The following is a 277,799-nucleotide window of genomic DNA, read 5'->3' as shown; positions in this document are numbered from 1 at the left end:
AGGAAAGCAATGTCAATCAATCAAAGCAAATCAGATACCCGTTAATTTCCATATTGATTGCTTTCTTCGAGTCGGGAATGGAAAGGATGCACTGAGCGACCTGTGATATTGACAAGATTTCTTGAGACTCCATCCCTCCTCTCCAGACTAATCCTGTAACACATATATTTGTATATGCTGTCTTTGGTTTGTTTTTATTCATTTTTTATTAATATAATTGTCTCACTTTTGCGAATCACTAAAGCGGGGCAGGGCTCATACGAAGTTGTTAGTGTTTTTATTATTGAAACATCGACCCCTCCCTGAACCGTAGACCTGATAAGATCGCATTGGTATTTGGAATAAGTATGGAAATGGACTAAGGTGTTGTCCAGATCGCTTATCACATTAAGTTGCTGATGCTTCATAAATGAACTTCACCTTTTGGTATACTGGCCACGTTTGAAAACGAACCAAAACTATATTTTTTCTATGTTTACGTTTCCTAGTTGAGTTTATTATCTTTTCGAATTTGAAAACTTAAAAAAGATTTTAAATAAACAAATAATATTACCAGATGCCGATGTTTCCTTCTGTTAAAAATGCATAGCAAGGCATGGTGATCTTGGTTATTGGCCAGAAATTTGGGTCAAAATTATTTCATTTGACATGGTATAAAACGTCCAGATGTAGAAACGGGTCGAGCAATATTACGTCAGTGGCAGAATTTGGATTGGCGGGAAAAATCCCGGTTAGAATACTTGAAGTTTATCTAGATTTAGATATGAGAGCAAACTGCCCCCCAAAAAACAGAGACAAATGTCACTGATTCATGTTTATTTTCCGGGTGCGTGCCGAGGAAAGATAACGAGATGGAGATCAATTGTTGCAACCAGTCAAATAATGCAGTTTGAGGAATATCAAGAAAATGTGAAACAGATAAAGTAGGATCAACGAGAACATCCACCGTGCCCCTAAACTGTGGCGTTCATTTCACACTTAGCTTAAATCAGCAGGTGCACCAAAGCTTGTTCCTATTTGCCCTAAATTCATTTTATTTATTTCCTTATCATAGATAATAATAGACAAAGGTCACCTTAAAAAGAACCTTACCTTTATGTCAGCGATTATTTTTCTCCTGAACAAGACACAGGTATGTAAAAGGTGAAGCTGGGTGACCCTAGCGCACATGCTTGCGGCCTCCGTACCGCACACAAGGCATAATTCATTTATGTGTTTTTAAGGAATTCCACATGATATACAGTACAATTGTGGATATGAATCATCCATAGTTAAAAGTACGGAGACATTGTCTTAGAGGACAAGATTTTAATGATGAACAGCCATGTAAAAAGCAAATATTTCATATCAGAAAAATAAAGCTCTGTTATTTGAGTAGTTTGACCTGCAGCGATGAATGTGACAGTCAGGACATACACGTATCAAAAAAGAAGCTATTTCTGCCCACCAAAGAAACGATGATACGATTGATAAGCATGTTTTGTTGATAATTCAATGAAATAGTGAAGTCTTACCTGCAGCAAAGGATATTTAATACCTGCAGTTGCAGGTTTATTAATGAAATATAAGACAAATGCTGTACTTTCTTCTTACAAATCCTCCGATCTCACAGTTCTGTACCTGGTACTGAAATTAGCCTCAAAAAATTTCTCTTCGTCAGTGTCCTATGAAGTGCATCGGAATCAACTGTATATGTCAACTACTCGAATGTTCAGGCTGGTATTATATTCCCCTGTGTTTTCACTTTAACGAGAAAGTTTTTTCTAAAACGAAATTCCTACTGGGCGAGAGAGTCTTATCAGAGTCGCACGCCCCCCTCCTCTCGGAATGTCTCCTGTCCCTTCCAAAGAATGAAATCAATTACAGTGAAATGAACATATTTGTTAGATTTCCATACAACTGTGCGCGCATATCTCAGGAGCCTCTTTCACCAGTTTGATACTAATTGCTCCCCCCCCCCCCCCCACCAACCTAACTAATTCCACGATTAATCATATTGTAAGGTTAAAGCTTTTAAATGGCGATATAAGACAGGATGGATTATATTTAAAAAAATACAATAAAATACATGTACAAAGAATTAGCCCACTGAATATTTCTGGTTGAAATCTTGAGCCGAGAAAAGAGGGTAGTTTGTATGTGTGTCTGTTGTAGTCACGTAGGAATTCACTCAAAATGTGTTACGCACCGGCAGTCATTTGTGATATGCAAGGAAAATAATGTCAAAGAAAACCATCAGACGATCTCTGCCCCAGGTTAATCTCATAATTTGTATCCAGATTGTCCTGATACAATCCGTCCTCAACACCCTGAGATTCAGATGGTGACTTCTCTCTACCCATCATAGAATTTACCTTTCTGTTGTCATGTTAGTGTGATGAGTACACTAAAACTCAGGGTGGCTGAACGCATAGTGCAGTATTACCTCATCTGTAGCATACGCGCCTACAGACTAGGGCAGAAGGCTGCTCTCATGTAAGCTTCGTAAATTCCAATTACACATACTCACATAAAAAGCAGTGGTTTATGCTACAGTGTTAAATGTAATGTGATAACAGCATTATTTGCATATACTAATTACCTTGCCCAACCTGCTGTCACAGACTGGCGACATTTGGTAGGATTTCACTGCAGTTTATAGATAACCACTTCATACACACGTTAACGGTTGCAAATAGTCTGTACATGTAGCAGTACAGATGACTGAGGAAAGTGAAATCATTGATATACGGTCTATTTAAACTAGTACTATGCATTTGCGTCTGTAGTCTTCGGCTATGTACCCGTGTATTTTTTAACTGTTAAGGTAATAGATAGAAAACCGTGTTGCTTTTTATCCTCAAACCTAGTGGAGTGATTCACAGCAATAAAAACAGGACAAGTTTAAATAGCAATCTGATTGGATTGTTATTGTTGAAGTCATGCATGTCTTTCTTTCCTTCTCTCTTTTATTTTTTGAAATTTTACTTATTGGCATTTTCAGGAACAGCTTTGAAGTCCCATAAAAGTCCCATAAAATTAATAAAATTAAAAAATTGCCTATATTTGGCAAAATAGCTCTTATTTAAAATACTATTAGCGCAAATAGAAGTAAACACTTTTAGAGCTCATATTTCCTTTCTTTTGCTTTATTCACCACCCCATTCCCAGTGCCATGCGTTAATTGTCAATTTGGCTGCTTTTAATTAATGATATTAATTGCTAAGCTTTCACCCTCAGCTAAGCTTTCAGTGCCCATAATACGGGTTCTCCTCAAGCATCTTACACGATGACCCATCATTCCCCATACGGAACACCACCACTTGCAGTACAATTCCGACGGCAGGCATCCCCTCTTTTCCTACACTTAGGAATGAACGGTAGGGCAGCCCTGTCTGTCAAAAACAGCCAAAAATGGAGTTCATGAGAGACAGCTTACAAAAAAGAGATGTAACTGAAAACAGAATTTCAATAAATGGAAAGTAACATCAATAAACTCACTGGAGATTTGAAAGAAATGAAAACAAAATTGGAGACATTGAAGAAGGCGTGCAAACACTTGATACGACGTTTGAAAGATTTTGATTAGAAATTGAGAATGTGAAACAAATTGTAAATCCTTTGACTTGACACTATAACGTCAGTATAGACACCATCAGGCCCGTAGCCAGGGGGGGTTCGGGGGGTTCGAAAGAACCCCCCTTTTTGCTGGAAAAAGGTCCACTCTGGGTAAAATTTGACCTAGGTACATGGGGATTATATGGTAAAAGGTCCACTTTTTCAGAAAAAGAACCTCCCCTTTGAAATTGCTGGCTACGGGCCTGCACCATCCTTCCTCCAAGAAATGTCAAGAAATTGTCTAGTACAAAATAATGCTGCATTCACGTGCCTAATAGGGAGAGAGAGCATGGGTGCCATTTTCAAGTATAGTTCTCGGATATAAGGTTTCACTGTGTTATTACACCTATCACAACTGTAGCCTGTTCAAAGCCTCAGTCCATAATTTACTAGTTTTGTGCACTACTACCACACTGGAATAGAGTCCACAGCAGGACACACCAGCAGAGAGTGGGACTTCAGTTTATTACTCAACAGACCATTTCACAAAATATTTATGGGTGGGTAACATTTTATGCAAAACTAATACAGCAAGCATTCAACATACTTAGAGATGCCCCCTTCCAGTATCTCTGTTTACCTCGTCCCTAACATGAAAATATGTGACTTCACTTTTCTCATGACTCGCTTGTGATAACATGATAGACACCGTAATACTATGGATCATGATTTGCAACAAATGTCAGACATTGATTCTATTAATTCCAATGATAATGTCACTGTTCTGACTATACCTTCCAGATGATAAGATATCTACCACTATCAGAGAGTTAGGACAATAGCATGACTATCAGCCCGATAACGCCTTGGTATTTAATGGAAAATATCGTATCTACTGTTCTGACTTGTCACCGTGCCGGCCAACATGAGGACCCTTATACTTGCTGTCGTGCTGTTGGCGGGGATAGCCTACTCCCAAAAGCCTAAGCCATGCATTACACCACCTCAGTGGGCGGTAGGTTGAAATGAGAAGATTCTATGTTTTGAAATATTAATATTTGACACAAATTGTATATATCAGATACACCGAAAGAAATGTAAAAAAGATTTGTATGTCGATGAGCCAAATTTTTAACACACATAAGCTTATAATGTGTAGTATGAGGAAAAGGACAGAAAATTCACCAGTTTCATTACGTCTTCAACTTCAATTATTTGGACACTTATAAAGTGTTTATATTGTGTTTTCTTAACTCATTCTTCAGTCCCGGGCGTTTATGTTCGACCATAACTATGGGAACATGGAATATATTAGAATCGTCTATGACGCCATCTATCGACGAAAGATCGTCATCGAGGAGGACGTTGTCGTAAGACCAGGAAGAAGGTTTGACCAAATTTTCAAAATAAGTTTATAATCTCTTTAAAAGATTTTCATATCACATATTTGATAACAAATTCTTATGACAGACCTCACTTAGGTATGTCATTTAATAGATTGCTTCTTGATAGGTATTGGATTATACATTATAAAGCTATTTCGTATTTGCTTAATAATTTTTCATTGTAACAGGAAATCACATTGATTGAATTGTTTTTGCACCCTGAACGTAAAGCGAAAAATACTTGCAAGTAAGAAAAATATTTAAGTTAATTAATTGTACTACTTTTTGTGAGAGTTTGTAAGTAAAGAATATAGGCGTGTCAAATATTTGAGTATAAAAGCAATGGTAACAAAAACTACAGTGCGCTAAAAATAACAAGGCTCATTTGCGCACACTACTATTGTGCCTCAGAGCTTTAATCCTAACAATGAAAAACTATAATCGTTTTCATTCCCAGATTCTACGAATACCTCAGCCTCAACGACGTACACGAGTTGTTCAAAATCAATTTGAAAACCAAGGAATGCGTGAAGATGAGACCAAGGCACTGGCGTCCATTTGGAATTCCACCCAACTCCACTTTTGACAACGAGTTTGAAATTGGTGGACCAGGCGAGGCTTTCACCGCCCAACAGTGGACTGATAGAATCCCTGGATTCAAAAGTTTGTGAAAATTTGCTTAATAATTGAAAATATTTAAAAAAATTCTGCTGCATATAGGTACATGTTCATACATTTGGTATACCCCTAAACTTAATATTTTCATAATCACCCCAGTTTTCAACCAGTAATGCCTTGTATGCTTTAACTATAATCACTTCACAGTTTATTTACTTCGATAAATTATAATATAGAAGTAAAATGATGTATGATTGGTGAATGGAAAAAGGCGACTTTGCCCTAAAACAAATCTTTTTTCTTATTCAAGTATTAAAGAGCATCAGCTTTATATCATAAAATCGTCCTCTTCACCTTTATTGGTGATTGTTTCTCTGTATTTCAGCTGCGGAATGGATTGGAGTTTACAGCCTGAAATACTGCTATCCAGTTCACGAGACCTTCTTCAATCGCCTCAACATATCCGAATCCAACACAGTCAACTTCTACGACATCGTCGCTGGCATCCCCGACCCAGACATGTTCATACCTCCTCCGGAGTGCAAAACCGCCAAATGGGTCGATGAAACCGATGATCTGCCCGCCTACGTCTAAGAAACTTTTCACCTTCAAACATTTTGATGAATTATTAGAAATCAAGGAATCCAGTGAAATCAAACTAAAACTCTCATGCCATAGACGCTATCCTATTTTCCGAGGCACTCCTGACACTTTGTACTAAAGAATGTTATAAACTGTTTCTTTTATTTACAGATTATTGTCTTTTATTGGAATTAAAGCACCTCTTATCAAAGATATGTTTATGTTCCTCCTCAATAAAGTGTTTTGTTTAAGATAATGGCAGTGTTGTTCAACCCAACACATTAAATGACTCTAGAGAAAATCTCATCTGTCGCATAAAAAGTCACAAAATATTAATAACGTAAAACTGAGTACTTTTGGCATACAAGGATAAAGTAAACTTGATGCATATATATTTGAATAAAACGTTACGGTATAGGGGTTTTGGTTCAACTTCAGCCAAGCCGTTTTCATGCATAACGTTCCAGACATCACATACGGCGACATTTTCACGTATTTAAGTAAATGGCGTTCTTTCGTCAGCCTGAAGGTCTGTGCTCGTCTTCTCCATTACACATGCCCAAAATGTAGTCACGATATTCTTGATTATGCAATTCTGAGTATATGTCGAGTGCGCATTTCTAGTCCTAAAAATTCCAGTTAATAGAGGTTAATCCCAATATAATTGGTACTAATATGCTTTTTTTCCTTGCTGGAAACTAACTTTTAAATTCCAAAAATAGATATCAGAAAGAAGCGTGCATTCGTGTGCGTGCTCGCGCGCGCGTTTGTATGGGAGCCCGTGTGCACGCGTGTGTGAAGAATGGATACATAACAGAATGTCATTTTAGCGGGAGCAGGAGTCAGAATGTCTGCGCTCCAGACATCGTACATTCAGATAAACCTTATTGCACTTCTCATTTACGATTGACCAGTGCGAAGTGATGTATTTGAAAGCATATTCTAAATTCAACCTGTATAAGCATAACTTCTTTTACTCTGGACCTGCTGGTGACCTTATGTCCGCAATTTGAATACTAATATTCTTTTTTGCTTCAAGAACAATTTTATAAAATATAATGCATAAAACTCAGTTAAAGAAGGAAAATTATGATAATACTTGTTTCTTTAATCTAGATTTTAGCCCTTCAGAACTATTAACATTATGACCACGCAATAACCTCATTTCTTCGCTACAACATATATCATGCTTCAGCTTTTGTGACAAATGTTATAATGTTAAGATTTCGGGATTTAATTTTACAAGTTTTCTGAACAGAATTATGTTGTAACTCCCGAATATGCATTACTAAGTTTTTGCTGTTCGGTTTGTCGACGCTTAGCATTATGCCAATATAACAGAAATTGTAGTCCTAGAGTATACAAATATTATGTCCGATGGTCTTCCATGCTGTTGAAGTTTGGCATGTGTGTGTTTGTAAATTTTGTAACACCCACAGTCACACGTTCGCCTACGCTTGACCTCGACTGACACTGAATGATACATATATAAATACAGATACAATGATACGATATCGAAGGGGAGGCACGAGGCCCAGGTACAGAACTCTTATCTTCAATGACGTGACTACGCCCGAATATTTATTACAACAAGTTAACATTTCACTGCACATCATAGCACAGCTTGTAATGAAGCCATTAGTACTTGCTCTCGTTTTGTTGGTGGGAATTGCACATTCCCAGATCCCTAAACCTTGCTTTACACCGGCACGATGGGAGGTAAGTTTTTTTAAAGGTTACAGAAAGAAAACAATGCATTTCAAGTATTAAGTATGCAGGTAAACGATCAGGGAGGCATGCTTTATCTTTGCAATTTTGTTTTCACAACACAGGCTAATATAAACATCTAAAAGCACTACCACGGGCTGAGAAAATCGGTACTGCCCAAAAGTGCGTTTTTGAACGTGGAAAGCACTTGAATAGGATTTGTTTGATTATTTGCTTTATTTCACACATGAGATTTTATAATAAAATGACTGTCATATTGATATAAAAGATTGGCCATCTCGTTTGATTCACTCAAGACAAGCAAATTGCCTTTGATAATTAATGAAAACATATGTGAGAAATTGGCTTTAAAAGAAAGAATCACACTCAATAGTTTGATTTTAACTATTAAAACATTTTTCAAGTTCTCTAAATTGTTTTATTTATTTTATTTTGTTAATCTTTTTTGATCAATCGTTCTCTCACAATCTTTAATACAGGCTAAAGCATCTCGTTTCGACCATAACCATGGGAAAATGGAACATTATAGATTTGTCTATGATGCCGTAATGCAGCGTAAAGTGATCTTCGACAACATTCTTTTACACCCAGGCAGGAAGTACGTTCAACCACCACCATCTAAAAGGATGAATTGCATTTTTCTTTTTTTATTTTAGTTCTATTTTCTTTTTACAACAACAATAATGATTATTATTATTTTCAAACTGAACAATAATTCTTTTTGTATTAAATTGTTATTAATGGAATTTAGATTGACGTACGTGTATATATAAAATATATGATAGCCTATATAATAGATGTTAAATGAAAAGACAACGTTCTGACGCTTAACTGGATATTCGGATAACTTGTCAATTATTTCAGACGCTACGAATACCTCATACTCAATGATGTTAATGTAATGTACCGGATCGACCGTCAGAGCAAGAAGTGTGAGAAAATGTTTCCAGGGCCATGGCGACCCTACGGAATTCCACCAATGGCCACTTTTAAAACGGAGTATGAAATCGGTTATCCCGGCGAGGATTTCACTGCACAAGAATGGATATTCAAGGAAAAAGATAGTGATGGTAAGTGGTGTATCAATTGCACCGTCGCAGTCAATAAAGCATTCATGTGATAATTGTAGAGGGAGGACTGGTGGCATCTTGAAAAACCACCAGCGCCCAATGTTACAATGTGACTTTTCTTAATTTAACAATAAGTCTTTGCTTATTGGACATCATCTTACATGCATTATTCGTAGAAGGTGTATTGAACTGTTACATGAAATTAACGTAGAAAGAAATAGTAATGATGACCAATTTGCATTACTTTAACCATGCGTGATACATTTACCCTTTCTTTCGTTTATGATTGATTCCAGCTGTATTATGGAGGGGAGTTTATGGTCTGAAATATTGCTTCCCAGTCGTGGAAACATTTTTCAATCCCAACAACAGATCCGAATCCAACACAATTAACTTCTACGATATAGCTTCAGGCATTCCAGACCCTACTGTGTTTCTACCGCCCAGTGAGTGTAGAGATGCCGTGTTGGTGCACGAAAAACCACCTGCTTATTTCTAGAGAAAATTTATAAGAAGCTGAAGATAAATCATTTTGTTTTTTGCATTAGTGTCAACACAGAAGCTAGAAAAGGTCGTTTACTGTTACTGTCAATGAGGATATATAAAAAGCACATGTTGCAAACTTTTTGGAGGATTTCCGTTATTATTGGATAAGTCTTGACTTGCTTATATGTTTTGTCGAGTATCACATTGTATTATATTATCTCTGCTTCTTATTTTCAATATTTTCAATAATAATGTTAATAATAAATATGAATAAACACTATAAACAATCACTTCTAAATTTACTCTATGTAGTGTTCAAACTTTTTTTCTTTACGAAGCAAAAGAAACCATTATCTCTACAAGAACGGTCTTGTACTCCATCGTGTTCTAGGAATGAATTCGCATATGACACAATTTCTACACCATCGGCTTAAAACTCATATGGTGCAATGAAGTTGCAATGCAGTTATCGTTACGACCTGAATTTGCGCGATTTTCATTATTTTAGATTACTTTGCTATTTTGTTGGTGGTAACAGCAAAATCTCTTTCTTAAAATTATTTATACTCTTTAAAGCATTTTAAAATTTCTCTACGTTATCGAATAAAATCTATTTCGAGCTATTTTATTTCGTCATCTCTAACTCTCTAACATCTCTACCTCTAACTCTTTGTCCCTTTTACTCATTTGATTCCGCTTTAATTTTTATCTGTGATTAGTGAAAGTGTAAGTAATTTGCTTTACAACAAAAACAATTAAAATAACGTACGCTTTGGATATTTATGCTGTATCTCATGCTGCCAAGTAAGTCATCTCTCACCGTTTTGTTGACAGTCTGCTGCAGATGCACCTAGGATGGCCTGTACTATCTTAGCTTGGACAGATATAAGATATTTTTCACTGATTTTAGTCTAAAATGAACATACGCCAGGCCTCTAAGTGAGAGATCTGAGTATCACGGACTTCCATAGGACTGGTAGTAATAAACCCTCTGAACATTGTGGTGATCACTAAGGATAGATAACACATGCCCGTACTTTCCGTCACTTTCAGTTTTCATCTATTCAACCTTTACAATGTCTTTAACTTCCTGTAAGTGTGTACACCCAAATATCGGTAAAATCGGCATTCTTTTAATGGCATGTTATGTCATGTCATTTCCTTATTTTAAAGTAAAATTAGCAAAATTAACAAAGAACACACCAGTTTCAGAAAAAAATGATCTTTAATTTCGATTATTTTCCGATATCTAAATAACGCTATATTTGCTTCCATGAGCATTCCTAAATTTCGTTCACTTTTGCATGCTGAATATATATATATTACAAACAAGGTTTGACAGAAATGATAGTCCTAGGAATGGTAGTCCGGGGTCCCACATGATTTGTAAAAGTTAGGGTAAGTCGTAGTATTGGGGTTAGCATATAGGACGAAAAACAACTGAACAAAGTAATGGGGAGTGAACTACATCAGGCCTACCCAACTACCGGACTCGGCACCGAATGATCCTGAATTCACAGGTAGATCAGACCACTACCCGTTTTCAAGGTGTGTGTCAGATCGCATTACACAGTATGAACAAATTTTGAGTGGTGATGCAATGCTATCACATCGCGTACTAGGCAAGAGCGGTGTCGCGTCTGATACTGTGAAATGCGTACTGATACACACCTTGAAAACGGGTAGTGTGGTCCGATTTACCGGTGAATTCAGGATCATTCGGTGCCGAGTCTGGTAGTTGGGTAGGCCTGTACATGTGCGGTTCCTAGAGGACTACCATTGTTATACCGTTGTTAACTGAATATTTAAACTTCCTCGATATAGTTGCAAGCTCCCTAGTCTAATGTATTCATACCCCTAACGCAGTGTAAAATGATGCCTCCATGAATGTCAAATCATATACTTTTGTCAAGGAATAAAAAAACTGACACTCTTATTTCAGTCATCCGTGAAACAGTTTGTAGAAATGCAGAGAAGCTTTTGTGAGTTTGCTTCGGAATCTGTGAGACTTGTTTGCTTGTGTGTCTTTTAAAAACAATTCTTAAAGAATCAAAAATATATTCTCTTGTAATGCAGTCCTAACATAAAGTTAGACAAGACTCATTTCGGCAAAGAAAATGAAATAATAACCGTTTCTAATTGCGGAGTAGTCTAGGTTCTAGACTTATATCCTTCTTGCTTATTTTCAACCAATAGTTCTAGGTCTGATACATTAACAATTATTCGCAATTCCAAGTAAAATGTTACAGATACACATTTTTGATTAGCGTATCAATCGTAATAAGAGAAATAACAAAATAACAACTGTGATCTATACTTCCCTACCAAAAAGGTACGTGTCACACATACCGCATTCATGCAAATTGCTAGCAAGATACCCGTAGATTTTATTTTACTATTGCGTAGTACCTAGACGGCTGATCATTGTGTAAATTGAGGATGTGAGCATTATTAGCGTACCAAGCTTGACCATTGAAATAATCAACACCGATTATATTATACCGGACAAAATACTACAAACGGGGCTTTCACTTTTTATACTTTGGTTCGAGTATTCATTAGTTGTACAATCAGCAAAAGTTCGAGAAAAAAAACAGTCGGGAAGTTGAATGGAAACATTAGTTTGTGGCTTGATTTTCTGTATCATTTTACATGTTGAATTAGGGGTGACACTTTTTTGGCAGGGGAGTAGAAATACTTTCCTTAGAAGGAGCTAACAGATCAAATCAACCAACAACCAAGACTTACGCATTAAACTCTTCCATGAATACCCGTTATTTCTTATTCAACCTTCGGTGCATTAAGAAGTAAATTGTTAAAGATACATAGCTGTGGTTACGGAGTATTTCACCCTAAATTATTCATTGAATTTGGGTAGAGTCTCGAATTGTCTTTATAAATCGTCCACATAAATAACAATAATTGTCGTGTACTCTGAATAATTGCCTTAGAAGGAGTTAAAAACACCTAAACCTTTCTTGCGATTACCTTTGCAATACTCTTTCGATTTTGCAATTTTACATCATATTCTTGTGGAAGGGACATCTGGCGATTCCCTCATTTGTTCCTTTGTTCAGCTTCAGTAAGGTGGTCAGAATGGTGTTGGGATCGAAGTAGACTTTCAACTCTTCAATCTGGGGTTTTTCGTTCACAGTGGCGATGGCGCAGCCTTTCATTTCAACCCTCTCGCCAGAGGGCAACACCCCCTTGTAAGGTCCGGTCCACTCGGCCCAGTGCCGCCAAGTAAACGTTACCACAGGCGGACCTAAAAATATGCAACCTTTTGCAAATGTTGTATGGTGTGTCGTGGACACAGAAGGAATCTTTACGGATAAAAAAGGATTTTTTATTCCTGCGTCTGGCAAAAATGCTGACGTGTATGTATATGCGAACATTTCCATTTAAATATCCGTGCAAATTGTTATCAAAACTACAAATGCCACTTTCTAAATCTCTGTTCAACGTATAATTTTTGTCAGCTTTATCTCAATTCTAAAACTTAATACAAAGTCTCCAAAACGTAAATTGTGCAAACTATTTAACAGTCCCAACAAAAAATTAAATTTCCCATTCCAACTTTATAGCAAAATCATTTAAAAGAAGAGGTGAAGTAGTTGCACAACCCGTAGCATTTTTTTCTGTAAATTGTGATTACCAACTATTATACAAAATATTAGTTTTTGTTCACAATCCATGTTTTTGATAAACTTACAGATATTTCAAGAATTTGTATACTTCGAATATTTCTACTGTATTTGCAACTGAGCTAATGCATCTGTTCTTGTTTTTATTGTTCTTTGTCATTCTTTGTGCAAATGTTTTTAATAAACTTGTCTGTTAAAAATTCTGTTGTTTATAAATGAAAATAATGAAAATTGTAGGTTGACTTTACTTGCACATACAAACGTTAATATAGCATGGTGGTACAGTGCAAACTACTTTAAACGCTGATTCAGCATTCTATACTGGTGCCAGGAACGACAAACAACGGCTGATCAACGTATAATTTGAGACAACGTCTGACCTGTTTCACTGTCTATCGTTGTCTGATTTGTTGTGTTTTCTAACTTGTTTCGATGTCTGACTTGTTTTGTTGTGTGACTTGTTTCGCCGTCTCACTTCACGCGGGTGCACAGTTATTTTACATAATTTTGCTTGAACATTGCTAACAACCCAACGATGTTTCTGAAACTTCAAAAGCTGGTTATGCATTCCATACTAGATTGGAGAGACGAACAGTGACTAACTCTATCGTTGTCTGACTTGTTTCGTTGTCTGACTTGTTTTGCTGTCTGACTTACTTCTTCCTACTTCAAGCCGGTGCACTGTCATTTTACACAGTTTGCTTAAACATTGCTGATTACTCAACGCTGTTTCTTAATCTTTAAAAGCTGGTTCTGCATTCCATACCAATATTTAGAAAGACAAACAATATCTGACCTGTTTCGTTTTCTGACCTGTTTGTGTTGTCTTGGCCTATTGATGCGTGCGTTGGCATCCTTGGGGGATATTTGAGGAGAAAAAAGTGTGTATTTTTGTCGATTCAGGACCTAAAGGCACCCAATTTGCCAAATTATACTATGATAACAATGATAAATAAGCTGGTTCTGCATTCCATACTGGTATTTGGAAAGTAAAATAATGGCTGACTCAACCGTTGTCTGATCTGTTTCAATGTTTAACCTTTTTCGCTGTCAGACTTGCTGTCGCTGTCTGACTTGTTTTCGTTGTCCCACTTCACGCAGGTGCCCTGTAATTTTACATAATTTTGCTTGAACATAGCCAACAACATAACCTTGTTCCCGAAACTTTAAAAGCTGGTTCTGCATTCTATACTGGTTTCAGGAAAGACAAACAATGAGTGACTCGATCGTTGTCTGACATGTTTAGCAGAATGACTTGTTTCCGATGTCTCACATTACGAGGGTGCACTGTTATTTTACATTGCAAGCTTGTTCATTGCTATTTGTTGAAATACATATTTGTTCTAGTCTGACAGTGCTATGAGACAGAATAACAGAAATTGTCCAGGTCACTGTAGGCATGCGTTGGCATTTTTTATGATTCGGGACCCTAAGGATACCAAATGATAATATGGTGAAAATAATGATTAAAAAATCAATCAATATATCAAAGGTAAGACATAAAGACTGACATGCTGAAGTGAATAAAACAAAACTGTACCAACTACCACTTGTCCATACAACGGTAAATGAATGCAGACCCAGGGCATACAATCTTCCCACCCCATCTCTGGTCTCCCACTGGCAACACACTGGTATCTACCTGAGATGACATCCAGCACCTCCCAGGCAAATCCACCAGGAAAGGCTTCTTTATACTGCCCATGAAGGATCTCCTGCTTTTCGCCTGTTGCCTTGAACAGAGGTGCATCGGCCAAAAGCGCGTTGTAGCTACCGACGTCTGCAAGCTCGTCTGCGCTGAAGTATTTCCCACCATTTATCTGCATTTTAAAAACGTCGTATGCGATACTCTTCCATTCCTGTTGAAAGTAAAGCGGGTGTGATAATTAAATCAGAATAAATTCTACATTTACACACAGCTTAAAATATTTTAATATATATTATATCATCACATTTTTATTGTAACATGAATCAATAAAGCTTATACCAATATTTCCATCTTTTTATTCATTAACAATATTCTACGTCTTGAGTTCTTTATATTTATGTTTTATGACCCGACAAAAATTGAAAACTGAAATTTGAAAAAAAAAATCAAACTGGTCTAGTAAGGGCCACTGTTTATCCATTAATCTTTAATTTTGTTTCATTTTACTTTTTGACACATTATGTAAACATTCAGGACACATTTAAAACATTCAGAACACACACGGCGCACAGGAGACAAAAAATTCCCCTGAGGAAAAAAAACGAATGTCTGTCAGACTATGTCAATGTCAATATAATATAATGTCAATGTCAATATAGTTTACTAAGAATAGTTCAATAAGTAAAGGATTATGTAGTCTGCCATATTTCATTTCTTACTTTGGGAATCTTCTTATTTGTTAACTCCATCTCGAAGGTCTTCACTAAATTCTCAATTGTCTTCTCCACAGAGTTAGGTTTGTGGGTCTTTGATCTTTCCTTCAGATAAAGTTCATTGACAACGTCATAATTAGGTTTGTTACATCTCCACCTAATAAGGTCGTCGTCCATGTGAGACCTGCGAAAAGATATTCGAGTTAAAAAATAAATGGTTAAGGTAATTTGATTTAATTACTTAAGTTACTAAAAAGTGGACTGAGTAAAAAGCTTAAAGAATTAGACCCTGGGTGTTAATGACTTAAATATAATCTTATTTCTATTTGTTAATTTTTTTACTGTCATATTTTAAGTCTAATAAGTGTGCAATCAGACCATAAATGGTCAGTATTTAATCACATTGTGAATCTATTTTTTTTTTCATACCAAATTACTATAAACATTCACACCTTATTTGCACCGAGTTAGCAAACAACAAGGTACTTTTGTTCGAGTTATGGGCAATAAAGTCCGCTTTTTAAGGAATAATCCCATTAATGAAGTACCTTATAATTGCCAAGTGATGATAACCGTGGTTAAATTGTAACATTGATATTAGATAATTAGCTAAACAAATTTTAATTCAAAATTTTACTCTGTAATAAGTTAGCTCAAAATTTCAATACTCGTAGACAGTACTGAAGCTACACCGGTATTATGGAGTAACATTTTCAATTGCAATACGCTGTGGTCAATCAAAAAAAAGTAACCCTACTGAATAGTCAAACTATGAAATTAAAACGACAGATTACTTCTACTTCAAATTGATGGCACAGGCACAAAAGGAATAGTTAGAGCTACCGTTGCAGGGCACATCTTTACTGGCGCGTGCCTACATATACATATTTGATCTTTTTCGAGGCGTATGAATTATAGATATGTGAGTTATGTTCAGATTCAATCACTTGGTGTTTTTAAAATTAAAACAAAATTTCGATGTGTGTGAGACAATACACCGTTACCCGAGCGATATATGCCATAACATCAGCGAAAGGAGTTCATGGCATATATCGCGAGAGGGGAAGAGTATTATTTGACATACATACCGAGGAAAAATACTGTCATTTCTTCCTAAAACACCCCTTAGACAACGGTGGAAGTGAAAAACAAAAGACCCAGACGTGGTGTAACTCACATAACCGCACGTCTCGCATGAATGCGTTATAACCCGCTAATGGACCCGTGGTCTAAATAAGATAGATCCCTCGTCAGCGAGGGTTATGTGACATCCACTCGTGCTACCACTCGTGTATGCCACATAACCCTCGCTGACTCGGGGTCTATCTATTACTAAAACCGAATAAGTGACCTTATATCACGTTCTAGCGATGTTATATGGAATAAACTCGTCCACATGAGCTGGTCACCTCCCCCCAAATTCTTACCTAATGTCTGACCAATTTGGTCAATTTTAGCTAAATACTTGTTGTGGACGTTCAACACTGACCATGCACGTCTCAGCTGAGCCACACCCAGCTGGGACTGCAGCGGAACAATGGTCCCAAGGCAAAACCTCTACTTTTTAGTGACATATCTGATAAAAAAGGAGCGTCGGACCGGAATATAGTCAAATAAATTTCTCACAAGTACAAAGGAGCAATAATTAATTTTTTTTGTGTGATATTTCTGACAACGAGGCAGTTCCGGAGTATAGTCAAAGTCAGACGGATGTTTATTACAAGTCCAAAGGAGTAATAATTCTACGTTTTTGAGATGTTTTTGACTACGAGGCGGTTTCGGAATACGCTGTGCTTAATTTCAGAACATTCATGTGCTAATTACAAGTTCAAATGGGAATAGATTTGATTTTTACCGATATTTCTGATAAAGAGAAAGAATGGGCAGCTTAGAAACAAAAGGTAAATAACACAACCATCGTTAAAAAGTTATATATTTACAAATATTTTTTGTACTCACGTGTGGCTTACATGTAAAAAAATCCCGTTTTCAAAACCAATATGATATGACTTGGTGTAATAAAATGATAAAGAATAATTGTTAAACGTGAAAAATTTATTCAAAATTTTAAGAGTATGAAAGATTTAAAATTTGTCTACAAGGTATAATGCAAGCAAAGTCACTATTCTCTTCATGCCAAGAATGTAAAGCTCTGTCTCAGAGGTCTCGAGGTTTTAGAGGTCTCGACTGATTTAACCAAGATGTAGCCGTGAAATTCTAGACAACACCTTGGTTTAATCAGAGGATTTCCGAGAAACGCTGGGAGAAATGTCGAGTGAGTAGCGGCTCGAGGTTGCCCTCGATCTTCACTGAAACTTGGTAAAAGGACAGGTCAAATAACATCCCTAGGTATGAATGATGCAATATCAGCAGTTTGCACAGAACTGTTACCATCGTATTGCAACCTGCAAAAACACCTTTTCTGATCGCTCTGTACAAACAACTCGTTGGCCCTTCCATATTTTAATCAAATCATAATTGTATGCCGATGACCCATACGATGAGCAAATTTTAAGGAAAGTACTTTCAAATTTTATCATAATAAAATGAAGCCAAAATATTACCTACCGGGCGGGAGCGTCCTCAAAGCTGATGTTCATTTTTGCATACGTGTGGCACCGTTCTTTGCTTACAGGATGTGTGCCTATACGCCTTCTTCCTCGGGCTAAAAATCAATTTGATAAGTATCACGTGACGCTGTACGGTAATATGCCAAACAATTCGACCAAGATTAATTAATTAATTTCATGGAAATGTCAGTTTGGTCGAATTGATTAAAATACAGCAAATGGAAACCTTTGATATCGTCGGATTGTTAGGGGCATCTGCCAAAACGTCCATCTTTCCGGAAGTATTGCATTTTACCGGAAGTGTTACGCAAGATAAGCCGCAATTTTCGCCTAACATGTGTTTCAGGCATGTTTTATCCTCCTGAAAACTTATTTTGCTGTGTACAATATGTGCTAACATTACTTAACATTAAAAAAGACGACAATTATAATTTTTAATTATACATTTCCCTCACCTACGATCACTTTCATGATGCGCTTCACAAGTTGGACGAGTATTTCCCCGGAGACAGGTGTTGTAAACAAAGGCCGGTCACTTATATTTGAAACTGGTAGCTTAAGTGGACTTTAACTAGTTATATGATCTACGTACGCCCTATTTGAATTTTAATATGACAACTGAAATCAACCGAATTGATATTTTTTACCAGTCTGAGATCAGATGTTTTCAACCCGCAAGGCTTGCATAGCGTCGAGGCGTAGACGTACGTACTTCCGAAGAAAATTCAATCACCCGTACCAAAGAATACCAACTGGTACTCAAACGGAAATCAGTGTAACTTCAAATTACTATTAAGTATTTTATTTAAAAAGCATGTCATATAAAAACATATTGAGTAAAGGCAAAATACGGAGCGTACCTGTGCCGATAGACATACAGTATTTTGCTGGCATTCTTCCGATTTTCTTACTTATATACTCTCGCTGTGCACAAACCACGGTGCATATTGAAAACCCCACTGATACAACCCGAACGTAAAAAAAGCATTTACTTGCCATAATTTTCACAAAACAGGTGCATTTATAATTTGAGGTGAGAATTGAGCACATGCAGAAATGAGAGACTGGTTTTATCTGGTCGGTTCCAGCATAGCGCAAACTACATGTTAATGAAGACGGTCCCATTTTGGGGGAGGGGTCACAGGAATGGAGTTCGTCGTGGATTACGCTAAATATTAGAGAGCTTTCGCACCAGTACGTTTAGGCGAACGACTACGTTTAGGTCATCATATTTTGCTGTCTAGTGACGTGTACACATACGGTTAGAGAGAACATTATCCGCAGCTAGATTGCTACCCGTCAATGAAAAACGGTTTGACAAATTAGCATAATTTTATGAAATCAAGCCTTTCAAAATTGATCGTTTCTCTGCTAAAATAATATTGGACATTTTATTTTTGCAATATATGTCAAACATGTTGTCTCTGTTATTTGTGTCTATGTTTTTGTTACTATTGAAATATAGGTTATACCCGTAAAAAAGGCATTTTCCACTGACCACAAGGCAGTCAGAAGTGGCCTTCCGCAAGCGTGACTGATTGTATTATAAGACTGTTAGGTCATCATTTTGTGAGCAGTTGTTACGAGTACACATGCCTTTATAAGTGGTCTGTAGACTAGGCGTCTGCACTTGACGCATAACAAGCAGGATATCCGTAAGGTAAGTGCCGTTTAGTAAGATACTACTAGTAGCTCGATTTTCTCCTTTAGTTGACAGGGCGTCTCCTTGACTTTTAATGCAAATTTTATGAAGCCTTGTTTAGAAAGTCACATGGCGTCTTGTTTTGTGTATGTGAATAAATGAATTATAAATAAAAGTAAGGACAGCACATTAGTAGCTCGATTTTCTCCTTAAGTTGACAGGGCGTCTCCTTGACTTTTAATGCAAATTTTATGAAGCCTTGTTTAGAAAGTCACATGGCGTCCTGTTTTGTGTATTTGAATAAATGAATTATAAATAAAAGTAAAGACAGCACATTTTTCTTTACATGAAATTGTCTCTAATAGCAAATATCGATTAATATTTATTATATCAGTAACAAAAACTGACGCTGCATTGATTGGTGACCCGCTTTTTTTTTTTTCAGCTAAAAATTGCGAAAACATGCAGGCAACTAAGAAGCGCCGTACTGATTCACCAGCAGATTACGTCAGTTACCTGAAAGACAAGTTGGCCTTCGAGAAAGAACGTTTTGAATTAGAAATGAAAGAGCGAGAAGCTCAATTTGAGAAAGACAAACAAATGATGGAGATGGTTACGCATAATCTTTGGTTAAGAAGAAAAGCTGAATTGACATACTAGGCTCTTGCTGCCTACAAGATACACGTGGGCTGAATATTTGTTAAAACATTAGTTTTTTATTCAAGATTTCATTTAAATAAATATTTGCCTGCGGTATGAATTTTACATTTTACTCTTTAATTTTCCATACGCACAATGTACACGTGTACAGTTCATGCTAAATAGTCCTCCAAGGTGGGAGGATCTAGTTAAAAGTTCCGACTCATCTGATTGCCATACACACAGGTATGGCAGTTGACCAGAAGACCACCTACCAAGTACTGCTTGGCTACAGGAGACAACAGAACTTTTTAATTCTTTCAAAAGTCCAGAAAGGCAAAGTATCACAATAAGTTTCCGAACTCCCACTCGACGCATTCCCGCACAGAGGACATTCTCCTGTTGAATTCTTCTTCTTCGGTACTTAAATTTGCTCCTCTGAAGGGACTCAACAGATACCTTTTAACGGGGTAAGCCGGATCTCCATAAATTGCGTATTGAAGACCATCCCAAAATTACCTAACCTGTCCAATGGCGTATGACCTAATTTGACGTCTCTGCATAAGTCTCGGTCACAACCGGCCGTACGGGCTCTTACGGGCTGTTTGCGTCCAAAATTTGCGCAGAATCTCACGTCCCACTCAAGACCTTCTTACGCAATTTCGAGTTCGCAGACAGCCCGTAAGCACGTACGGAGGATGTTGGACATGTCCAAAAGTTTCTACGAATAGCCTGCGAACAGCGAGGCCGCAAGCGTAACTTGCTCCCCTCGCAAGGAGTTAGCAAGAGAGACGCACGTTGTGCAAGACGCACGTCGCAAACAATGAAGGAGCAAGTGCCCATTGCGTGTTGAGTAAGGCGCACGCCCTCACAACTAACGAACAAAGTCGAGAGCACACCGGGAATACGTCGCACGTGCCTCACCCCACGCCTGGTGTATAAAAGGCGTGCTCACGACGAACGCTTGTGTCTTTACATGAACATCGACTATGTAAAGTGTACAGCAATTTTCAAAAATTTCAATTTCTTGCTCAATTTTGTTTCTAATATGCCTCCAAAAGGCAAGAGAAAGAAAATTACATAGTAGAAAAAAGAGAGGAGGAAGAAGAAAGGAGAGGAGAACAGGAAGCAAAACTGACGTACGCCGTCAGTACGTCACCACAAACGTGTGAGGCAAATGTGAAGCAAAACTGACGCAAAAGGGCACTTCTTTCGCCGCGCGTTGCATTCCCTTCGTAAGTGGTGAGTGTGTGCCACGTGCACAGGAAGCAAGACAAACTCAAAATAAGAGTACAATTTCCACGACCATCGCTCCTTACAATTAGCGTCCCTGCCTGAAAGGACATCTCATGGGGCCTTGCGACTCGCAAGGCAGACTTTCCTCTACCTCTACGACCTCCACGGCCTTCGCAACACCCAAAAATCGCAGGGGACCTACGATCCTGAAATTCGTGCGTCCGGTTGTGACCGAGGCTTTACAGCATGTGAAACATGTATCAGCCTACTGTTCAATTCGACTATCCGTAAAGGCTAACCGGGTCTTTCTGCGAAATCACGAAAAAATAAACGTTGGTCATTTTACGGTTACGGATAGCTAAATGTAGTCGGTCGCCTAAACGTGCAGGTGCGAAAGCTCTCTATTATCAACATTTCATGCATCTAGGGAAATAGAAAGTGACTCACAGGTAACGTAAATACCCAGTGGAACTCTCTATGAAGCTCCCATGGAGTTAAGGAAGACGTCATTTTTATTGTTGACAAATCAGTTATCCATGTAGGTGAACAGCGACGTGTTCGTCAGATTTTGACAGCGCGTGGTATTTGGCGCCAAGAAGTCTGGGCGGTCGATCCCGCTGATCTTTCGGTCGATTGTAGTAAATGTAAGATCTTGCTGTGTTGACTTCAAGAACGTTTCCCCATCTGCCTATATATTTCAATCGAACTTGAAAATAAATTGCTTATTCTTCCCAAACTTTTTATTGCTAGCAAACGCGATATATGGTCTATATGAAGGTGTTTACGACGTATTTTACCCACTGTCGATATTTGGTTTCATCCAGAATAGACCTTTTTTTTACCCCCCCCCCCCCCCCCCGCCCCAGTTACGGGCGTGATGAATCAGTCAGCGAGGGCAAGTCTGCTTAATAGCAAAATTTGTATGTCTATAAGCACTATTATTGTCATCGGGGACAAAGGAAAAGACAGGTACGTCATGCTTCCAGATTAGATCTTCAATTAATTGTTTCTTCCTCATTGACGAGAGCTATTGAAAGGACAACAATTGACAAAGGGCCGAGGCATGCAGCATCTATTTCACTGGCTTGAAAATTTACCGAGTCTTGTCGACGATGTGGTCGAACAATCGGAACAAGAAAAAAATTCTGTCCCATAATTTTGACGTATGGATTAATCGTTTGAGTCCAGAAAAATTAATTTTATAAAATAATTTTTGTGGTCGGATTGACTGGGCCCGTCGAAATGCTTGGCACATTACCGTATGCGCCGTGTCGAAAGTACATCATTGGCTGTCACTCAAGAATATGACGACTGCAACTCTTCTAGTAGGACACGAGCCGGATGTGGGTTGGACAGGATCTACCAAAGTATTGGCAGCGGAATGGGTGTTGAGTGAGCATTCCGTACTTCTTTCAAGGATCGTCTGTTTTGTGTAACACGCTGAAAGATTTAAACAATTTTAACAATTTCAACTGGCCCCCCTTTCACAAAAAAAAAAAAAATCGTCAAGTTCCCTGACTAAGAGCTTGGTTACCATCGAAATTAAGTCCCCACGTCACTAAGACCCCATTTCCATAGCTTTTAGATCTATCTATCCCTGTGGGGAGTCTCACTAGATTACTGTCAGCTTAGCCGGCTTAAGCGTCTGTCCCGCCTACTGAAAGCTGTAAGGGGGTAATCAACTATGGTGCGCGCTCGGCTGACTGCAATTTAGCGTGAACCCCCAGTGAGTTAGGTCGATCTAAATTTTAATCTCTGGATCGATCTAAATCTCTGGGAATACACCTTAAGTCCTGTTTCACAAAGAATCTTTTTCTTGGCTGTTAGTCGACGAAGCTTAGCCACCTCGGTGTCTTAAGTCGGCAAGCTCAACTAAAACTCGATAAATGAGAGCATTATTAGCACATTTTCGAAAGTACATACCTTCTTCAATATGTTGCGTTATAAAATCTTGGAATGTTACTGAAATTTATTGATTTTTTAAATAAAAAAAATAAATGTAACATCAACTAGTCGATTGCGGGTTTGTTTACACTTTTGACCGCTAGACGTCCGATGGCAGCGTTCCAGGATAAGCTAATGTTTTGCCGTTACCTGCCTTTTAATATATATTTTGTATGTTTTATCAAATTTATCAATAAAGTTAAAAAAACAATAGTTATAGTTGATAAAACCTCGTTCACGGCCGAAAGAGGCAGTGAAAGGTCATGTCTTGCGAGACTTTAGAGACTTTTACACCTTTTTTATTTCTTGGAGAATTTCTCGTGCGCGTCGACTACCGTAAGCAAACCAAGCTAGGACTTGAGAGTGTTTGTGAAACACTCCCAGACCCCATTCCTACAAATTTTAGATCGATCTATCCTTGTGGGGAGTCTCACTATATTACTGTCAGCTTAGCCGGCTTAAGCGTCTGTCCCGCCTACTAAAAGCTGTAAGGGAGTAATTTAACTGTCGTGCGCATTGGCTGACTGCAATTTAGCTTCAACTCCTGGGAGTTAGGTCGATCCGGATGGATCGATCTAAATCTCTGGAAATGCACTCCTAGTCGACTGCTGCGTTGTCGACCTAACAAGGTCACTCAGCTCGTGCTAGTCAATAAGGCCTACGGATTAAAGATTCTTTTTGAAATGGGGGCCTGAGCTTTCTGCATTCGGCGTTCGATTCAGTCATTGATTGAAGTATGTCTTACAGGTTCTCATTTCTTTCAGTCAGAAGAAGCTTGTCATTTGCAGAGAGGATTAAATTTTTTAAGCCCCCTAGCCAAAAAAAAAATGTTTTAAACGCCTTGTAGGGACGTTTTGTATCCTGAGTCAGCTAGGGTCTGGATTTTCTCTCCCTTGTCATTTCACCACTTGTCTCTGTTTGGAGGAGCTCCCTCTGCATGCGCAATTTGGCTTGAAAAAATTGGCTTTGTTCTGGAAGCAGTCAGGCGTGGCAAGACAAACTTTTAAACTTATTTTATGAGTTGAATTAATTCTTTGATGCTATCGTCGCAGTCATTAAAACAGTCTGCATTTTTACACTTAAGGTGACCAAGATGAACTTTGGCCTCGTTATATAGGCATTTTTTAAAAATATGCCATTTACTTTCTGTATTGTTGTCAGGTTGTTCTTTGCAGTTGGAAAGAGTTGGCATAGTTTGTGAATACTGATTCAGTGGCTACCTTTTTGATGGAAGGAATTGAAGACATTTGGTTTCTGAGTAGAGAGCTTTATTCGGCATCTAATCATACGATCGGGTGAGTAGCAGTTTGCTGCTGTCATAACTCGGTGTGGCAAACATCCTTTATTGCTTTTTGGCTAACCAAGATATAGTCCAATAGGTGCCAGCGCCCAGACCTAGGGTGTTTTCAAGAGTAGAAGTGTTCGTCAAAGAAAGTAGGCCTATTTGTGCTGCTCAGGTTAAATTCTTTAAAAAGTTATAGGAGCATTTCCCCATTAGAACCGAGGTTGCCGCGGCCATGTTGTGGGCTGCCAGCTAGGTTAACATAGTAAACCTTTTTACCTCGCATTTTCTTGATGTTCCCTAGGATTGAGGACCATGCATTTCCTATTGGCTTACCAACTCACCTCTTTGATAGGGAAAAAAGTTCCAGTCTAAGTGTTCAAACCATGGCTTAATGGCAAGGGTCATGACGTTAACGGAAGCAAAACTAATCACTTTAGGACGTTCGGGTTTATAACACTCCCAATATTTTACACTCGCAAAAATGGAGCAGCATGTTTGTTTATTTCTAAACGTATTTTCCGGTCAGACTAAATATGGACTAAAAAGATGAACAAAATCGTTACCTAAGCAGGTTTAAACTGAGGGTAAATCTATTCGATACAGTCACAGGCTTCCCGACCTATAGTATTCATACCGCTCACAGAGTGTAAAGATGCTATCTCGGTGAATGACAAATCACCTGGTTTTGTCAAGGGATATAAAATACATGTTTTAATTCAGTCATCCTTAAAACGGATTTTGAAAAATGTTAAGAAGCTTTCGTGCGTTTACTTCGGCAACATATACGTGCATGAATGCTGCGTATTTTAAAAGATCAATTCTTGACGCAGTAAAAACTTGCTATGCAGCCCTCCTATTAGCCAAGCAAAAGCAAGTAAAGCTAGTGAAAAAAAACACAATCATCAAGACCTCTATTTATTTTACTTGTGACGCAGCCAAGGCCCTAGATATATGTATTCTCTAACTTTTTAAAATCGAGTCCATTTCTTCTGGTTCTGAATCATAACTGATTGTTTATTCAAATTACTTTGGGTGCATTTAGAATTGTTTAAGATACACAGCTGAGGTAAGTATTATATTCTAAATATTCATAAGCTTTAACAGAGTTTTTGCTTTTCTGTATAAATGATGAAAATAACAGAATAAAATAAACCACACTCTGACTTATTGCCTTAGAAGGAGCTAACAACACCTACTTCACAATATTGTTTCAATTTAGAAACAATGAATAACATTTCGAACCAAACAGGAACGAAGACATAAGCATCAAAAGTTTACATCAATATTCAAACTTATCGTTCGGTCTCAACAGTGCTTTACTTTTATATGGATTAAGAGGGCAAGTTTATGCAGTCATATAGTCAAACAAAGCAAAATTCTTATCGCGTGATTCTTCCTGCTTCAAGTACACGTAGCACACTTTCACTTCATACTCTTGTGGAAGGGGCATCTGGTGGCTCCCTCATCTGTCCCTGTGTTCAGTTTCAGTAAAGTGGCCAGAATGGGGTTAGGATCGTAGTAGACTTTCAGCTCTTCAACCTGCAGGTTTTCATTCACAGTAGCGATGGCGCAGCCTTTCATTTCAACCCTCTCGCCAGAGGGCGACACCCCCTTGAAAGGTCCGGTCCATCTGGCCCAGTGCCGCCAAGTAAACGTTACCACAGGCGGACCTGAAACGGCAATATTTTTCTATAACAAACTTTGTAAGCTCTGTCTTTCACGCAAAAAAAATTCTTTTAGAGTTAAATAACGTATTTTGGTCGTGTGACATTCCGAATAACAAAGCGTTAGAAGAGCTAGTTGCTCAACTTGGTAACTCCCAGTCCCTTTTTCTTTAAAAAAAACTTTTGTACATTTTGATTGCCTTTTACCAAGATAGTCAGTGAATTTTGCACAATCTAAGATTATAATAAACTTGCAAAATTGATAAAAAGCTCCGTTTACCGTTAGTTTGAATATTTCTATAAGTAACTGATCTAGTGCACATGTCCGTTTCGATTTTTATCTAGCTATTTTCCTAATATGTGCAAAACGCTGATAAGTAAAAATAAAAAATAAAGGCTCGCCTATTGTTAATCCATGGAACACATGATTCTATTATATCTATTTACCTAAAATAGTCGACCTTTTTCAAATGTTGTATGATGTATCGTGGACACAGAAGGAATATTTGGGAATAAAAAAAGAATTTTTTATTCCTGCGTCTGGCAAAAATGCTGACGTGCGTGTATGTGCGAACATTTGCCTATAAATATCCGTACAAATTGTTATCAAAACTACAAATGCCACTTTCTAAATCTCTGTTCAACGTATAATTTCTTGTCAGCAAAATCTTAATCCTAAAACTTGATACTAAGTCTCCAAAAAGCAACTTATACAAACTGTTCAACAGCATCATCAAAAATTTAGTTCCCGTTCCAACTTTATAACAAGATCATTTAAAAGAAGAGGTGAAGTAGTTGCACAACACGAAGAAATTTTTGTAAATTGTGATTACTATCTACAAAATTATTAGTGCACATTCCATAATCTGTGTTTATGATAAACATACAGATATGGCGAGAAGTTGTATTTTACCGTTATTTTGAATATTTCTACTGTATAAGCAACTGAACTAATGCATCTGTCTGTTCTGATTTTTATTTAGTCAGTCTTTGTGCAAATGATTCTAAAGAAAATTGTCTGTTAATTATTCTGTTGTTTAAAAATAAAAATAACGAAAATTTTACGTTTACCTTATGTCATATCATGTAAGGCATTATTGATTGTACTATTATGACCATTGTTCTTTGCACTGTCCTAACTTTTCAACCTTCAGTCACAGTTAGATCCACTTTAATTTGCATTTTAGTAATGCATTCGGTTGGTAATATACTGCATGTATATTGTATTGTACAAAGCCATAATAATAATAATAATAATGTATGTACAAGCAGAAGAAAAACTTTATACAGAATTAGATGTTAACTGTCTTAAGCTATCATGTGAGGCTTGGGTATTTTCAAGGGTAAAAGAAATTTCACATTTGAAATTACAGTATAAGATAGGGATAAAAAAGGACTGCTGGTAGGTGGAAAGACAGCAGTGAGAATAGAAATGTTTCTTAAGGATGTAGATAACAGGGGTAGCTATCTTCTAAACCGGCCAAGATATACCAACATGTTACATATCAATAGAAAGCTTATTTCAACAGCTCTTCATTTCATATCCTTATTTTATTATGCAATCGTTACGTAATGAGATATAATGCTTAATAGGTGTGCTCAACATGATCTTTACACCTTAAAAACTAGAAGTCCACTACAAATGGACATGTGTAGACAGCTTGACTGGTGAGCCCTCATAGGGATCAACAAGAATGCGCCTCAAATTAGCGATATGTGTTAAATTAGCAGAGATATCAAAATAAACTTGGTTTCCAGTTCAACGAGACCCCCTAGCCTAACTAAAGCATGCCTAAGTTGAAAACGGAGCTGATGTTATGAAATCCCAGACACATACTTTCAGACAAACCTTAGATCTAATGAATGAATACCAGCTTTCATCTGTTGAGAGTTCTAATTAATTTTGACACTGGTCTAAATCGTTCTCTTGAAGCCATAAACTGAAGCGGAGAAATCAGCCTTTTAGTGCTCCCCGGAGATTCCAACGTTATATAATCAGTGAGCTGCATTGGCAAGCTGAGAAATTTAGTTATTTATACTGGTTCAGCCCTCTACTCACTGCCTATGTAACTGTCACTATGTCTTTCATCCATTTTCAACATTATTATTGAACATTTTCATCCGGAGGCCCCCTCCATGCATTGACAGCAGCCACCATGTTAGTCGTGACGTCAGCCTTCTTCACCACGTGACACCTAGGGGGAGTGCCTTTGCCCATATACGTCTCATCTATATGTCTGCTTTTTAAAGCTTTAATAGATCGTCAGAATTAAGTTCACTGATAAATTCAAAATGAAAAGTATTGTTTGGCAAATGAAAGCGCGACGTTACTCACAGAATGTGAAAGGCTTAGCAGCAATCTAGTACGGGAAATGTACAGCTGCACAGTGGAGCTGCCAATCAAACACATATATGGACAAGTGTGACCTACTTTAAAACTCAGACACGCTACCACAGGGGTAAATCAGCAATTAGGCTAAAATTACGGGTTTATTTGTAAACTTCCATTATTTTAAGATAGGCTGATATGTAGTTGATATTTCATCTATCTAATACTGACAAATTCAGAAAAACACCCAAATTTTGACAATTTACTGTTAATTACTACCTTAAGTCTAAGATTCTTGATGTTTATCTGTACTTGATCAACGAAATGATTATTTACTTTCTAAGCTACAATTGCATCAAAAGAGGGGGCCACAGAGAGAGTAAGGGGTGTTTAGTTGAAGAACTCCTCACCTGCACACACAAACGTTGATATATATAGCATAGTGGTATAGCGCGAACAACTTCCTCTGAACTTAAAAAGCTGATTCTGCATTCTGTACTGGTACTTGGAACGACAAACAGTGGCTGATTCTTGTGTGACCTATTTCACTGTTTACCTTGTTTCGTTGTCTCATTTGTTGAGTTCACTTACTTGTTTCGATGTCTGACTTGTTTTGTTGTCTGACTTGTTTCGCCGTCTATCTTCACGCCGGCGCACTGGCATTTTACATAAATTGTTAAACATTGCTAATTTCTCAACGCTGTTTCTAAATCTTAAAAAGCTGATTCTGCATTCCATACCAATATTTAGAAATACAAACAATTACTGACTTGTTTCGTTTTCTGACCTGTTTGTGTTGTCTAGGCCAATTAATTGCGTGCGTTGGCATCCTTGGGGGATTTGAGGAGAAAAAAGTGTGTATTTTTGTCGATTCAGGACCCTAAGGGCCTCCAATGTGCCAAATTATACTATGATAATAATGTTAAATAAGCTGGTTCTGCATTCCACACTGGTATTTGAAAAGTCAAATAATGACTGTTTCGTTGTTAGACTTGTTTCGCTGTCAGATTTGTTTGGCTGTCTGACTTGTTTTGGTTGTCCCACTTCATTGTTCATTGTTATTTTACACAGTTGTGCTTGAACATTTCTACAAACCCACCGTTGTTCCTTATACTTTAAAAGCTGTTTCTGCATTCTATACGGGTTTCATGAAAGACAAACTATGAATGACTCGAGCGTTGTCTGACCTGTTTCGCAGAATGACTTTTTTCCGCTGTCTCACTTCACGCGGTTGCACTGTTATTTTACATAGCATGATCATTGCTATTTGTTGGAATACATATTTGATCTAGTCTGACAGTGCTATGTAGGCATGCGTTGGCATTTTTTATGATTCAGGGTACCCAATTTGCCAAAATGATAATATGGTGATAATAATGATAAATAAATCAATAATCAAGGGAACACATAAGCACCGACATGCAGAAGTGTATAAAACAAAACTGTCTACGTGTACCAACTACCATTTGTCCATACAACAGTAAATGAATGCAGACCTAGGGCATACAATCTTCCCACCCCATCCCTGGATCTGGTACCGGCAACACACAAAACAATGTCCTACCTGAGATAACCTCTAGCACCTCCCAGGCAAAACCACCAGGAAAGGCTTCTTTATATTGCCCATGAAGGATCTCCTGCTTTTCATCTGTTGTCTTGTACAGCGGTGCATCGGCCAAAAGCACGTTGTAGCTACCGACGTCTGCAAGCTCGTCTGCGCTGAAGTATTTCCCACCATTTATCTGCATTTTAAAAACGTCGTATGCGACACTTTTCCATTCCTGTTGAAAGTAAACCGGGTGTGATAATTAAATCAGAATAAATGCTACCTTGACACACAGCTTAAAATATATAAATACATGTAAATATTAAATCATCAAATTTTAGTGCAACATGAATCAATACCAAGCCTATACCAATATTTCCATCTTTATATTCATTAACAATATTCTACGCCTTTAGTTCTTCATATTTTTGTTTTATGATCCGACATAAAATCAAAACTTTAATTGAAACAATAGAACCAAACTGGACTAATAATGGCCACTGCTTTGTCCATTCATCTTTGATTTTGTTTGTTTTGCTTTTTAACTCATGATGTAAACATTCAGGATACTGACTGTAACATTCAGGGCTCTCACTGTAACGAACGACGTCACGGGAGACAAAAATGTTCCCATAAGAAAAAAACTCAAATGTCTGTCTGACCATGTCAATGTCAATATATAAGTTTACTTAGAGCTGTTCAGCAAGTATAGGATTATTACATAGCCTGTCATATTTCATTCTTACTTTGGGATTCTTCTTATTTGTTAACTCCATCTCGAAGGTCTTCATTAAATTCTCAATTTTCTTCTCCACAGAGTTGGGTTTGTGGGTCTTTGATCTTTCCTTTAGGTAAAGCTTATTGACAACTTCATAATTAGGTTTGTTGCATCTCCACTTAATAAGGTCGTCGTCCATGTGAGACCTCCGAAAAGATGTTCGAGTTAAAACATTAATGGTTAAAGTAATTTAATTCAATTACTTAACTTACTAAAAAAAGTGGACCGAGTAAAAAGATTAAAGAATAAGACCCTGGATATTAATGGCTTTAATAAAATCTTATTGCCATTTGTTCCTTTTTACTGTCATAATTAAAATTTAATACGTGTGCAATAAGACAATTAATGGTCAGTATTTAATCACTTTGTAAAGTTATTATTTCATACCAAATAACTATACACATTCTAATCTCATCTACAACGAGTCAGCAAACAACATTATATTTTTGTTTGAGATTTGGCCAATAAAGTCCGCTTTAAAGAAACAAACCCAATAATGAAGGACCTTTGGATGTGATGAAATATCAGCAGTTTGCACAGAACTGTAACTATCGTACTGCAACCTGCAATAGCACCTCTCCTGATCGCTCTGTCCGAACATCTCGTTGACCGTCCGTTTTTAAATAAAAATCATAATTGTATGCCGATGACTCAGACGATGAGCAAATTTTAATGAAAGTGCTTTCAAATTTTATCATAATAAAATGAAGCCAAAATGTTTACCTACCGGGCGGGAGCGTCTTCAAAGCTGAGATTCATTTCTATACGTGCTTGTGGCGGCGTTCTTTGCTTAGGGGATGTGTGCCTATACGTCTTCCTCTTCGTGTTAAAAATCAATTTGATATCACGTGACGCTGTGTGCGTCATGCCACGGGTACATGATTGGCTGTCACTCAAGAGTATGACGACTGCGACTCTCCTCTTGCAGGACACGAGCCGAATGTGGTTAGGACAGGATCTACCACAGTATTGGTAGCACTATGGGTGTTGAGTGGCACGGCCATTGTTGGGAGGTAGACCGGTGTGCTTGACGGTTACTGTGTTCAGTTGTTTCTCACTCCAAACGTTGTTCAGTAGCCCTGACAGCCCTATTAATTCGACATTTCCAGATAAAACGATCATGCCTTCTTCCTTTAAAAAAAGACAAAAATGTTGTAAGTTAACACAGTCTTAAAGCCGCAGTCGTAGCTCTCTCCAAACGTTGTTCTGTAGTCCTGCGAGGCCCTAGCAATACGATATTGCCAGATAAAACGATCATGCCTTCTTCCACCCAGAAATTAAAAAGAGAAAATTGTAAGTTAGTCTAGTCATACCACCGCAGCGTTGGCTCTTCCAACATTTCTTTTTCCTTGTTGTAGTTTGCCATAAAAGATGTATTCAAAGAGTCTGGAATCATCCATACGAATCTGGTGGCCATTCCAGTGGAGTTGCCGTGATAGACCTTGCGTTTTCTTCGAAGGCGGATGCTTAGTCGTTTTCACACTGTGTCACGACTGTTGTTAACGTAGATGGTGCTTCCACGATATGTCAAGCGTTTACTACCTCGAGTGGTTGACCATTTAGGGTTTTATTGGGCTTTGGATACCCCGATGATTACCACAATCCTGCTTATTTCCTCTTTTGCAAATAGGGATGCCACAAGCGTCTTTAAATCTTGCAGGGCTTGCCTTACTACTAGATGGCTTGGGACAAACTGTATAGTTGACTCAAGATATTGTTCCTGTCTTTCTGAAAAAATTTGGCGGCAATACCATCAGACCCATTACATGGGTTTGTTTCATCTTAGGCTTATTACCCCATGTCGAACTTCTTTTAAAGATCGCCTAAGTTTTGTACATTCCATTGCTCCGGGACTTTTCCCACACTCAAAACAGAACACCCTGTACAGAACAAAATCCAGTTGGCGTCAATTCATCCATGAGTTTCCAGAACCTTCCACAAGGTCTCACGGTTGACAGTTGAATAACTATAATAGAGCTTCATGCTTTACTTCACCATTTTCTGAAGGAATACCATCGAGTCCAGGCGCTTTACCACTTGTTAAGCATTTGAGAGCATTCTGCAGTTCCTCCATGCAGAATTCTCCACACACCTCATTCAATTTTGGTTTTTTCTTCAGCTGCTGTCATGCATCTGCCTGTGCAGATCCCACTTGGTTAAATAAGTTACTGAAGTGCTCCTTCCATCTAGTCTTGATATCTTCAAGGTCCATGAGTAGCCTCCCATCCACCGACTTCACTGGGGTGACAACAACGTGCACATGGTCGTCGATATTCAACGGCTAGTTCAAGCAGTAGGCAATGCAACGGATGTCAGCAAATCCTAAGGTGGTCTCAAAGTCTACATGACGGCCTGTCTGCGAAAAGTCTGTAGCTCAATTCAGTCAGTCATCTTCGGTAATGAACAGCCTGATGATGATGATGATGATGATGAAGTTGTGTAGAGTAACATGCTGAGGCAAGGGCTGAGATGTCTACATTAGACGTTTGATTAAGTAATTGATTGAAGTATATCTTCCAGGATCTCATTTCTTTCGGTTAGAAGACTCTTGACATTAGCAGAGAGGATTGAATTTGTTTAAGCCCCCCTCCCCAAGTCTCAATTACGGTTTTTAAATCCTTGAAAGAGCGTTTTTGTCTCCTGGGTCATCGATGGTCCAGATTTTCTCAGCCATAGCATTCCACCACTTGTCTTATATTTGGCGAAGCTCCCTAGACGCTAGGGAGCCTTGGGTTAAACAAAACTTGGCTTTGTTATGAAAGCAGTCAGGTGCTGCGAGACATGTTTTTAAAACTGATTTTTTTTTAGTTGAATTAACTCGGTGATGCTATTATAGGATTGAGGGCCATGCATTTTTATTGGTTGGCCAACTCACCTCTTTGACAGCGAAAAAAGTTCCAGTCTAGGTGTTCAAACCATGGCATAATGGCAAGGGATACATGCATGGCGTTAACGGACATTTGAGTTCATAACACTTCCAATATTTTACTCGCAAAAGTGAAACAGCATGTCTATTTCTAAACGTATTTTCCTGTCAGACCATATGGAATAAAAGAGTAGAACAAATTTTTTATCTAAGCCGGTTTTAAACTGAGGGTAAATCTATTCGATATATAGCCACAGGCTTCCCAGCTTATTGTATTCTATGCTATCTCGGTGAATGACAAATTACCTGCTTTTGTCAAGGGATATAAAAGATGTTTTATTTTAGTTTTTGAAAAATGTTAGGAAGCTTTTGTTCGTTCACTTCGACAATCCGTGAAAGGCCTGCATGTATGTGCATGAATGCTGCGTATCTTAAAAGATCAATTCTTGACGCAGTAAAAACTTGCTATGAAGCTCTCCTATTAGCCAAGCAAAAGCAAAGAAAGCAAGAGGAAAAAACACAATCATCAAGACATCTACTTTATATAACTATATTACTTGTGGCGCAGCCTAGGTCCTAGATATATGTATTCTCTAACATTTTTAAAATCGAGACCATTTCTTCTGGGTCTAAATCATAACTGATTGTTTATTCAAATTACTTTGGGTGCATTGTTTAAGATACTCAGCTGAGGTTATTATTATATTCTGAATATTCATAAGCTTTAACAGAGTTTTTGCTTTTCTGTATAAATGATAAAAATAACCGAATAACTAAACTACACTCTGACTTATTGCCTAAGAAGGAGCTAACAACACCAATTATCATAATATTGTTTCAATTTAGAAACAATGAATAACATTTCGAACCAAACAAGAACGAAGACTTAAGCATCAAACGTTTACATCAATACCCAAACTCATCGTTTGGTCTAATCTGTATTATATGGATTAGGAGAGGAAGTCTATGCAGTCATATAGTTAAACAAAGCAAAATTCTTATCGCGTGATTCTTCTTACTTCAAGTACACGTAGCACACTTTCACTTCATGCTCTTGTGGAACGGGCATCCGGTGGCTCCCTCATCTGTCCCTGTGTTCAGTTTCAGTAAGGTGGCCAGAATGGGGTTAGGATCGTAGTAAAGTTTTAGCTCTTCAACCTGGAGGTTTTCATTCACAGTAGTGATGGCACAGCCTATCAGTTCAATCCTCTCGCCAGAGGGCGACACCCCCTTGTAAGGTCCGGTCCATTTGGCCCAGTGCCGCCAAGTAAACGTTACCACAGGCGGACCTGAAACAATCTTATTCTGTAACAAACTTTGCATGCTGTGTTTTTCACTCAAAGAAAGAATCTTAATTGGAGTTGAATAACGTCTTTTGATCGTGACTTTTCGAATTTATAACAAACCCATTCATTAGAAGAGCTAGGTGAAGTAGTTGCTCAACTTGGTAACTCCCAGTCCTTTTTTCTTTAAATACTTCTTTAAATTCTGATTACCCTTTACCAAGATTGTCGGTGCATGTTGCATAATCTAAGATTATGATATACATGACAAGAAGCTCCAATTTATCGTTAGTTGGAATATCTTTAAAAGTAATTGATCCAGTACACATGTCCATTTCGATTTTTTCTTGCTATTCTACTTGTTTGTGCAAATTTCTAAATATTTTTCTGTCGTTTATAAGTAAAAATAAAAAAGGCTCGCCTAATGTTATACCATGGAACACATGTATCTATAATATCTTTCATTGTTCTTTGCCCTATTCTATCTTGCCCACCTTAAGTTATACTGTAGAAAGATCTACTTTAATTTCCATATTGGTTATCTGCCAATTATATTACATTATAATGTACATGAGTATAATAATTTTTGCACCAGTCCTGTTGTCTATTTCTAGACTTGATCAGCAAACCGATCGGTTATCTACCTTTACAGCTTATTTGAATTAAAAAGAGATTGGTTCAGAGGGTGCAGGGGATTTTGATTCAAAACCCTTACCTGACACGCACATACTGTAAGGTACTGTGTTACTCCATTAAATCATCTATTTTCCATTCGTGGTCCAAAAAAAATTTATCAGAAATGTCAAACTATCATGGAGTCACAATACACCGTAAAAACAGTGTTTCGCTCCTAATCAAATTTATAAGTGATGTTCTAAATTATTTGTCTCATTTTTTTAAAGGATTTAGCTGATAAACACGTTTAGCTTCTAGAATATGTTACACACGTTAAACCTGAATATGTTTGGCAATATATGAACCAGGCCAATACATAGCATTAATACAATATTATAAATAAAAAAGGGAGAGTTTACATCTTTTATACCGCACTTCCGTGCGTCGCAGCGCAGTTTACAGACGGCTGGTTATTTTTTGACCCTGATACTGTATATCTGACGCACTGAAAGTTAGCAAACGAAAATATCTTTCTCTGCCAGACCAAGAACTTTATCCCTGCTTCAATGGTAATCATTATAAGCTCTAGCACATTTTTACAAAAGTTTGTGACCTAACAAATAAGCGTAATGAAATATGTAAAAAATTTAGTATATATATACTAAAATATAAATTATAATATACAGGCAGTGAAACATGTGATGACACAGATGAAAGCTGAGTTACATGACTTTGCAATTAATATTGATACCTGAATTATTGCACACTTCTGTCATTTAGAAGGTAATTATATTATTTTTGTTTTTTTGTTGTTGTTGTTGTTGTTTTTGCCAGCTCGCTCCATGTAATATTGTATCATTGTGGCATACTGTGTTATTTTGTTGTGCCTTGAAAGACTTGAAAGACAGATGGAGTCAAACGATACAGGTAGATGCTGACGATCAAATCTTCAAAAATGAATGGCTTCTCGAGTTTATCTTATCTTTTTTAAAAATTGCAAAAAGTGAGGCCTCTTTTAGGTTGTTGTTCTAATTCCTGAAGGTTGGACCCCACCCTTTCCAAAATCCTACATCCGCCCATGAATATAATGCTTTCTACTTACCTTTTTTATCATTAAGGTCTAAAGTAAAAACATAGTTGGATACATTAATAAGGAATCAGAATAAAATGCACTTTTATACCATGGTAGACTGAAAACATGGCCTAGGCCTTTAGGCTTGTTGGGAGGTTTATTACAGGATTTTGGCAAAATTCACTTAGTACTTATAAGACATATTTCAAATAGTGCAAGGAAGTCCACTAAGTATCCGAGCAGGCTGCTCCACGCGTGTAGCAGCTCCACGCGTTTAGCAGTTAAACACATTTAGCAGCTCCACGCGCTTAGCAGGGGGGAAGTGCTTAGCCAATGTGTTTAGCTTTGCAATAAACTTAGTACATAATCATAAACCGGTGAAGCAGCTAAACACATAGCTAAACGTGTAACGATGCTAAACATGTGTAGCTTTTTCTTCTGTGAGACTCCTGAAAAGCCATGCATGTTTAGCTTTTACACACATTTTAAACGCGTTCAGGTGCTAAACGTGTGTTTTATGTGTTTAAAAGTTAAACACTGTTTTACAGTGTATAAATTTTCAGTCAGCAACAAAAAGTCCTGGGTTCTTTTGCACCACGTACTTGGGTAAGATGAAACTTTCTGACAATTTTTTTAGGAAACATACGTTACACAGTATTAGCCATGACGCAAAGCCCCTTGAGTTACAGTTTATATATTGATAAAAACACCCTTAGGTCATGTATAATATACCATATCTGAATCACTACAAAATATATCGGAACGCAATATAAAAATCGAAATTAAATCACCCGTAATATACGTTACCATCTAGGGCTCCTTACACAATGTAAAGGCATGGTAAAAATTAGAAAATTAAATTAAGATTGAGACAGTCTTGGATTTACACTACATACACTATATTATAATGATAGCTTTACTGATTAAACCAAGTGAATCATAGTGTCAAGGCAGAGGACCATTTCTAAACCTCCATAATGAATGTTGTTTGATTCGATGCAAACTACCTACAATAACTTGCTAATGGATCCTGACAATACGTATTTTTCAAATTGTATTATACATAGTGGTACAATGCGTGCCCCTTTCAAAGCTACAAAAGCTTTTGTTGCATTCATCCTGTTATTTGGAAAGGCAAACAATGACTGACTAGTTTGTTGTCTGATCTGTTTCGCCGACTGAATTTTTTGCACCCCACGCAGGTGCATTGTTATTACGCACATAGTTTGCTTGCGCAATGCTATCAACTCAATGTTGTTGTCATACATATTTTTGTAGTCTGCGTATGCAATGGCAGGCTTGTGTTACGCATCCGCGAAGGAGAAAATTTCCTGACGATTTAGGATCAAAAGACCGCCTAATATGCAAAAAAATGTTAATAATAATAATAATAATAATAATAATAATGAATATTTAAAGGAAGGAAAGATGGACTCATCTTTGCAACTCCACCAATGAAATTGGTGCTGAATTGTTTGTAAATAAAAACTTATGCTCAATCATTACATCATAATACATTATTTAGTCTTATTGAATATTTGATATTTATTTTTTATCCCAAAGGCCAATGACATTTATTTATTGCTACATTGTTAAAAAAGGACAATTCATTAGTTGGGTTATATATATTAAAAAAAAGGCGGTCTGGTTTAGCTATATCTTGAACAACCATTATTCTACAGACTGTGGAGTATTTCAGTTTCAATGGTATGCATAGGTAAAAATGCATTCTTTTTTCAAAAACACAATTCTTATATAAGATTTATGAATGGAGAAGTGTGGTTTGTCGCTACCAATTATCTGACTACCATGTCTGTAGTATTGCTGCATTGCGTACTATGCATTGATTTAATTGGGTAGTGCTCTTTGTACCAGGCCAAAGCTTGGCTTTGGCAAAGAATGGTTCTGTCGAAAAAGTATCCATATGTCGGCAACTACTGTATAAAAAAATTTGAAATTTTGCATGTAAACGGTCAGTTTTGTTGTGCGTAAAATGAACTAAGCAGTGTTTTACAAAAAAAGTTAGTCTGTGCAAGAAAGGTGCAAAATAAAAACCCAGAAATTGCCACACAGATTATTGTGTCACACGGAACGGTCCGCACAGTTTTATAGTTATGCCCAGACCGATGTACCTACACAGAGGCCACGCCCAATGCATCGAAATCTAACCACCAGGATACAAGACTCACTGTCATCCAGGATTGCTGCTGCAACTAAACGAAGACCACCCATTCCGTTTAGAATGAGGGGCAAATTGCCACCAAAACGCGTTTTCAAGCCCCCCCCCCCCCCTTGTGAACACCAGACTGGTTTTAGCAGGTAAGAATACCAGACGACCTCTAAGGAAGCCAATGTTAACGGCAAAACATTGCCGTCTGTTTCTCTAAAGAATTGGGGACCATGACCATTTCTGGGTAGAACACTGAAACCGTGTGGCATTCTTTATTGCGGTCAGATTTCGCCTGTATCGTTCAACTAGTCAAAATAGAATTTACAAACATCCTTTAGAGGCCCCTGGATCTGCCACTGCCAAATGCCGAACAATGCCCTACCTGAGATGACCTCCAGCACCTCCCAGGCAAAACCACCGGGAAAAGCGCCTCGAAAATCATTATGAGAGGACTCAAACGTTTCTTCTGATGCCTTGTACAGGGGTGCATCGGCCAAAAGCGCGTTGTAGCTACCGATGTCTGCAAGCTCGTCTGCGCTGAAGTATTTCCCACCATTTATCTGCATTTTAAAAACGTCGTATGCGACACTTTTCCATTCCTGCGGAAAACAAAGAGGATGTGACAATTTAAATCGGACATGACGCTACATTTAAACACAGATTAGATGAAACAGATGCGTGTATTAAATCAACACAGTTATTTGGAAGATGGACACATACCGGTAGAGCCAATAACAGATGATTCCTTATTTACATTAAGTAATAACATGCAACGCCTTAATTCCTTCAATTTTTTGCTCTGACAACTTCAAAAACGCAGCTGTTACGACATCAACTCAAATAAGCAAATTTACAATAATATTTAAAACTTTTAACTGTGACAGATAACATGACAATGTTTATCCTTATTATCCATGCAGATAAGGAAAAAGACTATAAAGTACTCAATTCCCTTAAGGGTACTAACAGGGTTTATTATCATCAAAATGCATATCCTGATTAAAAACAAAATTCCCTCGAGAGTATAAGATTTTGGCGTTTATATTTCCCGTTGCTAAGCACAACAAATACCGCCAATTGCCTAGTTGCTACGGTGGTGTCACATGATACACAGACACCTGAACGATACAGTCACAACAAAAGAGGTCTGTTTATATAAGACTGACGGAGTGTAAGCAGTAAAAGCAATAGAGTAAATATAACAGCTGTCATTTTCTTTTTTTTTCCAATTGTTTGTGATATCTGTGCCATTTCCACATCATGCATATCGTTTGTAGTGCTTTTTGTTTTGTAAAGGAATGGATTTTCACAATCAGATACATGAGATTGACACTTAGGGTAATGACGCATACATCACACGAGACTAGAAAAGTGCGAGAATATGCGAGAAATGAGACAACTTTTAAGTTATAAGGATGAAAGGGTTAATGCGCTTTGAATTTCGTCTGTGCAGGTAGAATTAAAATGAAACGCAAAACATGATGAACAGACACTGCTGTAGACAATGCTGGTACTACGGTGTAGGATAAGAGAGAAACATACCGAAAAATATCCGTGACTGATCTCTTAAAGCTTTCATTCGTTGCCGCATCACACTTGCAAAATCCTTCAAGGAAAGTGCATTGCCAGCTGGCTAAGCAGGTTTTCTTTCCCAGATATGAAACGGGCCCACTTTAACGTGTTGTCTGTTTTAAAAACTACGAACCGACCGTATATCCCTACCACCACACCGACTTTCAGCTGATGTAGGTCATAAAGCGCTTTCTGAAAACAGCCCCCCCCCCCACACACACACACACACGCACACACAGACACAGACTAACAACTTCCCATCTATGCCGTAATAATGCCGTATTTTATACGAAAGATTTTAATTAAGACATGAGCCGAGCACCCTCTCCACACACTGATATTCGTCTACCTTCAGACCCGTAGCCAGGGGGTGCGGGGGTTTAGGGGCTCGAACGTAACACCCCTTATGCCGAGAAAAGGTAGGTGAAATTGATCTAGGTACACGATGCTTAAGGTTCTTTTTTACAGAAAAAAAAGATTCCCTTTAAAATTGTTGTCTGAACTGTCTGCCTACATATGTTAATTGATAATAAGGGTATGTGTACATGTATAATAAGTATTGCACATGTAAGTGCCTTTTTTGGTTATATAGGATGTAATATTTCATTTCTTACTTGGGGATTCTTTTTATGCGATACCTCCATTTCAAATGTCTTCACCAAATTCTCTACTGTCTTCTCCAGGGAGTCGGGCTTGTGGGTTTTTGATCGCTCCCTCTGATAAAGTTCATTGATGACGTGATAATCAGGTTTACCATCCCTCCATTCAATATGGGCGTCGTCCATGTGAGACCTGAGAGAAGACGCTGACTATACACTTGCATACGAAACTAACAGGGAAATTATTCTTGGTTAGATTTGAATGTGTTGGCTAGGGCCATTTCAATCACTGTTAATCATAAAGATGCGTTTGCTGACTACAGCAAAAACTTTAGAGATAATAAGACGCGCTTATAAGCTACTGTATACTTGAGATCGGAATGTTATATATTTGGTCAGCATTTGATCGGTATCAGGACAATCCCCCCCAGACACCCCCCCCCCCCCAGGATAATCCCTACCGGACGATTCCCCCCTGAAGAATATATATTTATGTACAAATATAAAGGAAAGAGTATAAAGTTCTAATCTTTTCATCCATTTTATATTATTTCTTAGTGTGATGATTAGTCCGGTGGCTTAAGGAAAAAATCGTGACACGGCGGATAAAAGCACTAAATTTTGCATGTGGGTACCTTTTGGCATTCTAAATCAAATTAGAGCCGTAGCCCACGGAAAAAATTTACCATTTGGCCAAAAAATCCAAAATGGCCGCCAATTTATTGAATTCTTTAGAAATATGTACATACCTATGTTGATTTTTATCAAATAAATTATTTTCTCAGAGTTTTCCACACCCTTATTACCCATTTTATTCATATATGTCAGATAGCAAACAAGTCCCCTTGAACTTTTTGAAAAAATCCAAGATGGCTGTCATTTGCCATATAACAGCCATATGAATACTAGTGCACAACTATTACCAGCTAGAACGATAGGTTGTCCACTATCAAATTAAGTCTGTTTCTCAGATCTTTGTTACCCACATAATATTTTTGTGGTGAGTAACTACGAAGTGTTCTTGGGCATTTTGGAAAATCCAAGATGGCTGCCATGTGCCACAGGAATTCTAGTATATGGGGGATTCAACTAATGGCAACTGGAAAGATTCGTTTTTCACTATCAAATTAAGCTGGTTTCTGAGTGTTTTCCACATCCTTTCTACCCACACAATATGTATGTGGTGCGTAACTAACAGTATTCTTGAGCATTTTGAGAAAATCCAAGATGGCCGTCATATGTAATAGGAATACTTCTAGTATTACAAAGGGTTGGAACTAATGCCAGCTAATTCACTATCAAATTCAGTTTATTTTTTTAGTATTTTACACATTATTATTACACTGTGATACATATCTAGCAGGTAATAAATGTGCATATTTGATCATTTTGAGAAAACCCAAGATGGCCGTCACTGGCCATAGGAATACTACTGGAATAACAACTGCACATCCATGGCTTTTCATCTACTACCAGGGTGAATTTGTGTTTGCTTATCAAGTTTTGCCCATCCTTATTAGTCCTATGATATATATCTGGTGGGTAAATAGTGTGCATCTTTGGATATTCTGAGAAAAAGATACCTACAATTTAACATAGGAATACTAATGGGTGGGTTTCAATTGCTGCTAGAGAGGCATATGGTTCATTATACAATTACATCTCCATGGGTTTGTTTTAAAAATAATTTATGTTTTTCATTCCATTTATTATTACCCCTATGATGTATACCTGGTCTGTAGCATGTGTGTATCTTTGGTTATTCTGAAAAAATTCAAGATGTCTGCCTTTTGTCATTAGAATATTCGAACACATAATCAAATTATGCTAGAGATACAATGAGTGCGATTTAAATGTAGTTAACTTTGGGTCGTTTTTAAATGTTTTTCATATCCTATTTATCCTTATGAAAGACTCTGTGTGTTTTGAAAGTGTATGTATCCTTGAGTATTATTCGGAGAAAACCCAAGATAGCTGCCAGTTGTCATAGGAATATATCATTCAAATGCACATAGGTGTCAATTAATAGAACAGTTCAGACATTGATTCCAACATGAAATAAAGCCTTTGATGTTTAAACATGTTGACATCCTTATTAACCTTACTCTTTATAAATCTGGTGTGTAGCAAGTGTGCATCTTGCGTATTTGAGAAAATTCAAGATTGCTGCAATTCACAATAGGAATAGTACAGTCAACTACTGCCAGAGAGACATTGGGTTCAATATAAAATGAATTTTGTTTCTCGGTATTTCACACATTCTTTTTGGACTTTTAGATATCTATCTGGTGGGTAACAAGTGTATACCCTTAAGTATTTTGAAAAAACATCATGATTACCCTCATTTGCCGTAGAAGTGCCTATAAAATCTAATGCACCAGTTTTCCTATGGGGAAAAGAAGGCTATCTTGGATTTGGGGGTGTCTCGATAGTCCGAAGGTTCATTGGTACGAAAAGTGGTAACGTTTTCATCGCTTTTTTAATCAAGGGTTCATTGGTCTGAAGGTTCTATAGTGAACATTCGGACCAATGGACCGTCGGACTATTGAACCTTCGGACTATCGCTACGGCCCCCTTGGATTTCCCCAAAATGATAAAATATGGACATTAATTACATAACAGATATGTATCATGGGATAACAATACTAAAAAAAAAAACAGAAAAACAACTGAATTCAGCTTCATTTTATTTGTAAGCCTATCTCTCGCAGGTACTGTATTAACTGAACCCCACCTTCTATGACTAACGGCAGCCATTTTGTTTTGTTTTGTTTTCAAAAAGGATATACATAACATTCTCATCACATATGTATTATGTGAATTAAAAAGACGTGGAAAATACTCAGAAACAAACCTAATTTATCAATTAATATTATATTTCCATGGCAGAAGAACCCTACGTGAATACTAGTATTCCTTTGATATGGGGGTCATCTTGGATTTTTCTCGAATTGCCTGTGAATAAAGGTTAGCTACTCATATTATTTGTGTAATAAGAAACAAAATTAATTAGATAGTGGGCAATGCATCTTCCTAGTTGGCATTAGTTAGTTGAAAACCCTTGTACATGTTCTAGTATTCCTATGCCACACGGCGGCCATCTTGGATTTTTCAATAAGTCCAAGGACACTAGTTTGTTATCTGACACATATGCATAATATGGGTAATAAGGATGTGAAAAACATTGAGAAAATACTTAATTTGGTAAAAATCAACATAGATATGTATGTATTTCTACAAAATTTCAAAAATTGGCGGCCATTTTGGATTTTTTGGCCAAACGGTAATTTTTTTCCGTGGGCTACGGCTCTAATTTGATTTAGTATGTCAAAAGGTACCCACATGCAAAATTTGGTGCTTTTATCCGCTGTGTCACGATTTGGCCATTTTTTTGCCCTAAGCAACCGGACTAGATGCACCTCGAGGAAAGATAATGTTAATTTCATTAAACCAATGACTTATTTTCATGGAGTACAAGTACAGAAAATTTAATTAAAATTTGATCAAAGTATATCTCCAGGTAAAGGTGGGATAAACATATCATCTCACTGATTCAATTAACCCTTTGATGAATACTCTGTTACTTCTAATTGCTTCATTACTCCCCACCCCCCTTGATTAAGTTAGCCTTGATTCAATGTGCTATTTAGGGAGAGGTGGAGTAAACATATTCTCCCGCTTATCTAGTATCCCTTTGATTATCTGTCACTTGTAATTGCTTGACTACTATACCCACCTACCTACTACCCACCACACTGACAATATTCAAAGAATTTGTTATAAAGTAATTTGTTTAATGAATTAATGCATTATCACACTAAAAATATTAATAAATTGAATGAAACGTTTTGAACTTAACACTTATTTACTTCATATTTATATATAAATATATATTTCTTGGGGGGTCGTCCGGGGGGGATTGTCCTGGGGGAATTGTCCGGGGGGTTATCCTAGAATCCACTTAATGCATATAGACTTGATTTCAATTTGAATTCCGACGTGTTGCAATACCATGAGTTTGCACGGAGCTGTTACTATTATATTGCATTCAGAAATACAGATATAATCTCTCCTGATCGCTATATATGGCCAAACATTTCATTGACCCTTTCAGCTTTTTAATCAAAATTCCCATGGCAGGCATTTGTTCTAATTGACATGGCTCGTGTTTTCTACGAGCTAAGATATTAAGACTTATCGAAAAAAGGGGACTTTTAGAAGGTGCTTTCCATACTTATTCAAATAAAATCTTACCGCACGGGAACGTCCTCAAAGCTGGGATTCATTTCTGCGTACGTGTGTCGTCGTTCCTTGCTTCCCGGCTGTGTGCCTATTCGAGATTACCTAGGTTACTATCACGTGACGCTGTATATTGTATGTCACAAGGACAAACTGCAGTAAATGGCAAAATTCGTCAAAGATACGGAGACCGGTGCTAGTTGGACCCCGGGGTAAGTTGGACCCCCATCAATTTATGACAAAGTAACTATGGGGTAAAAGAATTGATCACATCATTTATAAAGTGACCGTATCCAGTAGTGCTAAGAAAGCGTCGGCAGTGAGTCCAAATGAAATAATTTAGCATATTAACTTTATTAAAGAGACTTGATGGGGGGAGGGGGCAACTTACCCCGGGGTCCAACCAGCCCCGGTCTCCCCTATATATATATATGAGACAAAAAATAAGTTGCTCGCATAAGATTACATTTCGGGCAGTGTTTTGGGCCTATTTATTTTACGAGGTATTGTTCGTCATACGCTGGTGCTCAAAATGGTTGGTACACCTTTGGATATTTGTGAAATTCGCTTACTTGATAACTTCATGGGGTTTTATAACTTTTCAAACACAATTAGCTACATGACAGAAGATGTAACAAAAATGTTTGAAATATGCTTATTTTTAAGAGGGCTTTGTCCATGTTGCCTAAAATTGACATTTTGATTCACAAATTTTTCATTGAAGAGGGCACGTAATTCCGTATTTCGTTGCGATGTATGATTGTATCATACTGTAACATTTTCAGCTGAATTCCACTACACCCTTGTATTAAATGGCCCTGAGCACAATTCGTCTACATTTTTTTTCATTTTTTTATTTATTTTTTTTTTTTTATGGACTGCGCCATGATCAGAGCGTTGTGTCAATGGGTGCTTTTTGTAATCGTACGTGTGGTGTGGCATTGAAATGTTACATGTATAATAAGAAATATTCTCGAGCAAATTATGCCCTATATTTAGTCGTTTAGAAAAGGTATGCCTTGGTGATATGAACAAAACTGCTAAAAGGATTAATATTATTAGGACTTTTTAAAAATGCAACTTTATTTCTGCTGAATTCTACGACACCATTCGCCAAGACAGGATGTTTTGTTAAATAATGATGTTGCCGTGTCGACCAGGGCATTTTTGTTCAGGTACCAAACCACAAATGCCCATAAATGCATTTTTTCAAAACCTGCTCTCATTGTACTGTACATGTGTCTTTGTTATTACACACCAAACCATCCAGGCATGTAAAGGTTATTGAAGTACAGTACATGTACTCTCCAGCGGAGAGCTTGAAAACTCATATAAATCTGGGACGAAATATACTGGGTCCCAGTACTTGGTCTTGAGTGGCCGCTGGGGATATAATAACACTGTGTGTTCCTCCCTCATGTTAGCATCGCAGAACCCGATTTTAGACTAACGATGGATCGTTGTAGATACATGGCGTTGTGCAACAAGTATATTTTTAAACAATTGTTAAAACAAACCCCCAAAAGGCAAGAGCTATTCCCAGGACTCGTGAACGTTTGAAAGGCACAATGCACAGATGTTGAGAGAGACCTCATCCGGACAACCATAATGCTGAAATGATATACAGTACCTCCCACCTTCGCCGTTGTGCGTTTTTGTCATGAGGGTGCCATTAAAATCTAATCTGCATGCACAAGAACACTGTGGATTTCTGGGAGTGCCAATTTTTCCTTTTATTTTCAGTAATTTTGACAGTCATCATCCTGAATCGTAAATATGGAAGGGTTGCAGAAAAATACCTGTGCTGGCAACAAGAATTAAAAAGCTCGATTCTCAGAAATAGCTTTTCAAAAAGCTGATAAAACCACTACATAAAACATTATCATTAAAATGAAAATTTGATAAATCAAAATATTTTGAAAGGTGCGATAAAATTCATTGTAGTATTCGACTTATTTGATAGTAGTTGTGCCCACCAAGGGTCTACCAGTTCGTGATTTCAGAGGAAAGCACCGACTGAAAGTTAGAGTATAAGATCTTGCCTTTATGTTCTGTCATCTTGGCATTGGAGTTATTCACATAGCTTACAAAGAACGAAATAACGATCAAATGTTAAAAAATATGACAAAAGTATCGTGTATCATTCTTTTTTAGTCACAGTGTAGTTAGAAGTGTTTGGTATTTATTCTCGGACAAAAGTGTTTTATATACATATACCTCCACTGTAAAGAAATATGACCCCGTTACAGCATATTGAAAGAGTAATATTTTTACGTACACATAACTATCACAATTACCATGCAGCAACTTTCTGCATTTCAAACTTTGAGGGCATGACGGTATTTAGCAGCACACGCAACTTATTGTAACGGCTGTCTAGGTCAATCCAAAGTAAAGAGGTTTATACATGTACTAGTAGATGATATAAAATCCCCTAATCGTTCAACAGATATTGTTTTAAGCTTCACCCAACCGGTCAAGGATGAGTCTCAGTTAACTCTGTAATATCAATACTCGTTCTGACTTCCAACATTTTACTTTACAGAGGGCTCTTATAATCTACATTCCTTGCAACCGATGGCCTGTAAGCATCCCTATGCGTAACGTGAAGCAAGTTTAAACATAGAGGGTGTTCGCGCGCGCGTGCGCGCTCCCGTGCGTTCATTTTTAAAGGAAATAATGACTACCTATGCACTTCTCCATCCAATGGAGATACTGTAGGAGAGACAAATGTTGATAGGATATTTTAAACTGATTACGTGGTTTTTGATAAGAGAAAAGGCTGTCAGCTGTTTCTCATACAAATTAATTGTACGTGTTCTTCTCAGCATAGCATACAGTTGGAGAGTCTCAGAGTAGGGGAGACCGGGGCTAGTTGGCCCAGTTAGACACTTTTTACCTTGTAGAGCCAACTAGGAGTGGGTTAGAGTAACAAAACCGGTTTCAAAGTAAGCCCCATAAACTAAGCTACGTATGCAACGTCATTATTTTTCAAATTTAATGCCAGGTGGCTCACAATTTGACAAAAAACGCAGTTGACGTCAGGGGGGCCAACTTGCCCCGCCATGGGGCAAGTTGGCCCCAGGGTCGGGGCAAGTTGGCCCCCCTATACGAAAATGAAGTATATATCCCATGTAAACGCCTTGAAATACATTTTTATAAATTTTTAATTTATTTAATTGATTTTTTGAGAGTCTTTGATGAATAAACAGTTCAAATGAGGCAGATTTATTGAGGTTTCCGTACGTCACGTTGTTGGGGGGGGGGGGGGGGTGTATGTGTTGCAAGAATCAAAATATCTATCAATAAAATGTGTTTTGTTTTAATTAAGAAAAAATAAATAATGATATAAAGAAGGTTTTTAATGAATGAAAACGAATAATAAATTTTCTTTTTAAAAGAAAGTACCATATTCAGTTTTAAACCATTGAGTTTGTTTCAACAATGGTCTCTAGCTAGGGAGGGGTGGAAAATCCCCTTGGGGCCACATATAACACTATAAATACAAAGGGAACCCCCTTACAATGAATTAAGGCAAAATAAATGTTTTTCTACGGAAAGTCCAATGGATTTGTTTTTTAATACTTACAATCAACAGAATATTTCTAATATAAATTTTCAAAAAGACACCAGAGAGAAAATTAAATAAAATCAATCAGACGGTAATAGACACCGGTAAGCTTTGTCAATTTCACCAACTTGTTTATTTCAAACAGCGTTGCGCGCAAAGGTTTGTGGGTAATATGAGGGTCCAACTTGCCCCGAGTCAAGGGGGCCAACTAACCCCGGGTGCACATTATTTATTTTAAAGGATGGTAGCCATTTATGGTGCTAGAATGAGCAACGATGATACATCTCTGTGAAACTTGAAACAATGAGCTTCAGTTTGATGCCCTATACATATCTTATATTCGATCAATAGCCTATAAAAATAGATTTTTAAATCTCTTAAACAAAATTTCTTTTAGGTGCAAAAATCGTTTATTTCGACTCACCGCTTAAGTAAAACTTTTTAACGTCCGACACTTCCTTAGCATTGTAGGCTACGGTCACTTTACAAGAGTATGTGGCCAATTTTTTTACCTCGTAGTTACTTTTTCATAAATTGACGGGGGGCCAACTTACCCCGGGGTCCAACTAGCCCCGGTCTCCCCTATTTCTCCGAACAAAGAATTTACATCTATATAATATACTCCCCTAGCAAAGAAAAAGTGTCACCCCTACCGCAACCATGTACATTGCAACAAGGGTACTCATCTATCACCCGAGGTTTCCGTTTCACGTTTGAACTGTCGACAACTAACAGGTGTAAGAATAGCATAGGGTCAGTGGGTAGATAGCGGTCTTAGTATGAATTTGATTATAACTGTTAAAAGTGTATTTTGAAGGCATTTCTAGCCTTCGGCTATTTCCGTAAAGCTCCCAGTAAAGCTTCGGTACATGTATGTGTCAGGCATCATATACTTTTAATAACACCACGTCAGATAGAAGGAATTAATAATAATAATAATAATAATAATAAGATTCTTATATGGCGCCTTACATTCTATCTCAAGGCGCCTTACAATAATGGCTAATAAACTAAAATCATTAAAATGACTACAATATTTTAATCATAAACCCTCATTGGAAACCATTTAAAATTTACACTACTAAAAATCAATCTTATTAAAAAAAAAACATATATATATTAAAATAAAATCTAAGAGATATAGACAGAATTAAAAAAGTGGGTCTTTAAAAGAGATTTAAAATTGTCAAAGTCTTCTGTTTTCCTAATAAAATTTGGTAGACCATTCCACACTCTTGGGGCGTAGATTATAAAAGCACGATCTCCATAACTTTTTAGGCACCCCTTCTCTAAAACAGAATGTTCTAAAATAAAATCATTCTCAGTATTAAAACGTGTGGACCGCCGTGGTAAGTTAAAACAGATAAGATCAGATAAATATAATGGTCCTTGTGAATGGATCGCCTTAAAAATAATACAGAGTACTTTAAAATCAATCCTCTGCTTCACAGGCGGCCAGTGTAATTCTTTCAGAATGGGAGTGATATGGTGTGTACTATTGTACTTAATTTGACAAACCAGTCTTGCAGCTGAGTTTTGAATAACTTGTAACTTTTTAATCTGATAGTCACAAATACCAAAGAGGAGACTATTGCAGTAATCTAATCTTGATGATATAAATGCATGTACTAATTTTTCAGTGGTTTTGTTATCTAACACTTTCCTTATTTTTCCAATGCGCCATAGTGCATAAGATGCTGATTTACGCACTTCAGATACACGCTTGCCCATAGTGCCATTTTCATCGAGGGTAACTCCCAGATCTTTTACAGAACTAGATGGTTTTATAAGAACATCTCCTATGCAAATGTTGGCATTTGCTACATTTTTTCTATTTGCCTTGAACCTTGATGTAAACCATATCAACTCAGTCTTACTATCATTTAAAGCCAACATGTTCACTTTCATCCATTCTCGAATCTCTGCAAGACAAGTCTCCATAGAAGTGATTGTTGCAGACTGGCTGCTCTTGCATGTAATATATACTTGTGTGTCATCTGCAAAAATAACAGTGTTCAGACCATGCTTTAGTATGATATCTTCTACAGGTAACATGTATAATGAGAATAGGATCGGACCTAACACAGACCCTAGTGGGACACCGTACTCCAAGTTAACTGGCTGAGATAAAACCGACTCTATTGAAACCCTTTGTGTTCTGTTTTTCAGGTAAGAGATAAACCAACTGCAAGTCCATTCACTCTAAAACGATGCTGCAACCTGTGAAGAAGAATATTATGATCTATGGTATCGAAAGCCGCTGAAAGGTCTAGAAGAACTAAAATGACATCTCTTTGTTTATCCAAGGCAAGCATTATGTCGTTGTGGACTCGAAGTAGAGCTGTCTCAGTGCTGTGGCCTTCTCTATAGGCAGACTGGAATTTCCCAAAGAGTTTATTTTCAGATAGATAGCTGCTTAGTTGGGAACATGCCATTTTTTCAAGAAATTTACCTAAAAAGGGTAGATTTGATATTGGTCTATAGTTTTTCAGGACATTTTTACACAGCCCTTGCTTTTTAAGTAATGGTCTAACAATTGCAGTTTTGCAGTTTGATGGAAAGATACCTGTTGAGAAAGACAGATTTACTAATCTCAAGAGAACTGGAGATAACACACTAATACACTCTTTCACTATATATGTTGGCATGGGATCCAGAGCACAAAACTTAGAATTCATCCCCTTTATAACAGAGATAATATCCTTCTCTGAGACCGGTAGGAAATTGCTCAGTTGGGCCCCACCACCCTGACTGGCACACCTGTCTTGAAATTCACTTGGTAATGGATCTGATTCTGAGGATCCTGTGGTAGCATTTTGAGTTAAGTCCTTACGAATATCCTTGATCCGGTTTGTGAAGAAATCTGCAAAAACTTGAGGAAGTGTTGACATTTCCATATCAGGAAGCACACTTAGCTGGCTTGACTTAGATTCTGAAATCTTGTCCACAATCCTAAAGAGTTCCCTTTGATCAGCACCTTCAATACAGGTCCTATGGTATACAGTTTTTTGCTTTTCAAGGAGGGTGTGATAGTTAGCTCTGGCAGTTTTGAATAATTCCCGGTGTATTTCCAATTTTGAGTTGCACCACTGACGTTCAAGCTTCCTGATCTTTTTCCTTTCTTCGCTGAGTTCAGATGTAAACCATTCAGCCCTCTGTTTCACCAACTTGACTCTGGTCTGCATTGGTGCAATATCTTCCATGATCTTGGATATAGACGTATTATACAGATCTACTAAGGTACTTGGATCTGTGGTCTGTTCTGCATCCTCAAAAACATGTTTAAACGCATCATTTAGGATTACTGGATCAAGTTTCGAGATATCTCTACGTTGGATGACTCTTTTTGAAGGTTCCGGGCGTACAAGGTCTGCCACGAAGTGAATTGATGGTCCAGTGTCTTTTGCTGCCACACAAGGGTTAGAGTTTGAGTGGGTTTGATTCCCTCTCAGCTCCATTTTTACAATTATTATTATTATTATTATAGAGATTCTATAAATCGTGTGTACTAATCTCTTATCATGGTTCAATGATTGATGCGACGGGTATCAGCTGGTAGTTTTATTCTACTATTAAACGGCAACTACTGTTCTCAGATGAATGCAGGTAAAGCGTTGTCAGAATTTATGGACACGTAAGGGTTTGGAGAAAAGTTGGTAAAAATATCTTTCCAATTTTCTGCCTTCATTTCACAATTAATATTAAAGGTACATACGAACCGAGCATCGGTGGAGCGCGGATTCCCAGTAACACATGTAAACCACTTCTATTAGTTTCTTCTACGACTCTAATAAATTCGACATGCCAAGGGATAAACTGAATAAATCACCCGATCAACCATAAAAGAGCTTTAGAGTTCTCCTTTCTTTAAATTTTTGGTTGTCAATTTAACCTACTTTCGTGACCTACTTTTCTGCCCCATTGACATACAGCATAAAATCTGTTCAAACATCACTTTCGGGTAAAATTAAACAATGCCTTTTGGTAATTCTCTTAGTTATACTACTTGAAACTGTATGCTGGCATTTGGTTGGTTTTTATGACAAAAAAATTGACTTTGTATGTATCTTTAAGAGGCGCTTATTTTAAGTCTCACTTTGCTCACATCTCTTTGTTTTTGCCCTTTAACTCCTTTTTTTAATATAAACAAACAAATGGTTTAAGTTTCTCGTTAACTTTATTCACCTATATATTCGTAATCTATTTAAACAAAGCAGCAATGTTACTGATTGACCAATATTGTATAGACTACTGGGAAGTTGAATGAAATATTCCAGTAAATATTAAATGTTCAAATCCACACATCTAGAAGGATACATATTTTATAAATAGACAATGATATATATCTCCAACTAGACATCTCTAATGTTCTCTTCATTTTGCCCACCCTTACATCACCATCGTCTGTGAGCCTCCAACTTGAATGAATGCACTGGAGTTCGAATTATAGCAGGATGTCCCTTGGTGCTTGGGGGATCTGAGCCATCAGGTACCTTGAAGGAGAAGCGTTGCAACAGGTTGGCGAAAAACAAAAACAGCTCCATTTTTGCTAACGACTCACCTAGGCACACTCTTCGTCCTGAAAGAAAGAACAATTGAAATCCGTCAAACTCACCAGTTTTACAACCTAAAACGAGACAACTCTCTGTTCTGTAAAAGACGACAAATATCACTGACATATGGGGGACAAATTTTCAGATGGCAGTTTGAAGGTGGGGGCATCTCAAAGGGCAGTTTTGTAAGGGGTTAAAGGAACCGCCTTCACATCAAATAGAGAAATGCACAGTTCACAACATTTGGTGTATTTGCTTGAGGTCTAGAGATCGATGTCCATTTTTTCATCACTTTTTCGTCTGTCATACAGCTTTGAAACTTACCAATAGAAAACGGCATCAAATATTCCGGTTTCACACATTCCCCACTATCATCTATAAATCGTGATGGATCAAACAGCTCTGGGTCTCTCCACAGCGTTGGGTCTCGAAATATCGTGAACAGATTAGCAAAAACCATGGAATTGGCAGGAATAGTGTAACCCTGTCAGACGAAATAAATAAAATGCACTGCGATAAATAACATTGTCTATAAAATTAAACTGAAAATATAAGATACATGACACATATCTGGTCATTCCAATCTAGTATACTGATTAAAAAGTACATGTAGGTCATATTTTGATCCAACAACATAATGATACCAAATAAATTACGAGGAATGAACAACAGAAATTATAACTTAAAGGGACCTTTTTTCCCTCTGTTGCCGTTTGCCAACAGGTTAGCAGCGCAATAAAATAACGAAGACGCTTCATGTAAGCAAAATAAAATCCACAGGTAATGTTTTGTGTGTTATTTTGTATGTTTTCAGTTCACTTTCTTACCATCAGCTCTGTCTCTTCGCAAGTGCGATGGGCCACTGCCACTGGGGTGACACAAGCAAAGCGCTGAATCTCCAATAAAGTTGCTTGAACGTACGGCAACTTACTGCGATCACTCAGCGTAATACGGCGAGACCCGATTTCGCTGTCCAATTCTTCGTGGACCTGCGTTTCATAGATCGCAACATTTAATAATTTTAAATAACCCGATTTTTTTTTATTTTGAAAATGTCAACATGCAGAACTGTTATCTTAATAGCGTCATCCAATAGATTTTCCTCAAAACATACAGTATACCTAATTTGATGCGTTTGATGCCTGTTATATGCAGTGAAAGTAGGCGTTTTGTTTATAGAATGTATTGCTTTTGCACCAGTTGAGTAACGATGACAATTTCATCTACATGTACATAATGTATGTATAATCAAGGTTCATTTTTGATCTCGCCTATAAGATGTGCGAGCACAATCCTTAAATAATCCTTAAATATTATGCTAATCTCATAAAACCTGCCTTCTCCTGAACGTCTCCGTGTACAAGGAGCAGTAACAAGGCCCACTGCAGGGTTGTTGATGTTGTCTCCGTGCCAGCTACGAACAAATCTACTACCGACGCTAAGAGTTGGTTTTCTGCAAACAGAAAATCTTATTCATTTACTTTCATTTACTTCCTCGACTATTCGACTATTTTCTATTTTCAGATATATTCTTCATTCAAATTCTTAGGTGAACTATAATAAAGAGTCCATTGGACGCACAATACCCCTGATTTTTAAAAATAAAATACTTCGTATTTCTTTTTAAGGCTAGAGCTCCTGTTTCAACGGGCTTGCGACATTTTTGGAGAACATTTTTACCCAACTGTCACCCTTCTAAGTTGGGGCTTTGGCCATATTGATGGTTAACAACAGGCTGATACACTTGTGTTCACGAACTTTAAATAAAGCAGCTTTTTTTCTTTTGTGACATATTTGTGAAAGTGGGCCGAAATTCGTTTACCAACGGTCCCAAGCTCGGCCTAACAGAAACTTTAGCTTCTAGGTCTTTTAAAATGAGTATGCCATATCGGTAATTTGGTATTGAAAATGTGATAATAACTATCTTAGTACTGAAGGAGACGTCGTGGATCAACACGTCTAGCCTACCGCAAAAATTTGCCTGTTCTCCTCTCCCTTCTTCAGACTTCATTGCCTCAATAAAGACGTCAACATAGCATTTATGATCGCTTGGATTATACGACTCCATGTGGGCATGCACCTTTTTCTGAATATACTGTCTAGTTTTCTTCAAATTGCTTAACATGGTATGGAAGCCAAACATGTCTCCAGGAAGAAAGCGCAGCCAAGGGAATGAATTCACGATACCAGCTTTCCTTAAGAATTAATTAAAAATAGTGCATATTAAGGGCGTTGACCTCTTTAAGCGCAACGTTTGTAAAGCAAAACAAACAAACAAACAACAACAAAAACAAAACAAAATAAAAAACAATCGCTCGTTTCGTCGCTCGCTCGCTTTCGCTATCTTACTCTCATTAATATAGCTATGGAACTATGTAATACATACGCAGACGCTTTAAACATTTCATCTAGAGCCTTGAAAAACGTTTGAAACTCTTGATCGTTGAACTGGTTCCTGCAAAAGGGGGGAAAGTTACTTACATTTTGTGGTGGAATAATTCTCATACCTGACATGCAAGAATGCGACGACTGATTTAATTACCTACACATGCCTTATTAATTGAAATACTCCATATTTAATTTTAACTCTGCATACGAGCCGATACATAATATATAAACGTTATGAAATATGGCTCATTCACTTTGTTCTTTCGTAAATCTCCTTTTTTGAAAACTTTTAATTCGATTTTATATTACAGATATTTCATCTGCATGACTTTTAAAAAGAAAATGAATACACACAAGTGTCTAAATTTCATTAATTATTGTCTGATTCCACATTTTCTACAGTCTTTTAATGCATCTGTATAACACACCTGTATCCAAACACAATGGAATGAATGATGTTGGAGACAGCGGGCACGAGGAGGAATTTGAGGTCTATCGCCGCTCCGTCTCTCTGCAGAATCTCGTCAATCAAAGCGTCGACTTCTTCTTGTATTTTGTCTCCAAGTGACATCTTTCCGAAACCAAAATCTCTCAGAGTCGTCAATGCGAACTTCCGTTGTGATTTCCAGCGTTCTCCATCGGTACCAATCAGCCCAAAATACTCTCCTAAATTGATTAAAAGCTGTCATAAAACAAATACACATTAATGGCGTTTCTTTTACGAGTTAAAATAAATAATTTGTCGATGGATAAAAGATGAATTACTTCTAGAAGTATATTTCATATGACATATTTTAGTTTTAAGTAGATCACTAAAATATTTGATAGAAAACGCCCTGTTTTCAAATGTTACATTTCATTGTATAGGCAACAAGAAGTTTTAAAGTTTCTAGGAACCCAAGCGAATCGTTACTAGATGGTAAAATAAATTGAAAAAATTACTCTCTTAAAACCCATCATGCTTTATTTTAAATTCTGGTTCCTTCATAATTAATTGTAAAGCCGCAAATTATAAAAATGAGACTGTCCATTTTATTTGACAGGCTCCCGTAAAAAGAACTGGTGTACTGCTACAATATTTGTGATATTAAAAAATCATTACCATCGCGCTCATTAAAAATCTTATCCAGGTACATCCTTGGACGATGACTGAAAACGTGCCCCTGTTTAACGAACGCCTCCTTAACCATTTCGGGCGTATTCAGCACGATGGCATAAATCTTTGTGAATCCTAGCTCAAGCCTCACCACAGGTCCGTGTTCCTTAGCCAGCCGGCCAAAGGTTTTGAGAAAATCTAAATCACTTGAAGAACTGAAGATTGTTCCCACAAGAGGATAGGACTTTGGTCCTGGGGGAAGATTCTTTGGCTGTAAGAATTGAAAATGAGAGAAACAATAATCAGATTAAGGTAGCGTTTTTTTTTCGAAATGTACACACATTTTTTTTCCAAAAATGTTTTATATGCAGATCTGGACATCAGGCAAAGGGGAACTTTCTTTTTGCCACAACCCATCCATCGACTCTGTGTCAGGGATGTACATTATAATGTGCTGAGTTTTTACAAGCTTGCTTCTATGGGCCTCACAGGGCGATTCTCTCTTTCCTCCTACCGTTATGACCAGATTGCAACAGAGGCTACTTAGCAAAAACGAATTAAAAACGTATATATTCTGCACTAATCTGCATAAAATGACACTGCTCCATAAATACTCGTAAATGTATACTGGGCCGTAAAAATCCATTAGAAAGGGAAGATTTTAGATCTTGTTTATGTGATAAATTGTTGGTTTATTGTCTGATCTTGCCCGCGTGTACATGTATATCTTTCCTGACAAGGAACCAATTATGCCTAGCGACCGCACATACCTATAGGTGGTCCTAGTTGTTCGATTTTGCAAGCAAAACGTGTTCGTTGTCCCACGAGCATCAGATTTATTTTTACATTGTGTTTGGCTTCTCAACTACTGCATCGGGAACTGGCTTGTATTGGCATATGACCAAGATCAGCTGGTACTACTACAACTACTACTGTATGTGGGCCCCAATAATTGGCAAACATGAATATCACCAACTCAAGATATTATACCTTCTTTTTCTTCCTTGTCCACCACCATGTTACGATGAATGTCAGCACAGATACCATCAACAACATCGTAGTTTTAGAGTCTTCCCACAAATCCATGATTGTGAAGAGTTTGTGCTGCTGTGGTTCGCAAGAGAAAATCGAAGATGTTTATCCGTCACGGTTTGCGATTTCCACAGATCTGTATATCAACAAAAGCACTTACTACCAAGCCTTCAACGTAGGAAGTTTCATCCCGAATATGATGAAGACAATGTCTATGTAAGCCAATTTAAGCCCTCGCAATCCACATGCAACAAGTATATCCTCGGTGTCATCTAGTTGCATCAGACGGCTGACTTGCTTTTGGTTAAAGTGACATCATTCTTTTGCATTAACAAAGTCGACCAAGTCCGGGAAGGAGATCGGGGCTGGTGGGGCGCATTTCCATGGTTGAATGCTCGGCAGCATGCCTGGCATGCGTTTATCTGAGCGACGGGCTAAAACGAACGTGCTAAAACGCTTTATTCGGCTTGCTAATGGGCTGCTTCTCATTACTTCATGGCAACAACAGTGGCTTTTCTATACGGTAAAAGAAATGAAAATAAAAAGTGGCAAAATACTTAGAGCTAAAATTTAAGACCATTTTCCAAGATATGTAACCTCCCTCTCCCGCCCAACCCCAAAAACTAAAAAGATCTAAAAATAAATCTTTATTGTATTCTTTTATTCGTACACAGCGTCTACATTACAGGTTGCTGTGACTAGATTGCGTCGCAGCTACCACTCATTTACTTGGTCATGACAAAAGGTGTCGCGTTTTCTGTCAATGCGCTGAATGCGACCTCTGGTTAAAGGACTGAAAGGGTCAATATCCAAACCATTATTGTGTTCTCACGTGTCGACACGCGTGTCTGTGATATATAGACTCAGTTGTAGCGTATAGACATAAACCGTTTATAATTTCGTGCTGTAACTTAAAGGATGTCAGCGCTTGTGCTCGCCTAGTTTGTAATGATTGAAAAATACAACTTGTGTTGTGTAGGCTGTGCATGAAGAACGCACTAATTGATAAATAGAAGTCGTCTACAGAAATATTAACAAAAGCAGAAAACAAGTCGAAGCCTGTATTTATCAGATATATCAGATATAGGCCAGGGCCAGGATATATTTGAATTATCAGGTACGTATGTACAGGTTAAGTGTAAGGGCGGAAGAAAGGTCGTCAGCGGTATCGTTAAGGTAAGGGCAAAAATGGACTTTTTTGTTATTTTAACGTCTCGGTGTCAAAACCAGGTTCTTAAATAATCGCGTATGTCTAACCCCGTGTCGGCACACGTTCTATGGATAGTTTAAAATCAATTTTGCGCCAACCAAGTTCCGTAACGGAGCAATATATATATATATATATATATCATTCAGTGTTAAATGAGTTAATGTCCTCAACTTTGCATGATGCATTCTAATGAAATCGTGCTAATCAATCACCAAACTCGTTGCGTTGTTAAGGTCCACCACTAAATGCTTGTGATGAACTCACTCATTTACATATTATGTTTATATAATCAGTCAGCATCATTCACCTTGCTTCAGTCTTGAATGAATATTTATCATCCTCTGTATAGGTATACCTGATAAGTAGAACTGATATAACTGATAAGTAGAAAATCTCACTTGTTATCTATTGCATTGCAATTAGTATTTAAATGAGTTGCTGCCACTGTGGCATTCAGACAGATTCTTATAAGATAATGGGTATAAATGCTGAAGGCTTGGACTGAATAAAGAGACCTTTAGAGTTGGAGCTGAAGATGTGAGTTTGTGGTTGTATTCCCTCTCCCATGCATCAGTGACAAGTGAAATATTAGAAGAACCTGGTTAGGGAGGAACATGGACCCCTACAGCGTCTTCATAAATAAAGATTGCCATCTTTGCCTTTTAGTTTGTGTCTATACTCGTCAGCCGACGCGTACACCGAGAAGAGCTTAGTAACCAAATTAATATTACCGTGAAAGATCCAACAGATGACAAAAATAATAACACAGAAATAGATTTTTTACTGCAGTGAAGTGCGTTTTTTTTTTTTTTTTTTTTTGGGGGGGGGGGGGGGGGTTAGGGGAGGGACAGGTTAACATAAACAGCACGTAACGTATCCCTATAAATAGGTCAGAAACATGTGTACCTGTACGTAACATAAGCTCAGGTCCCAGGTTAACCCAGTGAATATAGATAAGAGGTCATTGATTGATTTATTAAAGGCATACACACGTGTCAATGTGATCAAAGTCCCACAGTGATGGCAAGTTATATAACTGTGCAAAGATTGTCAGGTCACATTGTGTATAGTTACAGTTAAAGTAGGGAACTCACGTGGTGAATATATAACACTGGATCCTACCGTGGTATAATGACAAGGCAGTTGTACAGAAAGCGGAAAAGGGTAAGGCTCCTCCATTTTTCAATGTATGTCATATTTCTAAATTTTCGAAATATTTTGATGAATTATGAATTAGTTACTCTCGCAATAATTCCAATGGTTAATTATGTCAGTCTGAGTTGTTGTTGCCTACAGTCCAGTTCAGACTTGAGTTCGCTGGTGATCGTGGGTGACCACAGCCATTTTTAATTTACTCACATTTTATTGCCCCGATTTCCGTTTGATATGAAGGTAGGCTAGTCTAGCTTGGTTTTTCTATAGGTACGCTCGTAACCTTCGTTGGGAGTAGGGCCTATAAAATAACTAGCGGTTACAGTAAAGCAAGAATTAAATGGATAAATGAAAAAATTGCCCTTTTAGAGAACGCGGGGACAATTTAAAAGGTTAATTAAATGAGTGGCATTTCTAATAAGTAATATGCAAACTAATTTTAATCACAGTTTCTTTTCTTCCTTCAATTTTTGAGCTCCCGCGTAGTACCTTCAACATGGTAGAAACTTGGCAGCCAGAAGGGCATAACACCTTTGATGGCAACCTTTATAGTGTACATGGATGAAAACTCGCCGCTGGTTAAAATCGCGAATCGCTTTTTACGAATGGGTCCCCATGTCACAGAGTACATAGATGTAGATGGTGCAATGCTTCTGTCACCCCGCTGTAGATGGGACAAATGAGTAAATTGAATTAAAAAGGGATCGACTTTGTTGAAAAATGAAGAAGTATAAACTTAAATAGCTTGCTCTTTCTGTGTGAGTTTCATTTTTGTATCCCCTCGTATTTTCAACACATACAGGGGTACATGTAGGTCTATGTTGGCTATACAACGGAAAAGTAAACATAAAGTAAATCTGGTTTTGATATAGGCCTATACCGCACTCCACTAGGTCTCAATGCTAGATTTAGGTCTGCGTGTCTTATCAATTTCTGTCAATGCCTCTACTATTCAAATAAATTAGTTTGCCCTCAGCTGTCATATTTGAATGGACTTGAATTTTCTTGTAAAAACGTGGAATAAAATTCCCAAACACATTTGAATAGAAGCATTGATCTGATCAAAGTCTACATTAAAATCACATTTAAATAATCCAAGACTTACACCAAGTGTGTGTGTTGGGGGTAGGTCCATATATTGCAAAAGTACCTAACATTCCAGCAAGGAACCAGTTTTACCTGAAAACACTTTTGTTGAAAAGCTTTTATGAACCAATCTATTCAGCAATTGTCGCGTTTTTTTCTAAATCTCCAGCACTGCTGGCGCAATGTGCAACAGAAAGGTGCTCAACGTCGATTCGATGCGACGTAAAGATAACGTTATGACGTATACACGAAGTACGTTATACAAGACAAGATGCGTTGGGAGTTTTTATGCCATATTGGATATGGCCGATCATTCAGTTGGTGAAAATATACTTGATCTACAGATTGAAATTCAGATTATGGTAACAACAGAATTTTTGTCAGAAGAAAACCTAAATCATAAAAGTGGCGTCAATGTACTTTTCTTCCAACCATGAGGACCTTAAGGACAGAGTGTTTGAATATTGAAGAACAACACATATCACCTGACCATCAGTTCAAAAGTTATAATTTTTACTCACACGTTGTTCAATCTGTCGTTTCAGAAGCATCCCGCCATGGAGTCAGTGAGTTGGTACAAGAGACAAGATTTCTGGGCGTGGTTTGCTGGCATCGTTTTCATAGCTGCTTTGATAGGGGCGATGTTCGGCTTTGGTAATTTATTTATATCATTTTCTCTCTGATAACATGTATTATAAAAAGGCTGTGCCACTCAAGCACAGCCTTGAAACAAATAACTTGTAAGAACTAATGATAATTGCAATTTAACTATATGACCTGATTTTATTTATTGATTTATATGTCAGGTTTTTGAGAGATACTGCGTTTTTAAAAAACGAAAACTTTCATATTAGGCCCTATGCCATTAATCATTTTTAGTTACATAAGTTACAAAACATAGCACATACATTCATGTAGTAAAATCCTGTTTGATCTTCAAGGTGCTATGCGTGGCTGGGACGCTCAGTCCGGTTACACACACAACACCAGCGCTACGTCCAGAGACAGGTTCTGGCCAGAGCCCTATGTGCCGGAACCAGGGGTGAAAGGCAGGTACGGGAATACTATAGATCATTGTTTTATTAGCCATAGCAGAAGCTTGTACCATGGTAGGGTATATCATACACTTTTGGTTACAGTATACACTTTTGCTGAAAAGCAAATCTCGAAAATATGAGACGTATTTTATTTTGACCTATTCTACTGTGAATGTTTTCATAAAACCATAGATATACCTGACTCTTACAATGGCAATTAAACAAATTCCCTAGTTACATGTAAATGAGTGGAACACATTAATAGGGTAGATGTACCTCACGTGTGCATTAAGTTGTGACAGGTGTATACCTGTGTGACAAATCTGAGCCCAAATTGAAGTTAATTAGTCATTAGTAATTAATTGTGCGTTAACGTGTGCAGGTACAATTTAAATTCTGTCCAACAAATGTGAAGGGTGAAAATGCCTCTTTTTCTATTTAAAGGATCAGTTGGTTGATTTCAATTAAAATGCTTTTATATATCTGACCTTATTACAATCTCATAATTGACATTCCATTTCCATACTTGAGAGAACCTACATATATATGCGGAATCACCGTCTTGCTTTTTTTTTAGTAATGATTATGCAAACTGTTTTGTACTGAATATTCGCTTTAGATACGGCGTTGGTGCCGATTCCCGTTGGTATTACTGGAAACTGCCGCCGGATCAAGTCACTGCATTCACCCGTCTCTTCATGTGGTTAAGCTACGTGGGTCATCAGTTACTCATGTGGGCTGGGATACTCTATTCACAACTGGCCAAGGTATAGGTTTGTGCGTTAACGTTTAGTAATGTCAAAATTAAGCCCATTTTGCGTTCTGAAAAGTGCGTCCTCAGCTCAGTTGTGTGTTAAAAGCAGAATGTAGGCTTCATTTCAATAACCAGTCTGAATTTAATTTTTTAGGACATTTTGCTAATGATGTTATTAGTTTTATCCGATTTTCTGCATTTATTATACAGTAACAAGCATTTTATTCGTGCTGTCATTGTCAAATAATTGGGAATTTTTCAGGCAGCAGAAACACCCAATGAGAAATATAGCACAAAGCTCGGGAAACACAACTACATATTACTAGGTCTGAATGTGTTCTTCCACCTGCTTCACCTGCTACAAACTCATATCACCTATGACGCATTGGCACAGGATGTCAGCATTGCCAGCTCACAGTGTAAGTACAGACTCTTTGAACAACTGTCCCTTGTCATCTTTTAGGCTTTTTTTACAAATATTTACCTTAGCTCCTAAGTCATGACCAAAATTTTCCGACCAAAATTTCCAAGGGGATGGGGTTAAATAGGGCATGCTGCATGCACGTGACTTTTGAGAGTTGTAAATGTTTTCCAAAGGAAATTAGAATTAGAAATTGGTTAATAGAAATTGAATTAAAAATTGAGATAAATAAAAAATAATTCAGTGGTCCTTATTATTATCTTTTCCCTCAATTTACCGCGAAGAGGTATTATATCATAGAATTGAGCAGTTCATAAATTTCCCTTGCACTTTGATATTCCAGCCTCCGTGATCATGATGTTGGTATTGATCGTGCTGTTAGAATACAAAGAGCGAGGGATGATCTTCGGTTGGCCCAGCGTCCATGACAACGGCTCAAAGAGCAGGAAAGTGCGCTTTAGCTACGGCCCTATAAACTTATTCCGCAAGTACCATGGATATGCCTTTGCCTGGGCTGTAATCTATACGTTCTGGTATCACCCCATGGAAAACACGTGGGGACATGCTTTGGGGTTCGCTCACACGTGGTTGGTTATGCTGCAAGGTATGCGCTATTATAATTATGTACTTTCCTAATTAATAATTGGGGAGCTATATAATTACATACTTCCCCAATTATTAATTATTCTTAAAATAATCATAAACCACTTTATTAAAAGAGTGATGGGAGCTATGAGGCGTATTGTGGTTTTGGCAGCAGGCAATTATAAATGCTATTCACTTGGTGTCATTTTGATTTTAAAGGATCAGTTTATATGGATAACCGTCTATTTTCATGTTTTATTTTTGTACAATACAGTAATTACATATTCCAGGTAGTCTTGTGTACACCAACATGCATCTGAACAGATACTGGCGCCTCCTATTAGAAATATGGGTCACGTGGCACGGGGGTGTGGTTGCGTACCAGACAGGAGGGCCAGACATGTTGGGGACAAAGTTGTGGCCAATGTTTGTCTTCGGATTCGCCTTGGTATTGGTACTTACTCAGGTGGGCCACCTCTTCACTGACAGAACTACTTGAATGTTTTTGTTCCATATATCTTCTTAATTTGGTGTTCATTTCAATCCAAAAAAAAAAGAAAAAAAACATGTAAACGTCACTTACATTACAACTTTTACTAAGAAATTGACATCTTTTATTATAATATCTTAAGAAAAATGTTTCACTAGCATAAATGTTATCTTTGAAATGGAGTTGTCTCATGAGAGCATGATCAACAGACATTTTCAATTAAATTCAATTAAATAAGTTATAGCCCAAAATGACATGTTAAACACATTTTTGCAGATATTCTCTTTGCCATTCTGGAGAAGGATACCCTGGTGGACGAGACTGTTTCCCCTCGTGGTTTATCTGGCTATAACAATATGGTGTTACAGCTGGATCCCAGATGCCCAGGGGAGAACCTGGGTGCGCATGCAGGAAATAATACGTATTCCCGCCGTTTACTACCTCTATGCTTTAATGGCGTTTGGGCTTTTATACTTGATTCTCTACATTGACAGACGATGTAACAACTCCCGCGGCTCGTATGACATTAAGAAGAAGCCCAGCATTGCCGCGCAAGTGATGTTCATCATTGGAAGCGTTTTCGTTTATGCTGTCATGGTGACATTAAGCGCCCTCTTACAGATACTAGACGTTCAAATTGACCTGATTGCCCTGATGATCCTGTTGGTGGGGGTTTTCATTATAGGTGTGTGCATATCAATATTGTTTTTGAAGCAGATAATGCTAAGACAGTCTGCCGTAGGGCCCACTGAAGAGAAGCACTCAGATGGTGAGGAGTACGTGTCCACTTCCAAACTGAACGTGAAGCAGACGACCACTTACAGCACTTACGATCAAACAAAAGAAAAGGATCAAGATGCGGTGACCACCAAAACCGAACGATTCTGAATTGACATTGAAAGCACTGTGATATAGTTTTAACCTTAAAACACGCGTTAACTATATATGAAGTTTGATATTATTTTACTAGAAGGATATGTGATCAAGTTTGGCTCCAAGCCATGCGCATGCACTAAACCTTTTAAAAACATTTAACAGTCATCGATTTGTGTATATTACGTGTTATCAGTGGATATATATTACAATTTTTTAAAACAGTATTGAAGTTTTTAAACGTTCTTATAATTCATTTATAATGCACATTCTAAGTAGAAATTTGACATTGATATTATTTATTTACAACAATATAATGTAATAATACTCTGCATGCACAAAATATGGCTTAGCATCTATTATTCGATGTTATGCAAAGTAGTTAAATTAGCAAAATGTAAGAATGTGATATAAGCATTTTATACTGTTATTGCAGGTTTAATGACCAATAACTTGCAGAGAAGACACTAAGATCGTACCCTCTACCAGGGCCACAGATTGATTTTTCACTACAAACTCTCAGATATACCCCTGGTTAATTCAGGACTCATTTCTGGTGTTGGAGAAAAGTGCACATAATTAATCTGTGGCCCTGGTAAACAGTACTCAGATCATGAGAAATCTATGTTCTTTTATCACACTGGCTTACATGTGAAAAGAATTACAAGTTTAGTTTATTTTGTGTACGCGTCTTGCAGAAATCAGTAGACGTATATTAATTGTTGATATGCAGATAACTCGGAACATCATAAGCTGCAAGCGGCTTATTTTGTACGTTTTATTTGGAATTTACCATGAAGTAGGATTTTTAAGGTGGATATTAAACAAGTACTCATGCCATGTTATTGCCACTGAATCCGATCAAATGCCACCATGTACCTTCAAGAAGGAGAAGTTAAAGAGATAACAACTCTTTATACGAGATACAAATTTCCACAATCAACACATTGTGAACAACACAAAGTAATAAAATAAATTTCATTTTACCACCAAAACGGCAGTTATTGCAATTATTCTGAAATTTTTCTTGTCACGTTGACCTTAACAGATGGCCAACCTCCGTTATAATCTGGTAAGAGATTGTTATTAAAACACACTAAAAATCGACAAACGGAAAGGATTCGTTCACCATTGAAAAGAATGGGAAAATGGTCGTTTTATTTCAAAAGGCATTGCCCAATTTCTCTGGTGTCAAGTTACATTAAATAATTGCATAGTAAGTGCAATACTAGCATATACTACCTCAGTCGTGTCGTTTTTGTGTCACTCTCCACAACGTTTTCAACATAGATAAAATATGACAGGATTTACATAGTAAACGTATAAAATATGAAGATATCATCGTTTTTTAAATTGTTAAACTTCAACTGTTAAGGTGTTTTGAAAAGAAAAATACAATAATAAATTATATACTGCAATTTATTTCTCTCTTATCTCTTTTTAAATTGGAAATGTCTCATTATCATGTATCCATATCTTCCTCTTGTTTGAGTTTATTCTGTAAATGTTCTAACATAGTTTCTCCTGGTTTCTCCATGTAGGCTGGGTGCCGTAAAACCTGCTTGAACAAATTCATGTCTTCCTGCATTTGCCTACGTCTTGTCTTTTCTTTCTGAATTCCTTTGTTTTTCTTGCATGCTACAGATGACCTGAGAAAATAATGATAAAAACTTCAATACCTTGCATCGGTTAAAAAAAAGCTTACATTTTTGGTCATGAAAAGACAATGTTTGAACAAATAAACTTCCTCATATTTTCATTTCTCTTAGGGTGCTTTCCCAATGATTTAGATCGCTCTAGAGATTAAGATTTAGATCGACTTAACAACCTGGGGGTTCATGCTAAATTGCAGTCAGCCGAGCGGGCACCATAGTTAATTCCCCCGTACAGCTTTTAGTAGGCGGGACAGACGCTTAAGCCGGCCAAGCTGACAGTAATCTAGTGAGACTCCCCACAGGGATAGATCGATCTAAAAATCTATGGAAATGGGGTGTTACAGTTTAATAAAAATATGGTCTCAATTATTCTTCAACCAATGCCATTAGTGTCTCACCACCAATACGAAACTTTCAAAGAACAAATGTAGTCCATTCATGGAAAAGCAAAAACATTTTTAAAAACCATGGGCTTTCTTTTTCACAATGCTCTTGGTACATCACGAAATGGTTAATAATAAGCTTCCCTCTTCTAAAAGTTACCTTTTATTTTGTTCAGCCTTGGGTGCTTGATCCCCCTTTAGCAGTAGTTCTAGGGTTGGGAGAGTCTCTTCAAGTTGCATCATGTCCCCTACAACGGGATTTCGTTCTCTCTTCTTCTTTTCTTTCATCTTTTTCTTGGCACTTTGGATGGCATCAACCTCTGTAAAATAAGAAAGTTGGACAATGAACTGGTAAACCAACATTTCCAGAAAAATAAATCTGAGAAAAACCCAAAATTCAACTTTCACCACAAAAAGAGGTGAATTCTAGGACACAGGTGCATGAGGTGAATGGGTTACACCTGTACCAGAGAAAGCAGATTAGGAGTAAAGAAATTACTTTCAACAATGAACCCAACCATATTTAATACAACTTGTTAGTTGATCAATTTTACTAATTAAAAACAGATCTGATTGTTAACAACCATACAACCATTGAGGCTATACCATACTCAATAACCAATGCGGATTCATAAATAATCACATCAGTTACTAAAGTGTTCATTCCAACACCATTCAACATCATTAACCTTCATCAATGATACAATTTACTTGATTCACTGTCATAAATTACATACTTTGCAGCCATATTTCATGTCTCAACTTCTTTTTATCTTTTTTCTTCAACTGAAGTCCTCTCAGTGATTTGGTTGTTATTGCACTCCTGGTGTCAAAGTCATCTGGAAGTTGCTGCTTCAAGACACCATCTGGAATCTGAATCCCACTAAATAGTCCCTCTGTAGGAAATACTGGTGAAAAGAGCTGGAAAAAAATATTTTAATAAATACAACAAAAAAAATCACATACACTGATCAATATAGTGGACCATTACAGATATTTTATTGTTAAATAAAAATGTTTTTACAATATCAGCAATCTAGTTCTGTTTTCATTAAACCAGTCTGTGTCCAAAATCTTTGGAGTCAACTAGCCCTGCGGGGTACCTGGGACTAAGATTCCGCTAAACCATAAATTTCTTAGGGCGCATTCCCATAGATTTTAGATCGATCTATCCCCGTGGGGAGTCTAGATTACTGTCAGATAATCTGGCTTAAATGTCCGTCCCGCCTACTACAAAATCAGTATTAACCAAGTAAACTGTTAGTATGTTTAAGTTTGGGCCTGAGAGTATGAAAACCTTACCTCGTTCTGATCCCTCTCTTCTGTTGATACTTTGTCAGTGGCAGTTTCCTTTGATTTAACAGCAGCATTGTGGAATTTTTGCCGGAGTCTTTTCACTTTACCCATGGTGTCAGTCCTACAAATAAGAGCACAGTTAACCTGGAAAATTTATTACAACAAACCATGAGACTGTACCACTACTAGTAGAAGTACATATAACAGCAGTCACACAAACACACACCTCCAACAAAGGTTCAACTACAGTTGAAGGATATTCAACCTACTAATACACACTTTCCATTTCATTAACATTTTATGATTCCTATTGCAAACAAAAAATATGCCAGGTTCTCTACCAATTATCAGCGGGCGATGCTGGCTCAAATAAACAACTCAACTGCCGTTGAATAAAAATGAATAAAACACCTATAACTTTATCGGCTTAATAAGTCTGCCTGCCTCATGGCAGTCAAAACCATTTGGCAGCAATGACTTAGTTTGGACCTGCACAAAATGAGATGGCACTGCATGTTTCTTGTAGCGCAGGGGCTCTAGCTGGATTTTCCAAAATTTCCCCCATGTCTTGTGTGTAAAGTACATGTACCCAGCAAACACATAACCTTTTGAAATTATTTTGGGAATGGACGTTTTAACAGCTATTACCCGTCACTTCACTTTGCATCACTTGGGAGCCTTCTTCCTGGTAATGCAAGCCTTCGTGTACGTACAGAACGTGCGCTCTTGCCACACCGGCATTATATATATATATATATATATATATATATATATATATATATATATATATATATATATATATAGTATTGCACTAAAGTTATTTACTGAATCATAACAGAATAAACCGGAGTAGCAGCAAAGCAAAACGCATACCTTTTGTTATTAATATCAAAACCACGAGAATGGTGTGTTCATGAACAATCGTAGCTACTGTAAGCACATGTCAAAACATCGACATCTTGTTATTGCCTCGTTCTCGCCTCAGCACAACCGACGCATTTACATTTTGTCACATCTGCTGCAATGGGACCGCTATCTGCCGTGTTCAGATTTCTCTTTTATGGCGTAACATCATAAAAGAAAGTGGTAATTTTAAAATAAAAAACAATGTACATTGCACAGATACCACCCCAATTATTTAAAACCAACGTCACTCTGCCTGTAGTCATCCTGAAGTCACCTCCATCATAACTTCACCAAGAGCGTCCACCCAAACTTCTACGGTACAGTTTATATTTTGCTTCATTTATTTTCATTTGAGTTTAGGCCCCTATTTCATCAAACATATTTTTTTACTCAACTACAGGTATCTGTTCACAAAATGTATATTTACGTTTGCCTTCTTATTATTATCGGCATTATTGTATTTTTATTTTTATTAATTTGTTTACATGTATCTATTTTTCTAATGATAATACCAAAATATTTGTTATGCCTATTTTGCTACATAAATGCTAACAAATAATCATTAACGACTTGAAAACAAAACAATGAGAGATATGTGGAAAGTACATCATTGTTGTTAGCGCTGTTGTTTATAATGTCGTCTTTGTTATTGTTGTTAAGTGAACTGAATGATATACAACCGTGAAGAACACGAATAAGAGAAATTTTGTTCGAAAAACAACGCCTTTTAACACAGTCCCAACGTATGTTCCCCCAGAAAATCAGTCTATTTCACCTTTGGAACCTTATGCTTTAAAAAACCAAAATCCCTTAATACACTTAAAATTCTAGAATTAATCAAAACTCGTTGCTTAACAATCGTTTACGAAAATAGAAATAATTTTATTTCATTTATCCAATGTATAGATTTATACGTGTCAGGAATCCTTGTGTTTAATACATGAGAGCTCAATTCTCTTCCTCAATGCAAGGATAGGCACCGTACGCTACTACTCTCCGATGTAGACCACTATTAAGCATTCTACTCAGACAATGATGGGCATTAAATTAGTGATATATATGCTGACTACTCCAATGACGAGACACCAATGGCACTCGAAATAGCACACATGCATATCTCACTTTACAAGTCAATGTTGATTACCCTATACCCGCAACCTTACACGAGGAAATACATATTCTTTTACATTTGCGTCACAAATTTATTTTCCCCTGATTCACCGTGCTCGTACGCGTTTATTGAAGAACAGGCGACAACAAGACAAACGTAGGGCATGTGTCACGCAGATAAACCTTTTGGGTGAGCATACATGTACATTGTTTATACGTATCCATATTAGTTCAGTAAAGGAATGAACGGAAACGATGGCAGGTGAGTAGATGTGTGTGCAAATCAGAGGACTATAAGATAAGTGCTTTCGAGTCATTTGTATTTCTTCATCTGTGGGATTGTAAAAAATACACGTTTCATCTAATCCAACAAGTTGAAGTACGAAGTTCTTTGGGAACATGAAATTAATTTGACATGATTGTATTTACGCCTGATATGGAGCTACTGAGACTACATGTATAAGTCTGAGGCGTACGCAAAGATCGCGTGACAAGTACCATTTACTTAAATATCAAACTCATCAGCATAATTATGGCCCACTGTATTAGTAAACAGGTTAAAAAGACAGATAGGCCTACCCTGAAGGAGCAACGTACACAAGTGAAAAGTAAGCTGGCTGTGAATGGTTTTATAATACTTGTATCGCCTTTACAGCATAATTAGTTTGAAATATATAGAAGGACAACAAACGATTGATCTCACCCTTGCCTTGTTTCAAATTTAAATCGTTTGATCGTACATATATTATAAAGTAAATAATAAAAAATCTACTAATTTTTCTCAATTTTGAAACTACTTTTTTCACTTTTAACTTCATGTTAGGATATGTTGACCTATTCTATTACTTGTTATAGAGACAATTAAACAGAAATGCCATATATGCATTCGACTTTTTTTTATCAGGGATTCGTCTTTAGAGAAGGGTCACAATGGCAGTCGTTCCTAGCTTAGTTTTAGATATACTTATTTTCTTTCAGACGAATAACAGTTTTCTCAGACACTATATTTACAATGATGAGTGTATAGATACTAAATGAGTCAGGGATGAGCAACAGAAAATGGCCTACACTACTCTGCTGACCGTCTTCTTCCTATCAGCATGGTTGGAATCGCTCTGCTGGGGGAGCTGCCCTTCAAATTGCCTCTGCAACAAAGACGCTATATCATGCAAATACCTGGAGAAAAATTACACAACTCGATTGGTGAATGTGACAAAAGAAACTGCTATGAATACCCTCCACCTTACAGTTCGCGCTCAAATGCTCACCGCCTCGTACCAAAGATTCTTGGTGATAGTGCGCCAGACAGATATTTTGACCACGGGACGGAGCTACATAGAACTTGAACACTTCTCTAATCTAGAAACATTAACAATCATCACAAGCCGTCGGTTCTTCATTGAAGTAATCGGACATGGTGCATTTTCTCATCTCAGAAAACTTAATCGTTTAGTTATACGGGAAGAAAGGCCAGAAAATCATAATGGCTATTTTGATCCCACTCGTATAATTGAGTATCCGGTGTTTGGGCATTTTCCTCAATTAGAATATCTTAATATTCATTTGCCAGCGTTTGAGTACGGGACCCAGACGTTAAAATATCAACCTTTTCATCGGTGGCCATGGGGAGTAAACGCATCTTTTCCTCGTTTACGAACGTTGGATATATCAATGAATATTACAGTGTCAAATCCATGTGACGCTTTCTTTAAGCCCTTTTTGAACGCCACTTACTTGGATCTTCATCAAACTTTCATATCTAACACCTATAACTACAGCCTGGGATGCCTCGAGCATCTTGAATCGCTTACCATGGGGAAGTCTTCGGATGTCATTCATGTTCTGAATAGCATCCCTGGTAACACTCTGAGGTCTTTACACCTCAACTCAGTGGAGTTAAAAGACACTAAAGATTGCGCTTTGCACCACATACTAAAAACTTTGGCGGCTTTTAATGTGCTTCCGAACGCAGACATGTTACTGAAATGTATGCAGAGTCAAGTTGAACTAGAAACTCTAATACTGAAAAACAGTAATATTCGAAAATTAAGAAGGAAAGATTTTAAAAATTTTACAAACTTAAAGGTTTTATTTTTAGCTTATAACTCTATATCCAGTGGTTTCGACAGAGAAAACAGAAGTGAAGTCGTCGCACTCACAAACAAAACGGTGCCAAATCTTAATTTCTTGGATCTGAGTTACAATGAAATAACGTCCATTTCGGAGTTAATTACAACCGATCTAATTCGACTGGAGATTATGAACGTCAGTCACAACTACTTGCAAGCTCTGGATTTGAATGAAATTGTTGGATACAGATCCTTGCGAGAATTATTTCTCAGTTTCAACTCAATTCGGTCCGTTATCATGAAGGAACCGGCACTGTCTAATGTGCCCAGTCTTTGGAGACTGGATTTGGGACATAATCTTCTCGAAGATATCCCACGTCTGTTAAATGTAACGTTTCCGAATTTACAACGACTTAATGTTGAGGATAACAAAATATCCACTGTGTCCAGTGAACGTGTTGCTTGGAAAAACCTTCGCTATCTAAATGTCAAAAATAATCTGTTAACCCGTTTGGATCCGGGGTTCTTTGACCACTTGGACTTTATAAACTTAGCTGAAAATGAAATCAAAGATGTTTCCTTCTTGTCCTATCTCTCAGGTGCAGAGAACCTACGCCTGTCACTGAGAGATAATCACATACAGTGCGACTGTGAAACCATAGCCACTTTACACGCTTTGCGACAGTTCGGGTTTTTGCAGGATCTAACTTTGACGTGTGATGGAAATTCTGCACTCAGAAACGTCAACATTTTACATTATGAAACTGTTATTCGAAAAGTATCCTGTGAGCACCATAGGGACTGTTTTAGGAACTGTAGATGTTTCAGAACGAAGGAAGGCAAGGCATTAGTTCATACTGCCAACTGTAGCGATAGTCAACTTACGGGCTTTCCTGCTTCCCTGCCTTCATCTACGAAGCGACTTTATGTTAATAGAAACCAAGTGGAAACTTTTCCGTCAACGACATTGTTTTCTGATCTACAGGAATTACAGGCCGCAGACAACAACATTGGATCTATTTCTAATAGCAGTTTTACAGCGTTTCCAAAACTTCAATATATCAATTTGGACAGAAATGGCATAGCTGAAGTGGTTGAAGGAACATTCGACAGTCTTCTTTTTTTGTCGATGGTTAGTCTGAAAGGTAACAGTTTGCATTGTGATTGCTCTCAGCGTTGGATACAAGACTGGATAATAAAACGAAATTTAACATTCATAGCCACCTGCAACGACACTACACTTACAAACTTCGATTTCACTGAACAATGTGACAAAACGAAATTCATACTTAACGTTGTCGCTCTTGCTGTTGTATTGGTTGTGCTGGCTGTGTTTATTGCGTTAGTCGCTATCACGTTTTTCTACAGAACTGAGGTAGAAGTACTTATTTACAATCGTTATAAGCAATTTTCACGCGATGACAGCGACACGGACAAGGATTATGACATTTTCATATCATACAGCAATGACGACAGTGTCTTTGTTCGCAATGTTATTATACAGAAAATGGAAACAGAATGGGGATACAAGTTATGCATTCACGAGCGAGATTTTTTGCCAGGCGAATATATAGCCGATAACATAGCAAACGCAGTTGAAAAAAGTCGCCGGACGCTGACATTATTGTCTGATTCTTATCTTCACAGTGAGTGGTGTGTGTTTGAGTTTGCAATGGCACACCAGCAGAGTCTGAAAGATCGGTGTAGACGATTGGTTGTTGTGAAATTGTCAGATCTCGATTCAAATCTTTTGGCAAAAGAAAACATGGTAGGTATTTACTTAAAAACTAACACATTTCTCCACAAAGGCTGTACAATGTTTTGGGAGAAAGTTCGAGGCACCTTGCCGGCCAAACCTTTGAAGCATTTAAAAGTACATGTTGATAAAATGTAGTTGACTAAATTTCTTTGTATATTGTATATAGGGATAATATAGAGTTCCAATAGAGGAGGGATGCGTATTGGCAGACGGAGAAAACACCTGCCAGTAAACATCATTTTCTTCTATTGAAATGCATCAACAGATCTTAAAAACAGATTTCATGTATCAAAAATTGTTTTAATTTTAATACTATGACTCTCAGAAAGAATAACTCACAAGTGTTTGAAGACCTCATGTCAACTTTCTGCACTACGTCTAATACATAAATGTAACAAGTCCGGTGATAAATAAAATCTTTATTGAGCATATAAAGATATACATTTAAATACTCCTTTACCTCATTTACTCTTTTTATGTTGTGTTTCTATGTCTAATTTTTCACTTTCCAAGCTGATTATTGTTGACTGCTAATAGTAGAGGAAAGTCAAAGAGTTCTTTGTTTTACCATTTAAAGGACAGAAGATTGGTTAAAATATATAACTTAAAAATAAAAGTTGCAATCATAATGATTTTTACTTTAAAATCACATATCATTAAAAAAAGGTTATATCTACAACCAAGTGTCAACATCAGAGACTGGGACACTTAAGCTTGCATTGTTTAGCAGCAGCAAGTATCACATTGTTTTAGGTCATTTCCTAGTTGGCCACTGCTTCATTTGTCTCCAAATTCCGTGCTTATTTATTTATTACTCATAACTCTTCGTGTTAACACACAAAAATGTTCCTGCTTCTAAGAGTGAAGTCTGCTCAGCTTACATCTTTGTTATGAAAACCCACCTACTTTGCCTGTTCAACAATTCTATGATGTTGTCGATCATCTTCATAGAGGAAAATTGTTTTTTTATTCAGCCCTTGTAAAACCTAGTATTTTACATAGTCACCTCATGAAAAGAATAAGGTGCATTTTTGTGGGCAATACTAGGTTTTAAAGGTCTGAAAATTATGACTACTCTCAATTATCTATCCAATTTGGAGGGTATTATCAATCTAGACCCAGTTTTTTTGCACCAAGTTTCATAGCACCAGTGCCTTGTCTTTGGGCACGTTTTTCCTGTAGTTCTTTCTGTTTCTGGAGTTTCCTTTCTTCTCTTTTTCTTCTTGCCATATCTGCCTTATTATCTAAGAAAGAAGATCAGTGTTTGATAAACATACACAGTGCAGAGCTCATTAACGTGTTTTCTAGTCTATGCACATGATGGATAGTGAATTAACTCTTACATCCAGTAAATACATGATTTCTGCAACTTGAGTTTTATTTGTTAGGATTCATAAAAGTTAAATTATCCCACCTATCAAAGAAGATCATTTTGTTTTTCTGGCAAAACCTATAATCATTGGAACTTTCAAGGTTCTACCTACCTGTATTTTCTAAAGACTCCCAGGTGTCACCTCCCCACCCATCATCGTCCCAGCCTCCTCCTCCTCCTCCAGTTTCCCAGCCACTATCTTTAACAGCTGTTGATGACGGGGTTGTTCTTGCTGGACTGGACCTAGCCTGTCTCTCTACTGACGATCTGGTGGAAGATGGACGAGACCCAGAGCTCTGCGAACTGTGAGACTTGGGTTTCTGGATTCAAAAAGAAAAAAATATTATTAAACTTTACTAGGTTTACTCTTCAACTGAGTTTTATGGTAAATATGAATCAACAGTGAGAATCATTTCTGTTTCACATCAACATCTTTTTCTGTAACGATGTTATTGAAATATATTGAAATATATTAAATAGTAGGACCAACCTGAGACTGAACGCCTAGAGAAGTAGAAAAGAAGTCATCGGCTGTATCTTGGACTCCCCAGTTGTAGGAGCTTGCTGGAGCTACAGAGGCGTCCTCTATTGGAGCAAAGTCATCTACTCCCCAGTCATCAAATGCTGACGCCTGTTGCTTGGGTGCAGAGCTTAATGACATGCCACTTCTCATTCCAGATGTTTGTTCCTAAGAAGTAGATCAAACAGAAATCAAATAAAACACAACTTCCACAATCACATTTACTACAGTACGTGCTGTATCACTTTATTCTTTTTATATACAGTGGTCAAATTGGTAGCATCAGCATATCTATACTTCATAGAAGAAATCTTATTTAATCAAATAATATTCTTAATGTTCATACTTATCAGAACAATTCTGTTTGCTATGATATTAACTTATTCTTTCTATCATATACTTATATGCTAATTATTGCCCCAAACAATAACTACATGCTACAGAACCCATGCAGTGCAGTAAACAAATATGCCTAACCTGCTGTCTAGTGGAGACAGGAGATGTGTCCTCTAAACTTCCCCACTCTTCATTATCCCAGTCATCTCCATCTTCATTTTCCTTTACAGCCACATCCTCATCAAAATCCTAACATCAAGATATATCACATACAATAAGTTATAGCATGGGCATTAATGTTCAGTCTTTGTGCACAGAGTAATTCTTAAGTTCTGCCAGCATCAGATATGCCCGTTAGTCAAGAATTTCAACAGGAAAGGCTTTTGGTATCTATTTCCCATATCTGAAGATACTGTTAACCAAAGTGTTTTTTCATTAACATAGTATATCATTTTGTCAACTGAATATATGTATAAACAGACAATACTTCATTTCAAGATTGCAATAATTAAATCTACTCACATCCATGTCTCCCCACCCTTCATCATTCCACCCAGACTCTTCTGCAGGCTCATTATTATGGCTGCTAGGTGGCGCTGCAGGAGTTGGTGGCTTGTCTTGGGATGCTGGACGAACAGCTGGCTCTGAAGCTGGTGGATTACTGGCACTTGCAGGAGTTGCTGTATTAACAATATTCTTTATATAACAGTCATCTATTTTTCACACAAGGGTCTGTTGTGATTGATCTTATATGCATACTAATTACACTGTGATAATTAGAAAATGGCACCAAGCATCTGTACCAGTAAAAGAGCAATCATACACTCCAACAATTTAACCACTACACATCTGTGAAGAATTAAAAAATATATATATATTAGGGCATAACTGTAAGCTTTGAAAGTGTGTACAGTCAGAAAGAAATCAAAAGTGTGCATTACTCATGCAAATACCTTGAGAAGTAGCAGGAACAGCAGCATTCCCTTTGCCTCTTCCCTTGTAAATTTTTGAAGTGATAGACGTCAGAGAGGACATGCCACTGACTGCCCAGCCTGTCCATCCACTGGTCACTGCTGACCCACCAGCATTCAGGTCCTTCTCTGGAATCACATTATGGTAAGGTTACAAAATATTCTGAACCAAGGTCTTAGAATTCTATATTATTTTCAAACCTAGAATAGTTGAGGTCATTGGCATTAATATATGATTGTACAACTTTTGTGAAATTCATTTTCATATTATAATTTGCTATGATACTAATTTTCTTACCTAACTCTTGCTCCATTTCTGGATGTTCTGATACCTTCTCCAGCTTTCCAAGGAAACATTTGATGGCCTTGAAAGCCTGAAGATACAGATATTCAGTGTTATGTATATCATCTTTATTCAGGAGGAAATCTACTTTTGCCTTATATTTCAAATCCAAATTACTTTGGTTAGAAAATACCTCATACCTGAGTGAAGAAAGTGAGGTTAGAAGTGCATTTACAGACTATAAATCACATTTCACTCCCACTGAACACTCAATCACTCTTCAGTTTTCAAACAATTTTGTTATTAGCTTTATAACGTGAGTCAAAAGAAAAAAATTAAGTTATTTTGAACTCACCTGGTCTCTTACTCCCTTCTCAGGATCCACTGCTGAAACACATAATGCTGGTAGAAGTCTGGTGGCCGAGTCTTTGAGAGAGAAGAAATTGTGGCATGCTGCCATAGCTAGAATGCCTGCTTGCCGCGAAGGCCCAAAGGGGTCTTTCAGAGCTCTGAGAAAGGCTGATGGCAATACTTTCTGGCGGATCTAAAGACAACATAACATACTTTAATTGAATTGATGCATGGCAGACTTTTTTCTTTACCTAGCTAAGCCAACTTTTTGTCACTTGTAAAGATAATTTTCTTCGAAAATTGTTTTAAAAATTCTATTATTTTTCATCAATCTTACATTGATTTGTGAAAATATCTGTATAATTGTATTTACCTGCGGGTCAAGATGACAGGCTATCTTGCCTAAACACACTGTAGTGTTGGTCCTGATGCCTCCCTATTGAACAAATACAACACACTTTAACAGCCTGATAGTTTAAAACAATCTTATCTAGCCACAGTCACTGTAAACGTTGTTTTGTAAAATATGTATAAACACTGACATAAGTAAACTCCAGGAAAAGCATGCCTGGATTTCTGTCACTCAAGGACATACACAACTCAAAAGCATATTAATTTTTTTTCGACTATTTTGTGTTGCTGAGGTGTGTTGACCAATCTTGCTTAACTGACCTGGTCATCTTTTGATTGTAGTCTTGCAAAGTGTTTCATCAGCTCTTCATTGAGGTTCTTGTAATTCAGTTTGGATGCCAAATACAACATGGCCTAGAAATGGACAAAACAATATCTTTTATCTAAAATAATGAAGATTCACAACATGAACACATGCACAACACATTGTAAATAAGTGATAAAAATCTACTTCAGTGCATGGGATGGATTAAATAATTATATAATTTTTAATGAAATGAAACAATATCACTCACTTTAATAGTATGTTCTCTAACTACTGGATTTGTATCCATGAATCCCTGAATGACACTGGGAAAGATTTTCTCATTCACTGTGGGTGGATACAGGAAGTCTGCAAAAAGTTCCAGCTGAAATGTACATTGTAAATTATCAAGCTTTTGTCTGGTTTAGTTGGCAGAAACAGTATATAAGGAAATTGTGTACAGTTCAATTGTGTACAGTTCAAGAAAGTGCTAAATTTGAGCTTTCTTCCTGTGTATGTGGATGTGTGTGACAGAGAGGAGGTTAATTGAATTAATTTTGTTTGGAAATACATGGTTACTGTATGTTGGAAGACATGACAAGGACCCTTCAAACCGTTTTTCTTCATAAAATCATACCCGACTCTAAATGATCTTGCAACTGTTTAGAGTTCAACAATTTAAATATTTAAAATTAAATAAATATTTACCTGTATGGAACAATAATTTCAACATTTGACATTATATCAAAATTTTCTTTTACTACATAATTTTTTCATCTATACTGATACAATGCATAAAATACCTGTTGTAACATTTTGACTCTAGTAGCTCTATCTGTAGATGAGAATAATTTTACAACACAGGGCACAATCTTTTTCTGATACTCTTCTTGGTCAAGAAGTTTGCCAATCTGCAAGAAAACAATGCATGAACTGAACATATTATGAATATTAGAATAAAAATATTTACTACTTAAGACTCAGCTACAAGACAGATAAAAGAATAGTATATATCAAAGCAATGCTATTACACAGGTATTTTCTCACAACTCCAAATGTTTGTTTTCACTACTTAAACCATCTACTTTAAGTCTGAGCTGTTTTCCTACAAAAGCCTATAACTAAAGTTCAAAACAAATGACACAAAAGCTTGGAGAGAAGCTTCAGAAATGACACTCACTTTAAACAATGGAGTTAATACTGCTGAACCTGCATTCCCAAACTCAAAGGCATTTAGAAGCTGTGGTAGGATTTTATGTTTACAAAATTCCTTGGGAAATAAATCTAATGACTCTGGTAATTTGCTGAAAAATTGAGTCTTTTCTGTTTGGTCTTTTATCTGAAACAAATAAAAGAAGATATTTCATTCTATTTGGCAAGCTACTTCAAAGTGCTACCAAACCTGCTGTGGCAAAACACATTATTCTGATATATCATTTTTAATCAACATCAAAGTTCACTGACCAAACATAATTTTGCTAACTAAACACGTTCTTTACTGAACTCACAACGCATCTGTAAACTGAGACTGAAAGAAAGATTTTATAAACATTAATTTCCCCCAACATTGCCTCATCTAACAAGTCATCATACCTGTATTTCTTCTAAAAATAACATGGTGTCCACAAAACTATTACACATAAACCCTCCTTTTATCCTGCAGTCTTGTATAAACTTTGAGGGATTTGGCCTTGACTTAGGGTTTGCTCCCACAAGCTCACAGTAGTTGGCAACTAGATTTTGGGGAATCTGGAAATGAAAATTAACTATAAGCTTATAAGCAACATTGTCAAGTATTATTGCTAGAATCTTAAAATTTTGTGGACCATAGTATAAGAAGAGTTACTGTTACGTTTTAGAAAAATGAATCCTATTTTATATTCAACATCAGAGATTTTCAACTGCTTGTGTCAGATGCTTTTAATAAACTAAAATAAGTGGATTCAATCTTCACAGACATTCAATTCCCCACACATGCTTTGCGGGTGCTCAAAATAAAATCTAAATATGCCAAACTAAAACATTTATTTAATGCCGATATTGAGTACCTTTCCAGTTGACTTCAAAGAGCTGGTTCTAGGCAGCTGACCATTAAATATTTCCCAAATAAGGCAACCTAATCCCCATGAATCTGTGGACCTGTGAAATCAGAGCAAATCTTCAACTTTTTTAAAACACAATAACACTATAGTATTTTTCTGGCTGAACCATTAAAATATCCAGAAAGTGACATTACATTAACCAGTTGCAGTAGTATTTACAGTCAATCTCACCATTTTTCTCCTTTCTTTTTCCGTGGTCCACTAAAATCTGCCTTTTCTGGTGGATCATATTTTTCTAAAATGGGCAGTATTTTGACAGGGGGTAAGCTTTCTGGTCCCTCAGCTGGATACATGTAGTCCACTCCCCCTAATTTCCACTCGCCTGCTTTGTCCACAAATACTGACACCATACTCACATTGTTGTGAATTAGGTTGCAGTCATTGACTAAGAAACTTAGCCCTTTCTGGGAACGAACATAAAAATAAATGCCCATAATTGGTTTTAAATCAAACAAGTGACCATATCTTTTAAACAATACCTTAGGTGAATCCTTTTTCTTTTAGGGTGTGTGTGTGTGTGTGTGGGGGGGGGGGGAATCACTCTATCTTTTAAAAACAGCATGATTTCCTTTCAAGAAAACCTAATTCAATATAGTTCCAAGACCTGACGATGCATAAAAATGTACTCCATTAAAGAAGATCCTCAAAGAAATGTAGTATTTACTTGATTCCAAAGTGCTACATATCTTATGTTAGGCAATAGTATATATAAAATAAAATTTCATAGACTTGACTCACAGCTATCTGATGCAAGCCCCAGGCAATAGCCAAGTTGTTCTGACTGTTGTCCCCTGTGTTTTCTCTCAGATATGTCTCCAGTGGAACAATATGCTCTGTCACAACATAGATAACCTTGTCTGTCTACAAACAACAATATCAATGGTTTAACAAAAGGCCAACAAAATCAATTCTGAATATATATATATATATATATATATATATATATATATATATATATATATATATAGCATGCAAAACACAAAGTATAATATGCATGCTCTTGCTAATAAAATGCATTATATCTATTAAAGTGAAATGTTCTTTCCAAACTGATATCTTATATTTCTTACAGAAGCAATATATTCAACAAGCAAACACTACGTGAAAACTGGTGTTAACAAGGGCTGAATGTACTTGCCTCTATACCATCCATAAAAGTCAAAATGTTTGGATGCCTCAATGTTTTTATCCTTTTAAAAGATGCCTTTGCAAGTTGAACCTGACATAAATAAGAAAGCTGACTAAAATCACATCAAGTTTCTAAAACAGTGTCATGGAAAATTTTGTCTTGAATATTCATCTATTTGCCACTGAGATTTCTTAAGTAATATAATAAATCTGGAAAGAGTTCACATCATCAGTTAAAAGAAAGTCATTTTAAATGTATTTCATTTAAATGATATCACCATGCTTTCATGTAAAAACACATAGGAAAATATATTTCTTTTATTAGCTGAATTGAAGATTAATTCATCCATTTCTCTAAATTTTATTAAATGTGTATGACAATCTATGTCTTTTTCTTTGTTTTCCCCCACTGCTATATCATGTGTCTAATAGCCAAGGATAGATCTATTGGTTCATGATCACTACATGACTTAATATACATGTATAACCTGATCATGCAATCTTACCTGTGAGTCACTGCTTGATTTAACATCAAAAACAAAGATGGAGACCAGCTCACCAGTACTCTAAAGCAATGACATGGTTAAATTTTTTAAGTGTAATTCAAATAGTCAACAAAATACATCAATTTCCCTATAATTGATTGAATAACTGTGGTTATGGGCGTCTGCAATAAATTATAAGCAGAGTTATTGGTACCAGTATAAATAGTCCAGGTCCAAAATGACAGCATTTTTGCAAACACTATAGACTAGACCACATAGCATATTGCAACTAACAAGTAAAAGCAGTACACCAAACAAAAACTATCATGAGAAACCAGATTAAATACACTTTTAATGTGAGATTTGGGTTTCTTCCGACTTAGAATACCTTTTTCTTTCCATTATGCAAGCTCCAGATTGACTGCTCCTCGAGACCCAAAACTTTTTCACCAACTTCAAACGGAAAATCTTTAGTTGGATCCCTGCTAAACAGTGACCACATTTTTCGAGTGATGAGTAAATGTCGTTATAAAATGAGTGACACGCCGACTGTGACAAGCCAACTCACAACTTTTCTGGTTTTAGTACCCACTTACGATGTCCGTTTTACGATTGTCGTCCAAACTGTCTTTTACGACACAACTTGAGGTGCAAACAGTTTTGTTTTACCTTTATTTTAATAATTTGATCAACGTTGTTGTTTTACTAAGCCAAGTATGGTATTTTAAAAACAGTTAATGAAACTGGCATGTTTACACGTGCATTGTCAAGGCTCTCGGTCGGATTCTACCCACAGATACTGCGTATTTTAGCTACCTGTGGTACTACTGTGAGCAGAGCTGGTCGTATTGTGCGTGCCGTATCAGAGAATGGGAAACTTGGGATTGTTGACAAAGTATGTGACCTCAGCTTTAAAGTAATTGGTAAATAAAAGTTATGTTAGGTTTTTCAGTGTCATTTGCAATTTTTAAGCTGCTATTTATCTTTTTTCAAAGGCAATTAATAAAAAGGGAGTTTACGTTTTGGTGTGTGTGTGTGCATGTGTGTGTGCGTGTGTGTGTGTGAGTTCGCGCGCAAGAAAGAGTGTGTGTGTCTGTGTGACTACTCTGGTTACAGTTAGGACAGCAGCGACTTGCACACAATGTGCATTGTGATGACCAATCAAAGATCAGCATTTTGGTGACGTGCGCAGTTCGGTTTGTAAACATGAAAGTGTACAGGTAATCGAAGCTGTAGCTCGTACCCGAGTTCAGAGATAACGAAAAGATAAGCAAATGATATAATGTTAGCATTCCATAGTTTGGTCCTTTATCTGTATGAAAAGATGACAGGTGATAGCCCAGTTGCGAAGAGAAGGAGGTCAGACATGGAAGGGGTGCCCCTCTTGCTGAAAATCCTCGCCTCCTCTGTCCCCGTGGCTGACAAATCGGGTGGACTTATTAGAGACGTGCTTGAGAAAGGTGATCTTGGGGTTGTTAAGAAGGTAAAACTAAACTTTGACCAAAGTTTCTGAGTTCATTTATTGTGCCATTAATGTATTAACTTAACATTAAAATGTATTAACTCGAATAAACTGCCGTTTTTCGTCGCAAATCGGAGACATCACTCCGCATTCTGTGTTCGTTTTAACATCGGGGTCTTTTTCTCATTTTTCACCTTTGCCTATGTAAAGAGGGGGATAGTTAACTTGTTTACATGTGTTACGTTAGTGTTATAAGTATCTGCATGTCAGACACTGAGATGAATAAACCCAAATCTGCTTCGTCAGTATCAGTTAGCCCGTATCAAGTTTGAGACCCCCTTTTTGACCTTGGTTTTGAGCATGCAGAATGACTTAGCTTTGTAGATTTAAAAACCCCTATGAAATGCCGATCAGACACTATATTTCAAATAGGGCAATATATTAACTCTGGCTATGGTCGATACAATTTTTAAGACCTTTGAAAATAGCAAGAAGATTTATGATTAATATTATGTTTCCTTTAGTCTGATCAGTAAAATCCAGATTACCAGGGTACATTATGGGACAATATTATATATGGTGATTACATTAGAGGCCTACATACATGAAAGTTGAGTTTTATCAGACTTCAAATTTCCCAAATCATAATATTAATAAATAGATAAGATCATGTTATTATCTATCCATAATAATCAGTATTATTCTGTCAAGCTTTTTTAAAGATATTTTTTCTTGGGATGGGCAGAACAGAGGTTTTTCATGTTATCCAGATGGAAGCACAAAAAGCAAACAGAAGTGACAGTCTGTATGGTCAGTGATGATTAGTTTAATCACCTGAAAAAGGGAATGATATGTTTCATGATATGTTACCTAATTGTACTGACCTAATTATATTGAACAATGCAAGGACTATTCTATAAACAAGCAGACATATAACATCAAAAACAGGTTCACAAAATATTTATACAGCTTTTGGGCGAGAAGTATACTATATAAAAGTGAGCATCGTTGATTTTTCTAGGGCTGGAATGATCTTCAGACAGAAGCTGACAGAGCTGCTCAAAGATGCATCGTTGCTTCCCTTTCTAAAAGCTTTCCAAATGTTACAATAATTGGAGAGGAGGTAAGGGTTAGGGAATAATGTCTTTTATATACAATACTGGCTGGAAGTGGATGGTGGATTTAAATATTTATTTGTTTGTACAGAATTATTCTCAAGTTATTGCCATTCAATATTGTTGCAGTACAGATTTATCATATCATGGTGATTTGTTATGGGGAAGATATTGATTTAACTGTAGTGTTAATTTATGGATTCGGATGTTCACGTAAATTGTTGAATATATTAGAATAAGGCTCACTACAGTTTCTCACATGTTGTTCACTGTGTTCTACTGATTGTGTTGTCTTTGTTTCTAGGAAACGGACCCAAATGAAGATATCAAACCAGACTGGGTTGAAACAAGTCTGGATGAAAATATCCTCAAGCATGTATCAAATTTTCCAGAAGAATGGAAAGATGTCAAGGATGAAGATGTATGCTTTTAAATTTGTCAAGATTTATCTGTCTACATCAAAACAGTTAAATATATTAACAATATCTACTTAACAATACCTAGGTACCTAGGTTGAGGAACAGAAAGCAGTTTTTTGTCTCAGAATTCAAAATATCAGTGAGGGTGAACACCCAACAAGAAGTATGTTAAATAGGTAGGACTTCTAGGTGAGTCCTGGCATTGTCTGTTTTGGTTTGTAAGGTATGCTGAAAATAAAATGTACAACTACATATCTTGGCTTTTTTGCTCCCAAATTTGCTCATAAGATATAGCTCGGTAGTTAGAGTGTACTTTATGGGCACATTTGGGATGAAGAAATACAAGATAATATGTAGATCTGCTGTGTATGTATTATCCTGAGTGCACTGTATATAAAAGAGACAAAATTTTCGGACTTGCCTACCTACTAGTGCTCAGTGTGCTTTCAGTTTGGGGGTTACCCCCCTTTAAGATGTATTAAAATATTTGTTGGTGTTCTGGATCACTCCTAGTAGATGGTGGTTTGCCTTTTCAATTTTCAGTCTCTGGCTTCAAGCCTGATAATAATGAATGGGTTTCTCAAAATAGATGATCCATTGATTCAGGGAGCAGACAATTAATGGATTTTTTTTCTGCAGGATGAAGGGATTAATATCAGAATTAATAGCAGTCAGTTCATGATATATTTAAAATTATATTTCAGATTGTTATTTGGGTTGATCCACTTGATGGAACTGCAGAGTATACACAAGGTAAGTTTCAATATGTCCCAGTACATCTTTTCACATCATGCTGCTCTATGATTTAATCTATGCTACAGATTCTCATACTTTGTGAAAAAAATTATGGTGTCCCACAATTTGACCGGACTCTTTTATACCTTGTCAGAAACAAAATGCCTCAAATTGCCATAGTGATACCCAAAGAGCATGTGACCTAAAAGTGTTCATCTTTGGCTTTTGTGAATAAGTACAAGGTCATACAAGGACTGTTCACGCAGCAACAATAACGCTTGTAGTCACATTGCTAATTGCATCTTTTCTCCTGTTTTAGCTCTTAGGAGCCATATAAAGTCTGAAACATGATATTGATTAAAATGGTGTTTGTCAATGTGTTCACATAAAGATAATAAGTGCTTATTGATTTTCCTGTGTTATTGAAAGGTTGTAAGTGTAAGCGATATTCCATTTCCTGTAATATTCCATTTCCTGTAATATTCTGACATTTCTGTCTTGAAGTCTGTTAAAGACTGATCTTTGATTTCACCAAAACAGGAGTGGTTTTATTGATTACAGCTGTAATGATGAACACTACTCACTATCTAGCAGTCCCTGAAGTCCTTAGAGACATACAGATTACTTTTTGGCACAAGATACTGAATTTTAATGGTATTTATGGCAATATTGACAGCCATTCATTCGAGACATTTTCTAAATGTGTCCCACTCTGCAAGGTAATCTTACCTTTTCGCATCATTGTGAGTCTCCAAATCACTTGATCTCAAGCTATTTGAACAACTTGTTTTTAGCAGGACTTTTCCAAGTCATATGAAGGTTATTAATCACAAATTATGCCTTTCAGAATAAATGCTTTATACTGTTTCTCTCTGCACCCCATTTGCAGTTAATTCAGGGCTGTGCTCTGTTTGTTTTTTATATACCGTACTTTGAGTAGCACAAGAAGATGTAAAGTGTTTTCAGTGAACTGTTGTTTCCAGTACTCAGTTATTTTTAAAGTATTTTTCTCTTTTAAAATGCTAACATTACTTAGCAAAGTTTGATACTTGCTGCTTGGTAACCAAGTTGTACTTTTTACGTCAGGTTTGCTGGACCATGTTACTGTGTTGATTGGTATAGCAGTTAATGGTAAGGCTGTGGCAGGTGTAATTCACCAACCTTACTACAACTACAAGGCAGGGCCTGGAGCTACACTGGGAAGAACGATATGGGGCATGGTTGGATTAGGTATGATAAACAACAGACATAAGTACTGAAATTCAATAAATTACAACAAATTAATTTGAAGTATATTTATGACAAGTGAATGCCAAGTACAAGTAAGTGCTAAAATGACAACTACAAATTACGAATATTTTGTTTTGAATTTTTATGTGATTGGAGAGTTTTAACCTTGCAATTTTGATTTTAAGGTGCATTTGGTTACACTCAGAAGCAACCGCCGAAGGGCAAGAACATCATAACCACCACCAGGTCCCACTCTAATAAGGTGGTGACAGACTCTGTGGATGCATGTGAACCAACAGAAGTGATAAGAGTGGGAGGTGCTGGCCACAAGGTATACAGTAATGGTACTGCTAAGGCAATTTGCTTTTATGCAAAGTTAACCGCCATAACTTGGGCGAGTAATGAAAGAACATGATGTTATAGTGCCTGTTTAATGGCCTGAAAATCATGGTCCCCATGTTTTAATATAGCCTTTTGTGATTCTGTTGATCTGCAGGTCCTAATGCAATTTGGGCAATGGGATGCTGAATTAGTAGTTACCTCTAATATAAAAGTCTCTGAATGAAAATTTACCTAAATGTTTGAATTCATCTGTTCTAACTACAGGGCATCTCAATGTGCATGGGCCCCATTAATATGATTATTATTTACTACTTACTGAGTCAAGAAACTTAGACCCCATTCCCATAGATTTTAGACTGATCTATCCCTGTGGGGAGTCTCACTAGATTTCTGTCAGCTTAGCCGGCTTAAGCGTCTGTCCTGCCTACTAAAAGCTATAAGGGGGTATTTAAGTATGGTGCGCGCTCAGCTGACTGCAATTTAGTGTGAACCTCCAGGGAGTTAGGTTGATCTAAATCTCTGCATCGATCTAAATCTCTGGGAATGCACCCTTAGACAAGAGCTGATATAATAACACTTAAACAAGGCAGCAAAGCTGTCAAATGTACAGACAAAAAACAGAAAATAAAGATGCAAAATAGGTCATTTTGTCAATTTTGATGCAATAACAAATAATGCTTATAATAGCACTGTCAGTCAACACTGAATTTTAATCATGCACAACAGGTACCATGGTCAATAACAGGAGCGAACCCAGAGATATTTTCTGACAGTATTCCAAAGTATTTATGTTGATCCATCCTCCATTTTTATGGTCTTCCAACAGAAAAAAATAGATACCAGTCAATATAAACTTAATAACCTGACCGTCTTCCGGAAGACCCAGAAGATGGTCTCAATCCACCCCTTCAGTAAGATTACAGTTTCAGGACCATGAGAGTTCAAATTCTCATGATGAAAGTCTCAATATTTGAAAAATGATGACAGTGCATAAAATAATATTACATAATGTTTAAAGACATAAAAAACAATACAACTGCTTATGTGGAAATATAGAAAATGTGCAGAGCCTCAGGCAGATGAGAGTTAAAAGTCACAAATGCCAGTGTTTGAGAAAAAATTAAAAAGGAAAACATAACAAAACTAGAAAAGCACTCCAAGAGCACAGACCTCTGCCAAGACAGCAATTGTTGATTATTATTGATTGATTATTGATCTGGACCACCACCAAAAACTAATCATTGTCCTCCTTGCCCACTTCTGACAGTTCCTGAAAATTTCATCAAAATAGGTCCGTAACTTTTTGAGTTATGTTGATGACAGACAAACAGGGGTGAAAACATAACCTCCTTGGCAGAGGTAAATATAATTCCAATGATGCTGCCATTCAAACTTTTAATCTTTTTATATATATATATATATATATATATATATATATATATAATAAAAACTTATTTGCAATATTAAACAAAATTTACCTGCATAATTATCACTGCTTACTTATTATTAATCTAGCAGAGAGCTTAACCTTTGGGAGTTTACAGGGAAATATCAACAAGTGTGCTTTATGTAATCTCATTTAATGGCCTATTAATGACTTTATAACTCTGAACTTAGCTAAGTGATACCCAAGGGAAATTTACAGACTGACCCTCTCAAAGATCTTTCAGGCCCATAAGTCACATCTTAAGAAAAGCACATAACAATAATGCACAACACTGATGCAATAATACATTATGTTTAACTGCACAGTCAACATCAAATTTTAATTATGCACAACAGGTAACACCAACGAAAGTAAAAGCATAAGGCTTCAGGCCCATCAGAGTTCAAGTTTATACTTTGAAAGTGCCAGAATGAGAAAAATGAAAATTTCACACAAAATTGCATGAATACAATGATAAAAGATAATCCAATTGAGCTGGCTTTCTAATTTGAACTGCATGCCAATCCTAAAAATCATACTTGTAAGTTAAAAATAATAATAAGTAACACAGTTTTCTTTTCATAATGTTTGCAGTAGCAGTGCAAAAAGATTTTTGTCAATTTTGATGTAACATTACATAATAAATTATATAATAATTATCACCAATTTTTAATTATTGACTATAAATAGCATGGGCATTTAGAAAATTTGATTACTATTCGGCTTCATGTCCATGGGAGCTCTGAGTCCCACAATGAATATGCCAACACGATAATAATGAATTTTTCACTAAAATGTATAACTTCCAGAAAAAGAAGCCAATTAGACTGCTTTTCCAACTCAGGCTGCATTTTAGTCCTGGGTTTCTTTTTTGAAAGTTTGACAGTCATAAGTAACACGGTTTTCCCATAATGGTCATCATGGCAGCAGCACCAAAAATTGTGTTTTCTTCTATTTTGATACAACATAACATAATGCTTAACAGCATAATGACCATCAATTTTTAATAATAATATATACGTATCATGGATTTTCAGAAAATGTGACTAGCATGGGTCTTCAAGCCCGTGGAGGTTCTAAGTCACACCTTGAAAATGCCAATATGTGAAAAATTAAATTTTCACAAAAAACTGTTTAACTGCCAGAAAAATTTACCAAACAGACTACATTTCCTACTGAAGCTGTATTTTAGTCCCATGTTTCTTTCCTGTAAGTTTGAGAACAGTAAGTGACATGATTTTCCTTAAATGGTCATCATGGGAGCAGTGCCCAAAATAGGGGTTTCTTCAAATTTTAATGTAACATTACATAATGTTTAACAGCATAATGACCATCAATTTTTAATAATAGAATATTAGTAACATGGACATTCAGAAAATGTGACAAGCAAAGGTCTTCAGGATCATAGAACTTCAAAGTCACACCTTGAAAATGCCAATATGTGAAAAATTAAATTTTCACAAAAAACTGTTTAACTGCCAGAAAAAATTACCAAACAGACTGCATTGCCTACTGAAGCTGTATTTTAGTCCCATGTTTCTTTCCTGTAAGTTTGAGAACAGTAAGTGACATGATTTTCCTTAAATGGTCATCATGGGAGCAGTGCCCAAAATAGGGGTTTCTTCAAATTTTAATATAACATTACATAATGTTTAACAGCATAATGACCATCAATTTTTAATAATAGAATATTAGTAACATGGACATTCAGAAAATGTGACAAGCAAAGGTCTTCAGGATCATAGAACTTCAAAGTCACACCTTGAAAATGCCAATATGTGAAAAATTAAATTTTCACAAAAAACTGTTTAACTGCCAGAAAAAATTACCAAACAGACTGCATTGCCTACTGAAGCTGTATTTTAGTCCCATGTTTCTTTCCTGTAAGTTTGAGAACAGTAAGTGACATGATTTTCCTTAAATGGTCATCATGGGAGCAGTGCCCAAAATAGGGGTTTCTTCAAATTTTGATGCAATATTACATAATGGTTAACAGCATAATGACCACCAGTTTTTAATAATAAAATAGTAGTATCATGGATATTCAGAAAATGTGACTAGCAAAGGTCTTCAGGCCCATGGAACTTCGAAGTCACATCTTGAAAATGCCAAAATGTAAACAAGACAGCACTTTTCTGAAATGGGTTTATTTCCATTTTTAACACTTTTTTAACATAAAACAAAATTAACAGTTTACTGCCATTTTTATATGACCAACTAAGAAAATTGATGAGATGGGAAAAATATCAATAGAACAGTATTAAATGTCCAATTTCCTCCATTCTGAGATTCTGAACATAGTGGATGATTGAATCTGACAAACTGCAATGATATGTGTTCATTTCCATTTTTGACACTTCATTACACAATACACGATAACAAGTTTACCATCATTTTTACATAATCAACTAACAATGTTGTAAAGATGCAGGAAATGTCAAAAAAACACTTTTACATATCTTATTAGTTCAATAATGAGACTATTAACATGCCTAAGAATTGAATCAGAGAAAATGTGAAAAAAAGCATAACTTCCCTAAAAATGACCCAATCATGCTGATTTTCGAACTTGACCTGCGTTTTATACAAATTCATCAGTTCTGTAAGTTTCAAACCAAAAGGAAAAACGGTTTTCCACTTATCGTGTTTACGGTGTTGCATATATGCTGAAAAAAGTGAAAAAACAGCATAACTTCCCTATAAATGGCCCGATCATGCTGATTTTCGAACTTGACCTGAATATTATGAATATTCATCAGTTCTGTAAGTTTCAAGTCAAAACGTAAAACCGTTTTCCACTTAACGTGTTTACGGTGTTGCATATATGCTGAAAAGAGTGAAAAAAACAGCATAACTTCCCTAAAAATGGCCCGATCATGCTGATTTTCGAACTTGACCTGAATATTATGAATATTCATCAGTTCTGTAAGTTTCAAGTCAAAACGTAAAACCGTTTTCCACTTATCGTGGTTACGGTAAAAGTGCACGCCAACGGCAACGGCGACGACAGACGCAGGTGACGGCTATATGTACAGACACATCTGTGTCTGTACATAAAAAGTACATTGGTGTCTCAAGCTCAAATGATGCATTTTTACAGCAGGTGATCTAAATGACCAAAATTTCGCCGACAGCACACTGACAACCGAAGTTGTCAATCACCCTGACACACTCAGCTTTTGGTATAGCAAAAATAGCATAGTTATTCTCAGTACTAAATCATTATCATAACAATGGGTCCCATGTATATTGAAACACCCTGTACAAAACTTCCAATTCTGGCTTTCCTTTCGTAGGTGTTGCTGCTCATTGAAGGTGAAGTTCATGCATACGTCTTTGCAAGTCCAGGATGCAAGAAATGGGATACATGTGCCCCTGAGGCAATCCTTACAGCAATAGGAGGCAAGCTGACAGACATTCATGGCAGTAAACTTCAGTACCATAAGGAGGTACAGCATAAGAACACTGCAGGAGTGCTGGCCACATTTTCTGTAGATCACCAGTGGTACCTGGATAAAATACCTCAGTCTGCCAAGGATGCTCTAAAACCATGAGGGTATTTGGAACTTGGGTCTAAACTGTAGATGTCTTATATAAACTTGATACATGTACACTCAAAAGCTGTGAAATATTATCGATTTTTCATGTAATCAGAAGAGCTGGGATATCGTTTTAAAATGTTTCATTTACATAATATGTGAGGAAGGTTCACTCTTCCAGAGTAAACGTCTTCAGTATTGTCAGCTGTAGATCACAACGAACTTCTTTAATTTAGAGCCAGTTTGACGGCCATATGAATTATAGTTTCCAGAAATTGGCGTTTCAGAATGCAATGTGTAGGTTATTGAGGAACATGTATGTAGTATTTGGAGAAGCATTTTGTCTCCTCTCTAAAGATGTGGAAAACATTTCAAAAAGTAGTTAATGGACTCAAGTTCCATACCTGGTATATGCTTTTTTGTAGATGGTGGCTGGGCTTAACCACAGCAACTTATATTTTTGCTGCATTTATCTGCTTGGTATAATTTACATGAAATTGTGTTCAAATCATTTAGTAGACTTCTATGAACAGATTAGAAATACATGTATGCAATTTTCTTACCTGTCATGTTTGTGATGTTGGATATTAGGATCAGTGCATTCTGCGTGTTGCTATCTAATGTTGCATTTTCAAGTACTAAGCATTTAACTTTTGAAAATGTGATAAATGCAGATGTATCATGTTAATAAAGATGTATCATTACCCATTCCACATATGTATCTAAAATTAACCTTGAGATTATTTCTCTTCTCAGTATAACTTTTTTCTCCAAAATATTCTAAAATTTTGCAAAAGGAAGAACATTCTTATTCCCAGATTAAGTTACTTATTAAATCATGTAATTGAATTCAGATTCTCATACTTTTTTTAGAATTAAAAATATCTCTTACTCTTGCCCTTGTTGAAATAATAATAATAGTAATATGGTAAGAAATGTACCATAACGCTGTCTAGAGGCAGCTGGTGAATTTACACACCCAAAATTAAGTAAAACAACTGAAAAAAGACACCAAAAATATACTACACATTAACACAAAGATGAAAAAATTTACATTAATGACACATTTCATCAAAAGATATTCTCTGTAACTGGGTGGGAAGACAGTACTGTGTAAAAACGGTACACTTGAAAGATATATAATGAGAGAAGTAAAAGTGAGGGTCGGTATGCTGGGTGAATAGGTATGCTAATCTCTGAAATGCAAAACTTGGTGTAATAATAAAATATGGAAACAATGCAGAAAAAAAAGGTTTATCTTCCTTAGTTTAGATTTTGTACAAAATAAAGTAGACAAACTTAGCTCAATTACATACGGAACATTTTAGGATTGCATAAAACCAGCATCAAAAAATTGAAATGCCAGGTATTTTCTTTTAATTGCACTTAGAATAAATATCTACATATTTCTGCACCAAATGCACAAGTGTGCAGCAACAATTCACACAACTATCCTCGAGTCAACTTTGGCTGTGTCGCTAGATATTTTGTGCCTATATGTAATCTTTTTGTAACAAGCAATGCCTTCGACTTGAAACATCCCTGTAGAATTATCAGCAAAGTCTCCTTAAACTTTAAATCCCCCTAAGATCACATTATCCAACAGAAATGGAGTCTCCTGAAACCTACAAGCTCTCCCCTGTCAGTGTAGTCAAGTTGTATCCAGAAACAATCCAACTTACTGGAGAATGCTGTTCCTATGGCAATTCATGTGACATGCAGTGGTGGTTCCTGTACCTGGGAACACACTGGATGCAGTCTTGCTACATAAATACATATCACTTTGAAATGAAGCCATTCTAGTGTGTAATATTACTAACGATAATAATGATCAGTGTCTCCTAGTCCGCAAAGCACGTTCTCTGTTTGCTACTCGTACAGAATGTCTGTGTCTGACTGTCCGTGTAGAATGACTGCTCAAGGCTGCTTTTGATTTGGTGTCTGCATTCCTTTTGGTACTATGAACTTGACTTTTTCTTTCTGGCTTGGATTTGATTTTTTGTTTCGCCAAAGGACAATGACTGGAAATACAATCAAATTGTGTGAGGGTCATTTACATTTCAATTGCTTCATAAATATACTTCAAATGCATATACAACTTCCTGTTATATGCTGTTCAATTATATACATTATTTTTTCAACTGTTCTGGTCTTTCATATCAATATACCAAGTACCAGATTTCTACCTACCTTAAGTGTTCCTCAAGTTCCCATTCCCATGTCTGGATATCACACCCACTGTTTGGACAAGGTATAACTCCTAATCTCTTTTGCATCTCCACATTATCTTCAGGTATATCAGGTCTGTACATAACATAAAATATATCAAACATCAAACTAGCAACAGACCATACTTATGTCAACATCATCAATATACAAATCTGAAGTTATTTGCCTCCGAATCTCCTCAACATATTTCTACAATAAGGAAAGATGGATTAATATAGTGAAATATCTTCATTTCATTCTATAACCAAAAGCTTCATATTTTCAGCCTAAGCTAAATTGGATTGCATATCAAAACATAATCCAATTTTCCTACATAAATCCCACAAGAAAGGCATACAACAAATTCCTTGTTCAAAGACATTATTCACCTGTCAACTGGAAATGCATCTTCCCTCTGACAGGTTGGACATCTTGAAAGACCTCTTCTTCTTTTCCCAACTTCATTGTAAAGGCACTCTTCACATACTCTATGTTGACAACTGCCATATACCATACGTAACTTTGGATTCCAGCAAATTATACAGTTAAACCTAGGAGTGCAGTGAAAGAAGTTATAAACCAAGTTTCAGAGCATATAAAACAATGACTTTATGGAAGTGATTCCTTTAAATATGCTTAAAGAGAAGGACAAGGATATGTTCAGTTAATGACTAAAAAATGCATTAATACAAACGCATGACAAAACTGTGGGCACTGCAAAAGTACTTGAAATAGTATAAATAAATTTAAATCATTAGTTTTGTGTTTGTGAATCAACAAAGGTCTCCAGTGAAGTTTTCATAATATAATTTATTCATTAAAATAACCGTTTGTAATAGCATTCTAAAGACTTATTGCAAATTTAATCACAATCCATTTTAAATTAGAAATGAAAATTGAAATACTGATTTGAAAGCAGCCTGTTGAAACTTGAAAGCTAAGCGAAGACATCTATGCATCAAAGTTCATGAGCATTCAAATTGCCATGTTATTTTTGTGGGATATTATCTTTAATAAAACTGCAGCAGAGTTCTTTGAGAGATGCACTTCGAACAAATTGCAGATAGGTGTAAGTGAAAATATGGCGACAACAAAGATGAGGGCGCCATGTTCTCCGCGTCTCTTTAAACAGGAAGGTTTTACACCAGCTTAGGAACACAAAGTACACTGGACGAACATAGGTGTGAATATTTGTAACGGGAAATGATATAGAAATATTAAATGCATACCTTTGCTCGTAGCTAGCCTGCGCGGCCGTTAGAGCGGACAAATTTGTGGACATCTTTACCATCCCCAAAGGTCACGCTCATGTCATAGCGCAGCTGCCGTTTTTCGTCATTTGGCGCGACTTTGTCACATGACTGAATTTCTTCAAAATGATTGGATTAAGCCGGTTTTAAATCCCCGGATGTAAACAAAAGCACGTGCGTGGAACTATTAAGTTTCTTTTATGCTACATCTTCCACTTGTCTGAACCCATGTATTCTTCCGGGTATAGTGACCCATTTTTTTTTTTTTTTGCATCAAATTGAAGTTTTGTAAGGCTCTGTTTAGTGTAGAGGTCTATATCAATTTGGCTGTTTGTAGATAAATTTTTAAAACTTATTTCACGTTTCACATGCTCCTGTTGTATCATGCAGCAAACAGGAATACCAGGTAGAATACTAACATGAAATGTTGAAGAACTAAATAAAGCACTCGTTGTCATAATGTTTAAATCATAAAGATGTCAGCTCAGAAACGTCAAGCTTGTTCTGTAGAGTAGCACGCCCCTGTGAAAAAATGTCTATAAACCGAATGATGATGCATAACATCAGTTCCATAATTAAGAAGCAGAAATTTTTATCAAATCAAAAAGCCCTACGTTAATTTTTCCTTTTTTTTAATTATCAGTTGTTGTTGTAATCTGAATTTGTTTTATGGGTACCATAAGAATTTATAATCATCCACACCATACCCGACATTCAGTCCCTGGTATTCCTTTCATAATGTTTTTGGCCTTTAATAATAATTTATTCTTCTTGGAAGCAAAATTTTACAGATAGTGTAATTATTTCAGACTCTATTAAAGCTAACTATTTTAACAGAAATACAACTAAAAAGACAAATCTCACTTTTCGAGGTTTTTCAACATAGACCCTTGCCGTTTTTGTTAAAATAATAAAAAAGAGTAAACTGAGCCAGTTTGCATCATTTAATTTTACTCATTCACAGTTACATTATGGGAAGGGTAAGTTATCAGCAAAAGTACAAACAGCAATTTTCACATTGGCTACATCACAAGCAATGGTCTTCATCAGAAGACTTGCCCTTGAAATGCTTAATTTACTTGATGTTTAGTATTTATTACATATTGCCCACTTTCTAGTATGCCAAAATTTAACTACTGAAGAATATAACCAGTGGCGGATTTAGAGGGGGGTCCAGGAGGGTCCTGACCCCCCCTTTGATTTCTGAAAAATATATCACACCAATATTCCCCTCTTGACATTAGAATTTTGACTAGCTAAATCATTGTTCTAAACTGTACCAAAGGACACTGTTTGCTCTCCAGAAAACCAAAAAATATTCGGGGCCCTTGAGCAGGCCCCAAACCCCATACCAAGGGGGCGATGGTCGGCTTTGCATCTGAGGTCTGTTGATCCGGACCCCGCTTCAAATAATTCTGGATCTGCCCCCCGAGTATAAGAAACGTTGCCAATGCCTTTCATTCAACTATTTCCATTTTAAACACATATTCAAATTCCCAGCATAAGAAAAAATAAATTGGCTCCGATTTTGATTTCTTACAAATTTTATACTTCTCATTCGACTTTTTTTCCATTTTAAACGCATATTCGAATTCCCAGCATAAGAATAAATAAATTGGCTCTGATTTTGATTTCTTACAAATTTTATACTCCTCCCATTTGAAGCAATACAGGATATTTACAAATCACATTTTATCAACTTAGAAATAATATTGGGAAGGAATGTCAGAAAGAGAGAGACCATCCGGTTTTTAGACATATTCTTGCTTTGGAGTATTTTCAACTTTCTGAAGATCATAACACAGGTGCTGTAATATTTGGTTTATTGCTACCAGTATACCCTGATTGCTCATGATGTATTTAATTGCTACTTATTTTTGCAGAAGCTTCAAACTCCATGTGGATGCCTGTAAAAGAGCCTGAATTTAACAGTTACTGTATATGGTTATGATGGTGAAAAACACTGCTGAAGTGGTAGAATGCACAACTGATATCCAAATAAATTAAGATAGTTGCACACTAAATGACTGTTTTAAAGGCAAATAATCAATATATTTCTAAAAAAAGGCATGTGAAATCCAGACTGAAAAGACTTTTATCTTTCACTTAACCTCCTTTCAATCACAAGCCCAATTCACATGCATTTAGCTAAGCACAGAAATGTGTTCAATTCCATGCATACTCATTCCCATGAGCAAAGAAAGTCATTTAAAGTAATTCCATTTTTGTATTTGTACTCAGTGGAAATCAAGTGCAAAATCACTTTTGTTGTACTGCACATATTGTGTCTCTATATAATCACTTATGCTTGTAGAAACTTCTCATGTGGATAGTGTGACAATCTCTATGTAGAGTCTTATACAAGTATCACTCCAACACACATTAAGCATCAATATAAGGCTTCAGGTTCGTAGCCAGGGGGGGTTCAGGGGGTTCGAAAGAACCGCCCCTTTAGCTGGGAAAAGGTCCACTCTGGGTAAAATTTGATCTAGGTACATGAAGTTTTTATGGAAAATGGTCCACTTTTTTCAGAAAAAGAACCCACCCTTTTGAAATTGCTGGCTACGGGCCTGTAAGCATAATTTTAATATATAATCCAACAAATACTGCTATGGAAGTCATTGGCCATTCTGTTTTTCTGGATTAAACAACGCAGCCAGGCCCTCTGGACTTGGAGGTGAGGGCTTCTTTCTCTTAAAAACAGGCGGTAGATTCTTTATGTTTGTGTCCTTTCTAAACTGCTGGCCAATATTTTGCTGAAATGTAATGTCCATTTCATGTCATTTTAAACTTTCAAAATCATAAATCAAATTCATATATATTTATTTATGAAACAATGATCTGCCAACTTTTGAAAGTTTAATCACTTAAACAATATTACGAATTTTCAGCTTCTCTTAGTTCCACTATTTAATTTGGATAGTTATTCACAAACTTACCCCAATTATTCCAGACACTAGCTTTTTAAAGGCATCTTTCTTCCTTTTTTCGCTTGCTTGTTTTTGCTTTGTATTTGACAGAAATTTATCATCAAAGTCCTGCAAAAGGAATTTTTTTTACAACCTAGCAACATCTTGTTCAATACATGTGGCACACATTAAAGGAAATGTTAAACTATCAATACATCAAGTTTCATTACAGAAAAACTGTCATTAACACTATTCTGCATCTATCCACTTACCTTTATTGACTCTGGAGTGACCTGGGGCACTTGTTCCAATATGCTGGTGACACCAGGATAAGATGGCCTCTAATAGACATCAAATAGTATGAACAAATATTAATTCAATCTCCAAAGAAGCAAAAAAATAATAATAAAACACAAATACAAAGTTGCTATAGTTCAAAGATTACCAGCAATATAAAGTGATATTGCTTGGGTATATGTTACACTACAGATTTATCTAACTTTTTGGTTGAAAATTTAAAGTGCACTGACAGAGTTCTATGTGTTTTGACTGCTGCTTGTGTAAGAAAAACAGCTGATTATGTCTGGTGTGACTCACCAATGCTTCATATGCCTGGAGCCCTAAGCCTATCAAGTGTGACTGACAAGCTTCATGCTCACCATGGATCTGCAAAGCAGTTAAGACTCTGTGGAACAGAAACTTAGCATCTTCCCCTGATAAAGTCTTATCTCCCACCAACTGAAATAAACCAAATGTTGAATAAAATACACAAATAAAAAGGAACATTAAAGAGATTGCAAAATAAACTTGGATATGACATTAAAAGTTGTTGAAATTGAAAACAACCAAAAGTAAAAGGAAATTGGCACTACTCTCACTTATGTTCAGTGAAGACATTCATTCTGTAAGTATTTGAAAAAAATCCTTGATCCCATCCAAAATGATGATAAAAACATTCAAATACTCATGACTTAATATCATAATGAAGTATATTTTTCAAGAATTATTCTTAATTGTTAAGAAGAATTAAGTAGCTTTTTTACAATTAAACAATCTCTATAAATAATAAATAATCTAAATTACAAACTTAAATGTGTCACCTGTTTTAGTAATGGCCATGCACAATTGATACACTTGTTGCAGGTATTAGTGTCACGCCATGTCAGACCTGTGAAAACACACAGCACCACCTGGGACCAGATTGCCTGAAAATGACAATTGATGACTTAAATGCTTCATTAAAATCCACTTTTTCTGATTTGGTGCAATTTTTATAAACACTTAATGAGTTGTAGACAGTGTGCTGTCATCAAATTAGAGTGAATACTCAAATAACTGTAATGCTTAAAGATTATCCAAATATTACAATTTGATTTTAATGATGCATTATCCTCATCAAAATTGAGATCAGATTCTCTTCACTTATTTGTGTTCCAATAACACCAACTATCACGACTGTTCTTTTTAATATTTTCTCTTATCTATACCATAACTTCTTACACTTACACTAGATTTGAGCACCAACATCCCCAGCTCACTGACTCCCTCTTCCTTACTGCTTGTCTGTGGCTCATCCTCCTCCATTGTGCTATCATCAGATGGTTCAAAACGGCGGGGAAGACATATGCAAGCTTTTAAATTTAAAAAAAAATATTTTTTTTAAAGCTATGTTTATACAAAATAAAAATTATAAATCAATTTAAAATGTGCAAATGTCATCTTTCAATAATATTTTGAAGAAATTTGCACTTGTATAATCACAGTGTTAAAGAAACCAAAGGATGATAAATAAACAAACAAACAAAAAAAAACAAATAAATAAATAAATAAATAAATTCAAAAATAATAATACTGGCCTACCTATCAGATCTATATATATATATATATGTGGAGATTAACTTTGTTAATCTGATTTAAATGCATCACACAATGCCCACTGCCTAGTAAGTTGCGGGAGACTCTGCAGTGCCACCTGTGGCAGCGCCAGCCGCATTTAATTTCATCATCTTGAACAGTGCAGTGCCGCATGCTTTCTGCTTATGGCTTAATTAATTTTAATTTGGTTTTGGCTTGTACTAGTTTTTAGTTATGGACAAATGTACAGAATTAGTGGAGTGGGCCAAGAAGGCCGAGCTGAATGATGAGACACTTTCTCTCCTGCAAGAGAATGCTTTCTAAAGCATGAAAGCCATTAAAACGCTCAACAGTGCCAATACCAGCAAATTCTCAGGAAAATCCCTCTCCCTTGGGCAGCTGTTGCTGCTACAGGGAACCACTGATGAGTTGAAAGAGTCAGCGGAGCCACCTCCAATCACAGAGCCTGCACTGACCAAACCCCAGTCCATATCATCAGGAACGCACGATCAAAAAGCTTCAAAGCAACCTCTGGATGTCACGAATCTGCTCTCCATTTTAGCCAAAGATGCACCTAAGCCAGAACAGGGTAAGTCTTCAAACGTTTTTGACCCTTTTGCCACAGCCGCAACCAACAATGACAACAAGTGTAGAAACATTCGTGACTATATCACCCAGTTTCAACAAACTAAATCAAAAGTTAAATTAGGCGACTTAGAATTTTTCCTGCCCGAGACAAAACCAAAACTAGAAGCTGTAATGCCCCTGCAGTATATGGAGGCAAGTCTTAAGATCATGAGAGAAATGGTGACCGACGAAGGATATATGCAGCAAGAAATGATGGACTACACTGGTTACCTCATAAAAATAGTGCATATGGGCCAACTTCCTAAAATACAACCGAGAGTACTATAAAGCCAAAGCAGCAGCCAACTTTCAATGGGGAGCAGATAATGCTTAATATATGATGCAGGTGTTCCTGCACAAGGACAGCATGTCGATCAGAAGTGCACAGCCCAGACCACAAGAGGGAGCAGCGCGCAATAACAAGTTTGATCCATCATCAGGTCGTTGTGATTGTTAAATAAATAAATAAATAACAATAATAATACTGGCCTACCTATCAGATCTATATATTCTCTAGTCAACTGTCTGGTCAGCTGGTCCTCCACCACCTCTTGGGACTCGGGGTTGTCATCTTCCTCCTGTCTGGTGAAAAAACTTCAGAGGTTCACGCCTTTTCATGATCAACATATTTCTCCATCACAACATCATGAAGATACATAAAATGGGCACAAATTCAACTAATGAAAGAAGATTATGACACCTCTGAATATCAAATAGATGGTAACAAAATTACCAAGGATTAATGAACAATGGTTATTACTCACAAAAATTCCAATCATTTATTAATGCAGAATGTCAAAACTAACCAAATTTATAAAATGTCAGTTTGATTCATGCCAGAAAGAATTTTTCATGTGAGAAAAAAAATTGAAAAACTAAATATTGGATGATGTGAAGACTGAAATCTGTGAATAAATATCCTACTTACTGTTCTTCAGCTCTTTGGTGAATAGTGTGCCATCTCTCTTCTAATCTCTTATAAAGAAAAAAAAATTTTTACTGCTTTAAGTGCAGTGCCGCTTTACTTGCAGTGGAGCAAAGCACGTTTACACATCGCAGATTTAATCTTCTTTTTCTTCTTCTGAAGTTGCTAACCAAGATGATTTCCAGACCTTAAGCGTGTTGATTTTGCACTAAATTACTTTTTGAAACTTAGTGGTGTTTTCAAGAGATTACCTAAAATACAACAATTTAAGGACTATTTCCAGACATCAACATAAATGTAATTACCTGCATCATGAATGGTGCCAAGGTTTCCAGCAAAGGAATAATTGCTGCAGTATAAAACCCTTCTTCCTTTGGACAGCAGTGAATGTATGGCTTCAGGAATACACGTAACATACAATTAAGGAATTGTAAAAGCAAATGTAATGAACCAAAAGATTCATTTCCAGATATCATACAAATATAATTGCAATACAGCTAAAAGTATGCCAGAGTCACAACTTTTTGAAATCTAAATCAAATAATTAATTAATTAATTCAAGATATTCAACAATCTTCCCCATTTTCAAAAAAAGAGCATTCCATTCCATATTGTATGTTACTTTTACATTTCATTCTTCAAACTACACTACCCAGGAAGACTTACATTACTCCACCTCTCCCAAAACTATTGTTCTGAATTGATTCCTTTCCCTCGACTACAAAACGACTACAAAACACTACTCATCAATGACCACACCTCTTTTACCCAACACAGTTAAAAAGGATATGAATAATGGGTCTAAGTCTGTAATCAGGAACAACTTCTAAGTTGTGGAAGACATGACTTGTAATAGATTGTGCCAAGTCAGGCATTCTGTAGAATTCATAGCCAAGACTGCTACAGCAATTGCCCAATATGTGATAGCTGAAAATTAAGGATTAAAAATTAATATACTGTAAGTATGTGTTCTTCCACTAGAATGTAACAAAGGGAGAATATGTGTAGCTAAATACATTATCCAAACTTTTACGAGAGATTTTTCAAATATATTTATTTATGACAACAAAAATTATGGTAAAATCCTTCCACACGAAAAACACCAATTCCATAGATTCAATACTTTAAACATTTTTGGTCCCTATTTTTATTTCCTTATTACATTTGTTCAAACATGATATTAAATTGGGAATGGGACAGATAATAAGATTATACAGATGTGATGGTTCAAACTTACGAATTATCATGTGCTGAGTTGATGAACCCCTGCATCCTCTTCAGTGGATCTTTAGAGGCTGCGTTATCTGTATTATCTATAAAAGGTGGTTGGATTCCTGGAAAAATAATGTCAGTTGTCTTTCTCTTTCATTCATCCTCTCAATCCAATATTACATGATTTAAGATGTACATGTACTGTAGGTAACTATTTTTACTAGAATTTAAAACAGGAATACTGTTTTAAGCAGAGATACAATACAAATATAAAAGATAATTTTAATATGACTGAGCACAAAGAGTGTGTTTTTAAATCACTTATTACCTAGCAAAATCAACTTTTCCGTTTCTTGCAGATCATAGGCCTTGTAAAACTCTGGATGCCGCTTTGAAGAATACTGAGGGAACCACAGCTCATTGAAAACCCTGAAGTAGATACAAAATAACTATATGTCTAAGCTACTGATATATTATAATCATTTACTAATTTAAATTTAGGGCCTTAACAAAGATGAAAGAAGACACTTTAATAATATGGCCAGTGTTTTATGTCAGCCTACACAGTTGCACATAATACTGGGTTATAATTATTTTATATTATATATATTTACCTGAGCAGGGCCAGTAGGTTGACCAGCAGTGGTAGAATGTGTGCCGTAGCAGGGTTCCTGTAAGCAGGAGCACCTGCTGCTGTCTCACACAACACAAACCCACCACTGGCAGCTACCTGAAACATGTAGTGTAAGCTTTTATATGCTAATGTTATTGTTGTAAGTTCATTAATGAATTTTAATTACAAATTCAAGTCTTCCATTTTTTCAATTTTTTACATAAATCACTCTTAATTATCCACAAACACTTTTTTTGCTTCTTCTTGCTGAGATATTATTAATGAAGCAGTGACAACACTGTCAATTTTGTTTGAATTTTACCAAGATATCAACCCAATTTATTTAACACACCTGATGGCTTCATTGGAGTTGTTACCTAGAACAAACATCACAGTTTTCTTTACTTTTTTCTCCCATTCTTTCACATCATATCTCACTTAAATATTAATACTTTTCAACAATGCCCTGGTACAAATTGCACACCGTAACACCTGACACACTGCAGAATATCTCAGCAATGATCTTCACAACTGTCACACCTAACACATCACTGTTACCTCACTCTTAGCAGGACATGTGCTTCGTTTTAGGACGGCAAGGATTGTGGATATGCAGTAAAGAATCTACAATAAAGTGAAAATATTTCCTGAGCAATAATATTCATCAGCCTGGTATAAAGACAGTCCAGACACTGTTATTTGTACCCAAAGCACTTCAAAGCTCACATTTTAGCTTACTGTTCTGAGTACGACTCACTTTACATAGGGGGGTTGGGTAGACAGTTAAAAAACTACAATCAATGAGCATAAGAAATCAGTTATTGCAGAACATTACATGAAGAAGCCAGAACATTCACTGGAATTCCATTTTTTATGAGGCAAAGTCTGAACATACAAACTTACATGTGATCTGTTAATGCCACAAGTATCAGCTGAGCTGGGTTCTACTGGTGCCCTGTCTATTCCTATGTAGGACATGAATTTTTCTGTAGACCAAAAGGCTCTAAAAAGGAGAATAAAAATAAAGAGAATAAAACCTTAACTATCATGAAAAAAAGGTTGCTGAATAATATCATAAAAGTGTGAAAAAGAAGAAGACTTGTACAACGAAAGTTTTTTTTTATGTTGTTGTTGTTTGTTTTGTTCAGTATAAATACTCATGTTGTGTAAGTAAAAGCTAAGTATGGGCGGCCAAAAGGGCAAAAAATCCTGTCGTCGATTCAGTTATGTTTCGTCGATTCACTGCCTTCCCATCGATTCAGTTTCAAGTTTAAACGATCCTGTCATAAATTCAACATCTACTTTCGTCAATTCAACTGTCAAACATTTCTCATCTACGGTGTATTAAAACCAATGCCGTCACTATTTTCGTCGATCGTGTAACTATTCTCGTCGATCGTCTAATCTCGTCGATCGTCCAACTAATCTCGTCGATCGTGTAACTATTCTCATCGATCGTCTAATCTCGTCGATCGTGTAACTATTCTCATCGATCGTCTATTCTCGTCGATCGTCTCATCGATCGATCGCCAGAGGGCGCTGCGGTAGCACATTGGCCTATCACATGACTATCAAAATGGCAGACAACAAAATGATTGCTTGTGAAATAAGAACATTTTCTCAACAATTTCAATTTTAGTTGTTAATAATTAAAAGACATTCGGTTGTAGGGACATTATTTTCTAGTTGTGCTTAACTCTGCCCATGGCTGGCCGAGTTAAAAATTACCGCGTGATTGACAGACAGAAGCACGTGTTGCTACCGCAGCGCCCTCTGGCGATCGATCGATGAGACGATCGATGAGAATAGTTACACGATCGACGAGATTAGACGATCGACGAGAATAGTTACACGATCGACGAAAACAATTTGACGATCGACGAGATTAGTTACACGATCGACGAAAATAGTGACAGCATTGGTTTTAATACACCATAGATGAGAAATGTTTGACAATTGAATTGACGAAAGTAGATGTTGAATTTATGCCAGGATCGTTTAAACTTGAAACTGAATCGATGGGAAGGCAGTGAATCGACGAAACATAACTGAATCGACGACATGAATTTTTGCCCTTTTGGCCGCCCATAGCTAAGTGTTTTGGAAAGAAAAACTGTGATAACAACAGACACAAAATACAAATCACAACTGCTGGCAAATGTAAAACACAAAAATGTTTACCCCACTACGTAATCTTTGAGGAAAATACCATTTACTCTGTCACAATATCAGGCTCCCAACAAGACAATATATAAGATGTGTAGCTCTTTGTTTGTTATGAACAACTGAATTACATGTAAAATTGAGAATCCATCAATAAAAATAGAAAGATATGTTAATGCATGTTCCTTACTCTCTGAAATCCTGTGATAGCCACATTTCCCTTACTGGTGCCAAGATGTCAGCTAGAAATGCAGACTGCTTGTCATAGTTCTTGAACTCATTACTGAAAATATAACAAATGATAAATTTTCTTTTTAAAATTCAATATTAATTCTTGTATTAATTAATCATCAAAGGGGCATAATACTTATTTTAACATAATTTCAAATACAATCATGATACTTATACTTCAAATGAGATCCATCACCTATTTAATTAGTTTAGTTCAACATCACTTTTGCAGACATGTCTCAGAAAACATGCCTATGACATAGTACATGATGACAAGAAACATTATTTGCATATTGACTTATCAGTTCTAGGTATTGAATGTTATGATACCTTATAAGGATAAGAGATTCCATGAGAGTACATTTTTCCATTTGTGACAGCTGGGCAGGATCATCACTGAGTTTCTTGATATGTGTGTACAGCTGGTCAAAGCCAGGCTAACAATAGAAACATATATAATACTACATTTAAATATCTCATTAACTTACATTTAAGTTTTTATCTTATCCAACTAACTTATTATCTGCACTAAACTTTGACCTTATCTAGGTGTAATTATTACTGTCTGCACAGACTATAAATGGAATATAAGTTTGGATGGTATGTACATATACATGTATGTAATATCAATGGTTTGCCAAAAGTAACAGAAGCACTTGAAATTCTTCAACTTGAACATGGTCTACTTTTATGCTAATTACAATAAAAAAAACTTACAAGCAGTAGTTCTGGGAATTGCTTACATATCTTCACCAGGCTTGAGCACGCATGTCGCCGAACATTTTTGACAGCTCGGCTCCTGGTGGCCTTGGTCTGACATCCCAGGTTGAACAACACCGTGGTGAATATCTAGCAATGTACAATATAGGCACTGATATCGGTTATTACTTCTTCTTTCTTTTTTTCTCTTATTCTTCTTTTTAATAAAAAAGAATTTTTTTCTTTTGCACTAATTTTGAGTGAAAAGACAAATCTGAAAAAACTTGCAATATGGGGTCTTACTTTGTCCAACACTGTAGGCAGTGTATCTGGCGCATATGTGATGTAGGTGAACAGTGCAGAAATGCATGACAGCAAACAAGACAAAATAAGGGGATCCTGCAAGAGGAAAAAAATACTGAGATATTAAATTACATTTTGTGTCATTATAATTTTTGTTGAGGTGGTAATATCACTTGCCATAGCAGATAGAGGAAATAAACCAAACAAAAAAAAAACCATTATCCAAACTACAGACTGCACAAAAAAATGGCAAACAATTGGTAACACATTTCTTCACTCAAAATATATTTATCTCACCAAACCTATAAAACCACATACCTGGGTCTGGTAGTTGAGCACTGCCTTAAACAGTTGTATACCATCCGTGACAGGGGGTTGTGGGTGAGGACTGGACTTCAGACGGGACATGACACTCTCCAACATGGCAACCAGGGCATCCCACTCCAGAAAGGCAGGGGAGCTGAGATTACAGTGCCCCGTCTCTGGGCCTGGGATGAAGAAAGAAAATCCAATATTGCATGGACTTTTCTCCACTGTATCTATACTGTACACAGGACAACTGATTTGTCTTTGCACTTCAAACAGAGGAGGTCCAGGGGGCCACCTATGTCAATGATATTTTTGTCTCCAAAAAAGTCTGAAATCTGCTGATAGTAGGAAAAATCTCATCCCTGCACAAGTAAGATGTTATTTGGAAACAATGACTTGCTCGTTTCAACACACAGAAAGAAACAAAATGTGCAAAATTAAACTCACCATCTCCAAGATCTAAAGGTTTCTGAAGCAGTGTTTGGAGCCAGCAACTGGTATACTGAAAGGTTACATCAGGAGCAATCAATGTCACCAACCTCAGTGTTTCGACTACTTCTGCCCTATATCCTGAAAAACATTTTCCTCCCTTGGTAATTATTGAATTTAATACAGGTGTAACACTTCTTTAAAAGGCTAATCAATAGAGTTGAAAAACAAGTTTTATCAACATACAAGGGTAAAACTGAATATTTTTGAATAAATAATGAAAATGATGAGACTATATCATCATGTTTGTAAACTTAACAGCTTGTTTAGCAATCGATTGATCAAATATGAATCAGCATCAACCCAACAGATGTAATAGGGCAGGTTGCAGGGTGCATCATATGAGGAAAACTGTACGTGTGGGTGTTGGGGGATTATTACAGCTTGTAAACTGTAAAATGATGCGAGGTAGTGTGTTAGTTGTTCCTTACTGGAGAAGAACACATTGAAGTCCTCATCACAGTCAAAATCCAATCTTGCATAATCACAGCTGGGGTGGTTACTGTGAGAAGGAAAGCCAACCTGAGAACAGAACGACAAAATTTTATCAAACATTTTTGTAAGCTAAATTTTTGGTTTAACACAATTACTTCTGAAACAAATAAAAGAACTCGTAATACATGAATTTATCCTTTGACAAGAAAACTGAACCCCAGGTATGATATGATACGATATGATGAGTTATATATGTTAATTAACATGTTTTGCACTTTTTAAATAATCAATGCCAACAATAAAGTGAAATGTTTCATCCACAGCATCTATGAATTGAAATGAATTGCTGAATATTTGCAGAAATATTTTTGCCTTTGGTACAAACTCAATGTACTAGTATTGAATCATAGAGCCTCACAAGTACCTTCATGAGAGCTTGGGAAGATATACTCAGGATCTTGTCTATTGTGGCCACCATTACAGGATCCTTGGAGATGTGTTCATGCTTCAGGAATGATGCAAGCAAGGAGTGTGTGTAGCTGCCAAGCATCTGGAATTCAATAGCTATACCATATCATAAAATTTCATCAGCTGTGTTACGTACTAAGAATAAGGTATTATTTTTGTTCAATCAGTAGCTAAGTCCTGAAATTCATAACTCCAATATTTTGCTGTCAATCTAGAGCTTATTCATCAGGGAATGGGGCCAACCTGGTGAATGGCCTGCAATTGTTACACAGGTTTTTGTTTTGTTTGCTTTTAAGGTACTTAACATCAACCAAAAGTAAAATCCCATGTCATCAACAGTTTAATAAACACCACTGAAAAGGAGATTAATGGCTAATAGCTACTTCTTTAAAAAGCAAATAAACAAAGTAATAATAATAAATTAATTAATTAACAATTTTTTTCTGGTCATAACAAATTTCAGTAAATATCTGACTACCTGACTGGGGTGTTGAGTCAGTGCAAGAATTGCTTCTAGATACTTTCCAAAGTTTTCTGGTTGGCCAATATCATCGCTGGAACCCTAAAAATAATCACCACAAAAACCTGGATTTACACGGGACAAAAAAACTTTCTTTAATTAGGAAAAGAGACAGAGTCCAGAATGATTCTTTAAAAATGGGTGTTACTAATATAATACATTTCAAAAACAAAGTTACAATTCAAAGAAACCTTGTTCTGTAGAAGACAGATATATCTACATGGCATCATCATGAACTTACATACCCATAAAGCACAGAGTTGGGTTCCAATTCCTGTCAAAACTTGGCATAATTTCTTAAGGAACTGATAGTAGTATTCATTCAGTGATACATGTAAGGCTGCCCTAAAATATTAGTTATCATAAAACTTGCATAGATTATGATCTTATATCCCTAAATTTGAGGTTTGATATTGATCAGCCAAAAACTAAAATGGTTTAAGAAATTATCACAAGATTCTAAAATGCACTTCTCATAAATACTAAAGTCACCTTACTTACAATATGGTCTCTTAAATAAACAATGATATTGTGATGTTCAAGTATTTGTCGTTCAAGTACAATTAGCTGATGTTTTACATCAGTTGAAAAGGTCTGCAGAATTTATATATGTTCTTACTGCATCATATGTGTACAAATATTCAAATGACTTACTGTGCTGCACTTAATATTGTACTCATAGCACCTTCACTGAATAAAGCTAATAATGGCTTTCTGTCTTCCAGTTTACCCTGCAAGACAAAATTATCAAATGCCAACAAAGATATCCGACATGTTTTGCATTAATATTTTTCTTAACTTCATTTTGCTTTACTTTTTCATATTATTAAACTCTGGGCCTTCAAACATCTCTTTATCTCCTATACAACAAAAAGTGGTTGAAATGGTGACAGCCCTCAAGCCCAGACATATGTCAGAAGAATACAAAACAATGCTACTGTAACAGCTATGGTATCCAAGTCACCCCCATTTTCACCTTGCTGATCAACATTACCTTTCTATTCACTATGATCAGGAGGCATTCCGCAGCATGTAACTGCAGACTGGAATCACTGAGCAGCAGACACAGATATTGTAATAGCAGCATGTCATTGTTAGCAAAGACCAGAGACCAGCTGATCCAGTCCAGGTACCCAGTCAGAGCCATCAGGACTGCTTGAGCCACCTTACAGTGCACCAATAACTCTGGATTATCGGGGGAAGAGCCATCCTGACAATCCAAAAACATACACTTTGCTTTATTATTCAATATATGATTTGATGGGAACTAGAATATTGTAAATTATACCTCTTTCCTCATTTTCTATTAGTTGCCAAGAATTGGTGTTAACATAGAATATAGCTATGCTGTGATGGGGTATATCCAAAATTCTTGTCTTTTCACTCAAAACAATGATCATCATTAAGGACTATGAAGGGAATGGTAGACACTTTGCAGATATTTAGTCAATATCAGAGATAACATATTTAATAGATGTGGTCTTCAGGCCAGTATCATTATAATTAAATCATACACAAAATTACGATGATGCAATTGATTTAGAAACACACATTTTGTAAATCTTTATATTTTGTGACATGCTCTTGTAATGCTGTCAACATAAAGCTGTAAATAGCGCTCATGTTTCCTGTCAGAGCCTGGTGGATCTCTCTTCTTCGCTGAGTCTGGAAATTTTGGAAAGCCACCACATCCTCTGCCAGCCTCAAGAAGATAAGGAGTACAAGTTCAACTTGAGTAGGCTGCAAAACAAAATAAAAATACCAAAATAAAAAATTGTCACAGATAAACATTGTATATTAATATCTTTAAACACAACTGAAAATGAGCATAACAAATAAGGGTTCTTATGGTCATCTTATTTTCAGCAAGTGTACTATTATAAATATAATTGAAATAATGATTAACAAAGGAATTCAAATGTACAGACCATTGCCTGCTTTAAAAATAGAAGAGGTAATACTATATCAAGCAACATCTACAGAAAAAACCTAGCAAACTGGTCAATTAAAACTGAGATCTTAACGCAAGAAAAGACACCAAATTAATGCTAGAAATAAAGTACACACACACATACACACAAATAAGTAAATATAAATAGTAATAATAAAAAAATGAAATTAACAAATAAATTAAATAATTAATTCTAAAAATTAACTCAGAATTTCTGATATGTTTCTAGCTGGAAGGTAATAATGATTCATGTTAGTTGAAATGAAGGCTGCGACAGTTTATCCCAATCTTACACTATCAATGTGCAATCACAGGCCATAAGTAATTGGACGGGCATTAAGTGTCAGTATACTAATAATTTAAACCAATTTTTGTTTCAGTTTTTCATTACCCCAATTTTACACAGAGTATCCAGTTCACTTAACAGTGTGGACCAGTGCTGAGGCCATTCTCTTTTAACCATCTCAACCACAATTCTGGACAGGACATTCTTTATGTGACTTTGTTCAGTAAGGATATCCTCACTTCCCTGCATGAGATAAAAAAAGACTTTTACTTTAAGGGAAGGGAACATGTTAACAATGCTGTGAACAATTACAGTCAAAAATTTAAGTTATTCTATAGATAGAGTGCACCCATAGTTATAAACTCATTAAATTTTAAATTAAGTTATATCCTAACAATTTGAAAAGTGAAATCTTCACTAGATTGAATAGTCTAATCAGAAGTAATTAGCTTACACTGGCAAGCAAAGCCATGACATTATCCTTTATAAAACTCTTCTCCTCTGGTGACATGGCATTCCAACGATACCTGAAAAGAATTTTATGTTTATAATATAGGTACAGTAAAGATTAATTGTTAAGCTATATCTAAAAAATATCCCATTTAACTTTTCTTAAATTTGGCTATTGATGATAAACTGAACATCATCAGCAGCAGCATCAAACATGTACGTATTTCAATACAAAAATTGTCAAGTATAACAGCTACTGTGATATCTTCACTTATCAGTCAAAACATTTACTATGCTGTCCCTGGATGATAACAAATAAACCACTGCCCATTTGTATTTAGAAAATCTCCACTGGAAGACATTAACTTACTATCTTTAAAACTAAGGATGGCCAGCATTCAAACTATTCAGCTTTATTGCCATAAATACATTGTACTATCACATTTCAGTCTGGTCATGGATTTACCATAAGCATATAATTTTAATTAATTTACAGTAAATGCAGAACCATGTGCACTGAGAAGACTGTCGACCCTTTATATACCATAACCTTAGGACTTACTTTACACAGTGTTCAATCAGCTGAAGACCAAAGTTTCTTATTACGTGTGGTTTATCCTTAGAAGCCAGTAGTAATCCACACTGAGCACAAAATGGTGAAGACTCTTTGAATTCTTCACATAGCTGAAAAGACGAGGAAGAGAATGACAAGTTTTGACAGGAGGAAGAACACCATAAGAATTGCAGTTACACACCAAGTTAATTTTTTTTACTAAATCTTTGTATTTTTTCTACTAAATCATTAACAGGTACTCATGAAAAAAGTTGACATTTCACATGCTGTGCTGAATTAAAAATGGATTTAGCTGCCAAGCAGAAAATGTGCGCACCTGCATCTGCTTAAAAGAACTGAATGTAATGATTAACCCCATAGCGCCGGGAACCGCACATATGCGGTTCATTTTAAAAAGTCCTCAGTGCCGGGAACCGCATATACGCGGTTTCTGTGTTTACATGCTTGTACTGTCCCCTGTCGTTTGTAACAATTCATACTTCTATCACAAGAATAACTTAATGTTAGTTTTTTGTTTACTACCGGCTTTTGAAAGACGTGTAGCGAGAATTAGATAATGAAAAAGCGATTTATTTCAACCATTGTCGAGACGCTAAGAAGTCAAAATGGCGACGAGAAGTCAGCAGAAATTATGGGTTGAGAAATGTTCTAGATTTGTTAGAAAATTCAGACTTCGGGGAAGCGTCCTTGATAGATTTTGATACTCCGATAACTTCAAAGATTATGTACCTTTGGCTAGTATGAGTTGTCAGAGAGCAGATTTGGACGTGGGGCTTGATTTATAAAAAACGCTGATGATACTAACGGCAGTAACCAAGCAGACGACAATAGTAATTGGAAGGGCTATATTGCTGATAAAATGACTGTAACCGTTCCGTGGCAAGTCAGGCTAAATGTTGCCTTGTGTGCTGTATCAACATGTCTTTTCCGGCTTGTGCATAAATACAAATGTCATATGTTACGTTGTACTGCATCAACATGTCTTTTCCTGCTTATGTATAAGTACAAATGACATATGTTTACTTGTGTGCTGCATCAACATATGTCTTTTCCTGCTTGTGTATTAATACAGATGTAATATGTTTACTAGTGCGCTGTATCAACATACTTTTCCTACTTGAGTATTAGTACAAATGCCACGTTTGCTTGTATTTTTATGATGCAATTTTTATTCACGAAAGTGTAATATTTGCTCATGACAATGTTTGTATTCTTGTATATGATTTGAGTGCAAAACAAAATTTTATGAGTATCCTGGTTCAGTTGATTAAAAAAAACTATAGAAAAACTTTTGAAAAAGGCACTTAAGTTACAATCTATTTGTAATTATAAACGTAATTAGGTGGAAGTCTTCCAGTCAGCTAGCCCGCCTGTATATTGTGCAACTAGCTAACGTGATGAAGGTTTTTAGGTACAGCACGCATCCCAGGAAATTTATTATAACTCAAAAACTAAATAAGACATCTTTCTGAAATTTTCTGACATTGTTTAAAACATATTTCGAGTGTTTATGAGAAAAATTCAACAAATTATTTGGTAAAGTGAAAAAGAATGTGCATGCTGAAATTAAAGTTTTGTTTTTTACTTCTCTTCGAGAAAAGCAAGTCTCATATTTAAACTCCTGCTATTTCTACCTAAGTTAACAAATATGAATAAAACTGATATGACTTTAAAGCTTACATTGTTGGCTTTCTAAAAATGTACAGTTCTTAGGTGTTTTCTAGACAAGTGAATACCTTATCATTGATTAAATGAGGCCGCCTGTAAAATTGAGTGCATCCGGGTAGAGGGCTCAGGACCAAGGGCACTTTCTAGGTCAGATGCCGTCAGGCGCTATGGGGTTAAACTAAGGATTATTGCTTTGAAATATATTTCAGGTTTGTACATGTCTGTAAGTATTTGTTACAATGTGAGTTGTCCACTGTTTGCAACATACAAGAGTGAAATTACGCTGAAAAATTCAAATCGCAGCTGAGAGACAATGTTATCTTGTATGTTGCATACAGTGGACCAGAGTATTTGTAACAGATTTAATTCCCCTTGGCGCTGGTACAGGCAAGCATATTTATAAAGGAAATATAAGTGCAATTATCCTATTGTTAATATAGCACCCTTCACGGGATCATTTGTATAGCAATTCATCTATTGGTCATAGCTAGACTGACATGCATCAATTAAAATTCTGAAGCAGTGGGACACATTGACCACCACTTATCATATATATAATTAAATAGTGGAATAATCCCTTATGGAACTTTCCTGTAGAATGTCCTATAAAAATTGGCCCTAAAGCCTTCGGCATCCAATAGGATCCCATAGGAAATTGCTCCAAAATCCTGTAAGGTCCTATAGGACACTCCAGGTGTCTTAAAAAAACCCTGCAGTAAATTGGCTCAAAATCCTTTAAAGTCCTACAGGATATGCATGTATGTCCTACACAGGAATCCTATTTGATGTCCAATAAAATTCCCAGAAAGGCCCATAGAGTCCTGTAGGATTACAATATTGTCCCCTAGAGTTGAATGGGAAATGTCTGTAAGGGATGTTAACACCACTTTAAATATGCTATTTGATATCCCAGGCATCCATTTAATTTTTCCATAAACACTGAAGATTCTGTTCTGTGAAAAAAAAATCGATTAAAGTGTAAATGCAATCCGCTAGTAGAAATAAGAAAGGCAACTGGTGCTTGAATTTAGCAGTGTTTTTATCTTAATTTTTTTCTTTTTTTATCACAAACACAAAGTACCTGGTGTGCCTTCAACCGATCATCACGCTCAACAGCCGGATTCATCACAGTTTCAACTGCCATGGCAAGTCTTGATGCAAACTGCAAAATCTCAGCTTCCATTTCATGCAGATTTAGCTGCTATTTATACAATTTAAGAAAAGGCTGCCTCTGCAATCTCACGGCTGGGGTCTGGATAAAATCCTGTGAGGCTGTGACAGAAGGCCTAACCTTTCATGCTTCCAATCTTATCTCTGTATAGGTGGCGTATTGTCAAAGAGGAGATCGCCGAAGAGATGGAAATATAATTTTCAAATTACCAATTGTAATTTTAATTTTATGTTATAGATGACTTACACTTTTGACAATCGTGTTTTATAGCAGTATCGATGATGTATTCGCTGTTAACGTTGCTTAATTAGCCTTTTAACGTCTTGAAGAAAGCGACCTCTTTTCTATAGCATAAAGCGTGTTCAGTGTTAGGTCCCTCGAAAGTTGGCTTATATGATAAAAGATAGACCGAGACGAAGTCTTGGTAAGTACAGGTGCGGAGCAAAACAGTTATACTGATTCAGTGACTGAGGCCAATGTTGCCACATTATTCGGCCTTATGATATCTTATGTGTTGCAAATATCCTAATTCTGGGGAAAATGTGTGTACCGTTTGTAATGAACATAAAGTAGGTATATCAGAAACATTTTGAAACTGACCAGAAAATTATAATACTTATATCTTCTGAAAGGTAATGCAAAAACCGGATGAAATCACTTGAAATTTTTTAAATATCCCTACAAGCAACAAAGATATTGACGTTTATTAACTGCAAAAATTCACCAAAAGTGTCCACACTCTTCAGCTTAAAACCTGTCACTAGTGACCAGCGGTGATCACTCAGCTGTAGCTGCAGCTCAAATTGCTGTGACCAATTAGGGCAATTATGGCTGTATGTTAATCTAATGACCCGGAAACAAACCCAAATTGGCGACCGCACAAGCACATGGCTGGGATGGCTTCCGTGCAGATCATGTACTATAAATATTGCGCATCAAATAAACTATACTTCGCATGGTTTAATTTTCATGATTTTTCTACATAATATTGCAAATTTCATAAACTTTATTCGTTATAAATTTCAAAAAATTGCAACTAGTGCTTAACTGACATTTTTGAGCATTTTGTCGAGACAAAACTTCAAACGCCCTGAACTGAAACTTCTCAAAGACTGCAACACGGGAAAATCACGTGATTTACAGCTTATTAGTACCACCAGCGTGTACGCTGGCGGTACTCATGGTTTTAGTCCCGATCCGTCTCATACAGCTCCGCCGGCTCCTGCGGCTCCGCAGTCGGGCGCCGGAAACAAGTCACCGTTACCGCTTCTCCTCCTAGACCGCAAGGACCTGTGTCCCCATCTCTTGGATTTAGGTCACATATAATCTCAACTTGAACCCCCTGGTTTTTTGTCTCTGTCGGTGCATTGGCCTGGGCGTGACGCTTGTTGAAACGCACCCTTGTCAAAATTTTTGAAAATTCAATGCTAAATATATCCCAAACCAAAGGAATTATGGGAAAAATTACTACAGAAGCCTGACCGAAAGTCATATGTGGAGATTCCAAATATGCCCTTGGATTTGACTTTTGACCTTTATTTCAAGGTCAGACAGGCCAAAATTTTCTAAAAATGGGAATTTTCTGCAAATAAATATTTGTTTGTGCCAATTTTTGGAAACTACACAGACTTAAGCTCTCCTATTATAGTGAGGAGTTACAATTAGGGACTCCTTTCATCTTCTGGAGTTTGGGGTCAATTGGTGCATTTTCAAGGGAGAAGCAGCCATTACATACCGAAACTGAAAACTTGCTCTAATTCTGGAATGGTAAATGCTAGAGACCTCTTGTTTATTGAATTTTGCAGAACTTGTCGAGTGCAATACTGGAAGTGGTGTCCATTTTTTTGTTTTCGATATGGTTTAGACGTTGCGCTTTATCAAAAATTACAATACACAGTGGGGAAAATAAATAGTGAAATACTCCAAAATAAGCAGAGATACTGTTGAACTGAGATACTGATAGTTACTGTTGAACTTGAATAGGAAGTCTTATACTGGTAATCTAACTGTGACCTTGACATTGACCTTTGACCTACTTGTCACCATGAACTGAACTTTGCAAATTTTCCAGCCCTTATATCTCGAAAACTAGCAGAGATACGCTCAAAGTTACTATTGAACTTGAATAGGGGGTCATATACTGGCAATCTTACTGTGACCTTGAAATTGACATTTGACCTACTTTTCACCATAAACTGAACTTTGCAAATTTTCTAGCCCTTATATTTCCAAAACTGGCAGAGATATGCTCAAAGTTACTGTTGAACTTGGATAGGGGGTCATATACTGGCAATCTTACTGTGACCTTGAATTTGACCTTCCACCTACTATTTATGATGAACTGCACTTTGCATGTTTCCTGGCCTCCATATCTCCAAAATTGGCAAAGAAATGTCCATAGTTACTATTGAACTTGTATTGGAAGTCATATACTGTTACCTTGAAATTGACCTTTGACCTACTTTTTCACCACAAACTGAACTTTGCATATTTTCTTGCCCCTCATATCTTCAAAACTAGCAGAGATCTGCCCAGTGTTGTCCCTTGGTTCAGGGGTCAAAACAGAATTTGGGCAGGACTGGCCAATACGGACCAGTGGACGTAAGAGGTACTGGTCCGTACCAAGAAGTACTGGTCCGTAAAATTTTACGTTAAAAATTAGTAGTTTCAAGCTACTAGATATAACGTAAACGCATACATGTTTAACATTCATTTTTATTTCTATATGATTATCTAAACACATTCATATTCCAGTCAGTTCCTTCAACTGTTTGTACACATCCTCCTCTGCTAGCTCATCATCATCATAATATGTAAAAAATAAAATGGATATATAAAAAATTATTATGAAATAAATATAACTTCTACATATATCCATATTTTAATCTTAAAGATTTAATTTAATTTTAATTGCTGGGGTTGAACGCGAAACGAAAAAAACTTCTCTCAAACTTTACTAGCCCGAACCAAAAAACACTAGCCCAATTTAAATAATTCATTTAAAAAAGTTTAAGCAGATGCTGTAAAGAGTTGTGGTACCATACTGTACTTTCTTATAAACCTTATTATAGAAGTAGAGCAAGTGAATAACAAAGTCAATCAGGTTAATTTCCAGTTGATGGGGTGGTAAAATTAATTAAAAATATATTCAATTCTTTTAATATTGAAAAAAATATTTTTTTAATTTGTAATACTGAGTATAGTTACCCTTACTTTTCATATTTTTATTATATCTTTTTTCCATTTTTTATATGCAATCAAAATCTTTTTTTAAATTCCTATTCTTTTTATTGACAATGGCTCTTTTCTGACAATTTATTTCCAATTACATTGGTATATAATGCCACTTCTAATTTAAAATACATAGGTGTTGTAAGGGTAATTAAACAAACGTCTTACAATTATTTTGGTAACAATTCTTTTGGTTATATATTTGTAAAAACAACTTTTCAAGGACTTTACCACGACAAAGTGTGGAGGGGTAGCCATGACATAAACTGAACTATCCCACATTGTCAAGAATAGTTCATAGGGTATTTATATAACAGCCATGTATTTACTCATGGACATTAAAATTATAAATAAAAAATATAAACAAAAAAGGAAATAAAATACTCCACCCCTCAGTCTGCTAAGTGGTCCTAACCTAAATGTTCTATGAGATAACGCATACATTACACTTGCTTCGGAGACAGTGTTGTTTTGACAAAACCTGTTGCTAGTACCAAAGAATTCCGGTCTGATCCAGTTTCTTGATTGGCAGCAATTTGTAGTCATGACAACAAACTGGTCAAATAAAAAGATGCCGACACGCTGATCAGACAGACTGCTACTATTAATAACTACAGTGAAGTTATTTATAGCAACTAATCAATATTCAGTAGTTTGAGCTAGGTGTGAGTTTTTTCAACTGAGAGGCATATCATACTATCTAGAAACGTCAAATTAGAGGCAGGGACAAAGAAGACTGGCGACTCATATTTTTGAAATCTTACTGAGTGTTAAAATAGGTTCAAAATTACAGATAGTGCTTAATAAAATTTCATCTTTTTTACTAGCCCGGTGCCACTTTAGGAGGGCAATTGCCTTGGGCTAGTGCTTAACGTCGCAGACTGTGGGTTTGGTAACGATGTTCGGCACTTTTCAGCGGTCGCCAAAACGGACCAGTACCCCTGACAGGTAGTCGCCCGGGACGTTTCTAAGTCGCATTGGCGAGTGGGCGACCGTCTGTTTCGACCCCTGTAGGTTTTCTCTTTTGTCAGTATGCAACACTGATAACACATTTTAAGGAAAAATAATATTCCTGTTTAGAAAATCACAGGAGTGATCAATGTTAGGAAAATACAAGTCAATTTGAACATCTGTTTAGTTGGACCGTTTTAACAGTTATGTTTTTTCAATTTTTTTTCTTTTTCTTTTTTTTTTTTTTTCTTTTTGCATATTTTGAAAACTCTTGTTTATTGCATTTTATAGAGCTTGTCAAGCAAAAGACTGGTGGTGGTGTCCCTTTTTTTTGAGGGGGGTTTCCATACAAATGCGCTTACTCCAGCTGGTGGTACAATATCCAGAGGCGGTATCACCTCTCTGATCCTCTAGTTTAGTTAATGGCTTGTATAAGTTTTTTTTTTACGCGGCGCTAAAAGAGAGATTTAAAAAAGGGGTGCCATAGGCGGGCTGTCAGCAGGCCGATATCAGTTTTACACTTCACTGCACTACTGTAGCGCCCCTAGCGGATTGTGATATACCTACATAAAGTAAAAGATGAATATAATTTTTATTGCGCAATTTATGAAAATCTCCGGCAAAAATGGTATGAAAAAGTAAAAAGGAGCAATTGTATCTTTCATGACCTGGAGGAGATTAAAGAGAGACCTCGATTATATAATATCTTCTTTCTGACCTAAAAGCAGTTACAGAGAAACCTGGCTGTGCTTCTGTGATAGTATGTGAAAAGCTCTCGAGGTCTCTCTTTAACCTCCTCCAGGTCATGAAAGATACAATTGCTCATTTTTACTTTTTCATACCATTGATAGTCTAGTTGCATATCATACACCCCACTTTCGCCTTAAAATAATGATTGAAGAGCTCGTACTGTAGCTGTCAATCATTTTCCTAAAAATGACATCTGGAGAAAGCCGATAGGTAGTGATGTTCAAAGAATTTAGAGTACTTTTAAGATTCATTAACTGATCAAGGTGACAGCAGAGCTTACCTATTTTGGATATTGTAGCCATGCAGAGCCAATTTGTCACAGCCAATAATTTGAACTACAACTTTATCATTAGCACGAAAATTCATGCATTAGCACTCCTATTGATGATTCTGATATGTACTGTCTGTGCTTACGCATGAAAGCAAAGGCCTCAAAAAGTTGGAAATGAAAACCAGTGGCTAAACCAGCAGCGGTGCAGCAGCTCTCAAATTTTTATTTTACATCTCATCTCCTTAACACGCACATAAATGTGAAGTCAACCAGTTTTCCCATCAACAGAGCTGCCACTTTGCTAATATCCAACTGTCTATCTACCAGTTTGACCGTTGTAAAATCATAAACCGGTTATAAACAGGCGAAAACCAGGTCAAATCTACTCAGGTCAACCCCCAGTAGCCTACTGCGCAAGGGCGGAAGTTGTGGTCCACATGCTGTGCTCGGCCAGAACGAGGAACGCTAGGCAAATCACCCGCTCTTTACGTTTCGGACACATTTCACTGAATTGATGAAAATGTAATCAGTGAAATTGAATTTTCAACCGTTTTTCATTCAAAATATATGTTTATATTGTCATGGATACATAGTGAAAATCAACTGGAAGACTCAGCCTTAAATAAATTCCGCTCATGCGCAGTAGGTTACTGGCCGTTGCATCATGACCTGAGTAGATTTGACCTGGTTTTCGTCTGTTTCAGCGGGTGTAAGATTTTACGACGGTCAAACTGATAGATAGACAGATGAATTTAAGGAAAGTGATACCTTAGTTGATGAGAAAACTGGTTGGCTTCCCAGTAATGTGCGTGTTGAGGAGATGAGATGTAAAATAAAAATTTGGTTCGGCAACTGGTTTTCATTTCCAACTTTTTGAGGCCTTTGCTTTCATGCGTTAGCAGACAGTAAATATCAGAATTGTCAATAGCGCATGAATTTTCGTGCTACTTCAAACGCTTATCATGAATTCTTGAAACTTGTTGGTGTGTCTTGACCTATACTTTTTCATGTGACCTTATATGGGTAAATTTGTTAAAATATTTTTTCAGGTTGGAATCCAGATAAAAAGCCAGGGTGTAAGCTGTCAGCAATGTTTAGATTGAAACAGGCTTTGTCTTCATCAGTTATTGGCACAGTACTAAAAGGCTGCAGTTTGAGGCCAAGGAAATTAGATGTCCACAATATTTATGAAAAAATAACTAAAGTGACTTGCACTCGCCTGATTCATTCAACAGGGGCTTGCAAGATAAAAAGTGATAAAACTTCTTCCATTGAGGGCATTTGTAAAGACATTATCTTTCCATCCCAGGAAGATAAAGCTTTGACTGTTCACGAATGGAAAGAAAAACTGAATGAAATAAGAACTGATGAAAAGATTTTGCAGGTGCTTGAAAATCAACGTGCAATGCAGCACATACAGGGAACTGTACATGTTATTGCTGGCACTATTTGCAAAAACAACCAATTCACAGATGGCATGGCTTCTTTAGTTCAATACTCGAGGAAACATTTGGAGTCTTCTCAGCATTTTGTCTTGCTGCAGTTGTACCTGTCTTTACTAGGAAGATTGGGTTTTAAAGAAAACCAGGAGCTTATCTATGAATTGTTTGATGAATACCTAGCACTTTGTGCTGAACTGAAGTTGCCTCCACAGCCTTACCACAAACATGTGGTTGAAGGATTATGTGCCACAGAGAGGTGGAGAGATTGCTTGGATATACTAACAAAAAAAGATTCATGTAATAGTCTTGTTGATATGTTTTCACCTCTGATAATTGCTGCATTTTCTGAAGAAGAATACAACATAGCATTAAAAATTTTGTCTTTATATGCTAACAGTGCCCACAGAAGAGGAGGATATGCTCCACCCCCAGATTTCTTTAAAAGAGTTCTTCAATTGGTGCAGAAACTTCATAGGCAGAGGGACAAAGACAACAGTTCAGACAGGCAGGCTGTGAAACAAAGTGAAATGATTGTTCAGGGCCTGTTGAGGAAGATGCATAGCCATTTATGGTGTTTACCAGAATCCTGCCTTGAGGAGATGAAGGATTGGTTTGAGGAGTGAGTACTAAGTATCATACAGCATTTACTCACTGTTATGATATATGTGCATCCCTATTACCTTCCTCATCATGAGATGATAAGTTTTTCAGTTAAGCTCACAGTTGAAGGAAAGCTAATGATATAATATCGTAATTATTATAGAGTACCAGGTGAAATGTTTCATTTCGCAAAAACTTTGTTTTAAACCACTCTTAATGATTTTAATATTGTCAATGAATTTTCCCGCCCAACACAGTTATTTTGAGGCTTCATGAGAGGTATACAGGCTTCATTGAAAAAGTTATTGTGGAATGTGCCTGTCAGGATTGAAAAAAAATGCTTGCCTATTTGGAAATAACTTTTTATGTACAGACACAATGTGTCTGTACATATAGCCATCACCTGCATCTGCCGTTACCGTCGTTGTTGTGCACTTTTACCAATAACATGATAAGTGGAAAAATGTTTTACCTTTTGTCTTCAAACTTTTTGAACTGATGAATATTCAAAAAATACAGGTTGAGTACAAAAATCAGCAGGATCGGACCATTTTTTAAAAAAGTTATGCTGTTTTTCCTTTTTTTCAGTATATATACAACGCTGATAACACATTTCAAGGAAAAAATGATAGGCCTATTGTCTTGAAACTCACAGGTGTGATCAGTCTTAATATTACACAGGTTAAATTAAAAAATTAGATTGATCGTACCATTTTTAGAAAAGTTATGCAGTTTTTTCCCTTTCCTCAGCATATATATGCAACACTGATAATACATTTCAAGGAAAACCAATAGGCCCATTATTGGCTTGAAACTCAAGAAAGATCAGTCTTACTAAAATACAGATCAACTTGGAAAATCAACTTGATTGGTTTTGATGAAGTTATGCCTTTTTTGTATATGAGTAGTTTTTCCTCAGATTCTATTCTTCGGCATGTTAACAGTCTCATTTTTGAACTAATCAGACACGTAAAAGTGTGTTCTGCATCTTAACAACATTGTTAGTTGATAATATAAAAATTATGGTAAACCTGTTATTGTGTATTGTGTAATAAAGTGTCAAAAATAGAAATAAACTCATATCATTGCAGTTTGTCAAATTCAATCATTCACTATGTTCAGAATCTCAGGATGGAGTTAATTGGACATTTAAAATTGTTCTATTCATATTTTTTCCTATGTCAGCAATTTTCTTAGTAGACCATATGAAAATGACAGTAATTTGATTTTTTTGTTTTATGTGAAAAAAGTGTTGAAAATGGAAATAAACTCATTTCAGTACAGTTATATCTTGTTTACATTTTGGCATATTCAAGGTGTGACTTTGAACTTCCAAGGGCTTGGTGACCTTTGCAAATCACATTTTCTGAAAATCCATGTTTATATTTTATTAAAGATTCTTGGTTTTTGATAATGCTGTTAAGCATTATGTAATATTGCATCAGAATTGGAGAAAAAAAACTATTTTGGGCACTGCTGCCATAGTGACTATTGAAGAAAAACCATGTCTTTTCAAACTTACATCTTCCTGAGTTTGGGTCAATTGGTGCATTTTCACAGGAGAATCAGCCATTAGATGCCAAAACTGAAAACTTCTCTAATTCTAAAACCATATAGAGACCTCTTGCTTTGTGCATTTTACAGAGCTTGTCAAGCGCAACACTGGAGGTGGTGTCAATTTTTGTTTTCCATGTAGTTTACAAGTTGCGCTATATCAAAAAGTACAATATTCACTGGTGAAAATAAACTTATGGAACTGATGTACATTCATAAAATACAGGTCGAGTTCGAAAATCAGCATGATCGGGCCATTTTTTCAAAAGTTATACTGTTTTTCTTTTCTTTTTTTTTTCGTCATATATTCCACATTGATAGCACATTTCAAGGAAAACTGATAGGCCTATTGTCTTATAAATCACACTAGTGATTAATGTTACAAAAAAACAGGTTGAGTTCAAAATCAGCTTCATCAGACCATTTTTGCTGCAGTTTTGCTGCTTTTTTACCCTTTTTTTCATATTTTGAGAAGTCTTGTTTTTGCATTTTGAAGGCTTGTCAAGCACAACACTGGTGGTGGTGGTGGTTTCCCTTTTTTGTGGTTTTGAATGGGCTTACTCCAGCTGGTGGTACAATATCCGGAGGCGGTATCCCCTCTCTGATCCTCTCATTTTACCCTGTTTTATAACTCACTGCTTTGTATGTAGGCACCAACCAAATGAGACCAGTCATCCTTTCTGGAAAGGGAAGTGGATTGGAACCATAGTGAGCATAGACATTACACGGTAAGTAATAAACTGCTCAAAAAAAGTAAGGGTACAGTTAGAAAAGTAGACATAAGGATATTGTAACCCTTTATTATCTAAATACAGAAAATGAGTTTTTTTCCTGCATCTATTCTAATTATTTAGAAGTGCATCTATCTTTGTGCCGATTTAAAGCAGTCAAAAAACCCTCTAAATATAAAATATCAGCATTTATATTTTTAGTTGCAATGTATAAGCATAAGCAACTCAAAGCTTTAATCGTCAATTTAATACCTTTTAAATTTGAGGTGAGATAGCAATCGGTATGTGGCTTAACTTCATCTCTGAACAAGATTTATGAAGAAAATTGACATATGCTACAATTCTGTGCTGTCATTTTGGTTTAAATGATTTTGTTATGGAGTTATGAGCCCCTAATTACAGATTTTCATTAAACGAAGGCATTTTTTTTTTTTCTTTATCAACGCTAAAATCTGAACTTAGACTTTGAAAAAAAATGCTGGCAGTGTTTTGGAGTACTTAATAGTATCATTAAATCAGCCTTGAAATGGTGATTGTGAGTGCTCAGGTAAAAGATAAATTTGAGAAACCAATTTTTCAGTTTTTTCAGATTTCTTATGCGTCTTACCATAAAAAGAAAAAGTCAGAAATAGAAAAGAAGTTAGTTAAGGAAATTGAACTTTTAGAAAATATAACTTGCGGGGCCAATATTCAGACTTTAAGACAAAAGCAAAAAGAATTGGAGGAAGTACGAAAAGAAAAATTACAAGGTGCATTTATTAGATCCAGAGCTAAGTGGGTGGAGGAAGGCGAAAAACCAACTAAATATTTTTGTGGTCTAGAATCGAGAAATTTTACCAATAAACTGATTCCAAGAATTCAGCTAGACGATGGCACAATTATTGTTAACCAGGGGAAGATACTAGAAAATACCAAAAAATTTTATGAAAATCTGTATGCATGCCGGGAGCATAACATAGAAGATGTTAATCTAGATAATGAGGTAACCCTTAACGATGTTTATAAACTCAGCAATCTGGAAGCTGCAGAATTGGAAGGGCCCATTACGGAGGCAGAAGCAGCACAAACATTATCTAAAATGAAATCGAACAAATCCCCGGGAACTGACGGCTTTTCAGTTGAATTCTATAAGGTATTTTGGAGACAACTAAGCTCTTTTGTTGTCAGGTCAATTAATTTTGCTTACGAAACTGGCCAGTTATCGGTGACGCAAAAACAAGGTATAATCACTTGCCTCCCAAAGGGAGATAAACCACGCCACTTTCTTAAAAACTGGCGCCCCATATCACTTCTCAATACTATATACAAGATCGCCTCGGGTTCGATAGCTGCTAGGGTAAAACTAGTGTTAGATAAATTAATATATCCGGAACAAACCGGATTCATGGCTGGTAGATATATCGGAGAGAACACGCGACTTATATACAATACAATGCAGTATACTGAGGAAGAAAATATTCCTGGGTTACTGTTATTAATTGACTTTGAAAAGGCATTCGATTCCTTGTCTTGGTCATTCATTCAAAAGGTTCTGACCTTTTTTAACTTTGGTGATTCAGTCAGGAGATGGGTATCATTGTTCTACAATGACATCTCTGCTACAGTAAATCAAGGGGGGAATATGTCGGAATTCTTTAAAATTAATAGAGGATGCCGTCAGGGGGATCCCCTCTCACCCTATCTCTTTATTCTATGCGCCGAAATATTGGCGGCGTTTATACGAAACAATGACAATATAAAGGGTATTAATATAGGTGCAAAAGAATTAAAAATTTCATTATATGCAGATGACACTACTCTTATACTTGACGGGAGTGAAAAGTCACTGAATGAATGTATGTTTGTCTTGGATAAATTTTCGAAGATCTCCGGTCTGCATATTAATCTCTCTAAAACTGAAGTTATATGGATTGGGTCAAAGCGATACTCTAATGATATCCTCTGCCCAAAATATAGATTAGATTGGGGAAAAACTAGTTTTAAAATGCTAGGGATAGAATTTGATGTAGATTTAGGTAAGATAACGAAGCAAAATATGGAGACCAAGTTAACTTCCATGAAAAAAATATTTAATCAGTGGAGAGTAAGAAATATAACACCAATTGGTAAAATAACAGTAATAAAAACATTAGCCTTGCCGGTATTGAACCATATATTTATATCGCTCCCAAACCCAGAGGAAAAACAGATTAAAGAATTAGAAAAGTGTCTTTTTTCTTTTCTCTGGAATAATAAACCTGATAAAATTAAAAGAAATATCATTATAAGAGATTATAAAGCTGGGGGCTTGAGGATGGTAAGCGTGAGGCATTTTATAAAATCGTGAAAAATTTCATGGGTAAGAAGACTTATGTTCGAAAATAAAGAATGGAAAAATATTATATCCAAATATGTAGACACTGAAAAATTAATCACATGTGGTACAGAATATATCTCAAAAATCTTGAAAAACATAAAAAATAGGTTCTGGATTGATGCCTTAGCAGCCTGGAAAGAACTCTGTGGTACAATAATGGCCAATAAAATCAAGGATTTTGGTAACATTCCACTCTTTCTAAATGAAAATATACTTATTGGAAATAAACCTGTCTTCTATACATCGTGGTATGACAAAAACATTAGATTTGTAAATGATCTACTCCTGGACTCTGGGGAGTTCTATGACTTCACTGCGTTCAGGGATATCCACGGTATTGACACAAATTTTGTCGAATACCATGGAATTATCTCAGCCATAAAAGAATGGCTTGGTGGTATTCCTGAAAAATTAAGTAAAATGGCCACTCCTTTAATTCCTGATTATATATTGTTGCTCTCAGGTTGTTCAAAAGGCTCAAAGATTTATTATAAAACTTTAAGTAAAGTAGGTGTTCTTGAGATGTCAAAAGGTATGAATAAATGGAAGGAGTTGTTAAATTTGGAAGAAAATGAATGCCCGAAGATTTTTGAACTTCCTTTCACAATAACAAAAGATTCAAAGCTTCACTGGTTCCAATTTCGAATTAATCATAATATCCTTACCACAAATTCACTGCTTTTCAAATATAAAATGGTCGACAACAGTATATGTTCCCTGTGCAAAGGAGCTGAAGAAACAACAGAGCATTTATTCTGGAATTGTGCGGTTACCCAAAAATTATTGACCGACTTGGTAGAATATATATTATCTAATACTCAAGTTACTCTACCTGTCTCAAAACGGAATTGCTTAGTCGGCTCTACGAGCCTCTCTCCAATTATTAATCTCATTATGTTGCAATTTAAATTTTATATTTATTTAAGATGTTCACAGGGTAAACCAACATTAGGAGGTTTGATTTCATCGCTTAGATATCTGGTGAAAACAGATAAGTCAATCTGTCAGTACAATTCAAATATAATTAAGTTATTTTCAATTTGAATATTTAGCGTATGATGTAATTAACTAAAAAGTGTTATATAGCATAACATCTCTTATGTGTGAGTGTGTGAGCGAGTGTCTGTTTGTTTGTTTTTGTATTGTCATGTATTCGTGATGTATTGTGTCAATAAAAAAAAAAAAAAAAAAAAAAAAAAAAAAAAAAAAATTCAGTTTATACCCCAAAATCGCAATTATGATGTCACCTGTAAGATGCCATATGTGTAAATGTTAATTAATAGAGTCACTGAACACTGCAGATTTTGTGTTGGGGGTGGTCGGCTCATGCCCTAGTTAGATTCCACTTTACCAAAATAACACGATTCAGAGCTGGGCCTCTTAGGACGTGTATTTTGACAGCGCCCCTTGCAGAGTTGAGAGCGACTTTTAGAGTGTGTTAGGCTTCTCGCCTTTAATATGAGGAAAGATCGTCTCTGATAGGAAGGTAGGTGTCTCGCCTACATAGTATGAGATTTATAGATACCGATCTACATAGGGTGCCCTGAAAAGGGCATTTCGTGATTGGCACGATAGAGGCGTCTCGCCTGTCGAGGGAAGGGGGAGGGTGGACTGGTTGCAGAAAGCGCTTTTCAGTCAACAAGTGACCTTCATCAGCTGCAGAGTCCGAGATGGAAAAAAAAAAAAAATTTAGGGACGTAGGGGGCTGGTAAGCAAAGGTGTCTCGCCTTTGTTTAGTGAGTTTTCATCAATGGTGTCTCGCCATTGTGAATGATACGAGCCATCTCGGCTTTAAGGTATCATGCTTTGTTTAGTGAGTTTTCATCAATGGTGTCTCGCCATTGTGAATGATACGAGCCATCTCGGCTTTATAGTATCATGCTTGAGCACAAGTGTCTCGCTTGTGTCAAACTGGACGGTATGAATTGAGCGTGTGAATGGCTCAAGAGTCGGGAGGTCGACTGAGGATTTGTCGAAACTGTGTCATATGCGAGAACGAGGCCAGGATCTGATTGGTTGTTATAGTTATGAGTTTTGATTGGCTGTTCTCGTGGTGCATCTTGATCCTATCTGTTTAGATGTAGTTTTTTTTTTTTTTTTAATTTATTTATTTATTTTTTTTTTATTCACAAAAAGACAAACAAAAATACATCTGTAGACACACACACTAACACACACACACACACAATAACACACACAAGACATTCATTATACATTAAGTAAACATGTAGATAGCCGGACTACGTACGAAACAGTATATTACAAGTGATGCTGCACATAACAAGATACCAACATTTTACATTTCACATAAGAAATTAGCGAAAAAGTAAAGTAAATTTATAAGTGGAGAAACTAGTCAAAAATAGAATCCCAGGTTCTCCACTCTGTAAGAAAATGGCCTAATTGAAGATTTTTTTGAGAAACATATTTTTCTAATTCGAATTTTGTTTTGATATATAAGAGAAGGGAAGGGAAGGTCGGCTGCATTTTTCTTTTAAAACAAGTATATATATAAAATTTGGAGACAAGAATAATGTAATTTAGAGGCTTGAAATTTGTTTTGGATACTCCAAAAAGTATATTTTCATCATAGAGTGTAATTCTTTCATCAGTTTTGTTAGCAATCAAGCGTTCCATTTCAGTCCAAATGTTTCTTATTCGATAGCAATTTAAAAATACATGTCGCAAATCTTCCCTCTCCGCTCCACAGATAAAGCATTTCTCTGACACCTCAATACCGATTCTTTTCAGGTATGACCTAACTGGTAAGATTCTAAAAATTATTCTGTATTGGAACCATTGAAGTTTTGTTTCTCGTGTAACATAGAAACAATTCTCGTAAACATACTTCCAAGTGATATTTATATTTAGATCTAGGTTCCATTTCCTTTCGTGTACCAAGTTTTCAGGAGCTTCACTCATGAGAACCCGATAGAAATCTTTACACCCATTTCGACTCTTTATAAGTAGCTGAACCGGCTGAGGAACATAAGGAAATAAAATATCTTCAAAAATTTCTTCATTGTTCTTTTCTTTTAGCCTACATTTTAAACTGTTACGTATTCCAAAATATTTTAGATCACATACTCTTTGAAATCCAAATTTCCTTTCCAGTTCAGCTTTGGTTAAAAATTTTCCTTCGTTGAAAAGATCGCCAATTATTCTTATACCCTTATTGTACCATTCTTTGTCCAATATTGATACCCCACCCAATTTTACTTTTCTATTATACCACAGAGGTTCAAGAGCAATATTGCTATTCATATCTTCTATACCGTATGTTAAATCTTTCCAGGAGATAATGACATCTTTCCAAAACCTGTTATTGCAATTGCGTAAGAGTATATCTAAATAATCATTTCCATAGTCAAATATATTCCAAATAGATTGTAAATCAAAGGTGCTCTGGAGAATAGTGTTATAAATGTTATTTTTAAGGTATAGTCTTCTTATCCATGTACATTTTAATGCCGTTATGAATTTACTTAAGTCTGTCATTTTTAGACCACCATATTCATAATCCTTTACTATCTGACCTCTCTTTACCTTATCAATTTTGCTACCCCAAATGAATTGGAAAAAAATGGAACTTAGTTTTTTTATGAATACTGGATCTGGATTTGGCAGAGAAATGAAAAGATGGTTCAGCATTGGGATGATAAGGGTTTTTAAGATAGTAATTCTACCAATAGGGGTAAGTATTCTTCTATTCCAATGCCGAATCATACCCTCTATCTTCGGGATTTGTTTATCAAAGTTTAAAGTGACCATATCGTTTAAATTTACCGAGAATTCTATACCTAAGAGATTAAATTGAGTCGAACCCCAATCAAGTTTCCATCTAACGTGGTGAAAAACTTCCCGACTATATTTTCTTGAGCCAATCCACACTGGTTTAGTCTTGCTATTGTTGATATGGAGACCTGAAATTTTTGAGAAATAGTCTAATGTACAGAAAGATTCTAAGAAAGAAGACCTATTACCATCTAATATAAGGGTGGTGTCATCAGCATACTGGGTTATTTTAAATTCGGTGTCACCAAGTTTTATTCCGCAAATATCTTTATTATTCTTTATCATGATTGCGAGAATCTCAGCACAAAGCAGAAAGATATAGGGAGACAAGGGGTCCCCTTGACGACAGCCCCTCGAGATTTTGAAAGGCTCCGACAAGTGGCCGTTTTGTGTAACAGAGGCCTTGCTATCGTAATTAAGGATATGAAACCACCTTTTTATAGTTTCCCCAAAATTAAAAAAGTCTAAAACTTTATCAATAAAGCCCCAATCTACAGAATCAAAGGCCTTTTCAAAATCGATAAGAATGAGTAAAGCAGGAATATTTTTCTTTTCTGCGATATGCATTAGATCATAAATTAATCTTGTATTTTCCCCAATATATCTTCCGGCAATAAACCCGGACTGAGAATTAGAAATAATTTTATCAAGATAGAGTTTCATTCTTTCCGCTATGCAGCCCGAGATCATCTTGTAAATAACATTTAAAAGGGTTATAAGCCTCCAATTTTTTATAAATTTTCTGATTTTATCGGCTTTTGGAATACAGGTTATAATCCCAAGATTTTGACTCGCCATCATTTTCTCATTGATGAAAATTTCATTAACTGCTCTAATTATAAAACTATGTAAATCATTCCAAAAAAATTTATAAAACTCTGCAGTAAAGCCATCAGATCCAGGCGATTTGTTATTTTTCATTTTTTTCAGCACCCTCAAAAGTTCCTTTGAGGTAATTTCGGTTTGTAAATATTCCTTATCAGGCTCGCTTAATTTGGGGACATCTAAATTTGCAAAAAATAATTCTAGGTCTACCTCTTCTAATTGATTAGTTTTTGACGAGTAAAGGCGTTCATAAAATAACTTTGCTTCATTTAGTATAAGTTTTTGATCAAATATTGTTGTTCCGTCTGGTAGTTCTAAATTCTGAATAGTTTTATTGACATAATTTCTGGATTCAAGTGAACAAAAATATTTCGTTGGCTTCTCTCCTTCCTCAATCCATCTGCATTTTGCTCGGACGAGGACTCCTTTTAGTTTTTCTTGTCTGATATTTTTCAACGCCTCCCTCTTAGCCTCAAGTTCGTCCAAAGAATTTTCATTTGGGTGGTTCATTTCCATTACATAAATTTCTCTTTCTAGTTCTAATTCTTGCCTGTCCCTTTGTTTTTTCTTGAAAGAGGAATGGGAAATTGTCATTCCTCTAATTTCCATTAAAAGCATTTCTAAAAATAAGGAGTCATCAATAGTGAAAGATATTTGTTCGTTTGGAATTTCTGTAATATTTTCTTCGGCGTACACCGGAACTGCATATTGAACTTTTGTTCTCTTAATTATGTCCTTCACTTTACTCACATATTCCTCATCTTTTAAGAGGGAACTGTTAAATACCCAAGTGCCTTTGCCCTTAATAAATTTATTTAGCTTTAATTCTAAAATTACGGGTGAATGATCAGATCGGTATGATGCCTTAATAGAAATATTAGAAACTGAATTTTGAAGGTTATCCGCAATTAAAAAGAAATCTAGTCTAGCCTGCCTTCTGGGATTCCTTCTTCTCCATGTGAATCTCCTCTCGTCAGGGTAGAGAAGTCTGAAATAGTCAATTATATTTAGGTCATTCATAACTTCAAGTAATTTTTGCCTAGCTCTAGGGTTATTCACATTTGCATAATTTTCTGTGTCTATATCAGGGTTTAAAGTAAGATTAAAGTCACCGCAGATCAAGAAATTTTCATTATTAAAGTCTATTATTATATCTCGTACCTGTTCATAAAAATCTGGAGTATCCCTGTTCGGGCCATAAATGTTGATTAATGTGAATCTATTTTTTTCTATATTTACATCAAGAGCTAAAAGATTGCCGTCGTTTGTTTTAAATTCCTTAAGGTACTCGAATTCAAAATTATTATTTATTAAAATTGCAACACCCCGAGAGTTAGTAGAAAAGAAATTAAAATATGCTTTGTAACCCCATTCTGATAAGATCCTTTTTTCTTCATGACTGTCAAAATGGGTATCCTGCAAACATACTATATGATATTTCTTTGATCTGTAGAAGTGAAAAATATCTCTTCTCTTTGTAGAGTCTCTCAGGCCTTGACAGTTAATAGAAGCGATCTTAATTGAATTCATGCTAAGTGGTAAAAAAAAACCTGTTAGTAAACATAATACACTGCTATTCACGGGCATACGATGATTAGGTACATTTTTTATGTTATTGAAAGAGAATATGCTCGAGTACAGCAATGATAGTATGACTGAGAGGAGTATTCTAGTTTGACATTCCTAAATCTAACATGCCGTGATATACATGTAAGAGTGTTCCTTTCTTCACAATAGAACAAAGATAGGAAGCTAACAGTGAGCATCTCATAGTAATGTGCTACCAACCATAATTTTACGCAAGCATACACAATCACACACACACGCATGAATGAATAATTTCTATACCCTTGCACAGGGAACATAATAGATACAGTACAACCGGAGTGATGTCTACTCAGGTCTTGCAGCTCAAGCTGTGTCAGTCAACCAAATAATAGTCATCAAGGAGAAAGTAATCTGAAAAATATTACGTACAATAAATATACATATGGCTTCTATATTACATTATTGGTAAATTAAACACAGTGTATTGTTCAGGTAGAAGAAGCAATAAGTTACAGTTATTTCGTTTACCACAGTTCATAAGTACACTGTATTCAGTCTACTGTTTACATTGTACATGTAGGTGGATTATGAGCCACGATACTTCTTTATTTTTTCTTCTATATTGTCAAAAAGGTCAAATTTAATTCTTTTCCCAGTGGACTTTTGGGCATAAACTCCTCCATTGTAGAACCAGACATAGTCCACTAATCCCGTCTGCCTTATTTTGGACATAAGGGCCAGGTTTCTATGGGTAATATCATCGTAGAGCCTCACACTTGATTTTATTTCCTTTTTCTTGGTCATAATTGATCTTTTTATGTCATTATTTCTCAATTTTACAATGACTGGCTGATGTTGTCCCTCTCTGCCTGGGATTCTATGAATTGCAGTTATATCATGGGGGGCCAGTTCAATGTTGATTTCTTTCTTGAGAAATTCAGGGAAGTCACTTCTTAAATTTTCTTTGTTGCGAGGGGGGAAGTTTAGGACTCTTACATTTAATTTTCTCGAGTATTGCTCGTTGTAGTTACTTTGTTTGATTGCTTCAGTTGATCTAGCATGATTTTGAACGACCCTTTCCTCCAGATCTTTTAGTTTCTTTTCTTTCTCATTCAGTTTCTCTTTAAGGTTTTCATTTTCTAGCAATAGTGAGTCAATTTTGTCTTGCATTTTACCCGTGACTTCGGCAATTCTTATTTTCATCTCACTTTGTATGAGTTCATATTGTTTTTCTAGCATTTGATCGGTTATTGTTGCTACAATGTCACTTATTTCATCTTTAGTGACTAGAGAACTCAATACCTCTTTTATGCCGGCCAGGTCACCGTGGATGCTGGCTAGTTGAGAGTCAAGGTCCGCCCCCTCCATGCTCTCTTCTGCCACGTCGGAGTGACTCCGTTTTTCCTTTTTTGATGGCTTTTCAGCAGACTCTTTTTTCTGATTCTTGTATTGGTCGATTGTTGATTGAGTTGATTTTTTCCTGTCACCTGGCATTTTGATCAAAGTCTACACAGACAGACACAAAACTGACATTAGCGAGGAGCTACGAGCAGGTTACTCACGTTGTGCCGCCATCTTGACTCGTTTAGATGTAGTTTGTTTGGTTTCATTTTTGGCAAGGTTTTTTAACCTCGGATCAAATTTATTAGTATTCTAATGCTGTGCATGTGCGTGTTAACACTGAGGCGAGACACCTTTGCTTACCAGCCCCCTACATCCCTAAATTTTTTTTTTTTTTCATCTCGGACTCTGCAGCTGATGAAGGTCACTTGTTGACCGAAAAGCGCTTTCTGCAACCAGTCCACCCTCCCCCTTCCCTCGACAGGCGAGACGCTTCTATCGTGCCAATCACGTAATGCCCTTTTCAGGGCACCCTATGTAGATCGGTATCTATAAATCTCATACTATGTAGGCGAGACACCTACCTTCCTATCAGAGACGATCTTTCCTCATATTAAAGGCGAGAAGCCTAACACACTCTAAAAGTCGCTCTCAACTCTGCAAGGGGCGCTGTCAAAATACACGTCCTAAGAGGCCCAGCTCTGAATCGTGTTATTTTGGTAAAGTGGAATCTAACTAGGGCATGAGCCGACCACCCCCAACACACAAAGCAGTTAAAAAAAGGAATATTGGGCGAAGGGTGACAACATCCGTAAAAAAAGAATGTTTACTGTACAATATTGTAAAACAGAAAAATAATTATTGTCAGCTATCGCTCTATGGAACTATGAATTTTGTTTGTACTTAACTGTTAGTTATCATTATGGAAATTAACATTAAAAGGAAGGGGGGCCAAAATTAAATTCCCAGCTCTTAAGAGTCTTTTCAGTATAATGTGCGTATGAATCTGGAAACCACACATGCTTCACAAGCTTCCCTGTAGAGTAATTTATGTCTGAAGCAACTGCATGCTGTTTTTGCAACTTTCACATGGCGAGGATTGCAGGATTGCGTTGTCAACTTGTAGAATGGTTGCTTGACCTATTCACTATTTGAAGTTATTTATTTAGAGAAATTTTCAGACCTGCTTGCCTGACAGCTAGGGCAAGTGCCTGATAATAGTTTATGTCAAGCCCTGCATTGAGACCTATACAATCATGGTGGGTTTCATTTGGACTAAAAATTTACACCAAATGTTACCAAAATTAGACAAGGCAGCAAAGCTGTTAAATGTACAGACAAAAAACAGAGAATAAAGATGCAAAATGGGTCATTTTGTCAATTTTGATGCAATAATAAATAATGCTTATAATAGCACTGTCAATCATCACTGAATTTTAATCATGCACAACAGGTAACATGGTCAATAACAGGAGCAGATCCAGAGATATTTTCTGACAGTATTCCAAAGTATCTTTGTTGATCCATCCTCCACTTTTGATGGTCTTCCAACAGAAAAAAATTGATACCAGTCAATGTAAACTTTAAAATCTGACCGTCATCTGAAAGACCCAGAAGACGGCCTCAATCCACCCCTGCAATAAGATTACAGTTTCTGGACTATGAGAGTTCAAATTCACATAATGAAAATCCCAATATTTGAAAAATGTTGACAGTGCATAAAATAATATTACATAATGTTTAAAGACATAAAAACATATGCAACTGCTTATGTGGAAAGACAGAAAATCTGAAGAGCTTCAGGTGGATGGGAGTTGAAAATGCCAGTGTTTAGAAAAAAATTAAAAAGAAAACACAAAAAAAAAAAAAAAAAAAAAAATTCCAATAAAGCTGCTATTCAAACTTTTAATCTTGCTGTATTAACATGATAGGAATAACCCCAACGTGTTTGAGGATAATAAGGCACTGTTATTCATCTATAGCATTAATGTTGGCATTACACAATTTTTTTTCTTTTGTAAACTTATTTGCAATATTAAACAACATTTACCTACATAATTATCACCAATTTCTAATTATGTGACACAGTTAAGAGAGCTTAACCTATAGAAAATGGGTCATTTTGTCAATTTTGATGCAATAATAAATAATGCTTATAATAGCACTGTCAATCATCACTGAATTTTAATCATGCACAACAGGTAACATGCTCAATAACTGGAGCAGATCCAGAGGTATTTTCTGACAGTATTCCAAACTATATTTGTTGATCCATCCTACACTTTTGATGGTCTTCCAACAGAAAAAATTGATACCAGTCAATGTAAACTTTAAAATCTGACCGTCATCTGAAAGACCCAGAAGACGGCCTCAATCCACCCCTGCAATAAGATTATAGTTTCTGGACCATGAGAGTTCAAATTCACATAATGAAAATGCCAATATTTGAAAAATGTTGACAGTGCATAAAATAATATTACATATTGTTTAAAGACATAAATACCTATGCAACTGCTTATGTGGAAATACAGAAAATCTGAAGAGCTTCAGGTGGATGGGAGTTGAAAATGCCAGTGTTTAGAAAAAAATTAAAAAGAAAACACAAAAAAAAAAAAAAAAAAAAAAATCCAATAAAGGTGCTATTCAAACTTTAAATCTTGCTGTATTAACATGATATGAATAATCCCAATGTGTTTGAGGATAATAAGGCACTGTTATTCATCTATAGCATTAATGTTGGCATTACACAAATTTTTTTTCTTTTGTAAACTTATTTGCAAATTAAACAACATTTACCTGCATAATTATCACCAATTCCTAATTATGTGACACAGTTAAGAGAGCTTAACCTATAGGACTTGAATGGGAAATCTCAACGTGTGTTTTATGTAATCTTATTTAATGGGCACTTGAAAATCAATTAGGCAAGTAATTTTATAGCTCTGAATTTAGCTAGTGATTATCCCAAGGGACAATTACCACCATCCATAAACAGTAGCCCCATATAGCACTCCATAGAGCTGCATTGCTTCCAAAACAGAAAACAATCACACTGATTTCCAACACAAGCTACACTTCAGTCCTATGAAACTTTTCAGTAAGTTAGAATATCATAAGTAAAATGGTTTTTCTTTAATGGTCATCCCAGCAGCGATGTCCAAAAAAGGTTTTTTTTCATCTTTTATGCAATTTAACATAATGCTTAACAGCACAATGGCCATCAATTTTTAATAATAAAGTAAATGTTTCATAGCTATTCAAAAGATGTGACTAGCAATGGTATTCAAGCCAATGGAAGTTCAAAGACTAAGTCACACCTTGAAAATGTCCATATGTGAAAATTTTAATTGTAACAAAAAACTATATAATTTCCAAGAAAGTTAACCGATATAACAGGTTTTTCAACTGAAGCTATAATTTAGTGCTATGCTACATTTCTGTAAGTTTGAGAAGAGTAAGTGACTTGGTTTTCCTTTAATGGACACTGTGGAGGCATTGTCTAAAATGGGGTTGTCTTCAATTTTGATGCAATATTACATAATGCTTAACAGCATAATGACCATCAATTTTTAATAATAAAATAAAAGTATCATGGATATTCAGAAAATTTGATATGGAAAGGTCTTCAGGGCCATGGAAGTTCAGAGTCACAACTTCAAAATGCCAAAATGTACACAAGAGATAACTGTACTGAAATGAATTTCTTTCCACTTTCAACACTTTTTTACATATATCAAAATAATCAATTTACTGTCGTTTTTAAATGATCAACTAAGAAAGTTGTTGACATAGGAAAAATATCAATAGAACAATTTTAAATGTCCAATTTGTTCCGTTCTGAGATTCTGAACATGGTGAATGATTGAATCTGACAAACTGTAAAGATATGAGTTTATTTCAATTTTTGACACTTTATTACACAATGCACAATAACAGGTTTACCATCATTTTTATATAATCAACTAACAATATTGTTAAGATGCAGAAAATGTCAAAAGAACACCTTTACATTACTAATTAGTTCACAAATGAGATTGTTAACATGCCTAAGAATTAAATCCGAGGAAAAAAGGGCACAATTTCACCAAAACAGAACCGATCAAGCTTATTTTCGAACCTCATCTGTATTTTAGTAAATCTGATCACCCCTGTGAATTTCAAGACAATTGGCCAATTGATTTTCCTTGAAATGTGTTATCGGTGTTGCACATATGCTGAAATAGTGAAAAAACAGCATAACTTCCATAAAAATAGCCCCATCAGACTGATTTTCAAACTTGACCTGCGTATAAGGAATATTCATCGGTTCTGTAAGTTTCAAGCCAAAAGGTAAATTGGTTTTTCACTTATCGTGTTATCGTTGTTGCATTTATGCTGAAAAAAATGAAAAAAATAGCATAACTTCCACAAATATGGCCCGATCATGCTGATTTTCGAACTTGACCTGCGTATTATGAATATTCATCATTCATGTAAGTTTCAAGCCAAAAGGTAAAACGGTTTTTCACTTATCGTGTTATCGGTGTTGCATTTATGCTGAAAAAAATGAAAAAATAGCATAACTTCCACAAATATGGCCCGATCATGCTGATTTTCGAACTTGACCTGCGTATTATGAATATTCATCGGTTCTGTAAGTTTCAAGCCAAAAAGTAAAATGGTTTTCCATTTATCGTGTTATCTGTGCTGCATATATGCTGAAAAAAGTGAAAAAACACCATAACTTCCCTACAAGTGACCCGATCATGCTGATTTTCGAACTTGACCTGCGTATTATAAATATTTATCAATTCTGTAAGTTTCAAGCTGAAATGAAAAACAGTTTTCCACTTATCGTGTTATCGGTAAAAGTGCACGGCGACGACGGCGACGACAGACGCAGGTGATGGCTATATGTACAGACACATCTGTGTCTGTACATAAAAAAGGATTATCAGTTTATCATTATAATGCCTTTAATATTGTTGTGGATGAATATTTTTACATATTTAGGATTTATGTTCTGTATTATAAGAAAAAGAATTAATTTCAAGTCTGTCAGTGTACTATTACGCAGTCCTAAATTTTGAAACTCAAATTAGTTCAATCAGTTAATGTGAAATACTTTCTTGTTCCTGACTAGATAATTGTTAAATTTGTAAGGTAGAAAGTTCATCATTATGTGCTGCTTTCTGTATTTTATATGTTTTATTTCAGGATGAGCCAATGTCCCAATTGCAACCAACTAATCCATAGGCATCCAACATACCACAAGGAGTATAAAGAACTGTTGCCTGGTGTTCTCACCAAAATAGAAAACTTAAAATCTAGCAACTTTTCAACAGATTTTTGCAAGTTCCTTGATTCAATTGGTCCAGTGGATCTTGTAGTAGATTACCTAAATATTTATGGTTGGGGAAGGGTAAGTATCTACATGTTGGTATACTGGAACACTGTGGTTAAAATCCTTCCTTCTATAGAAGCATTCTTTTCTGTAATCTTCTACAATGTTTTATGAATAATATACAGATATATTATACATGCATACAGTTACAGAGACTGTATATAATTTGATCTCGTTCATATTGACAATGGATGTTACCCCCATGCATGATCTTGTTTACTATGATCTGTTATCAGTCAGAGTTGATATGAGGAGTGTCCTGGTCAGCTAGTTTAGTTCAAAATTTTACTTGAATAACTAAGATTGAGATTGAATGAAAAACAAACTTTATTTCAATTTCCCTATTTTTATGTACAGACACAGATGTGTCTGTACATATTGCCATCACCTGCGTCTGTCGTCGCCGTCGCCGTCCCTGTCGCCGTCCCTGTCGCCGTCGATGTCGCCGTCGCCGTGCACTTTCATCGTTAACACGATAAGTGGAAGACAGTTTTACTTTTTGGCTTTATATTTACAGAGCTGGTAAATATTTATAAAACGCAGGTCAAGTTCGAAAATCAGCATGTTTGTTGTAGAAGTTATGCTGTTTTTTCACTTTTTAGCTTATATGCAACACTGTTAACACATTTCAAGGAAAACCGATAGGCCTGTTGTCATGAAACTCACAGGAGTAATCAACCTCACTAAAACGCAGGTCAAGTTCGAAAATCAGCATTATCGGGCCATTATTTTAGAAGTTATGCTGTTTTTTCACATTTCCTCAGATTCAATTCTTAGGCATGTTAACAGTCTCATTATTTAACTAATAAGATACGTAAAGGTGTTTGTTTCACATTTCCTGCATCTGTACAACATTGTTAGTTGATTGTGTAAAAATGATGGTAAACTTGTTATCGTGTATTATGTAATAGAGTTTCAAATATGGAAATAAACTCATCATTGCAGTTTGTCAGATTCAATCATTCATGATGTTCAGAATCTCAGAATGGAGGAAATTGGACATGTAACACTGTTGTATTGATATTTTCCCCATCTCATCAATTTTCTTAGTTGATCATATAAAAATGGCAGTAAACTGTTAATTTTGTTTCATGTTAAAAAATTGTTAAAAATGGAAAAAAAAAACCATTTCAGAACAGTGCTGTCTTGTTTACATTTTGGCATTTAATTTCGAGGTGTGACTTTGAAGTTCCATGGGCCTGAAGACCTTTGCTAGTCACATTTTTATGTACAGACACAGATGTGTCTGTACATATTGCCATCACCTGCGTCTGTCGTCGCCGTCGCCAATCATGTTGCCGTGCACTTTCAGCGTTAACACCATAGGTGGAAGACAGTTTTACTTTTTGGCTTTATATTTACAGAGCTGATGAATATTCATAAAACGCAGGTCAAGTTCGAAAATCAGCATGATCGGGCCATTATTGTAGAATTTATGCTGTTTTTTTCACTTTTCAGCATATATGCAACACTGTTAACACATTTCAAGGAAAACTGATAGGCCTGTTGTCATGAAACTCACAGGAGTAATCAATCTTACTAAAACGCAGGTCAAGTTCGAAAATCAGCATAATCGGACCATTATTTTATAAGTTATGCTGTTTTTTCACATTTCCTCAGATTCAATTCTTAGGCATGTTAACAGTCTCTTTATTTAATTAATAAGATACGTAAAAGTGTTTGTTTGACATTTCCTGCATCTTTACAACATTGTTAGTTGATTACGTAAAAATGATGTTAAACCTGTAATCGTGTATTGTGTAATAAGGTGTCAAAAATGGAAATAAACTCATATCATTGCAGTTTGTAAGATTCAATCATTCATTATGTTCAGAAACTCAGAATGGAGGAAATTGGACATTTGACACTGTTCTATTGATATTTTTCACATCTCATCAATTTTCTTAGTTGATCATAAAAAAATGGCAGTAAACTGTTTATTTTGTTTTATGTTAAAAAAGTGTTAAAAATGGAAATAAACCCATTTCAGAATAGTGCTGTCTTGTTTCACATTTCCTCAGATTCAATTTTTAGGCATGTTAACAGTTTCATTATTTAATTAATAAGATAAGTAAAAGTGTTTGTTTGACATTTCCTGCATCTTTACAACATTGTTAGTTGATTTTGTAAAAATGATGGTAAACTTGTTATCGTGTATTGTGTAATAAAGTTTCAAAAATGGAAATAAACTCATATCATTACAGTTTGTAAGATTCAATCATTCACTATGTTCAGAAACTCAGAATGGAGGAAAATTGGACATTTGACACTGTTCTATTGATATTTTTCCCATCTCATCAATTTTCTTAGTTGATCATATAAAAATGGCAGTAAACTGTTAATTTTGTTTTATGTTAAAAAAGTGTTAAAAATAAAAAAAAAAAATTTCAGAACAGTGCTGTCTTGTTTACATTTTGGCATTTTCAAGTTGTGACTTTGAAGTTCCATGGGCCTGAAGACCTTTGCTAGTCACATTTTCTGAATATCCATAATACTTATATTTTATTATTAAAAATTGATGGTCATTATGCTGTTAAACATTATGTAATATTGCATCAAAATTTGGAAAAAAAATATTTTGGGCACTGTTCCCATGATGACCATTTAAGAAAAATCATGTCACTTACTGTTCTCAAACTTACAGGAAAGAAACATGGGACTAAAATACAGCTTCAGTAGGCAATGCAGTCTGTTTGGTAATTCTCTCTGCTAGTTAAACAGTTTTTTTTTGTGAAAATTTAATTTTTCACATATTGGCATTTTCAAGGTGTGACTTTGAAGTTCCATGGGCTTGAAGACCCATGCTAGTCACATTTTCTGAAAATCCATGATACATGATATTTATTATTAAAAATTGACGGTCATTATGCTGTTAACCATTATGTAATATTGCATCAGAATAGAAGAAAAACACAATTTTGGGTGCTGCTGCCATGATGACCATTCTGGGAAAACCATGTTACTGATGATTGCCAAACGTTCAAAAAAGAAATACAGGACTAAAATGCAGCCTGAGTTGGAAAAGCAGTCTAATTGGCTTCTTTTTCTGGAAGTTATACATTTTCAAAGTGTGAACTTGAACTGCCATGGGCCTGAAGCCTTATGCTTGTTACACATTTTACTTACATTGGTATTACCTGTTGAGCATAATTAAAATTTGATGTTGAATTTGCAGTTTAACATAATGTACTTTTGCATCAGAATTGACAGTAGCCTATTTTGTGCATAGTTATTTCCTGCTTTTTGTCTGTACATTTGACAGCTTTGCTGCCTTGTTATTAGTACCACCAGCATATGCTGGCTCCGTAGTCTGGTGCCAGAAACAAGTCACCATTACTGCGTCTCCTCCTAGAGCACAAGGGCTTGTATCCCCATCTCTTGGATTTATGTCACATACAATATAATCTCATCTTAAACTCCCTGTTTTTTTTTTTTTTTTTTTTTTTTTTTTTTTTTTTGGGGGGGGGGGGGGGGGGGTCCCGGTCAGTGCATTGTCCAAGGCGTGATGCTCGTTGAAATGCATCCTTGCCAAAATTTTTGAGAGTGAAATGCTAAACATCTCTAAAACAGAAGGCATTAGGGAAAATTTCTAATTTTCTAAAAATGGGAATTTTCTGCAAAAAAAAAAAAAAAAAATTATTTATGCCAATTTTCAGAAACTACACTGGCCTAAGCTCTCATATTAAAGTGAGGGGTTACAATTAAGGACTGATTTTATCTTCAGGAGTTTGGGGTCAATCAATACATTTTCATGGGAAAAGCATTCATTTGATTCCGAAACTGAAAACTTTATACTTTCTGTTTGTTCCAATTTTTTCCGTACAGTTAAGAAATTGCACTATATCAAGAAAAATAACATTGCAATATTCAGTGATGAAAAATAAAATGTGAAATACTCCAAAATTAGCAGATATAAGTCCATAGTTACAATTGAACTTTAATGTGAAGTCATATACTGGCAATCTAACTGAAACCTTGAAATTGATGTTTGACTTACTTTTCACCATGAACATTGCAAATTTTTAGGCCCTTATATCTCCAAAACTGGCAGAGATATGCCCATAGTTACTATTGAACTTGAATAGGAAGTCACGTGATGGTATGGCAATCTGTGACCATGAAATTGACCTTTGACCTACTTTTCATGATGAACTGCACTTTGCAAATATTCTGGCCCTTATATCTCCAAAACTGGCAGAGATACACCCATAGTTACTATTGAGCTTGAATGATAAGTCATATATATACAAATATATAATCTTACTGTGACCTTGAATTTGAACCTAATTTTACCATGAAACGCACCTGGGACATTTTCAGACTCCCAAATTTTCTATTGAACTTGGATGGGAAGTCTTATATTCACAATTTTACTGTAACCTTGGATTTGACCTTTTAGTTTTCCCCACAGTTTTGTTATAAATTGTAATTTTCTGCAAAAAAATTGAGAACTTTTATTTATTGCATTTTGTAGAGCTTGTCAAGCACAACACTGGAGATGGTGTCTCTTTTTTGTTTTTGATATTAATGCGCTTACTCCTGCTGGTGGTACAAAATCTGGAGGCGGTATGGCCTCTCTGATCCTCTAGTTGAATCAAGTTTTTTAATGGTCAGACACTTATGTCTGGGCATGAAGCCATCACTAATATCTGTTGTTACTGTGCTATTTGACCCATGTATCAATTTTACTAGGAATCATTATTTGATAAAAGGACTGGTTCTTTAGGGTAAATTGCCATTAACCCAGGAAAATGTTTTAAGTAAGAGTTTCTTTTTATGTACAGACACAGTAGTGTCTGTACATATTGCCATCACCTGCGTCTGTCGTCGCCGATGCCGGCGCCGTGCACTTTCCTCGTTAACACGATAAGTGGAGGGCAGTTTTACTTTTTGGCTTTATATTTACAGAGCTGATGAATATTCATAAAACACAGGTCAAGTTCGAAAATCAGCATGATCGGGCCATTATTGTAGAAGTTATGCTGTTTTTTCACTTTTCAGCATATATGCAACCCTGTTAACACATTTTAAGGAAAACCGATAGGCCTGTTGTCATGAAACTCACAGGAGTAATCAATCTTACTAAAACGCAGGTCAAGTTCGAAAATCGGCATGATCGGGCCACTATTTTAGTAGTTATGCTGTTTTTTCACTTTTTAGCATATATGCAACACTGTAAACAGAATATAAGAAAAACAGATAGACCAATTGTCATTAAACTCACAGGAGTGGTCAATCTTACTAAAATGCAGGTTGAGTTTGAAAATTAGTATAATCGGGCCATTGTTTTAGTAGTTATGCTGTTTTTTCACTTTTTAGCATATATGCAACACTGTAAACAGAATATAAGAAAAACAGATAGACCAATTGTCATTAAACTCACAGGAGTGGTCAATCTTACTAAAATGCAGGTTGAGTTTGAAAATTAGTATAATCGGGCCATTGTTTTAGAAGTCGTGCTGTTTTTTCACATTTCCTCAAATTCAATTCTTAGACATGTTAACAGTCTTATTATTTAATTAATAAGACACATAAAAGTGTTTGTTTGACATTTCCTACATCTTTACAACATTGTTAGTTGATTATGTAGAAATGATGGTAAACTTGTTATCGTGTATTGTGTAATAAAGTGTCAAAAATGGAAATAAACTCATATCAGTCAGATTCAATCATTTACTATGTTCAGAATGTCAGAATGGAGGAAATTGGACATTTGACACAGTTCTATTGATATTTTTCCCATCTCATTAATTTTCTTAGTTGATCATATAAAAATGGCAGTAAACTGTTTATTTCATCTTATATTAAAAAAGTGTTAAAATGGAAATAAACCCATTTCAGCACAGTGCTGTCTAGTTTACATTTTGGCATATTCAAGGTGTCACTTTGAAGTTCCATGGGCATGAAGACCTTTGCTAGTCACATTTTCTGAATATACATGATATTATTAAAAATTGATGATCATTATGCTGTTAAACATTATGTAATATTGCATCAAAATTTGAAAATAAACCTATTTTGGGCACTGCTCCCATGATGACCATTTAAGGAAAACCATGTCATTTACTGTTCTCAAACTTACAGAAAGAAACATGGGACTTAAATAAGGCTTCAGTAGGCAATGCAATCTGTTTGGTAATTCTTTCTGCCGGTTAAACATTTTTTTTGTGAAAGTTTAATTTTTCACATATTGGCATTTTCAAGGTGTGACTTTGAAGTTCCACAGGCTTGAAGACCCATGCTAGTCATATTTTCTGAAAATCCATGAAACCTTTATTTTATTATTAAAAATTGATTGTCATTATGCTGTTAACCATTATGTAATATTGCATCAGAATAGAAGAACACACAATTTTGGGTGCTGCTGCCATGAAAACCATTATGGGAAAATCATGTTACTTATGATTGCCAAACTTTTAAAAAAGAAATACAGGACTAAAATGCAGCCTGAGTTGGAAAAGCAGTCTAATTGACTTCTTTTTCTGGAAGTTATACATTTTCAGAGTGTGAACTTGAACTCCTATGGGGCTGAAGCCTTATGCTTGTTACACATTTTACTTACATTGGAATTACCTGTTGAGTATAATTAAAATTTGATGTTGAATTTGCAGTTTAACATAATGTACTTTTGCATCAGAATTGACTGTACCCTATTTTGTTTTTTTCCTTCTTTTTGTCTGTACATTTGACAGCTTTGCTGCCTTGTTTAATTATTATTATCATTATTTATTATATTTTGCACTAAGCACCTTTAATGAATTTTTTATATGCAGACACAGAATGCCTGTCTTCACCTCCGGCTTTGCTGTGCACTTTCAGTGATAACACAATAACTGGAAAACCGTTTTACCTTCGTGTTCAAATATGGGAATAATTAATATTCATAAAATAATGGTTGAGTCAACATGATAGGGCCATTTTTTCAAAACTTTTTTCAGCATATATGCAATAATGATAGCACATTTCAAGGAAAATTGATAGGCCTTTTGTCTTGAAACCCAAAGGAGTGATCAACTTTTCTGAAAATTAGCTCAAAACAAACCATTTTTCCAAAAGTTATGTTATTTTTTCGCTTTGTGATGATCTATTTATGGGCATATGATAACCTTCTGTTATGTTATTTTTCTTTCAGCCAAAGGTCAGCATGACAGAACTACTCCATGAAAATTACGGCTTTAAAAACATACTGTTCATTGTTGGTGTACAGATGTCAATTCCAATTATATCTAGACGTATTAAAGTTTATCAATTCCAGAGTAGACCAAAGAGGTTTGTACTTTAAATGTTTTTGTCTGTCTTTTTATGTGCAGACACAGATGTGTTTGTACATACAGCCGTCACCTGCGTCTGTCGTCGCTCTCGCCATGCACTTTCACCAATAACACAATATGTGGGAAAATGTTTAACCTTTTGGTTTCAAATTTACAGAACTGATTAATATTCATAAATATTCATAAAATTCAGGTCGAATTGGAAAATCAGCATGATTGGGCCATTTTTTCAAAAGTTGTGCTGTTTTTGCTTTTTTTCAGTATTCATGCATCACTTATAAAACGATAAGTTGAAAACTACTTTACCTTTTTTTTTTTTAACTCACAAGAGTGATCAATCTTACTAAAAAAAAAAAAACAGGTGTCAAGTTCGAAAATCAGCTTGATCGGACCATTTTGACAAAAGTTATGCTGTTTTTCCACTACTTTTCAGCATATTTAATCCACCATTATACAGATAACATGAAAACCATATAATATTCTTATGAACTTATACATATGTCTGATTCATAGGACAAATTTATAGGTCAAGTTCAAAAATAAGCTTGATTGGTTCAGTTTTGATAAAGTTATGCCTTTTTTCGTACACAAGTGGTTTTTCCTCAGATTCTATTCTTACTCATGTTAACAGTGTCACTATTGAACTAATTAGTCATGCAAAAATGTTCTTTTGACATTTTCTGCATCTTAACAATATTGTTAGTTGATTATATAAAATGATGGTAAACCTGTTATTGTGTATTGTAATAAAGTATTAAAAATGGCAATAAACTCACATCATTGCAGTTTGTCAAATTCAATCATTCACTATGTTCAGAATCTCAGAGTGGAGCAAATTGGACCTTTAAGATCGCATTCACAACAAGTTGAGTTGATTTACAATTCCTGGGGACTAAATATGGCGGACGTACATGAAAGAAAAACCGCCTAATCTTTTAATAATCTCTCCACCTCTCACACGCCTCCCCATGTGTCGTCCCAATGGAGCCGAGATTTAATGACTGTCCCCCCGCAGGGACGACGTGCATATATGCTTGAAAAAAAAAGTGAAAAAACAGCATAACTTTTATGAAAATGGCCGGATCATGCTGATTTTCGAATTTGACCTGCATAACCAGTCCAGTTCTTTAAGTTTCAAGCCAAAAGGTTAAAGGGTTTTCCACTTATCATGTTATTGGTGAAAGTGCACAACAGCGACGATAGATGCAGGTGATGGCTATATGTACAGACACATCTGTCTGTACATATAAAATAATAATCATAATAATATGAAATATTATTTTTGTCACCAATGCCAAAAATAATTTGATTAGAGTAATATAAGTTAAAAAGTGATTGTGTCATCATATTCACCAGGTTATTACTTGTTCAACAGTGATCACGATTGACTTAAAATTTTATTTGACCTAGAAAGTAAGTTACTTGATAACAAATATTATTTAGGTATCTAAAGGGACAAAGATATAAAAAAAATCATAGTAGTGAGTTTTTTGATTAGTAAATTTGCATGGTGGCCTATCTTTTCAGTGAAGAGGATGATCTCTGTGTTGTGTATGCAGCAATAAAGAAAAGGTGCCCTTTTCTAAGCAAAGACCGTTATGTAACACATGGTGACCTAGAATATTCTGCAAATGGTAGATTGTTTCACAAGTGGCGCTTTGAGCATCAGCTTATATATGATGACACTCAAGGCCCTGGTTACAAGGTAAACGAATTGACGTGGGATATAAGTTGCATTTTGTGGGCAAGGAAGTACAAAACATGAATTGTGAACTGCATCACCATTTAACACTTTCCACATCTTCCTTTTCCTATTTTGCCTATCTTACACATTTTTGTAGAAATATTCATAAAATAAAAATTCAATATAAATTCATATACATTAGAAGTAGCATTTTAGTAAGTGGGACATATTTGTCCACCTAGTTGCAGTCCTGATGGCTTATGTGAAGAAATTACATTGCCAAACAAGTATATTTATTTTACCCTTACCATAGACACTATTTGAATAATTAAAAAGCTAATTGTTTCTGAAAATCTGTTTTACCATATAACATGAGTGCTTTGATACGTTTGTAGATAAGGCCATTGTGTAAGGTCCAGCCCAAGCCCCTAATGCATGCAGCTCATTGTCACATACCAGGAATTAGCTATGCAGGTGTGACAAGCGATGATGACATGTTCCCAATCAAGTGGTTATGCCTCAGAAAAGTTGACGAGTCGGGCACATCTTTGGAGTAATTATCCAACTCACTGTTGTGACCAAGAAACTAAAAACTAAAAATCAGACTTGGTGGATGGATCGAGTGAAGTGATAAGATCAAGGACGAGAAGTATACATGATCAGGCTCTCCACCACTATCCTTATTTTAGATTCATTTAGTAATTAGCAAATGAAGGAAGCAGAGTGCTGTGTTTTACTGATATAAATGGACATTTTAGATTACAATTATATGCTTACTTGGGATATGAGAGCTCTGAAAGAATGCTTACACTTATCATTTTCTGGACAGTGTCACTTGTAGATTCTTTATTTTTATTGTTACATATTATAAAATAACAAAATATGAAGACTTCCAATTTGTATGTTTTTATTGACCAAGTTTGTATTCGCTTACATATAATATATACCATGTCCCAATTCCCATCAACATTTCATTCCAATCACTTTATAATGGGGTAGAAATAAAATGCTGTCAATATTTCTACATACTTTTATATTTTAAAAAATCTTACCATCCACTGTGTTCTCAAGCATGTGTCCTGCACAGCTTACTCCCTAAACTAAATGCCAGTTTTAACATTTAAGTAAAATTCAAGATCTAAGAATATAAATGCTATAAGCATTCTGTAAGATTCATAAAAAATTTTTCTGTGTGCAGCCACTGCAGACGTTTTCATTTTCATATTGTCAAAAATTTAGAAATGCAAGGTTAAAATATTTACTGTCATCATCAGTAAAATATAGAACTGAAAGTTTAAACTCAGCTGAAAACATGACGATTTCTACATCTAGCCCAACACCAATACACACTTTCCTAAAACCATTGTTTGAGATTACCAATCATGAGAATCGTCGGTCAAGTCAAAGAAGTCCTTATATATAGTAACATTGACATGCCTACTACCAGGGTATTTAAATGTTAATCCCAATTTAAGTACAAATAGACTGAAAAAAAAAAAACCAACAAAACTTATTAAGGATGCATAACCCACACTTACCCCATGTAAGCAAATAACATTGTCTATACATTATTTTATGTTACAATTTACAAACAAGATAACAAACTCAAAACTATGACAGTTCTTTCAGAATTTGAAGAACTTTCCAGAATTTTTCCAGAATTTGAACTATACTGTTTACCTAGTGATCATATTGTAAAACAATGCTTATTCAAGAAGTTATAACTTCTTGGTCAGTTACAACTACTCGCTGTCCACTGTACGTGACATAAGTGCAAATGACATAAGTGCAATTATATTTCGGCTGTGCCTTGATATAATTACACTCCTGTATGTCCCATACACTGGACAACTCATAAGTAGTACACAATATACCCAGTACTTAATGCATTATTCATAACATCATTAAGGTTGACTTTGTATCACATCATTAATTTGATAATTGCCATACATCCCAAGCTGAGAAGGTTGTAAACCAGACCATATAGCCCTGCTATTTTATCATACTTTGGGCCCTGTCAAAATGTGGGAACATGCATAATTTTAGAACAATTTCAATTTCTGAACTAAACGGACAGTTAGCTTGGTATCACCAAGGAATAAGTCCAATCTACTGCCTTGACACCTTTAAATTTGTGTGCTGCTCAATAATGATAACAAATAATAAACATATGAATTCTGACTGAAGGAAATTAATACTTAGACTTTTTGTGAATTCACAGTAGAATTTGAAGCAATCCTTTTGGCTTTCATTCTTTGGTTCAAGTATATCTTTAAGAAAATGGCACCAAAAACTATGAGCACTCCTGTGATTCCAAGAGGGCTCACTGCATGGTGGTATATTATACAGGACAGCAATATGGCTAAGCCTTGCCTCACTGTCATTATTATGGTGAAGGTCACTGGTCCAAAATTACTTATGGTATAAAAAATAAACAGTTGTCCTGTTGCTGAACACAGGGATAAAAGAAGCACATGGAATGCAAAAAGAGAATGTCTTAACATAAAGCTAACAGATTCTACAAATCCTCCTTGTTCAAAAAGAGAAGTACATGTCAATAAACAAGAAAAGAGATTCACTCCAGCCATCATTTGAATTGGGTTCATCTTGTAAGCACTGAATAGCTCCCCCTGCCAGTTGGATGTGAAACTGTCAAATGCCATGTAGCCTACCATGAGAATAATCCCAGATGAAGTTGTCACTGAACTATGTGCTTTATCAGATTCTTCATCACGTGACAACAGAAACATGCTCACTCCTACAGAGATTAATGCAGCAGTAATGTACTCATAGTACTGGTATGTTTTCTTTGAAACAATTTTACCCATAAGCATCACAGGAATAATCTTGGAGGCTTTCCCCAGGACTTGGGTAGGGAAGCTTACATACTTGAGAGCTTCGTATTGGAACCAGCTACTCATGATGTTGGAGAAAGAACTATAAGAATATTTGTACAGTGGAGCAGTGTGTCTTGGTGATGAAGTCAGCAAAAGAGTCACACATGCCACACACAGAGCTAAAATTCTATTCATAAAGACGAGAAACTGAGAATTCTTGAATTTTTCACCTGGGTCATCTTTGCTGCTCCCATAAGCATGTTTCATGATTCTTTCCTGTAGGATACCCCAGGTAAGGTACGACGCCTGCAGACCCACAGCAAGAAAAGTCAATAGTAAACAATTTTGTTGGAATGTTCTTTCTTTTACTGGGGGTGGCGCTGCTTTAATAGAGCCCTCTTCTATGCTAGGCTTTTCTGACTCCAACCCAAACACGCAAATGCGTATACACTTTGGGATCAAACCATAACCTGAAAAAAAATAAAATTTTGTCATTCGTTGATTACGATAAAGATATTTGTAAAGTGAATGCACTCACATTATGTGTTCTCATGTGTTTTTTAGTGATTTCCACAGCTGGTATCTGAACAAATAACTTGGCAAAAACGTGGCATTTCACTCTAATACCAGTAGTTTAATCAACCCTAAACACTTAAAAGGGATCCTAAAAGGTAATCAAATTACTGACACAATGCCTTCACCTCTAAAATTTGCAAAAAAAAAGAAAAAAAAATGTCAGTAAATACAATTGTTTTTGAAGTAAAATATCAAAACAAAAGCAAACAACCAATAAATTTGAAAGTTTGTCAAGTTTTCCCAGTAAGGGACACTTGTAGCTACATATTTACATATTCCACCTTTCTTTTTTTTTTCAGTTTAAAAGCTTGTTATGTTACTTTAAGTGTTATTCTACTATGATAAGGCAACAAACAATACATCTACACCCATACCGAGCACTAAAATGTTCAAAACTATCAGCACCTTGGGTGAAAACAGGGTTTATTTCCACCTAGTGAAACAAAAAAAAAAAAAAAAACAAACTTAACCTGGCATTTTAAAAGGGGAAAAACTCACCCATTTTCTCATTGTAGTTGTTATTGTGAAGATATCTGATGAGCAGTCCAGCAGGGACGAAGACTGAGGCATATCCCAGTAAGTTGAGGAAGAGACGTACCAGCCAGATGTCCTGGAGCTCTGCCACCCAGGACTTCTCATCTGTGGTTGTGCCATGGATGTAGGAAGGCACATACACCAGGAACAGGACCAGCACGAGCGCCAGCATGGTGCTGAAAATAAAAACACTGCACCTTAGTTCAAGATATATCTTAATTCCTTCCTTATTCTCTTTTCATTCAAGCACTTGATTATACTACTGTTTCATTGGCATAGCAGTACTCAGACCAACGTCTGTCTGCTCTATGCTAAACTTCCCTCTGGATTTGTATCAAGAATTCTTTCCTGTACTAGTGCAGATCAGACAACCACAGATTAACATTTCCCACACTTCTTTCAAGTGTTATTTCACTAATGCAAAACACTTGGAAACCTTGCAAGATAATATCTCTGTAGTGTACATCCAGTGCACAGTATGGGATTGGTCTCAAGAGAAGTCTTTCACCTGAACATTAACAACAGCTGATACAACAGGCCTTTGTATAAGCCATACATGTTTAATGTGAACTGAACAATGTTTCCTTGTGTTTGCATATTAATAAGGAATTTTACAGGTAATTAAATTACTAAACTTCAAAACTAGTGCACTTTACAATGACTATGACCCAATAAGTTTGTACAATATAAAGTTTATATGCATGTTCAAATAGGTCCATCAGATCATTTGATGAGCCTATCACTAGTAATTAAATGCAGGGTTCTTGCACTGTCGGTATCCCTTACACAAAGTCAACCTTACATCAGCATCGTCTGATGTCTACTCAGCTGCAGCCATTTGGTGTCTTTTCAGCCTTCTATAATCACAACTGTGAACAGCTATAGTTGATATTAAGTAACCTTCTTTCAACAGAACTTTTATGTACATTGTAGTTTGTTTTCTAAACAACACCTGTCACACTTAAAAATTTGCTGAAGTATTTAGTTATCAAAAAGAAAACATAAATCTTTTTCTTTATCTGTTGTGTAGCACAAAATGCGGAAAAAACCTTTTGTTAGACCTTTCCATAAATATAATAAATTCCTAATCACCACTTTTTCATTGTCCAAAACAGGCCCCTCATTTCATTTTTTTTTTTTTTTTTTTTTTTGTATATATTTCTATTCACTGCAATGTATATCTGCCAAGCGTTCAAGACTTCTAAAATAGTAAGAAGAAAGGGTAGTTCTTCTCAATCTGCTTAAAAAACTTAATTCAGATCATAGCTCAAAAAAAATTCCATTGAAAAAAATATATAAACAACACATATTTTAGTCACGAATAAGATTACTTCTAATATTATGCTTTCGGCAGACACATCAACCTTACCTGCAGGCTACAGGTTCTATGTGGTATTTCATGTTTAACTGCCTTTAAAATCTTTATAGTGTGCAACGTGGCAGATACAGCTACACACATCAGTGCTTTTGTGGCACATCAGTAAAATATTTATTCTGAAAATCGCATATTTGCGTTCAACTCTCTTTCACTAAACAGTAATTACTTTACAGGGGGTTTTAAAAGTTGATTATCTCTTGGAGCAGAGAATGAGATACTGCCAATCAAGTCAACAGATCCTTTTTGTAATTGTATACATATTTATTTTCATGGCCTCATCGTTTAGTCAATGAAAACTCAAGACTGTTCAATGCAAATATTAAAAATTACTCAGAAACATTAACTAGTACTCAATGGCACTTTGAAACAAATCCTCAAAATGAGAGTTGTTTTCCATATTAACTTAATCTTGACCATAACAGCCTACCTTTTTATCATGTCTATGAGTTTCTGTCGCTCCCTGTACTTCAATATACTAGCCTCTGAATACGTCATACTGACTTCTTAATTATTACAAAGTATAAATAAACCAGAACACTTGATTTCTCAAATAAATCCCAGCTGTCACAGACCTAAAGCAAAGCTGGACACGTAGCAATGATGCTACTGCCACATTTATTACCACTTTGCCTGACCTTTGCATATACAGGTTCTCTTAGTGTGCTATACATTAAAATAATGTCTCCTAAGAGTCCTTACTCACCCTGTCTGTTAACTCTCACTCTGTCAGGCTTACTAGTATTATATTCTTAATCACACCTGTTGTCTTAGAGGCAAAATACACAGGTATCTGGGACATAATGATTACAAGGAATAAATCATGATACTGCCTGCAGCATTTCTGCCAATATCATATTGCATTATATACATATTATACAGACTATTGCATATACAGTATTGTATTGTATTATTAATATCTACCATCTTACTATTAAGTAATAGGCATATAGCATTAAACTGAAACAACCTCTCATTTCTGAAGTAAATAGGTGCATAAAATATTTCATATTCAAATGGAAAAACCTTTAACCTAAAAACACAACATACATCAGGGGCGGATCCAAAGATATATTCTGACGGTCTTCCAAATTTTCTTTGTTGATCCATCCTTAACTTTTGACCGTCTTCCGACAGAAAAAATTAAATACCCGTCAATATAAACTTGAAAATCTGACCGTCTTCCAGAAGACCCAGAAGACGGCCTGAATCCGCCCCTGTACATCTTAAATAAAATTTTTCTGACATTATAAAAAAGAAATTTGAATATTATTATGAGGATCATCCAAGGTTTTTTGATATGAAACTGTCAATACTGCTTGATGTTTTTAGCAATTAAAAAAACTGAGAATCCATGCGATGTAGCGTTCACTATTTATCAATAATGGAGAAACCCTATGAACAGGGGGTTTTCATAGAAAGCAACACAAAATGGTGAATGCATATTGTGCAATAGACTGATTCTACAAAACATCAGAGAAAAGCACAACCAGAAAGATACCCAATGGTAAATGCTTTTATTTGTTACCATACTGCACTTGCTAGGGGGTTCCATTGGGTATTTTGTTAACCTGTGAAAGCTACTCTCCATTTCCCAAGAAGGCGTGAAACACACATCATTTAACATTATCTGTATAGAACTATGTACCCGTAACTCTTCGTCATTTGTGAAATGAAGTCATTAATATACTCTGTGACAGTGATTTTCAACTGCTATTTCCTGTATTTTCAATGAGATATTAAGTGAGTTTTCAGACATGCTGAAACTGTTGGTCCGATCAGTCATGACCGGGAAAATTTGTCTGGACCTGTAAAAAATTGAACTTGTTCGGTCCAAAGGACCGACAAGAGTTTTAAGAGCAGCAATTTTGAATTTACAGTCATCATTCGACATACTTCACTAATAAAATTATATAAAACCCAAAGTGTTTTTCCCTTCCATTTCAAACCTATCACATTCACAAACAAAGTAAGCTACCCTAATCATATCGGTAGTATCTGTATCAAACAAATAGGGTGATTTTCGGTCCGACAAAAATCCATTCGGCAAAATCTATTACTGCCGGTCCAAATGTCTGGCCATTCTGAAAAGTTTTCAGCATGTCTGAGTTTTTTACAGTAATTTGTGAATTGATCTTATTTCCCCGAACTGTGATACTATCCCCCCCCCCCCCCCAATGGGACCCTCTTGCTAGTCTGCCTTAATTTCTGTACTCTCTCCTCCAGATCCAGGGAAATCGTGCTTGACTTTGGGCTATCTTGTTTGATCTCCATTTAACTTTTATCTTTTAATAAAGTTAACCAAAAAAGAAAGAAATTAACAGTGACAATAATTTAAATTCAACAACATTAACCTTATTAACTTTCCCCTTCAAAGTTATATATACAGAGAGAATGGATTCCCAGTAATGTATATAAACCACTTCTATTAGTTTCTTATACAACTTAAATTAAGTTGACATGCCAAGTGTTAAACCTCATTCTGCCATACTATAGCTTTAAAACTGCAACTTCAAATTTCTGGTCGGATTTTTTCTCTGATTATCTGTCCCTCCAATTCATAAAAGTCCCATAACTGACGCATTGCCTAACAATCACTCTCACTCCAGTGTATGGATGTAGATTCGGGTGAAGTTAATTATTCAAATGAGACTGCTGCAGGAAATATATAGCACAGAAAGAAAGCAGAAATATTAATTTTTTGGGGAAGTATGAAATAATGTCCTTTAATTGGTATTCTCTAATAGGCCATTCACACTAGCACTTTCGACCGCGGTCAAGGCCGAAGTGGGCACAAGTGGGCAATTAATCAACTGATCTCGTTCGCAAGAAATGCTCCCACATATTTGAGTACTATGAGTAGCAGCAAAAGAGTATCATGGTCTGAGGATGCCGTCAAGGGCCTCCTCGCCATATGGTTGGAGAGTGAGGTACAATGTAAATTAGCAGGAACCACCAAGAATAAAATGGTCTGTTAACTTTCTAATGTGAATGGCCTATAAGTTATACTACTGAAACTATATGTTGGCATTTTTAAACATAACATACAGTTGAGACTAAGGCTTCATTCACATCCAATGTCTATTTTCTAAATTCTATTTTCTATTCGCAGTATGTCTTATGATCATGGTCTGTGCCCTCAATGTCCTGCGGCGTAATTACTAGCAGCGCGAGCCAGTTACTATAAGTTACTATAAGTAACTGGCTCGCGCTGCCAGTAATTACGCGGCGGGATATTCAGGGCACAGACCGTGATCATAAGATAGCGCGAATAGAAAAAAGATTTTTAGAAAATAGACATTCCATGTGAACGAAGCCTTATTTGAAAGACCATTTATACCTAGCATATTTCTCCCCCAGTGATGACACTTTGACACAAACAAGGTAATGTTAGCATAAGCCACTAAAACAACAACTGAACACTTTTTTTCATTTTTATTTTTTCTAATCTGAAAAATTATCGAAATTGTCTATTAGTGTAAAACAGCTTATATTTATCATATTATAAAGGGATGGGGGGAAATAAACAGCATCCTAAGATGGCAAGGTCCCAAATATCATGTCCCCCCCCCCCCCCCCCCCCCCCCCCATCAAAAAAAAAAAAGTGTCATCAGTAAAGATTATTTTGGACTTCTGCAAGTAAATAATACTATTTAATTGCATAATGTTCCCCTTAGGCAATAGTCAATACAACAATGTGTTGCCTTTGTAATTCACAATGTATTGTAGTAAGACAGCAGTTGTGAGCCTAATGGGTGCAAATCACAGATCGCAGGGAGGGGGGCGCTCATCACCCTGCACCCCCCCCCCCCCTTTCCCCACTGATATGTAAATATGGAATTCCTTACTACTCACCATATTTCAACCCACTTCATCTTTTTTTTATTAAAATCACAATATATTATCCTGTTCACATAATAAAGCGTCGCTCAGGTCGGTGGCTAGTTTGTTTACCGCCATGTGCCACATAATTTATGTGCAACAGCGGAAGTAGTTACCAAGAGAAAATAAGCCTTTCAGGATCTTTTATTTTTGGTCTTAAATGTTCATAAAGTCATTATTTTAAAGTCATTGTTTGGTGAGAAGAATAATATCTTGCGTTAAAATTCTACTGGACATTTCCACCGATAACGTCACATAAATATTTATCGAAGATTCCTCATTCAGATTCCTGCGCTTTCCATATATATTACCCATAACGCTACATTCCGGAAGTGGCCATCTTTAGCAGTGCATGTGTGTTTTCATTGTATTCTCTAACCGTAGACAATGTCACGAGGAAGCAGCGCAGGCTTTGATCGTCACATCACAATATTTTCACCAGAAGGACGTTTATATCAAGTTGGTAAGAAGAAATATTAAAGTCACCTTTATTCAGCGTGGTGGAAATAAGTCAAATGTCATCTATCAAATTTTGCTTGTCACTGTCTTGACTACATAAAATTTCTATTAAAATATAGAAATAACAAATTGTTACAGTACAGAACATGCATAATGCAGAATTTGTTATATTGTTATATTGCACTAACGCATGCATTGGATCCAGTATAGTCACATCTGTGTCGTTGTCAGTTGTTTAAAAAGGGGCAAGTTTCATCTGTTAGCACTCCTATTGACGATTTTGATATCTCTACTGTGCTAAACATGAAAGCAAAGGCCTTAAAATGTGTAAAATGACTAGATTTCAAACCAGCCGCAGCTCAAATTTTTATCTTACCTCTCATCATCTCAACCTGCACACTCCTGTAAAGCCATCCAGCTTTTCCCAACAACAGAGCTGTGAGTAAGGTAATATCTATCCATCCATGTTTACCAGTTAAGTGGTCATGAAATTAAGCACCCTGAAAAATAATCCAATAGCAGACTTTGGAATCTGAACCTATACAGACATCAAATCATCTTCAAACCAAGATTGCCCGGTATGACTATAATGAGCAGTACAGCGCAACACAGAGCATTACACTAGAAAAAAATTAATAAAACAAGTGGAATTGCAGGTAAACACAGAAAAGGGAATGACTGTTACCTGTGTTCATTTGCGATTGGACTCATTTTTTCCAGTGTAGGGCCATTCTACCCTCTACCAGGGCGAGTGATAGATTTTTTTACTGATATTCACAGATATGTCTCTAGCTAGATAGATAGTCATTTACAGCTGAACTCACCCTGTTGAGGAATCTCAAGGCTGATTACATGGCTGATAATCGTTTGCATAACTGCTCAGGCACTGCCACTTAGCACTGCCACTTGACCATCTGTCTAGCTAGAGACATATCTGTGAATATCTGCAAAAAATCTATCACTCACCCTGGCAGAGGGTAGGGCCATTCCATGGTATTTTTTTTGCTGTTACGGAAGGACATTTGACACTTCAAATGAAAATATTTTCAAAAGTAAAAAAGTTACAAGGTCCATTTTTTTGTATGTTTATTCTTCTATATGTAAGTTATAATTAGGCAAAAAATTAGGTTTAAAAAAATTATAGTTACGAAAAAATTATAATAAATAGTTAGCGTCTCAGAAGGATGTGAAATGCACTGTGTTGCCCTGTATTGCAATTTATGGTCATACCCCAAGATTGTCTTCTATTAACAGCCCATGCTACATCTTCCTGCTCATCCTTTGTACATTGTACGAGATTTCGAAATGAAATCAACAAATAAAGCATTTGTTGTAAAAAGGGAATTCAATCGCTATCAGCTACCTCTTTGAAACGGGACATGTCATAACTCAGAATTCAGATAAAATGGGTTTTATAAAATAAGGAACCAGGTCATTGGGATGATATTTTTGTATTGACTTCAGCATCCTAATATTTTTAGCAGAAGTAGTTGTTTTTGCAATCAAGCATGTTTCCACCTCCTTCATTTAACCATGTGCTGATATTAGCTTAGAATGATGTCAGAGACAAATTTTAGTTGTACTTTATGTAACTGAGAGCCATTGCACAATATGAAGTATTTAAGTGAAAGTTTTTGTGCTTCTTTTCCTTTTAGAGTATGCTTTCAAAGCTATCAACCAAGGTGGCCTGACATCAGTTTCTGTTCGCGGCAAGGATAGTGCTGTTGTTGTGACCCAGAAGAAAGTACCAGTACGTAGTTGCAATTGTTTAATTTTTTTATTTGAATATTTAAGATTAAAGAATAAAGACTATGCTTGTTCTTCTGATGAACAAATTGATCTGATTATTAGATGTATGTGTCTCAAATAAAGGAAGTACAGACAAATGTTTGTAAATTAATGTGCCATGCATAAGTTTCAACAGTATAAAATACCTGTTGCAGTAATTATCTGCTGCTACTGTATATTGGTATTGTGCAATCTGCATTTCAGGATAAACTTTTAGATGCAAGCACAGTGACACATTTGTACCAGCTCACAGAGAACATTGGCTGTGTGATGACAGGAATGGTTGGTAAGTAAATTGTGTCTGGTGTGACAGTATTGTGTCCCAGCTTACAGAGAAAAGTGTCAGCTTGACTAACATGGTTGTCATGTAAATTGTGTTAGGTGTGACAGCAGTATGTGGCAGCTCACAGTGAACATTGATTGATGGACATGGTTGAAAAGTTAAATGTGCAGTATGCGACAAAGATGTATGTGAGCTTATAAGAAGAGATAGTCATCTTAATGACAGACATGGTTTGTAATTAAGGTGTGTCACATGGGTTAATCCAAATGCACGGAATAAATATGATGGCAGGCAGAATGTCTTACAGACAACTTAAACAAATTATAGGGAATAATTAAGAATTTAAAGTGCAAGGATGCACATTATATGAACAAATAGAGTAAATTAGCTATTACAATGAACAAGAATATTGCTGAAAAATGAAATGAGGACAACAAAACAAGGTGGATAAACCATTGCTTTTTCTGTTGCTAACCATTATGCATACTTTTGTCTTTGTATTGAAACCCAGCCCTTGCGTTGTACATCATGGAAGACAAAATAATGTGATGTGTATTGTCTTTTTTTTTTTTAGCTGATAGTAGATCTCAAGTACAAAGAGCAAGGTATGAAGCAGCTAACTGGAGGTATAAATATGGCTATGAAATCCCAGTAGATATGCTTTGTAAGAGGATAGCAGATATCAACCAAGTTTACACCCAGAGTGCAGGAGTACGTCCTTTAGGTTGCAGTAAGTATTTGGTTTTATAATTATAGTAACTGGGTCATTCTCTTTGCTCACATGCACAAATTGCTTAATAACTGGGGATCTGTTTTACCATCATTTTTATCCTAAACCTGCTAAATGAATAGATTGCAATATATTATTTCCAAATATATGTATATGTATATTAAATAGAAGTATTCAGATACTGGTGTGACACAAAGAACAGCAAATCATTTTTTTTCTTTCCATTTTACAAAAAGAAAGTAAATTAGCTGACTCGGGGATTTTCATATACAGACACTGTATTACTTTAGATTAATGGTCAGGTGTGGTTTTGTTTGCTCTAAGTCCAGTTTTTTAAGTTCTGCAAGATTGGATTATTTGTATGATATTTATCATGTATTTGGTGATGATAGACCCATAAGTGCTATACTAGATTTTAATTTTATTCCAGTTATTTTTCTTTTTGATAAATGAAACTTTTCTTGCTTGTAGCAATGATTCTCATTGGATATGATGATGAAAATGGGCCTCAGATATACAAGACAGACCCAGCTGGTTACTACTGTGGCTACAAGGCCACTGCAGCTGGGGCTAAACAATTGGAGGCCAACAGCTTTCTAGAAAAGAAGATAAAAAAGAAACAAGACTTTGATTTTAATGAGACTGTAGAGGTAAGATCAAAACAGCACTATAATAATAACATTATTTTAGATACATTCTGTGCATAATGTTTAGAATTATTAAAAACATTTACAATAAACAAAATGGCACTGACAATAAAAAGAATACTTTAAACAATTAAGCAGCTATACTACACTGTAGGTAAAGGAATGTTGTTATGAAATAGTTACACATTACAAAAAAAAACATCTGAACCTTTGTCATGATAGAAATGTAATGCATAAAAAGAGTGAAGAGTAAAAGCCACTGCTCATTTTGACTTCTCAAGTATTGTCTTACAAATATTTATAAGAATGTGATGTACATTTACATATCCATATATCATGTATATGAAGCTGAATTTGTTTGCATAATGATTTGATTTCATTTATTTCAGATGGCAATCACCTGTCTTTCTACAATATTGTCAATTGACTTCAAGCCCTCTGAAATTGAAGTGGGTGTGGTTGATGTAGAACACCCCAAATTTAGGTAAGTTTTGAAAAAAAAAATTATTCTGGTATCATTGAGTGTAGTCTTGATTAAGTATTTTCCCTATTGAGTCTTTTCAAAATGAATTTTAAAAAGTATTTTGATTAAAAAAATCTGTTTGTCTTTTCAGTATTTGTGAGTTAATTTATTTGTTCGTGATTTCAGAGTTTTGACAGAGGAAGAGATAGATAGACATCTGGTGAGAATAGCAGAGAAAGACTAAGTGAAACCATAGCGAGAAATACATTGACTAAAACCTAGATGGTTTGAAAAAATTGACTGTCCTGTGATGAAGCAGTTTTTTTCCTTATTCTATGACAGTGTCCTTTTAGTGGACCATCATTGAAAATACTGAGCCATGCTTATAGATTTAGAACCAAGATGGAACCACTTTTTGTCAGTCTCTTTTCTACTGAAAACTTGATGTAAAACATGGAAGTTTTATAGTTCATAATTAATTGAGTGACCAATTATAATACTGCAAGAGGCAGATGTCCCTTGCTTTAAGTTTCCTTGAACTTTTGTTGTGTCTGCCATTAGTGAATAAATATCATATCAATCTTCTCAGTTTCATTGATGATGTTGCTATCAAAATAAATTAGTTTGAGTTGATTTTTGACAAACATTTTTGGAGGGGGGGGGGAGGGGCATATATTTTTCATACATACAGTATAATTGACCACTTAACATGATCAAAATTGTAAGATTGATAATGCTTGTATAATTATCTTTCATATCCTCCCAAATATATCAAAAAAGATTTATGATATGTCTGTCAATAAATATTAATCATTTCTATATTAAGGTATCTACTTTATCGAGAATATTGCAAAATGGGATGTTATTTATTTTAACATCTATATTTTGAATTTTTTCCCATAGATACTTCCCTTATTAAAAGTCATTTGGATTTCTGATTTTTTGAAAAAAAAATTGTTTTCCAGAAAATTTCCAAAAGCCAAAAAAGAAAAAAATATTTTATCATAATTGTTGAGGTTAGGTATTATACGATGAAGTAATTTATATTAACAATCCAAAACATTCACTTTTGAAATATATTTACTCTAGGATATATCTCCTCTCTAAAGTGATTAAGATAGTGAACTGGAAATATTTTTAGATGATTTCATTGACATATTTTAGAAGCTGATTGTTGCTATTTACATAAACGTAAGCTAGCCATGGTAATTCCCATGTACTCCGATCAAGTCTGATAATATGGATTACTGGAACACCTGGGTAATTACTTTCTGATTTGTTATTCATGATGCCTGATTTATGCATTGATTATCCCACTTCATATCTTTGATATTGGGATCTCATTATCTGACTTGGTGACCTTCACAACACGTCTTGGCAACTAATGAGAAAATTTGATTCTCTCTCATGTGAAACTCCAAGATCCAGTATCCAAGGGCCACAACAGAACATTTACATTGTGGCATATTGTGTTTTATCTGTAAATTATCAACAATATTTTGTCGGAAGGCTCAAATTTGATTCCTTTTAATGTTGATATGCTCTAATAAATCTTGCTCGAATGATTTTGACTAAAGGTACTATTTGGTTTGGCAATGCTTTATAATGGGGTGTAAAGCCTGCTATTGAGTTTTATTGACATTTCTAGCTCGCACCTGAGTGGCTGATGTGATTGGTCATAATGAGCTCTTTTTGTGTACACAACAGAGTGTATTCAGCGTCTGACATTGGCCCGTTCATTTAGTTATTCAGACTTAAGGGTCTTAATGTGAGATAGGTGTCTAGATCAACAGGGGAGCACTAGCACGCCACAGTCCGCTTAACAACAAGCTGTGTTTGGCTGCCTACTCATTTCTACTTGACCATCCGGAGGAAAACCACTGGGCACAGATTTATTCTGTACTCACCTCTGAAACCAGAAATCTTAGTTTTTTTCTTGCTTGGCATCCATAAGTGATTGCTAGACATAAACTAGACTGAGATTGAGGTTTGGAAAAGTTTTCTGTAACATACAGAATGCCAAGTAGTCGGCCTTTCACCTCCTTTGAGCCAGGCATGTATGACAGGTAAGAAGTCTTATCACTTGTTATAATTTTTTATTTTTGTAAATTGTTGGAAACTGGATTTATTCTTATTTTCTTTTATTTACAGGATCAGACTGTAGTTGTTTGTGTTGTTTTACTATAACTTTTTTGTCATCTTGGAAGGCTACAATGTTTTGTGGGATATAAAAAACCTTGATAGAAGGTTAATGGTGTTTCAGGTTGTCAAAGGTGATCTTTCTGTAAGAATTCTTTAAATTTCAAAGACGGCACAAACGTAAAGAAATTGGTCTTTCCAGTGCTTATAATGTGTTATTTTAAAGAAAAGATCACTTAACTTGTCAACCTTCCTCCATGTTTTGATGAGAAAAATGACAGGAGTAGCTACAGATTAAAAAGGTAGAAGTTGTAGTTAACTTAAGAGGGCTCATCTGAAAATTGTAAGACTTTCTCCCACAAAACTACTGTATCACATCCATGTATTTTTTGTCACTAAGACATTTGTGTGGAATCCAAAAGATAAACATTTTTGAAATTATGAATAAACATTTTCTATTTTTGTTAACTGTTCAAATAAAAACTTTCCCAACTAACATTTAAGGCATTAAATAACATAGCATTGAAGAATGCTCTGTTATCTTAGCTATCAAAATAATAAAATAATGCAGCATTATTGATAATATTTCCTTTGGATCTTTATGATAAACACTTTATCTTTTTGTCACCATTTTGTGTAAAAACAGATTTGATGTGACAGGAGTAGAGTTCAGAGTTATTGGTCAGAATTGTGTACGTAGCACTGACATAATCTAGGGCTCCTGACAGTGCTGTAATGTTGTACATTTCAACAAACTTTGCTCTGTGTTTACTTCATAAATATGAACTATTATAACCTTTGATTTAAAGCAACTTTCTCGTGTTGTGAGTGCATCGCGCTCCGCCATATGAACCCTGGTCCACTTGTACCTGACGTGAATGCTTTGCCACAGGTGCAGTGGGGAGGTGTTGTTTGGATTAGAAATTATAAAGAAAGACTTAATTTGAGGCTGTGTTAAGGGTCATTTTCTGATCAACAAACTTAAAAACAACTAATTCAAGAAGCGAACTTCACCAAACACCTGCTGCTTAGGAACAGCGTTATTTAGTATCAAAGCCATTTAGTTGTCATTTATATTGCTTCATTGAAAAATGAAATTTGCAAAAAGGGATATTGACTTTTCAATATTGATTGTTGAAAAAAAAAAGCTCTTTACAGAATTTGTTTAAATGTTCTTTGTATTTACCTAATTTTTTATTGCAGTAAATTTATTTTATGTTTAAGAATATTAAATTGCCATTTATTTAGGAGGGCAATTAAATCAGAGATTTGTGACCATTTGGAGTTCCTGGAAGTTGTACATTATTGAAGATCATTAATTCTTCTCTTTTCAAGTTTGTACAATAAAAAATTGCACTACAGATTTTTAGTAGAGCACAGTTAGAGTAGTGCTGAGTTCCGTTTAAGGGGAAAATGCTACATTGGCAATCAAGTTTTAAGAAACAACATTTCAGTCCATGGGGTAAAGAATTTTAATCGATTGTCGGGCATTCAGAGTGTCTGACATCTGTTTTATGTGATTTCTTTACTGACAGTCTTTATCTTTCTTTATGAATATTATCAGTGAATATTATTAAAATGTGAAAATTGCTTAAACCCCAAGCTCAAACATTATCAAGTCGATCTGCACTTTAAAATGTATACATGGTACATATGAACAAGCCAAAAGAAAACATCTGTATCCTAGCTACTCTCTGAGGCAAAATTGAGACAATTGGCCAGCAGTTGTTTATTCTGCCTTACATTTTTATGAGTGTTTAACTTAGCACAATGCTGAGTGAACTAACACAAGATTTAAATTGAGTCCACCCAAAAATTTTCACACAATCTGTAGACCAAGGCTTTTGAAACTTATAATTATGACTTATGCAGTCATTTTTTCATATAGATGCTACTTTAGTAATATTAATTTATTTTTGTTGGTATGACTTTAGGAGCTGGAATCCAGTTGTTACCAGTTCAGAGTATGCCAGTCACTATAACTCGGTGAGTATTAATATTGATTGATCAGTAGAAGAGCAAAACATTTAACAGGGCTACTTAGTTTGAGTAAATAGCTTGCCTTGGACTCCCCCCCCCCCCCCCCCAAAAAAAAAAAATAATAATAATAATAGTAAAAAAAGAAATAAATGAATTATAATGATAATGATGGTGATGAAAACTCACTGACAGATAATCACCAAGTTTGCAATCGGCCAAATGAAAAAGTGTGGCTTACAGGTTATCAAATTAATGGAACCAAGTTGTATATGTGGTGTGGAATTGAAGAGAACTATTGATTTTGGAAAGGAAGTGTGACACGTTTCAATAATTTAGACAATTTCCTTTGTTCAACGTATTTCTTCTCTTGTCATTTGTTGTTCTAAAAGTCAATATTTTGCCATTGTATATAACAATTCAAAGTCATTAAAATAACTTCATTCTTCAAGCACATTGCGTAAGTCACATGTACTAAGACATTAAAATTGTTGAAATTTTAATAATAGTTATGACCCACTTTGATTAATTGGTTTGATATAAACTGTATATCAGGGCCGTAGACCAGCCAGTACAAGAATTCCAGATTTCTTCCCCAACATCCATGGAGATCCACACTTAAATTCATATGACACAAGCTATGGAAACAGTTACAGCAAACAGTTGACTGCATTAAGCCAGAGAGAGGCGTTCACAGGACCCCCAAGGTACATCATGATAAACCTCCTAAAGTGGATGATTATGAATCAGAGAATACATCAAGTTGGGCAGCTTTTTGGTTTTTAACATTACATGTTGTCAACAGTCCTTACATAAAATTTAGCTTCTACTCATAAGACAGATTTCCAGTTTTTTTCTTACATCTGCATTAAAAATATTTCCTTTTTTTCATTTTAATAAAAACATATTTTTTCCTTTGCACACCTTTTCAAATCTATAGTCACATGATTGAATAGAAGTTTGCATTATACTTAGCAGCAGCACTACATGACAGCATATTGTATATTAAAAATGTCTGTTTCCAGGTTTCGTTATGGCCGAGCTGGAGGTCCATGGAGGCATATTAAAGAAACTACAGGTTATGGAGGGAACCACATTATGTTTGTTGATGGTCAGTACATGTGAACAGTTACCAAGGTGTATTTTTTAAACATAAATTGGTTTTCTTTATCCTTGTGGTGAATGGTATGAAAATTATGCAGTAGTTTATATTGATATCTTGTTCAGCAGATATCAGAAATTCTCTTGTCATTTTCTATAAAACCTTAATAGCTAAATTTAAAATGTAATTAAGAATTTAATTTGATTAAATAATTTCATAATGAAAATTTGTTTACCTTTGTTTTCTGCAGGAGTTGTTAAGCAGAAAGATGCCAGTAGAAATCCTCCATTTGGGTGGGAGTTGTCTTACCCTGACACTATGGACAGCCATTACTACACCCTCAGAGCTATGACAGCACCTGGTACTAGAAAAGCAAACATACTGAACACATCTTTTAATCAAAGAGCAAAGAAAGGTTACAAGTACTGGTATGAGGAGAAGAAACCCACAAATCCGCGTAAGTATTTTTATTTTGTATTTTGTTTGTGCTTTACACATTTGAGTCACCTTACTCAATACGTATTTCACATGCTTAAACATTATGCTTAACTGGAAAGTATCATCTCTATTTGAAAGAATTTGGTATAATAATAATTTTAGAGAAATATCCTTTTCACCTGAAAAGCCTTAATTAGATATGGGAATTAACTGAATTAAGGATTAGAGAGAGCATTTGCCATAGCAACTGGAAAAATCCATTTTTCTGTATTTCTTGCATCCAGTACTAAGTCTTTATGGTGAAGGCAAATTTTTTGGAGAATATATAGGAAGTAATATTAAAAGGTCCAGTCCATTTGGTTGATGTTTGAATGTCTCACCAAAAGCATTTGGGATCAGTACCTGCTGGCTATTACAGTTAAATTCGCTCACAAAATAACTCCTGTAGCAATCACACAATATTTTGGATTAATTAACACAAGAAAATATTATTTGGATTTCTAGCCTATTATATGAAGTATTTGCTCTGACAGGCACTAATTTATTTATAGAAAAGAAGAATAACATAGAAAACATGAAATATTAATGTTAAAATTTTCAGTCTGCATGGTGTTCAATGTTTGAATCATAGACAAGTTTAGTAAAAAAAAAAAGCATTCCATGCATTGAAGTGTTGAGTTAATCTTCATGTAGTTGATTTCTGGAGATAGATTGAATTGATTAACTTTGATTTTCAGCAAATGATGGTCACTATCCCATGGGAATGGCAGAATCTGCATTGTCTTTCTCTAGACATTTCTGACAGCATGGAGTAGCATTAGTAGTCTAAATGGTATACTGAGTAATGTGTTTGTTACAAGGAGAACTGTCATGTGCCGTACACACTTGTATGTCAGATTTGGTATTTGTTATACATTTGGCAATCTATTTGGTTTTCATTCATGAAAATAATAATAACAATTAAAATATGAAAATGCTGCTGTTATCTTTAAATTTAAAGATTCAGTCTGCAACCTGCGATCCCAAGACTTAGTTAACATGACTTTTGAAATATTCACTTTACAAATTTACAAGATAATTATGTTGGAAACTGAAATAAGCTACCATGCAGACACAAGTGTGTATTTGCAAATCACAGATTTGTTCCCAGGAATTTTTATATATTAACCAATGCACTTGTTTCAGCTCTGCACTTAAGCTGCTCTAATCATGATGCTTTCCTCACACATATATCAGACATAGGTTTAGTGTACAAGACATCACCTTGGAACTTACAGACACTGTGCAGTTGAATAGAAACAAATACATACTCATACAGTAGGATCTAACAGCAGCAGCTATAAGCAGCAGTCACCACTCATTTATCTCTTTACTCTTTTTATTAATTAGGCAGTTAAAATTTTAAATGCATAAGAATTGTTCAGTTGTGTTTCAGTTTAGATTTCAGCATCTATTCAAGGTGTTGGAAATTGCTTTTATAAACTGTTTCCCGTATATGAATATAGGAGGCATGATATAAACCACTTGAATTAATCTTATCCATATTTTTACTGCCTTTCTTCAGGACGACAGACATGTTTCACATTTTAGGTAAAGCATTTAACAAAACTATCGGTTGTCCTGTTTCACTGGTTGGCTTTTTAAGTTCATAATGCTTGTTACTGGTTAATTGAAAAAAATGTCAATTGCATGGGTGATGTCACTGAGGTGTTTTATTGTTTTGTTTTTTATTTGAAAATTGATGAATGTAGTGGAGTATAAGCGTGCCTTTAAATAACATGATTTGATTAAGTCAGAGGAAGTAATTTTTTCAAAATAAAGCATGTTTTGTCAATGATAAGATTTATGTGAATCAAATAAAGGATAATTATATTAAATCATCTATACATTAGTCCATGAGAAATTAAAGCATAACTGAAATTTTAGGTGGTACATGGAACCTTATATGGATCAGACTGATTAACAGATGGTGATCTAGATTTTAAGAAATGATTAAATAACAAGTTTGAACGTAATTTTTGGATTAAATAAAATAAGAGGGTTGACAGTAAACATTAAAGTACAAATATGGAAAATGTAATCAGTATCTGATTCAACTGTGTTTGGTGCAAATAGATCCCTACCTTAATTTAATTTAAGTAAACACAAGCAATGCAGGTAATCATCGTCATTTTATAATAACCACCAGTATGGCATTATGGTAGTTCACTGGTTGGAATGAAAAATTGATGATTTTGTCATCATTAATGTTTGATTTGACTTCCATTAAGAAGACCTGATAGTTATTCCAAAATTTATTAACAATTAATAAAAATGAAAAACAACTAATCTTACCTCTAGTAGTGTTTTCTTTGAAAATCAGTGCTTTATAGCAAAGTTATTTCAGTCTGCTTTCTTCATGCATGTGAAAATGTGTTGACTTTTGCATTGAATTGACTGAGTGATGAACTTCTTGGCTCATTCATTTTGGCTGAATATATTTGGTGTTGATGAGTTATAATATTCCTTTTTTTTATTTTACAGTTGAGTTGCGCTCTCTAAATTCTATTCATGGACGTCAGTTGGCAAAAGGCAGTGCATTTTAGAGGACTGACTGAAGAGCTGAAGACCAATTTTGGACACTTACAACTGGCCTAGTGCATGAGCATGGACATTTAAAAATACAAGTGAATTATTATCATTATTCATTGGTCAAGAAATTAAATCAATCAAAAATTGTCTTTTAAATGGTTTGCAGCCATTGAAAAAGATACTATGACAATCTAAATAGATTAACTTTTTTTTTTGTAAAAGATTTATCAAAAAAATATCCAAACTTTCTATGTATTGTGAGTAACTGTATTTTAATTATATGCAGCATAATTCTGAAATGTAGATATTTTTTGGGTGTAGGTGTCACTGGTTGTTTACAGCCTTTGACAGTGGTTATACTGGTAGAATCACACATACATGTATTAGGTAGAAAAAGAGAATGATAAGATTCTTGGAATCTGTGTGTCTTTCCAAACAATCTTTTTCAATATTTAAATTGCTCAACTGGGAGACAAACTTCCTGAAGGCACACCATATTGCTCAAGTTGTATTATTCACTTTTTCAAACAATTATCTGCCATATGCAATGTTTATGTAACATACATTTTCTATTAATGGCACTTCTGTGTCAATTTCCTTGTATTTTTTATATATATCATGAATTGTAATGAAGGAATTTATTTCCTTGTTAACTTTGCTTTTAAATCACAAGCTTGATGTAACTGCAGTCATTCTGAGACTTAATTATGTGTACAGTAATGTATTAATCTTTATTTGAAATATTGATATTTTTCCCATTAAAAAGATCAATTCATTATATATATATATATATATATATATATATATATATATATATATATATATATATATAAAGAATCCATCGCTTTAAAAAATACAGTATCTGTAAAATTCAATTTTCTCCATTGAAAAAATATGTCAATACTGTCTCTCTTGGCAGACTAGTCTGGCAAGAGATTTTTCACGAGAATAAACACTAAACATATTTACTACAATTTTTTGCATTTGACTGCTTCATAACTGTTTCATTATTATTCTACTCATTACTTTTCTGGAGATAAAAGATTTTAGATTAGAAATTTAAATGCCATTATTTGGTTCTGGGAATTAGAATGACAAAGAACTTTCAGACACTGACAGAAAAGACTGGTTGCTCAGAAGTATGTGTATATATGTGTTGGATTTTCCCTCCAAATCAAATTCTCCCTGAAAAAGAAGCAATTTTATCTGACTCACAAATCATTGCTCAAACTGTTCCAGCCTACCCTTGGATTTGATGTTTTTATACAATTTCTAATAGTAAATTACTGACTTTAAAAGGTATGAATTGAAAAGTTTATTAGCTAACTTAAAGTTTGCAGAATTTGTAGACATAAAACAGGTACAGTATACCATCAACTTTATTACCAGTAAATGTACATGTTGGCAGACTGCTATGCATGTTAACCTCATTCGAGACAGATAATTAATCTCATCTTCTAAAATCCCTGGGTCTGAATAATTAAAGCATTTAATCAAGCAAGCAAATAACCAAGCAGATTATCAACTTTGTGATGTGGGCATGTTCTTTGCACATTTTATTGTGTTCTGAAAACTAATTAGACAACAATATTTGTAGAAAAAACTTCATTACCAATTGAAGTATTTGTAGAGGTAATTTTGCTGGAGGCTGGATGTATTTATGAAGAATGCGGGGCATAGGCAGTCTTTAAGATGCTTAAAGTAAAGAACTGTAATGTTTTTTATTTCACAGAAGTCCAAAAGACATCCAACATATGTCCCAAAAAAGTTGATAAATATTTAACAAACAAATGTCGAGACCATATTACTCTCAATTCTTGAACACTCCTTACTTCAGATGCAAACAGAATTTTAAAGACAAAATAAGTAGTAATTTTGTTTTACCAAAGCACCTTATCTTTAATAACACCTAGTTTATAAGAAGTGGCCTGGTTCAATCTTGAAAAAATTGAAGAAATGTTACTAAGTCAACTTAATGCTGATCAGAAACATCATCTAAACATCAAGACAAAATATAAAACCAACAGGCAGAATTACTGCAGTGAAGATAGGTAAAGGTAATTCTGCCTGTTGGTTTTATATTTTGAAATGTAGTCTATGAGATGTCAATTAACACCTTTTTCTATGTTGCTGAAAATGTTCATGCTTCATTCTTGATAAACAAGAACTTTGACTGGGTTCCCATAGATTTAGATTTCCTTGGGGGTTCACGCTAAATTGCTGTCAGGTTCCAAGAGCACACAAAAGTTAATTACCCCCTTACAGCTTTTAGTAGGCGGGACAGACATTTAAGCCGGTCAGGCTGACAACTATCTAGTGAGACTCCCCACGGGGATAGATTGATCTAAAAATCTATGGGAATGCACTCCATGTCAACCAAACTGATGGAGCCCATATTCACAAAATAGATGTGCTCTAAGGGTTCATTCCCAGAGATTTAGATCAATCCAGAGATTTAGATTTAGATCAACCCAACTCCCTGGGGGTTCACGCTAAATTGCAGTCAACCGAGCGTGCACCACAGTTAATTACCCCCTTACAGCTTTTAATAGGCAGGACAGACGCTTAAGCCGGCTAAGCTGAAAGTAATCTAATGAGACTCTCCACAGGGATAGATCGATCTAAAATCTATGGGAATGGGGTCTAATACATCATTTTATGTGAATGGTTCCATACAAAGGAACGAAAAAAAATCTTAAGCAAATGAAAAGATGTGTAAAATGAATGAAGTTACAGACTAAATCCCACCCCACAAGGCTGTGTTCAGATTAAAAGTTATCAGTTCAGCAGGATTAATCGATCTCAGATATGTTGGGATTATTCTTCAGTGTACTCAATGTAATCAAATTAATTGTCTGGTCCGCCCCCTCCAGAAGCTTCAAAAGATAATTACCCCCTAGCTTCTGAAGAGGACAGGCCAGACAATTACGTTGATTACATTGAGTGCTCTGAAGCGTAATCCCAGCAGAGAAAGATAGATCCTGCTGGACTGATAACTTTTAATCTGAACACAACCTAAAATAAGCCAATGCAAAGGAAATGATAGGATTCAGTATTTTTTTTTTTTTTTTTTTTACTTCTGTGGTCGCCCACACATATATTACATCAGATAGTTTTTAAAAGATTATCTGAGAGCATTTCACCTGAATCTGGACAACTTAATGTATGTTAAATGGATTAAAAATATTCGACTTTCCATCAGCAGCTGCCTGCAAGGTTCTATAAAGAGAATAAATATATATCCTTTGTTGGAGAAAATAGACATTTAAATAATAAAACATTCATTCATCACAGGTGTTTTTTTATTAAGAGGATTATATCAGCACCATAAGTGAAAGAAGACACTGGTATCATTAATTTAAACCCGTTTTGCTAAACCTATATAAATAGCTGGCATTTGCCAGTCTCCAGCCTGAAGCTTGAATAAGTTCCACTGTCCAGCACAAGATGAAATATCTTATGATAGCCGTGGCTGTGTTTGCAGCTCTCATGCAATGCGCCTACTCAGAGGGCAGGTGGAAAAGAAGGACCAAACAGAGTAAGAAAGTTTTTGTAGCAAAATAATAATAATGATAATAAATAAATGAAGTAAAGAAATCAAAGTTGTAAAGAAAAAGAAGATTATTTTTACAACAATCACCGTGGAGGTACTATCTACTTGGAGATAGAAGAAATAGTTATAAGTTAATATAACTTTCAGTTTTTATGTATTTTTTTCTTATAAATAGAAATAACACCTTTAAAAAAACAAAGGACAAAAAGTAAAATAAGTCCTTAAAGACTTAGTACTTTGGATTAGTTATTGCAGAGCTTGTGTGTCCTTGGTATCTTTAAAAAGTTTCGCCGTTTAGTTGATGATAGAGATCAAAAGCCCTTTTGTCACAAACTTAATAAAAGCTTATCACTCACATGTAATATTTCGACGTGCAACTGGCCATTTTCATCAGCCTCAGTGACACACGTGATGGCACTTGGGGGGGGGGGGGGTAGTTCCGAGCAGTCGAAATATTTCATGTGAGTGATATGTTTTTAAATTAAATTTGTGACAAAAATTTTGGTATCATTGACATTTCGTTTGCTGTTTGATATTTATTAAGTTTTGATAAATTCTGCGTTATATTTCATACATGCTGTATATGCTACAAGTAAATTTGCAGTAATTACAATTTGAGTAAACGCATGACATTGTGTTTTGCAGTATGCACACCATCACCAGTGGCAGATGTGGCATTCGTGTTGGATGCATCAAACAGCATCCCGAAAAATAAATTCAAGCAAGTGTTACGATTTGTTTCGGATTTTGTTGACACAGTAGAAATTGGACCTGAAAAAGTTCAATTGGGAATCGTTCACTTCAGTTTAACTGCTCAGACTGACATGCTTTTTAACAGGTTTCACGGTAAGCGAAATAAACCTTAAAATTAGAAAATTCTTAAAATGTGAAGTAACAAACTGGTCTCAAATTTGAATATTCCACAATGATTTTATTGTAGGATCAAAATGCTGTACTGCATATACATATAATTGTTTCTTAGCATTTAACATTTACATCGTCTTTGGCCAGCATTTTGGCTTATTTGATCCTCTCTCTTTAGAAAAGGAACGTATGAAAGAATTTATCGATGAGGATTTATCTGGAGAGAACGGTATCAGGCAAGGGAAGCGCACCAACACATCTGGAGGCCTGTACGTGATGAGAAATGAGATCTTTAACCCTGCCAATGGCGCTCGCCAAGGCGTCCCAAAGGTTGCCATTGTCATTACGGACGGAAAACCAAATGAAGATGAAGAATTCACTATACCCAATGCTAATGCAGCCAAACAAGACAACATCACCATTATGGTTGTAGGAGTGGGACAAAACGCCAAAAGGTTTATACTTTTTTTAATTGTTAACCTTTCTTGCTCCCAAACACGCACACATTGTACAGATACACACATTCTTTTTACACCGTTAGCCCATGTTGTCATTAATTTGTTTTGAAAATAAGTTATAATTAAAAAGTCACTACTTTGACCCCAACGTCTCATTCGGTGCTCAGAAAATGTTAAACTTTCATATCGATTTCTTTTTAATAAAACGGAAAAATTTGGAGGCAATAGCATCGGAACCCCATGACTTAAACATGATAACAGTGGGAAGTGTGGATACCTTGTTGCAGGAGGACAAAAGTTTCTTTGACAAAATCTGTGAAACTATAGGTAGGTTTTTATTTCCATGCTTCTATGGAATATTCTTTGTAGTCCATTCGATTTGATTTTTTTTCCTTTGATTTAAAGAATAAGATCTAGAGGTATTAAATGCAAACATTTGTGAAGTTACCAGTACATGTATATTAAGTTTCTGTTAAATGTCTTAAGGCAATATTCTTTGCTGTGAGTACATATGGCTGGTTTTTCTTAGCTTAAAAGAAAACAAACTAAAGATGAGGTTCTGTGAATAATTCTGTAGTTGGCATTTTTAATACACCAGTGATGTTAAGATTTTGATATGTCCTTCCAGCTGAATTTGTATCCACTTGCCAATCTCTACTCTATTTTAAATCTTACCTTATATCATACATACGGGTAGACATATCTGTTCCTAACTAGTAAATATTTTTCACAGTTTTGGACGAGTGCCCAGAAATAGTTTATGAAAATTCGGCTGAGTGTGAAGGTAAGTTAAACATTTATTAGACTATTGTAACAGTTCGTAAATCTCTTGTAAAAAAAGCAGTTCCCTTGAAAAAACAGTCTATTTAAATAAAATCCTATGTCACAAAGCATTACGCATCATGTAGCAAAAACCATGGCTCTATTCAAACAACTTTAGATCGATCTATCACCGCGGGGAGTCTCACTAGATTACTGTCGGATAATCCCCCTTAAGTGTCCGTCCCCGCCTACTACAAGCTGTAAGGGGTAATTAACTTTCGTGTCCGCCCGGCTGACAGCTATTTAGCGTGAACCCCCAGGGAGTTAGGTCGATCTAAAATAGGTCGATCTAATCTATGGAAATGGGGTGCATGATAACAAAAGTCAAGCAACTGTGTTAAACTACCACCCGCTCTATGTTATAGAACGATGTCCGGCATGTTTCGTAAAGCAACATTCCCTCCAGACCTGCCATCGGCTGATCACGAAAGAAATGTCATGGGCGGATGCAGATGTGTTCTGTGCCGAAAGGTATGGAGCCAGACTGGTGTCAGTAGACTCATTAGAGGAACACGATGAACTTGGGATTCTCATGGACAACTCAGGTGAGCAATAGGTGTGCAGATTGTTCAAAAACCAATAGGTTGGTCCGATGGGTATCCTTTTTAAATGATAGGGCACCGTGGTTTTTCCTTCACATATTTTTCTCGAAAGCAGAGATTTTCCCAGGATTGGGGTTACAGGCCGTCCAAAATAATACCATCTGTAATTTCCTGCAAAATTTCAGGGATTCCAACTTTACCGTGAATGGGGAGGAGGGGGGGGGGTTAGAAATAAAATGTGAAAAATATATAAATTAATTAGGGGGCGATAATGATCCTTGGAGTGAATATGAAAATTGCTTTTTCGTCTCGCTCGGATTGCGAACGATCTCCTGCTGACGATCTTCTGCTAACGGCGCCCTTGAACGAATATGAAAATTGCTTTTCGTCTCTCACTGATCGCGAACGATCTCCCGCTGAAGATGTGAAAAGTATTATTCAACTTAACAGGGGCGGATCCAGAGATATTTTCTGACAGTCTTCCAAATTATCTTTGTTGATCCATCCTCCATTTTTGACCGTCTTCCGACAGAAAACATTAGATGGCTGACAATGTAAACTTGAAAATCTGACCGTCTTCCGGAAGACCCAGAAGACGGCCTAAATCCGCCCCTGATTACTAGGACTAGACTTGGTACGTTCGGTGATGTCAGCGGCCGTCCAAATGACGGTCTGGACGGTTCGCTGGGAAAAGCCCTGCTCGAAAGAAATAATATCCCATGTTATCTTATACGGGGTCTTTTCAGTGTGTGAAGAAACGAATATTGAAATGTGAATGTGTTGTAATTGCGGACATTGTTTTAAGAAAAACTGGCCTTTGGAGTACACAGTAAAGGAAAATGAAAAAATCTGCAAAAACAAACATTTAGAACACCCATAGTAAAAAGTCGTTTTAGATTTTAACAATTTTCCTCAATCGCCAAGGTATGTTGCAAAGTTAAAATCTATAAATTGTTTAAGAGTTCTGTGTATCTGCTTTTACTGTAACGAGTAAAATTCATCAGCTTAAACCTCCATTACGAGAGTGACCAAAAAAGGAAACATTCAAATCAAAAACGGTCTTAATGATCATTATTTTGTAAGCGGGTTTGTATGTGGTGTTCCTCAGTTTATAGTAAAAGCGTTGAATTTTCTAAGGATATTATTATCGTCATTATCATTTTGCTAACGCTCATAGTTCAGTATTTTTTTGTTCTAGAAAAGATCATCTTGGTAGCGTTTATAACTATATCTAATTAGAATTCTAGAATCTTTTATTTGGACCTTAAGTCATTTATCTTACGGTAACATTTCATGAGATTTCGTTATTTTTGTTTTACAAATCGGATAAAGTTATATTCCAGTAAAAAACGCAATTCAATGTTCTCTACCGATAAAGTGTCTGAAGCATGTTAAATTGTTTTCAGAGTCCCCAAATGCAGCTTATTGGTCAAGTGGCAACGACTTCATTTCACGTGGTGATTTTGTCTGGGCTGGAATTGGGCTTCCTGTAAACCAATCCGTTGAGGCACATGGTGGTGGGCACTGCGTGCACGTACGCTCCAACGGCCGTCTCACCACTGCAGATTGTGATAGTACGCGGGGTTTCATCTGCGAGAAAAGCTATTATGTGGGCTTTTAATCTTTTTTCATGGCGGTTTGATTTATGGACAAAAATGGACATGCTCGACACCAAATGTGACTGACATTAACTTGGTATGTTAGTGGTATAATATTAAGGTTTATTCCAATAAATACAGGGAGCAATCATATTTCTGTTTTTTGTTTTTTATTTTCATTAAAAAATGTTACATACTTGTGAGGTTATGGTGCATATATAACAACCGTGTAAATTGATTGTGCATACAGGTACCTGGATGAAACTTCATTTTTTTTAATATTTAAAAATGTTTGTCAATAAAGCATTACTTAAATGTTGAGATAAACAAATACCAATGAAAAAAATAAAAGTCACTCTGATAACAAGTGTGCACAAAAACATTACACTAAAATTAAAACACTTACAAAAGTCACTCTAATAACAAGTAGGCCCTACTGCATGTACAAAAATATGAATAGAACACTAAAATTAAGTCATGTTTTAATGAAAACTGGCAAGTACAGCTAGACATGCCTATGACAGAAAAAAGAACAATTTCCAAACATACAAGTACAGCTGCATTTAAAACTGAATTTGTTCGAAAAAATTGTCAAGCTTATAACCCAAGTTAACCCTCAGCTACAGTTCAAGTCCTTTCTCACATACAAGAAGAATTAACCGATTTTATTTTTTGCATTCAATTTGTTTTAAACAAGCTTTTAGCTACACATTTTGCATGCTAAAACACGTCCCATTTTAATAAATTACAGTATTTTTTGAAGGATTGCATTACAAACATCCATTGTCTCATCACTGATGACCACAATATCATACTGTGCTTGGTACTGGTCAATACGTTCTTCCACCTAGAAAAAAAAAGGTTATTACCAATAAGACATCAAAAACTTTTCTACTGATAAATAAGAACACTGTGCATACTTCTATTTTGTGAAGAAAATATGTAACAATAAACACAAATTCAAAATTGATTTAATCACTGGATATGAAAAATAATCAATAATAAAAAACAAGTAAAATGTATTAAAATGAACAACTATACAAGCATGGTAATGTCCCTTAGTTCACAGTTAATTTTGAAAAAAAATCTTATAAGAAATCTACTACCTAGCAAAAAATGACTTAATTTAGAACCACAAAGTTTTCAATCATCAAACTTGAAGCACAAAATATCAGTACTTTGATAACAAATATGTGAAAGAAATACACTGGTGAAGAGGATGCTATTATTAATTTTATATAAGCGTAACATTTTTTTCTGACCATAGTGAGATAACTTATCACTAAGGCCCTTTTTACATCAAGCAGTATAATTTAGTGATAGAGGCTGTACTTTGACACCTAGACAAAGCGGGGGTTTTGATTTGGTTTCACGAGTTTGTGTCCTGCTTTTTGGGTGGAAGTTGATAAACGGGCTGTGTTAAGGTGACCCTTTTACATAAGAGCCAAGCTGTAAAATTGTCAGTCTCTCAAAGTGCAGTCTCTCCAGGTAGTAAAGCCTATATCACTTAAGTATACTACATTATGGGCACACCAGTACCACGATAATTAGCCCTCTCAGTTAACTTACATTAGTATTAAGAAAGCCAATTGTGAGTTTGCATGGTTCCTGACCACTGGAGGTATCCGAGGCACCATCAGCCATGTGAAGATCACCAAGAGAATCACCCATCAGAACTATGTTAGACCTGTGGCTCAGGTTCTCAAAGTAATCTGAACCGTGGATTGCATTTTCATTCTTGTTGAAAACGTGAATCATGTTCCCTTTAAAACCTTGGCAGAGATCCTAAAAACATTTTCAATCTGATGAGTTCATTTTCCACATTAATTTTCAAACAAGCTTGAAAGCATAAAAAAATCACCTAATGCATGTGAGAAACATTGTGTATCTCTTCACTTACCTGTTCATTAAAGTTTATGAAGTTTGAGACAACCTTCATATTATCATACAAAACATCTTTCTCTCTTATCAATTCCAAAATCACATCTCCAATTCCAGCTGAGAATATAAGCAGTGGGATATCATTCTTGTGCAATATTTTGAACAGTGTGCTACATCCATCCCTGAAAAATATATATAGTAAGCCATTAAAATAAGCCCTTTTGCAAGTTTTTTTTAATTAAAATTTCCAAGATAAAGCAAAAGCTGCATGCAGAGAAACTTCTTACAACCACCTTTACCACTGGCTCTCACAAAAAAGTGGCAGCATGCACTTTTGTAAATGCAGAAGACCTCTGTACATCTTCCAGTAAATGTATTTATAGAAAGGCTGACATATTCTGGTTCAATTGACGCAGACACAGGTGCATCATTATCGTCATCATTATCGGGGGGGGGGGGGGGGGGGGGGGGGGGGGGGGGGGGGGGGGGGGAGGGGGGCAGTGTAGAGAGATGAAGAAACAATGAATATCATTTATACTGCAGGATGGATTGTTAAAAGATACCCAAAACATAAACAGCAAATAGCCACCCACTTCAGAAAATTTTGACATCTCAAATACTGCTGGTTTTGTTATTCCAGAAATTTCTATAATATTATTCTGTAAATAAACATGTATATGATAGTGATGATAGTCACCAACCAGAAGACATACTTTCAAGTTTGTACATCATTTACTGCTTGATTGCATTGTGATAATGGTGTTAAAAATGGTGGTCTTCGAGGTTGACGTCATTGTTTTTTCATTTGAAATGTAATCTCCCATAAAAAAAATGCATTAAGAATGCACTGCCCAAAGAGTAAACAAAAGAATGACATCTCTAGGCACTTTTTCACACATGGCCAAATTGGACTGCCAAGGTTTTTTTTACCAGTACACCATTTCTACAGACTTTGCGATTACTTGACAGATCAATAAGAAGTTAAGCATGACATGAATTTTATTTATAAAAAAAAAAGGACTTGCAATATCAGAAGAGCCTGGACTCACCTTAGCCTTAATTTAGATCTCTTAATCATCTTTGGAATTAAATCCTTCTTGAAGTTACACCGAACCAGCAGTGCCTGAGCTTTTGTCCACCTAAGACATATAGATACTTTTATCATTACATTTATTGTTACATGAATTATTTGACTTCATACTTAAATTGTACATATATTATTTTAGTTTTCACAGTATTTCATGCTCCATCCTTCAAAATGTCATTGCACAATTACATGTACAACCTGTGTTCTTATATAAAAAATAACAATACTTACATGTAAAAATAATCTAGATGCCAGAGAGGCAAGCTTATCATTTAAGGTATTAAAAGCTGTAAAAACTTGCCATTGTTGCATATGAGGAATTTTTTCTTCTGTTGTCATCTCATGACTGGTTTCAATAGGATAATAATATTTGTAAAGTTGAAAGGCCTAGAATGGAAAATATCTGAATACAAATAAAACCAAATTAATGAATGCATTTATAACCTATATTTATTATTCAAGTGTTTTTTCTTATCCCTCAAAGTCTGTACTTTTCTATCACAAAATTTCTTCCTTAGTCTCCCTTGGAAAATTCTGAATATCTTTCTAATCACTTACAAGTTTTGGGCCCATACATGTGCATTCAATCTTGCAAACAATAAAAATTTAGGTCTAATCTATTAGTGCAAAGTTAGTTTATTTGAAAACAGTTGAGAAGTAAATGTAATATTTAGCTTGGTAAAATCAAACATTTTCAAATACATGCTAACTCACCTCTTCATTATAAAAATCTGGTAATAATCCACTTTGCTCCAGAGTAGCTGAATTGATAAAAGGTAAAAAAAATATATATATACATTTATTCAGTCAAATAACTGGGTATCCTGCACTTCACTAACATAAAAGATTCAGAAGATAATATTTTAAGATAAATTAATTGTAGTAAACGGGGTGTTATTAAGACATAGCAAAAAGTACCATTAGACAATGCATGCAAGAAGCACAATGAAAAAGGATGCAATACATTCCACCTTCTCTATTTAAGAAATTCTTAAGTGCTTGAATATGTCGTCCTCTTGTTAATGTGTGTGTGTGTGTGTGTGTGTGTGTGTGTGTGTGTATGATTATTTTACACAAGGATGAGTCTGTTATACCCCCTGTAATCTGATTTTATACAAATTTATAATTCAAAATATGGCTAACATGCCACTTAAACTCACCAAATGTACAGGGACACATTTCTCCTTGGTGAGAAAATTTTGTTAAGGTAAAATCAAAATCTGCAACTACCTGATTGAAAAAATAAATAAATAAATAAAAATTTAAAGAAGATTTAAATGAATAATTTGCCATGTATAGACAACATTATGGTGATAATTCAATGTACTTTCCAGGGGCAGATTTAGGCCATCTTCTGGGTCTTCTGGAAGACGGTCAGATTTTCAAGTTTACATTGTCAGCCATCTAATGTGTTCTGTCGGAAGACAGTCAAAAATGGAAGATGGATCAACAAAGATAATTTGGAAGACTGTCAGAAAATATCTCTGGATCCGCCCCTGCTTTCTAACATTAAAGACATTACTTACTGTATTTGTTTTAGGCAAACTTTAATAAGACCAAGTTCACAGACTAGCACCAATTGACAAAACCACTGTATTCTAAATTTTCATTTTATGGCTTACATTCCAATGAATTGAGGCAGAGGAACAAAGAGAAAAAATTGTAAAAAAGTACAATACCTGTAATTTCTGTTTTCCATCTTGAATCAGCTTTTGTAAAACTTTTTCAGTTCTTGCTGGATCTCTTATTCTAATATTTGGTTTTTGCAACACACCAATCTGAAGAAGCAAGTCAAATAAACAGTGTTCTGAAGAAGGAATGTATGTATCTTAGAGCATGTATCTTAGACCCCATTCCCAGAGATTAGATCGATCCAACTAGATTGACCTAACTCCCCGGGGGTTCACGCTAAATAGCTGTCAGCCGAGCTGGCACAAAAGTTAATTACCCCCTTATAGCTTGTAGTAGGCGGGACGGACATCGAAGCCGGGTTATCTGACAGTAATCTAGTGAGACTCTCCATGGGGATAGATCAATCTAAAATCTATGGGAATGCATCCTTAGACTGCATTCAGATTCACACATCACACTAGCTAGGTTGGTCCAACTCTGCAAGGGAAATTTGCTAAAATGCAATCAGTGGATTCAGCTTCACTGTCAAACAAGAATTCTCAAGCAGCTATGGGGTATTCAACTATCATGTGCTGATTAAGCCGATCCCCTTGGTTGCACTTTAGGGAGAATCCCCGCAGAGTTGGGCCAACCCAAGTAGTAAGATGTTTAAATCTGAATACGCCTTTAAAGTAATTGTTTGGTTACCTAATCATGCTACCAGTATATACCTTATACCACACAAATTTGCCACAATTACGCAACAGGTCATTTGCAACTGACATTGCATATGTGAGGAATTACATCTGTACAGAAGAAACATAAAAAGATTGGGTACCCCAGGCCAGTTAGAAGAATAAGATCAGCTGTTTTGCCTCAGCTTTTTGCCTTACATGCTACTACATGTACTAGGTAGGTACTTAATGGCAGTACATGTATATACCTACCGCTACCGTCACGCTCGACTGTCATCTTAGTGGATTAATCATTTGAATCAACTTGACAGCCGAGTGTAGCTAGCATGTAAGGCCGAAAACGGAAGCAATCAGCTGATCGTACTAAGAATTAAGTTTCTGTATCAGCTGAAAAGTGTAAACAGAAATCTTGGCATCTATAGCTCATAAAAAGACTTAAACAAGCAGAAGCGCAGAAGATAAAAAAGAATGCAATGCTAAGCAGTGACAGTTACCGACTGCAGAATTTTGAGCTGCTCATCCATGTTGTAGGGTGATGTGCTCCTCTCTTTGTTATTCCGGAAGTAAAACAATGCGTGTGTAGAATGAGTTAAGTCTTCTGTCATAAAATGCCATTTTAATTTTAAGAAATTCGTATTTAAGGGAAAAGCACAAGGAAATACTGTAATTAACTGATCTGTTTCTGTCTGAGTGAGGAAAAAGGCATCATTTGTATTTTTGTTCTCATAAAACTACACGTCTAATAACACATACTGACCAAATTTACAGCGCGCAAGCGAGCCTGTACTGTCACAACGAGGCTTGCGTTAGATTTGGAAACTAACTAAAGATGTGTCAAGTTTTTAGCCTTACAGGTAGGTATTCAACTCTGATTAAGTCTAATTTTTTGAGTTGGTAGTTTTTAAAAATATCAATACGGATTAAGTGTTTTAAAATTTGTCACGAGTAATGTGTGTAATGTTTTAATAACTATCCTCAAACCATTGCCACTGAATTACTAGCTTTCACCCGGCCTCTCATAGTTTCACCTAGCTACATGTACTCTAGAACTTTGTAAGTCGAAGACTGAATATTTCTCAAGACACTTATTCTCTGAACAGATTTAACAGTTATAGTAGTTATAACTTGGGGTTGAAATATAATATGTTCGATTTTTGACATTTTATTACCCATTGAATTGAATTTCAGGATTAAATCTCGTATGATATCTTCACCACTATGTTTGCCAGACCGACCAAAAAAGTGACTTGTGGAAAACAGGTATTTAAAACTTCCTGTCTGAGTGCATTCTTTATAGATATTAGCATTTAACCCAAGCTGACTTAAAAAAATTGATTTAAGAAGTAAACTTTCTTTGAAATTGGATATTTTTATGGGGTCCATGGTCAGAACAGGTCATTGCAGCTGTGATAGTCTCAGTAATAGGTGCATGTTTGCTTCACAGGTTTTTTGTCAGAGAAATATAGAAACATAGGCAATCATCACTCAGTGCAATTAAGCATAACAACAGTTCTGCAATACTATCAACTACTATAAAAAGTTCTATAACTAGTTTTGAGAAACAAGACGTGTCAAAAGCAAGGTCCAATATAAGTATTCTGCCATATGATTTGTTGAATAATATTTGTTTTAGAGCCACTCCAAAACAAGTAAAAAGACAAAACCTACAACTTCTATAAGTTCTGTGGAGAAAAGGAGGTAAGTTTGCAAACCAGAAATTAAGTCTTTAAGACAATGTCATGGATTAGATTAATGTATTTAAATATGTGTCTCTTTTTAAAGCCCAGTTTAAAAGACCTGCTAATATCTTATTGAGATAACTGTGTATTGACTTTTAGCAGAAAGAAGGCAGTTCAAGATTATCCTGGATTGAACTCACAAGTACTCTATTATAGTATTGAGTTCCCAGCTCCAAAATATCCCAAATGTATACCTGAACTAATACTTGAAACTTTTTAGGAAGGTTCAGCCAGAAAAGAAAAACATGGGGAATGAAGATGCTTATTCACTCTACTCCACAGAGTCAGAGGACCAAGTCACTCTAGCTAATAAAGATCTTCAAAGGTGTGCAAAACTACTATCAGTTATGCTGGAGAAAGATTCAGGTGAGAATGAGATTGTTTATTGGAATCTTGACACCCAAAACTGTCATATGCCTTAATCAGCAGTTTAAAAACATTGCTTTTGGGATCAAAATACTTCCAGTTGGGTAGACTACAACTGTGTTGTGCTCATATTCTAATCATTATATTGAGTGAAATACATAAAAGTATGTTGTTTTCTTATATATATAAAAAAAACAGTCATGAAGATGTCCCTTTTGGTTTAAATTGTAAAAGACACAAATATGGTACATATTCTTAATTTGCAATGACAGTATTGAACAATGTTATAGGATGATGTATACTTTATTCTCTTTACAGGCCCTTCTGAAAGAAACAGGATTAAACAATCTCATGTAGGCAAAAAGGTAGCCATGTCACAAACAAAACCTGAAAAAGGACGTCAAACATTTGCGAAGCAAACAAATGTTAATCCAGGACAAAGTGCGAAAACTGTCAATGGTATGTGAGAAAAAAGTCAGTAACCGTCAGAGAAAGCATTGATACTAAAGAAAGTCATTTGTAGAAAAATGACCAAAGTGGAAGTTGATAATTATAGAGAAAGTTTTTAATCTAGTATCATTTCCTTTCTATTATTTTTTAAGGCATACGATATGTTGACATAAATAAACTTAAGAAAGGCACAAATTTTACTGGCTTTTGTAACCCTCCATTGTTTTCCTAGCTGGTGATTCACAAGCCTCAATTGTCTGTGTTTTAATGTTGACTCCTTCAATTTCATTTTTTAAAAATTAGTTTTATAACTTCTCTCCCCCTGAAAACCTATTCCTCATAGACAAGTACATTTTTATGTGAAAGGAAAGTTCATGACAGTTTGTTTTGTATTATGATGTTATTATTTTCTTTCTTTTTTTTTTTTTTTTTTTTTTTTTACTCCAGGACTGGACACCAAATCAGCAGCCGTTGGTAAACCTCCTTTCAACCAAAGACTGGTGTCTTCCACACCTGACCCTATAGATTTTGACGAAGAACCACAGAGACAACCCAGAATACAGGTACATGTGCCATCAGGAGAACAGTACATTACACATGAAAATGGTCTACTACAACAGCAGCAGCAAGTCCAGACAGGCAACCCAAGTGAGCAGTATGGACCTAGGAGTAAGAGTGAAAAGATCATGGAAAAACCACCACATGTAACCAATGGAAGTTACACGGAGAGAATGATACATGAAGATGGTAATAGATACATGGAGAGGATACCACAAAGAGACAGAGAAAATGTGCAGTACAGAGATTCTAGAGATGGCATGGAGAGCAGACCAAACTACTTACACCAAAGGCTTCAGGAGATACCAGAAAGGCTAACAGACAATTTACATAATCATGCCAGAGGCAGTGTTTTGCCTCAGATACCCCAACTTGGGAGTACACATGATGTCTCAATACCAGCTCAAGGGGCTAGTATCACTGGGGAAAACAAAGAAAATGACCATGGGTCAGTTGCACATGTTAGCGGTCTGCATGCTAGAAGCCCTCAAGAAAGTAAGGATTGGAAGACATTAAAGTATCTGTTAAAAGAGTCTAAGGCAGTTGCAGATATGTCTGGTAAGTTTTTATTACACTTGCCTCTCGTCTTTGCTACCTTTACCCGAATATTTGCACATTAAACTGGATTGGTTCTGCAATAACATCACATATATAATTGTTATCCTTTTCAACTTTTAGTAAATATATATACAGTATGAAATTACTAATGGCCAGATAAGTTACAATGAACTTCTTTTAATTACAGGTGACACTGAAGCAAGACGGCTACTTGAGGAAATTGCAAAAATGGTAAGGAAGTTGTCAGTGGATTCTGCCCATCCATCCCAAGTTAGTGTAGATCTTGCCATGCAGCCACTAAGGAGTGAAAACTGCCAGTTGAGAAGGTATAGTCTGTTTTGTGCCGATAGAAACCTGAACTGGATAAAGAAAATCTATAATATTTTTTTTTAGTTTTAAACAAATCTTCTAGTTATTTGGACAATTCGAGGATTATTTCTTTTTGTTTTCGTTAGAAGGACTAAAGGTTATACAATTACTGAATTGGATTCTTAGGTGCAGAAATGGTCAGAATATATTTTTATCAAACGGGTGTGTGAAGATATTGAAAAATAAACATTTATTTTGGTACTAAAAAGTATATTTTAAAAGACACTAAACATGTTTTCTATGTATTATGCTTTGACTTTATCAGAGGGCCTTGATTATTATTTTTTCATTTTATTCTATTTATTTATTTATTTATGTATTTATTTAATTTATTTTAATTAGACAGTTGAGGATTGTGAATCAACAGCTGAGAGAACTGCAGAGGACCAAGCATGGAGTACCAGAGAAGGAGAGTGTCGACTATGAGGGTGTGTAAATGTATCATTTCAGTTTATGACATTGATCTCTCTGCATTAATACAGTATCAAATTTCATGTAAACAACCATAGTGTAATCTGCTAACTCAAAATTTTTATTGGAGTTCATGGCAGGATTTTGCATAATACATTAAGTGTGTCCTAATACATTAAGTGTGCCTCTTGTTTCTTGGAGCATCTGGGCCAGAGAGCAAGTGGAGTGTGTTAGATGTGGCATAGCGCAGTTATATTTTCTTACAGTGGTTCATCTACAAGCAGTAAAGTTTTCACTGGAAAAACAGTTAAAGGAATCAAAAGCTGCAGTGATCAGACTTCAGACAGAGGTGTCTGAGCTAAAGGATGAGCTGGAGAAATGCAGGAGAGAAAAGATGGAGATGATTGATGTTTTGGGAGACAAGGTACAAATTTTTCAGTTGATGCCCCCCCCCCCCTTCCCATTTTTAGTGCATGTTTTTACTAAGATCTATTGTACATGATGTCTATCATTGCATAATTGTAAGTTGACTTCCCCCTGTTATGATATTAGACAGTAATGATACTGAATACATAATAAAATAAGATGCCTATTAATTCATGCCGTAGGCCACAGATGGGATAGATAGGCACAAGGATGAGCTCCAAGCCTCCAACAGACTGAGAGCTGAAATAGCCCAACTGAAAGCTGAACACAAGACACTGCTGGGAGAAGTGGCAGCCAAGGAGAGTGAGAATCACATTCTGGGGATTACATTGCAGGAAAGAGACCAAGAGATTGATAAACTACAGGATTTAGTGAGGTAGGCCTAGTCATTTGTTTTAAATTAGGAGAACCTTCCCCCCCCCCCTCTCCCCCCCAACAAAAAAAAAATTCCTATTATTATTATTACTGAAATTTTTTCTTTCAGTATTGATAAAGCAATCACACTTTTGTTTAACAATGTCTTAGTGTAGTGTATTGTGGGTGCTCAGACTTATAATATTGTTAAGTCATTGTTGTACATTTAATTTCCCTTTATTATTATTATTATTTCATTTTAACATTTTTAGTGAAAGAAAGTTAATTTTGCAATTTTTTCTTTGCAGAGGATTGCAGCAGAGCATGGGGACACTATTGCAGGATTTGCAGACTTCAGGTTTTAAGTAAGTTCACTCAGGGCAGTGACAATAAGTTGTCCTAAGCTGAAATAATTACAAAGTGAAGGAAATTGATTTTGGCACATGACCCACATGGTTATTCTTGCTAATCTGCGGAATGTATTTTCTGTAGTATTCTTTTTAGGAGGATATTACACTTTTCTGTTTGTTCAAAATAAATTGGGACCATTTCAGTAAATGAAGATAATTGTTTTGTGAAATATCTGAGATATCTCTTCCACATCAATAACACCTGTGTACTTTAGTTACAGGCATGCTCCATTGCATAATAGACCAGAGAGAGACTTTACCTCTAGGCAAACAGAGAGAAGAACACCACAGAGAAGTCGGAATGCTAGTGATGATAGTTTACATCAAAACAATGACTTTAATTGGGCACAGAAATTGAGTAACAAGGGGGAATCTGTTTTAGGGCAGAAAATCCCAGACAAAGATGAAAACTTAATCACAAATGATCATGACCAGACATTAATATCAGAGGAGGAAGCCATGAACTTATCAGCAGATAGTGGTGTAAAAAGCACAAGACACAGTCAAGAAATTATCGAGAATGAAGAAGGATCGCCATACCGACAAGTCTCTCCTCCCGTGATTACCAGTGAAATCTTAGCCAGGCATGAGAAGGAGAGATCCAGATACAGCGTGACTGATTATTTCAATAAATACCCAAACCATAATTTACAGTTAGTACTTGGAGATAGGCCAATGGGAGGGCAGACAGTGAAATTAGAGATGAACTCTGTGACCCCAGGACTGTCTGGATCACAGGCACAGTGTAATGTGCCTCAGCAGCAGTCTGTATATAAAGGCACAGCACTGGACACGTCCCTGAGCACCATCTCAGACCTGCAGTCTGTCACGTCAAGTGCTGCCACCTGGACATCTGCTGATGACGAGGCATTTAGGATGGGCTTGTCCAATCTGGATGACAATATCACCAAACTACAACATACGCTTAAATATCTGCATAGATGAATTATTTAGGTTGAATACACTCAACTCAAAATGGATGTTACAAGTTATGATTAGATGAGTTGGAAAATTAAACGATTGTACATTTTGTAGCTCACTTTTTGTAAAAAATTTGGATACTCTGAAATGGGAAATGAATTTTAAATATAAACGGTCTCTGTGTTGTTTTTCTATGGTTAGGGTGTTGTATGGCCAAATTCCAGGGGCCGGTTTCACAAAGCAGTAGTTAGTTAGCGATCGGTAGTTAGCCTCTCGCTAGTTATAATGCCGTTTCACGAAGCAGTCGCTAGTTCTCTCGCTCTTTATTGTGTCGTTGTTACCATGGATATTTAGCGACTGGTCAGACCAGTCGCTAACTCTAGAGTTTCATCGTACGCATGCGTAATGAATGAAATAGAAAGGTTGCTTAGTTACCGTTGTCTGTCGTTTGTCTTTGTATCCAATATGGCGACGACCTTTTTTGCTATCCGTACCGCCAGACGGCAACGTAGACTACGACGTTTTCATGAAAGGCAGAATCTATTAGAATATACACGCGATGATGCAATTTACGAGAGGTTGCGCCTAGCTGTGACAAAAAGAGCGGCAAAAGGGTGGTGGAGATCCTTTACGACGACCTCAAAGCAGACGTTCTTATGCATTTCCAGCCGCCGGAAATTGGAGAGTTAGTGCTTTCGCGACACTTTTACACAAGAGTTCCACTTCCGGTAGACTGTTTCGAGACTACGGTGAGTAACAAGAGAACTAACGACCGAACTTTACGACTGAACTTAGCGATGAGTTAACTACTGCTTCGTGAAACACCCCTCGAAAATCGCTAAGTTTGCTCGTTAGCGAGGTAGTTCAGTAGTTAGTTGTTCTAACTAACTACTGCTTTGTGAAACCGGCCCCAGAGCATTTAGAGAGCAAGACTACCTTTTTAAGTGTAAAAATGGCAGATGGTAATGTGATTTTAACGTAACGAGAAATGTGTATCCAACGAGTACAATCAACCTTAGGTTGATATTTGACGTGGTGCTCATACTTAAATCATAAAAGCATCTCCCTTGATTATTAATATATGAAAATAGGCATACTTTTTCTGTTTTTCAATTGCGTAGTTTATTTTTTAATAGTTTTGAGCAAGAGTTATTTTTGTCAAGTAATGAGGCAACTTAACGCTGAAAGTCTGGCTTGCGTCAGTTCTGTATACGTAAGCATAAGATCTTGCATTTTAAAAATTCTAAAAAGAAAATGAAAAATCATGCGTAGCATTTTACATGGCGTTGTAATAGAATAACCAACTTCAGTCGATGTAAAAGGCCCAGGTCGTTTGTATCGATGTACTTTCATCTATTTACTGCTTTGTCTTGACTTGGTCCTGGTTTGCGTAGGAGACTTAGATTTCACGCTGCTTTTGTCACCAAGCTGCTTAAGTTTAAGGTATTCCTTCGACCCACGCCTGACGTCTCGAGACGCCGCACGCCCTCGCCTCCCATACACCTTCAACTCGTCGTCCTTGCTGGAGAGGCGTGCGAAAAACGCTTCCGAGAGCGTCTCGTCGTCTGCTTGCAGAAGTGGAAGATACTGGGGGTCGCCATCTTTTCCTAAAATGTCGAAGAGAGGGTTTTGTCATTCACGTTTCGTAAACGTTTTAATGTCAAGGAAGTTGATTAGGGGATGCTTACCTAGAGTTTTATAGGACAATGGGGATAATTTATGGGACTCTGATATTGTCAGTCGTAAAGGATTCTGAGGGGATGCTTTCTATATATGATAATATCTGAAAACGTGTCTATAATATACCCTCTACCAGGGCCACGGATTGATTTTTTACTAGATATTAACAGATATGTCTCTGGTTAAAAAGATGGCTTATCTCTGTACTGTGCCTCAGCAAAAATGTCCACAATAATAATTGCGGCCCTGGTAGAGGGTATCTATAATGTGTCTTTATTCTCAGCATGAAAAGTAAAATAATCTTAGAAACTGTTCATGCACAAATTGCTTGCCCCAGCTGGTAGACTTCGTTGCACCTGCACAATTTTATGTACTGATTAAACAAAAATACGCGAAGGTACTGAATAAACAATGCGATTTGTTTTCCCGACTAGTTATGAGAAGCAGACGTTTGAACTGTCTCATTTCAACAACTTGGAATGAGTGTGCAAGAATTCAACATTGATGCTGGGCAGTGTTAAATTACTGTTTGAATGGTCTGTGTTTATTCCCCCTTTCTTATCATTACCCTTTTCTTCCCAGATTTTCTTATTTTAAAAAAATATGCAAATTAATTACAAAAAATGAATTTGATAATAAAAAGCTACTCACTTTCCACTTTTATTAAAATGTAGGTTTCTCTGTCAACAAGAAGGTCGCTGGCAAACTTAAACTGTGCCTGGTGCCCCAGGTGCTTCACGTTCCCAGACTCATCACACAGGTCTATGTCAACTAGAAAGGACACATTTCGCCTTTAAATATCAAAATCTTGAAGGATGAATGTGTTGGTTATGTTTTAGGCATTATTTGAGATAAATATGCACAATGTGATTATATATGTTGTATTCTATTTATTTATTTATTTTTCAAATTTTATTTATCAATTTTTTTTACTTGTAATGGCGTCACGGCAGTCATAACATAAGGCAATTCAAAAGAAATTCAAATCTGTTCGTGATATCTCGAGTCAGTTGAATGTCATGATAAGATTGAATGTATTGCTTGTCAAAAGAAAAGACTGAGGTACCGTCTTCGCATCGACACTTGGCTTTAATCTCATTCACCAGTGATATAATGCGACAGTGCGGGTTGAATAGTGCTTGTTCCTGGTCTGTAATATAAAAACGTGATTTGCATTAAGAACAACATATCACGCAAAGTCAATGCACACAATTTAAGGTTATGTTATCAGTTACTAAAATCTATGTTGGAAACACGGTTGATAAAAGTGATGGAAGGTAGTTATATCCAATAGCACGAAAAAAAACCGGCAAAAATGGCAGAATCCGACTTGACTGATCATGAATTTTGTTATTAAGAAAAGAACCGCAGACCACAAAGAAAAAAATTACATGTATGTAGAGCACCACAAAGGAGAATTATTGAAAATGGAATACTTACCACCGAAACGCACCGTGATGTACATGTTTAAGGACCTGGCATCTGAGTCGTCGGTTGTCAAACAGTGCTTATGGTTTTTTTACCCTCCACACCCAGCAAATAGTTAAATAAAGCTCTAACGTATAATGAGAGGCTAGAAGGCCTTCAGCCAACAGTATGATAATATTGAAGTTGTCAATGACGAGCGTTTAGTAAGTAAAACAACACACTTGTCTATTGTCAGCTCGCTTGAGCTCCAATAGAAGCTCCATTTTAATCATGTGCCCCTTTTAGCAATATATTGACACACGTTTTGATGGATAAATAGCAGCCCTTCATTTGGTTCTCGGTGTTTTATTTAGTGTGTACATTTCATTTACGCTCCATTTCATCCCACAGCAACATAACGATTATTTAGATTTGGAAGGTAGTGTTGACACTGACAAGGTGATGCCTTCTTTATACTGGTAGTTCGCTATGCTCGCGATTCGTGCTGCTTTCAGCCAAATATAGTCATCTGTATTGAATTATCTAAAGGATCTATCCAAAGAATTATCCTTTTTAAGTAGGACCAAACAAACAACAGGATAGACGTCAAAGCAAAACTTCAACGTAATTGAAAGATCTGGCGGGGCCTATAATTTATAAATAAAGACCTAAAGAGTTACCTGCTCCCCCTCTTCCCTGATCCCCTTTCTCTCTATCTTAATGATCCCTCAAATAGCAATAACAAAAGGTATATCCTTAGTGTCATATTTTGTATTTATTTGAGTTCATGCGAAATTACACAGAAGCATTAAACCCATTACGCCTAGGGAGACAACTTCTCTGATAACGACGTTTACTTCGGATTATCGCGTATTAAGCTTATTAAATTTCTCGTGGGGGCATCTCGGAATTTCATCATTCATCTTAATTTTCGGGATATAAATCTACTTGACTTTAATTTAGTCAAGCCTTTTGTTCTCTTTGGGGATATGAAATTACCTGTTCTCAATTTCGTTACGTTTTTGTCTTTAGATTTTACTGCGTATACATTGTAGTGTTGATGCTTAAACTTAATCTTCCTTTGATTTAAGTCTTGACAACGGCACTGATTTCAGATGACAACCGTGTTGACTTAGTCCCCTTTTTCAAGATAAAATGACAGGAGTTACTAGCTATTACAATCCATACATAAGTTTATACCAAATACTGACAACAATTTGCAGAGGTATTCAAGCATCAGTTTAAAGACAACCAAACACGAATGAGATGTCTAAGATTTTAAAGATGATTCGGATGGCGACTTAAAATGTAGAATCTGTGAGAAATGAGTTAAAATGAACGCTGGGTTTTGCGTTACGGCGACAGCAACGTCGCACGTCCCAACTGGCTACAGGTGCTACAGTCAGTACAGAGCTGTATGGCAAAGGTCTGCCAGAAAAAAGGTGAGCAATGGCATCTGTTCTTTTGTTTTGGAATTTTGGGCCCGAGGAGTGGGCTTTGTTTATTTATATTTTACTTTGATAGGCTGGGTTCCTCTATTTTTGAGTTGAGCTTTGCGCGTTCTTGTATAAGAATGTGCTTAGATACCAATATCTCGCCTTTAATTTCATTTATTATGTCGCACTGAGTGTAATGATGCATAGGCTTTTAACACTGCTTTTAGCACCACACTTAATGGAGTTATGAAAATATCATCAAGGTTTGCCGGAAAACTACCTTGACTTTATTTCCGTTCCACGTAATGTGTCAATGTGCCCCATTCAGAAGCATCATACGAATTGTCAAACAATGCCTGACATCTGAGAAGCAATTCTTTGCCGCTAAAGGAGGCTATACTCCAACCATTTTCAATCGTTGCCAAACAATGACTGCCATACGATATGATCAAAATTTGGAGTGGTTTCATGACGCAAGGACTTCGAGTATACTAGTACCCCTTCTGAAGAACGTTCCAGCTGGGTTTTTTCATAAAGATTTTGAAAGGCAGCCAGTTCTTTCTGTTAAAATGCTCAAACAAAATAAGATTAGTAAAACGGAACGATTATTGTCACACAGTTTATATGTAACAAATAGCACACAGAAAACATCAAAAAAAAAAAAAAAAAAGCCAAGTATGTCTTGAAAAAATAGATAAAACGCGTTTCAGCCTAAAACGATTCATAAATACTGGCACGTCCACTGTGGCTCTCATGCTGTGATTGAGATACTCGTAGTTTAATTAAATTGATAAGCAGCTATCATAACGGGAATTTAACCTTCTGAAAGATTAAAAAGCATCGGGGTTGTAACAGATAATTAAAAAAATAGAGACTGAACCATGTAAGGGAGAGTTGCCAGTAATTTGAACCGCAAACAAAGGCGTCGTTTGCCCAACAAAATTTTCAAAGCAGGTGTATGGACGGAAAGATTGACATAAGATTATAGCAAGGTACACACATATGAAGCGATATATGTTTATACAAACACAATGGGTACTCCCGGGTTAATGCCCACTCACTGCCACAAGTGATGTTGAGAATACTGGTAAATATTGTCTCAATATTTCCGATGGTTACGGTCAAACATCTGGGTCAAACGGAGTGGGAAAGGTCCAGTTTCAGCACCTTCTTCGATGGCAGTTGGAAAATGGATATTTTGGAATTTAAAAAGCGCCTCTGAGTAATAGGAGAATACCACGAGATTCGTGTCTGAGGCCATGGGAAACTTTTAAGCCTGGATTTTATAAATGCTGACGCTGCCGTCTTCTGATGAACACCTTGGGAAAAGTTATTATCATGGTTACTTCTATTTACAACAGACGCATATTTTTGTATCATGACGGGTGAAGGAAAATGATAATTTCGAAACCTGTTCAATGTATTTAGCACAGGTTGTGCCTGTTTGGTAGTATAATAACTGGATTTTTAATAATCACACAATACCAAAGTCTTCATCACTCGCTGTCATGTTTCCTCGAAAGTCGTCCCTGAATAATTCAATGAGTTCAATGGATTCTGGGCGGTCGACGCGTCATTCCAGTAGTCCTGTAACTAAAGATGGTAAACCACAGAGGTCTGACAGTCTGGGAGGCAGACGACAGTCCTCCCAATCCAACTCCTCAATGCCAGCCATCTTCAAAATGTCACGGCAGATTCTCAAGTTTATGCGATACAACAGAGATGTGAGTTATTCATGGCCAAATTTGAGCATTGGGATATCTTTGATATTTTTCCTACATTTTGTGTGGTTTATTATTGATCTTATCACTATTTTTTGTGGTGTAATACATGACCGCAGAAAATTTTTCGAGTCACTGAGCATATTTCATTCCATCTTTTGATCACGAAGGAAAGTCTTAGTTAATGTAATACATGTAGCATGCACGTTCAAATATTGAGCATAAAATAGTAAACAAGAACGCATTACTAAGATAACTAAGGTGAAAATTTCCCCAGTAGGTCTCTACAAGGTGTTCCAACGTCTAATGACTATGTGCATTAAAAGAAATATAATCCTATCAAAAATGCTGTCACGATAGTGACTCTGGCTTATGAAATATAGAAGTAACACTTTTTATGCAATGAATAAAGATTTCATTTGTATCCAGGGTCATCCATTAGAGAAATTTCGACGAATCGCAAGAGTGATCCTAGTCTGTATTAGCTGGTGCAGGTTTTCATATCAGAGGTAAGTGTAGTAAATGTGTAGGTGAATCTAGGAGGCCTGTGCCCCTTATTGATTTCATATAAATTTTATAATTAATTAATTGATAAATTTTCCTATGTTTATATACAAACCTTCCAACTTAATCGAGAAGAAAAGTTTCCCCGTGAGACAATACATAAAAAATCTTCCTTATATGGCCCAACATATTGTTAATTATTTTATTACCAAATGTAAGAAACACTCCAGTGCAAATCATAATTCTTTCACCTTCATACGAGTACATTTTAATTCAGAGCCGAGGAAAGAAAAGACGAATTCTTGTCCCTGGCTCAGTACCATGACCAGCCGAACCAGACAGTGGACGGCCAGGAATTACTATTTGACCTTTCTTATTTTAAAGTCAAACAGGCGGTAAGAAAAATTACCTTAAACAGCGCTGTCACTTTTGTTTCTTAGCCCCCGCTTGTTTAAATTTTTATTAAATTGAGATGAACACAAATTACGTCACGAATGAGAAAACCAACTGGGACGAATTGAATGATTCTTTCTAGATTTTCCTGGGTGCAGGTACATATCTTTAAAATGTAATAATACTTTAAAATATGGATGCTGCGATAAAGATACGATATAGATTCCCTTGCCTGCCTGATAAAATACTATTACTTCTTTCACTACTACTGTTATTAATAATAATAATAATAATAATAATAATAATAATAATAATAATAATAGTTATAAAGGATAATATCACAAAGCACAACATCATTGTAGGAAAGGATTCCACAGGAGGCTAAAAGAATACTCCAAAAACAACCAGAGAGAAGGACAGAAAAGGAGCTGAAATATGTGAGTGTACACACGTATTTCAAAACAAAACAAAAATATTGGTATTTCTTAGTTCCAAAATAAAATGCCTTTCTATAAAAGGGCATATGTAGTGTATATTTCCACAGTTTAGAATAGATTTCCATAGTTTTAGTCTATTTTAAATGGGAATTGAAATATTAATTTCAAAGTAACTGCAGTGCCAATACATGGTTACTAATGTACAGTGTAAGACATAAGCAATTTCTTCAATTTCAAACTAAATTATTATTCTGTACACTGCCCAGTATGGCCAAAATAAAAATAACAGCTATAGATTACAAGGCATATGAATATCGCTCAGTTTAATAGAAAGGAATCTTGTTTTTTTTTTTTAGCTTCTGATAATGTTACGCACCATCAAATCGTTCAGTGAATACCCCATCAGAATGCAGAAGAGAATGTGTTCTGTAAGCTGGTATGAAGGGTGAGTGTCGTCAAGGATTATGCAGTGTGAAATCTCTTTGAATAGTGGTGACAAACATTGACTTACGCAGTTGAAAGAGTAAATCTACCTATTTCAGAGTGTGGCGTCCACATTTGAATATTTCCCTGAAATAGACTTCTGTCTTTTTTCACCGGTAACGATTTAGATGCCTGTGAAAAGGATTTTGGATTGCAAAACGTAACAGAAAGGGTAAAAGGTTTATCCTTTTCGACAAATTTTGCATATTTATTTGTAAAGATGTACATAGAACTTTGAAACGGGAAAGGGTTGTTGGTGCATTTCGTCAGAGATTTATGTGTATAGTGTATTTCTATCATACCCTCCCCCAACCTCAAAGAACTAAAGAACCCGGTTTTCTCTGAGACGTAAATAACTTGTTAATTAAGCATTCTTGCACATTTCAGGTATGAAAGTAAACGTGCAATCGTTCGCCAAGGACACCCGCCTTCAGCCTTCTACTTTATTTTATCAGGAACAGGTAATTTTTCTGATGATGGCGATTTATAAGGATCCCAGTAGACTTATGTAAAGGTTAAGTGAGTTCTATGGTATCATTTTTCCAATAACAGCAATATTAAATCCAAGGCAATTGCAGAAAGGTTAACAACGGTGTCGTAAATGCATTGATTTTGTCACCTTTTGGTGTAATAACTGTTGTTATCTTCACAAGTTGCTAATTCACTAAAATGTTTTGGATTTTGCGTGTCGTTAAGGTAATTGATATCTTCCCTAGCATCTATATATTCATATTTCCTTTTGTGTTTTAGTTGTGATAACGGTACTGGAGGAAAACTCCCATGTTCCAAGGACCATCTGCTTTTTACACAGAGGAATGGAGTTTGGGGTAATAATCCAAGTTCCTTAACATTTCTCAAACGGATATTATATAAATGATAACTACACGTAAAAATGTATCAAAATCCTTTGTGTACATGTATGACAACTCGCGCAATTGAAAAAATAATTTCTGGTTTTCCAGGAGCTCGCCCTCATCAGCAGAAGTATTCGACAAGCTACTGTTGTCAGCAAGACAGCCGTCGAATTATTATGCATATCTCTCGAGGTAAGCACGGCTCGTTTCGGAAGACCAGATATAAATGTATTCTTTTAACTGCGTCAACCCACGCCCACCACCGCGTGTGTCTAGGACCTAACCTCTACCAGGGTGGCAGATTATATAGGGAAAAATGGGAAAAACCAGAGATAGTAAAATGACCGTCTATTTATCTAAAGACATATTTGTGAATATTCTATAAAAAGTCAATCTGTGGCCGTGGTAAAGGGTATCGAGGACCAGTGTACCACTAACGCATGAACACATTATTGCCTTTCAATGTAGCTCATACATGTAGAGGGTTAAAAACTAGAACGCACCTGATATTATTTGAAATACTGAAAATCGTTAACATATCTGCTGCCTGTATAGTCTTTTGGCACATAGGCCTATCCCAATCCACTGTTCAGAGACATATGGAACCGAAATACACAGATTGAAAGCCATTTCTCTTTTAGGATTTTGAAGAAATATTCATGTCAGGAGGAATGAAGAATGTCAATGATCCCGATCATAATAAATTTTTGAGGTAATGTACGAAGATAATACGGTAAAGTATTTCTTCGGTTCTTCAAATCGCTTAAGGACTTTCTTAGTACAGTAAATATTAAGTCTTCTTTATAGTTGTATTCAAGTCCCTGTTGTTATTTATGGCGTGAGGGTGAAAATCTAAGGATGTGCTTTACTAAATCCCTCCAAGGAATATATTTATTTACTGGCTTTCCTTTCTCTTATCGCACTGTTTTAATGGTTCTTGCTGTCATTATTCAAAATATCCTTCTAAAATACTGTTTTGTATTTCAGAAGTGTCCCATTTCTTCGCATGTATCCATTAGATAAACTAGCCCAGGAAGCTTGCGTTTTCCACTTCTTCAGGTAAGCGGCTCTTTTGCTGTTTGCATAGCAGTGCGTTAATAGAGTCGATCTCAGCCACTTCACTACAGCATTCATTCACTTGAAGAGAGCCCGTGATGTCTTAATGGTTTACCGTAAACACACCTGAAGTATCTCTTGATTTCTACCACTTACCTGGATTGATAAATGTAGCAACTTTATTGTTAAGGAGAAGGCAAGTGTTATTTTCTTGGTAGGTGATTGAGTTTATGCACATAAAACGCACTTTCAGTGAACTTTCGAAGGCTTTGTTGACAAATACAAGAATTGCTTAGAATCCCTGGGGCATATTTTTCATGATATTGATGAAATAATTATTGACTGTTTATTTGCTATAAAATGAATTTGCCTAGAATAGATGAACTTTTGTCCATGCTGATTAAAAATAGTATTGGAACACGGCTATACTGTTGACAGATGCCTGAACACGTGGCATAGGTTGTGAATTTGGTTCTTCTTCCACAGTTAAACTACTGTGTATGTCCCAGCAATCAGAATGTTGTACATTTTTGTTTTTGGTACGGTAATAAAATGCACAAGGTACAAATTTGAAATGACTTCAAACGTTTATCCTGTTTATCCTTCAGTCGTGGTCAAGTATTGGTGAGGGACAGCAGTTATTCGGACTGGATATATATAGTTAAGTCGGTAAGATTTGGTTTTGATATTTTCATATAAAATATGATCAAACATTTTGTTAAATGGACGAGCCAGAGAAATGTAAGATTAAAAAAAAAGAGGCTTGCCACTTTCGACGTATTGAGGTCTCCCAGCAAGTACGCTATGTTGGGACCATGTTATGATTGGCAGCAACGTGACAGCCACATGGTCCCAACGTGACAAGATAACTGGGTTTGTGTTCCCATATTAATAAAATTATATTGACGATAAGTTACGAAAAACAGTACGACTGATTCAGTCAATCAAGCAAAAAGACACTTGAGTTTCAGAGTAGTGACGGAGACGACTGAACCCAAGTGCTTGGGATGAGAGGAAGCGTACTGTCGTGAAATCATTGTGTCTCTCAGATACATTAGTGACGTGTGCTACCGTGCATAAAAATTAATTTGCTTTGTACATGTATTGCAACAATGGAAGGCATTTTTCCACTTCAGGGGAGCGTATCAGTGCTAAAGAAGCTCCGCAGAGTGGACAGGAAAAGAAAAAATCCTGAGGATGAAAAAGGTAATATTGAAAATTCTCTTCAGAGAGACAATAAATCAATACGTTCGGTGAAGCTCGTACAGGTACAAGGGCCGATTGTCAAATCAGCGTTTCAGAAGTAAAGCTCATTTTTTACGCTGTAACACTTCAAGTACTACGCTCTATTGAAGGCGAATAACAGATCAGGAGAAATGCACGCAAAATGCCAATATACATACGTTATACCCATGTAGTTCATGACTGCCTTCAGACTGCATGAGTGCCATCTCGCCGCACACTGTTGCTTGAGAATACCAAGAACAGTTTTCCGAAATTCAATTTTGATTAAAATTTTTCTCTGGCTTATACCCACCTTGTTATCCTTTCTTTCAGACAATGTCTCAGATAAAGCGTCCAGTTCATCCCTCACAAAGCTCTCTAGCCCTAGACAACGAAAAAAGAGCAAAACGAAAAGTCTCGATAATCTAGATGAAAAAGGGGAAGTACCAATTTCAACACGTGATTTGGTAAGTTTCTGTCGGGAAAACCTTTCATTTTGTGTGTAGGCATAATATAATATAATATAATATAATATAATATAATATAATATAATATAATCGCAAGAAATGGGCCTATCATGGTATCTCTTTCGATAATTATATCCCGCTCTTTTTAGAATTCTTCACGTTTTGCACTGCTACATTACATATGCATACAACACCTGATATTGGACATGTTATTTGGTAGTGCTGTGTATTTCCGTGAATAATTATAAAACAGCATTACCGGACCTTACTAGTTTTGTTGTTGAATGTTCGTCATTGGAGCTATAGGACTTATGCAGCTACTTGCAAGCTCTTCCGTAAACAAAAGAAGTCAACATAGTCATTTAACTGCCTATTCTAAGATCTAATTCTATTCTAAGGTATCATCTTTGTGTTTCGCCTATAATCAATACATTAATGTGTTTACCATTAGCTGTCAACGCAGAATGTGATACACCTAAGAACTATGACAACTGGGTTTCTAGGAAGAGTGTAATAAAGTTCTTGTGGCATTGATTTCGTACAATCCGAGTAAATTAAACCCCGCTGCCTGAACTTAATATGACACTAAGTCCCTGTTACCAGTTGTTCCGGATTAGGCCCAAAGGGATAAGATGGAATAGTCCACTTTTTGACGCGTCCTGTATTACCAACAAAAAATTGCATGTATTCATGTATTGTGTGCTTAATGTTTTATAAACCCCTCAGTTATTACTACTTTATCCCACTTTTGTTTAAACAACTTATGAGACTATCCGTACAATTTCCACATTGTTTCATATATGGATCTTCGGTCAATTTTTAATCTGTTACACATATCTTAATTTTATTAGCCATAAATCCCTCGTACATCAACATGAATGTGTTTTAACACTTATTTGTAGAGAATTTGAAAGTTTCTAAATATTTATACAATAGTTCTGTCCTTGCACCAATAATGATGATAATAAATCGCAAACCGATCTTAGCATCTTTTGCAAATCGCACAAATTAAATTTAACATTGTGATTTTCTAAAGCTTCAGTTAATTCGTTTTTTTTTTCACGAAAAGAGCGCACTTTTTCACATACAGTATGGCATTCACATTTTTTAGGGGAAGACTTTACCCGGATTGTACAACAAGGACGACCGAATGGGTCTTATAGATTACGACACTGTGATTCAAGAGTATGAAAAGCATAATATTGACGAGGAGACAGAGCTGGAGGAAGCCAACGACAATGTTCTACGTCTACCAATTATTAACCAGACAAGAACGCCATCCGCACCGAGCAGCGCTGGCTCGCCAGAAGCTCAAGTTCAAATTACGGAAAACGAAATTGTGAAACTGCCGGAAATAGGTCCAACAACAAAGGTAGGTAAAGTGGATGACAGTAAAGGTGTGAAGTATTTTTTCTTTGTGTCATGTCTATGGATTTAGAATATTGAGTTAAATGGAAGGAGGATGTTCTTGATTTTCTTCTGATCTGATAATTCTTGTCATATTGTATGGCACTGTCGATCGATTGTCATGTCATGTTGTCTTGTCACGAAGTCTGTTTAAACTTAACTTACTAAATATTTTCAATTTAAGATTAATAGATAGATTTTAAAAAAAGGAAGAGAATGACGCAAAATCGTCGAATATGAAGCTATCCAGTAAATGGGGTGTTCAACATTTGCAACCTATTCGGTTTACTATTCAATATTGTATGTATTGTATTTCTAGGGTGTATATTTTTCTCAATCAAGGAAGCGTAAGAAAAATGTAGAGGAGCATGTTAAATACAAAGGTAGGTACAAAGATATTGAAGGGAATGTTAAGAGGAAATAAATGTTCAAAGATATATAAGCATAAGAATATGGAATAAATAAAATAAATCCATTATGTGTGTGTGTGTGTGTGTGTGTGATTGTGTGTGTATGTGTGCCTGTGTCATTCGCACATGTAAATACTGTGGCTACAACCAGAAATATCAATTTAACCAGAAGGAAACCGTTTATCAATATGACTTGTTGCAGAGGATAATTTCGTGCTGGTGAGTGGACGAAAGACTATAGCAGACGACCTTGACAACAAACCGGTAAAGATCCACGAGCTCACGGAGGCAGATCTGTACCCTGAGTTCATAGAGGTGCAAGTACTCGAAAGGGGGCAGTATTTTGTAAGTGTACAGAGTGCAATGCTCTTTCAGGAAGCGTCATAGAAATGCATCGTTTTAAACGAACGTGTGTGTTATCTTTCGCGCGCTGTGTGGACGACCGAATATGCACCCGCTCGAACTAAACAGACACACGGATTATTATGAAGACTAATTTGTTTAGAACACATATTCGGTCGTCCACACATGATTTTCACAATAACCAGTGGTTTGTGTGTGTGTTGATCAAATTGTTATTGCCAGTTGATGAAACCACAGGCAATAAAATACCAGTAAACTATAGAAATTGCGGGGACAGCTCATCTCGCTTTGATGCTGGTCTTAAAATGTAATTTACCTGTTGTGTAAATGAGACTTCTAAGTACTCATAAGCCATGTACTGGCATAGGTTTTTGTGAAAACCGTCTTCACTTCAGGAAGCTTTTTAAGCCAGGCTACAGACGCTTTGATTGTTGCTCTACGTAATTCCGCTGTAAACCCCGTGTTAAGTGATCTAAACATTGAACAGCGGGTAGGGTTTCTAAGAACCTACGCAGAAGGGGGGGGGGGTGCAGTCAGTGTCTGCATGCCGACGTTAAAACGTTTCCTTTTCTTATTTCATAACGTTTTTGGTGACATTTTTAAGGAAAATATTGAATGGTGAAAACATTAAAAATCGTTCTCTACGGGCACATTCGAAAGATGATTAGAGTGTAAGGGTTTGTGAACTGATTTAATCCTAAATACTTTTACCAGGGCGTGAGCAGTCTTGTTTTCCCCGAACAACCAAGTCTTAGTCTCGTCTCCAATGGCGCCGACTGCATTCTGATCTCAAAGAAAGCCTTCATGGAGCATTGTGACGAGAAAATGATGCGATATTTGAGAAAAACAGTACGTAGAAAATGATTTAATTCATTTCTGAAATAGAAATAACGTTTTTTTAAAAATTAAACACGTCCTCTCATAAATGATTATGAACGATTACGTGCGAAATCCTTGTACAATATTTCTGTTTTAAATGACTTCTTAGCAGTTCAGTAATTCAACTGTCGATTTAATTTAGGGCCCATTCCCACTGAACCTGTCGTTCTACGTAGATGGATCTAACTCCACGGGGTTCTCGCTGAATGCAATCAGAGTAGAATACAGAAAACCTGGTGATTATACGAGTACGTTGCAAACAAGAGGAGGCGTGTTAATTTGTTAAATGAAATGTATTCAGCGGGAGTCTCCGCGGAGTTGGATCGATCTACGTAGAACGATAGTTTCATTGGGAATAAGCCCTCATAGTTATAAGATGACACGTTACTGGAAAAACAAAGCTGCACGATTGTACATACGTACATCATAGGCACGGCCTTCTGCCGCTAATGACAAGTCTCACTCACATCTGCGTGCTGCACACAGCAACATGCCATATAGTTTTTAATATATGTAAATGAATCAATAGTGGGTGAATTATAGATAAATCTTAATACCCCCTTTACACTGGACGGCGTCCTTTCTGCGTCCTCTCTGCGACCATGAAATTTGCTATCGCTGTGGTCTTAATAAGGAGGCACGAGCATTAATTTTGTATCAGAATGAATGCTCAATGATCGGCCAGTTGTCGGCACGTAAAATATTATAATTTTTAAACTCTCAAATGGGGCCGTACTGCTGGACGCAGAAAGGACGCCGTCCAGTGTAAAGGGGGCTTAACAGGTAATGTATGATTACTCGTACCAGTAAATTTACATTCATTGCTATTCACTGCAGGAAATCCCATACCAAACGGACGATGAAATGCAGCAGAAACTGAAAGAGCAGGTCGGATGGGAATTCCACAGGAACGTTACGTATTCAAAAACTGCTCAAAAAGTAATGAACTTGAGATCGAGAAAGAAGTCAAACAGGCCACAATATGCAGGACAATACAACTTTCGAACTGGGCCGTTTGCGTGACTCAAAGAAGTATTTCTTGATTAATCTAAAGGGGCCTTGAATATTGCTCATCTTGTTGAATTGGTTCACATAATAGAATTACGTTCGTGAGATGATATGATTTTTTTTTCAATACATAATTATACAGTTTGTTTTTCTTTCAAACATTACAATTATAACATATATTTTTGCCTATAAATGAATGGTTAAATTACAGCACTTGTACGGGGGATGCAAAAGCCTAAATCGTGATGATATGTGCATTAATATTTTATATTTTTACATAGTTCTTTGTTGATGTGGAAGACAACTCCACCATTATTGCAAAAAAGTTGAACAAATTAAAAGAGTGTGGTAATCACAGGGACGTTCCTTCTATTTCGCTTCATGACAGGTAACTGGCATCGTGTCACGAATGTTCTTTTGTCGCAAACAAATATCTTATAATACTTACAGATGCGTTCCAATGTTTTAAATACTGACATCTTCATCAGTCTGGACTGACGTCACAAGTCGTCGAAATGTATCTGTGACTATTATAAAACAATAACTATGTGGCAATAGAATATTTACGGTGTATTTTCATTGCCAAACGGGTGAACTCACATGTATTTTAACTCCTTGTTCCCTGCGCACTTGACAACCAAACCTTTGCACCTACTTTCCCATCTATCTGTTCAATTGTGTCAAATCGTATAAGTCTTATGAATGGATCTAAAAAGCATGTACAGAACATGAACGTTACATCATTATCTAAAGGTTACAACATTGATTTATGAAGACAACAAAATACCGCGTGGTTTTAAAGTTCTATCCAATTTCATCAAAATTACTTTTCTCTTGGGCGTGATTTATATCTTTTTTGAGAAAAAGACGTTAATCGTTGGCCAAGTTCATCAACACTGGATAGCGCTATGCTATGGATAACTGGATAACACTATCCTCTGGATAAAATTGTTATCCACTGGACAGTTATCATTATGATAGCAGCCTTTTTTCACCACTGGAAAGCAATATTAGAGACAAAAATAAGTAGCCAGTGTTTAGTAAACATTACTTTATCCACAGGATGATTGCCCAGTGGGTAACAATCAGTACATGGTTATTGGGCACGTAAGTTAAATCATATGAACACACAGGAAAAGAATTCATTTTGAGTTCACCTCCTCACGCAAGGTAACACTCAGTTTCATCATGTTAGTTTTCTTCGCATTTCTTTTCTCTGTGGACATGTAATTAACCTTGCTCTCTTCTTTGCTTACAAGCCCAAGGGGGGGTACTAGGCACCGCCGTGCAGCTCCAGGGTCCTGGGAAATGCATACACAAGCTTAAGTAGGGTTGGCTTTTTCGCACTGTTTAAATGGTTCTCCCGAGGCTGTGTGCAAATATTTCCCTTGCCTGGGAGGTAAAAGCTCTGTGCGTGTCTCAACATCGGTAGTATGGTTGACGTGCCAGGTGATTCAGTGACACAGTAGGATTGGACTAATGATTCTTCATACTGCCTTGTACATGTAACAATCAATAAATGGTGATGCATTCCTCGTGGAAAGACAAATCGCTTGCCGTCTTCTTCATATATTTGTTTAACGACGACAATGAGCAAATTTCGGTGATCTTTTTTTCTTTTGTGTTGAAACATTTATTGAAAGGCTGAATTTGCATTTGGTGAACAAATATATGGACGGTGCCATAGTAGCTACTAGTTCCAGGCTTTATTAAATTGTAGTAATTATTAAAGATGCATTAAACGAGGCAATATCACCTTCCCATTACCGTTCATAAAATGGTATGTTAACACAAATGGCTTTTAGGGAAAAATTCCCGAATATAATTCAACATGCAATAGGAATAATGTTCGAGAAATGAGACACAGCTGAAAAGATGGTCCGTTAGAAAAAATGAGAATCATGCTCCCAAGTATGCACAATACTTTTCAAGAACGGTACCCTTAAATCGCGTACATTACGTGAAACGCCACGTTGCCGCTTAATTCGTTCCTGTAAAAATCAAAATAATTTCATATTTCATCTATTCACTTCAGTTTTTTTTCAACCCGTGTCCTGTATGGTATTATGTCTTGTCTTTACACAATGTGAATCTTTAATTATAACCATATTAGTGCTCGTTGAGCTAAAGGAATATTAACCTTCAGAGAACGAAAGTAAATGTCATCGACTCAGCATCCCAATTGGGGTCTCTCTACATATTTGTTGATGTCTATGTACTCAAAATCAGTTGATTCTTCCACACATTATTGTGGTTTCACGTTCTGTCATCTGGGAAGTTCCCAGCATGGTACCAAAAATTCAAATCTATGTCAACCATTAAATATCGATTTTTAATCCCAGTCAGCAAGGAGCCTGGACGCTTGGAGCTTGTACCCTAGATAACTTTTACCTCGTGCCATTTAATTGCACAGACGCAGCATAGAATCTGAAGCTTTTAGACGATTGCCTGCACCTGCACCTTGTTTAAATTACTTTAAGGGAATGTCGCTGGGACTCAGTCTCTAACCTATAGTCTTTTTTTGCATTAAGACAGCTGAATGTTTTACATAAATTAGGCCTTAGGGATGGGGGTCAGACAGATGTGTTTGAAATAAAAGTCACGGTATAGGGCCTACGGCTAAGTGGCAGACCGAGGGTTTTCCAAACGGAAAGGGCGACAATTGCGTGGACTCTTCCCTCCACCTGGTCATAGTCGAGTTGCCGTCGCCTGCAATTTATAGCATTGAAAATATCAAATGCCGTGAACAATATTGAATAAATAATGCTCCTTTGTTTTACAAGCACATTGAAGTCTGGCGTAGATGCTGGTGTTTTCCATCCCAGTTCGACGTTTAGAATTTCCTGCTAGCTCGATTCAGGAAATGCTCGAAGTTGCAATTTAGATTGGATTTTTTTCTTCGATGGCTTGCCTTTTGTCATACAATGTGCCAGTCAACGTGAATCGGGGAATGTATTTCTATCATGATATACTTACATACCTGCATTTACTTGAGATAAAAAATATTTATAAATGCTTCATAAGAAACAGATGGATATTGCGTTTTTTATTTCACAAAAGCACCAATATTCTTACTTTGGCGATATTTTGTGTAACATAATCCCGAGACAGACCCACAAAGCCAGTTTAATATCCCCGTGCCAAAAAGTCATCATTATTTCTCAGCTGCTTCACTGTTTTTTTTTTAATGCGATGCTTGCAATTTCTGGTATCAAATGATAAATAAGAAAATCTTACATCAGTTAAATGATAGTTGAAACGTTGAAATGTTTTTGGCATTTTGGGTATAGCCAATGCAATTATTCAACTCTACTTTCGTAATACTTTGAAAGCAAAACGAGAAGCAACAAAAAAGCTATATGCAAAATCCATACACTTTACCAATATTCATATTAAAAGTGAACATTACGGAACTATGAAATCAAACAATTCAAATTATCAAAATTCAAAAAAGGAAACTAAAACACAAGACCTAATCGAAAAGCGAAGACACAAAGAATGTCATGGCAATCATGCCTGAACCTACATTGCAACAAATACATGGTCTTGAAATTGCGCCTGGAAAAAGAGAATACGTTGTTCTGTATTGTTTCCAACTATCCAGATTCCAATTAACAGTCCTATGACAAGCAGTACACCTATAGGACTCCAGTCTGCATAAACCTCTTGTCTTACTTACACGCTATCATGTGCTCAGACCATTGAACGTACAATGTTCAAATTGATAACAGGCGCCAGTATTTTTTATAATAATTACTTATGTCGAAAAACACATCGATGTTCAATTAGAATGGTCATTAAATTACAACATATATGATATAAGGATGTCAGAAAAGCGATATACTATTTCAGTGAATGAATGAATAACGTATATATTTCTGAAGAATCAGTATTTTGATTAATAAAAGTGTTTAATAATAAGACAGCACAGGCGACGTTTAGATTGCTGGACAATATACATTTATATGTGACTCAAAAATCAAAAGTCTGAATATAACAAATACTATTGAATCACACATTTGACACCAGTCGCTTCTGCATCCGAAGTATTAGTAACTTCGGGCGGAACGCGTGATTTTGTCTGCAATATCAAAAGATCGGTTCTAATACTTGGACGTCTAACACTGGTAACAGTGCCACAGGCGTCGCTTAAGCGTCTTCTTAAAGAGATTGGCCCGCACCTTGTTGTGGACTTCGCTGTCGTTTTCCCAACGTAAGACGGGTGCACTTTCCTGTGGAGCGAAGGACTCATTTCTGTCGGGAGATCAGCCATTATGAAAAGCTTGAGAAAGATGTCTTCAATATTCCAGTCCTTTTTGGCCGATGCTTCAACGTATGCACACCCAGATTGTGACTCAATGTATCTGTTCACTTCCATCGAGTTCACTGCCCTATGGTGGTCGGCACGATCTAGTTTGTTACCGACCAGGACCATTGGGATGTGTCGGAATTTTTTGGAACCGGGTGGACAGAAGGACTTCACTTCCTGAATCTGATCTCTAAGCCGCTTGGCCTCTTCAAATGATTCCATATTATCCACGCTGAATACGATTATGAAAATATCTCCTGTAAGATACAAGACGTGGAATTATTTAAAGGCTATCATACTGTACGGTTAACATGGATAACATTGGTTGTACCTGTCTGTCTTACTAGCATATTGCATCTTTATTAACTTGTGGCAGAACTAAATCAAAAGGAAAAATGGGCTAAATTGATGGCGGAAAAGTCGTCAACGCAGGTTAAAACCGTATTTAAAGGAATAACAACTTTTTTTTTTTTTTTTTTGCCAAAAACGGATTTTCCTGGTAGGGCAAACGACGATTTTCCAAACTAACCAATGGTCAATGAATCCATTCGGACATTCAAAGTTAGTCCTTTGTTTTGGTTTTTTAGTAATAATCTCTTAGGAGATATACTGTGTATACGGAGGTATGCCCATCTATGAAGGTCTACGTGGTCTGATGGCAAGCACAGATTCCAGAATAATTGTTATAAGCGCTGTGTTGGTGGTTAAATGATATGGAATTTATGATATTTCTATGAGTTGTTTACGAGGTTTTTATTGTAATTGTTATTCCTTTAAGCTTTGTTGCGTTCACATCAGTGTGATTTTCACAGTTTTCATTATTTCAAAACCTTCAAAAACCTACACGTTTGCGTTGTCTGGATGAATATTGATTTCCGACAGATTCTTTACTCTATTTCTCCGCTTAAGTTTTTTTTTCAGCACGACTTCCTGTTTTGTCTTTTGAAGCTAATCCAGTGTAATGTTAGACAAATAAAACAAAAGTCATGTCATGTCAATCAATCAAAATGCTCACTTGGTTTTTTTCTCACACATCACTGTCTCTGTCGTTTAAAAATTAAGCTAAAATGTAACTGACCACGTAAAGTAATATGAATTTGACGTAGTAAATATGTTGCCTGCTTTACTATGGGTAGCCAGAATCCTTAATAAGGCTCTAGTCTTATTGCCAATGCTTAACTACAGATAAGCCACAAAAACACGAAAGAACATTTTTGTGTCATCAACTATCACGTTTTAAAGCCAAACATTGATTAAAATCACAGTTTAAGCGGATTCAGATTACTTATTTGAGGTTGATTGTGAAGGTCGCTTTTTGTTTGTATAAGCAGATGACAGATCTAGATTCAACGTATGTTGCAATGCGTTCAAATATAGCGTGCCAGTTAAGTCTAATGAATGTAAAATCATTCATAAATGGCGGCTTATTAAGAGCCTACCAAAATATTGCCCGATATGTTTCTAAAAATAAAATCAAGCCACAGCGTACTATTTCTCTCCAAAAAGTATGGTATTCACTACCTCTGTTAGGAGCCTAAGCTGCATAAAATAGAATACCGCAAAGTCTAGAGAAGAATCAATTTTGATATTACCCGTCTGGACAAATCTCTTTCACTGTTACTTCTGGAACCGTATGAATCAAATCAGTTGATAATGACTAATGTCTGTCGGCTTTCGAGAAACAATGGAGGCGCATATCAATGACGTTTGATATGTGTCTGTTCTTAAGAGTGATTTGAGAGTATTTTATTTATCTGCTTTTCATTAATGGCAACATTTTCATTGTATTTCCAAGATTATGCGGTATACGGTCATTACTTATTCCATCAATGTAATTTGCTGAATTGATTCAACATACTCATGCATTCATTTAAAGGTTACAGTGAGAGCAATGTTATCTTGCTAATGGAAAGAATCAATTATTCTAGTGATAACTAAATTTTATAGCCCCACGGGGACACCAGATTGCTGAGTTTCCCCTGTCCAAAGTTCCTTCATCAAGCATCATCAAGCAAAGAGTCACACCCAAGTCATAGCAGCTGATTACCAAAATAAAGCCAATAATCAGACATTAACGGATGTTAGTACATGCTTTGTTAAACTCGCCTGCCTTAACGTGATTGGGCATTCATCACTAAAATGCACATCTGTACACATGTATTAATACACGTCTATTTAGGTAAAATACACATTTTGGTATGACACATGTAGATATCACCAGTCAATTCGGAAAATAGCAATGTAAATGTTTCCACTGAATTATTAAATAATGGCACTACTTTTATCAAATTTCCCTACCGCCAGACCTCTGGAAGTAGCATCAGCTTTGATGAAATAATATGTTGACAAAGACTGAAATGGCACCATATAGTCTTATACTAGCTTGTACAAAAAGTAAACGACTTAAGTTTTCCAAGAACATAAATTTTAACGGACACGCAATGGGATTTGACTTAATTGATGTGGAGCATCTGTCAATTCTGTTTTTCTTCCAAAATATAGTTGATATAAGTGTTAATTGACAAGAGCTTCGCTGGCAAGACATGTCTGTCAGCCTAAAGCATTTTCTTCCCTCTACCAGTGCCATGGATATAATTTTTCACTAGATAGTCACAGATATTTCACTGGCAATTCAGTGATTGTTCACATTTCTGCTCAATGCTTAAAGTGCACAACTACATGTACGTCATCAACCAGCCGGCCTCTGACAGAGAAAATGCATATTCAACCGTACACGCAAACAGTACATGTATGGTACTAATCTAAAACTCCGTGCTAGCCCAAACATATCTTGCCTTTAAAATGAAAGACTGCCAGGCTTTCTATTCATCCATTATAAAGTGAGATAACTTGGATCGCTAGGGATTTGTTTTCCCGGGTTTGTTTCACAGCCTCAAAAGTGTTGTTTGGCGAAAATAAGAAGCAGAAAAAGTGGGGAAAAAGAAGCCTGGATTCTTAGAATGATCGATAGATTACCAACGCTCTTTGGTATTTTTGCTGTTTAGATTTCTTTGAAAGTCACCAATCTATAAAAGACATTTTCTTATTGGGTTTTTATGGAATGGATACTCAAATGACACTTGCCGGACGTGATTTTTTCCCATAAATACTATAAATCGATGAATTCCACATCAGGCACTCAAATATTATATATAAAATTTGTAAATGAATAAATAGAAGGACAAAGATAACGGGATAACTAATAATGTTTATATTATATCAGCATCACAATTATCTTGCGAAGCAGTTATTGCCTTGTCAATAATAACTGTAGACTGCTGTTATTCCGAGCCTTGCTGGAATCATGCGATTCGATTATCAACATTAAGCGATGAATATAATAGGCAGCCTAGCAGCAAAAATTATTTTTAACAGTTTACATGTTATTCTGTTCCACTTACCAGAGAGTAGAGAAAGTCTTCGCATAGCCGGGAATGGGTCGTTCCCAGACGTATCAAGGATGTCAAGTCGGTATGCTTCTCCTCGGATTCTATACACTTTCCGATGGAAATTTTCTATCGTAGGTGTGTATTTCTCCTCAAACTTATCGTTGAGAAATCTGGAAACTATCGATGTTTTTCCAGCTCTTGCGGTGCCAACAATCACCAATCTGTAGCAGTTTTTAGGTGCTGCGTTCTCACCTTCAGTTTTTATGTCCATGTCCAAATCTTCAAACTCTCCCGAGGTCGAGTGCTTCCTGGTGTCGCCGGCACTTAAGATATTTCTGCATAAACACTGCATGTTGTTACACTGACTCAAACCGTCATTAATCCACGCCACGAGTCTTGTCTGGAGGTGCCTACTTAACGCCAGATACCGGTGCTTTTAATTAAGGTGCAACAAATCTATCTCCCAGTGCTTGCGTGATCTATCATTTGGAGGAACGCTGATTAAACAACAATATCGCACGCACATAGGATACCTTCGATAGATGGCAACGCTTGTAGCCAAACAGTCTATACACTAACATACAAGTACGTGCTGGCGTCAAATCAAGAGCTCGTCCAGTAGCTCGTTTACGTTGTATGTGATGAGCTGAATCACTTACTCCACCTCAGATGCCCCGTGTCATTTTCTCCGAGTCACATAGACGAAGGATCGTGTTTCGCCTACTGCATTTGCATTCTGTGTATGGCCGCTGTGCGCCCGCATCAGCCGCGCTTCAATAACACTGTTATTGCGGAACTTTTCCCTGACATTACAACTCAATCTCATTATGAAGTCTGTGTCACTGATCTTTGAAAGACTACTTCCTCACTGCGTTTAGTATGATATATATATATATATATATATATATAGAGAGAGAGAGAGAGAGAGAGAGACAGAGAGAGAGAGAGAGAGAGAGCACATTGAAGATGTGCTATAATTGTTCCTAACAAACTAAACCTTTCTACGCACACATGAATTGCACGACCATGCGTCTTGTGGCCTTGGCACAAATAATTTTTACATGATTCCAAATATATTGCCTTTATGTGTTGCATCAATGTATATATTTAGAACAGAATTTGTAGCCCGTACATGCATTTATGCTGGGTAAATAATGCAGGTAATACTTATATGTAACATCATATGCACATGTAATGTTTGCACGAGAACCAAGTTTTTTAGGACTGCGACTCACGGATTAGATTCCAACAAGGCAAGGCAGCAAGTTGCTTGCAAGAGAATCAGATAGGGGAAATTATTCCTTAAAGGTCGACAATGGCCAGTCTACCAAATCGATTGTGTGGAATAGAATTTCGTGTCCGTCCAACCAATTTAACATATGGCAATTCTAATATGAATCCATTTCCACTTGCAAAGGTATCTAATAAATGAGTCAATAGTAATCAGACTGTACCGTGATTTCGATCACCTTTGTGTATTGCTTGTCGCAGCCTAACGGGATAATTATACTCGGTCCCTCCGGCGAGCTGGGGCTGTCATGTTATTTTATTGTGCGTGTTTTTATATTGTAGTTAACAAGTGCTGTGCTGTAGGACACAGTGACTTATCGCAGTGGTGGATTTAGGGAGCTGTCAGGGGGGAAAACACACCAATGGTCTCCTCTTGAAATTAGAATTTTGACTACTTGAATCATAGGTCTTACAGGCCCGTAGCCAGGGGGGGTTCGGGGGGTTCGAAAGAACCACCCCTTTTGCTGGGAAACGGTCCACTCTGGGTAAAATTTGATCTAGGTACATGAAGTTTTTGTGGGAAAAGGTCCACTTTTTCAAAAAAAAAGAACCCCCCTTTTGAAATTGCTGGCTACGGACCTGTGACTTAACTGTACCAAATGACACCGTTCGCCCTGTATTATACCATAATACCCCGCCAAGGCGAGTTCGCATCTGTGGTCTGTCATTCCTAAAAACCGCCCCCCTTGGAATAATCCTGGATCGGCCCATGTGTCGAATCATAAAATATACAAATTAAACAAAAATTATAACTAACCAACTAACCCTGTTAAAATGGTAAAAAGGTGAAGTGAGCATTCTCTCGTTCGTGGATATATGTTTCAGAGATGCGCATTTCGAAAGTCCATAATTATCCCCGTTGTTCAAGAAGAACATTTCGTGCTCAGAAATCTGAGTATGATGAAACCTATTACCGTGGCTTCATTTTCGACGGTCTTTTAAAGTGCATTTCTTTTTTCCGGCTATAGCTTGACTTGTCCAAGGCTGTGGTGAGACCCTTGAGGATTGAAAGGATGGGTCGAGATTACCGGAAAGTAGTGGATCAGGGTTAAAAGTGCAGAAATTACTCTTAATTCTAATAGCAATTATTGCTTTCATAGAGCTCGGAAATGACTTAAATACAAAAAATGTTGATTATATAAATATGAAAATGAAATAATGAATAATGTTACAGTGGTAATGACAGAAGCATTGATAAATATTAATCTGCTGACTAAAGCAATTAACGAAGGTCAATCAAACTGAGGCCGTCTGTACAACTGTAAGACGTAAGTTTACATTTCAGGTTTGATAAGTTGTCTGAACAAGAGTAAGGATGCCAAAATACTTCTTAATCGATATTCATGTAGATATTAAGTAATGTGGAGAGAGGAATGCAGTGATTAGTCATGGTGCATGCTAGATATTGTCATGAGCCAAAGACTTCCAGTCAGATCATAAAATGATGTATGCTGAACGTTCATCTTTTCTGCCTGCCACATATCCAACGATCAGCAGTAAAATCAATACAAATTTTCGATATCAGCTCCTGATAACTGGCTATCTGAATTGGACAAAAAAATGCATTTTACCCCATTATGTATCCCCTACATGGTTAGCATGTGGCGAGTTTATCAGTTCGCTTGGACTGGTCGCTTTGATTGTTGACCCGATGCGTTGTGAGGACTACGTTATCTCCACTGAGACCGTACAGGTGAATCAAAGAAGGCCTCGCTGTGTTAGAGATGTCAGCTAACTTCACAAGAACATTCGCTCATATTCAACAAGCTCTTGACTTCTACGATGTCCTACACTTCTCTAGGTAAGCCCAAATTAAGCCTCGGTCAGAAACAGCCGCACCAATTTTAAAATCGTACGTCCCCTTTAAAATTTAGATGCAGTGGAGGCCGTGGATGTCGTAGAGGTACAAGAAGGGTTGCACGGAATCACACGGATTCACTGCTTCCGACGCCTTTAGGATTTGGTCAAACTGAAACCTTTGAAAAATATTTAAAATTGTAAGCGCGTCGAAATATCGTGGAGTTCCAGTGCACGGACATTATTCGGTGGACTTGGGGTGATCGTGATAGTGTTTGTACCTGTTGTTGTTCCCTATACGAGGGTATACCAAGGAGTTATAACAGACTCCTTGGGTATACCAAAAACCGTTCTCCACAAGGCGGAAAGCGTGCGCGCTGCCTTATCATACTGTCAAGTTAAAGTTGTGCCTTATATTATTATTATTACTTGATCGTAGTGGGCCCATATATAATACAATTTTATTGAATTACAACATATCGTTCAGCAAACTGCACACAGAAACGTAGAATTTGCTCTCTCAAATTCAAAATTGAACTTAAACATCAAAATACAATCAAACATGCTTTACATCATTCAAGAAGGAGAAAGAAGAAGCGATGACAGTTCGAAGCATCACTCCAACGCCAGAATGACATTTACATAGAGATTCACAGTTTCACGATTTTCAGCAGTTACTTGTAAATGTATAAATGTGAACAGTTATCATTAACGAGATACCTTCCCAGTCATCACACTGAGTTCAAATGAGGTCATCACACTGTCCTGGAACGCGATGCTCATGCCACCTAGTCCCATTAATGACCTACACGTACATGTGCATATACCTGTACCTCGAGGATGATCACAGTGAACCCTTGCCCTGAACGTTGCGACAATGGCGTATACCGTGACATGTTCATAAAAATAGGCATGTAGTCTCCATTCCTCTCATGCTACGGTGTTGTAACCTTTAATCCAAGCCTTCCGCCAAAATAATCAAACCATCTCAGTTCTACAAATTCTATTATTTCCTCTCATTTTGTTTGTGCGTGCAAGTGAAAACTAGGACTGGGTTCCCATACTTAGATCGATCCATCTGGATCGACCTAACTCCCTGGGGGTTCACACTAAATTGCAAATCAGCAAGAAAAGGCCTAACTGTCTGCTACGCCTACCGAATCAGCTAGGGGTAAAGATAATTACCCCTTACAGTTTTACTAGGCGTGACAGACGTTTAAGCCGGTTAGTTTGATAGCAATTAAGTGAGACCCCCCAGGGAGATAGATCTATCCAAATATCTATGGGAATGGTCCCTAGGAGACCGATTCAATATTTGAATATTGAATTTGACATTAATTTTGTCCAGATTGATCACTCTTTTGTTTTTTAAACTTAACCGATTTTTTAATGTACCCCAGTCGTGGCGATAAAGGCTTTGTACGGACCTCGGTTTCTGCCACGAAGCTGGGTAGAATATTTAAGGTAGATATTGTCTCAAAAGATCTCGGTGTCCCACTGGTGTTGACGGTGAGCCTTCGCTGAGTTTCAAGCAAGCTTCTTGTTTTCTCCAAATCAGCTTTCACTGCGGCCAAATCTTTTACAAGATTTTGGATTTGGCTGGTGTTTTCTTGGAGGTGCTGGAAGCGCATGTCCAGTAGTTTCACCACGCGGTACATCTCCTCAATGCGACCGGAAGTACCTTCTGACGATGTCGGTGTCAGGGGAGAGTGGACTCGCACTGAGCGTTTGCTCTTACGGGAGAAGCTTCTTCGACCCTGCTCTTCTGCCATCATCTCTGGGTTGCTACGCCTCAACATCGGCGTGAACAAAGGACGACAAATGGTCGGCTTCAGCACTTCACCCTCTGCAAGTAAATTGTTTTAAAAGTGCAATTGTTAAAGTATTAATTGTTAATGTCAAAATTAAGAAACGTTAAATTTGAAAAATGACATTTACACCAGGAAAATGGAAATGTTTGTTGCCGGTAAATTTCTGTTTGGTTAATAAATAAGAGCATCTTGATAGCACCAACAGTTCTTGACCACGTAGTAATGGCAGAGTAGACTGAATGAAAACCTTCAAAATATATCAGATTGGCATTAAAACATTTCTTACGAGCACCGTAAATCGTAAATTTAAGATAAAAAACTTTTAAGTTCAGAACTCTCTTTGTTTTGAAAATAAAAATCCACCCTATGTCTTCAAAAAGCGCTTATTTGTCTCATTTCCAAATACGTGCCTTCATCAACATGTTCCAAATGGAATTGCGGCAGAGTTGGTCCGCCTTTGAGGTCTGCCACGTTGAGCTCTTCCTTGCCTTCGAATATAGTAGGCGTGCCACTTGGCGAGGGCGGGGCTGACGTTTCGAGGATGACATGACTTTCACCTTATTTGGAGAGAGAGAGAGAAACAAATATATGACAGCTAGAATCCTGGGCTCAAAGTAAATTAAATATAATCTTACGTCAGGCGATCATCGGTAGCGCTTAAATGCTAGTATAAATGGAATAATGCTGCGTTTTAATATACAGATCGATATAACTGTTACACTTGTACCTGATAAGTCAATCGTTTACTAACAAAAAAAAAAAAAAAAAAAAAAAAAAAAAAAAAAAAAAAAAAAAAAATTCTGGTCAAGTATCCACGAGTTAAGGTTACTGTCAGAGTTTATGATCATCAAAATACCGCAAATGAGTTTTTCGTGCAACATATTATACAATGATGCATCTGCCATTTTGTTGATTAAAAATAATTATCTCGAAATTAAAAAATATCGGCATTCATATGTCTCGTAGCTAATATAAGCATAAGCACCTTGGAGCATTTATAGTCAATTTAACAGCTTTCGACTCTTAGGTGAGATAGCAAACGATATGGAGCGTAACTTCATGCTCGAGCAAGATTTTATCACAAAAATGGGCATAATTGACTACAAGTGTATGGGCTTCAATAACGTGTCGTCATTTTGGTTGAAATTTTATTTTCTTACATTTATAAGTCCTTAATTATAACGATTCATTTAACAAAGGCATTATTTTGACATTTTAACTATGAAATCTAAACTAATCGCTAGCGGGGTTTTAGAGTACTCAATGATATCATTAAATTGACATTTAAAAGGTGTTCGGGGGTGCTCATGTATAGAATTTTTAGAAACCGACTTTGCAATTTTTATCTCAAAAATTGCAATTACTGTGTCATCGGTAAAATGAAATTTTGTAAATGCAATCGAAGTCAGTCAGGGAACACTGAAGATCCATCTATTATCCAAAACATGTACGTAAAAAGAACAATTTAGGAGTTTTTTTCTAACCTTGACAGTACCCTTTACCTAGGAAATAACTGTATCTGTTTATAAACAGCTACAGCAGATACAGCGAGGGATTTATGAGTAAGAAAATTACTATTAAATCAAATTAATAACCTTTAGTTTCTGGCCTGGCTTGTCTTCCCAGCTTGAGGAGATACCTGTTGGCCAAGCTGTGTGCAATGTCAGCATAGCTGGTGTCCACCGTGTCCACGTGAAGCTTCTCACACACGGCCTGTCTCCGAGCCTATAGAAAAACACGAAAAAATGGGGTTGAGCAAAATAATGTCACAGCATATAGGTATTAGTACGAAACAGAAAACAGCAAAATGTTGAGCAGAATAATGGTGTAGTTAATAGATATTTGTAGATGACAGAAAACACCGGAATGTCGGTTAGAAAAATTAATGCAACGTATTGAGCAAAATAATAAACTATATAGACGCTTGTATTTTAAAGGCATTGTTTTTGTAAAGGCACATCTTTTTTCGGCTCGACACGCACACACCCACGCACGCACGCACACACACATAATAGTCTGGGAATTATAGGCACAAGAGTGCTGACAGACGTCTGCTTTTCTGGATCGATCTTACCCGTACGACGGTCTGCGCCCGGAAAAGTGTGATGCTGTCACGTCGTCCATCCATGAACGTTTTCTTCACGTACTTGCAGCTCTGGTAAGCACATGAGGGCGTTGGTAGTAAATTAAAAGGAGCTGATAAATTACTGCCGTCCGCAATATAAGATAACCACAACTTGCTTCTGGCAAACTTCCACTCCACATCACAGGCTTCCTATATGAAATATAGAACGCTTTTCAAAGAAAAAAAATGCAGCATCTCTACATTGTGACTTTCGGAGAGACGCCCAAATTTTAAGACCAACCCCTCTTTACTTTTAAAATAACTTATGTTACTAGACAAAAATCTGCCAATGTTGAAACCAGTCACCTCATCCAACAAGCTTTATTTGCTTTCATACATGTATTTAACCATTTCATGCAAAATATCATTCCACGTCTTTAAACAAGAAGAGAACAAGACAGACATAGTCAGAAATCCTTACTTGAATGGCTTCAAAAGAGTGGCTCATCATGGCTATCAGCATGTTCACAAGGATGATAATGGCGAAGACGCAAAAGACAGAGTACAATGTGGCACCGACAAAGTTGATGAGGGTTGTGCTTGACTCAACCATTGCATCCGTGGTGGTATTCCCGTAAAACTGGCACCCAGCCCCACCTTCCCCTCCCTCGGTGCAACCTGGGATGTAACAATATATATATGATTATTAGACGTGGAATTCCCGCCTGATTTAAATGTATGACAAATGATCAAGATTTTAGATGACACTGAATAATTCAATTTTACCACATTAAGTGAAGATTTGTCTTCATTGCTCATTATGACACAAAATGAGTGAGTCGAAAAAATCTCATAGGCATATGTAACAATATATTATCAAAAACTATTTTAATCTTACAAATAAAAAGAGATATGCACCCCTACATGTTATACATGTAGTTTTCATGCTTGGAACCATAAAAAAACTGAGGGGACTGTAGTATATAAGATTTTGTCCAGGATAAACCAACATATGGACAGGCTTGACCTCCAAAACCAATCTCTCTCTACATATACAGCTATCAAATAACAAATCTATTATTTCTCACCTTTTGGTTTCGACAATTTAGAGACCTCAGGTGCTGATTTACTCGGACCAAACGTTGACCAAAACAAAGTCTGCACCGTTACCATTAAACTAAAACAATATAAAAAGCGAAAATGACGTAGTTAACGCCGAATGATTCGTTTAATATAAAGGTTCATTTACCATTTGCAAATATAACCAAGGTAAAAAATTTCACAGGGTAGGCCCTATACATTATCTACGTAAAAAGATATGATGGACATACTACTGATATTGAAAACAGAATATTCTTAACAATGAATACCTATTGTTATAAGTAACGCAAGTATGGGTCGGCTTTGTTTTATACCTACAACGTATGGAACATTCAAACAGGAATTATTTTGTTAAAAAAACGCAAAATACACAGCAGAGGCTCTAAAGGATGAGGAATGACACACAAACGGGGCACGGATTGATCGACCATAATGCAAATACCAAACTTGCCAAATCACTTTTACATTACCTATAGAAAATTCTAAAACAAATTATCGAATGTAACAACATACGTACTCAGTGAAGGCATCAGTGGCTTTTACTTGGCCATAGTACCAGTAGAGATTATTCAAACCGACCGTAAAGGCAAGTAATACCTGAATGGAACAGTGAAAGTAACGAACATGAATATATGCCAAACTAAATACTGAACATGCTCTAGAACTAAGTCAACGTTAACATATCGGACTTAAATAGCGCCTACATAAAACAAAAATGTTTGAAATGGTCATTTTGTCGTAATCAGTACATCTACATATAGTTTTGCGAAAAAAAAGGGAACTTAAAAAAATGGTCTTGGTTACATTCCTGTAATACTTTTCTTGGAATCTACTTTACCAGCAAATATAAAGCCAGAAACCGGGTTATATCTCCAACCATACGCCCCAGTGATATCTGCAGAGGTCCCAAAACTTCAAACGCTGGCATTATATAAGTGGTCCTAGCAAAGCTAAGCACATTAGCCACAGAAAACATGGCGTCTGCCACAATCTCCGGGTCGTCCATTTTCCAGTGAAAACGAGCTAAAACAGAACATTATTTCTTATTTCTTATGTCTGAGCCTGGATTCAGTCAAGTACCGGGGTATTCATGTATTTATGTATCCTGTTGCAGTCGCATTTCATCATAGCTGGTCGGCTGTTCGGAATGGTAAATGTAAAATCTCGCCTCTTTAACTCAATCAACGATAAAATAGAATGAAAGCGTTTTCAAAGAAAAAAGGTTATGTTAGCCCAACAGATGTATGTAAAAGAATGTTATCATAATAAAATCAAAATAATCCCGGGACACTTACACGCTTCCATGAAATAACTTTCTCTCGTCCCAGCCTCTTTTATCTGTGCCGCAATTCGATGGAATTCGTCCCCGTTGCCTGCTTCCAAAGCCAACTTGGCACTCCGGAGAGGGACACTATATTCTTGTTTGGCAGCGAGAATCCACCTCATCGCCAATATCCGTAAGACATAAGAGCCGATATACAAAGACAGACTCATAAAGATGATGTAATTGTAATAATCTTTGGCATAATCACAAAACGGTGTTCGGTAGATTTCCATGACTTCAATCCACAATAAACCTGAAACGATTACTTTGGATGCAATACCTCCACTTATGACAAATGTATATGATGGTTATTTGACATTTAAGTAAATATTGTCTGAATTCAAGGTAGTACTTGGGGCATCAAAAACATGGCGCCACATAAAACATGAATATGGTATGCCTTAATCATGAAAATGACATTTTTCTCTCTCTCTCTCTCTCTCTCTCTCTCTCTCTCTCTCTGTGTGTGTGTGTGTGTGTGTGTGTGTGTGTGTGTGTGCTTGCGTTGACGTTCGAGAAAAGTTTCATAGTCCTCACCTAAGACCCAACCCATGAGCACTATCTGCACGGGAGTCATGATGCTGCTTTCGCCTCGAAATGAAGATTTCCATTTGACATTATCGATATTAACATTAATATCTTCATTGAATATCTCCGACGTTTGGAACGTTGCCTGGGCCAGAAGTATGAGGAACACCAAATGCGAAATAGTGTGGAGTAGAAACTTGGTGGAAGGACACCTTACATAGCGTGCCACCTGTAAAAGAATATGCTTTTGCACTAACTAAACTCAATGGAAAATTGATTACATATTTAAAGGGATAACAACTGTTCATTTTGATTAAAAAAATGAATTTTACCAGGGAAAACAATAATTTTCCCATACTTCCCAATGGTTAATGAATTCAACTCTAAGTTAGTCTAAAAAGTTTTTTTTTGTAATAATCTCTTAAAGATAGTTACAGAGTATAGCCTCATCTATGGAGGTCACATGGTCCTATGACAAACACAAATTTCAGAATAATTGCTTTAAATGCTGATTTGTGGTAAAATAGAATGTATTATATATATATTTTTAGTTGTTTACAATGTTTTTATTTTGAAATATAGGGCGCATTCCCATAGATTTTAGATCGATCTATCCCCGTGGGGAGTCTCACTAGATTACTGTCAGATAATCCGGCTTAAATGTCAGTCCCGCCTACTAAAAGCTGTAAGAGGGTAATTAACTACTGCGCGCGCTCGGCTGACAGCTATTTAGCGTGAACCCCCAGGGAGTTAGGTCGATCTAGTTGGATCGATCTAATCTCTGGGAATGGGGTCATAGATTTCATATGAAGAGTTGTTATCCCTATAACGCATCAAATAGTCTCATGTTCGTGTATCTATTCTGCATGAGAATAAAAAAGAAAACCATGCACAATTTGCTCTTTTTATAATGTATCTATGAATATATTTTCGCATTATGAATTAAAAAGCCCCTGTCAGTAATCTGATCACAGTGTTATTAAGTCACGGTGTCTAAGTAGTTGTTCAACTGTAATTATATCAAAATGTAATGTGCAATTAATGCATATTCGCACAAGTTAATGCTCCTTGTGTCCTCCCAGTAGACTGTATTCAGACGGAGCCAATATATATACGCTCTATTTATATTCCGCATCACCCGAATAATTCATCGACTGCAAACCATTAAGAACTCACCCGAGACTTGGGAAACAGTATATAGGTTATGGATATCAAAGGGACCAGAGGGGTGACCAGAAGCATGTAACACAATTTCAGAGGCCATCTAGTGGTCTTGAGGAAACTCAGCTCAGATCCGTAGAACAAAGCGGTCAGGTACTGCTGGCAGTTTGGGTGGGCGACGAACTGTGGAAGAAAATAGACAAATGATTTCTGTATTACGTAAGAATGCATTAATGCAATATTCATGTCTGCTAATGGCTTTCAATGCGGCACGTTTTTTTACTGTCAGATTGAAAAGTGTTGATGTGTTTGTTTTTATGTATCATTATATAATCTGGAAGGTACATGTATAGACAAAAATACTCACAAAAACATCAATATGCCAACAACTGTTGCATTCCCTATTTTACCAATAAACAAAATGAAATAATCACCGAAAGACCAAAATAGACATATTTTAACTTTTCTAGCAATTTTGTCACTTTGAAATCAAATGATGAGCCACGCACAAAAAGAAAAAATATTCCTCAACGTTCTTTCCAATCTTTTCAGATCCATATAAAGAGTTTTTGCGGCGTGATATCAGTGATATGCTATTATCATTAGGCGCAGGTAATAAAGGCACAATAATTGTATTGGCATTAATGGGTAGTTCTGTTGTACAGCTGGTCCTGAATTATCTAAATGGACTCAGAAGACTGGATGAATGTATCCAAACGTGTCGTTAACACATGTATTCTGAAGTTTTAAAAATTGCTTTTAATCGGCGCGCGGCGCATGGCGGACGGTTGTTTTCATTAATGTTATCGGTTACGTGCCTCAACAGCGAAGAGTATTATTTCAGTTTTTCCAATATTAATTTCATCCAGATAACTGTAGATGATTTAATGCAATTAACAAAAAAAAAATGGACCACTCAACCACAAAGTGCTGGAGTACTCGTATAAATGCCAAAAACCAAAGTGATTCACTGTACAGATGACTTAATAGACCAAAATAGCACTTTCAGATGTTCTAGTTATTTTATTGAAATATACGCTTAATAAAAACGCCATTTACAACCCTCAATTATGATGTGCTTTTATCTATACTACGCAAGTGGGGACAATCCATAAAGGCTTTAAAAGCAATGTTGTATTGATGCAGTAGACCTACTTGTTATGTAATGCAGCATTTACATCTCTACTGTTCGCTGCAGTGCAATGTTCCAGGCTTTGAAAATCACGGGGGGCGCTCAAAGGTCTTCATGCTTCCCTAGGCTTTTCAAATAATCAGCTAAGGTGTGGCACTACCATTCATTTTCTATTTTTTATAAGCATCTATTTATTTATTTGAGCATTGGAAAGAAAATTGTTAGCATTACTTTTTACAACCAGTTACACGATCACAATGTATAGAATATGTAAAACTACCACCACCTTTTTTTCCTCGTTTCGTACAGCCAGTTTAAGTCTTGCTATGGGGTCCTTCCCGTCACTTAGGAGGGTCTCTACCTCTTGAGTGCTGCGGCAGAGGTCCATCATCTCGCATGCGAAGTCCATACACCGGTCAACAAGGTCCTGGTATTCAGTCTACAAATAACAGTGAATATTGCAGATGTAAGCTAATTAATTAAACACATTTTTTTTTCAAACATGCAAACTTGTGGCCAATGTCTAGCACATTGAACTCATTTTCATGTATGAAGCGGAGGGGATGGGTGCTAAAGACGACGACGGATAAATCAGAGATATACATGCATTTATGTAAATCTTCCACAATTTATATTTTCAAAAAAATACATCTTATGCATCAGAGTGTTGCCTTTTTTACAGCTTACTTTCCAACCACTGAGTTAAAAAATCACATAAAACTTGTGAAATTGGTCACCTTAAATTCTTTTTCCAGAGCTGCCAACTCTTTTAGCTCCGTCTTCAGTTCGAATGTGGCCAGTATGGGGTCCGTACTACACAGCACAATGTACGCAGGACTGACTAGAGCACGGTAAGCATTGAGTCGAGACCTGGACATCTTCAGGGAGTCAAACTCCGATTTGGCTTTACAGTCGTTACACTCGCACGAAATATGGTGCGGCCTTTCGATAACATGGCCTTTGGCAAGCAGCATCTGTATAAGGTCCGGGTTGTTAATGTGGCAAGCAAGGGTGAGCGGGGTGATATATGACGGGAAGGAATGGTCCCCGCTGTCCAAGTCGGTTCGGAAAAAAGTATCCTCAAGCATGCCTAATCTTTGGAGGTTTTCCTCAGCTGCGATGTAGCAAGGGTGTTCTAATATGAACTCCACTACACTTATCAAACCCTTGCTTATACCGTGAAGCAGGGAGGCCTGGAAACAAATGCTGTGTTAATTGGCTTACATCTGTATCAAAGATGACAAATAAATTAAAGTGCTTCCGCGTAGAATATGCTATTGATCCTAGCATGCTATTGATCCTAGCGATTATCGCTAATGAGTAATATAATATTAATACCGTACGTAGTTAGTTTATATATATATATATATTTATCAAATATGCATTTCATGGATACACACACACACATGTGTTGAAAAAGAACAATGACAAGATAAAGAATGCATTTTACAAAGAACTTACGCAATATATACGCTATCGGGCGACACAGCTTGAGTGATATTTCATTGAAGAAGGTGTATTGTAATCAGCGCAAAATTGGTATGATTTGATTGCAGTGTGACTCGTGAAATGGCATATACAAGTTTAAAACGTCTACATCACAAGTACATGAAAGTGATACAACTCAATAAAAATCTTAAAAGAAGATCTTGAATTCTGTAATGCAGACAATTGATATACTTTAAGTAAAAGGTGCTGAATCAAAATGGATTAGGCTTTTGAATAAATGTTAACACATCATTTTGGAAACCAAACGCATTATTTCCAGATATAAAAAAATCCCTATTGGTGGGGATGGTGACACATGTCTCATTTCAAACAATGGCCGCATTCACATCGAGTTGAGCCATGGCTCTACAAAGCCACGACCTAAATATGGCGGACGTGCATGAAAGGAAAACCGCCTAATCTTTTAATAGTCTCTCCGCCTCTCACACGCCTCCCAAACAAAAAATAAATTCAAACACAACAAAAATCAAGGATATACCTTCATGTTCGAGTAGTTAGCTTTCTGCATCATAAAGTCAATGACGTCAATGTGTTCATTTTCCACCGCTAGGAGGAGCGCAGATCTGCCCATAAAATCCACACAGTTGACATCCACATCCTTGTCATCAAACATTGCCTGAACCATCGCTATGTCTCCGCTTGAAGCAGCGTTTAGGAACATGCGCTCACCATCGCTATTCTACATAACACGAGGAAAATTACTCCCGTTACATACATTGTAGCAAATTAATACAGATAAATATATAGGGACTTAACAGTAGAGGCCAGCAAGTCGATTCTTCAACAGAGATATGAACCTCCAGATAGTTAATTTAAGCATTACTTAAGTTATACCATACCAAATCAAAAGCGTTTACCTTTGTCGTCTTGCCGCAATTTGACAATCATTTTGGATTTGCCAAAGCAGTTATAATTTTAGGACTTTAATATCAAATAGTGGGTTTGCCAGAAAATAAAAATAATAATGCTTTGGAGTACCATACAAGCTAGCTGCTGATGATTTCATTTAATCAGAATAAGGCCAGATGTACCTTACGCAAGGGTCACTTAACAACCGCTATTTAATAAGGCCTACCACATAAAGTTGAATCCCAAATGGATAGATCACAGTATATTGGACAAATATTCTATATTTCCTATGTGCGCATTTCGTAACATTTATGACGGAAGTTAGCGAGATATATACAGGACTGCTCTAAGTAATTGGAATAGGTGCAATATGTTGCCATGGGACGTGTAATTGCTATGATAGCCATGTCAGAATGTATTGATTAATTTGTTGAATGTGAGGTTATTGTAGCACTGCATTGTGTTTCGTCTTTTATAACCAAGGTAACTGAAAAAAATGACATAGTGCGCAAAATGGACTTGTTCATATGAAAGTACTTGAACAAAGACAGCTTAGTTTAGCAGTGTTTTGTTCGGTCTTTTAATATAAATGACTCACAGCTTAATAGTGTTTCCATGGGGCCCAATCAGCCCTTCTGGGATTTTGGTGCCTAAAACTCGACAGGGTCTCTCTTTCATCTCGCCGTTTCGCAATTTACTCTAAGTGTACACTCTTGCTAAAATGATGGAATATTCCAACGGAATATAGAAGCGGCGGTTTCAATACGTTCAAACTAATCAAAAATGTATTATTAAACAAACTGTTTATTATAATGCTTGGGTTAACCTTCAAGTAACAGTATATATGGTGATTATATCCCATTCGAGTTCCTCCTGATAATCAATTATAAGTTTGGTAAATTATCGGCAATTTATAGGCAAAAGCAAATGTCATGTCAGAATTAACTAAAAGTTAGTATCATGCGTAGCTACCACGAACAATGGTAGATGCCATTTATTATTCGACTTACTAATTGAACCAGTTTCTGAACTTTGTAGATGAATATCTGATCGGCATAAGCCCACCTCTTGACAAAAACCTGCCTTGGATCATACAATATAGTCGGCTGTATCTGTCTCCTCCCCTCACGGTCTATAGCATCTCAGCAGTGCCCTGTGGAATTGAGACCGGGAGGATAAGCACGCCACAATATTTCTCCGTTCTTTGAAAAATTGTAATGTTCTTCAAGCACGATGAGGTGGAGCATTGCCACATGAGAAAAAAAAATTAAGGCCAAAATGAGCTCTAGCAAGTGGTACCATCTCTGTTGCCAGAGCTGGGGAACACCAGATTGGTTCGACATAAGGACATAAGGACATAAGGAATGGCAGCCCAAAGGTGGGCAGAACGACCTCCGTGGGAAACAGTCTTCAACTGATCTCCTCCAAACTTTACTTGAAGCATGAAGTCTGTTTACAGCAACGTTAAAAATATATCTATCTTCATCTGGGAACAAGACATGCCTCCAATGACGCACCTGACGACAACGGCGTTTTCGGTTGCATTCCTATCGGCGGTTCTTCCACTGTTGGGTCAAAAAGGTTTTAACAGGAGTACACCTTGGTTCAGGCCACGAATAAGAAGTCTGCTGTTCACTGATCCTCTGGTAACTCGTGCTTAGGCCCGCTTTCATTAGCGTTTCTCAGACAAGATACTGAAAATGTTATTTTTTGTAGATACATCTGGAAGGGTATACGATCCTTCCAGGGTGTAGTTTTAACAGGACGACAAGTGGTAATGCCTGTGCGATATCGCTGTATAATCTTGCAGACAGTTTCTTGAGCGATTCCAACGAGAACAGCAATGTTCTTTTGATTGCGCCCAAAACACCACATCGACAAAATTGTCAAGTTCTCCCTCGGGCTTTAAGAGGCCACCCTTCAAAAGTGCTGAACAAGATTGACTTGTTGCTGAAAACGCCAATGACTACGACAGGACTGTACACGTGGCCTGCCATTCTGCCCAAATCTGTTAACTGTTATGCAGTGTAACAACTTTAACCAATTGTTTTACATTAATCAAGGAATTTTGTTCAATTTCATAGCCTGAACATTGTTTTTTGATCAATGCTTCAGACTGTTAAATAAAAGTTCTGTGACAATCCTCACAGTGAATTTTATCTAAAATAGTCCATCAATTTAGCAAGAGTGTAGAATTGAAGTGTTAACCAGTTATAAACCAATGTCGCTTTTTAAACAAATAGAAGCCAGAAAGCTAGGCTTAGGCATTATTGATCTTATAAAGCACCAAATGACATTTTTGCTCTTTCACTTTATATGTTCACTAACCTACTTACTGACCAATTAATTTTATTTCTCCGTATCTTCTGCCTGTTTAATTTTGTCTTTTTGGAACTACTGGTAAATCTTTTTTTTCTTATTGCATTTCTGTCATTATACAAGATGAAGTTCAATTTAAAATAATTGTTTAAATTATTGTTTAGTTCTTTGACTTTCCATATCTGTTCTCATTATGTTGGTAAATCATTCCAATAAAATCGTGATTAAGAACAATTTTTCTACTTCCTATCAGGTGAAAAGCAAATAGCCCTACGTGTCAAGTGTAAGAACGATGTAATGCACATTTGTAATTGTGTATATACATGTAGTGTCCGTATCCGGACATACCACACTTGAATGATACAATTATATTCCTATTTCAGAAAACAAAATATTTTCCCAACAATATTGAGGAAGATTTTGCTGCAGATCGATCAACAACAAATAAGGATTTGAGAAATTATAATTTTTGGTTGTAATATTCACACTTGACATAGACTGATGTAGACCAGGCCGATAAGTTGATCATAAAAGCCTTTCATACAGATTCCTAAAATAAAATTAGCGCGATGACCATTAAAACATTTCTTCAATAATTCGACTTACCTTACGGCCTTCCACATTTCTAAACAACGGTCCTCCGTAAGTTTTCCTTAAATCGCTCATGTTGCACGCAGAATGCGCTGAAAGCAGCCTCTCAATATATCAGCATCTGCCGTCGAAACGCACAGTTGTTTTCAGACCACAGACAATACGGTTCACAGGAAAAATACATGTTGTCATCCTCTACCCACCCTTATACGAACACACAAACTCTTCTCATTAGGGGAAGCCGCTTAACCGATTAAGTTATTAACCCCATGGGTAACAGATAAAACGTTTGCTGACACCAACAAAGAGCCTACCGACCTCTCCCATTGGCTTCTCCGTGTCGTCCGCTAATAAAGTGCAGTTGTAAACATGATAGAATGAACCTGGCGTCTATGGCCAAACCAGCGGTTAGTGGACAGTCTTAGTGGTCATGATGGTGAATTCCCTCCTAACTCTATCACTTAAGCGCAATTATTTAATCTCCATTAGGCAAGTGTTTTAGCTGATAACATGACGTCGAATGCAGTTAAGGAATACATAAATACCCACACGTCGATATCTGCCTTTTATTACATAAAAGATTTAAAAGCCGAAACCTGGAATAGTGCAATTGTAACTTTTATCGCGTGGATGTTCAAGAGTGATTCATCGTCATTATTGCCACTATCAAACAATGGCGATTTTATTATAATAAATGTTCAATTAATTACATGCTTTCTTGCTGGGATAGTGTTTTTGAAAACCCTTGACATCTTATTAACCGTGCCGACTTTTATCTCATTTTAGTGTAATCCTGTAGCTTCTGCGGCAGTCACTATCTCTGAAACCTGAGATATTCAAAGAGCATGATGAGAATAATGGACAAAGATATTTTCTGCAGTAACCTGATTGTTTAGGGCGTCAGTTGGTGTATTTGCTCTAGTGTACCGTTCGTCATATGAAAGGAGTAAAAAATCTTGAACTTGAAACGTGTAGGTTCCTTATTATAGCCAAAAGGGATGTAAAAGTAGTTAACTATACAGTAGAATTTAAAAGGAAAGTCTTCTGACCTCACCTTTGACCTTTGGTCCATTTCAAGGTCGGAAAGGAGAAAAGAGAGCCCGAACTATTAAGCACTAAAATCTTACTTTTACTGCTTTGTATCAACTTCAAAGTATGTGCTGAATGTACTGTATGTACTCAATGTACTCTAGGACTCAAATACAAATCACACAAAACTGGGAAAACTTCAAGAGAAATTTAATCAGACAGAACTTGAAATCAAGAAGACCCCCCCCCCCCAAGAAAATGTCTCACCCAGCTGATGGTACAGGCCCCCCCCCTCCCGAAAAAAAATTATTAAATCCTACATAGGTTCATCAAATTTCGAGAAATTTGCTTGACTTAAACTTCAATATTTCTTCAATTGTTGCTTTGCATAAAAGTTGTGTTCTTTTTTTTTTAAATGTCATTCACAGCTGTCAGGACCACGGGGTGATGGCCTTTGTCCCGAGTTTCAAGTACCATCTACCAGGGCCACAGAGTGATTTTTCACGAAATATTCACAGATATGTGTCTAGTTTTAACTGCTCTAATAAAGATGGGACATTTTTGCACGCTTCAGAGAATAAGTGCACATAATGAAACATAATGCGATCTTTGTAGAGGATAAATTTCGAGTGTCGCTTGACTAGTAAACCCATCACGCAGATTATGCGTCCGTGTTTCTTTCCATGGCGAGCGTGTTTGATTATGTTAATGTTTATCAGTCTGGTAGTCTGCTCTCCTAATTGTACGAATACCCTTTTTTCTGGTGGGCGGCTACAAATGCTAGATTGCAAAACATTTGCTAGCTATTCGCCTGTCTGTGGGCGATAAGGGAGAGGAAAGTAATTTTTTTCAATATAATATCGAATTCAGTGACAAGTTACTAACCTGAGATCATAAAAGATTTTTAAAAAAGTTACAGCATCTGAAGTATTGTCTGTGTTCACGCCGCTGGTACATATATTGCCTACATATCTACCAGTCTGTCCCAGGAAGAACTGAAAACAACATCAGTTGAATTATTTATCCACGCTTACAAATCTATTAGAACTGCCCAAATGCTCCTTTTTAATCTAAATTGAAGCCGGTGCTTCCTTTGCGCGCTGGCGTTTAATCTTATTCAGATAAAAAGTACACGCAATTGTGTATTTCCAATGATGAACATTGAACAGACTTATAATAGGTGGAAAGTTAAGGGATATGGTTGTTAATGGACAGACGTTCGTGATAATGGCAGTGACTGACGCGGCTAATTTACTTGTAGGATATGGCACTTGTATTGATGGAGGATGTGCAATTTAAACATTTGTTTGCCACAAAACCATGATTCTCATTTGGACAATGCCGCTTAAATGCTGTAATAGTCATGTTGCATGTTGGTATTTGCAGTAAATATTGGACGCGTTGTGTATAGATGGATGGGTCTTTCATTTTTTTTTGTTTTTTGTAGCGCATCAAAAAAGTAATTTAAATGGGAATGGATTATTGCTTTCATAATGTGTAGCAACTACCTCTTACTTATTTCATTACATAAACTGTATGAGTAAGGCAGTAATGTACTGTCCAGATAAATCTTTTACAAAAACATTTATTAACATTTTATCTGCTAATCTGATTAGGTGTTCCTAAACTCGAAGTCAGATAATGTATTTAACAAAGCGACAGGAACCTATCTAATATTTAGTTAATTTTCATATTACTCTCACTGCTATAATAACTTGATGTGTCGATCGATCATTATTCTTATAAATCACACAATTTATGATTGTTCCATCCATAAATCATTTGACGAGATTATATGGAATATATTACTTTTGTCTGATAACAATTTCGCAAATCAGCTTCCCAGTGTGGTGCAATAGAATTCCGCCTTGGTACATTGATTACGTGATAATAATACCATATTTTCAAAAAATAGCTAAATCCCTTATTACTTCATGGGTACACCGAATGTCAAAGACACTAATTCTCTGCACGTTGTGTGCAATACCTTGCTACCCTGGACTTTAACACGTATTAACTGAAACAGTATTATAAATACCGGGCATATTGTATATTATAAGACATTCAGTTAATGATCGTCATATTTAATAGGCACTAAGTCTTTGGTACACAGTATTATAAGCTGGAGCTGACATAGTTCTCGCCTCACGCACCAGACTTCAGTTAACGCGTGTTCTCTGGTTCAACTGGAACGTTGATGGCGCCGTGTGTGTCCGCCCCCCGCCCGCTTCCTCAATCTTGGGATCTATAGTGACCGCCTTGATCCTGTCTCCCTCCTGGTCTCTCAGAACTGCTGGCAGATTCTCTGGTCGCAGGGCAGGGTCCTCCGTGACCTCGTACACCTTCAGCAGACGGACCAGATCGAACCTGAACAGAACAGTAGAAAATTTTTGATATGAACCGTTTGCTATAAAGGAACTGAGATGCGCTAAATATAGATATTTATCTTACAATTAGGCCCTGCATGTATGGTTTTCTACACCAAACTGAAAGGTATGTGGGATAAGCTGTAATAAATGAAATGTGTCATATTACCATTTGTAAGATAAGGCTTATAACACAAATTTGTCTGGATTTCTACGTGTAGTTACCAATGGCAGATCCAGTGAGGAGGGCACACTCGCATCATTATCTCCCCTTTCACCCCATACAAATAATAATAATAATAATAATAATAATAATAATAACAGCGAAATGTCACAAAACCAAGCCATTTCCTGTCTCCGAGCAACATTGTACAGTATAATCGCTCTGTCTCCTATTGTTAATTGTAATTTTTCAATAGGTTTAGTGCCCTCCCCCTTTAGCAAAGTCTGGACCCGCCAGTAGATACTTATGGTCAAAATTACTGTCACTGCAGGCTTTTTTCTAGCGGTTTCGACCGCTGGATACATACAGGCTTTTACTAAAAACAGTTTTTTATATCTTTATTACCTCTTTAACATCATATAAACAGCAGCACCTAGGACTGCAAACAGGATGGCTATCACAACAGCTATGGCCACAATAATAAACGAATCAAGTATCATTTTTCTTGCTGCCCTGGCAAAAGGGTCCATCGAACGCATCAATTCCAGCTTGTATTGCAGGCTATCAAATCTGGTTGCGACAAAACATATATTACCAGTTTTAATGTAAAACAGCGTGTATGTCAAGGAAACTTTTGATAGATATATTTTCAAGAATACATTTACAAATATATATATATATATGTATATATATATATATATATATATATATTTGCAATTACAGACACAGTAAAAATCAAATTACATAAAAAAGATAATATTCAAAGATATGCCCATTTACCGTGTATAAATGACTGGGTCTATGGTGGGGTTTTCGCAGCCTTTGAACTCGAAGTCCATCGTCTTGGTCACGGGTGGCTGACAGGGGCGGCCAGGGTACGTTATGTTCCACCACGCACAGTATTCCGTTGCGTGAAAGAGCATTCCCTCACATGTTAATCTATTGAACATCTGCAGCATTATTTGATACTGTTCTATTCTCATGTTGACCAATTGCTCGGTAAAAGGGAACTCAAAGTTGTTGATCCTAAATGCGTTAGCGCGAATCCGCGTGTTGGCGATTTTTCTTGCCATCAGTATTGGGCCCACCTAACGATGAATATGTCACTATGCTTAAAGGTGTTACACCTATTAGTAGAATAATCAAATTAAAATTACAAACTTTGTAGAAAATGGTATTTCTAAAATGATTAGGCTGAATTCTTATGTAGGCCTACAGGATATTTGGAAATCTTTTTATTCAAACACAGAAGACATCCTGGGAGATGTAAAGTTAAAATACGAAAACCAACTTCCAAAACATAAACCTTTGCGCGTACATGCAGGCCTATATGAACCAAAAAAGTTTACATTATTATTAAGCGCCATGCATAGTCTTACTTTGACGTCAAAGAATCCCACAGCCCACAGCGTCTGTACATTCACCATGGCGTCCGCAACAATAATGATGGTGTACACAGTGCCGCAGAGTAGAGCCACAAGAAGCAGCCTTGGTATCAGATCTGTGTTCATAATCTGGAGTGTGTAATTTACAGATAACATAGTTTTTAGAAAGAGAGAAAAGAAACCGGCAAAAACCAAACCAGTTACGCTGGCATGGAAAACATACCATAAAAGACCCAAAGGTTCATAAAAATGTTCGCCTATTTTCAATTCTAATTTTGCAATAAAACATATTTTTCAATTCAATCTTATTGAAAATCATACACTCGAAAGATGTCAAAAAGAGGTATCCTAAAATGCCTTTATAAAACACGAATTTCGACGAAGGTACCTTCACAATAATTCTCTTATTACTTTCATTCTATGATAACTTTCATAACTCACAGGGATGTAGAAATGTAACGTTTGGCCTACTAAGAGTATGAAAAATGCAGAGTGCCCTGATCACCCTCTAATTCTATATATCTGATACCTTGTAATTGACTTCTTTTAAAAACAGGAAGAACCGCCATGATAAGCTAAGCAACAGATCAAGAGAAGTCCTGGTCGCTGTCTTTGTCGCCTTACAACACTTTTGCCATTTGCTTTTTTCTTCTAACTTATCTAGAAGAAAGAGATGATGTTAAACCTTCAATCTTCTGCTAACATTGATTGCAAAACCATTGGTACTGCAATATAGTGAATATCCTAATATTGTTTATAATATATATCTGAAAAGACTGCAAGAACGTTTAAAGCATAAAACTCTAATAATGAGTCTTTATATATATATATATATATATATATATATATATATATATATATATAATTAGCCATCAACATTTTGATGCGAATCTTTGGGCGAATCTTTATAAATAGATATTTTTGGCCAAGGTTCCATAAGGTGCTGACTCTAACCTTACTTAAGAAAAATTCAACTATATTAACATCATCTTACATATGTTTTATTGCAATCATTACGCTCCCAAGTGCACCTTTACTTTCATCGCCACTGTACCTTCATTTTTAGTCTGCTCAATCCGGATTAGATGTGGAAACCCGTGAAGTAGCTGTACCACTGTTTGGTACGTTCTAGTATGGCGGTATATAAACCAAACTGCATCAATAGCTGCCACCACCACCATCAGTGTTTCTATATTCAGCCACCCGCTGAAGAATATCTTAAAGGTAATATTTGGTTTGTAAGTGGCGTTGACGAAAGACTTGTTGTAAACGTCGTTGTGTGTCAGATCACCAAATAATTTCGATTTCGGTAAAGTGATGTTGGTGAGGTTCTGCGGATACTCTTCCCATTCCGGATGACTGATGTTAAGATGATCAAAGGTGCTTTTATTTGGAAACGGAAAACCGTCAAGGGTTATGTCTGAAAATAATATGAGAGTTAAAACATGTCGGTCACCACCGAAACGAATCGCTTTACAAGCGTACGACATAAAAGTCATTCTAAAAATTAAATACACTTAATACAATATCGTCATTACATCCTCTACTCACTACAGTATTCGATGAATGTAACTAAATCCATGAATTGAACTAAAGAATAAATTAAAAAATTCAAGAATAACGTGCACGTTCACTCACTAGGGTACAGATCGGTAAGTCCTTGCGGAAACTCGAGCCCTGACCACTGCATGAACGGGCCTGGACTTCCAAAAGTGGACACAATATCGTAAATTACTTTTGCTCCTTTCATCCAGAAGTTATTCTCCAATTCTCTGTAAGCCTGTTTGATTCCAATTTCGATGTCCTGCGCAGACATCTCAGCGAACGCCTCAATCTCGTCCTTAAATGCCTTTAATTTCCGGCTGTAAGCGTTAGTGGCGTTCTTAGCCTGACCCAGCGCAAGCTGACCAATATTTTTTTCGCCTTTCTGGAAATGTTAATAGCGATATATTGATATAACCTTGTAAACTGCACACTGTGCTTGACACACGTTGATATTACAATCCTGTTAATGCAAGCAGTTTAAATCAAAAGCGTGCACACTGAAGCAAATGACAATTTTAAATCGATTTTTATAGGAAATTTGAATGTGCCAATGTAGGGCCGACATAGGCGCAATATTTAACAAAATAAAATAAAGTTGGTTGATTGATATGTAAACAGTTGGAAATATCTCACCTCTGTTTGAAAATATCTCGTCAAATTCTTCCTTGCTTCGTGCAGGAGATTTTGTATTTCACGCATGCGCTCTTCGCACTGGTTCTTTGCGTCATTAGCCAATTCTTTTTGCCTCAGTAACTCTTTGTCCATGTGTGACCGGATTTTTGTAAGCTCTTGATCCTCCTGAACAGCAACCATTTTGTTATACTGGGGAAACTGCTCTAGGATACCCAGGGTGTCGCCGTGTATGGCCCTCATCAGAAGAACAAACACGGTCAAAGAAATCACCAAAGAGTAAGCAAATCGAAACACCACGTACCAAATAACGAAAAGTAGGTGACGCACGTGGAAAAAATTGTCTCTATCTTGGTGGTCTTGGTCTGGGCGAGTAACGTAGCCGTAGATTAAAATCATAACAAGTAACACTAACATCCCGACGGAGCTTGCTATCAATGGTATGAACGGTTGAAACATGTCGCTTGTAAATTTGTCCACTTTTTGTGGGCGGCCAAAATTGTATCTAGAAATTAAGAAAAAAATGTGATTCTCGATTCATAATCTTGCCTATCTATAACACTTTCAGTGTGACTTAACAAAAGGTAAAACACGCCAATATTTTTAAAATGAACTAAATCATAATAATATAATACATGCTACACATTTTGGAAATGTTCATAACAGGTCCCCTTCGCGTTTCTTTTCATACAGCCTTTAGGTCTGAAACATTAATACAACAAACACATCTTGTCAGTGAAACTAGAAATGTTCACTTACGCGTCTCTCGGAGCAGGTCGAAAAAGTGTGACATTAATACGTCTAAAACTATCTCTCAATTCGAGGTTCAAAGTCCTTTGGTGAATATCTGGTCCATCCGCGCGGAGATGTAGCTGGACGTGGAAAGCGCTGCGGTTTGCATGATTGGTGCCCGTTGCGTGTGACCCGCCGCCTGAGGCGCAGCCAACAACCAGGTCGTAGTGGAAGAGGACCATGTTCCCAATAACTGGATCTTTTACAAGTACTGTTATTACCCCTGTAAGTGCATTGGGTTTTTATTAAAATTAACAACTTGACTTAAATTATAAACAAAGAATATGTACCACTAAATGAAGATGTTGTCATCATACATACAATATAAAAAAATTTTAGTAATCAAATTTATAAGTTAAAGTTTAGGTTTCACTCAGAGACTCAGATAAGAAAACAAAACTTTAGGGGTTTAAAAGCATCTACCTGGGCATGGTTCAATCATTCCAGAAATGTTCACGACCCAGAAGGTGCTGTTACGGAGCAATCTTGCCACCAGCGAGTGATCGTTCCTGATAGATGTTGCCTTAAAGAAAGAACGCAAAACGGACCTGGTCCTTGAAACTTTAATGCCGAAGTAAGGAGGATTGGTTTTGTTCCTCAAAATAAAATGGCGGTGCGGCTCGTCCGACTGGACGAGTATACCCGGTGTCTCCTCCCAAAAACGGTCGCCTTTCTTGGCCGCATTTACTGAGCTCTCCAAGTCAAGATCACAGGATTCTTGTGCTTTCAAATAGAAAAGACGACTTGATATGATAACTACGTCAGAAAAATACCATCAGTGCAATTAATGAACAATATAGAACATGTTTCTTGCCATGGTATTCTAGGTATTTTAAGTACACGTGACAGGTAATGTGTTGTTTTGAATAAGGCCAAGATTGAATATCGAAAAATTTGCATGGACAGTAAAATACCTACCCCAAGTTTGACTGTTTATTCCAAACGGTACTTTTGGAACAACGTGTATGCCAGACGTCCAATCAAGGACCCTACTACCAAAATCCCTATATTTTCCGGCCTGATACCTTGGCTCTCCTGATCTGATATTGGTTTTTAATAAAGTCACTTGGGTGTTGATCCCACTTCCATAGTAAACGTCTAAAAACGCATGCCTGAATATGAAAATGCAACAAGATTAGGAGTGGACAATCGTCAAATAGTAAGGTAGTCAAAGAAAACTACTGCGTCTGTCCTTTAATTAATTGTTTACACATTAATCTTATAGGAGACCATACGACAATACAGCACCTCACTATTCCCGTTGCGTGTTCAAAGTCTTTCTTCTTGAAATAATTTTCTGACGTCATTTGAATGCCATGCTGCAGCCGCCTGCCATTTTTGAGGACCTCGTACTGCAGACGATATATTACACCATTCTGCTGTAATTTCACGTGGCAGTAGACGTCATCAGAGAATAGTGGGTCCAAAGAGAATACCACAACCGTGCCTTTTCTACATCTGTAAAGGAGATCAACCGCTTTGTCCTAAATTTCCCTCCCTGTTTTAATTTTCAGAAGTGGAATTAGTTATTTTGATTATATAAAAAAAGTAAAAACTTAAAAAGCTCATATATATGTTGTCGTTCAATGGTATAAGCAATTTTATGAAAATGGGTTCCAGAAATGAAATTAAATTGAAACTTGTTGATAATCCTAGGACAATAAACCATTTTCATTGCATAACCTGGCTTTTAATTAATAAATTACCTTATGCGCTTTGGAGCGCATTCATCGGCATGCGTTTTGCATTCAGAACACTTCTGTATAACGCAGCACTTAAGACAATCTCTCAAACGCGGACTAAATCCGTTCTCGTCATCCTTCGTGATCCTACACCTGGGGTTGATTTCGGTGCTGAAGCTGCGAGCGCATTGCTCGGTGCACAGACCACAGCGGTCGTTCAGATTTTTACATCTTTTCAAATAATAAAATTGAATGAAAAAATGCATGAAAGTATTAATTGTATTTTCTTCATGTTAACACCAGCACAACTCCAAAATTACTTTCACGAATGAAGTGATATTGTTTATACGTTATTCTACTAAATGACAAATGGCACTTACACCAAAACACGAAAAATACCAAAATAAATGTACATTCGCCGATTAAGTAATAACCTCAACGTTTCGTGTCAAAAATGAAATGAATAATATTTTTTAATGTCAGTACATAAATCCAAGCCTCAGCACGTGTACCTTTTGTCAAAATCAACTCTGACAGCTTGGAATTCCTTTAAATCCGTGTCCTTTTTAAACAGTCTCGTCAGCATTCCTGGGGTGGCACAATTCAGTCCCTGGGTCACGAACGGAAGGGGCGATGTTCCTATAACACGGCCATCTTGTGTCCTACATGGAGTATCTGCTGTGCGGTAAAATCCATCTTTGCAGTTTGCGACCTTATTTGACATTATTTGCTGAGAACAATTTTGATAACTTGTGAGAGTCGTGACTTCCTGCATAAAAATTACATATATTATTTGAAGACATTTGTTGTGAAACCGTAAACGTGTGGCCACAAGTAAATATTCCAAGTACATGTACACTGTAGATATTTAATTTTTAATGATCACATTTCCTTTTTTCTCGCCAATTGTCTTCCTGTTTTTTTCGTAATAATTATTAATGCTTCAAAGGTAAACGACCTTATTATTATTATTATTATTATTATTATTATTATTATTATTAAATAGCGTCATGTGACCTCACAAGTATCGACATAACGTCACACGACCTACATTAAGGGCGCTAGTTAACTACCTACCGGAAAACTAGAGACTCTCAACATATACGCTGATGGCATTGGGTATTGGCATCGATTTTTATATTCACTTGTGGTTCCTCTGTTGGCGTTGTCGTTGCCAGAGGAATGGTCAACAGAAGTATACACAGGAGACACGTTCAGAGCCAGGATCCTAACACGAACACTTAAACCTGAACCTTGAAACAAGGAGAATATGGTACTACACTGAGGTTACTGTATTATATCGAACTGTATTGTAATTAAGTTGTAACTAATTCTTCTAATAGAATACTACTTGAATAATTTTTCACAGAAACTCAAGGGATGAACGGCTAAGACAGCAAACCTCACCTCGATTTAGGGTATATTCTGTGCCAATAAGATTGGAGGCGTTTGTAGCGCCCAATATCCCCGTACTCTTAGTGTCCACGTTTCTGCGATCTTCGTACAACAGGACGTTCTTAGAAGTGACCAGTGGCTGTCCGAGGTCACTTAAACCTGGAAAAAGGGAGTTAATATTGCATCAATTGAACTTTCGTAGTTGTAACGATTCAGGTTAGCAACAACTGTTTATGAATAGGGCCTATACTATATAATGATGCTGTAGTACACGTCGATCACATTTCCTTTTTTCTGAATATGAAGATTTTGAAGATTGTGAAGATTTCCCACAACACTCCTTAATCCTAGCACCAAATAATGCAATATTTGAATGTAAAATATTAGAAGACAGCAATACAATTTAATACAATACACTATACAATACAATGTTTAACTCAGACTGTGATTTATGTATACCTCTACAAACGCGGTCTGTTGTCCCGCCGCATGCAGTCGACTCGTATTCCTCTCTGCCACACTTCGGTTTGCAGGCTAACGACAGGCATTAAAAAAAAAAGACTTAGCAAAGAAAATTTATTTGTGTCTATTGTTACTTTATAGTTTTGTCTAGATATAAAAACAATCCCGATTGTTTTCAAATGCGTTCGCTTTTAATCTCAATTAATTCGTGAACACGGATTCGGGATGTGTCTGTAACTTAAACATAATAAACTTAGTTACGCAATGTATTGTACAAAAATGAAATAATTTACAAAGGCCTCTTTAAAAGCCACTAAAAAAAACAAATATCAAGACATTAATGTAACCCCACCAGAACAACGGGCATTCGTAGTCGCTGTGCAGTTCGTAGAAAGGTAATACTCCGTCGGACAAACTGTGATACACGCTGAAAAATCCGGATACATGATGCTGACATTGGTAATAACTACCCTCTACCAGGGCGACTGATAGATTTTTACAGATATTCACAGATATGTTTCTAGCTAGCTAGATTCACAGATATGTTTCTAGCTAGATAGATGGTCATTTTGGGCTGACTTCAGCCCAAAATGAACATCTATCTAGCTAAAGACATATCTGTGAATATCTGTAAAAATCTGTCAGTCGCTCTGGTAGAGGGTAGGTAATAACCTTGTTTTCCCTTCTCTTTCAGCACAAATTGGTCAATAAAATAATACGTTTACTGGTTAAGCAGGATGTTTTGAAATTATTTTGAAAATGTGAAGACATACTTGATTTAAACATTCCATTGTTTTGGAATGGTGAATGACACCTTAAATGTTATTTTGCATAACTGATATACATCGAAACCCAGATTGATGCTGATACCGGATACCAAATGCATGGATCTACATATTACATAGACTAACCTTTACAAATCTTTGGTGAAGTACCATTACAAGGACTGCATTCAAATTCCCCTGGCAGACAAGGTTCACTGCAATCTAAAAAGTTAATAAGAATCTTAGAATAATGCTTTGTTTGAATAGTTGATAATACAATATATGTTTATATATAAATGTGGGACCCTAAACGTGATGCACTGATAAGCAACTTCTTTATTTAACACAAAGCTTATATAAAAGTTCGTTTTAAAATATACTCTGTGCAAAATAAAGCGGATAAAAAAAGTTTAAATATCTGCCAAAAATTGTACGAAAACGTAAAATAAAAATTTTCATGCTAATCTTACTCTTGCAATCTCTGCCGTCACCGTAGAACCCGTCTGCGCACGCGCATGAATAGGAACCAAATGTATTGGTACATATGGCATTTTTGTGACAAACCCGTGGAACATGTTCAATGGAACACTCATCTATATCTGCAGAATGAAAATATGCTATTATGGTATTCTAATGATATGTACTAGTAGTTCTTTGTTGCGGTTATTTCATATCAATAATAAATTCAGCATTCAGGAAGTTTCTGAAATATTCAAATACATATTTTACAAATTTGGAAACAACCGTAAGGTATATGATTTGTAAAAGTTCCATGGGGATTGCTTGAACTAATGCACTGAAAGATAAACGCTTGTCAAAAACAATATTTTATTTTTAGTTTAATTTATGAAAAACATCACCGGTTAACCATATTGAAAGGTCCTTTTCTATTCACACCGATATTCACACATCAAATTCCTGATATGCCAGCCTGGTCGATGTAACAGCGACTACACACTGTATATACGTATATACGCAACCAACTGAACCAGCAGTCAAATTAATCATTAGTAAAGCAGCCAGTTCAGCAACCAAGCGACTAACCCAATAACCGTACCAATTCCAAGCAAAAAAGGCTCCCAAATAGTATAAATCCTGCTACAACGTACCTTGGCAGCTTGTGTCGTTGAAAGACTGAAAACCAACACGACACACGCACTTGTTGGTGGCATAGTCGCAACCATGGTCACAATGCAGTCCTTGGCACGGCGGATCAGTAATGACGATCATGTGTAGATTATGAACCGCTGTAATAACAAGGGAATGTGTAAAATATTACGTCTAATGTTGTCAAAGACTCAAAATTGAACAATCGTCATGACATTGACTAACGCGTGATATACGTGAACCATGTTCATCCTTTTACCCTCTATGATAGACCAAGAAATTTTTCGTGTTAGAGAAAAAAATTGGAATTTGTTAAGAAGTTTATTTTTGATGTACCTTGCCAACTTAACTATCACTAGGAAAATGACAAAGATTCTATAAATACGGAAAATACAAGGAGAAAATGTTGAAAATCAGACCACAAGTACTTTGACAGCGCCTAAGACGGCATATTGTAGGTGTAAATGAGAGGCAAGTGTACACAGGCCTGGCCACTAATAAACTCTAAATCCGTTTGCGGTACCAAAAAAAAAAAAAAAAAAAATCAGCACTTACTAAAAGTTTGGATTTTCATTTTGGGAAACCGAGAAGCATTGACATCAACGGGTTTTCCAGGTTGCTGAAAGACGTGAGCAGCGCCAAGTGTTGAATTTTTTGGTACATGTATAATAACGTCCACCAGAACGTCGAAATACACCTGAGAGAAGGATTCCGCAAAAATCATACCAAGGACTGTCAACATTGTTAATGCGGCAGGATGAAACCTGAAATGAAGATGTGGGATGATATAATGAGTAAAAATTGTGTACATTTAGAACATATGAACCAGATGCTTAATTTTAGATTTCTGTTTAGCAGATGATTGTCGTCTAGTGGTTGCATTGAGAGCGTTGCTGACGACTTGCCTGTGGAAGATTTAAGGGGTCACAGGTTGTATTCCTAGACTTGGAAGAATTGATAAGTTAATGTTATATCTGCAAACCTTCATAGTAACATTAGACTATCAGGCAGTATACTTACTTTTGAAACTCAGTTAGGACTGTTATTTTTGCCCTTACAAGTATGTATCCTGGCACCATAATTTGCCATAAACGCAGCATTTTAAGGATATACAAAGACTCATAAAGAAATGACTATAAGACATGGGGTAAAATGCAACAATCTTGCAATAAACCATTGTAATTTGCCACAACCTACTTTTTCCCACCTCCTCCTCTTCGTTGAGTTTTTGCTTCCGCCACAGTAGCATCTATCGTTCCCCCTTTTTGCTTTACATCGGCTCCTTTGTTGAAAATGGCTACTCTTTCTGAGACGGCGGGCGATTTTGGTTCTGTTTCTTCTTTTTGTCTCCAGTGATGGGGCAGTATGCCAGGGTTCTTTTCCAGCGTATCTACAGGAGCGGTATTGGTGTCTTGAGGCTTAGAGATGCCATTCACAATGTCTGCTTCGCCATTAACCTCATGTATAATTATAGCAGGATTGTCAACTCCCAGCATTTTATCCTTTGATCTGCTTATCAATGCATTTTTGATTCCATTATCTTTATCCAAAGTGCAGAGATTATCATTTTCTTCCTCTTTTTCTTCGCTGGGAGATTTGGACGTTTTTAGTCGGTGTGTCTTGTGAAGTGCCAAGGGGGAGGGAGCCTTGGGTTCCCGCCTCGCGGTTGGAGTATAAACTTCTGCCTTCACCTGTAATGTGTACTCTGTGGACGGCAACGCGAGGCCCCTGACGTTGTGGTCATAACTTCTGTTCGGTTTATCAAAAATCAGGCGCGCTGATCTGACACTTATTGGAGAAGTATTCGATTCAGAATCCAATATGTCAGCCTTAGCCTTTGTTTCGTGTTTCTTCCGCCTTTTTTGGGTGTCTGTCCCTGCGTCTGTGTCGCTTGTGGTAGAGGATACATCTGAATCCTGAAATACGTCATATGTTTTCTATAAGACAGTTTACAATAAGTGCGAAAAACTTTTTTATTACTTATTTGTTTCTTAAGGAGCATTATTATTTCATAAATGTTACTTATCTTCTATTTTCATCTCTTGGTCTCTTCTTTTGTTTGATATTATGACTCGTTATACATTTGATGTTATTTCAATATTTCAAACTATTTATTTACTTAAATTCCCAATTTGAAGTTCATAAATTGTTCAGCGGGAACTTACAGTGTTTATTACAATACACGATAAGCTTGCATGCTGTTACACTGTGCATGTATTGTTGGCCTTTTATTATCACGTAACAGTTTGTTCTACACTATCGTCTACGACGGTCTTTAAATTATTAGCGCGGTTTTGTTCCCGATGCCTTACCACAGAATCGCTGGGCTGAAGAGCTTTTCTAAGCAAGTATGGTGAATGAGTTTTCTTAAGCTCCACTCCGAAAGTCCCTGTTTTGTTGTATTCTGGCTCAATAAATTCCATTTCTGTCTCATTTCAATAAAAAATAATTTATTTACTGTCTACAGAGTTAATATACAAGTATATATGGGGATATAACATTGCGAACAGGAAGGTTTCCTTACATGTATATTCATACCCTATTACGTCACAATAAAATGCGAACTAACATGTGAATAAGGGAATAAAAAACATTTTTATTTCATTGATTGCTAACTACTTAATTTTTATCAAATTCTGGGCAAAAAGTTTCTATTTTACAAAAAAACAGTCATGTGATAAAGATAAAACTGGAGCAGTAAATTTCACGTGCATTTTAATAGTCATCAAAGTAAAATCAAAGGGGAATCGGGAAATCTACTAAGTAATGTAGATGGCAGTGGCCATACCGTATGCAGAGTCGATGTCCTCCCCCTGATCAGCCTTATACCTGTGCCACCACACTGAGAACAGTATCAATGCCACCAGGACCACTCCCGTGGACACGCCCACGACCACGCCTATTTCTGACGTCACATCATTCAAATGAGCAGATTGGGTGTCATCACACTGTAGGTCAAGAGTGATAATTAATGCAAACAAATACTATCAATATGATATGACAAGTAAAATCTCATAAGTGTATGAATATTTTAATAATGGACTATTTTCAATCAAATTCCACTAACGGTGCATACCTTTTGTTTGAAATCTACATTAAATTGTCACAGCTCGCCATGCTATCATATGTCTGGAAAAAGGGTTGTCGTACCAAAAAGAATAACAAATAAATAGAATGAAAACGTGACAAGCGCTTTTTACATATTTTTTCTTAATAATATTACTCTGATACCTGATTTAACACGTATCAAAACAGAGATTGACTTGAGAAGAATACACGTACCACTTGCAGGAGAGCAATACTTTCTGGCGTTTCGTTGGTGCTAATTCTTGCGAAACTATATTTCACAACTTGTTTAAGCTCTCGACTAGAATTAGTCCGAGCTTTGACGATCACCTTGAAGTCTTCGCTTTCTCGAAAGCTAACTGACCCCTGCAAAATTATGGCAAGTCGTTCAGCAAATGCCCTTCAATTTCTCCACTCAAACGATTACTACTTGCATATTTCTTTCTGCAAACAATTTGGAATTGTACAATATTTAATCACGCAAAAAATGTAACTTTTAAAAATCAGAATAAGAAAAAATAAGATATATAAGAGCTGTTGTTTTTAAGATTTTGAAAACAGATGGACTTTGACAGATAAAATATGGCGGGGGGCGAGGGGGGGGGGTAGGGACACTGTCCACCTCTGCATTTTTGCAAAGGCAAATGTATACTGTGATAAACCATTGAAATACTGCATGGTTACCCGAGACCCCAGTCAACCAATGTCGAAGTCCAAGTGGGCCCTACATCTAAGCGTGACGCGTGAGGTGGAAGAGCGGGGAAGGGGGGGGGGGGGGGGTCTTGTTTTCCGTCCCTCACCGCAGCCCTGCTTTGTGAATTTATCTTCTCAAATAGCGAACGCATTACGATAACCCAGATAGCTCCCCCTTTCCGGACATTGTATACAAAGACACACTCATACAACAAATATTTAATCAAATGTTTCAATGGCAGTTATCACAATGTAAAGGCCATTGTCTAGCCACTAATCACAATTTCCCTGTGCGGGGAAAACATTCCAACACAACCAACGCATACCCAAAAACGGGTCTTCTTTCTCTTATCATGCCCACAGACACATACTAATATCAGTGTTAGGATCAATATCGGCACCAATAACTATATCAAAATCAAAGTCAATAACAGTATCAATTAGTCAATTCGCGATATCTGACGCATGTACATTATTTGTATTGACAAAATAAGTATCCTTACCTTAAACCCCATGCGTATAACCAACAGAGATGGTAGATCGTGGATGCTTTCTTGTATTTCATCAATGGTGAACTCCTCTGCTGACTCTAATGGTTGGTAAGCTGTGTTCTGGCCCCGACTGGCAGTTAAATATACGCCCAGAAAGACGACGATTTGCAAAACAATATCATGAATCATTTTGCTGCTGAAAATGAAATACAAAACAGTATGCAAATTAACCCAGTAAATGTGTTTAGACAGAATATGTAAATTAATTGCGAAATAAATTAAATAAATGAAAATAAAACAAAAAGGACTGGAAAGAACAGACAACATTTTATCTCATCATAGATTACTTAGGGGTTCAAGCACTTCTGAAGGGAGGCCGATAACTTGGGAAAGCGTATTTTTTAACACTTTGTGACCACCTGGCTAAAACTAATAACACATGAAAGCTCCATTTGGTGCAAGAAGTCAGTTTCGTGTGTAAAATGTTTATTTATGTACATAATTTTGACAGAAGAGATGCACAATAAATTTTGTAGAGAAAGTAATGCGATTAACGCACGATGTCCGTACGTCCGTATAATACTGCCCCACTGTCACTTTTCGTGCGACTTCCGTGTGGGGGCAAGCGGTGACATTGCACAATTATCGTTCGGTATTAAATTCTTTGGTGAACTTGCACTGAGAATACAGCAAAGAAATCACGGGTGCATTGAAATTGAATCGTATGGTCACTGTTCAATAAACAGATCGGGTTTTCCCGACCTGAGTTCAAGATAATTTGGATGAAATACTCTGCTCTCATGAATAATGTAAACATACTCACTGTAGTCCGAAGACACTTTCGATGAAAAAAAAATCGCACGGAAAATCGCATACGATTTCATCGCACGGCTCCTTTGCAACCTACACTTGAGCCGAGCACACACACACACACACACACGCACTGGCGCCGAGATAAAAGCACACAGATTCTGCACCCTTACCTGATACACTGTACCTCATCCTCGAATTGCGACGACTGAATTGTGCTACGTCCGGCTTATCACTTTCAATGAACATTTCATTGAATTTTTTGCTGAGTCAGTTCATGACGTTTATAAGAAAAAAAAGGCGTAAGTAGCAAAGTTCGGCAGCAGAAAGTAATAAAGAGCAGACGCCGTGGAACTTGCTTGCTTTCATTTTACAACGTTATCTTCTTGTTCCAGTGAGTCCATTGTTTCAGGGTAGATTTGATAAGACGTACCATTCATTTTAGACTAGTAGGCAGCACACTGGGAAGGCTACAGGTTACTGGTGAACTTTCTGGTAAGGGTGTGATTAGTGTTAATTTTTTTAAGTAATTCTGTGACGAAATACCAAACATTTATCTTAACGATTTTTTGTTGATTTGCAGAATTGTGTTAAATACTTTTTCGTTTGATTTCAATTTTCGTGTTTGTTTGTTTGTTTCCGTTTTTGTTGTATTTTGCTTAAAATTTTTACGGAAACAAAATCTTTCGCTTTTAGTGTGATGCTACACACATAGTATGATGAAGATGTATAACAGCAAGTACGTAATGTGATTATAATACATCTTGTCATCCGGATATAGCATTTAAATACGAGGGGTAATTTGATAATGACACAGTCATATTTATCCAGGGTTCGATATATTATTCATTGTTGCTGACCGTGTTATCATTGGGGAATAAGCTTCTACATGTATAATCCTTTAAGGTGAGTTCAGTTAAATAAACTGCAGCACAATTGCCGTAGATATAACTACTTATAAAATACCATGCTTAAACATTAACGCAGCATTTGTTTCAGATGCTTACTTAATTTCGCCTCGATGTTCTTCCTGCTGCAATGTGTTCTTCTTCTTGTGTACGGCATAGCACGTGCCAAGAACAACACGACGTCAGTGAACCACGACACGCCATGTGACGCTGCGTCATTTCACAGGACAGAGGAATTCAGCATTCCAAACCCGGAATTACTTGATGTCTTGGTTATCAGGCATAACTTACACGTGAGTTAAGTCAGTTCAGATTGTGTCGTGGGGAAATGAGAGGTCGAAAAATGATTTGTTACCCAGTGGCCAGATGGTGAAGACGGCGGCATGAGTAATAGCATATCTACTCACGGTTTGAAACCATAATAGGCAACATAACAACACACCATAGATCATACAAAATAAAGGGGGGGGGAATACACGTGACAATATATTTCTTTTTTTTTTTTTTTGTCTTAAATCTTTTTTTTTTTTTGGTTATGATAGTATGTGTATATATGTTAAAAACTGTGTCCCCTGGACCCGTGTGTGTGTGTGTGTGTGTGTGTGTGCGCTCTATAAGTGTGGAATGACTCCACAAGCACGCATGTACGTGCACCTGCACGTGTTATGTCACACATTTATGGACCGGAGCGCAAACACAGTGACAACAAACAGGTCATAAGTAAAAATAAAAATGTAAAAATACACAAACGTAATGAAATCGACGGTTCATGTCCAATTCTAGGGCGGCGTGAAGCTTAAAGATAGCGATAACCAAAGTATCCGTGTTTTTCTGGAATTTCAAGCAAAAACGAATGCCGATCTCAATGGGATTACGATGTGGAAGGATCTTCAGAATGATACAGGCAGAAAAATTATGATGATACAGATCGTAAGTATTAAAAAACATTTCCGAAAACACAGAGAATATCTATGCATTTCAATCAATCATCTGTCTTGCATGTACCCTGTTTCTACGGCTGTTCTACGTTTCATGGATTTAAACATAAACAACTCGTTATCAATCTAAATTCTAAATTTGCATTATAGGACTCCAAACATGATGACAATACCCTCAACACGGTAGAGATACTTCTGATTGCTTCTGGTGTGACCGTGATACTGACAGCAAGCACAGCGATTGTGATTATGTACCGCCGACGTCGAGTTACAAAAACTGAAAACGTTTATGGTAAGCATTTTGTATTACAAAAATAACCCTACACTGTTTAATTGAAGAAAACCTTATTTTGGATTCTAGAAAACATGTGTTAAACAGATTCAAAATTCCTATCTTCAAAGGTGAATAACTGTATAGTCGCACACATTGGCGTCTGCGGAAGCAAATATCATTTATAAAAATTCAGGTACAGTTTATCAGAATTACTTACTGGTAGCCTTAAATCATAATCAAACTATTGATGCTGTATTAAAGTTTAATCCTATGTCTGTCTGTGTATTCACAGAACCAAAACGACTGGAGCCTACCTCTCTAATACAGCGAATGCGAAGAGCATTTGAGACAAGCCAGGAGCAGGAGTGTACTCAGGTATCATAAAGATTCAACTGTTTTCATATTTTAATATAATAAAAATAACAAACTCATAACCGACGCCAATAGATGCACAAGGTCAATAAGACGCACAGCTTGTTATCAATAGATACAGTTCTTTCACCATCTTTCTTTTCTAATGGACGCCTTTGAAAAAATTTATTGTGACGATCGTCTTAATTAAGATATTACGACCACTTCTCCTTGTGTTTGTTCATTTGTCCTAAAGCGCACACAGGGGAATGGTATCCAGACTGCCTCAAAAACCAAGGGATTGGTAGAAGGCCACAGTCACGCTACACCAGTCGATTCCATCTCCACTCTTGGGGTCGACCACGTCACACTGAACGCTAGCGTTAGAGGGGCCACCGTTCAACACAGGGGAGTGGCAGCTAAAAAACTAATGCTGGCAACTGTTACCGTGTTGACACTTGTTACTGTGGCTCAGACAGCGTGCATGTTCCTTCCGCGAGCGATGATGACCATTTATTTACCCAGAGAATTATTACGAAACGAAACCGGTATCTGTCTATCTACATATTTATCAGTATCGATCTATCTACCAGTACATATGTGTGTTTCTTCTTTAGTTGCAAACCTTGTGTCATGAGGAATTGATGTGTTCCAATTTTTTCGAACCGTTTCTGTTACATTTCAAAGGTGGTATGCTTTTTTAGTCAGTCCACGAGATGCAAAATATGTCGACTTATAATAATTGTGAAGTTTAAATTATAATCAATATTTCAGTGTCTGTGGAGATTTACTTCAAGAAAAGGACGTACTCACGTGTTGAAGCAGACCAGCTGACCCATAATGATAGTGTCAAAGTGTTTGGTATGGGAACTTAATACATCTGAGAGAGAGAGAGAGACTGTGGTAGCTGTATAATTATTGTGCTTCTTGTGCTGGATACCTCGCTTCGTGCGAACGAAATCAATAATAATGACAGAATTTTGGTTGTGAACACTTTTAGTGTTGTTCGAGGTAAAATACGTTGCTGTTCTTAGGAATGTGAAAAATTAACCTTCTCGGTTCATAGTATACCCTAAGCGTGACCACTATTTTCCAACCGATAAACTTCTTTTGCTTTTACAGATTTAAGAAGTGCACACTTTACCCCTAACCGGTATTGTCTCTCTACGAGTGTGTGCCCGAGTTCCAGCAGCCAGAGCCTTGTGTCTTGTGACCCGGGTGAAAATCAGTGCATATGCGCCAGAGGGTTTGAATTAATCAACAGCACCTGCCTAGGTAGGGGCCTACCACATCGGATGTACACTCTACCAGGGCCACGGATTGATTTTTTTCACTTAATATTCACAGAAATGTCTCTGGCTAATTCATGACATTTTTTCTTACGGTATAGTTAGAGAAAAGTGCACATAATTTATCTGCCGCCCTGGTAGAGGGTAACCAAATATCCTATGTAATACTAATTTATGTACTCGGTCATATTACCAGGTCTATTCACAAAAGCCCAGGCTGTAAATGCAATTAGCCAGCACTTGCAGCCACAACAAAAGTGGCCCAAGAAAGTAAATTGTGTTAGGGCATATCTGTTAATAAGTATGAAGGATCAACATTAACATTTTAAACGACAACGTTTGTTTATGATTCAATTTAGATATCGACGAATGCATCTCTCCTTCTCTGAACAACTGTCCTGAACACTCCACGTGTAACAACCTGAATGGTTCTTTCAAGTGCTTGTGTAAAAACGGGACTTTTGGGAATGGTTATCATTGTGAACGTAAGTACAATGTAGTACAAAACGGCAAAATTTTGTTTGAATATTTTACTTATTGGTTTCAAATTAAATACCCCTTTTAACATACAGGGGCTTGTGTGGCCGTATGCTATATCAAGGGTAATTACTTGACGAATAATAGCTGACGCTGATTAATTGTTTTCAGAGTGCCAAACTAATTGTCCAGACGACCATTACGAGAGTGAGCAGTGCAGTTATGAGCAAGATTTGCAGTGCAAAGGTCAAGTGCAAGTGCTTTGATATTTTTCGGTTCACTTCCGCAAATGCCACACCCACATTGTTCACAAAATATGCATGCCTCAAAAAAAAAAAACAATAATAATAAATAAATAAAGGATTCCAATGAAGTTAAAATGTAAATTGGTCACAGAAAACTATTGTGAATTTAATAAAATAAAAATATATGAATTGTTTTCTTATTATTTCTAGTGAACCATTTGTTCAATATTAAAAAAATAACAACTTGAAAAACGAAGTGATTTTGTGTACTATGTTTGGTGGTATATACATTTTAATATATAAATTTATGTATTTAGAGTGCAGAAAATGTGAAGAAGACGAATACGAAGTTAATCAGTGCAGTGGGAAAATTAACAGATTTTGCATACGTTAGTAAGGATGGAGATTATCAATACCTCGAATAAATAAAGCTTACTCCTGAGTCAAAATAGAAAATAAATATAACCTACGGTTAAATCTTATACCTACATGTACATGTACCTGGATAGATGGTTTAAAAGTGAATAATAAAAGACTACATAATGAAACTATTTAATTAAGTGTTCTATTTCAGATCCCTCTCGTCCGCTTTCAAGGGTTACACCTGAAAAGAATAAACACTACCAGCAAGTCGAAGGTAATAGCATACGACAGAAACTTTAGATAATTTCTACCTTAACATTCCCTTAATAAACGAAGCCCGTGTTAGTCTAATCCACCACCAAATATTCGTTCCTGTTGGTTATGGTTAGTACAGCAATAAGATAGTGATAGGTTTGCTTAGGATAGCGTGGTCAGATTTCTTTGACCATAACCAAAATATAGAGTTGCTGTAGTCACACTGAAGTATTAAGTGTAAGTATATGCACCCTTCTGCTCGCGGAGGTATGTTTATATCACTGTAACAAAACCACTTTGTTTCAGATCCCAGTGAATACAAACTGGTGTACCAGACCAGCAACATGTTCGTGGAAAATCTCCACGTATCGAAACAACTACGTTTTGACTTTCGTCTCAAAAAGAATGGACTACAAAACATCACCTTGACCGGTTCTCGAGGAACTGGCGTCAATGTCACGCTTACTTTACTAACGGCAAACCTGTTTCCAGAGTTTACCGGAACTCATCCCGGCCAGTCCGATAACGCTTATTTCCGCACAAATCTCTCGGGTCATGATCTTGATTCGTTCAATGAGATTGTGGAAAATTATTGCAGGTACGTGGAAAGGGCTTTAGGTGTCTATAATCTAACATGTAGGATAAGGTACAAAGATTAAGAGGACATGGAGAAGCCAGTTCAAAATTTGATGTGTGGGACCAGGACTGCCTTGATTAATCCATTCCCAAAGTTTCGCACTGCTGTTTTAACTAAATAACGAAACTCCTATGGAGTGTAACCTTTATGGTTAAGTTTATTGAAATTGGTCATTCAATAAATTATGTCTTCTTTGTTTTTAGGCAACCGATGCCGGATGGATACACAGTTGCTTTAAGCTGGCTTAGGAATAGAACGACTGCAATAAGAAAAATATATTGCGACTCAAAAAACCATGATCTCAAAAGATGTCCACCAACCTACGTGGACGGAGATGCCTACTCGTACAGGACCTTGGATGAGCCTTGTTACAAACAGGTACATGTAGGCAACTGCATTTGTCTTGTGTGAGGGAGGGAGCGGAATTTAGAATAAACAGTGAGGAATGGACTAGCGCTGGTCTCTTCTGCTAGAACGTTAAAGCAGGATGTTCGCAAGTAATAGCGTATAAATCCAGATGGATCATAATGCAAGCATAAGTAAGTTAATAGACCATACAGGTATTTTTGAAAAGAGTACGTTGGTTGTAGAAACTTATTCCAAACACGTGACTGATTCGAAAAAATTGCTTACCGCCCCTTGACAGTGCAGCTGGCTAATCATGCATTTTGTATTGTGTTCCACTGCAGCCAGACGCCGTCACTGGGCTGGCCATTGAACCCCGGACTGCCTACTGCGTGGACAACAACCCGCTTCTCACTGAGGTATTTGGTCAAGAGATTAATGAAGAAGCCGAGCTATCGTTTCCAAACGAAAAATGCATGAGAAACTTCAAGTTATGCCAACAGTGCATAGATAATAAAGACACGACAAGCTGCCCAGCCGATTATTCAAATTTACTTCATCGTAAGCATTTTATTCCGTACAATAAAAATTCCTTTTTTCTACCTAGTGACAGCGCTAGGCTTAAAAACTTTTCTGTATTTTTTTCGAAAATTGCTTTTGGCACAGTGTAACTCTCAGAATGTTCATTTTGTCAATTTTAGTTTCGAACCTCTTAAGAATCTGGTTATGATCGGAATAAGAAACCGAAGTAGCTTATATATATATATATATATATATATATATATATATATATATTACAAAAGATGACTATGTCGACAGTTGAAGAATCTTAGATGCAAAACTGAAATGTAACTTCAAGAAATGTGTCTTCCATTGCTTTGTTAAGGGGTAGACAGGAACACATGCTGTAAACTAGAATGCTATAACCAAGACAGCTGCAAGAATGCCTACCTACCCGAGTGCGTAAAAGTACCAAAAGAGTGTGCCACAGGTGAGCCTCACTCTACGCCTTACAGTTATGAATTCGTAATAATAATTAAGTCACAGTAGTCACAGTTTTCATGTGCTAGCGAGTAACACTTTGTATAAATTAACATAAATCTCATTCCTTGGAATATCATACATGTGACTTGAGGTGGGCATTTTAAAATTGATATGCGAAAATTAAGATCGATGCAGTAGTGCAGTCTATTGGCTCGCGAAAGCGTGTAACCGTTTAAATGTTTTTAAACAATTTAACATTGAAGCATTTTTTAAAATTCCGTTTGATCAATCATAAATTGAAAGAAGCTATTTTAAAATACATTTTTATTGCGTCTCTAAGAAATGATAATTGCAAAACATATTCTGCATCCACAGGTGACGTTGCAGAATTTGTTCTGACCCCCTACCTAATGGATATCAAAAAACAGTTCAGCTGTTCTCTCAGTTATAAACCACCTGGCGAGCTGTACAGTTTCACATATAAAGTTTCCTTCGACGGAGCTACTCTTGACTTGAACGAAAATTTCGACCGAAGAGTTCTTGGAACCGAGGATTACAGCGGAAGAGACACAGTCAAAAACGATTTTCTTTCAATAAGTCACGATTCGTTCATTGACATTTCTGGACGAAACATTATATTACGGGGATTGCGCAAATCAAATAGGGAAAAGTTTACACTAAGTGCGCATGCGCCCAGAAAATTGGAGAGAGCTAAGATTAGGATTAGAAACCCTTCGCACGCAAGCGGACAGTACGTAACCAACGTGCAGGTGGAAACCCCATTTGCAATAAACACGGCCAATTGGCATGAAATCATGAGTCACCATGACAAGGGATGCCATTTAGACATAACCAAGTTATATCCCGAGCAAGCTTTACACTCTCCTCTCGGAACACCGGTCTCTTTCCGTGACGCAGTCCCGTTATTGGAGTCTTACGTCCTTAAGGGAGACAGTGATCCACTTTTAAAATTTGACGTATCTGGTGAATATCATTACAAATGACACGTTTTATACAAAATTCTTTTTCCTTTGAGAATACTAATTAAGCGCCACGCTCTCTCCCTTTCTCTGTCCGTCGCTCGTAATGCTATATGACAAAGACGTACATGTACGTTTACAACACTGGAATGTTGCTAGAAACGAACATTATTAATCCCTCTCTCTCTCTCTCTCTCTTCCCCTCTCTCTCTCTCTCTCTCTGCTAAAGATCTTGTAACAAACCGAAACGTATCTCAACATGACTTTAACAATTGGGAAAAGCAAAACTTCTAACGCAAAATGTTTTACTTGTTTCAGGAAACGAAAGTGTGTGGAGGTCATTCTTCAGTAATTCAAGTGCACGCATTCAAAATGATGATTCTCTTGAAGCAGATTTGGTTTTCCGCAAAACAAAAAGGATGTGGGAGATCACAATAGAAGGTTTGCCATGAGTGAGATGGTTATATGTTTGATATTTGTTTATAAAGCACATTTTCATTGGTAAACCCGCCCTATAAACTACCTTAAGAAAAATTATATTGTAAAAGAAACCGGTACGTGTTTTAAGTTCGAAATTATTTTTGCTATCAATTCTTTTACTTTTTTGCATTCTTTCAAAGAAACGATGTTTTACGCACGAAGATGCCATTTGCAAAGTTTATGCACATCATTGTTTACAGGTGAGCTATCAGGGTGCCCCGGGTATGTTGGCTTTATCATAATCGATGGGATATCCGAGAAAGAGTTGATAAAGTACGATGCTATTGTGAACTGTCCCAGGCAGTTCAGAGTGGTATTTGGTCTGCCTACTGTCTCCGTTAACAAACAGCCAACTGACAGGCTTTTCTTTGTCAATATTCTCGATGGCATCAATACATTTCAAATTGTCCTGGCACATGTTGACTCTAAAAGGAGTAAGGAAAGGGAGGTATCACACGCAGTATTATTGCTAAAAACGCCAGAAGATCCTTGGAAAACGTTAACGCCTTTAATAGCTACAGCCGCGTTTGCTGCAGTGACGCTTGTTGGCCTCGTTATTTACGCCGAGGTGACAAAGCCGAAGGTTCCTCAGAACAAAGGGACGATTGCCAAAAGACCACGCTGGAGAACAGGGAAAGATGCAGAGAGAGCCGATATGGAATACGTTCACAGTAACGAACTTCAAGGTAGACATCTGATATTCATTGTTTGGGTAGCGATATTCCGTATAGCATATAGCCTGGTGTTCAACTTCACTGTGGTTCTAGCCGTCTTGTCACTTATACACCACCATGATATCCAGACGCTTAACGGTCTAGTTGAGTTTGTTGAGCAGGAGGGTAAAGCCATGGATGGCGTTGCTCTGAGTATGGACCGCCATCGTGAGCAGGACATAGCCCGCCAACAATACCAGGCAACTGATATGCAAAGGGCATGCAGCACGTATATGAAAGAACTGATGAAGGAGATGCGACAAAACATGAGCAATATCATTAGGTTCCATCGCTTGCAGATGTTCAATTTATCCACCATAGTGAGTCATCAAATTGGGGAACTCGTCGAGAGGCGACTGGAAGAATTGCAGGTTTTGCTTCAGCAATTTAATACCACGTACCACGACAAGGTAGTTGGAGAAATCGGTCGCGTATTCAGGAGGTTCAAAGGATGGCTTCGTCAAGTACGAAACAATGGCTGGCTGGCTATCCCGCGAGGATTATACACTTTTATCCAAGCAGTCAAAGTGTTAACTGGTGAACTCAGTTTTCCGCCAATAGATGTCGGGTTCATCGATTTTCTTGGCATTGATTCCGTCCCAGACATAGAGTTCGTTCCTGTGAATCTTCTCAAAAAGTAAGTATGGTTCAAAGCCCTATATATGCTGTTATTTATTCATCTTACAGTTATCCCATCCATTTTTCTCCAGATATGAACTATGTGGTATGTATGATTAAGATGAAATATACGTTTTTTTTTAATTTGGGGACGCGTGCATGTTTTTAGATATTCATAGAGTAAGCAAATACATATAAATTGAGCCGGGCAAAATATGAATAGATAAAATATTTTTCTTTTCAGATTTGATTTAGAATTTCCAATCACTGCAACATCTTTCATTCCTGATTTCAACTTCCCAAACGTAACGTGGCCGGGTATAAACGTGCCTGGTGTAGACTTCAATGTCGATATTCCCACGTTAGACTTCGGTATTCCTACAATTTGCCCCGGTGTTGACGGATCAGGGACCGAGGCATCAATCCCCCGGGAAACGGACTCTCAGCGAACCTATGTCACCTACACGGAGGTGGACATCGTTGATCAGAGTGATAACACGGCTGGTGGAACCTTGCAAACCGAAACATTAAGCAGTTCGTCACTTGTCTCATCATTCGACAATAAAACGGCATTTAACATAGAACGCGCAGACGAAGAACAGGAAACTTTCGAACGTATTCGAGAGACTAGTGAAGAAGTGCAGCAACTGAAGCAACTCTCCGGGTTACGTTTCATCTACCAGGCTCTAATGGCGTTTTTTGCCCTGTTAGATGTACTTCTACTGATATTTCGAAGTACCAGAACGTACATATTTGTGGTCCAACTACTGAAAGGCTTTGAAGAAAGGGTTGTTGAGAGTGAAACACAGGCAAAAATAGAAGAAAACAAAGCACTGGCACAAAAGATTGAGATTTTCCAATCTAAGTCTGTCAGGACGAAAGATAACAGTGTTGCAGCCTCAGGTAGACAGCGGGTGACACATGTTCTATTTTTGATATTCCACTACATCTCTTTGGCCTTTCTCACATTTCTTCAAGGGATGAAAAAGATAAGCTATATGGTTTTCCAAACAACATTAATTCCGAAGTTGATCCTGGGCGCCGTGGCTGGTCTGTGCGTTTACCTCATCATTACGGCTGCCAGCCAGCTTATGACAGTGGACGTGCTGGAGGAGCTGCAGTTTTACGACCTTCTGACAGCTCGCCTGGATCTTAATCTAGAGTATTCGAATTGGGAGATTTTCGAGAACGTCAACTTCATCAATAATGTGTCAATGAAGTCGTACACGGAACACATGAGAAATGAGCTCTCTGGAATACACGATATTGTGGAGAGGTTTAATAGAGAACAAGTGAGTTTGAATTTTGTATGAAGGCATAGGTCGTTTTGAAGTGCATCTTGAGGTCTTAAGCGTTTGATTTAACGTTTTGAAAGAAAATTTGAAGCGTCTTATACAACTTATTTTAGGAGATCGAAAGAAAAGAGCGTCTTATTTTTTGTTGAAAATAAAATTGCCATGAAGAAATTATATTTTAACCTACGGTAAAATTAGCATGTCTGAATGATATTTTGTCTTTCCAGGCAGAAAAAATAAAAGCATACCGAGATGAACTTTGTGTATACCGCACTGAACTACAAGGTTTCTGTGACATACAATTTGACATTAGGACATTAAGATTAGATATTTTGCCCTGCAACTTCCGCCAGGTGGAGCCTAAAACGTACCAAGGTGAGCTCAGATGTAAATTTACACAAGTGCAACAACGAGAGTATATCGATTAGTGAAAATAACAACTGCCAGGTATTATTGTAAAGAAAATAATGCATTAAATAACCATTACTTACAGGTGTGTTATAAATGTAGGTTTTAATTTGGATTATTGCCACATGATTTAAGTTTACTTTTGCTTTTATCATCATCAGCATCATTAAAGAAAAATCACTGTTTCCTTTAAGGACAAATTTGTATGTTGTTAAGTACAGCAGAAACTACCCTTTTAGAAATTTGCTCCAAAATTCAATTCCTTTCGCAGATTTGCAGCAATAAAACATTACTTGCAGACTCGTTGCCACAAACTTTTGATTTACAGCAATATTGCGTGTAAATTTACATCTAGCAAACTTTACTTCACTTTTGTTTCAGAATATGACAAAGCAACCTACAGAAATCACTTGAAGTTTAAAAGCGAACCTCTTGTGGCAGCTGTGAGAAACATTATTTTAAACACATTTTATGTCCTGCTAGTAATAGCAGCCGTCATTATATGCATTGCTATCTTAGGGTATTTGATTCTTACATTTATGAAAACAAGAAATATGGTTAGAGTTATAAAGATATACGAAACAACACAAAAACCAATAGATAATCAACAAGAAAGGCAAAGGAAGAACTGCATCTCCAATGAAAAACAGAATAACAATTCTACGGAGGAGATATCGCCGCAAAGTTCCACCAAAGACCCAATGACAGACGAGAGTGTCGTATAGGGACAGTGAATACCAGATAAATGAGCCTGTACAAAGAGTTACAGGACTTTCTTCCCATTACAATCTTTCACGGGCTAGTACTACCTGGTCTTTTTATGCAATTATTTTCAATTTTGACTTTCTTTTTAATTTTTATCTGGAAAAAGATTACTTCTCTTGTCTTATATATTTTAAAAACTTACACTTTTAAAATGCTTAAAGATGGTGAATTTAACTCTCGTTTTATTTACATACAAAAACAGCGCTGCTGCTTTACTTCAAACACAATATGACTAATATATTCAGGCATGCGCATATCTTGTATCACTTGTTGCAGTAAAAAAAAGGATCGTCCGCATAACACTTTAAGGTTCGTTTTCTTGCGCAGGACAAAGAAGCGACAATGCTGGAGGTAGGTGGTGCTTGATTTTGCTGTTTGATTACGACGTAAACATTATGAATTCATTATGTTATACATGCGGTACGTATGTGCTTCATATCATATTACTTATAGATACTTATTAACCGAGTACTCAGTCAGATTATTGCTGCTAAACTCCACCATATGGTATCAGATAGTATTAGAGTAAATGAAAGGAATTCCAATGAGCATCGTTACACAATTTTCTAAAAAAAAAAGATGTTTGCACAGATATTTTCTGTCTTTCATTGCAAGTGGAATTTATTCGTGTCGTATAAGACATTTGTATGTACCTATTTTAAAGAAATCTCGATTTTGTGAAATGATGAAATTACAAAGGCATGCCCATTTTAGGATCAAGATTACCCTCACTGACATTCATACCTGTTTTACGACTATTGTTTATTGTTTTATTTAATTTTGATACTCTAACATTCTCATTGACAAAGTAGTTTCAAAATTAAAATAAAAAACTTCATTCTCAATTTTTTTTATATTTTGTGAATAATACTTATCGCCATGAAACTACATGTATGAACCATATTCATATAGTGTTTGAGATGCTTGCGTGTCAAGAAAATTGTTAGAATGACCATCGAGCCTTTGGGACTATTGTCTTAACATGTGCATGGTACATGTACGGTGTAACTTGGCGGCGATTTAAGTGCTCGTCTGAGACTCTTGCCAACCTTTGCCATTTGGCAAAAGAGCTAGTCAGCTTCCTATGAATTAAGCTCTCCTCGGCCAGTTCTTACCCTAGCCTGTTGTTAATTCCTAACAGAAATTTACCAAAGGCAACTTAGTGCGTTCTATAGGAAAATGCCTCAAAAGCCTAGGGTCCTATGGGACGTCCTAAAGTCCCACGGAGCCCTATAGGACTTCTATAAAAAATTTCGTAAGGGCCTTGAGTTACTATTTTCATATTATGTTGCCACTCAGTTGAAGGAAACCTGATGTTCATAGAAAAAAAAACATAGTATGTAGCATCAATTTTCTGAAGTCCAGGGTGCTCGTTAAAAACCCTTATCCTCCTCGAGGCAAAGGTCCTGGTCCGCGATAATAAAATTCCATGGACAATAAAGCCTAACTATCATAAAACCATAAAATACATTACCAAAGACGTGGACATATTTGTATTTGGCAAGGTAAGCGTATTATCTTCTATTCCTCCTCAGGTATCCGTTTCCATAATAGAACGGGTACTGGACGGGACGCGTACGTTTATATATAACAGCACTATCCCCCTTTAATTACTTAGTGTAAAGTTACAGCTATATACATGTATATTGTTTACAACGTTATTTCTTCTTGTTTTACTTAACATATAAATCAAATTAAATATTTTATTTTTAACATTCATAATTTGATTCAGAATCAGAAGTCTCTGCTTGGTGGTCTGACTTGCGTCATTATCGGCATAACGGCATTAAATGCAGGTTTGTATGGGATAATATATAGTGTATCAATGACACAGTGTATCCGGAATTTTTTAAAGGGAGGACGGTTTTTAGGAATTGACAAGCCTCGGATTGCGAGGCCTCACCTCACCTCCTTGGCGTCAGGTTTGGGGCACGCTCGATGGCCCCGATAACAATTGGTGTTTTGGAGGGCAAATGATTCAAGTAGACATTGTTTGGTGCGTTTTTTATCAGAAATCGAAGGGTGGGGGGCAGGACCAACCCCCCCTACCCCCCCCCCCCCGACACCCCCCTAAATCCGCCACTGTATTATTATTATTATTGTCGTTGTTAGTAACATTTATTTAGTGAACACGTGTATGGTTAGCAAAAAGTGAACATTAATTGATCAACTTTACAAAGCAATTCTGCAAGTATTATTCAAATGTGCGCATCACTGACTCAAACGCCCCCGTCTCTCTCTAACTCTTTTTGAATTATACCCCCTAATGATATTCAATTTCTGCCGGCGAATACGACTCAGAATAGATTAAGCTAATAATTAAATGGCATCACTTTACTTACTAATGAACGTTCTGAACAATGTTAAAACGCTTATGGTACCTGTAGTGCCATAACGCTGATATTGCGTCTTTAAATGATGTGAAATATTCTGGTTAAGCGTCCACTTCCTTCTCCGGAATGCGAGCAAAGAGATCCCTGTCGTCGCCGTGTGGCGGGTGCCCGTCAAATTTGCTTAATGCGACAGAGAAGACGGATATCCTCAACTACCACAATCTAGCCAGAAAAATGGTGCAGCCTCCAGCCGAGAACATGCTTCAGATGGTATGAAAATAACTCGCTTTGATCTGGGACAAATAGTCAAATAACACGTGGATAATTATCAAATCATGACTATCCAGGTTTTCATCTCATTTCTTTTTGCTTTCTTTAGAATGGAAATGCAAATTGATCAAATAAAAACCCTGAATATTTAGCCAGTTGTTTTGGACTTTCTGTCTTACTTTGACCAGCACAAGGCATTTAAAATTGCAGGGGGCAATCATTTGACAGGCTGGAAGCAGTTGCTACCCAATCTTCTCAACATCTTACTGGTACGTTTGTTGAAATTGTAGTACTATATTCTAGATGTGGGACCCCGACCTCGCTGACTGTGACGGCCAAGAATACATTAACCAATGCCTCTTCGCCCACGGTCACTCCAGTCTCATAGACACATGCTCTGCGGACATTAACACCCAGGCGATTGGCCAAAACCTTTACGTCTATTGTAGCACTAGTAACATTCGGCCTGAAAACTTTACTGGGGAAGCGGTGGAGTATTGGTTTCGTGAAAAGGAAGACTATACCTATGATACAAATACCTGCGCATCTCAGCGCATCTGTGGGCATTATACTCAAGTAAGAGAGAGATTAAATATTTTTCGTTTCTAACAACATTCCAGTTGTAATGGTAATGGAATCATACGTTTTTACTAGCGTAAATATTTAACAGTAACGGATCAGAAATGTGCTAAAATTGTTTACTCTGTGAAAAGCACCAAGTAAGGCAGAAAAAAAACCTTCAAGGTGTATAAAAGTGAATTCATGAATCATAGACCTATATACTGCATAATATGAAGAAAAAATGGAAATGTCAGCAATTTACACTTTATCACTTAGGTATACCTTATCCGAAACTCGATGAAAAAACTACGGTCTATAAACCGTATTTTATCTTTAAATTACTAATTATTATCGTCACGAGTGAACTATGCCAGACCTATCATAGTGAATCAAAAACTTTAAATTTGAAAAGATTTTTGTTGATCATAATTTGGTAAACAGCTTTGGAAATGGTATACCTTGATGATTAACTAAAAGAAATTTCTGGGAAGAAATGTTTGGTAGATAAAGGTCCGACACTCGCTTGTGCATTTAATGTCCTCCTATTTGTATTTTATTCCAGGTTGCCTGGGCCAATTCCTTCAGACTTGGGTGCGCTTACTCTGCTTGCCAGAGTGACCAGTCTCCGTGTGGGGAGGATTTCCCGTATTACTGGATCCTTGTTTGCAACTACTACCCAGGGTAAGTGCTAATCACCCTCTCAAAGGATACCATTAAAAATATCTACTAGTAAGGAGGCCCTTATAATTCATGAATTCATGTCTGAAAGTGGGTCTCCTGTGGCATATGCGTAGCCCAGAATTAATGTACTAGTATTCTTGACCATAACGATTTTCCTTAGCTAGTGCCAGATCATCTTGGCCAATGGCAAGTTCGGTAGATTTCTGTTTGGTGAGGAAGACAGTGACCAAGTTTGTACATAGACATTCAGGGTAGTAACTGGTCAAAATTGAAATTGATGTCATGATGGACTTTTATTGAACCTTCAACATTGTATTCAATCCAGCGGTAACTACCAAGGACAGAAGCCCTACATCAGCGGTGTACCTTGCAGTGCTTGCCCCACCAATATGCATTTGGAGAACCCCTGTAACAATGGCCTCTGTGGTGAGTCAAACCTGAAAGCACAATTCTGTTAGTTGCACATACAGTATATAATACTGCACATGTACATAAACCTTGACTGCAAGCATCGGTGGCGTTTAAAGTTACGACATTGCCCGCTAACGAATTTTTAAATTTAAGACGAAGATGAAATAAATGTGGAGAATTTGTTAAGGGATTGGGATTGTTCTTTTTATTTATTTATTCAAAAAACTTTGCTGAAATTTTACTTAAAGATATGTCATGGGTGAAAGTGACAGAATGTGGCATTTTCATTCTAAATTTACTGCCAGTTTCATTTTACTTTAGTGACTGAGACTGAATGTGAAGTAAATGGTGGATGTTAAGGACTAGACCAACACCTAGACAACTAGACAACCGCTCATGATCAGAGCCACATCTCTTCACATGAAAAGAAGACATCTTTGCTAAATAATTGAATATGTTGTTGACATTTTGAAAAGAACTTATTTACATGTCTACACAAGTTGTTAATTTTTTTATCACACTTAAAGATCTTGTCAACATTATACGGTAAAGTGGCCAAGACCAAGTAAAGCATTTTTGCTGTTACTATTACATTTTGTTATCCAATATTGTCCTCTTCCTTTTGTTGGGGTGGGGTAATGTCGCCAAAAATATGTGAAAGACTTACCCAATACGTTTAACTCTTCACAATGAATACTTTTGTATATGACTATTCACAGATCCAATGGGAACTATGATTCTTTTGAGACCATTTTAAATGCATATAGTAATATGTTCTATATGTCCTGTGAAAAGATACTGGCACTGATTATTGTGGCAATATAAATGTGTGTGTAAATATTTTTCACTATACTGTTATAAAACAAAAATCTAGAACCATGGAGTTGTAATCTTGAACCATGGAGTTGTTCAGTGTCCAGAGGATGCCAGACCGCTGATTCAGATTCTTTCTAAAAAATATGATCAACGTGGTTACCTCCTCGAAAGGTGCTGTTAACTTGTGTATAATTAATTCATGGACAATGCAGCTTACATTACCCACTTCAAAAAAGCTCAAATAACCATTAGTTGTGTTAACTCAATATTTATAGGATATAATCAGCGTGTGGTTCTCATTGTATCTGTTGTATCTTTATAAACATTACGAGATAGTTGGCCTAAGTTAATATTTCAAAATTGCTGGATCGTGTTTCTCCGTTGTCAACTGCTTCCTTTCTGGACCCTGCTAATGGGCATAAACTACCCTAACCGGAAAAAAACGAAAATCGATTACCATTTTGTCACGCAGCTTTACACTATTCAACAAGAGTTTGGTAAAATTTAAGTTATATGAGCCGTACATCAAGCATCTATTCTGAAGAAAAGACTATCCATTAGCCATTTGTAAATTTACTTCACAGTTAAGGCATTGGTTATCACGAATTATCAGTAAGGTGTCCACACAAAAATGATTTTTTCAAAAATTGTGTGTATATAGAAACAGGACAATCAAATCAAATATTGTAATCCTGTCGGAGCCTTGATTAAACAAAAATACATTTACTGAAGATTGCCATAGAGATCGTAATCCATTCCCCTATACTCCTCGATTCTTATATATTAAGAGCAATTAGGCTCGATCCGCAGGTTTCAAACGGGCAAACGAAAAGTGCTGCAACAGGCACTACGTTTACACTGACAATGGACGGAAACTCTGTGATAACTGACCCAAACATTCCACAATCAAAAGCAGTTTGGGATGTTTCTTCCGCGTCGCAGAAAAAGAAAGGAATCACCAGAAATGGCGTCACTTTACAGAATGTGTTTAAGCCTCTCATCATTTCTTTGAAGATATTCGGCTTGTACTACGGGTACGACCAGGGCGGACGTGTGGCTGCTCCCGAAACGAACGAGGATTTGAAAGGACGTGAGCGTACTAAGCTGTCGGTTTTAATGGTGTACTCTGCTGGGGTTTTGGCTACTGTTTTCAGCGATCTCTTACTCCGTTTTACAATGTTCTCAGCACCAAATATAGAGCACTTGATCATAACAAAAATCAATTATATGAGCTGGCACTTCTTATGTGTAATGAATGCTGTCGTTATGTTTAGAGCTTGTAGAAAGCGGTTTTTTTCGGCATTCTTTAGTCACTGGAACGCCATCTATGAAGAGTTTCCCGAACTTTTGACAAAAAAGTACTTGCAACGTCGAGTGGCAGTGTACACTATGATTGGGTGGGCAGTTTTTCTACTGAGTGTGCCTTACAATGTTTACAGTACATGGGATCCGACAGGGGCTTTGTATAGTTTGGAAATGCTATTTGCACCTTTCCACTCGTTTGTAAATACAAGTCACCCAGCAGTAAACGTCCTTCTGAGAGTGTTTCGATCAATAATTTTTACATTTTTATGCATAGATTGGGTGTTCCCGATTGTAGCATGCTATGCTGTTGCAACGGTAATACATTCGATGTATCGAGACTTTAACCGAAGTCTCAAAAGAGCGGTTCGGCAATTCAATGAAACTTCAAATGATTTTGATGTCGATGTGTACATGAACAGGCATCTCAAAATTTGTAAACTGATGGCAACTGCCGACGACACATTTACGGTTCTCATCGGAACCAGTATGGCAGTGAACTTGTTGGGAACCTGCCTCTTGCTCTACATGTTCATCGACCTCGTGCAAAGAGGAGCAGCGTTTGAATCTTTGGCGGCTGTCTCTATGTGGTTGATAGTCGCTGTCGCTAACGCGACCACCATTGCAGTAGGAGGGGGGTCCGTGAATATACAAGTATGTTATAATATGTCATATCATTTTAAGGCGTGTTTTGTGCGTTAGAACTTAATGAAAAAAGAAAACTAGAAATTTCAGCATTTCACCCTTTATTACCAAGGTACACTGTACGGCCTAACCAAAACTGTTGAAAAAATTGCAAACCATAAACCCGTTTTTGAGATCTACATTTCCAATTCCAGAGTGCAATTCAACAGGCTGAATATCCGTAACAAGAATAGACTCAAAAACTAGAAGATAATTAAAATTCAAAAGACCGTATGAGTTGCATATTTGTGAACGGTATACCTTGTATAAAGTATACCTTGGTGATTTAGGGAAAATTGTTGAAATTTCCTGGAAAATTAACTTTTCTTATATAAATCGTTCATTGTGTACCTTCTTAGATTGCATAAGTTTTGACTTTCAGAAAAAGTTTACATTTTTTCGAGAAAATTGAATTTTCATGATTCGATATTAACCTTTAAATGTAGGCCATTCAAATTTTAAGCCGGTCTTTAAAAAGGTTATCATGACAGATAAGTGTAAGCTTAATAAATGAACATTGCTTTGCGGTAAAACGCTCATCACAGATTAATTTTGTTGCTACATGAATTAACACTAAAAATTTTACTAAAAAGGACGTCTCATTCAGTAAGTTGATAGGTTGCATTTCGTTCAATGTGTCAGTCTTAATTTCTTGTTTCTTCGCTTTAAGTACAAATTCGAGCAAAATACGGCTTCTATTCATTTGTCTTGTTGCTATTTAAAAAGAAGAAAACTGTCTTCCTTAATTTTTTTTTTTTTTTTTTGGGGGGGGGGAGTCTAGATACATGGTTTTCGCCCAAACAATGAGAAAATTATATAATAACAACTTCTTTTGAGGCACGCCCTAAGTACATATAAGACGCGTATTATTCAGGGTCCTCCGTGGTTATGTCACCCCTATTTATATATGTGACTGGCCCTTGCTTGAAGCAAGGAGTTCTAACAAAAGGAGATTACTCAATGAGAAACCGGCATATGGGCTCCACCCCGTAGTGTGTAATCCCCTTTGACAGAACTAGAACTCCTTGCTAGACCTCAATGGGAACTTTAATGGGTTCTATTTAGAGTCGCTCTGTTCCCACCAAATCTCATAAAGCACGTTCATTAAATTCACAGTGCGTACACAGAATGTAAAAATCTACATTTAGTGTTTTTTTAATTAATTTTTTCTTTCAGGCACACGCTTCACTTGACGAACTACACACAATAGAACTGAATAAGATTGAAAAGGAAAAGACATTAATAAAGGTATTAGCATCCAATGTTTCTCTTGTTCATCAGGCAAAAAACCCTTGTTTAATACTAATGTACATGTACATAAGCCTGCACAGAGAGACTACAGTTTCATTTGACCTGAATGGGTATTTCCAAACATATTCACAGAAACATACTATTAAATTAATATTTCAAAAACATATTCCGTTGGTTGTTAAGGTTGTCATTTGATTATATTGTAGCAGGTTATATCAGTGATTATATATGCTTCCGTTTACTGCGCCTTAACGGTTTATTTGATAGTATTCTAGCATCTCCCTTCATGTGATAAACATATGCAACAAGAAATATAGATTGAACGGTGGCAGCCCAACATTATTTAGCGATTAGCATTTTACACAGATACAGTGTATATGCGGCTTGTTCATACCATGGTTAACAAAGTTCAGTCTTTCTCCTCATTAGCAGACGGTTTGCAAGATGACAGAATGAACACTCGAGGTGTGTATGCAGGGGGGGGGGGGGGGGAATTAGAACACGTGCTCTGTGGACTTATTTAAAATCTAGAACCCGACATCCATGAATCTCGCACTGGGTTTAAGCGACCCGAACGCAGCTTAAGGCTGAATGTTACTTTTCTGTCTAGTTGCAGATCTTTATGTCCAAGCTGTCAGGAGACCCTATAGGATTTAGTGCTTACAGAATGTTTGTCATCGACCGACCAACACTTTTAACGGTAATGTCCCGTGTTGACGTACTACAGCGTCCGCAATTTTAGCAATTTAGCAATCATCAAAGCAAGTGTACTGCAAAATGAAAACGTTAAGCTCTTCTTGGACCCAGATTTTTTTCACTTGTTTATTATTATTATTATTATTATTATTATTATTAAAACTATAGGTGGAATTACTGACGTAACATACTTAATGAAATTGCATTTGATTATGCTTACGCTACTTAACGCTTAATACCAAAATGTACTTGTACTAACCCAATTGCAAAAAAACAATAAAACATGTGTACATTTTTAAACTCATGTCGTTGCCATCGAAATTCATTATATAAGGCCAAACCGTCATATCCAAAATACCAGTGTTTAACTAAGTCATTTGGATTAATTAGTAGTTATCAGACATAAATTGTATTCCGTTACTACACAGTATGCCCCACGTGCCTTTATTTACCGTTTTTTCATCTTTTGTTTTACAGCTTTTCGGGATATTTGTGACGTACTTCGTCATGCTGGTTCAGTTTAAACCAATGATCATGGCCCACACCGATTCCAACTGCACAATTAGCGAGCCCTAAGCCTGCCTACAATTCGGCGAATTTCGAAGCCATGTTGATTTGTGCACTTATGTTACCAAGTTTGAAATGTGTCGTTTTGCTGATCCGCCTTGTTTTATGTCATCCTACAGTAACTCCGTGTTTTTTACAGATTACATTTTTCATCTATCAGTCTGAAGGAGATCTTGATTAAACGGTAAAGTATGCTTTAGAAACTCACCTTACGAATCGTTTTATTTTGCCGATTACTTAACAAACCATTAATGTTTAAAGGCTGTAAAGATGCTAGCATCTTGTGTATTGTAACTCCCATTGAAATAAAGACCTAAATGTTAAAAGGAGTACTAGTGCTTTTGGTGGTGCTACAAGTACAAGGTATTGCTATTTAACTGTAATGAAGCAAAAGCACTTTTTATACTAGAATGCCAACCATTCTGATGGAAGAACTGGTGATACTGGCCAAGGAATTAGAGGGGATAATTCCTTGTACCGATTGAGCAGTTGATGGATTTGACAGTGATATGAGAAAACCTTCATTCGCTTTTCAGTCCACAAGATAAGATAGTCCATGTTTCATGTGTATTGTACAGAGACAACTGAATAAATAGACTACATCTGTTAAACAACTGACCGAGAACGGTAGGAATAGTCGTTTATTAACCTATTGTATGATGAACTTATAATTAAATAAAGAATTACAATGATGAAGGTAACAATAATAATGCAAAAAGCTTAAATTACGTAATCAAGGTAAATGCATAAGAAACTTCTTGAACGAACAAAGAAATGCAGTAGATACATGTTTCAGTATATAAGTATAAAATCAAATTAAATTACAAATACTCACACAAACTTTCATTACCCAGCATTCATTCAAGTGACTCTGAAAACGTTTTTCAACAATAATAATAATAACTAAACAGCAATCAATCTTAGATTGGGTTGCCACGCTCGCAACTCATCTGGTTTATGATTTGCCGCGTGAAAAACAACAGCGCTCGTAGAGGGCGCCACTAAACAGGAGAAGGGGTAAATGAGGAAGGGAGGAAATAGAGGCCAAAAACCCTTGCCGATAAATGAGCTACATTATTTACGTCAAGCCCGTAGCCAGGGGAATGGGTGTTTCGAAAGAACACCCCTCTTTGTCAGAAAAAGAGTAGAATTTGATCTAGGTACATGAAGTTTTCATGGAAAAAGAACCACCCTTATGAAATTGCTGGCTTCGGACCTCCACGAACTGGTTCGCAAGGGTTTATCGGCAAGGGTTTTTGACCGATGAAATCTGACCGATGAAATCTGAATATTGGATGACCAAGTGACTTCAAGCTATTGTTAGTGATGGATATTTTGCTTCATAAAACTATGAAATAAATAAATGTTGTTCTGTAAAAATTTGTTGGGTAGAGAGCCTAGCCTGTAAAGCAACAAAAGATGGTCACAATCTGATCGTCACCATGTGACGTGTAACAGTTGATAATTTCGAAATATGGAGATCCAAATAACGCATTCAATGGTCTATTTATAACTAAAAACCAGGCTTTTTTTTTTTTTTTTTTTTTTTTTTTTTTGTAATACTTCATCGATGAATTAAATTGAAGAACTGATGTGACACTGGAGAGATTATCAAAAGGGTATAATCGAAGAAAAATAATTTGGAAACAATATTCTATATTAAATGTCAGCTGTATCAAGTCCACCCATACTTTGCTCCCTACTCGTGTATTTCAAGTGCACCTTTTTGACTCGTGCTTTATATATTGCATATTCAATGTACATAATTTTTTCGATATACTAGTAGTGGAAATCTACTTCAACGTCGATCACTGTACAAATGTCAAATAAAATAAAGTTACTGAATATGAAGTTGAAATATCACTGTAGCCCTTGTCATTTGAGCCGGCGTTTATGGAAGTTAAAATTATTTTGGAAAATCATGGAAGAGGTCGGTTGGATAGTTGTGTCAAGTGAAACCCCTTTGTTAGTCCAGTTGCTCCTGTCAACTCCCTGCGGCGAGGGGGGGGAGTACAACACAGACGGCGTCCATTATAACGTTCACTACAATATTAGGGTGATTTTACAGTTGAGCCATGCCCCAAGTACACAAAGTACTGAAATCTGATCTCTAATGTTTGTATTTAGTTGTGTGCGTTAATTTTGTTCTACACGGGGAGCATCTAATGCTTTTAGCGCTTTGCCTCCATTTCCTATGAATAAACATTGTTTTAAAAAGTATATATAACTGTAAATTGTAGTCAAGAATTTTGTATAGAAAACCCATGTAAATATAGCCCTTATCTGGATTATTCCTCCCTGAACAGTCCTGACTAGCAAAGGGAATGCTATAATGGGTTCTATAAGAGTCGTTCTGTTCCCACGCTCATGAGCATGTCAACTCCCTGCAGGGGGGAGGGCAACACAGCATTAATGACAGCTTTAAACCGGCGTCCATTATAACGTTCACTACAATAGGGTGATTTAACAGTTGAGAGCTGGAGATTATGTATCTGACACGTACCGGTAGAGGAATGATCTTAATGATCCGTGAAGCAGCTCACTTCCATGGCTTGTGAATGCAGCTTTTTTATTATTTGTCCTTCGTGAAACGAAATTATTGTACTCGATTATATGTGATTTACAACTCGCCGGACTTGCATTTTCTATGAGTTACGAAAAAAGTTTTATTAACAATAATATGTGATTTGATGATTTTATTTCCCGTGAAGTGTGGTCACTCTTGGTAACCCCCCCCCCCCCATCCCCCAATGGGACCCTCTTGTGAAGATTTTCACTTGTGATACTTACACGAACCAAACTGATTGACGTCCGAATGCAAGTTATATAACAAACGGAAACTCATTCTTGTACTCGGACGCTACAGTATCACGAGAATAGCAAACCCTTTGATAATATCTCTCGTGTCAAATTTACCTTCTGGCGGTTGATTTTATGGAGAAAATGAGCGCAGACTAGAACGTCGACCGTTAATTAGTCGATTACTTCGTTAAGAAATGTCAGCAAGTAAAAGACGAAAAAAGTAACCCAATTGTTTTCAGTCCGATACGGCGAAAAGACAATAAAGGATGGTTTGACATAAAAAAGAGAAGGGAAATGAAACAACTTGGTGCCTACAATTTTAGATAATATTTGGGGTTCTAGATCCATGGTTTCCGCCCAAACAATGAGAAAATTATCTTATAGCAAATTTTTATGAAGCACGCGCCAAGTTCATGTAACTCTCAAATTGTGGTAAAGAATTTTGTATACACAATCCAAATGGAAATGTAAGCTAAATCTGGATTAATCCTTCTGCACGGACCTTGCGGGCAAAGAGAATACTATAGAAAATGACATTTCTTGCATTATTCGGATTTATTCATCTTGTAGTTACATTATTCACGACACTCGGTGATTATGTAAGTGACTTGCCCTTGCTTTTAGGACGTCAATTTTCACTTGGATAAACACGTCCCTATACATTGTATAATCCACACACAGAGGGACAAGGGGAGACAGGTCCACGAATTTAGACTCGTCCGTGGGAGAAATGATGTGTACCAAATACTAAAGTGCCATTGCGATTCTCTGGTGCATTTAAACAAGCTCACCAGTCAACAACCACTGACATCAGGCTGTAAAATTTTCAGGATAATCGGACTCAAATTAGTCGGATGAGACATTTCTGAAGATTCAAAATAAAGCTGAGGAAGTGAGGTAACGTATTTATGTATCTTCCCTTCAAACACTCGGCTTCATTTCTGTCAGCGTTGCCTATTTCAAGTAGAGAAATTGTCCAGTATTGACACTATACCAGTGCACTATGTGCGCTTATATGCATTCATATATAATGTATAATGGGCTATATATTTAAGTGTAGGTCGAGGGCAGTATGTAGTGAAGATATTTGCAAATATACATCTTCAATTTGCCGCTTCAGTGGTCTACATGTACTAGTATTTGTCACAATTGCTCGATCCATATTACTAATCGATGGTTGGTAGTCTACCACTGTTGCTCCTGGATTGCCTCAGTTTTTGACCTTACATGCTAGATACTTAAGTTAGATCGAAAACAAAGGCAACGTGGTGGCCTAATGACAGCTAAAATACCCTCCAAGGGAACAGGTCCCTCTCAGTGTGGACAAGCAATTCGTCCAAGCTCTATACCGCTGTAGTACACAACGTAGCTCATCAGAAACATTAAAAAACATTCGACCGACCCGGATAGAAGCCTTGACCCACCTTGTACTTTTGAATTGACTCTAATTTAACGAACAATAATGACTGATACTTTTATTTAAACGCATAGGAATAGAACTGTAGTGCGCGTGTCCTCCAAGACTGTGACATAATAACGAATTATGTAATAACTTTGTTATGAAACCAGTCCATTGTACCGACTGCTTAGGGAAGGGGTCCAATAAACCAGTAAATATGGAAAGAATGCCCCCCTCCCCGCCCCTAAAACGCACACCCATATCACTTACATTTGAAGCAGCGGCTGAGCCTTTCAAAGGGAAATACATATAATAATCACACATACATAGGCCAGGACAGTGCAGTAAAAACCGGTTGTGTTACCTCCATTTTTAATCAAAACATACCAAATAGCGCACATATAACATTTGCGTGACCCGACCAAAACGCTGAAACCTAATTATTTACTATCAAAAGAATAAAGAACAGTTGTAAATTTGATTGTTTGGGTGACATAAACATAACTTATAAATCTACTAATATGAATTATTGTTCCGT

At 36.5% G+C, this 277,799-nt stretch overlaps 28 protein-coding genes and 3 long non-coding RNA genes across 59 annotated transcripts in view; 15 read left to right on the top strand and 16 right to left on the bottom strand.

The window, feature by feature from the left end:
• The first annotated feature begins 4,371 nt into the window (after nucleotides 1-4,371).
• On the top strand, nucleotides 4,372-6,333 carry LOC106155861 (mammalian ependymin-related protein 1). The gene is made up of 4 exons (XM_013530884.2): nucleotides 4,372-4,552; nucleotides 4,803-4,924; nucleotides 5,380-5,585; nucleotides 5,926-6,333. Exons 1-4 carry the CDS (start codon nucleotides 4,463-4,465, stop codon nucleotides 6,132-6,134), a joined length of 627 nt encoding a protein of 208 aa, XP_013386338.1. The 5' UTR covers nucleotides 4,372-4,462; the 3' UTR covers nucleotides 6,135-6,333.
• A 1,341-nt stretch (nucleotides 6,334-7,674) lies between these two features.
• On the top strand, nucleotides 7,675-9,927 carry LOC106155858 (mammalian ependymin-related protein 1-like). The gene is made up of 4 exons (XM_013530877.2): nucleotides 7,675-7,841; nucleotides 8,330-8,448; nucleotides 8,715-8,920; nucleotides 9,217-9,927. The coding sequence occupies exons 1-4, from the start codon at nucleotides 7,752-7,754 to the stop codon at nucleotides 9,417-9,419; spliced, it is 618 nt and encodes a 205-aa protein (XP_013386331.1). The 5' UTR covers nucleotides 7,675-7,751; the 3' UTR covers nucleotides 9,420-9,927.
• A 1,846-nt stretch (nucleotides 9,928-11,773) lies between these two features.
• LOC106158906 (uncharacterized) lies at nucleotides 11,774-18,431 on the bottom strand. 5 transcript variants are annotated; one of them, XM_087005480.1, is made up of 4 exons: nucleotides 17,980-18,431; nucleotides 15,418-15,595; nucleotides 14,591-14,909; nucleotides 11,774-12,671 (listed from the first exon to the last, which is right to left on the bottom strand). In XM_087005480.1, exons 1-4 carry the CDS (start codon nucleotides 18,009-18,011, stop codon nucleotides 12,424-12,426), a joined length of 777 nt encoding a protein of 258 aa, XP_086861606.1. In that variant the 5' UTR covers nucleotides 18,012-18,431; the 3' UTR covers nucleotides 11,774-12,423. The 5 variants fall into 5 exon arrangements, with proteins under 5 accessions (XP_086861606.1, XP_086861608.1, XP_086861607.1 ...); XM_087005482.1 differs by having other exon boundaries at nucleotides 14,693-14,909; nucleotides 17,980-18,124; XM_087005481.1 differs by lacking the exon at nucleotides 17,980-18,431 and adding an exon at nucleotides 16,500-16,736.
• A 725-nt stretch (nucleotides 18,432-19,156) lies between these two features.
• LOC147763439 (uncharacterized) lies at nucleotides 19,157-20,377 on the top strand. The gene is made up of 2 exons (XR_015332995.1): nucleotides 19,157-19,641; nucleotides 20,069-20,377. It is a non-coding gene; the product is annotated as an uncharacterized LOC147763439 (long non-coding RNA).
• A 4,454-nt stretch (nucleotides 20,378-24,831) lies between these two features.
• Nucleotides 24,832-32,521, bottom strand: LOC106158904 (uncharacterized). The gene is made up of 4 exons (XM_013535030.3): nucleotides 31,772-32,521; nucleotides 31,013-31,190; nucleotides 30,285-30,501; nucleotides 24,832-26,397 (listed from the first exon to the last, which is right to left on the bottom strand). The coding sequence occupies exons 1-4, from the start codon at nucleotides 31,909-31,911 to the stop codon at nucleotides 26,150-26,152; spliced, it is 783 nt and encodes a 260-aa protein (XP_013390484.2). The 5' UTR covers nucleotides 31,912-32,521; the 3' UTR covers nucleotides 24,832-26,149.
• Nucleotides 32,522-34,279: 1,758 nt separating this feature from the next.
• Nucleotides 34,280-45,666, bottom strand: LOC106165659 (uncharacterized). Its single transcript, XM_087006456.1, has 4 exons — nucleotides 45,476-45,666; nucleotides 41,237-41,414; nucleotides 39,433-39,649; nucleotides 34,280-35,199 (listed from the first exon to the last, which is right to left on the bottom strand). The coding sequence occupies exons 1-4, from the start codon at nucleotides 45,505-45,507 to the stop codon at nucleotides 34,952-34,954; spliced, it is 675 nt and encodes a 224-aa protein (XP_086862582.1). The 5' UTR covers nucleotides 45,508-45,666; the 3' UTR covers nucleotides 34,280-34,951.
• Nucleotides 45,667-53,189: 7,523 nt separating this feature from the next.
• LOC106162163 (cytochrome P450 2U1) lies at nucleotides 53,190-58,529 on the bottom strand. Of its 3 annotated transcripts, none has more exons than XM_013539340.2 (9): nucleotides 58,059-58,529; nucleotides 57,075-57,339; nucleotides 56,401-56,638; nucleotides 55,971-56,039; nucleotides 55,553-55,779; nucleotides 54,922-55,037; nucleotides 54,412-54,573; nucleotides 53,909-54,068; nucleotides 53,190-53,610 (listed from the first exon to the last, which is right to left on the bottom strand). In XM_013539340.2, exons 1-9 carry the CDS (start codon nucleotides 58,152-58,154, stop codon nucleotides 53,426-53,428), a joined length of 1,518 nt encoding a protein of 505 aa, XP_013394794.1. In that variant the 5' UTR covers nucleotides 58,155-58,529; the 3' UTR covers nucleotides 53,190-53,425. The 3 variants fall into 3 exon arrangements, with proteins under 3 accessions (XP_013394794.1, XP_086861046.1, XP_086861047.1); XM_087004920.1 differs by lacking the exon at nucleotides 58,059-58,529 and adding an exon at nucleotides 57,839-58,009; XM_087004921.1 differs by lacking the exon at nucleotides 57,075-57,339.
• A 378-nt stretch (nucleotides 58,530-58,907) lies between these two features.
• On the top strand, nucleotides 58,908-66,703 carry LOC106162167 (uncharacterized). 5 transcript variants are annotated; one of them, XM_013539349.2, is made up of 8 exons: nucleotides 58,908-59,217; nucleotides 62,097-62,202; nucleotides 62,490-62,601; nucleotides 63,205-63,352; nucleotides 63,602-63,758; nucleotides 64,104-64,364; nucleotides 64,636-64,811; nucleotides 65,112-66,703. In XM_013539349.2, the coding sequence occupies exons 2-8, from the start codon at nucleotides 62,106-62,108 to the stop codon at nucleotides 65,721-65,723; spliced, it is 1,563 nt and encodes a 520-aa protein (XP_013394803.2). In that variant the 5' UTR covers nucleotides 58,908-59,217; nucleotides 62,097-62,105; the 3' UTR covers nucleotides 65,724-66,703. The 5 variants fall into 5 exon arrangements, with proteins under 5 accessions (XP_013394803.2, XP_013394802.2, XP_086861045.1 ...); XM_013539348.2 differs by having other exon boundaries at nucleotides 62,094-62,202; XM_087004919.1 differs by having other exon boundaries at nucleotides 58,908-59,276; nucleotides 62,094-62,202.
• A 125-nt stretch (nucleotides 66,704-66,828) lies between these two features.
• Nucleotides 66,829-70,067, bottom strand: LOC106178579 (ribosome biogenesis protein SLX9 homolog). Of its 2 annotated transcripts, none has more exons than XM_013561809.2 (5): nucleotides 69,916-70,067; nucleotides 69,049-69,163; nucleotides 68,484-68,667; nucleotides 67,907-68,066; nucleotides 66,829-67,357 (listed from the first exon to the last, which is right to left on the bottom strand). In XM_013561809.2, exons 2-5 carry the CDS (start codon nucleotides 69,151-69,153, stop codon nucleotides 67,171-67,173), a joined length of 636 nt encoding a protein of 211 aa, XP_013417263.2. In that variant the 5' UTR covers nucleotides 69,154-69,163; nucleotides 69,916-70,067; the 3' UTR covers nucleotides 66,829-67,170. The 2 variants fall into 2 exon arrangements, with proteins under 2 accessions (XP_013417263.2, XP_086861048.1); XM_087004922.1 differs by lacking the exon at nucleotides 69,916-70,067 and adding an exon at nucleotides 69,691-69,757.
• A 946-nt stretch (nucleotides 70,068-71,013) lies between these two features.
• On the top strand, nucleotides 71,014-75,949 carry LOC106178576 (protein toll-like). 3 transcript variants are annotated; one of them, XM_087004914.1, is made up of 2 exons: nucleotides 71,014-71,248; nucleotides 72,037-75,949. In XM_087004914.1, exon 2 carries the CDS (start codon nucleotides 72,118-72,120, stop codon nucleotides 75,019-75,021), a length of 2,904 nt encoding a protein of 967 aa, XP_086861040.1. In that variant the 5' UTR covers nucleotides 71,014-71,248; nucleotides 72,037-72,117; the 3' UTR covers nucleotides 75,022-75,949. The 3 variants fall into 3 exon arrangements, with proteins under 3 accessions (XP_086861040.1, XP_086861039.1, XP_086861041.1); XM_087004913.1 differs by having other exon boundaries at nucleotides 71,014-71,320; XM_087004915.1 differs by lacking the exon at nucleotides 71,014-71,248 and adding an exon at nucleotides 71,329-71,666.
• Nucleotides 75,291-83,651, bottom strand: LOC106178577 (N-terminal kinase-like protein). Its single transcript, XM_087004916.1, has 20 exons — nucleotides 83,478-83,651; nucleotides 83,111-83,170; nucleotides 82,611-82,695; nucleotides 82,215-82,333; nucleotides 81,648-81,880; nucleotides 81,423-81,513; nucleotides 80,968-81,123; nucleotides 80,555-80,713; nucleotides 80,178-80,285; nucleotides 79,646-79,759; nucleotides 79,392-79,484; nucleotides 79,093-79,155; nucleotides 78,724-78,912; nucleotides 78,384-78,459; nucleotides 78,068-78,214; nucleotides 77,637-77,794; nucleotides 77,256-77,363; nucleotides 76,749-76,946; nucleotides 76,371-76,578; nucleotides 75,291-76,130 (listed from the first exon to the last, which is right to left on the bottom strand). Exons 1-20 carry the CDS (start codon nucleotides 83,589-83,591, stop codon nucleotides 75,994-75,996), a joined length of 2,616 nt encoding a protein of 871 aa, XP_086861042.1. The 5' UTR covers nucleotides 83,592-83,651; the 3' UTR covers nucleotides 75,291-75,993.
• A 169-nt stretch (nucleotides 83,652-83,820) lies between these two features.
• On the top strand, nucleotides 83,821-94,070 carry LOC106178578 (3'(2'),5'-bisphosphate nucleotidase 1). Of its 2 annotated transcripts, none has more exons than XM_013561807.3 (7): nucleotides 83,821-83,984; nucleotides 85,573-85,674; nucleotides 85,971-86,087; nucleotides 86,790-86,838; nucleotides 87,907-88,050; nucleotides 88,236-88,381; nucleotides 93,115-94,070. In XM_013561807.3, exons 1-7 carry the CDS (start codon nucleotides 83,838-83,840, stop codon nucleotides 93,370-93,372), a joined length of 963 nt encoding a protein of 320 aa, XP_013417261.2. In that variant the 5' UTR covers nucleotides 83,821-83,837; the 3' UTR covers nucleotides 93,373-94,070. The 2 variants fall into 2 exon arrangements, with proteins under 2 accessions (XP_013417261.2, XP_013417260.2); XM_013561806.3 differs by lacking the exon at nucleotides 83,821-83,984 and adding an exon at nucleotides 84,265-84,572.
• Nucleotides 94,071-94,597: 527 nt separating this feature from the next.
• LOC106178581 (uncharacterized) lies at nucleotides 94,598-96,938 on the bottom strand. Its single transcript, XM_013561813.2, has 4 exons — nucleotides 96,795-96,938; nucleotides 95,955-96,116; nucleotides 95,548-95,661; nucleotides 94,598-95,378 (listed from the first exon to the last, which is right to left on the bottom strand). Exons 1-4 carry the CDS (start codon nucleotides 96,854-96,856, stop codon nucleotides 95,189-95,191), a joined length of 528 nt encoding a protein of 175 aa, XP_013417267.2. The 5' UTR covers nucleotides 96,857-96,938; the 3' UTR covers nucleotides 94,598-95,188.
• An 807-nt stretch (nucleotides 96,939-97,745) lies between these two features.
• On the bottom strand, nucleotides 97,746-116,822 carry LOC106178589 (exportin-5). The gene is made up of 32 exons (XM_087004912.1): nucleotides 116,583-116,822; nucleotides 113,822-113,943; nucleotides 113,264-113,336; nucleotides 112,915-113,052; nucleotides 112,124-112,312; nucleotides 111,567-111,782; nucleotides 111,227-111,303; nucleotides 110,818-110,917; nucleotides 110,531-110,614; nucleotides 110,009-110,134; nucleotides 109,581-109,671; nucleotides 109,108-109,230; nucleotides 108,670-108,839; nucleotides 108,352-108,447; nucleotides 108,067-108,198; nucleotides 107,680-107,786; nucleotides 107,309-107,401; nucleotides 105,859-105,958; nucleotides 105,514-105,579; nucleotides 104,957-105,072; nucleotides 104,671-104,771; nucleotides 104,368-104,464; nucleotides 103,922-104,057; nucleotides 103,436-103,540; nucleotides 103,134-103,180; nucleotides 102,699-102,787; nucleotides 101,231-101,355; nucleotides 100,825-100,929; nucleotides 100,322-100,462; nucleotides 99,997-100,065; nucleotides 99,755-99,853; nucleotides 97,746-99,571 (listed from the first exon to the last, which is right to left on the bottom strand). The coding sequence occupies exons 1-32, from the start codon at nucleotides 116,682-116,684 to the stop codon at nucleotides 99,434-99,436; spliced, it is 3,573 nt and encodes a 1,190-aa protein (XP_086861038.1). The 5' UTR covers nucleotides 116,685-116,822; the 3' UTR covers nucleotides 97,746-99,433.
• A 172-nt stretch (nucleotides 116,823-116,994) lies between these two features.
• LOC106178562 (uncharacterized) lies at nucleotides 116,995-151,297 on the top strand. Of its 2 annotated transcripts, none has more exons than XM_087004917.1 (7): nucleotides 116,995-117,096; nucleotides 122,925-123,936; nucleotides 126,122-126,199; nucleotides 141,264-141,468; nucleotides 148,583-148,719; nucleotides 150,249-150,426; nucleotides 150,801-151,297. In XM_087004917.1, the coding sequence occupies exons 1-7, from the start codon at nucleotides 117,066-117,068 to the stop codon at nucleotides 150,960-150,962; spliced, it is 1,803 nt and encodes a 600-aa protein (XP_086861043.1). In that variant the 5' UTR covers nucleotides 116,995-117,065; the 3' UTR covers nucleotides 150,963-151,297. The 2 variants fall into 2 exon arrangements, with proteins under 2 accessions (XP_086861043.1, XP_086861044.1); XM_087004918.1 differs by having other exon boundaries at nucleotides 117,051-117,106; nucleotides 123,715-123,936.
• Nucleotides 128,250-129,955, bottom strand: LOC147763438 (uncharacterized). The gene is made up of 2 exons (XR_015332906.1): nucleotides 129,224-129,955; nucleotides 128,250-128,961 (listed from the first exon to the last, which is right to left on the bottom strand). It is a non-coding gene; the product is annotated as an uncharacterized LOC147763438 (long non-coding RNA).
• LOC147763437 (uncharacterized) lies at nucleotides 133,561-136,307 on the bottom strand. Its single transcript, XR_015332905.1, has 2 exons — nucleotides 136,029-136,307; nucleotides 133,561-135,137 (listed from the first exon to the last, which is right to left on the bottom strand). It is a non-coding gene; the product is annotated as an uncharacterized LOC147763437 (long non-coding RNA).
• LOC106178584 (adenosine 3'-phospho 5'-phosphosulfate transporter 1) lies at nucleotides 151,296-159,783 on the bottom strand. Its single transcript, XM_013561822.2, has 3 exons — nucleotides 159,583-159,783; nucleotides 154,317-154,528; nucleotides 151,296-153,712 (listed from the first exon to the last, which is right to left on the bottom strand). The coding sequence occupies exons 1-3, from the start codon at nucleotides 159,600-159,602 to the stop codon at nucleotides 152,604-152,606; spliced, it is 1,341 nt and encodes a 446-aa protein (XP_013417276.1). The 5' UTR covers nucleotides 159,603-159,783; the 3' UTR covers nucleotides 151,296-152,603.
• A 96-nt stretch (nucleotides 159,784-159,879) lies between these two features.
• On the top strand, nucleotides 159,880-164,567 carry LOC106178585 (proteasome subunit alpha type-6). Its single transcript, XM_013561824.2, has 7 exons — nucleotides 159,880-160,072; nucleotides 161,724-161,818; nucleotides 162,061-162,142; nucleotides 162,714-162,869; nucleotides 163,341-163,519; nucleotides 163,906-164,000; nucleotides 164,166-164,567. Exons 1-7 carry the CDS (start codon nucleotides 159,997-159,999, stop codon nucleotides 164,221-164,223), a joined length of 741 nt encoding a protein of 246 aa, XP_013417278.1. The 5' UTR covers nucleotides 159,880-159,996; the 3' UTR covers nucleotides 164,224-164,567.
• Nucleotides 164,568-165,679: 1,112 nt separating this feature from the next.
• LOC106178561 (uncharacterized) lies at nucleotides 165,680-173,180 on the top strand. Of its 3 annotated transcripts, none has more exons than XM_087004923.1 (7): nucleotides 165,680-166,045; nucleotides 168,053-168,104; nucleotides 168,651-168,802; nucleotides 169,121-169,206; nucleotides 169,448-169,654; nucleotides 171,200-171,225; nucleotides 172,159-173,180. In XM_087004923.1, exons 1-6 carry the CDS (start codon nucleotides 165,996-165,998, stop codon nucleotides 171,223-171,225), a joined length of 573 nt encoding a protein of 190 aa, XP_086861049.1. In that variant the 5' UTR covers nucleotides 165,680-165,995; the 3' UTR covers nucleotides 172,159-173,180. The 3 variants fall into 3 exon arrangements, with proteins under 3 accessions (XP_086861049.1, XP_023932651.1, XP_013417232.1); XM_013561778.3 differs by lacking the exon at nucleotides 171,200-171,225 and adding an exon at nucleotides 170,373-170,467 and having other exon boundaries at nucleotides 165,689-166,045; XM_024076883.2 differs by lacking the exon at nucleotides 171,200-171,225.
• A 2,414-nt stretch (nucleotides 173,181-175,594) lies between these two features.
• On the top strand, nucleotides 175,595-180,196 carry LOC106178569 (matrilin-1). The gene is made up of 7 exons (XM_087004570.1): nucleotides 175,595-175,744; nucleotides 176,405-176,605; nucleotides 176,802-177,079; nucleotides 177,291-177,408; nucleotides 177,815-177,865; nucleotides 178,269-178,448; nucleotides 179,852-180,196. Exons 1-7 carry the CDS (start codon nucleotides 175,654-175,656, stop codon nucleotides 180,064-180,066), a joined length of 1,134 nt encoding a protein of 377 aa, XP_086860696.1. The 5' UTR covers nucleotides 175,595-175,653; the 3' UTR covers nucleotides 180,067-180,196.
• Nucleotides 180,197-185,913, bottom strand: LOC106178587 (7-methylguanosine phosphate-specific 5'-nucleotidase A). The gene is made up of 9 exons (XM_024076884.2): nucleotides 185,812-185,913; nucleotides 184,691-184,789; nucleotides 184,172-184,241; nucleotides 183,726-183,772; nucleotides 183,313-183,398; nucleotides 182,974-183,063; nucleotides 181,944-182,106; nucleotides 181,613-181,828; nucleotides 180,197-180,890 (listed from the first exon to the last, which is right to left on the bottom strand). The coding sequence occupies exons 1-9, from the start codon at nucleotides 185,839-185,841 to the stop codon at nucleotides 180,789-180,791; spliced, it is 903 nt and encodes a 300-aa protein (XP_023932652.1). The 5' UTR covers nucleotides 185,842-185,913; the 3' UTR covers nucleotides 180,197-180,788.
• Nucleotides 185,914-186,020: 107 nt separating this feature from the next.
• On the top strand, nucleotides 186,021-192,051 carry LOC106178586 (uncharacterized). 3 transcript variants are annotated; one of them, XM_013561826.2, is made up of 12 exons: nucleotides 186,021-186,171; nucleotides 186,506-186,577; nucleotides 186,951-187,015; nucleotides 187,277-187,422; nucleotides 187,741-187,881; nucleotides 188,320-188,988; nucleotides 189,176-189,314; nucleotides 189,700-189,785; nucleotides 190,035-190,192; nucleotides 190,377-190,570; nucleotides 190,857-190,913; nucleotides 191,180-192,051. In XM_013561826.2, exons 2-12 carry the CDS (start codon nucleotides 186,536-186,538, stop codon nucleotides 191,901-191,903), a joined length of 2,421 nt encoding a protein of 806 aa, XP_013417280.2. In that variant the 5' UTR covers nucleotides 186,021-186,171; nucleotides 186,506-186,535; the 3' UTR covers nucleotides 191,904-192,051. The 3 variants fall into 3 exon arrangements, with proteins under 3 accessions (XP_013417280.2, XP_086860692.1, XP_086860693.1); XM_087004566.1 differs by having other exon boundaries at nucleotides 186,022-186,171; nucleotides 191,174-192,051; XM_087004567.1 differs by lacking the exon at nucleotides 186,021-186,171 and having other exon boundaries at nucleotides 186,500-186,577; nucleotides 187,281-187,422; nucleotides 191,174-192,051.
• An 84-nt stretch (nucleotides 192,052-192,135) lies between these two features.
• LOC106178588 (uncharacterized) lies at nucleotides 192,136-195,483 on the bottom strand. Its single transcript, XM_013561833.2, has 4 exons — nucleotides 195,000-195,483; nucleotides 194,626-194,709; nucleotides 194,211-194,330; nucleotides 192,136-193,486 (listed from the first exon to the last, which is right to left on the bottom strand). Exons 1-4 carry the CDS (start codon nucleotides 195,022-195,024, stop codon nucleotides 193,233-193,235), a joined length of 483 nt encoding a protein of 160 aa, XP_013417287.1. The 5' UTR covers nucleotides 195,025-195,483; the 3' UTR covers nucleotides 192,136-193,232.
• A 630-nt stretch (nucleotides 195,484-196,113) lies between these two features.
• Nucleotides 196,114-207,965, top strand: LOC106178564 (uncharacterized). Of its 2 annotated transcripts, none has more exons than XM_087004569.1 (18): nucleotides 196,114-196,408; nucleotides 198,553-198,632; nucleotides 198,905-199,022; nucleotides 199,383-199,457; nucleotides 199,814-199,902; nucleotides 200,328-200,401; nucleotides 200,691-200,767; nucleotides 200,903-200,986; nucleotides 201,436-201,506; nucleotides 201,782-201,853; nucleotides 202,459-202,519; nucleotides 202,987-203,056; nucleotides 203,408-203,541; nucleotides 204,653-204,913; nucleotides 205,268-205,331; nucleotides 205,561-205,703; nucleotides 206,436-206,570; nucleotides 207,438-207,965. In XM_087004569.1, exons 1-18 carry the CDS (start codon nucleotides 196,301-196,303, stop codon nucleotides 207,621-207,623), a joined length of 1,902 nt encoding a protein of 633 aa, XP_086860695.1. In that variant the 5' UTR covers nucleotides 196,114-196,300; the 3' UTR covers nucleotides 207,624-207,965. The 2 variants fall into 2 exon arrangements, with proteins under 2 accessions (XP_086860695.1, XP_086860694.1); XM_087004568.1 differs by lacking the exon at nucleotides 196,114-196,408 and adding an exon at nucleotides 196,464-198,126.
• A 2,530-nt stretch (nucleotides 207,966-210,495) lies between these two features.
• Nucleotides 210,496-216,121, bottom strand: LOC106177392 (GTP-binding protein Rhes-like). The gene is made up of 2 exons (XM_013560148.2): nucleotides 215,319-216,121; nucleotides 210,496-212,174 (listed from the first exon to the last, which is right to left on the bottom strand). Exons 1-2 carry the CDS (start codon nucleotides 215,656-215,658, stop codon nucleotides 211,612-211,614), a joined length of 903 nt encoding a protein of 300 aa, XP_013415602.1. The 5' UTR covers nucleotides 215,659-216,121; the 3' UTR covers nucleotides 210,496-211,611.
• A 2,676-nt stretch (nucleotides 216,122-218,797) lies between these two features.
• On the bottom strand, nucleotides 218,798-233,188 carry LOC106178568 (short transient receptor potential channel 7). Of its 2 annotated transcripts, XM_013561790.2 has the most exons (15): nucleotides 232,799-233,188; nucleotides 229,503-229,703; nucleotides 228,253-228,708; nucleotides 227,802-227,954; nucleotides 226,399-226,566; nucleotides 225,232-225,451; nucleotides 224,666-224,947; nucleotides 224,209-224,393; nucleotides 223,888-223,967; nucleotides 223,358-223,446; nucleotides 222,751-222,947; nucleotides 222,279-222,479; nucleotides 221,800-221,929; nucleotides 220,615-220,761; nucleotides 218,798-220,239 (listed from the first exon to the last, which is right to left on the bottom strand). In XM_013561790.2, the coding sequence occupies exons 1-15, from the start codon at nucleotides 232,856-232,858 to the stop codon at nucleotides 219,728-219,730; spliced, it is 3,081 nt and encodes a 1,026-aa protein (XP_013417244.2). In that variant the 5' UTR covers nucleotides 232,859-233,188; the 3' UTR covers nucleotides 218,798-219,727. The 2 variants fall into 2 exon arrangements, with proteins under 2 accessions (XP_013417244.2, XP_086862537.1); XM_087006411.1 differs by lacking the exon at nucleotides 229,503-229,703.
• A 2,193-nt stretch (nucleotides 233,189-235,381) lies between these two features.
• LOC106178563 (uncharacterized) lies at nucleotides 235,382-252,268 on the bottom strand. 3 transcript variants are annotated; one of them, XM_087005587.1, is made up of 28 exons: nucleotides 252,171-252,268; nucleotides 250,366-250,549; nucleotides 249,386-249,535; nucleotides 248,892-249,051; nucleotides 248,416-248,528; nucleotides 247,301-248,019; nucleotides 246,659-246,867; nucleotides 246,106-246,243; nucleotides 245,467-245,595; nucleotides 245,144-245,218; nucleotides 244,585-244,659; nucleotides 244,230-244,304; nucleotides 243,783-243,929; nucleotides 243,453-243,628; nucleotides 242,888-243,144; nucleotides 242,400-242,606; nucleotides 241,942-242,151; nucleotides 241,612-241,805; nucleotides 241,117-241,416; nucleotides 240,661-240,916; nucleotides 239,905-240,406; nucleotides 239,365-239,653; nucleotides 238,781-239,146; nucleotides 238,256-238,386; nucleotides 237,721-237,855; nucleotides 237,122-237,429; nucleotides 236,747-236,911; nucleotides 235,382-236,179 (listed from the first exon to the last, which is right to left on the bottom strand). In XM_087005587.1, exons 2-28 carry the CDS (start codon nucleotides 250,540-250,542, stop codon nucleotides 235,972-235,974), a joined length of 5,871 nt encoding a protein of 1,956 aa, XP_086861713.1. In that variant the 5' UTR covers nucleotides 250,543-250,549; nucleotides 252,171-252,268; the 3' UTR covers nucleotides 235,382-235,971. The 3 variants fall into 3 exon arrangements, with proteins under 3 accessions (XP_086861713.1, XP_086861714.1, XP_086861715.1); XM_087005588.1 differs by lacking the exon at nucleotides 252,171-252,268 and adding an exon at nucleotides 251,337-251,898; XM_087005589.1 differs by lacking the exon at nucleotides 236,747-236,911.
• On the top strand, nucleotides 252,185-263,448 carry LOC106177382 (uncharacterized). Its single transcript, XM_087005590.1, has 21 exons — nucleotides 252,185-252,364; nucleotides 252,855-253,001; nucleotides 253,160-253,301; nucleotides 253,576-253,658; nucleotides 253,891-254,182; nucleotides 254,409-254,495; nucleotides 254,757-254,909; nucleotides 255,283-255,408; nucleotides 255,572-255,646; nucleotides 255,963-256,034; nucleotides 256,220-256,282; nucleotides 256,570-256,861; nucleotides 257,104-257,278; nucleotides 257,590-257,806; nucleotides 258,132-258,236; nucleotides 258,605-259,213; nucleotides 259,528-259,650; nucleotides 259,890-261,039; nucleotides 261,265-262,312; nucleotides 262,543-262,690; nucleotides 263,105-263,448. The coding sequence occupies exons 1-21, from the start codon at nucleotides 252,185-252,187 to the stop codon at nucleotides 263,446-263,448; spliced, it is 5,631 nt and encodes a 1,876-aa protein (XP_086861716.1).
• Nucleotides 263,449-263,745: 297 nt separating this feature from the next.
• LOC106177394 (cysteine-rich venom protein VAR8-like) lies at nucleotides 263,746-268,603 on the top strand. Its single transcript, XM_087005591.1, has 7 exons — nucleotides 263,746-263,839; nucleotides 265,221-265,284; nucleotides 265,928-266,091; nucleotides 266,395-266,667; nucleotides 267,215-267,333; nucleotides 267,659-267,759; nucleotides 268,066-268,603. Exons 1-7 carry the CDS (start codon nucleotides 263,831-263,833, stop codon nucleotides 268,101-268,103), a joined length of 768 nt encoding a protein of 255 aa, XP_086861717.1. The 5' UTR covers nucleotides 263,746-263,830; the 3' UTR covers nucleotides 268,104-268,603.
• Nucleotides 268,604-276,560: 7,957 nt separating this feature from the next.
• The window catches only part of LOC106178582 (uncharacterized), an 18,681-nt gene continuing 17,442 nt past the window's right edge, over nucleotides 276,561-277,799 (top strand). For 5 of the 6 annotated variants that reach the window (XM_087003673.1, XM_087003671.1, XM_087003670.1 and 2 more), the window contains exon 1: nucleotides 276,561-276,759. The gene's annotated coding sequence lies outside the window, so the exon portion shown is untranslated. The remainder of the gene's footprint in view (nucleotides 276,760-277,799) is intronic. The other variant, XM_087003667.1, reaches the window with a different exon arrangement.

This window comes from Lingula anatina, chromosome 2 (genome assembly GCF_051362555.1).
Source record: "Lingula anatina isolate TDL-2025a chromosome 2, LinAna3.0, whole genome shotgun sequence".
Lineage (NCBI taxonomy): Eukaryota > Metazoa > Brachiopoda > Lingulata > Lingulida > Lingulidae > Lingula > Lingula anatina.
The sequence above is the reverse complement of the archived record's forward strand: the minus strand, read 5'-3'. Positions and strand labels throughout refer to the sequence as shown.

What these genes read in the sequence shown, in the direction of transcription:
- LOC106178569 (XM_087004570.1), top strand. Translation starts at nt 175,654, where the DNA reads ATGAAATATCTTATGATAGCCGTGGCTGTGTTTGCAGCTCTCATGCAA. An exon ending in GCTTTTTAACAGGTTTCACG is followed by an intron (nt 176,606 to 176,801) that starts GTAAGCGAAATA and finishes CTCTCTCTTTAG; the next exon opens with AAAAGGAACGTATGAAAGAA. An exon ending in TGGGACAAAACGCCAAAAGG is followed by an intron (nt 177,080 to 177,290) that starts TTTATACTTTTT and finishes TTAATAAAACGG; the next exon opens with AAAAATTTGGAGGCAATAGC.
- LOC106178577 (XM_087004916.1), bottom strand. Translation starts at nt 83,591, where the DNA reads ATGTGGTCACTGTTTAGCAGGGATCCAACTAAAGATTTTCCGTTTGAA. An exon ending in TGCATAATGGAAAGAAAAAG is followed by an intron (nt 83,171 to 83,477) that starts GTATTCTAAGTC and finishes TCATTGCTTTAG; the next exon opens with AGTACTGGTGAGCTGGTCTC. An exon ending in GGAGTCTTTAGAAAATACAG is followed by an intron (nt 76,131 to 76,370) that starts GTAGGTAGAACC and finishes CTTCTTTCTTAG; the next exon opens with ATAATAAGGCAGATATGGCA.
- LOC106178578 (XM_013561806.3), top strand. Translation starts at nt 84,372, where the DNA reads ATGTTAGCATTCCATAGTTTGGTCCTTTATCTGTATGAAAAGATGACA. An exon ending in ATGGGGCATGGTTGGATTAG is followed by an intron (nt 88,051 to 88,235) that starts GTATGATAAACA and finishes TTTGATTTTAAG; the next exon opens with GTGCATTTGGTTACACTCAG. An exon ending in TGGGAGGTGCTGGCCACAAG is followed by an intron (nt 88,382 to 93,114) that starts GTATACAGTAAT and finishes TTCCTTTCGTAG; the next exon opens with GTGTTGCTGCTCATTGAAGG.
- LOC106178563 (XM_087005587.1), bottom strand. Translation starts at nt 250,542, where the DNA reads ATGATTCATGATATTGTTTTGCAAATCGTCGTCTTTCTGGGCGTATAT. An exon ending in CAACGACACAAGCTGCCAAG is followed by an intron (nt 245,596 to 246,105) that starts GTACGTTGTAGC and finishes TTCATTCTGCAG; the next exon opens with ATATAGATGAGTGTTCCATT. An exon ending in CGAGATATTTTCAAACAGAG is followed by an intron (nt 239,654 to 239,904) that starts GTGAGATATTTC and finishes TAACATTTCCAG; the next exon opens with AAAGGCGAAAAAAATATTGG.
- LOC106178568 (XM_013561790.2), bottom strand. Translation starts at nt 232,858, where the DNA reads ATGAGCGATTTAAGGAAAACTTACGGAGGACCGTTGTTTAGAAATGTG. An exon ending in TACTGTTTCCCAAGTCTCGG is followed by an intron (nt 225,452 to 226,398) that starts GTGAGTTCTTAA and finishes ATTCTTTTACAG; the next exon opens with GTGGCACGCTATGTAAGGTG. An exon ending in TTCTGGCTTTATATTTGCTG is followed by an intron (nt 223,968 to 224,208) that starts GTAAAGTAGATT and finishes TGTTCCATTCAG; the next exon opens with GTATTACTTGCCTTTACGGT.
- LOC106177382 (XM_087005590.1), top strand. Translation starts at nt 252,185, where the DNA reads ATGTTCTTCCTGCTGCAATGTGTTCTTCTTCTTGTGTACGGCATAGCA. An exon ending in TTATCAGGCATAACTTACAC is followed by an intron (nt 252,365 to 252,854) that starts GTGAGTTAAGTC and finishes GTCCAATTCTAG; the next exon opens with GGCGGCGTGAAGCTTAAAGA. An exon ending in CCTGTGAATCTTCTCAAAAA is followed by an intron (nt 261,040 to 261,264) that starts GTAAGTATGGTT and finishes TTTTCTTTTCAG; the next exon opens with ATTTGATTTAGAATTTCCAA.
- LOC106162163 (XM_013539340.2), bottom strand. Translation starts at nt 58,154, where the DNA reads ATGGATTTGTGGGAAGACTCTAAAACTACGATGTTGTTGATGGTATCT. An exon ending in GGACAAGGAAGAAAAAGAAG is followed by an intron (nt 57,340 to 58,058) that starts GTATAATATCTT and finishes CAATTCTTACAG; the next exon opens with CCAAAGAATCTTCCCCCAGG. An exon ending in GATTTTTAATGAGCGCGATG is followed by an intron (nt 56,639 to 57,074) that starts GTAATGATTTTT and finishes TAATCAATTTAG; the next exon opens with GAGAGTATTTTGGGCTGATT.
- LOC106165659 (XM_087006456.1), bottom strand. Translation starts at nt 45,507, where the DNA reads ATGAATCCCAGCTTTGAGGACGTTCCCGTGCG. An exon ending in TTTGAGGACGTTCCCGTGCG is followed by an intron (nt 41,415 to 45,475) that starts GTAAGATTTTAT and finishes GTCTTCTCTCAG; the next exon opens with GTCTCACATGGACGACGCCC. An exon ending in CGCATAAAAAGAATCCCCAA is followed by an intron (nt 39,650 to 41,236) that starts GTAAGAAATGAA and finishes TGTTTTCCGCAG; the next exon opens with GAATGGAAAAGTGTCGCATA.
- LOC106178588 (XM_013561833.2), bottom strand. Translation starts at nt 195,024, where the DNA reads ATGTACATCACGGTGCGTTTCGGTG. An exon ending in CATCACGGTGCGTTTCGGTG is followed by an intron (nt 194,710 to 194,999) that starts GTAAGTATTCCA and finishes TTTATATTACAG; the next exon opens with ACCAGGAACAAGCACTATTC. An exon ending in CATTTTAATAAAAGTGGAAA is followed by an intron (nt 193,487 to 194,210) that starts GTGAGTAGCTTT and finishes TCGACATTTTAG; the next exon opens with GAAAAGATGGCGACCCCCAG.
- LOC106178584 (XM_013561822.2), bottom strand. Translation starts at nt 159,602, where the DNA reads ATGAAGTGGGTTGAAATATG. An exon ending in ATGAAGTGGGTTGAAATATG is followed by an intron (nt 154,529 to 159,582) that starts GTGAGTAGTAAG and finishes TTTTATTTTCAG; the next exon opens with CACCATGCTGGCGCTCGTGC. An exon ending in CAACTACAATGAGAAAATGG is followed by an intron (nt 153,713 to 154,316) that starts GTGAGTTTTTCC and finishes ATTTTTTTTCAG; the next exon opens with GTTATGGTTTGATCCCAAAG.
- LOC106178587 (XM_024076884.2), bottom strand. Translation starts at nt 185,841, where the DNA reads ATGGATGAGCAGCTCAAAATTCTGCAGTCG. An exon ending in ATGGAAAACAGAAATTACAG is followed by an intron (nt 184,242 to 184,690) that starts GTATTGTACTTT and finishes TTTTTCAATCAG; the next exon opens with GTAGTTGCAGATTTTGATTT. An exon ending in AATGTGTCCCTGTACATTTG is followed by an intron (nt 183,773 to 184,171) that starts GTGAGTTTAAGT and finishes TTATCAATTCAG; the next exon opens with CTACTCTGGAGCAAAGTGGA.
- LOC106178564 (XM_087004568.1), top strand. Translation starts at nt 197,911, where the DNA reads ATGTTTCCTCGAAAGTCGTCCCTGAATAATTCAATGAGTTCAATGGAT. An exon ending in CTTTATTTTATCAGGAACAG is followed by an intron (nt 200,402 to 200,690) that starts GTAATTTTTCTG and finishes TTTGTGTTTTAG; the next exon opens with TTGTGATAACGGTACTGGAG. An exon ending in GGAGCATGTTAAATACAAAG is followed by an intron (nt 205,332 to 205,560) that starts GTAGGTACAAAG and finishes GACTTGTTGCAG; the next exon opens with AGGATAATTTCGTGCTGGTG.
- LOC106177392 (XM_013560148.2), bottom strand. Translation starts at nt 215,658, where the DNA reads ATGCAGTGTTTATGCAGAAATATCTTAAGTGCCGGCGACACCAGGAAG. An exon ending in AAGACTTTCTCTACTCTCTG is followed by an intron (nt 212,175 to 215,318) that starts GTAAGTGGAACA and finishes TGTATCTTACAG; the next exon opens with GAGATATTTTCATAATCGTA.
- LOC106158904 (XM_013535030.3), bottom strand. Translation starts at nt 31,911, where the DNA reads ATGACGCACACAGCGTCACGTGATATCAAATTGATTTTTAACACGAAG. An exon ending in TTTGAAGACGCTCCCGCCCG is followed by an intron (nt 31,191 to 31,771) that starts GTAGGTAAACAT and finishes ATCTTTTCGGAG; the next exon opens with GTCTCACATGGACGACGACC. An exon ending in GGTGCTAGAGGTTATCTCAG is followed by an intron (nt 26,398 to 30,284) that starts GTAGGACATTGT and finishes TTGCCGTTTCAG; the next exon opens with GTCCGCCTGTGGTAACGTTT.
- LOC106178561 (XM_013561778.3), top strand. Translation starts at nt 165,996, where the DNA reads ATGCCAAGTAGTCGGCCTTTCACCTCCTTTGAGCCAGGCATGTATGAC. An exon ending in ATGCCAGTCACTATAACTCG is followed by an intron (nt 168,105 to 168,650) that starts GTGAGTATTAAT and finishes ACTGTATATCAG; the next exon opens with GGCCGTAGACCAGCCAGTAC. An exon ending in CCACATTATGTTTGTTGATG is followed by an intron (nt 169,207 to 169,447) that starts GTCAGTACATGT and finishes TGTTTTCTGCAG; the next exon opens with GAGTTGTTAAGCAGAAAGAT.
- LOC106178562 (XM_087004917.1), top strand. Translation starts at nt 117,066, where the DNA reads ATGATAAAAGATAGACCGAGACGAAGTCTTG. An exon ending in TTCCAGAGTAGACCAAAGAG is followed by an intron (nt 148,720 to 150,248) that starts GTTTGTACTTTA and finishes CTATCTTTTCAG; the next exon opens with TGAAGAGGATGATCTCTGTG. An exon ending in CTCAAGGCCCTGGTTACAAG is followed by an intron (nt 150,427 to 150,800) that starts GTAAACGAATTG and finishes ATACGTTTGTAG; the next exon opens with ATAAGGCCATTGTGTAAGGT.
- LOC106178586 (XM_087004566.1), top strand. Translation starts at nt 186,536, where the DNA reads ATGTTTGCCAGACCGACCAAAAAAGTGACTTGTGGAAAACAG. An exon ending in AGTTCTGTGGAGAAAAGGAG is followed by an intron (nt 187,016 to 187,276) that starts GTAAGTTTGCAA and finishes GAAACTTTTTAG; the next exon opens with GAAGGTTCAGCCAGAAAAGA. An exon ending in TTGCAGACTTCAGGTTTTAA is followed by an intron (nt 190,914 to 191,173) that starts GTAAGTTCACTC and finishes TGTGTACTTTAG; the next exon opens with TTACAGGCATGCTCCATTGC.
- LOC106178579 (XM_013561809.2), bottom strand. Translation starts at nt 69,153, where the DNA reads ATGGGTAAAGTGAAAAGACTCCGGCAAAAATTCCACAATGCTGCTGTT. An exon ending in AAGAGAGGGATCAGAACGAG is followed by an intron (nt 68,668 to 69,048) that starts GTAAGGTTTTCA and finishes ATTTTTTTCCAG; the next exon opens with CTCTTTTCACCAGTATTTCC. An exon ending in ACATGAAATATGGCTGCAAA is followed by an intron (nt 68,067 to 68,483) that starts GTATGTAATTTA and finishes CTTATTTTACAG; the next exon opens with AGGTTGATGCCATCCAAAGT.
- LOC106155861 (XM_013530884.2), top strand. Translation starts at nt 4,463, where the DNA reads ATGAGGACCCTTATACTTGCTGTCGTGCTGTTGGCGGGGATAGCCTAC. An exon ending in TTACACCACCTCAGTGGGCG is followed by an intron (nt 4,553 to 4,802) that starts GTAGGTTGAAAT and finishes CTCATTCTTCAG; the next exon opens with TCCCGGGCGTTTATGTTCGA. An exon ending in TAGAATCCCTGGATTCAAAA is followed by an intron (nt 5,586 to 5,925) that starts GTTTGTGAAAAT and finishes TCTGTATTTCAG; the next exon opens with CTGCGGAATGGATTGGAGTT.
- LOC106178576 (XM_087004914.1), top strand. Translation starts at nt 72,118, where the DNA reads ATGGCCTACACTACTCTGCTGACCGTCTTCTTCCTATCAGCATGGTTG.
- LOC106178585 (XM_013561824.2), top strand. Translation starts at nt 159,997, where the DNA reads ATGTCACGAGGAAGCAGCGCAGGCTTTGATCGTCACATCACAATATTT. An exon ending in TGACCCAGAAGAAAGTACCA is followed by an intron (nt 161,819 to 162,060) that starts GTACGTAGTTGC and finishes TCTGCATTTCAG; the next exon opens with GATAAACTTTTAGATGCAAG. An exon ending in GTAGAACACCCCAAATTTAG is followed by an intron (nt 164,001 to 164,165) that starts GTAAGTTTTGAA and finishes TCGTGATTTCAG; the next exon opens with AGTTTTGACAGAGGAAGAGA.
- LOC106158906 (XM_087005480.1), bottom strand. Translation starts at nt 18,011, where the DNA reads ATGAACATCAGCTTTGAGGACGCTCCCGCCCG. An exon ending in CAAATAAGAAGATTCCCAAA is followed by an intron (nt 14,910 to 15,417) that starts GTAAGAAATGAA and finishes TACTTTCAACAG; the next exon opens with GAATGGAAGAGTATCGCATA. An exon ending in GTATGGACAAGTGGTAGTTG is followed by an intron (nt 12,672 to 14,590) that starts GTACAGTTTTGT and finishes GCATATTTTTAG; the next exon opens with GTCCGCCTGTGGTAACGTTT.
- LOC106155858 (XM_013530877.2), top strand. Translation starts at nt 7,752, where the DNA reads ATGAAGCCATTAGTACTTGCTCTCGTTTTGTTGGTGGGAATTGCACAT. An exon ending in TTACACCGGCACGATGGGAG is followed by an intron (nt 7,842 to 8,329) that starts GTAAGTTTTTTT and finishes TCTTTAATACAG; the next exon opens with GCTAAAGCATCTCGTTTCGA. An exon ending in CTTTTACACCCAGGCAGGAA is followed by an intron (nt 8,449 to 8,714) that starts GTACGTTCAACC and finishes CAATTATTTCAG; the next exon opens with ACGCTACGAATACCTCATAC.
- LOC106178589 (XM_087004912.1), bottom strand. Translation starts at nt 116,684, where the DNA reads ATGGAAGCTGAGATTTTGCAGTTTGCATCAAGACTTGCCATGGCAGTT. An exon ending in CTTCCCAAGCTCTCATGAAG is followed by an intron (nt 109,672 to 110,008) that starts GTACTTGTGAGG and finishes TTCTGTTCTCAG; the next exon opens with GTTGGCTTTCCTTCTCACAG. An exon ending in CATGTCCTGCTAAGAGTGAG is followed by an intron (nt 105,073 to 105,513) that starts GTAACAGTGATG and finishes TACATGTTTCAG; the next exon opens with GTAGCTGCCAGTGGTGGGTT.
- LOC106177394 (XM_087005591.1), top strand. An exon ending in CCGAGAACATGCTTCAGATG is followed by an intron (nt 266,092 to 266,394) that starts GTATGAAAATAA and finishes ACTATATTCTAG; the next exon opens with ATGTGGGACCCCGACCTCGC. An exon ending in CTGTAACAATGGCCTCTGTG is followed by an intron (nt 267,760 to 268,065) that starts GTGAGTCAAACC and finishes ATTTTACTTTAG; the next exon opens with TGACTGAGACTGAATGTGAA.
- LOC106178581 (XM_013561813.2), bottom strand. Translation starts at nt 96,856, where the DNA reads ATGGTAAAGATGTCCACAAATTTGTCCGCTCTAACGGCCGCGCAGGCT. An exon ending in GATGCATTTCCAGTTGACAG is followed by an intron (nt 95,662 to 95,954) that starts GTGAATAATGTC and finishes TGTTATGTACAG; the next exon opens with ACCTGATATACCTGAAGATA. An exon ending in GAACTTGAGGAACACTTAAG is followed by an intron (nt 95,379 to 95,547) that starts GTAGGTAGAAAT and finishes TTGTATTTCCAG; the next exon opens with TCATTGTCCTTTGGCGAAAC.
- LOC106162167 (XM_013539345.2), top strand. Translation starts at nt 60,442, where the DNA reads ATGACAAGGCAGTTGTACAGAAAGCGGAAAAGG. An exon ending in GAACCAGGGGTGAAAGGCAG is followed by an intron (nt 62,602 to 63,204) that starts GTACGGGAATAC and finishes TATTCGCTTTAG; the next exon opens with ATACGGCGTTGGTGCCGATT. An exon ending in GTGGTTGGTTATGCTGCAAG is followed by an intron (nt 64,365 to 64,635) that starts GTATGCGCTATT and finishes TACATATTCCAG; the next exon opens with GTAGTCTTGTGTACACCAAC.